The sequence below is a fragment of the Malaya genurostris genome, chromosome 2 (genome assembly GCF_030247185.1).
Source record: "Malaya genurostris strain Urasoe2022 chromosome 2, Malgen_1.1, whole genome shotgun sequence".
In the NCBI taxonomy this organism is placed as follows: domain Eukaryota; kingdom Metazoa; phylum Arthropoda; class Insecta; order Diptera; family Culicidae; genus Malaya; species Malaya genurostris.
In genome coordinates this window covers 308,643,832-308,874,105 of record NC_080571.1, presented here as the reverse complement: position 1 = coordinate 308,874,105, position 230,274 = coordinate 308,643,832, and the positions used below count along the sequence as shown (strand labels likewise).

General features: G+C 36.3%; 9 protein-coding genes across 34 annotated transcripts in view; 3 read left to right on the top strand and 6 right to left on the bottom strand.

Moving 5' to 3' along the window:
- Positions 1 to 516: 516 nt before the first annotated feature.
- LOC131431048 (adenylate kinase isoenzyme 5) lies at positions 517 to 18,355 on the top strand. 8 transcript variants are annotated; one of them, XM_058596501.1, is made up of 10 exons: positions 517 to 645; positions 4,917 to 5,065; positions 10,211 to 10,516; positions 10,937 to 11,082; positions 15,613 to 15,795; positions 15,858 to 15,966; positions 16,048 to 16,321; positions 16,384 to 16,600; positions 16,662 to 16,826; positions 17,382 to 18,355. In XM_058596501.1, exons 2-10 carry the CDS (start codon positions 5,044 to 5,046, stop codon positions 17,733 to 17,735), a joined length of 1,776 nt encoding a protein of 591 aa, XP_058452484.1. In that variant the 5' UTR covers positions 517 to 645; positions 4,917 to 5,043; the 3' UTR covers positions 17,736 to 18,355. The 8 variants fall into 8 exon arrangements, with proteins under 8 accessions (XP_058452484.1, XP_058452483.1, XP_058452479.1 ...); XM_058596500.1 differs by having other exon boundaries at positions 16,039 to 16,321; XM_058596496.1 differs by having other exon boundaries at positions 517 to 625; positions 4,872 to 5,065; positions 15,858 to 16,321.
- Positions 18,356 to 28,189: 9,834 nt separating this feature from the next.
- LOC131431045 (adenylate kinase isoenzyme 1) lies at positions 28,190 to 46,777 on the top strand. Of its 5 annotated transcripts, none has more exons than XM_058596487.1 (6): positions 28,190 to 28,474; positions 29,756 to 30,024; positions 36,811 to 37,085; positions 37,144 to 37,228; positions 45,382 to 45,531; positions 46,096 to 46,777. In XM_058596487.1, exons 2-6 carry the CDS (start codon positions 30,022 to 30,024, stop codon positions 46,183 to 46,185), a joined length of 603 nt encoding a protein of 200 aa, XP_058452470.1. In that variant the 5' UTR covers positions 28,190 to 28,474; positions 29,756 to 30,021; the 3' UTR covers positions 46,186 to 46,777. The 5 variants fall into 5 exon arrangements, with proteins under 5 accessions (XP_058452470.1, XP_058452473.1, XP_058452472.1 ...); XM_058596490.1 differs by lacking the exon at positions 28,190 to 28,474 and adding an exon at positions 29,478 to 29,596; XM_058596489.1 differs by lacking the exon at positions 28,190 to 28,474 and adding an exon at positions 29,526 to 29,637.
- On the bottom strand, positions 37,235 to 37,956 carry LOC131431046 (dynein light chain Tctex-type protein 2B-like). The gene is made up of 2 exons (XM_058596491.1): positions 37,818 to 37,956; positions 37,235 to 37,755 (listed from the first exon to the last, which is right to left on the bottom strand). Exons 1-2 carry the CDS (start codon positions 37,856 to 37,858, stop codon positions 37,260 to 37,262), a joined length of 537 nt encoding a protein of 178 aa, XP_058452474.1. The 5' UTR covers positions 37,859 to 37,956; the 3' UTR covers positions 37,235 to 37,259.
- Positions 46,778 to 46,823: 46 nt separating the features above from the next.
- On the bottom strand, positions 46,824 to 53,661 carry LOC131431044 (uncharacterized). The gene is made up of 3 exons (XM_058596485.1): positions 47,427 to 53,661; positions 47,043 to 47,361; positions 46,824 to 46,991 (listed from the first exon to the last, which is right to left on the bottom strand). The coding sequence occupies exons 1-3, from the start codon at positions 48,013 to 48,015 to the stop codon at positions 46,853 to 46,855; spliced, it is 1,047 nt and encodes a 348-aa protein (XP_058452468.1). The 5' UTR covers positions 48,016 to 53,661; the 3' UTR covers positions 46,824 to 46,852.
- Positions 53,662 to 53,809: 148 nt separating this feature from the next.
- On the bottom strand, positions 53,810 to 164,073 carry LOC131431042 (adenylate cyclase type 3). Of its 8 annotated transcripts, XM_058596477.1 has the most exons (22): positions 163,963 to 164,062; positions 163,101 to 163,695; positions 125,041 to 125,340; positions 118,727 to 119,385; positions 118,268 to 118,439; positions 113,721 to 113,880; positions 113,406 to 113,555; positions 96,966 to 97,084; positions 82,159 to 82,270; positions 79,987 to 80,114; positions 79,685 to 79,843; positions 79,379 to 79,517; positions 69,038 to 69,142; positions 68,698 to 68,972; positions 68,516 to 68,603; positions 64,944 to 65,060; positions 64,477 to 64,672; positions 59,219 to 59,291; positions 58,995 to 59,067; positions 58,605 to 58,913; positions 55,796 to 56,143; positions 53,810 to 55,737 (listed from the first exon to the last, which is right to left on the bottom strand). In XM_058596477.1, exons 4-22 carry the CDS (start codon positions 118,941 to 118,943, stop codon positions 55,183 to 55,185), a joined length of 3,495 nt encoding a protein of 1,164 aa, XP_058452460.1. In that variant the 5' UTR covers positions 118,944 to 119,385; positions 125,041 to 125,340; positions 163,101 to 163,695; positions 163,963 to 164,062; the 3' UTR covers positions 53,810 to 55,182. The 8 variants fall into 8 exon arrangements, with proteins under 8 accessions (XP_058452460.1, XP_058452459.1, XP_058452463.1 ...); XM_058596476.1 differs by having other exon boundaries at positions 118,727 to 119,308; positions 163,101 to 164,066; XM_058596480.1 differs by lacking the exons at positions 125,041 to 125,340; positions 163,101 to 163,695 and having other exon boundaries at positions 163,963 to 164,073.
- Positions 164,074 to 170,158: 6,085 nt separating this feature from the next.
- LOC131431041 (alpha-tocopherol transfer protein-like) lies at positions 170,159 to 184,910 on the bottom strand. Its single transcript, XM_058596474.1, has 7 exons — positions 184,534 to 184,910; positions 175,795 to 176,065; positions 175,405 to 175,607; positions 175,159 to 175,309; positions 174,881 to 175,028; positions 174,654 to 174,810; positions 170,159 to 174,585 (listed from the first exon to the last, which is right to left on the bottom strand). Exons 2-7 carry the CDS (start codon positions 175,901 to 175,903, stop codon positions 174,154 to 174,156), a joined length of 1,200 nt encoding a protein of 399 aa, XP_058452457.1. The 5' UTR covers positions 175,904 to 176,065; positions 184,534 to 184,910; the 3' UTR covers positions 170,159 to 174,153.
- Positions 184,911 to 196,764: 11,854 nt separating this feature from the next.
- On the top strand, positions 196,765 to 197,737 carry LOC131431037 (uncharacterized). Its single transcript, XM_058596468.1, has 2 exons — positions 196,765 to 197,371; positions 197,430 to 197,737. The coding sequence occupies exons 1-2, from the start codon at positions 196,805 to 196,807 to the stop codon at positions 197,634 to 197,636; spliced, it is 774 nt and encodes a 257-aa protein (XP_058452451.1). The 5' UTR covers positions 196,765 to 196,804; the 3' UTR covers positions 197,637 to 197,737.
- Positions 197,738 to 202,382: 4,645 nt separating this feature from the next.
- On the bottom strand, positions 202,383 to 216,009 carry LOC131431036 (alpha-tocopherol transfer protein-like). 6 transcript variants are annotated; one of them, XM_058596463.1, is made up of 4 exons: positions 215,930 to 216,009; positions 211,013 to 211,225; positions 205,493 to 205,608; positions 202,383 to 204,022 (listed from the first exon to the last, which is right to left on the bottom strand). In XM_058596463.1, exons 2-4 carry the CDS (start codon positions 211,188 to 211,190, stop codon positions 203,306 to 203,308), a joined length of 1,011 nt encoding a protein of 336 aa, XP_058452446.1. In that variant the 5' UTR covers positions 211,191 to 211,225; positions 215,930 to 216,009; the 3' UTR covers positions 202,383 to 203,305. The 6 variants fall into 6 exon arrangements, with proteins under 6 accessions (XP_058452446.1, XP_058452447.1, XP_058452449.1 ...); XM_058596464.1 differs by having other exon boundaries at positions 215,866 to 215,959; XM_058596466.1 differs by having other exon boundaries at positions 215,920 to 215,942.
- Positions 216,010 to 225,135: 9,126 nt separating this feature from the next.
- The window catches only part of LOC131431030 (clavesin-1), a 43,643-nt gene continuing 38,504 nt past the window's right edge, over positions 225,136 to 230,274 (bottom strand). For all 3 annotated transcript variants that reach the window (XM_058596439.1, XM_058596441.1, XM_058596440.1), the window contains exons 2-5: positions 226,230 to 226,458; positions 226,066 to 226,160; positions 225,663 to 226,007; positions 225,136 to 225,600 (exon numbers count right to left, since the gene is read on the bottom strand). In XM_058596439.1, the coding sequence (XP_058452422.1) occupies positions 225,298 to 225,600; positions 225,663 to 226,007; positions 226,066 to 226,160; positions 226,230 to 226,458 (972 nt within the window). In that variant the 3' untranslated portion in view covers positions 225,136 to 225,297. The remainder of the gene's footprint in view (positions 225,601 to 225,662; positions 226,008 to 226,065; positions 226,161 to 226,229; positions 226,459 to 230,274) is intronic.

Sequence of the window (230,274 nt, the reverse complement as noted above, 5' to 3'; positions counted from 1 at the left end):
TTCTTTCTCACGAAATACTCGAAATTTCACGCGCACTGTTCGCGAAACCACGAGCTCCACCAACTTCACTTTTTTCCAACATAAAAGTTTTACATAATTGTTTTTCACTTTTAGGAACAAACCTACACATGTCTAACGATAAACTCAGAATTAATTCGAAGTTCAATGAAATCCTATGGAAATAACGCAGGCAGAAGCACAACGAATACTTGCAACTGGATCGGAAAGCGTTCAAGAATGTTTGTATGGGCATGCAAGTACAGATTTCGCAGCAAATTGTTGTGTACTGTTGAACCAACCACTAACATGCACCTTTGGCGATGTTTGTGTTAAAAGGACATCGTCTATCACCCATGTGACGTAGCGGATGGCCGTTACAGATCAATTATTAATGTGCGCTTATTCCATTGAAATCAACGGCGCACTCATATGCGGACGAGCGAGTAAATTGACTGTTGGCCATTGGAGACTAAAAAGGTCTGACCAACGTATGCGACATTGACAGTGAGAGGCGACATTTCAATCCGATAACATGTTTCGAGCGGGAGTGAAGTTTTTGATAACCCGTGAAATTCGAATTATTTCATCCTGATATAGTAGTTATAAAATCATCGCTGTCTCTTCGGTATCAAACAAATTCGGAACGTTAGTAGCTGAATAGTGAATGTTTGAATGTTTAAAATTCTCCGCTGATTCTGATAAACGTTCAGTGACACACGTCGCCGAGAATCGAGATTCGTAGATACTAATGATGATGACGATGATAGTAACTATTGTTTTGACCACCATCGTGACTCCGGGCCCAAACTGAATGACCACGTAATCATCGTCTGGTGACATTGGTGACAGAGACTAGGATAGAAAATTGTATTCGAACCTTGTTTAGTCTGTGGTTTACGGTGGGTGCTATCGTCTGCTGTTCGGTATATAGCATACGTAGCCTTCCCGGAGTCATGTCGGTGATGAGCATGTTGAAGACATCCATTGTACTAGTAAATGATTGACAATTTGAGTGAGATTTATCGATTTTCTAGCACCAAATGTACGGTACTAATTTATATTCATCGAAACCTGGTGTCGTTTAGAGATTAGCTACTCGATCGGGAGATCGTAACATCATGCTATCAAAGTTATCATCATCTGCTGTAGTAAATTTGTTTATTATCGCTGGTTATGGTACTAATTAAAGAAAGAACTAGTCGCATCCAAAATTGCTCCAGTTTAAAATAGCATTGTTTCTTTGGAAAGCATTGAAAACATTAATGTACTTCCCGGCTTAGTGACATATAATCAAACTAATATATTGCGTATGAAACATATATTTTCCTGTTGTAATAGAGATGTCAGTTAGATAAGTAAAAGATATCAGAATCCGTACTGACTTTAACAGTGTTTGAAATAGTTTTCCAGTCCAATGTTGACTTCATCAGTAGTTGGTAACTTGTTATTTGTTCAATATTTATCACACTAATTACAACACGGGGCGCCTAAGTAACCAATACGCGTAGTAGGGAAAATCAATGGAAAACTCTGTCCTGTGCATTCTAATAGCTTCATTTAAAGCGTTTAAATTATTCATCCTGTAAACGCTTCAGATAGTACAATCAGAAGGCCATTGATGGGTGAATATTCGCTCTACAGGGCAAAGAAATAAGTGACCATGCAAAATCATAATTAATCGATTGGAACACGTGTAAGAGTGTTGGATACTAGTTGGAGTTGAATATCAGTTAACCTTCCAAGCATTTTGTCGACTACTCCCTTTTTTTCTGAACCTTAATTCAATCAAAACCAAACTTGATTAAATCGTCCATATCATACACCAGACTTATACGAGCATTACAATTGAAATAATTTTTCAACTGATATAATGCGTGGTTCACGAATTCTAATATAAATTAAAATGCTATCAATGGACGGGAAATACTTCCATGAAAAATAAAGCTTTACAAAATAAATACGTTTCGGGAAAAAAACTGTGCGAAAAAAGCTATAATATTTCGAGTAAACGCACAAAAAACTGTTTTTTTGGTTTCGGGCTTTGATTGTTGGTTTCGGGAGGCCTGATTCTAGTATTGAAAGCTGTCTCAGAAACTTTGAACGTAAGAACAGGATAAATACATTTTTTCTTCAGTTTTGCATTCAATTTCAAGTCTTGAACTAAAGATTTTCATACAGCTTTTGCACTGAACAATTCGAGCCCGGTTTTGCACTAAATGTTTTTATCCTGTTCTGCACTAAAAAATACTCAACGGATTCTCCTAACAAAGTTGCATTTTATAATAAAATCTGATTCTCAACAGATAATTTTGACTCAAAGACTCTTAATTTTGACTCACAGACCTTAAAACTTCAAATGCACAATTAAATACAACAAAACTGTAGATCGATTGTATCTAGAAAACGTCCTAATTGAAATGAATTTTGTTCTATTTTGACATAATCAAAATCTACACATACACTTTACATAAATATTTACAGAATAGCACATTCAACCAATTCCAAGAAACCGCTTCAAATATAATCGAAAAACTAATGTGAATAATAGAACATGAGATCACACCCAAAAGGATAAAAAAGTTAAAGTATTTTGATGTGAATGATTAAAAATTGAACATGATTTAGGCACCATGATTCGTTTTAGCATTGACTGGTTGGTCTCATTCAGCAATATGTTCATACATAAAACCCACTGTCGAGCTTGGTAAATTCGAAAATATTTTTATTATCTTTCAGCTGATATTTGACATAATATTTTTGATAAACTTATTAGTGAATAAGTATTATACTCCAACCAGCAAATACGTTTGTTGAAATTTCGAAATGTGTGCTAGCTTCTAGAGATATTCGGTAATTTAATGTCACTTGGCACTTAATCGAAAGCGCCTTCCAGAACCCGCTTGTAACTATCGGGAATTTATCGGGAATATTTTACAAAGAACTTCAACGACATTGTTGACCAATACATCAAAAACAATTGTTCCGAATTGCATATTTGACGATTGTAAGTTGAATGCAAAATACTAGTCATGAGCTCCATGTAATTCACCATTATTCATTGTTTGTTTGCATGGCCTTCACAGCAGAGATGGCATTTCACTAGAGTGATTCACCAGTGCGTAAGTTTCATTTCGACACTGCGGATACATTTGTTGTGCTCCGCACAAAAAGGAAAGCGCACTTCTTCTCAGTGTCCATTAGACAGACTTTAAGTGCGTGCTTGTGCTGAAAGAAGCTGGTGCGAGAGAACCACATTCTATTCGCATGAATCGCTCACACGTGCTCTCGCCTAAATACACCCAAGTGATCACTGGCGCGTGATGGAGAGCGAACACTTCTGTGAACCTCAATTAATAGAGAGTAGATCTGGACTTGCTATGAAACACTTGCAAGGAAAAACGAAAATTCAACGATAAATAGTTTTATTTTGCTGATTTGGCGTGTCCCACGCTTCTTATACGCAAACCATACACCAGCGTGCTCACCAGCCTGTACACCTATGTGAAAGTATCTGCATCAACCCCAGAGAATTTGATAACTCTGCTGTAGCACTTTGGTGCGATTCAGTGAAAGAGGTAAAAGAAAATAAACACGCGCTCATGATGCGTGCACACTTTATACAACAGTGGTGTGTATATGTGAAATAGAAGAGCTCTCGTTTAAGTTGTCAGTGCGAGTGGAGAAATTTTGCTTGCTCTTCGTCACACAGAGGAGAAGGACATCTCTGCTTCACAGTATTTTGCACAACCAGGCTCGCACTGTAAAACTTTTTAAAATTTTGTTAAGGTTTGTTAACTGGTAGAAAAGTATTGAGTACTACCGGTAACGAATTCATAAATATATTTTAAAAACAAAATTCTTTTGCATTTTTTGAACTTTTGTGAGCTAATAAAATCAAAACTAAATCTCTACTGGCTTGTTTATAATTTCGAAAAATTATTATTATTTGTTTGCCTTCAATTGCTGAAGACACGGTAATTCATGAATTACACTTCGTTGCTTTTGTCAAACATTCAGTAAAGGATTTATTGAGCAGACATTAAACTTCCTACTTACTGACATTTGTTAAAATTGATAGTACCAAGCCAGACACACAATCAATATTAAATCTCGACAAATTTAATCGAATGAACATCCTGAACTCCGGTTCACAGCCGAAGTCTTCCTTGACATCACTATCCAGTTTGTCGATATCTGGATTGAATGTACATAAAAATGATTGACTGCGTGAGTCACCTGACATATGTTTATATTGCCAAGTTGTGCCAAGCATCTGTCTCTTTCAAGGATATTATTTGTTGATTCATGCCATTCGGCTGAACATGTAGTGGCGGTCAACAAAGTTGACTGCTTTCCCAGTGACTCGTCGGAGCATAGTATGTAATTATATTTATTTCAAAGTAAACAATAACACTCATGTCACTTGCTAGGTCAAACCGCGGTTAATTAGGGATAGGGTCAAAGTCTGAATGAATATCGTTGAATGACTTCGTATGTTGCAATCATTGAGGAGTTTTGTTTTGGTTTGCCGACGTTTAGCCGAACTATAAAATTGCCGTGTAATTACATTCTGATTGGCAGGAACGAGAAATAATTTTGTTGCACGCAGCAATTCGTATGTTGTTGGTTCCGAAATCGCTAGAATGAATGGGTCGTTTCTAGAATTTCACCCCACTCATGCCGCATGTACTCTTTCGCGTTATGTTCATATAATTAGAACACGTTTGTTTAGTATTATATAGAATGCACATGTGGTTTCCTCTTGTTGTTCTATATAAAGCATAATAGCAATGGTGGCAAGAATGAAATGAATGCATCTGACTGAAAACGGATACTTGTATGAATTGACTAAACTAAATTGTTTACCTCAGACAGCAATGGTTGAAATGTTAACAAGATTTCATTGTAAAAACTAGTGTCTGGAACTCATTATATTCTGAGTGATTCAACAGAAGCTTTAACAAAGGTGCGATTATAGTACTGTGTAGTGAATTTTATGTGTGATTCAAAAAGTTACTAAATCTAGAACAACACGAATGGATAATGGGCATTTGTTTGGATACAGGTGAGTGAATTATCTGTTTTTTTATTTATTTAATTAATCATTAATTAATTAATTAATTAATTAATTATTTTTACCTATTTATTTATTTATTTATTTATTTATTTCTTTATTTATTTATTTATTTGTTTTTAATCTTTCGACACAACATTATTCATCACATTTGTTTAAAGCTCATACTCATTATAACTCTTTTTTACTCGTACAATCCACTGGGCTTCTGCTTCCATGTCATAAATGGTCACAATTGTCGGAGTTTCTTTTTTCTTACTTTCGGTTACTACTTTTTATTTAATGTTTCAAATTGGGTTTTGTATATTTTTTTAATCTATCACTTTGTTTTATAAAAATTTTTTGGTAATAATATTTATTCTGACTAAGTGTTGAAACAATTTCGCTGCGTTGTTTTGCAAAATTTCGTTATTAATTATAAGAGTGTGATTAAGGTATCATTATTCAAAGTATTGTCCCTCGTTATCCACGACTTTCTGCCATATTTCTGGAAAAGCTCGGATACTGTGATGAAAGGGTTCATTTTATTCAAATCGATTTATCGGTCTAGTTTTATTTATAATGAAGTAGTTTTCAAAGTGCTGCTTTAACAACCTATGCGCAATGGATCGGAACAAATGGTAATCGGAAGGAGCAACGTCTGACGAAAATGGTGCGTGAGCTGAGCTTCCCATTTCAGCGTATCCCCACACGATAGACTTCTATCGTTGGAAAAGAATCTCACAGGTGATCAAATACCGTTCGGTGTTCTTTGGCTTGAACTCATGTGGAACTCACGTTCAAAATTCGACTGTGCAGTGATGTGCATAACGTTATAAATTTTTAATAATCGAACTTTTTCGTTTGTTCGGGACGTTCTTTTTCTTCCAAGCCTAACTTTTTGATTTTGAATTGAACAAGTCCTTTTTCTGCATGTTTGCTCAGCGAGATCATGTTCACCGTATACTTCCTCTTAAACACGATGACTTTCCGCGACCATTTTTTCAATTTAAAATAATGACGTAACACTTCCCACAAAAATGATTTTTTATGCTAAGAAACCAACGAGAAGTCATATACTGGTAAAAATGCGCTATGTCAATGTTTCCAGGAGAATACCAACTTTTGTGTCTGTGACTGTGAATAGTCCAATAAATAATTTTTTGTAAAACGCACAGAATTAATTTCAACACCCTGGTATTTTTCGAGATTATACTTACTTATTTGTTTCTTGGAGCAAACTTGGAGTAAACATAGTTTCACATGACAAGACTCTTTTTCTTTGTTTATGTTAGTTCTCATCTTTCCAGACTATAAATGATTGATAAAAAAACTTTTCATATTATAATGTTCTCAATATAGATGTTTCCGGCATATTGCTATTTCGATAAGATGTATAAATAACAGAAAAATATTTGATATATTTGATCATCTCACTGCTGATAAGTAGATTTTAGTTAGGTTACCGATCATACTTTTAACTAATTCAAGATAAATCAGTATTTTAATCTTGGTAGCTGGTTGCCCAAAAAAAATGAATACACAACCAATCATTCAGTTTTTTCATGATAAATAATAATACAGCAAAACCTCAATTTACGCGCCTTTTATATGTATATATGTATTCATATATGCACGTATATGTACATCAGTGCAGTAAAGCTTCATTCAATTCAATTGAAACTGAATGTGGAACACATTGACGATCTCTTTAATGCAGTAAACTTCACTCTCTGACACACACAATGTTTGCTGACGGCCCGAACGGACAGCATTCAGTTCATCACTCGTTTCTCTTCAATCGAGGCTCAGTTCAACCACCGTCAGTTGATCTCTTGAAGTAACAAAATATCTCTTTCAATAGTGTGAGAGCGGCCTTCAAATGAGGTTCATGTAAACATTTGAGTTGGTTCAAGATAATAGATGAAAGACAAACCAGATAGCTGAAATATCAATCACAGAATACACATAAATTAATTGTTTCCTCCTTCAGTTTTCATTTTTAATACTTTACTCCATTTATAATTCTATTCGTTCGAACTTGCTTACTACCAAGAGCGAAGGCAATGAAGGAGTTAGACTACTTGGCACTCGAAACTGAGCAAGCAAAACTTCAAATGACTAGGTACAATTATTCAACTGACGATGAATTCCGGGAGCTTCACTTGAAAATGGCAGCAAAAGTCAAATGAATTAGTAAGGATATGCTGACAGTCGGCGGCCATAACTTTCATTTTCATCTTATATTATTCGATTGAAAACGAAATTTTACCGCACTGATGTACATACATATATGCGTATATGTTCATGCATATGCATAAACACATTAACTTCATCAATCTATGCTTGTGTAAATATATACACATACATATATGCACGTGCATATACGTGAAATATACATATAAGATGCGTAAATTGAGCTTTTGGTGGTATAATAATATAGTGAAAATAGAAGATAATCGAGCCGTACGTGAATTCTGTTAACCTTTTTCTGTCCAACTAACCAAAAGTTCGGATAACAGGGACTGATTCGGCTTAAGCTGCGAGCAAGTTCACGTGAAACTTGTTCTGATCTTTCAAGTTGCCAAAAATTCCACGCGAACTGTTAAGTAGTGATGGGCGAGCGCTCACGAGCCGTTCATTTGAACCGACTCGTAGCAATGAGCGAACGAATCACGGCTCGTCAAAATTGAACCGCGGCTCTCAAGCAGAGTTGCCATTCTAAAATCTGTGTTTCAACTTGCAAAATCTGTGTGCCTGTGTACGCCCAAATTTGATTGCGTTATTCTTTAAACGATGATGTTTTCTAATGAAGCTGTCAAAAAAACATAGGAACATTTATTCTCCAGTGAATTTTCAAAGAATTCGGTCGTAATAGGAGAAAAAAATAGATTTTTTTTCCAAATGGAATTTCAACCACTTTATTATAATATCCCGCTTCCTCGGACACGGACACCTCTAGTTGTGAAACACAACTTCAGATCGCCCATACCGCTCATGCATTTCCGTGGCTCTCACACTCACTCTCTCGAACCTATTTTCCACATTGACGTTTATTGAAAAAGAGCCAATGAGCCGTTCAATTGAACCGGCTCTTACGAAAGAGCGTTCGGTTCAGAGCCGCTTATTGGAATGAGCCGTATTGCCCATCACTACTGTTAAGTAGTAAGAAAGTTCACGCGGAACTCGTTCTGTACTTACAAGTAATGTTGTTCGAATATCAAAAATGCAACGAACGCCAATGATCATCGTTCGCTTCCCTTCGACTTTGTTCGATAATCGCTCTGATATTCGGACTTGTCCGTATATTCGGGTGCGAACGAAGCTGCGCTGCTTTGTTGCTCGCACGAAGATCTATTCCTTGCAGTTGTTATTCGCATTGAACATACCCCCGAATGATTTAACGCGAATATGGAACGAATATTCATACAGCGATCATTGTCAAAACCTAATTCGCGAAGATCGTTCGTGCTGTCTTTGAAACAAGCAAATTAAGAATGTATTAGTAGATTCGGGTTCTCTACGATTATTGCTTATTCATTTTCACCCTTCTCTGTTTTGTGCAGTGTTCAACGTTGTTCGAGACGTGCGTAATTAATGGGATGATATTTACGGCGAAGATCGATGAATGAATTAGTTACACGAAGAATATGTGCATCATTGCTTACAAGTTCTCAAAAATTCCGCGTGCACTTTTAAGCAGCATGGAAGGGGATGTTTTGAGTAATTGTAGTACTATCGGTCGTTGGGGCAGCAACCTATGAATCAACCGGTATGCATAAATCATATTGGCCCTTATTACCGGTGTCAGTACACGGTGAAAACCAAGTGAAGTGATTGTGAATCTTATTATCGGTATCACTTCACGGTGAAAATCGAGTGAAGTGAATTTAGGTCCTTAGTACGGAAGTCGCCTCAAAGACAAAAGTATTTATTTGGATAAAGTTGATGCCATTGTGAACATCACGCCATCAACATTTTGTTGAAAAAATGAGTTTTTCCACTACAGTGATCACTTCACTATGCGTGATACTGGTAATAAGGAAAATCAAGTGAAGTGACATGTAAGTGAAGTGAATGTGAAAGTGGAAGTGAGAACGGTGATAAGGGCCATTCACTCGTTTCTACAGAAGAAGTCATTTTCAATTAAAAAAGATTTTGATACAACTGTTCTTTTCGCGATAGCGTTTAGCAATTGGGATCCAGGGGATCCAGTTTTTATTTAAAAAATTACCAATCAACGTATAACCGCCCCGAGATTCGTACTGCAGCGTATCTCGACGGTTGAGGCTGCAAGCTAAATTCACCTAAAAGTTTACAAGGGCCTTTTACTTTTATGAATGGTAGATTTTCGGGCATTCTTACTTATAAAGCTTCAATAACATACTTACTTGTAATGGAAACAAGAGAAATCAGAAATTTAAAAAAAGTTTATACGTGTTGGGGACATATAAAAATTTGACCCGAAAAGCAGTCCATCTTCTAATGCTCCAGGTCGTACATCAGTATGCATTCCGGGTACCCCCATGGGAACCTATCTACAACACAACTGATCTTCTATTTTCACTACTCGGTTCTGCTCGCTAAGAACGATAATCTTCGCTTCTGGATTACTCTGGACAGTGCTTTTGTTAAAATGTTTCATTGCACTAGTAAAAGAAGACGTGCTCACATTCTGAGAGCTCAACCGCAAGTTATCAAAACTTTTATTACTGAAACACAAAACTTTTATCTTTTCAAAAAATCTGTTATCAAAACATCAAACCGAATACTATAAGTGTTGCATAAAAATAAGCTGTGCGTCCAGATATTAAAAGAATCAAACTGTTTTCATAGAACTCAACTTCAGTAAAAAATATATATGTTGATATAGTGCATTTGTGAAGTTTACTGTATTTTAGGATGACGTTTTCACAAGAATGCTACTTATTTTAGTTATGAAAAACATCATCAGTTATCACAAATAGTGGTATTTATCGCAAATCAGTAGTCTGACTTCAAATAGTCAACTTAATAATTAATGTACTTTAAAAATGTTTAAAAAAAAATTTCCAAGGGTAGTAAAGAAACCTTAAATAATAAAATGGAAATGAATAATCACTTAATTTATGAGTTACATACCCAGTCATAATGATGCTACCCATTTTCTCTTCGCAGACAAAAGCAACACCGTCCAGGAAGTGGAAGAGTCGGATTGGAAAGGTGGCGGAAGGGCCGGCGGCTCCCGGTTAGCCATTGTCAGTTCCCCTTCGCTCAGTGGTGCCGGGAGCAAACCGGCCAACGGTGGCATGATGCAAAACACCGGCAAAGTCAAGTTCGATCCACCGAAGGTACCTGTTATCTTCGTCCTCGGTGGTCCCGGTAGTGGTAAGGTGACCCACTGCGATACATTGATGCAGGAGCGCCGTGGTGTCACCCACATCAACATGATGGACCTCCTGCAGCAGTACGCTATTGGAAATGGTGAGTCATTACCATACTATCAAAGTGCGTGTCATTCACCGAACCGCTTCCAGGTATACATTTTTTATTATGGGAAAGCAATATGACTGCTAGCTACGTCCAAACGGTAATCCTGTAGTCCAAACAAATACTCGTCATATGCAATTTTCCTTCATTGTTTCCTGCAGCATATTTACATTTCCATCGATTGTCTTGAGCTTTTTGTGTTCGATTTTATTTCAAGTGCATTTTGTTCGTCCGTAGTTGTAATGACATGCAGAGGCCTGTTGATAATCAGTTGAAATATTAATTAAGGTCAACTAATACTAAGTTCGATTGAACGGAACCGTTCGATTTCTATGCTCGAGCATTGTACATGGGAAATACTATTCACTAACTCCATTTGTATTTGAATGATTTCGTCTCCCGTTTCTAAAATAGCAGATATGCAGGACTTTTCCCAGCTATCGTCTCGAACCGTAACGGAAGTACTAATGCTCGAAATGAAAATGTCACCAGCTGCCAAAACCTACCTTGTATCCGGATATCCGCGTTCCATGAGAGATGTCGTGGAGTATTCCGAAAAGGTAAGCGATGCGATTCGGTGTACTTTTTGTGCATAGTAGCTATAGAACGAGTCATACCGCTGTAATCAATGAATGTTTCCAACTAAAGAAACTAGTAATTGGCTAGTAAGGGACCGTGGGTAATGAATATATCTTACCATTAGCAGTAGATCGTTGACAGACCTCCGACGTTGGCTGAAATCTGCGAATCACGCTGACGGGATTTGAATAATTAATTGGCATAAATCAACGTCGTAGATCCTAAAACTATTATAGACAGATTTATTTATTTGGAAGTTCCGTTAGATGTGATCATGGTAAAAATTGATAAATATACTGAATACACATCTAACACGGTATTTTGCCTTTTTCATATAGAAACGATGTACGATGACTGTGGAATCCGGCTGTTGATTTTCATCAGGATTCTATTTCCGGTTCTGAATTACAGGGTAAAGTGTGCTCAAAATTTCAATCCTAAAAATTCAATCAACATTTGGAGCGATGACGAAAAAACGGAAAATTTTTTTTCTAAATTTGGTTAGAACTGTTTCAATTTGTTGGTTATGCTAGTTTATGCTCAAACAAACTTTTAGCCTTTATCATAAAGAAAGGTTATGCAATCACTTAAAAAATCGAATATTAAAAATTTCCCAGAATTTCTCATATAACTCATGTCACAGCGAACAGACATCCAAGTAGAATAAACTTTTCCAAAAAAGCTGTGTAAAGCATACAAGTAAAAATCCGTTAAAATTCGCCGTTGCGCACGACTTTGCCCGCTAGAATTATCATTGTATGAAAACTCGCACGCAAGAGCTCATATGGGATTACTAGGCTGCTCGAAGCGCCTCTACAGGAGAATTGCTACTTGGTGATTGCTTTTTAAAACAACCGTTAAATTTCTTACACAAATTGAAATCTCTACTTGGATGTTTGTTCTCTGTGCTCATGAATTCATACATTTTATTAATTTCATAATTTTTGCGAATTTTTTCCAGAACCATCGTTCAACAAAATAAATTCCAATGTTTTGCATGATAATAAGCATCATTCGAACAACATTTTGTTGTAGAGGTCCTTTTGAGGACGCTTCTTAAAAATCATGATTTGCGGTGTCCACTGTATCTCAGCGCAGACTAATCGAAAGTGAAAAAAACAAAGCAGCATAGATAGAGTAGAAGTTTTTCTAGACCCCAACGTTTCTGTTTGATTTTTTTGTTTAATTTTGTGAATGTTTGGTGGTAGGATAAAGTGAAAACTACGATTCTCGAAAAAATCCGGCATTTTGTAGCTGTAAAACCTCCCCAAGGTAACAAACAACGAAAAGGAAAACGTCGGTGTCTGGTTTTTTATATATAGAAAATATGTGCAAAATTTGAAAAAGATTGGTGCAGTAGTTTTTGAATGACGATGGACAGGGACTTTCAAAACCTGCTTTCGAGAAAAATGCGTTTAAAGTTTTTTGTCTATAAAATCGAAGGAAACAATTTATTACTCTAGGGTGTCCGCAGGGTCTAACATTTTCAAAAAATAATATTTTTTCTTTTATAAGTAATTATAATGAAACATTTCAAGAATGTTTTGTCAAGTTTAGAAGTCAATCGAAGTAGAAATCTTGGGACTGTCACGATCACTTATTTTGGTGCTTCTGGAATCAGAAACGAAGATCCGGTATACCCAAAATCAGTGCATTTGGTCATCAACTAACCAAACCTGTTCAATTGAAAAATCATACGACTAGTTGAAAGTACTTTGCTCGATTTTCCAGTAATTCCGGAACCGAATGACGTATCCGGATAAATTTCGGTAGGTTTATTTAGGATTTTTTTATTTGAATCTAAGCTTGTGAAAATTGGATGAGCGGTCTCTGAGAAAAAACGAGTGCACTTTTTTAGTTCATTTTGCACACCGTAACACCGGAATCAGAAGTGGGATGAAATTCAATAGCAGGTTATGGGACTACAATACCTTCTAAGTTGAAGAAAATCAATTGAGCGGTATCTGAGAAAATCGAGTGCACTTTTTCTTATTTTTTTTTTGCACATCAATCCGAGTAAAATTCAATAACAACCTATGGGACCAAGAGACCTTTCATTTGAATCTAATCTTCTCCGAGAACAACGAGTGCGCATTTTTGTTACATAAACACACACACACATACACTTTACGTACCCGACGAACTAAGCCGAATGGTATATGACAAAAGTTTTTCATGGCGATTGCATAGCCTTTCTATATGGCAAAAATATTGAATTTCTTTAACTATACGTAGCTTTTCGATAATTTTTGAATAGTGTGAAATGCTGTGCTTCCAGCAATTGTTAATAAGGATAGTACCCCGGTAACCAATAAGCACATAATAATGCCGCATTATGACAGCAAATAATCGCTAATTGGCATTTCAATCGCACTTGAGACTGAATTAGGGCCGGCTTTGGCAAAACATAAGGCTATTCATAGATAATGCTTATTTATGGCTTGTGCGCATTCTGACAGCTGAATTCTGATTGATTTCCAACAGATGAGCCGTCAGATTGCAGATATAGAGCATTGTTGGTGCTCATTAAAGGCAATTTTAATGTCATTATTAGTGCTTGCTAGTTACCTGGGTAATCGATATAGCTGTAAAAATGTGTAGGTCATTGTTTTCAATGCAAGATATCTTGATCAAGGGGGACTTTTCATTTGAGTCTAGTTTGATGAGAATTGGTCAAGCCGTTTCTAAAATCAAGACCTCTTTCTTGCGGATATATGGACAAACACACACACATACTCATACAAGTGAAACAAAGAAAAATTTAAACTGGTCGTATAAATTACCATGTACACTGAAGTCTCTTTATACGCGGATGATACGTACCGCGTAAAAAAAAACCGCCCCAAAAAAAACCGCGTAACTTGGGAAATCCGCGTAAAAAAGCTCAAAACTGAAGATAAAATTATTTTTGATGCCAAATATCTTAGAAAAACATTAAACGCCCCGATCTAATGTAGTCTCAAAAAATTTTGTTTTGTAAATATGGACTTTGGGACTTCCAAAATTTTCCAAGTGTCAAAGAGTTGATTTAAAAAAAATTTCGGGATAACACCAGATCTCAAAGTTTCATGCAATTCTAAAAGACAACCGCGTAACTTGGGAAATCCGCGTAAAATAAATCGCATAACTTCGGAAATCCGCGTAAAAAAGCCGCGTTTTTTTGAAAAAATCCTATATTTTTCAAGTGTCTAAGACTTGACTTAAAAAAAATTTCGGGATAACACCAGATCTCAAAGTTTCATGCATTTCTAAGACAACACAAGAAAACTGCGTAATTTGGGAAATCCGCGTAAAAATATCGCGTTATTATGAAAAATCCAAAATTTTCTAAGTGTCAAAGAGTTAACTTAAAAAAATTTCGGGATAACACCCGATCTCAAATTTTCATGGATTTTTACGACAAAACAAGAACACCGCGTAACTTGGGAAATCCGCATAAAAAAGCCGCGTGAAAAGAAATCGCATAAAAAATCGTGTAAAATAGACCCCAGTGTACGTGCTCAACGCTATTGGATTGGGTTGCTTTCAGGAATGTGTTCCGATGCATACCAAAGTACACTGTAGAAAAAAAAGAAAAACTTTTTTGGGGAATTATTTTGGGATCCAAAAATATTGAGTAATCCGAATTTTGTATAAAGCACTTTTTAATATGTATATTTAAGTACAAAAAAATTATCAGGTTCAAAAATTGAAAAACAAAATGGCGGCTTGGCGGCATTTCCGCGAGAGTGCTGTATTTTGACGGCCGGAAACATAAGTCAAGTAAATCTTCACCAATCGATTCAAAAATTTTACAGAATATTCCCGATAGTTATCTCCACAGAGGTACGTAAGGGTTTTTTTTAAAAATTATTGATTTTCTTAGAAATGGCAGCTCTATGAAAATAAAAACCGCGTTTTTTCATCACACAGTTGTTAAAAAAATTCACAATTTTGTACTATCGTTGAAAAAGCCTTCCGCAATAGGTAATTTAATGTGATTACCTTCAAATTGATGCAACATGGGTTACTCAACATCGATTAAATCCATAATGTTTGTGACCAAAACACGTCTGTTACCCAATATTCGAATTCTTGCTTTAGCAAACTAATTTTTTTCGCAGTTACATTAATCTATCTTTTCCTCACAAATTGTTTCTTGTTGAGTTGAGATGAAGCTAAACTACTGAGTTGATAATTGCTCTTCGTTATATAACCAAAACTCAGACATCATTCATATATAAGTTTTAAGTTTTCGTTGAGTAAAAAAAAGAAATGCGAATGAAATACAAATCCGTTACATGCAAGAAACGTAAAAACTTAAAAAATAATCTATTGTGTTCCGAAAATTTGAGTTGAATTTTTAAGCTAATAAGAAGTACAGATTCTCCGATTTATGTTTGGTTTCTAAGTGAAGAAAATAGTTATTTAATATCAGTAACTTTTTAATTAGCATCTACCAGCAATATTTACTAAAATTTTAGAGCTCACTAGTCTCCTTGTTAATCTTCACTATACTTCACGATCTGCAGATTCAAGTAATCAACGGTGTGATACTGATATCATGGCGTCAAACCATTCTTCAGCGTCAAATCGATTATGGTGCCAAGTTGGGCCATGTGGTACTGTCACTGGCCAAGATGGAACTTGAAAACTTTTTCAAGAATGTGATGCCCGTTGCCGATTATTTCGATCAAAGTGATATGCTCATAGCTGTAGGTCATTCAGATTTATGGAAGTTTTGTGGTACAATAATCGAGTTAACTTTTTTCGTTAGATTAATGGGGAACGTGCGCCCACGGAGGTGTATAAAGACTTCCGGGCAGCTGTACTCGATATTCTTGGTGCACAGGAAAACCAGGAAGCGCTATTGAATGGAGTTGCAGGTATGGGTAGGGGCGTAGATGACATTCCCGGCAGTATAGTTAGCGTAGAAACGGCACCTAGTCAAAATAAAGTCATTGCAGCTCCGGCGCATCAAGTAGAAATCAATAGCCGCGTCCGGTCACCAACACCGCCGCCACGACTTGCGACAGGTCCTGCTGCACTGCTGCGACAGCAGTCACGTGCTAGTCTAGGAATGCAACCTCAATCTCGTCAGGACGATTATGGGAAGCTGAATATACCTTCGAAAGTAGACGGAATACCTCCGATCATTTGGGTGATTGGTGGACCTGGTAGTAATAAGGCCACACTTTGTTTGAAGGCCGTTGGAACAAACCCAGGATGGGGCCACTTCAGGTATGAATAGATTGTCGAGTGATGTTTTCATAGGTCATGTATTTTTGTGATTTTAATTACAGTGTTGGACGACTACTACGAGCTATCGCTGAATCTGACCCACGCGTAGGAACAGACAACTATGCCGTGAAAGAAGCAATTGCAGCTGGTGAAATGGTTCCTAAGAATTCATTAGAAAAACTCCTTCAAGTGCAACTGTCTCAGTTAAGCGATAAACGAGGAGTTATCATAGATGGATATCCTAGAGATATGGGACAAGTAGCAGATTTCGAGAAGAAGGTACCTATATTCTGAAATGGTTTGTTTCAACGAAGAACGTTAACAGTTACTGTAATTATAGTACAATCAAAAGCCGCCAATTATTTTACTGGACTGTTCGAAGCTTCAACTTGGTCGGGGCAGGCTTGATGATACCGTATCGTCTTTCCGAAGGCGACTTGAACTGTTTCGTGAGTTAACGCTGCCAATGTTGAAAGAAATGGACACCGCTGGACGGTTGACCATTGTAAGTATATCGTCATCGAAGCGACCGCAATCTATTATTCACGTAAAAGAAAACTTCCAATGTCATTGTCGAAGAAACTTGAACTATACTGCAGTATGTATTTGATGGTGCTGGTCGATTTTTCTTTCAGTTGAGCAATAATTGCTTCATCGATTCTTTCATAATTTATTCCATAAAATGTTAAAACTTTTTGTCATACTGATCATTCCACAGCTTGTTTATTATAATGGTTTTTCTAACTCAACTAATGAGTCATTCAACTGCGAAGCTTTAAATTTTATGATGTATTACAGCAGTGCCTGTTTAAAAATTCAATGAAGTAAACACATAAAAAAGTCGTCAGTAAATTTTAATTAATATGTAGAGTAATACTATTTCACCTAATGCACCATAGGACTGTCTCTAGCAGTTCTCAAACACATTCGTATTAAACTCATTTTGATTTTAATATCATTGAAGCAAAAGTGAATTCATCCGGAGCAGAATCAATAAATAAATTTAAATTTGTTTAACTAACCATAAAACTAATTTTTGTTCCACCCTTGCCCATCAAAGGTCGACGGAGACACGGATAGCCCGACGGTACAGCGAGAATTCGAACGGATCGTTCGAGATAACATACAAAATGTGCTGAAAACCCATAGTACAGGAGAATCTGTCGCACCGGTTGAAATTGGCAGTTTTAGGAATGCTATAAAACGAAGCCGAAAGTCAGATGATGCGATCGTGCATGATTTGGACGCTGAGGTACCGGGGGTGGTGCCAACCATAAGTCATCATGTGAGCCTGGCGAATGGACAGCTGGGTGGAGGCGTCCCAGTGGGCGCCAAAAATGGGTATATTCCAAATGGAAGAGCAAACTTTCGGAACATGCTACAGGAAGCAAATGATTTTGATACACACATTTGAATTTTAGACAATATGTTTCTATGCAACAAGTACAAAAGCGTAAGTTTGTTTACTCCGCGTCCCGGATTAACGATGTAAGAAGAAACACTTTTTATTTTTCACACAGACCCAAATTTAAGTGAAAGTTTTTCAATTTAAGTCGAATACTTTTATACTGGCGGTGTGCCAAAAATTGAAGAAGATTTCAGTTAATCCGATATTGTTAAATTAAGTACAAATATGATATAATTAATGTTGTTATGCAATTCGCAATAAAAACAACTCTTCTTATGAATGACTATATACATAAACATAATCTGTAGAAATTGGGGCTACAAAGCTACCGAAGAAATGAAAGAATTATGTTCATCTGCGATTACGGTTTGCACTCGGACAAAAAACTTACAGTGATGTATACGCAGTATATGAAATAGATTACCTTTCACGTCCTAAGATATTTACCACAGAGTTTGTTATCATGAAGCATTGCAAATTTTTCTTCATGTGAGGCAAATTCCGTTTGCAGAAGGATTGTGTTTAGATTAAAAAATATTGATTCAGAAAAAAATGTTAGATGTAGGACACAATAAGCTAAGTTGTTAGTTATAATGTATGAATAAAGCTTTAATAATATAATTGTAAATCACCTATTTGACAACAATAAATTTGTTTTGTAGAGAATGATCATAATTTATGCTAAGAGTGTCCGATTCGTCCGTGGAGTTGAGATGAATGGGGGTACCGTTATTGTACCTTTAATGTCGATTACTTTGCCCTCTATCGTTTTGCTTTTTATTTTCACTTTCTTTTTCTTAAATAATTGCAATATTTTTAAGTTCTACTCCATTAACAGCGTATACCTTCATTAGTCCTATGCGACGTTTTTTTTTATTATTAATGTTGTTAATCCTTTCTATACCAAAACCAAAACAAAAAAAAAACAACAAATGTTCACATTCTGCGGCCGTCAATCAGTCATCACTCATTTACGTCCGATGCATCAGAAAGGATATTGAATTTCGGTGCAATATCCTTAAAGTGCTACCAAAGACATCATATTAAAAAGATATCCAGCTCTCACATTTCCCGAACAAATCTTTGGCAACATCCTTTTTTGCGACCATGGCGTCCTCAGGTGAGTCCGCATCGAATCACGTACATAGAAGTAGGGGAGAGAAATGTCAAATTCGTACGCGCCAAAATAGCAGCACTGCGCACCCATACAATTGACATGACATGTTGAATGAGACGCCGTGCGATGGCGTTGCTGAACTGAAGATTGAGATCGCTCCAAGCTGACAGGGTCTGGTGCTACTTAAGTAGTGTAAGCTTTACATCTGGTTAGCCTTTCAAACTGAATAACAATAGTGCTGACAAACCGAAGGCGAAAAGGGAAATAAAAATAAATAGAATGTGTGCTTTTGCACAAGCCGATTACACTAAGGTCTCTTTTTACACGGTTTTTTTTCGCACGGATTCCGGAATTAACACGGTTTTTATTTACACGGTTTTCGCAATTAACACGGTTTCTGATGAGAGTTTAAAAAGAACTGTCATTTATTTTTTTGAGAATAATTTTAAAAAAGGGAACAGGTTGTCTGTAAGAAAACGATTATGAGAGGTAAAATAAAATTTGAAAGTTAACTAAAATCATTCATTCAACAAATCACGGGAGTATTGACTGCCGTTCCATAAAATGATTAATCAGTCTTCAGATCTTGAACCCCTGTCGTAAATAACACGACAACGTCTCTTCCGCTCAGTTGTGGTGTACGATGTCAGCATCGTCATTGATATCATCGAGAATTTCGGAGCGTTGAAGAACTAGTCAAATTTACTTCAACTCTTCATCATATCGAGCAGTACAGTATTTCATACCCATTTGAATGATATAGCTCCAGTAGTATTATGATTTACGCCGAAGAAATGAGTTGCTTCAGCATGACACATAGTTAACGCTCGTATCCGTACTGTATTGTGCAGTATTGTACTGTATTTTCGACTCAAATACTGTGTACTGTTTTTTACCCTCAAATCTACTGTATTTTAATTTGTACAGTATTTTTACACTGAAATGTACTGTATTTTTCACACTAAAATTTAATACAGAATTTTGAATCTTCAACGTATCGAAGATCTTTGGCAGTAACAACAGGTAGCGAATGTGAATGAGAACACAACAACAACACACACATTTTTTTCATTAATAATTCTTGTTCAGAGAGCGTCACAACAATCAAGCGAAACTTTGATGATTAAAAAAAGAAAAATGTCTCAACCAAAAAGAAAATATACTCTAAATCAAAATCATTATCAAAACATCCGCTTCTCAAAAAATGTTATTATTACTATCGCACATTTTCCAGTTTCTGACGAATTTTAAAATGCCCTAAAAAGGAAATAAAAAATAATTGAGTTTATGAACTTGCTTTGAACGATTTGTTTAGTCTTGTTAAGACGTAGAGCCGTATTGAGTGAGTTTTACATGATATGCGAATACAACTGTGTGATGAAAACCGCGAAAAAGCTACTGCAGAGACGGTACTCGAACCCGAAATAGTTCCTATCCTCCTGAATCGTTTTGCCAATTAAGCTATCCTGCATGCGAAACATACAAAAAAACGAGCTAATTTGGGGCTGAAACACCTTGCGGAGGGATTATTATTGAGAAATGACTACAAATAACCGCCGTAGGGCCCGAGCACAGCTGAACATGCTCGGTTTTTATGTTCAGTTAGGCTGTTTGTATGTGTGTCTCATATGCAGGATAGTTTAATAGGCAAAACGATTTACCCGTATTCGGCTTGCTACGGGTTCGAGTCCCATCTTTGCGGTGGCTTTTTCGCGGTTTTCATTACATAGTTGTATTCGCATGTCATTTTTTTAATCTGTTTTCCTCGTAAGATGCTGATCAAATTTATTTGCTTTTGTTTTTTATTCACTATTTTTAGAAAAAGGCGTACTGTAAAATGTACTGTATTTTCAAAGCCGATGTACTGTATTTCCTTGATTTTAACGCCAATTGTACTGTTTTTCGTAAAAAAATATACGAGCGTTACACATAGTAAAACCTTTTCTAATTTGATTTACATTCATCTCTATGAAGACCCCTTTAATTCTGTCGCTGCGTGCATAGATCTTCATCCAATACCCATGTCTTCCCACTCAGTTTAGTTGAAAATGACTGTTAAGACAAGCACTTCTTTAGTCGAACGTTCTAATTTGAAAGTATTATCGGTTTTTTGAAAACTGAATGCATTATACAGAAGGCATGAGCAATTTAGATTAATTTGCTTGTCGTACAACGCGTTTTCTAAGTGTTCTAATTTTAATTTATCATCCAATGTGTTTTATCAAGTATGACTGGACCCTTCTCGTAACCTCTGGCTGTTTTTTAGACTTCCGTTTTTATTGTGAAACAACAGTTACATTTTCATAGTTATGTGCACCTTGTATAAATTTGGGAGTTAAAAAATAAACTTTTTTTCTTCTTCAAATTATCAAAAATTACATTTTATCCAAAACAAAACAAACAAATAATCGGTTTTTGGAATTATTACGTAAAATTTTCCAAGCGGTTTTTTTTGCACGGTTTCCGCAATTAACACGGTTTTCTTTTACACGGATTTTTTTAACACGGTACGTAACCCCCGTGTAAAAAGAGACCTTAGTGTACTTTGTTACCAAAAAAATACGCTAAGTGTATGAAAACCTGTTTTGATGCCTTTCATATCTTCTACCATATGAGAAATCGATGTAGTTTCAATTTTAGAGTGCTTTGGATACTACCTTTGGTGGTTCTGGATTCGTTTATTGGGTTTTATTTGATTTTCCCAGCATTTCAGAACAAGACGTTGAATAATAGCTGACTAAGGCTGTAAATCATTTCGCAAATAGTTTTAACTTTTGGGTAAAATCTTTCAGTCGAGTAGTTATTCAACCCGTTATCAAAAATAACCCTACTCGAGAGTTGTTAATTTCCGACATTGAAAACAAATCATCCTAAAAAGGACAAGCTTCAAACCTCCAGTGAAAATTACTTCTGTGTAATTCAGTCACATAAACTGCACCAAAACAAGTCAAACGTCAAACGAAGTAAGTTTTTCACGTAGTTTTTCTAACGTTTTCTGTGTTGCATTTATTATACCACTTATACATTTTATTCTCAGTGCAAAATAAATACAACTAACTTTTCATTCGCTAAAAAAATCATTTGCGAAATGGTTCTCAAATGTGTCGAAAATGAACATTTGATGAGTACGAGCCTTAATTTTTTTCTTGTTTAATTGATATAACATCTTTCAAACATATTTAATATACATCAAGAAATTGAACAAGCAACATCTTATTTTTTCATCGTGTTAAAAATGTCCGATGAGTCGCATCGAATGCTTGTTGAGGCATGTGATAAAAATGCTCTATCAGAAGCAACATGCAAAAGGTGGATTAAACGGTTCTGCGGTAATGATTTTGATGTGTGCAATAGACGACGTTACTATCACTATCAAAAAAGTTTGAAGACGCCGAGTTGCAAGTCATATTTGATGAAGATTATACTTCTAGTCAATGTTGCACATATTCTTCGTGTAACTAATTCATTAACCCATCCTCGGTTCGAATATCCTGTCTATAATCATGCCCGTCTCGAACAACGTTGAACTATTCACTGCACGAAAGTGAGAAGGGTGAAAATAAATAAGCAATAATCGTAGAGAACTCGAATCTACTAATACATTCTTCGCAGCTGATATACATCTTGCATGTTCATTTTATACATTCGTTCATTTACTTTACTCTTCGAATTGGTTCGAACAGTGTCACTGCGATGATCGTAGAATTCCATTCTTCACGAAGTATGCTTCATCTAATAAATTCATCATATCTCGTGAGATAGCAGTAATGGGGGAGTGCTGGGATATGGTTCATCACACACACACTATGGTAAGACTATGGTACTAATACAGATGAAAACATCTTAATTTGCTTGTTTCAAAGACAGCACGAACGATCATCGCGCCTTAGGTTTTGAAAATGATCGCTGCATGATTTTTTTTTCTTTCACATTAAGTTATTCGGAGGTATGTTCAATGCGAATAACAATTGCAAGAAATAGATCTTCATGCTTCATCTTCGCATTCGAATATATCGTCCCGTCAGATCGTTTGAAAGCTATGGAAAAGTCCTAGGGCGGGGGAAATGAGAGCCACATGAATTGAATGACAGACAGATGGAAAACCGAAAAAACTTGAGAAATTTTGGTTCAAACGCACGAAAAAATCAGTTTTGCATCGAATTGTTACTAACGATTAAAAATGGATTTTTTTTAAGAATCTTAAACGGAAAAAAATCATGGGTTAATCCAAGACAACCACCCACATCGACAATGCTTTGCGCTTGGTGGGATTAGAAAAGTGTGGTGTATCGTGACCTTCTAAAACTAATACCAAATGCTACAGACAACAAATGATCAATTTGAATCATGAATTGATCGAAAATCGACCTTAATAGACTAGAAGACATGGTAATTTAAATTTGTTACATGACAATGCACCTGATCACAAAGAAAAACCGCGCTTCAGGTTACAATCAAAGACTTGGCCCCTCTGACTACCATTTGTTTCCATTGATAGACCACGTATTGGCTGAGCAGAACTTCGATTTCTACGACGAAGTCAAAAATTTGGTGTCTGAATGGTTTGATTAAAAAAACAAACATTTCTGTTGGTGTGGTAAATTGTCAGAAAAGTGTCAAGATGTGTAGAAAGCAATGGTCAATATTTTGAATTATTTTTTGTATTTTCCCATCCAAAATTATTGTTTCATTTGAATAAAAAAATCTGTATTAATCTACCTAGTGGTGTAATGATGCCTTTCTCATATCAATCATACTATCATATATAATACTGTGGTATTCTTAAAAAAATGTGTCTAAAATGTGTGGTATTCTTCAAAAAAAATGTCGGATCCAAATAATATTCGGGAATTTAGTATGGGGCCACAAGACCTTTCATTTGAATCAAAGTTTGTGAAAATCGGTTCAGTCATCTCCGAGAAAAGTTAATGCAAAAAACGTTACATACACACATACGCACATACACACACACACACACACACACAAACATACATACATACACACACACATACAGAACATCGTTCAAAGGATGTGCAGTGACGAAGGAAAATGGAACGCGGTGAACCGGACAGTTGTTCAGATTATGTCCACACTGCAGAGGAGTTGGCGAGAAGAGCAGCGTCAAATGACCTAGGTCCAAAGACGAAAAATGCCGGACTGTTTTCGGCACCCTAAGAAGACGGACGAAGCGTGTGGAATGCTGCTCGGTTTTCGGGATAGGTTTCTTCGCCGGGAAACTCTCCGTCGGGTAGGCTAGACCCACCACCGTGGGCTAGTTGAGTAGGCGCGTCGTAAACCGGTTTCGGAACGTCGGTTTCGAGAGAACTTCCAGCGTCGGGGAACTCTCTGTCGCGGTAGGCTAGATCCTTCGGCGGGGACTAGTCGAGTAGCCACCACAACACCGACTTGTGTCGTCGGGGCGCCAGCCAACCAGAAGCTATGCTCCAACTGGAATCGCCGGACCGACCTCGGCACTCTCTCGTGTGTCCCGTGTGGTGCAACAGGGGACTCGGTTTCGGGAGAGCCTCTTTCGCCGGGGAACTCTCCGTCGGTGTAGTCTAGATCTTTCATCGGGGATTAGACGAGTAGATCGTGGCGTAGCACCGTTAAGATAGTCGGGGCACCAGTGAACCGGAAGCCATCCTCCAACCGGCATCATTGGATCGACCCAGGCATCCTTACGGTCGGGCCATGGACGGGTATCGAAAACGTCGGTTTCGGGAGAACTTCCATCGTCGGGGAACTCTCTGTCGGTGTAGGCTAGATCCATCACCGGGGACTAGTCGAGTAGACGCCACAACACCGATTCGAGTCGTTGGGGCATCAGCGAACCAGACGCCATGCTCCAACCGGAATCGCAGAGCAGACCTCGGCACTCCTTCGGGTGTCCCGCGTGGCGTAAAAGGGGAAACTCTCAGTCGGTGTAGGCTAGATCCGTCGTCGGGGATCAGTCGAGTAGTGTGGCGCGACGTAGCGGCATTGGGTTGTCGAGGCGCCAAAGGTGGATCGAGATGGATAAAGAGAGAAACTCAGGAGCTCATTTTCTCCCAAACGAAGAAGTGCACGAGCACAGCCGAGATGTATATAGAGAGCAGGAGCTCATTTTCTCCCAAACGAAGAAGTGCATGAGCACAGCCTCCCCCGAAGTATTGAGCTAAGCTTAGTTCCGGGGGATCGAGGCAAGATGTCCAAGGTGTTTTAGTGGGTAAGGTTCAGCCAGTCCCACTCGCTGGTTCACAATAGCGGTAGCTTGACAACTACCGAGCGCGTGAGCTGGGAAAGTACATAAGGTATTTCACCTTTAAAAAAAAAAACATACAGAAACATTTTGACGAACTGAGCCGAATGGTACATGACACTCTGCCCTGCGGGTCTCGATAACAAAAGTCGGTTTTCACAGTGATTGCATGACCTTTCTATATGAGAAAGACAAAAACACTCTTCATACCTGATATATACCATGTATGTGTTAAACCACATCAGTTCAAGGCATTACTAGAGAATGTAGACCTACAGTAGATCCGAGTTTGTTCATCAGAAAGTTTCAAAATATTTGCTATTGTAGAAAAAAGAATTGAGGGGAACCGCAAGCAGGCTCACTTACGCGCATTCTTCGGGAGTAGAGAATCTCCTTAAAACAGTAACATCCGTCAAAACCGAAATATTTCCCTTTAAATTTATTCATTTATTTTCATCTGTTCTAATTTGATGTAGTCCGTTGGTAGTGAACGCAAATGCTCGCAAAATTTTTTTCGTCTCCGATTTTACAAATATTTGATTCAAGTTCACGTATTACAACAATAAAAGCAATACAAAAAACACTAAACAATTGCATTGAATTTCTTATAAACTAAGCCGACTAAGTTATAGTGCTACTCTTCTCCATCACTGGGGATAGAAACGTCATAATGGTTAAAATGCAAGCAGTTAGAGATTGAAAAGTATGTCTCATAATTCTTCACGATCCTGTCCTTTGCGAAGGTTAATATCATTATAATCAACTTATCTTTTCCCCGTTCCGCTGCAAACTCTCATATTATCAAATTAGAGCGAATTCAATATCGTTGTTTGCGAATTGCTTTAGGCTGCATGCATTCGACACATACAATGAGTCTTGAAGTTCTGGCGGGAGTTCTTCCATTGAAGGATCGTTTTTGGGAGCTTTCGTCGCGACTGCTAATAAGATGCGAGGTACTGAATCCCCTAGTTATTAATAACTTCGAAAGGCTAGTTGAGCTTCAATCTCAAACAAGATTCATGACTGTATATTTTAACCATATGTCACAGGAAATCAACCCTTCAAGATATATTCCTATCCGTGTCAGCCTCCTAAATGTCCCTGACTCAACTTTATTTTTCGACACATCCATGCAGCGCGAAGTGCGTGGAATTCCGGAACACCTACGCTCGTTGGAAATCCCAAAAATATTTACAAGTAAGTTCAGGCATATCGACTCTGAGAAAATGTTTTACACGGACGGATCGCGAATTGAAGAAGCGACAGGGTTTGGTATGTTCAACAATAATGTTTCGGTCTCCTTTAGGCTTCAAGAACCTGCATCTGTTTATATAGCAGAGTTAGCAGCAGTTCATTATAGTTTGAGTATAATCGTCACATTATCTCCAAACCATTATTTTCTTTTCACAGATAGTCTGAGTGCAATTGAAGCCATTCGCTCAAAGGCTGCTGGCAAAAATGAACCTTTTTTCTTGGGCAAAATAAAACAGTGCCTGAACGTCATATTGAATAATAATTATCAAATCACAATAGTTTGGGTTCCGGCTCATTGCTCCATTCCAGGCAATGAAAGAGCCGATATTTTAGCCAAACGTGGTGCTATTGAGGGTGAAATTTATGAGAGACCAATTGCTTTCAATGAATTCTATAGCGCGTCTCGCCAAAGAACACTTGCCAGCTGGCAAGCTTCTTGGGATAAAGATGATCTGGGTCGGTGGATGCACTCAATTATTCCTAAAATATCGACAAAGGCATGGTTCAGGGGACTGGATGTGAGTAGAGATTTCATTCGTGTGATGTCCAGACTCATGTCCAATCACTACACGTTAGATGCACATCTCCTTCGAATTGGACTTTCCGAGACTAATCATTGTGCTTGTGGCGAAGGTTACCGCGATATTGACCATGTTGTTTGGACATGCGTGGAGTATCGTGATGTCAGATCTCAACTAATAAATTCCTTGCGTACCCAAGGTAGACTATCCAATGTCCCAGTTCGCGACATTCTTGCTTGTCGTGACGTTCCTTACATGAAACTTCTTTATTATTTCATTAAGTCCATTGGAGTTCCAATTTAAATTTTATTTTATGTTAGATTGTTTTCTCTTCCATGAGCTCAACCAATAGCCAGCTATCTTATATTAAATAAAAGTGATGAACTGATACAAACAAACCTGAAATAGTTATAAGATCATGTACAAAATAAATGTATTTCATTTAATGTAATTTATAATAGCAACTCGCTTGATAAAAACAGTGTTTAGATTAACTAATGAATACCAACATACTAATAGGATATTCGAAATGTATTAGGTTTAAAGTACTATGTATTGTAGATGCCACGGCGAAGAAAAACTTATGTATATTGCCTATGAAATAAACGTATTTATGAAAAAAAAAAAAAAAACTTATCTTTTCCCATCAGCTACAAGAGGTTTCAGAGCCTTCGATTATATAGAGATATATAAACACACTTTGATTTATTTGAAAGTAATAACATTAAAATAGTCTGCTGCTAATCCTCTACTCCGTCTACCGTCTCCCCTATAAGAATTATAATGTAATCAGCTGTTCATTGCTGCGAGATTCTCTCTCGAAGCTGCATCACAACCGTTACAAGAGAGGATCTTTCACTTTTGCGCACATGGAACTAAATTTGAAGGTGTGTTGTATTCACACTGAGATGGAATGTACACAAACAGAGAATCAAGGTAGAGCAGCTAAAAATTGATCATACCAGTGCACTTGTTGCACTACATATATTTGTTTGTTCATGTTAGGCGCATTATGTGTCGCGCTATAGGAAGATTTCAAACAGGAATATCAATTGATTGGCAGCATGCTAATTAGATATCCTGGAAATCCGTACTTTTCTTTCAAATAACTAATCATTATATAAAATTGTATTTCTCAAGTTTACTGCTTAGGAAAGCCTGAATATGGAATCGATTGATTTCTTTCCCATGCCGGCTATGAGCCACGCCGATGAGCATTACATTGACTGCAGTAGTGTGTACGCGTGGTCTTGTCTTCGTTTTCCTTCGTGTTCGGGTCCAGTCAGTAGTCGTGGAAAGCGTCTGGTCGCGTGACGTGAGCGTTACCACAACAAAATTTCTCCCCTATCTGTCAACATAGATTTCAAGACGTAAACTTATCGAACAGCAATGACACAGTCAAATTTTCAATAATTCAATAGTACGATTCATATTCATTCAATTATTGGCTTAAATTATAACGAGGTAAAGTGTTATCGTGTACAAATTGTACGTTTCAATGACAATTCAAGTGAATTTAGTCATCGGCAGCTGATAGTTTCTCACAGTACTTGTTGTTTGCGGATGGGAAGACATTTTTCATTACTTGGCGAGGAACTAAGGGGTGTTGGCAAAGGTAGGTAATAATTGAGCTTTTTCAAGGATTATTACTAGAAAGTTGAATATTGAATTTGACTGTAGGTTGTTGATCTACTGTATAATTAAAGCGACATGAACCCATATGAAAACGGTCTCGTAATAGTGATCAAAAATATCCTTACTAATCATGTGAAGAACCTTGAGTCCCAACAGACCAGAATGATGAAATGAATTTTTTAAACTCGTTCCAACTTTAGAATGCTAGAATATTATACTGAGTGACAACGTACTATTGTGTCTTATCAACTTGGGAAATAAGAGATAACATAAGTTATATTGTTCTATGCTGCTTGTTTTTGGTGATGTTTATATGTAATACCGATTAGGTAAGCTAGTCCGATCAGATGGCAATAACAAAATTGTAACAACTGGAGTATTTTCAGAAATAATTTGTAACAAATTTAGAAATATTTTCGACTGGTAAGCTGTTAAAATAACAAAAATCATAACATAAAAGACTCTTCCGGGAACCAAATCTTAACAGATTTTGGAACGTTTGTATCACAATTCTTAATGAATTTGATATAACTACAGAAGTCCGAAAGCAGAAATTTATGCCACGAAAAAAACTCTTTTTTTCCATTCAATAAACTTTATCATGAGTCTTGCAAATGAAAATAAAACATCACAACTGATTTTGTTATTATATTGTTATCATAAGTTACAACTGTTTTCATTCGTTAAATATCTCAAAATAACACAAATTGTTATACATATCAACTGTTGATATATGTGTTATGATTTTGTTATGTGCATCTGATCGGGAGGCGATTGACGATTGCTGACATAATTTCATATGAGACGTTTCATATCAGTATGTATTGTTTGGATTATACAAGTGTAAGTCTAGTGGTCATCCGCTTCTCTGTCAGGAAAACTTACTTCCCCTTTCTCATCACGCTATACAAGCCATGGCAATGTTGTAGATTCGACAGACTGTAATGCACTGCATATTGGACGAAAAATAATGCACGATCGAAATGACGATTCCGTTCGCGCTTTCAATTTCGAATTGTGTGGTTCGCTAGCCCTAGCAGTCCCCTTACCTAACGAGAAAACTATTCAACTAGACTAGCCATTAAATCCCTGTTATACATTAGTAAGATTCAGTTTTGTTGAATAATTCGGATTCAACTGTTGGTAAAAATCGGGGAGTCATGAGTTAAAACAATTTGAAAAATGGTTCCTCAAAAATTAGTAGCATATAATTTTTGCCTCGATCTACATATTTATTTTAACCGAAAATTATTCTTTCTAGATCCACAGGTGAGTGTGGCTTATCGGTAAAAAACGCCTACGCTGACCAATACTAAAAAGGTGAGGTACAGAGAGTGTGAATTTGATCTCATAGCCCCACTAATTCGCCTGTGAGCAAACCGTCAATTGAGCAGAGCAGCAAATCGCAAACGAACAGTGACAGCCAGAGACTCGGCAGTGACTTCCGCGGTTGCATTGGAAACGACTTGGTAGTTGATCATTACTTGTGATTTCGTGCAGAAGGCTGCGTTAGTCAAATTCGCAATCATGGTAAGTGATGGCTGGAATTGGAAACTTATACATCATGTTTGTAAATAGATCACAAGCAGTAGTGTACATAATGCGTGAGTTTTACAACGATCGAGAGAGCTATGTAAAGTGTTGGATTGTTTGTCAGGTGATCAGTGATGATATAACAAATGAAATAAGCGCTTGTCATGTTCTATGATGGTGATTCAAAACAAGAGTTTTTTAACGCTTCGTTACTAGCCTAATCTTTCACATTTAAAGAAGTATCGCAGTTGAAAACTCACCCTTGAGTTTGTTGAACGTGAGCACTGCGCGCCAAAAGAAAACTGAAAAATCTAAAAATAAATGTCAAGTACAATGCCGTGATATTGAACTTCGCTTCAGCTACTACTGACCGCCCCGCTCAATTCCTACGCGGTTCGGTCGAATAGTAACTCGCGTAATACTAGCTTACACACTGGGGAATTGAAAAAAGCACAGATATTTGACAAAAAAATGTTGAAAGGGTTGAATATATTTGACCTCGATTTACACATGGGTAAGACTACAATGTAATAAATATTATTCTGCGACATTTTTATTTGTGTGCAGAGGTCGAAAGTGGCTGAGGATGCATTTTTTTTCTGATTCAAATCAATGAAAACTTTCCTCTTATATTTGAATAATACTCTGGGAAGAAGTCGTTCTACAAACATTAATTTTACCTACCTTATTTTTACCGCGTTGTTCATTTGATCGCTGATAGAAAATATCATTATCACTAGTGTCGATAATAATATTTCTTTCAGAAACGAATTAGTTTACGGTTGAAAGTACAATCAAGTCAGGGTTCTTTATTGTAATGTAGAACTTGACCTTCTCTGTCAAAAAACTAAATCGCCGCCGACCAGTGCATATACAAGCTAAACGTTTGGCTAGTAAAATAATCTAATTGACACTAAGATTCCTTCCAAGTTGAGGCTCGAACCAACGACTTGGCAAAAAGTTTAAATTTCAACCCTGCAAACTATCTTTGGCGAACACATTTTCACAATTTCAATCACAATACTTTAATTTATTTAACTTGGTGAACTTTCTTCGTTAACTATTAACTATATAGTTATCGTATGCTCGAACCTCAAATATAGGAGGATTCTTAGTGTCATATAGCATTAGTCATGCAATGGTTCTGTATACTGAAAATCAACAGCAAAGTATGCTGAAATATAATGGTCAAATTTATGTCATTTTGTTTCTGCCTTTGGTGTAGGCCTTCTAAAAGAATATAAAAACTATAATTTATTGTAAAAAATGCTACGTTGTTGCATTTTCTAATATAGCGTCAGATATCAAATAAATATTCTGGGTTATCCACAGTTTCCTATTTATTTGATCAAAATGATTCAAAATTATTTAACTGATCGTACTCTTCAGGTTAGCTATCAGAATTGTAAATCTGAATTGCTACTCGTACGAGCCGGTGTTCCACAGGGTTCGAGCGTAGCTCCAATCTTGTATAATATTTTCACTTCTGATCTTCCAAATCTACCCGTTGGTTGTCAGAAATCGCTATTCTGTGACGACACAAGTCTGTTAGCCACAGGTAGAAATCTAAGAGTGATCTGCAGTCACCTACAAAGAAGTTTAAATATTTTCAGTGATTATCTGTCAAAATGGAAAATTAAACCAAATGCAGCAAAAACGCAATTAATTATCTTTCCTCATAAGCCAAGAGCTTCTTTTCTTAAACCAAACAATAATCACATTCTCAAATTGAATGACTTGGAATTGACATGGTCTGATCAAGCTAAATACTTAGGTTTAACGTATGACAAAAAACTCACTTTCAAGGATCACATTGAAGGAATCCAGGCAAAGTGTAATAAATATATTAAATGTTTATATCCTCTTATAAACAGAAATTCTAAGCTCTGTCTAAAAAACAAATTGTTAATTTATAAACAAATTTTCAGACCAGCCATGCTTTATGCAGTACCAATTTGGTCAAGTTGTTGTTCCACCAAGAAGAAAACGATTCCAAGGATTCAGAATAAAATTCTGAAAATGATTTTGAAGCGTCCTCCCTGGTTTAGTACAAATGAGTTACACAGACTCACAAATATAGAACCATTAGATGTAATGTCACATAATATTATAAGCAAACTCCGACAAAAATCGATGCAATCTTCAATTGAATTGATTCGTTCTCTGCATTAGTTAGTAAGTTAGTATATAAGTTCCTTTTCCCCATTACACAATACAAGTAGGTTTAGAATTTTCCCTACACAAAAATATCAGAATTGCGGAAGCAAATGATGTCCTCGTGGTAATAACCAAATCATGTATATAATAGGGCTGAAAAGTCACCACTTGTGGCTGAACACCCAATTTAAATCTTAAAAATTTAATTTTAACTCATATTCCAATAAATAGTTATTTTAAAAAAAGTGCGAAACGTCGGATTGTAAACAACATTCCTTTCTATTATAAGACAGTAAGTAATAACAACTTGCACAGCTCTTGTTCGAACCTGTATTGTGGTAATCACAGTGCATTGTGTTAATTTTTTTCTAAAAAAAAGCTGCATCTAGTTATAATAAATGACAAGTGATAAAAATGAATTGGTCTAAAATTATATACTTCCCAGAACTTCTAATTTAGTTTACCGATTTAGTTTGATGTCTCTCAATATGAGTTAAAGCCGTCATTAGATAAGTTATGATTTTTATCAGCGTTCAAAGCACAATAGTAAATAATTTGAATTGACGAAAAAATATCCTTTAGAGGCAGGATTCGAGCCAACAACCTTATTCTATCCGCGGAACTGCTTTGCCATTAAAGGGAGGAGGGGGGGGGGGGGGGGCATTTTGTAGCTGTAAAACCTCCCCAAAGTAACAAACAGGGAAAAGGAAAACGTTGGGGTCTGGTTTTTAATATGTAGAAAGTGTGTGCAAAATTTGAAAAATATTGGTTCAGTAGTTTTTGAATGACGATGGACACGGTCTTTAAAAGCCTGCTTTTGAGAAAAACGCGTTAAGTTTTTTTCGTCTATAAAATCAATGGAAACAATTTATTACTAAAGGGAGCCCGTAGGGTCTAACATTTTCACAAACTAATATTTTTTTCTTTTGTATTCTTTTATAATGAAACATTTCAAGAATGTTTTGTCAAGTTTTTATGTCGATCGAAGCAGAAATCTTGGACCTGTGTGCCGAGCTCTTACTTCTTCGCAGTATGAGATAAGCAAAGATAAAGGCCCATAACTTGCCGAGTTTTTCTCCGGAAATCTCACAGAATATTCTCGAAATGTTTTACTATGAGAAAATACAAAGAAAATAAAAAAATAATTTTTCAAAAGTGTTAGACCCTACCCGCCCCTTAAGCCACTCTGGAATGTAGGAGAAACATTCAAGACGTAACGGATCGATTTTAATTCGTCAGTAACTAGTTTATTATGTTCACACGTAAACTGCAGACTAACGTCAAAAAATAAAATTTAAAATAAAGAAAAATGAACTAAAACGTAACTCGTTTTATCTCAAAAGTTACAAAAAATCTTCTAAGGGAAAATCGTATTGAAACTAAAAGTTGCAATGAAACTGAAGGTTCATTATAGCATGATAAAATTGTCACAAGATAAATAGACAAAATCATCTACATTCGATATAGTGGAATGCAGAAATTTGTCTTAATTCTGCACTAAGCTGTTATGGAAGCTCAATTTAAAATTGATTCGCCATTGGCTCTATTCCGTTTTGGTTTCTGCGGAATGACGAATTAGTTTTCAAACATATCGTGTCATCTATTGGACACTTAGTTCGTCAACTGCAACAGCCTTTTGTATCCAACCATCTCTTCTCTGGAGCTTCCCAAATTACTTTTCTAGTTTTTTTTCTACCGCCGCTTAGAATTTACCAAATATTTTCAAGATCGAGTGCAATTATGGCCAGTCGAGTGGGTTTAGGTCCTTTTAGTTTATATCCACTCTAGTGTCTCGATGAAGCTCGATTCATCAAATATCTGACCGCACTGTTCATTTTATGTATTTCCATATTTTAACATACAACTTTCACCCATAAACATACAACTTTCACCTGGTGACATAATACTTCACCTTTACATACGTTTTATCTTTCAACACAAGGCATCCTGGGTATATCGTGAAATTTATTGATTTCGTGTTCTAGCCATTCGGTTCTGATTGTTTCGATAATTGAAAGTCTAACTAAAATAGGGATATAATCTTAATCAAAGTCTGCATGGGGAAAGCGGTTGTCTCAGTTTTCAAATATAATCGAATTTTGTTAGACAGCAAACAAAATTCGACAAGTTATCCAGAAAAATTGCCACAATTACCACCCTAGTCGAAATTAATCATAACCTAGAAGTCAATTTACTACGAATGAGATTTTGATTTTGTAAACCTGATTGATTAAAAAAAATGGACTATTTGGAGATGGGACTGAATAATAACCTGTAAAACAATCGTTTATGTAGAATACGTCTGTTCGACTTACATTGATTGTTGTTCTTCGCATGAGGCTTAGAACTTATGTTTGCTGTTACAAAAAAAACATAGAACTAGATCAAAATCTTGTTCTGCTGAAGATTTTCTACAGATTTAAGTAATGTCTCTGCCTGTTTTATTTCTCAATTTTAAAAATCTATCATTTTCCAAACCCGAACCCGACGGGTATTGGTCGGGTTCGGTTACAAAAAAGGCGGGTGGGTAATGCCAGAGACATAACTAGATGTCGTGAATACGAAAATAACTGACATGTTCCTTAACACTTCCGAATATCAATTAGTTGATCAATTGTATGAATTATGCAAGCATTTCCCTTTTCCACATTTTTGGTAAAAACAAAAAAGGCTTCACTTTATCTAGATTACTGTGAATTTCACACAGCGAAAAGTGCCAAAAATCAAATCAAACAGTTCTAGATTTGCACTAAACTGAGGATATTTTCCTTCGATTTGCGAGCAAGAAATCCTAATAGTTCTTTAGAAAACTTTTAGAGCCATTAGAACGGCTGATTTTGTGTAATGCTCTCCAGCGTTGCTTTTTCGCCAATGCAAATGACTGGCAGCTGTGACGTAATCGCTCTTGTCGGAAGCGAAACTAGCAAACGACACAAAATACATATCTGCTCGCAGTGGCGATAGAATTCAAACTGATCCAATTTTTGTTGAGAGACTTGTTTTTACCTGATTTCGTTTGTAGCTTTTTCACTAATGGGCGGTCCTAACAGCTATAAAAATAGCAGCATATAGAATTTTAATTTCGATATTTCATTTCGGATTTGCATTTCATTGAAAGAAACTATCCGGATGCTCTATGGTATTCATTCCTGCCTTTCAAAAGGACCAAATTGTGGAACTCACTACGATATTAAACAATGTTCGGAACATTTTCTCGAACAATTTGTTGTACAGCAGCAGATATTTTGTTCTCTTTCTCAGAACGCGTTCTGATTGGCTGATGTTGATATGGGTCAAATGAGACAGGTTTTTCAATAGTGTACTATTGAAATACTTCAATGTTGTTGCTATACACGTTTAAGTTGAAAAATTTCGATTCTTTTGGTAGTTAGATTATATAAATCCTTTCACAAATCACTGAGCTAATGAGCTTTAAAAATACGAGAAAGGCAAACGCGCTTTTTTGAATTATTTGAGATTATGTCACACAACTGAATATTTTATATTTTTGAATAATTAATAGGGTGAATATAAAGTATTGTTTCATCCCCAACTTCACTTGTTATGGGAAGCTTCAAACACTAGCCTAGTTGGGTTGATTTGCACATCAAACGAAATCGGTGTGGGAAAATCCTCCGGTAGATTTACTGCATAGAGCAAGCACTGAACTACATTCCGGGTGACAACGTTGCATCATCACTGTTCGGTTGATTTCAGTAGCATAGTTTTGAATAAGAAAACAAGTTATATCATATTATATCTATCTGATTTAGGTTTTCCTTTTAGCTTGTGTTAAACTTTTCTATAATCAAATAGTATACGAATTGTTTATAGATTGAGAAATAACATTGAATTATGTAAGAAACTTACGTAGCTCTCTCGTTGAAAACCACGAGATATTTTGTACTGTCTATTGCGAAACTATTATTAGACATGCTCAGCTCAACTCATATGTGCGTGAAAATTGCCGATTGATGCGAATGTTAAACATTTTTCATCTTTTTGTATCCTTCATGGCATTCATTCGCGCCACCCATCAACCTTCACTTCAACAAATGACCATCCCAACAAATATATGACAATACAATTGCTCCCGACCCATTGCGATCACCTGTGCCGCCGCCCATCAGTTGTTCATGTGTCACCAAATGGCGATGGAGCATGAATCAAAGCTGAAAGAGCGGGCATCTGCACCCCAAACACCCGTCGCCGTAAGTTGCATGAGACCAACGCAAGAATTAGAAGAAATTTTTAGTCTAACTAAGCTTTGCTCTGGTTTTCATGCAACTTTTTTTTCACGGTTTTACGTTTGTTGTACCAACAATAATACAAGGTTATATTGGATTTACTTCCTTTAATTATTTGTAATTTAAAGTACTTATACTAAACCCTATCGCTGTGGCATTATTTTCTAAAATGAACTAATTTGGTTGATATCAAATATTTTAGAACCTACTAAAACACATCGCTTGTACTGTTCTCATCATTTTACCAATTATACCTTTTATTTAAGTATTGTAATATTATTTTATGAAACTACGCTACAATCACTAATTTTTCGCAAAATGCGTATATCTACATTAACACCTACTTGCAAATGTAATAATAAAACACTGGTAATTTCAGATCCGTGATGCCAATGTACCAATTATATGGGTGCTTGGTGGTCCTGGCTGTGGTAAAGGAACTCAGTGTGCTAAAATCGTTGCCAAATACAACTTTTCACACTTTAGTACTGGAGATCTTCTCCGCGATGAGGTTGGATCCGGCTCGGAAAAGGGCAAGGAGTTGCAGGACATGATGAAACAGGGCATTCTGGTGCCGAACGAAACGGTGCTAAAGCTGCTGGAAGCAGCGATGGAGAAGGCACTGTCGGGTACAGTTGGTTATTTGATCGACGGGTAAGTATTCAAGCTAAGTGTAAGAATTATAGTTCACAGTTTCCCCATCGTCCTATAGTTATCCACGTGAACCAGCCCAGGGACCGGAGTTCGAGAAGTTCATCGCTCCCGTTGACATTATCCTCTACTTCGAGTGCTCCAATGTAAGTCTATTAGTATTTATGAGGTAGGAAATCAATCTTTATGTGCTAAAATCACAGTAGATATTATCCAAAACTTTGCCATATCATGGCAATATTCAACGTAATTGTCCAAATATGGATCTAAAATGTACTTCATTTTATAGTTAACTCCTTGTCCATTTTTCTCTACAATACTACACAAGCTGATAATTCTGTATCGTTCGAAATTGTATCCACGTATCTTATCTTTAATGAGTTTGGCAATTTTTTGACACAATTCCAAATTCATCTCCGGATTGTAGACATATTTGAGTAGATCGCCATCTTCATCTCGAATTATGAACTGTGCCCGGATCGTTCTCTGGATCATGGCCTTCAAGCGGTTGATGCTAAATGGCGGAGCCGCAATTTTATGTTCCTCCTCTTCCCTGCTGATATAATGGTTCATGTCTTTGGAGACCTCCTTGTATTTACATTTCCGATTTCCCAAGGCCGCTACAAGTGATTCGGAAAATCGCATACTTTGCGATGATGGAGCAGCGGTGATCCTAACAATATGAATTAAAATCATGATTCGGTGTTCGCCATGATTCCGTTTAGTTCAACTTACTGCTTACCACCGGTGATTTTGAGGGAGCCCCATACAGCCATTTGCGCTAATCGATTGCTATTCCGGTTACCAGCACCAGGCTGTTGTATCGATTTTTATTGTCCTGTAACACCCGCGTGAGAAAGCGAACAGCAGATGCACATGCATGCAAGTTCAAAAACGAAATAATGTGCCCGGGCTGCATTTTTGAGCTCGCGAGTAAAAAGCGAGTGAATCGAAAATTTCGATTTCGGCCCATCAATTAATCGGTGACACGTGTTTCGTGATTCGTTCATGGCTTCCGTTGGGTGTGTTTTTCTTTGCATGCTGTTTTGTAGATGACGTGTGAAAAGGATATTCCAATATTCTGTGCAGTATGTGTCTACACCATTATAGGTGGTATTTTCAAACCTGAACTAAATTCAGATGGTTGGTTTAGTAAAGTAGTTTGATTTTGAGTCTTGGTATATTGTTTATATTGATTAAGACATTTAAAATTCGTTAACACTCCAAATACCAAGCCTCAAAAAAAGTTGGAACGGTAACTTTGAGCTGTCATAACTCAGCTGTTTCTCAACGAATCTCAATAAATTTTACACCCTCGAATTTTGTGAAGTTCGTAGATTGATTCCAAAACTTTGTAGCAGACGATTGGTAAAGGAAAATCAATGAAAATTTGATTTTTCCCGTTCCAAGTTTTTTTTCACGCGCCCAATATGCCCTATCTGCTTTCCATTTTTCTTTCCTTTGGCATAATCGGCACAGAAAATATTGAATACTTCAACTTTACCGAGTCATAACTTTGTTGTTAGTCAACCGATCTTCAAAATTTGTTCACCATTGGAAAGGTACTACTTCCACAAATAAAATGCACTGAAAAAATCTAATAATAGGGTTGTCTACCCAAAGTTATAATGAAAACTGTAGATAGATGACCTAAGAAAAGATGAGACTTTTTACAATGATCGTAAATATCTCGAAATTCAAAGCGATGACCTATATATTTTTATACATCATTCGATTGCTAGTGATATCAGCTACAATTTTCGCTCAACTACCATTCCTGCTCAATCAAAAGAAAACATTAAACAATCGATGAATTTATAAATATATAAATTTTTCGTTTTTTTTTCACATGTTTGTGTATTACTCAAAAATTAAAGCGATGACATGTACATTTTTTTGATTCAGAATATTGGAATCATTACCAGAAACAATGTAATGATGATCAAAATCATATATCCGTTCAAAGAATCTCAAGAAATTTGGTACAAATACAGAGAATTTCTATTATTGGGAAAATTTTGCAAAAAAAAAACAATCAAAACTTTGAAATTTTATGGCATATATTTTTTTATTATTTTAGTTGGAAATTTATTATGAACAAAATTTAGTAAAAAAACTGAAACTTGGATTTCACTGAATATCTTAAAAATTTTGGTAAATATACCTAAACTCTAAAATAGTTATATTTTTGTATTGAACAAACGATCTAAATAATTTTTATGCACAACCCAAACGCAATTGATAACTACTAAAATTCTGATTTTGTTTTAGGTTTTCCGAAAAATCTCAAAAAATCGGTAGAAGACCGGAAATTTCAAAATTTCTGTTATATATTGCGTTGCAACGTTTCTGCAAATCAAAGTCAAAATATTGGAATCCGTTTTGATTTCATCTGTTTCAAAGAGACGTAGAATTTGTTTCTATTAATAAAATAAATTTTGTGACAAAACGAAAATTTTAAATTATTTCAATGGCTTTGTGAGGTGGGAAAACAGCACAAAACATAAAGAAATAAATCCTGCATCCCCGAAAGGATGCTGAACGATCTGCAGGTGCCAAAATGCACGGTTGATAAAACCTCCAACCACCGAGAGGTCTTAGAGATTTTACAAAAGCGACACCAAGAATGCATAACGACTTCTTCCCGAATATGCACTTGAATTAATTTGAAACTCTAGAAGGCAAAAATACCTTATTTTCATATATAGCTATCAAATGATTTACATGATACGAATATTTTTCGATGAAAAAACCCAATATATAAACATAATTTAAAAATTTTTAAAAAATATCTCCTCCGCTTTTTTTTATAAACATGCTCGAAAATATTTTCTGTCAAATATAAGAAACAGAATTTTTTCGTTTGCCTCAATGTTAGATATAGCAGTTTAAAAATAACCTGTTTTTGAACTAGTTATTCTCATAACTTCGGTTCAGTAAACGCTACCTGAATACGCCAGTCATTAAAAAATTGGTTTTAACAAACTCTAAAGGATGTTCAAAGATACCTATACGAAAAGAGAAAAATATAAATGCTAGAGCAAAAAATCTGATTTTTTGAGGAACACCCTAAGTTGCTCTTTAAAAATAGCTATAACACTAAAACTGTTGCAGATACTACCATGGTGTCCTCAGCAAAGCTGCTCGATATAAATTTATCTACAATTTTGCCAAAGAATGCTGTCCTCTACCTTAATACATCCGGAAAATAAGTTTTGGATCACCTTAAAAATAAGAGCCACCCTAATACCATGTACATCGAAATATGGCTTATCTTTCACTAACCATTTGTTTTGAAGTTATCATAGCTCTAAAGTATAAGGTTAAGCCACAAATGTTTTTGTCCCCCTAAATTGTGGATCCGGACCACTGTGCAATGCAATTTAACTCGGAAATTTTAAAATTTCTGATCTTTTACCTATTTTTTGAGATTCTACGGCAAACCTACAACAAAATCAGAATTTTAGTAGTTATCAATTGCGTATGGGTTGTGCATAAAAATTGTTTAGATCGTTTGTCCAATACATAAATATAACTATTTTTAGAGTTTTAGTTTATTTACAAAAATTTTCAAAATTTTCAGTGAAATCCAAGTTTCAGTTTTTTTTTGTAAATTTTGTTCATAATAAACTTCCATCTAAAATAATAAAAAAATATATGTACTAAAATTTTAAAGTTTTGATTTCATGTTGTTTGGCAAAATTTTCCCAATAATACAAATTCTCTGTATTTGTACAAAATTTCTTGAGATTCTTTGAACGGATATATAATTTTGATTATCAATACAATGTTTTTGGTAATGATTCCAATATTTTGAATAAAAAAATGTACATGTCATCGCTTTAATTTTTGAGTTATATACAAACATGTGAAAAAAAATGAAAAATTCATATATATTTATAAATTTATCGATTTTTCAAAGTTTTCTTTTGATTGTACAGGAATGGTAGTTGAGCGAAAATTGTAGCTGGTATCACTAGCAATCGAATGATGTATAAAAATATATAGGTCATCGCTTTGAATTTCGAGATATTTACGATCATTGTAAAAAGTCTCACCTTTTCTTAGGTCATCTATCTACAGTTTTCATTATAACTTTGGGTAGACAACCCTATTTTTCGTTTTTTTTCAGTGCATTTTATTTCGGGAAGTATTACTTTTCCAATGGTGAACAAATTTTGAAGATCGGTTGACTAACAACAAAGTTATGACTCGGTAAAGTTGAAGTTCTCAATATCCGATTCGCGATGCAGGTGCCGCATGAATGCAAATAGGGCACATTTTGAGCTTGAAAAAAAACTTGGAACGGGAAAAATCAGATTTTCATTAGTTTTTCCTGAAAGATCATCAATAATGACATACTTAAAATAATCTACGAACTTCACAAAATTCGAGGGTGAAAAATTTATCGAAATTGGTCAAGTAACAACTGAGCTATGATAGCTCAAAGTTACCGTTCCAACTTTTTTTGAGGCTTGGTGCTTCGCGTAACTTTTTTAGGCTTGGTATTAGGAGTGTTAAAAGACACTAAAATGCGCAACAACTTGTATATCGCATCTAATTGCCATCAATTAACATAAGACAAGATATTTTAATGTATCATTTATGATTAAAGTTATTGCAGCTTTTCAAAAGAATGTCCGAGTATGGTCTCAATTCTTACACTGAAGCTCACTCGTGGAACGGCTACTCTACAAAAGTTACCAAACTAATTTGAACTCATACATTGAGAAAGCAATGTGACTCGGTTCGAATACTACAAAATTGTTCCATCAAAAGTACCATTCGGAGGGTTTGTCTATGCGTAGACTATGCAATTATTGAAAATTATTGCATTTGATAAGATTGTTACAATTCTTTTTTTTTGCTATGCATAAATTTGTTTTGCCATCAGTATACGCATATTCCTTGCCACATATATTGCACTCGCCCTTCGCGACTTTTGGTCCATACCAAAGAATTTCCGCACGCCACTTTGGGTTGACTTCACATTTCACTTATTTTCTCAACAATTTACATGTCATAACCTTTATGTCGATACACGAATACTACACTAAAAGCCAATTCCTATTGCTATTATTCCATTGCTATAAGACGCACTGAAAGGGAGTGCAATGAGTGTGAAAAATTGAAATGATTGAATCCTTTGAGAGTATGACATTTATGACGACGGCTAGTCCAAGTCATGAGTCATGACAATACATGCGAGAGCTTGGCGCTTCGTCGAAGTCAAAGATATAAGAATGTTCCACGGACGGATATAGCGTCCAGAGCGTAAAATTGTCACGCATTCTCAATGAAAGAATTCAATCCAACAGCCTCATTTTCAATATTTTACTCATTCGTAAATGACCGACACCGGAACAAATGAAGAGACGAATCATTCTCGATTCTCATTGAAAAAAGAGAGAGTATAATTGCCAACGTCACTCTTTCCTCTATGACAAGATGAAAGCAAACTTCAGGGAGCATCAGCAGAATTTCAATTCTCATTCTTTCATCGATGTATTGACAATGTGTGATGTTTGGTTATAAAGAGGGACTAAAATATGACAAATCGAAATAATTACATCCCAGAACCTCTTTGGAAATTTAAAGTACTACAAATTCGAGCAGTAACAGATAAAAGTCATTGTGAAACCTTTTTCTGTCATTTTCGATTCACAAAGCTTCGGTTGAATATCGACACTGTATACTATGGGATTTTCACTGAAACCCGCACATGAAAGAAAGAACACAATTTTGAAACTACTGTCCCGCTTATGTCATTGACTGGACATGGATTTCGTTCTCATAGTTTGCAAGCCAAGCTGACAGACAGTAATTTATTGACAGTTTCGTCAATTTTGATTCAATGAAAATGAGTTTTATTAGCTCTGATAGCGTCCCCACCTGGGTTCCCCGCACATTGGGTTAGAAAGTTCTTCTGACCCAAAGAGGCGAATGATCTCAAGGTTAAAGCCTCTATAATTGAAACAAAAAATGTTCCGTCGTAATAGGAATTGACTTCAATCTGTTGCGATACTGTAAGTATTTAGACCAATTTTATCGATACTAACAGTATCGCTCCGATGCGATATCGATACCAAAAATACCCGATTCCGGAAAGAAAGTATCGATACCTCAAAGTATACTCGGTATCGGACATCCCTAAGCGGAAGCAGAAAAAAGTGACGTGATTGTGAAGGAATTCTATTCCACCTTTGAAGTAATTTCATTCCATGGAAGTTGCCGACCGGAGTATTCGAAAGAAATTATTAATTATATCAAGTATTTCAAGTAAAGCTAGATTTTATTTGTATAATTGTTGACACTTTTTTTTTAAGTGCAAGAAAAACCTCGAATCAATGCCGAGAGATAGAGTTGATTTCTTATGTCCAGAGGCTAAGTGAATCGAGATTTAAATTGTTTATTCAAATAAATGTGAAAACTATTGGTATCATAGCAACGTGTCTGAAAATCTAACCTCTTGGAGTAAAAGCTGTGGTCACGGTTATGAGATGTCGCGACCACTAAATGGATAATGATGAGAAAATTGGTAGCCTGTTGCTCAAGGAAGTCGAAAGGAATTTTTATAGCAAAATTAATAATATTCTAATCTTATTTTCTTTGTACAATCAGTTGGCATCATTGCTGAACATCTATGGCGACGCGACAAAGTGATAGTACAGATGTTTATGAATACCCCTACTCTGTGACTGCGTGAAGCCAAAAAATAGATTCATGTCAGCCTCAACGACATCTGGCGACGTTCTCAAGAAATCAAGCTTCAAATTCAAGTTCTGCCAGCTAGGAAGTTCTGTTAAGGGTATCCCATATAAACGACGAGCCAGAAGTATTGCGATTCGTCGAAAATGATTTTCTCGGGTAAAGCAAACTTTTGGGGGGAACTAGTATAGCATCAGAGAGGAGGGTCAGAAAGTTTTCCTAGTCCAAAGAGGCGAATAACCGCAAGATTAAAATATTTATAATCGAAACAAAAAAATATATATTAGGGCGTGGGCTCGAGTGAAGTGTGTTTGGTTGAGAAACAGCCTGATTTCGTTCAGCGTACTGTCGAATATCTGGTGATAGGAGTTATAGGGGTTTTTTAGAGCGCAAATATCGTAGCTTGGAATTTTTCATACATTAATTGGATGCTGCGATAATGCACCAAGTTTTTCAAAGGAAGTAAATTTGGTAAATGAAGACGACCGAGAATATGTTAGGATCTTACAACAGAATCTCTCCAAATCTCTCGACGCAAACCCTACCTGGGTCATCAAACAAGAGTAAGTTTGCAGGAAATAGTGTTCACAATTCGAGCTATCTAGGGGAATTCGGAAGATTTGGCTATTTTCTAACATACTATGCTGACAACTTTGTCGAAAGTTTACCGGCGTCAGGTCATTCGCAATAGTGGTGGGGACTGGGAGTAAGTCATTTCACCGATTCACTGAAATCCGAACTTCACAATCGATTTGTAAGTGTGCAGAACATAACTAGTGCTACGATCCCACTGACACTAGTAATCCGTCCAGATCGAATCATATCCGATCTTAGTCATGTGTGATTTTTTCTTAGTTAAAAGACCAAATCATTCGTCGTTGGTATTAAATAAGACAAGATTAATCCTGATTCATAATCGGAGGTGATTTATGTTATCATTCTGAAAAAGAACTAAGGTCGGTCATCATCATCGGTAGTGATTGAGATTCAATGATTTTTTATCACGATCTTAGTTCAGACCAGGATGTTGGACTGGTCAATATATAGCATTGAAGCGTTCTTTGGATCTCCATTTTATAAGAGAACTTGTACTATTACGTTTGATTCACTATCAATTTTCGAATGATTGGGTACTTTACAGCAACATAACTGAACTCATAGATGTGTTGGACAAATATTAATTTACCTTGAATAGATTCAAAGTGTCAGGTAGTGGTAAAAACGATACTGCGATTATTGATCATTTTCTCATTTTCTAAAACTTACACATGTAATAAAACACCAAATATTTATGATGATGGAAGTATGCGCAGTCACGTACCCAGAGGGACCTTGGCCTCTCCCGAAATCTAAAACATATAATTATTTGAAATGTCTCAGACATGTGTTACAGAAATAACAAGACAGTAAACGTAATGAAATGTAATACAATATCGATTCCAGTGGAAATGTTTAAAGTGTATGTTAAAAACAGTTACGGGACTGAGTATGCGTAATTAAATTCTTACCAGAGAAATTAATATAATTGTTTCTCAGTATAGTTGGATAAACGTTATTTCAATTTCATTAACAATATTTGTTTATCCAAAAGGAAACATTGGTGGCAAGAATTTTGAAGCGTGCATCCGAATCAGCCACGGTTCGTGCAGACGACAACGAGGAAACTCTGAAGACTCGAATTGCCACATTCCGAGAGAACACTGAAAAGATCCTGCTGCAGTATCCAACACAGCTCAGAAGGGTAAGTTTCAATGCAATGCAAGATGTTCAAAAAATGAAAAAAAACAAGAATTATGAAAGTATAAACAAAAAACTTAATATGGTGTGCTGACAACAATTTGGATCCTAAAATGTTGTAATCACTTTTGTTTTTTCATAGATTTATAGTTTTAAATGATTAGAATATTAAAAAAAATTGGTTTAGTTTAACACAAACGCCGAGAAATATTTCCAGAATTCAATTTAGAATGCAAAGAATATGTTGGATCCTGTTATTACTGTTACTATTTCAATAAAATCTAATTTAATATTTGGTCTACTAGAATCGAAATTGAATTGAAAACGGTAATTCAAGCATAAAAGTTTTTATTTGATTCTCAAAGTATGAACTTATTCTTCCGTAAAAACATTTTAAATTTTAAACATTATTATTAGTTCGTTCTTACAAATACCCAAAGAGAACAATAGTTTGAAAAAATGCGACTTCTATTGTTCAACACGGCTCTGCGTTCGAATTAAACAAAAACCATATCTTTAATTACTAGATAACATTTAAAACTAATCCTTTTTCAATTTTTTCTTTCAGATTAACGCTGAACGTTCTCCAGATGAGATTTTCTTGGATGTGGAGAAGTCAATTGACGAACTGCTAGCCCAGAAAGGCAAAAAGGCCTAAATTCGGAAGACAAAACAAAAAGCCCAACCAAATATTTTACACCTATCAAACATTTTTGTGTGCGATAACATATGTTCCAGGAATTATGAACGTCCTATTCGTCAATTGTTCTCGGGAATGTCTCTAACAATTTTTTTTATTTCGAACATAAAATTCTAAGCAATTTAGTTTCATAATTACGTGAACATATGATATCTCACTGTCTAAAACAGGGGGTGCTGCTACTGGCTTTGTGCACATATGATTGCGAAAAAGTAATCATAGTATATTTATTAAGAAACTATCCACTGTTTTGCTCTAAGGAATTTAAACTATCAACTCCACTTTCAGCCAATCAATTACGCTTAACGAGAGCAAATTTCTAGCAATGTAGCCAAGAATGTTCGAATAGTGATACCACAAACAATAACATCTTTTTAGCGTAGCACAAACTTGATTCTATCTTTGTTCGGCTCTAAGATATATGATATTGAAAGTTTAACTGTCATTTTAGAACTGTAGTAAGAACAAAAATTACCAAAGATTATCGAGTAACTATTTAAGCTAGTTTTTATTCAATAAACAGAATCATGAATTTGTTATATGTGTAAAACTCTTGGGTTTGGATTTAGGATCCCGAAACTTTCCTGCCCGGCGCTATTCGGTTATTGGGTCGATTTACAGAGCATTACCTTTTGAGTTGTACTTCATGTTTGGGTGGACCGGATGTGTGCAACTCACAAACGAATCGTTTCGGCTGATTGCAGTTGTGTGTGGTCCACGAACGGTTGGTCGATATAGCAACGCAGCTAGGTTGTCGAGTTTTTCTAAAACAATTTAACTTTTAGGCAAGATTGCGACAATTCAACGTTGCCTACCTTGGATGACCCGGGGCCCACGCTCTATACAAGAAACAATCCAATGGTTCATCTGCAGAAGTATAAAATTTTTGTCGTGCAGTTTCATTGAGGCCAACGTAATAAACGTTAGGATCAGTAATATTTGAGGTTCCATTGATCACAACATCACCCTGAGCAGCGCACATTCTGGCAATCATATTCGTTCTAGCTTCACTAGCAATATGAGCCAGACTGCCACTCATTGACCGACACTCATTGTATGCCTGAGAATAGTTTAGTTTTCGGTCATCCAAGATAAACATTCCAATAGACGGCAGACAAGTAGCATTTATGGAAGCTGCGAGAAAATAAATAATTTCAGAATAGATGTGACAATAGTTATTTATGGAAGCTTGATTTTACGAGTAGGCCTACTGTACAAGCTATAGTAATCGAATCGAGTATCGTTCACGATCGACGAAAAATTCTGATACTCAGGACATTCTAGAATCTGACAGTTGTAAAACTCATCCGGATCAGTAGAGGTAGAGTCTTCTTTTTTTGATGACCACGATGATGTGCCTCCGGTATTGGTACTGTGGGATTCCATCGTATCAAACAGATTGTTTCGAACTCGATTCGCGGGTCCGAAATTGAATGCCATACCTTGCTTTGTTCTCGCGAATTCAGCACAGTCTTGAACCGTATTTGTATTGATTAGTCCGATAATGGATTGATTCGATCGTTGACAATGGCGAACAGCGTAAAAGTGATGCTTTATCCGTTCTCGATGCTGTGTGCAAATTCCACTTGGTTTTGCTGTCACCTGCATGGACGCCAAATGACAAACTAGTAGCGATAGTTGCAATGTAGTTGGAAGCATTGTCCGAGGTAAACTGAACAGAGAAAAATTATCTGCCGGTGAATAAATTATTTGAGTGTAGACACATGTTTTTGTTAGTTGAATGAAATCCATCAACTTAAAATCAATCATAGCTGACCGTACATTCATTCAATTCACACTACAGGAAGTGAGTTGCTTCGATGTGCCATAAATTAAACTGATGCTATGACAGGTCTTGCAAAGAATTTTACGTTTTGGAAAAAGAGCCTTGAATCTATTTTTAAAACTCAATATCAGTTATGAGTAATATTAAATTATTAATTATCGAGTTGGTGATTTAGAATGAGTTAATGAATGTCAAAACTAAAAAATCCTTGATGAAATAAGCATGGAAATCATCGAAATATTTCCGTTAATATGTGAATGAAGATTAGAACTTTGCCCATTGACTAATAAGACCTATAAATCGAGAACGATCCGAGCAAGGTTTCGAAGATTTTTTATGTAGTCGTACTAAAATAACGGTTTGAAACGTAGTCACTTAAAATGACGGTTTGAAACTCTAAACATCCACAAAGACTTTATAATTTATTTGTTCTAAATTTGTGAAAATTTGGCCAGACATCTCTGAGACATTTTTTGCCTTTCTCATATAGAAAGGTTATGCAATCACTTGGAAAATCGACTAGTGAAAATTGGCCCGGAGGGCCAAGTGTCATATACCATTCGACTCAGTTCATCGAGCTGAGCAATGTGTGTGTGTGTGTGTGTGTGTGTGTGTGTGTGTGTGTGTGTGTGTGTGTGTGTGTGTGTGTGTGTGTGTGTGTATGTGTGTATGTGTCAAATAATCTCACTAGGTTTACTCGGAGATGACTGATCCCATACGGAATTTCCTGGCTGGTCCCATACGGCTGGTCCCATACGGCTGGTCCCATACGGAATTCCTGAATTTTATCAGGATCCGATTTCCGGTTCCGGAGTTATAGAGTAAAGTGTGTTCAATATTGTACACCGTCACTTAAACAGGCGACACAAAAAACGTGAAAAAATTCTAAACTGGTCTCAATACTACACAAATCGATAGTCATGATCAGTAGGCAACTAAACAAACCGATTCCGGCTATCCTGGTTCCCGATATCCGGTTCCGGAAGTACCGGAAATAGTGGTCATATGTACTAAAATGGATCTCACTCACTTTTCTCAGCGATGGTTTGACCGATTTCCACAAACTTATACTCAAATGAAAGGTCTTCCGATCTCATATGGAATTCCTGAATTTCATTCGGATCCGACTTCCGGTTCCGGAGTTATAGGGTAAAGTGTGTTCAATATTGTACACCATCACTTAAACCGGCGAAACAAAAAACATAAAAAAATTCCTAAACTGGTCTCAAAACTACACAAATCGATAGTCATGATCAGTAGGCAACTAAACAAACCGATTCCGGCTATCCTGGTTCCCGCTATCCGGTTCCGGAAGTAGTGGTCATATATATCAAAATGGATCTCACTCACTTTTTTCAACGATGGTTTGACCGATTTCCACAAACTTATACTCAAATGAAAGGTCTTCCGATCCCATATGGAATTCCTGAATTTCTTCCGGATCCGACTTCCGGATCCGGAGTTATAGGGTAAAGTGTGTTCAATATTGTGCACCGTTACTTAAACCGGCGGAACAAAATACATAAAAAAATTCCTAAACTGGTCTCAAAACTACACAAATCGATAGTCATGATCAGTAGGCAACTAAACAAACCGATTCCGGCTATCCTGGTTCCCGCTATCCGGTTCCGGAAGTAGTGGTCATATATATCAAAATGGATCTCACTCACTTTTTTCAACGATGGTTTGACCGATTTCCACAAACTTATACTCAAATGAAAGGTCTTCCGATCCCATATGGAATTCCTGAATTTCTTCCGGATCCGACTTCCGGATCCGGAGTTATAGGGTAAAGTGTGTTCAATATTGTGCACCGTTACTTAAACCGGCGGAACAAAAACCGTAAAAAGTGCTATAAACTGGATACTAAACCGTTATTCCCAATCTTAGGGTCAATTGCAAGGTCTTATGGTTGTACCAAAAATTACTGCATATTTTCGGATGCAACAAACATTTAAATCGTAATTAAGAGTGCGTACTAGTAGAGTTTGTACGTCATGTTAGTTGGTGGCCGTACGAACCGACTTTGATTATACCGGTTCTCGGGTTCCGGTGCCAGAAGTGCATATAATAGTGAACCCACTTCGTTTTCTTAAGGATGGCCTACGCAATCAAAGCACTGTTTTGTTCTATATGTTATACACAAACAATCTCTTGGTTTCTTTCAAAAATCGAAGAGAAAAATATTGAATAGAATACCACAATATTATATGTATATGAGAAAGGCATCATTACACCACTAGGTGGATTAAAACAGGTTTTTTATGATCGAATCCTTATTGTTGCTATATTGGTCATAGCCTCATTCGTGCAAAAAAGAAAAAAAAAATTTTTTTATTTTATATCGCAAGAAAGTAGAGCAAAGGGAGCCAAGCGGAGACAGGGACAAAGCGCGGGCAGGGGCAAAGCTCGGACTGGGGTAAAGCGGGATATGCTTGATATCTACACTGGTTTATGGTGCTAGCTACCGAAAAAACTTGGAGATTCGTTTTGAAACACCTTCAAACTTCACCATGCGTTTTCGTCAAATTTCTTGTAAAGGTGAGTCTTATCGTTCTTAATTTTCGATCACACGTGAGTTATTAATTTTAAATCGCACGTGAGCTCGAAATTTTCAATCGCACAATTCTCAATCCATATTGAAAGAAAAAAGAAGTTTAATAGTATTTCATTGTGCTCTCTTTTGCGCTTCTATAACGCGTTAAGTTTTTCGTTTCCGAGCTTTTTAATGTTTCCTAAGAGTTGGGAAGAAAAAGTTTTAAATCGGTTTACTTAGTCACTAAAGACAGTGCTAATATTTATACGTAGTAAATATCTCATTTTTCCGGAAAAAAACTTTCGTGTTCTCAAACATGAAAATTGTTTTCAATGATTTTCAGTGAATCTGAAAAGTCTACGTAGACTTTCGGAGGAAGGGGGTGGGTAGGTTTTAGAAAAGTCTACGAAATTCTATGACGGATGGGTTCAAAAGTGTCAAGGTTCGGTTTGAGTGGTTTATGAATGGCCCCATATCAGTCCTAAATATATCTCGGTTGATTTTTCATTGGGGCATATAAGCAAGTGACAGTTTCTCTTTAATAACTCTCTCTTTTGATTATTGTGATGTGAAGAAGAAGATTTTCTTTGATATCACTATTCTGTTTGAAAGTTGAAAGTTTCGGGTATCATTTCATGCAAAGAGTTGAGTGATAAACGTGGAAACCGCTTGGTAATTTATAGAAGAGAAAGTAAACAAAGAGAAACTTGCTAATACACCCTTTTGAAAAATTAACCGAGATATGGATTATCGGAATTAGATTGACGAATGAAGCTTATTGACACTAGACTTTAAGATGACTTCCGGTGAAACTCTCAACGGGTGAGCACGTTGCATCGTGTTAGTCCGGGGAAAATTCGAGTATTTCGCAAGAAAGAAAGGATTTTCAGCCGTACTTTGACGATTCGACGCAGCCACACAGCGAGATTTTCGCTTGTAGTCAAGTGAAAAGAAAGTCCACTGGACTATAAACGAAAATTAACTGGCAATATAGCCTTAGTTGCTGTGCCATCAATTCGGCGTCATCTCAAGTGAGGTGACGCCAACCAGAAAGGAAGAAGAAGAAGAAGAAGACTTTAAGACTTTGCATAATGAATGTGGGTCTGTTTAGTAAGAAATGAAAAAAAAATCAATTCTTGTATGTCCCTTACACGAAGTACTTTCTTATTAGATTGTTTATTGTGGTTTATTATTTATTGTGTAGTAGAAAAAAACCCATTGGAGCTAAGTTAGTTTGAAGCTAAAACCTCTTCTGTTCTACATGAACAGATTACAGGGATCCGAATGAGTAATTGATCCAAAATATTTACAAGCCAATTATACAATGCCAACTGACCTAGTTATTTAATAGGTTAAACGGCTAGTCAATGACTTCTAATAATCATAATTGATTCATGATGTAGATATTCTGAGCAAGAGGTCGATACGGAGAGTACGGCGATGGGGGCCAAGCATAAACCTCGTAGACTCTCTGAGGGGAGGGCGGGGGGTTGTTTCATGAAAGTCTACGTGGAGGGGGGTTTTGTACAAAGTCTACGTAGTCTCAATTTTGTATTCTCAAGTCAGATTTAAAAAAAAATGTATAGCATTGCTGAAGTGCGAATTTGGGGAAAATATCTCTTTCCTATCGTTCATCCGGTAAAGACGTTTGAGAATCATTGTATTTCATTTCCCCTTGTGTATCTGTATTAACAGAGAATTGATGACACCTCCCTGTGAACGACTTTTAAAGCTAACGATATAACTAAACTAACTTTCAATACAAACAGTGCATTCCTGCGCTCACTTTGGGGCTTGTAGTATCATCTTGTTGAAAAACAAAATTCATCTCGACAACTTATTAAGTATTTCTAGTAACACTAAAGTTGATATCAGAGTGAGCGCGGAACGCGGACCGAAGCGAAGCGATTCAATGCGATGTACTGTTTTCGCATCGCATTCACTCTGACAGGTTTGCTTTGAAAAAATGCAACTAGCTCGCACGCGCGACTAGACGCTTTCACTCTGACAGTAACCTAAGACTGTAGACCATCTCACTAATTATTTTAACTTTTTCGTTATCTAAAATAACCCTGCACGAGAGCATGATTATTTTTGGTAGTTAAAATTGTGGTCTACGTGGTTTATGAACGGTCCCATGAATGTCTAGTTGTAATAAATGTAGTTCGGTTCGATATTCTGAAATAAAATTTTACTATCGAATATTTGCAGCTGAAGGAGATAACAAAGCTCTTGGATGAGTTTAGTATCTTACTTTTGACATCGCACCAGTTTGCTTCTGCAGGAAATCGCAATCGTCAGTGATTCCAATGAGGTTGAACAACTTAAAATTTTCTCCAATGATGCCGCCAGACCAAAATCCGCACCAAACCGTCACTCTCTGAGGATGCATCGGCTTCTCCATGATAACGTGCGGGTTTTCCGTCCCCCAGACAATTTTGCTTATTAACATACCCGCCGAGATGAAAATGTGCCTCATTCGAGAGAATGATATTTTGGCAAAAATCGGCGTCTTCTTCAAAGTAAAACTGAACTATTTTCACGCGTTCCTCAAGCGTATACACAACCATTTTCGTTCAGCGGAAAGATAAAACTAAGTTTCTGTCAAATCAGAAGTGACATTACCAATGTCGAAATAACCGCTAGTTAAAAAAAAAAGTTAGATGGCGGACCCTGTATGTTGAGCTTATTATGAGTGTTATGACTTAATTCTTCATTGGTCGATATTTTTAAGTGCATTGCTAAGGCAAAATGGGTAACAATGAAATACGATCAATAACGTGAACTTTTTTTTTACTGCAATGCTTATAAACTTTTCGTTTCTGAACAGTTTCATTCCAAAATGGTGGTAGGATAACTGCTCCCATAACCATCTCAGCTCCACCATTCATCTCATATAGGTAATCTGTTAGTTAAAGTGAGATCTGCCATCTCTGTTTAATACATTGGTTTAAAAGATAATATGGAAATAGGTGCAATCGCTTCGAACTTTCCCGTCACTCTAACAAAAGTAGCATTTTTTCTCTATCTTCTTCCAGTAATATTCCATCTTATTACCGAAACAAATATACATCACCCGATTACAATGCAATCCGTTGATTGTAGACCGAGTAATAAACAAAGTAATATACTGACTCGACAAATGAGTACAATCGCACGATTGGCTGAAACATTCAGCAAAAAAAGAATTACTTAACTGGATTCCGAGAGACATTTGACCAACATCCAAGAATTTCGGCGTTATAATGATTAGTCCACCGTTTTCTGATTGCTGTTTGTTTTCGGAGATTAACTGTTACATTTTAGCACGTATTCTATGCCAAAACAATGTTTTGGAGCAGCTATTTTCATCCGTTTATTTTTTCTTCTAATAGTTCACCACAGATTGTTTGCTAACTTTATTATTTGTTTCCATTTGCTCTATTTTCTTCAACAGCGTTAGATAAATCCATCTTTCCATAGAAAAGGTTCTATTCGTTATCTTCTCGATTCAAACAATAAACGATTTGTACTGAGAGTCTGACGATATGAACTAATTGTTTGTGAAACTGCATAAAGAGGGGATTAACAGAATATAGATAACGACTTTATAATAGAAACGATTCATATTAATAGCTACAGTTGGACAAAAACTTAAAATGCATGTTGATGGCAAGCTGTGCTATATTTTTTTAAACTCTATTATACTAGCCACTAGGCGCATTGCTCTGTAATGATTTGTCAATCAATTATTTTCTGACTTTTGTTCGATATGTCAAATTCAATAAACTTGTACTGGCCTTTTTTTTTTGTTTTTGTAAATGACATATGTATTTTGCGAACAAGGTTTCATAAATTATTTTCTTTCTACTATACATTGTCTGTTGGAGAAACTTTATAAACGATGCGATAACATATTTTTGCAGGTGTTTTTTGTTGCTCGGTGGAATGTTTTCATTTATGTTTAGACGTTCACTTTTTTAAAAGATCGAATATAAAATGATTGTATGGTTATTTTTCGTAGCCGCTCTGTCGTAGTGTTATAGGAAGAAAGTTGTGATTTTTTTTTGTAAAATTTAACTTAATTTACGGCAGTCTTTAGTAACATTCTCATATTTTAGAAACTATAAAAAGTAATAATCGCACGTCTACAAATCCATTCAAGATTCGCGAAACTGGCTAGCCTAATGTCTAAACAAACTTGTTTCTTCGATCGATGTTGCTAGCTCAAGTCGCTCATTCTCACAAGTAGACTATGATTCTATTCTTTGGGGGTTTTAAATTGCGTCTCCGTAGCTCGCATATCTTACTATTCTATTCACATCCTGCACTAGCACATGTATTGTTTATGTTATTGTTTTTAGTATATATAAACTATAAAGCTAATTTTCTGAGTGCTACTAATCTTCATTCAGGGCACTAGGTTGGAATGTAGCATTGTGTCAGAAGAACATTATTTATCACAGTCAAAGAATGAAACATGAAAAATGAAGGAACTAATTTATGGTTTTTTCTTCCTAGTATGAAGATGATGTTAATGATAATAAGAGTATAGAAAACGCGAATTTTTCAACAGTCAACGTAAGAAGAAACAATTTCCAACCCAGTGTACGCTTTCGATGCAACTTTATGCTACCTATATATAACAGACCCACTAATTACCAGTGTTCTCTAGTAGTGCATCCTTCTCGCTATCGCTAAAATGATTGGCGTTTGTGCTGTTTTTATCGATGAGAAGAGGCGTTTTAGCGTCCACATCTTCGCTTTCCTTATTAAGCAGCGCTTTGCTGTCCCCTTCGCTGCTAGATTCGTTCCTAATTACGGTGGTACTACCACTGGTGGTTAGCTGCAGATGCTCCTGCTGGTGGTTATTTTCGTTGAGTGTTACCATATTCGATGTACTGCTCACTTTCATTTCCACATATTCCTGATTCAGGCGTACACTGCTTGGACTGGTGGTGCTGGAAGAAGCGGACACGATTTGGTGGGCCGGTGATTCGGTTTGCGGTGCTGAAGGTGATTCTTTTGGTTCTTCAACTTCATGTACCGTTTCCATTGTAGTTACGGGCATAATCGGGGAGGCGTTCTTGGGGATCCGACCTTGTAAGTAGTATGTCATGAGCTGACCTTTTCCTTTCACTGCTACCAAACCTCGCTGCTCGAAGGTATAACCAAAAGTTTGAAGGATTTGGCAGGTTTCCTCAGTTACCTATAGATTAGGAGTTGTTGGGTGTTTATAAAAAAAAACTAATTTGAATCTAATCAACCTGAATGGCTCCAGCTTTTCCAGTGCTTTCCATTCGGGATGCCACATTAACCGTGTTTCCCCATATGTCATAATGCGGTTTTCGTGCTCCAATGACACCAGCAGTGATAGGACCATGATTGACACCCATTTTCAGTACGAAGTGGTTGAATGATTGTTCGTTGATACCCTGTAGGGCTTTTTTCAGCTCCAGAGCGAATTCCACCAGCAGAGAAAGATGAGCCCAACGTACTGATATCGAGTCCTCCGGTTTGACAATTCGTGATGGGTTTAATCCACTAGCTGCCATATAAGTTGAGCCGATTGTCTTGATTTTAATTATGTCTTGAAATTGTGGAAGCTCCAGAAGCTGAAAAAAAAATTACTGATATGAAGACTTGTCATTGAACAGAATGCGCCTCCATCGAATGTTCAATCCAGATGGAGTGGCTGTCGAGTAACACCCGGCTGATACTACTCACTAGGGATGTCCGATACCGAGTCGATACTTTGTGGTATCGATACTTTCTTTCAAGAATCGGGTATTTTTTGTATCGATATCACATCAGAGCGATACTGTTAGTATCGTTACTTTTGGTCTCGATACTTACAGTATCGCAACAGATTCCAAAGTCAATTTCCATTACGACGCAATATATTTTGTTTGTTTCAATTGTAGGGGCATTAACCAGAAAAAAATCATAAGCCTGTGTACAGGTTTGGGAATCGAACCCAGGTGGACTGCGTGAAAGGTATCGACTACACCTGCGTGAAAGGTATAGATTATACCCGTCCCCAATGGAACATTTTTTTTTCTTCGACGAAGCGCCAGGCTCGTGCATGGATTGGTATGACGTGTACTAGCCGTCATTGAAACTCGTTCTCGACAATCTCGCTTCGTCCAACGAGTGCACTGAAAGAGAGTTCAATGAGAGCAAACCACGCACATAAGGGCTATACTCAGTTCGCTTCCACATCTCATCCAAGTCAGTCGATATAACAAAACCGCTTACGTTCGGGACGGAAGAAACCAAGTACAGTATTGTGTAGTGAACAATAGAACGATCTCGAAATGAGTGAACCAAACGAACAAAAGCTACCGCCGACACGAAAGAATACAATTGTTGTTGACTTCAGGCAGTGCAAATTTCGACCTTCGATACGAGAACTTGAAGGTTTGCTTAAGGAGCAAATGCATCTTGACATTAAACGTGTGCATTTACTTCAATGCAATAAGACGAATAATGTTGTTTACATCCAGTTTTATAAAGAGTTGGATGCAATTCAACTCGCAAAAGACAATAACAATGTGCACTATGTGGAGGACGAGAATATTAAGTACAACATTCCAGTATATATGGAAGATAGTGCTATAGAAGTGCGTGTGTATGATTTTCCCTCAAGCGTCCTCGATTCTTATATCTGAAAAATTATGTCCCAATACGGAGAGATTCTCTCTATCGAAAAAGAAAAGTGGAAGAACTCCCCGGTATTCTAAATGGCTTACGTTTGTTACGCATGCGCTTGAAGAGGCCTATACATTCTTATGTGGCTTTCGGTCAGGATACAAGCATTCCGTGCAAATCACTTGTTACCTATGACAATCAGATGGTCACATGTCAATATTGCCAAAAAGCTATTCACTACGGTAAGCCATGTGATAAACTGAACAAGGAGACAACCACACCAAAGGACAACGGTGCTTCCTTCACACCAACCCCAAGCAACCCCAGTACACCTGTGACAGTCACCAACAACAATGAAGCATCCCCTGCAACGAAACCATCAGTATCCCCTATAGAACGAAGTACACCAGCTGCAGTTAACAACTTACCGTCCAACCAACCAGCAACTTCAACCAATGTGCAACAAGGCGCATCTACAGCAACTCTCAACGAGCCCAAGACTACGATCAACAAGGAAAACGAAAAGAAAACGGAAATCACACACAACACCGACGGTGAAGCAATGGATGATGAGATAAGCCGCGGACAATGTGACCCCCGAAAAAAGGGTGACAACGAGATCCAACAGCAAAAAAAAATTTTTTTTACGCAAAAAGGCCAGAATAAAAATTTTATTAAAAAAAGGCCATACTTTCAGAGAATTCAATAATACCATCTTTCACACTCATAGCACTTCCTCTTAGTGCGCCTGTGGAACGACACGAGATTGTCGAGAACGAATATCAACGACGGCTAGTCCACGTCATGCCAATACATTCGCGAGCCTGGTGCTTCCGTTCCGTCCGTCCCCGGTCCCGTCGTAATAGTAATAGGAATTGTTTCTATTTCTTTGCGTTTCGCCTTCGACTTATCAGTGCTTAAAGCAGTTTAAATTGCACTGCCATCTCGCGTCTAGCAGTTCAACTTAAACCGTTAGCTTAGCATATATTTTGCACAAACCAACAAAATCTCTAAATACTCAATAGGAATAGGCTTTTAGTGTAGTATCCGTGTATCGACATAAAGCTACACATTAAAATAGGTGAAATGTGAAATCATCATGGCTCCAACACAAAGTGGCTTGCGGAAATTCTTTGACGTGGACCAAAAGTCGTGAAAGGCGAAGTGCAATCTATGTGACAAGAAATATACGTATACTGGTGACACAACAAGTTTATGTAAAAACCTTTCTGTGCATCATAAAATAACGCCACAGTCGACAATTTTATTTTATTTCGAAATAATTGCTGCGCAAGTATCAATTGATACTTACAGGTATCGATACTTTATTGCCTTTTGATACCTTGTATCGATACCCAAAATTTCGGTATCCCGATACCCTAGGTATCGATACTTTGCCTTCCGAGTACCATCCCTACTACTCACCGCATCAAAGTCCGATATCACCTCGTTCAAGAACCGCAAACACTCCAACCCCTGATTGTTGACTGTTTCCTCCGAGTAGAAGTCGGAAAAGTTTGGCATGCTGGCGAACAGAACACCCACTTCGGCATAACTTTGTGAGTATAGTTCATCGTGGGATCGCTTCCGGTTTCCCATAAAGTGCTCGGCTACGTGCCGTGGTAGCACATTGTACACCAAAGCTTCATTTCGACGTCGCATGTCACTGGCTCGTTCTTTCTGGTCGCTGACTTCGGTTTTCCACATGAAGATTACCCGGTCAACCTTGTCGATCTGTGTCATAGTAAATGAAGTGAATCAATGTCGCTAAAATTTTTACAACACATCCTACGATTATAGGGAATCAATACTTACATGCCGTGCCAGAAGGGATAGAGCAATCGTCACCGCAATCAACAGAGCAGACAGTGTATATCGCAGAGGGAACCTGCAAAGGATGTTGACAAAAAAACACAAAATAACTCCCACGCGAAATGTACCTTAGTTCCACAAAGACGCAACTCTTCGTGCATGAAAAATCTATGAGATATTGCGAATAATTGTGTGAACTTGTCTTTTGATACGGAAAAAATATTTACACATTCGAAATCTCGAAATCCTCGTTCCGGAATGCTTCATCCAAATGGAAAACATTGATGTAGCAATGGGTCGCTGCGTCCAGGAAGCATACAACGATTGTTAGCATTGGGACACGTGTTTCGGCATATAGGCAGAACAATTTAATGGGAAACGGCAAGTGTGATGAAGAGTTTTTTTTTGGAATAGCTTCATTTAAATGGAGTAATTGACCTATATTAGCTGTGAAAACGGCACGTTACGCTTCTTCGTAATTTATTCAGCCCCTCATGAACGAATTGCGCGTGAAATTGTATAGAAATTAAATAATGTTATGACGAAAGTGGTGCGATAACACGTTCTCTGTAGAATCAAAGTGAACCCTAGTTCTATGAATGGTTTCTATATACAGAAACTGTACATAGAAGGTTTTTTTCTATAGTTTTATGGTTTAAAAGCATGAAGCGTTCAGTCCAGACATTTCAAAAATAAATTATGGATAAAGTTAATTGAAACCAAGTAACCTGATCTTACAAGCCAGTAGTGGTATGTTCAAGCCCCGACCTGGAAGGATTCTTAGTGTCGGTAGGACCGTAGGTACTAGCTATGCAATTTACGCTTTGAATCGGATGCGACGTCTGTAGAAACAGAAAAATTCCACAGAAAGAAATGTAATGCCAAGACTTTGGCTAGTATCAACAACGGCTGACAAGACTTTTTAATAAAGTGGTAAATCGCTTTCTATACAGTAAATGGACATTTTTTCATTTATTTTTAATTCATTGTGCAATTCAAATGTTTCTTCCGTGAAAAATTTCCACGTACACGAACATTCCAATCGAATTCCCAATTTATCCAAATAATTTCCGTTGCATTCCAATTCCCCATTGTTGTTTTACATACTTTTAGCTACGCTGTTCCGCCTGCAGTAGTTCGCATGGTAACATCGAAACCGAATGGCTTTCAATCGGGAAACTTTATGAACAGGATGTGGGTGCTAGATTCTAATAAATTTGTATTTTGTATATTTCAGTTTCTCTGTCAATTGATGAGTGATAGTTAATCATAACATTGCCTGGCTTGAAGGATTTTGTTCAAAGTTCAACTCATGCCGTGTTCGGTTTCTCCAGATAATGTTTTTACCATGTTGCAATGACGGAGTGCAGGGCAATTGTTAATAGTGTTGGTGATTGCCGAAAATTTCACAGAAGCTGCTATATTGCTATCTATATTGTATACAACATTTTCAATCCGGTAGAAGATGCTACAAGAACTCGAGTCTCTCAATGCATGAACCGCGAGAGAATTTTTCTACATTCCTTCGCTCCACTTCATACTCTGAGTATTTCTCGGCCCTTAAAAAAATGCAGTCTGATAATTAGGTTTTGCACGATGACGACACAAATGAACTGCCGATGAATCAAGTTCATCTTTGACAGTTGCAGTGTACTTGTTTTGTTTTGCGACTGCATGTTAAAAATTGAAAAATGACGAAAAAGTGCCTGTTAAAAACGGAATCTACAGAGAAAATAAATAAAAAGATTGCCCTGTATGTGTTTCCAGCTTCAAGGAGTGATATATGTATGAATCAGTTGAGTGTGAAGCGACTTGCAATTTTTACATTCCAACGATGAACTTATAAACTGTAAACAAGTACACGTCGACTGTCAAAAAAAGTTCATTTTGTGAGGTTATGGCATGTTCGTGCAAAACCTAATGATCGCCGCTGTGTGGAATTTACCAAGAGAGAATCGCAAGTTGACAATTATCGCAGAAAATCGAATCGATGATTCGACTTGATGATTCTCATACTAGGTTGCAATATTTCAAAACCCTTGTGTGGAGCATTCACATACATTTTCATAGACACAACTTATACAAAGATTATATGCACATAGTTAGAATAAGCGGCAATAGTAAAATGATTCTATTGCAATTATCAACTGCCTGTATAGAATCGGATCGCGAAACGAGAATAAGCAACCGTTTGTTGCTTCAGTGCTTCAGAGAGGATCCCCACAGCAGCGTGCTAACCTTTGATTCTCAGAAATGTCATCGAGAGAAATTCGCTCTCGCACTGGTGTCGATTCTATGTTAAATGAGCCATGGCGGGTTTTTTGTTGTTGCGATGATTTCCAACTCTCTTTGATGGCACTGATTCAATCGGTGAAGAGTTGCCAGCGAACGTTCTTTGATACGATAAAAGCCATCCTTGATTGTTAAGCATATTCTTTTCATTTTTCAGTCCCATATCATTTTCAGTCATTTTGTGTGTTTGATGGATAAAATTCATCCTAATATACTTTTAGAAATCGAATTAAAAATCTTGAATAAAATGTATCAAACACCAACTCTCATCTGACCCATATGCAAAGTACCCGCATATTGTACTGTTTGTCATGTATCACAAATATTTCGTTCAATAATACCATCGTTTTGTAGCACAAAGTGTTGGGTCAGAATACGTAAAATAACAAAAAAAAAATTTTTATTTCTTGTTCAAGTGTAAATAATTTATTTCTATTTGATAATTAAAATGACTTTCTGAAAGAAACGTTAAAAAAATTCTGAAAGTTATTGCAAAAAGAATTTTTTTTTCAAATTTTCAACAAAGTCATGCCATTCTTCAACAAATGAACATATTCGAAAGAAACTTTTACAGATCGTTGCAAAAAAAATCGATTATTTTCAATGTTCCGAGCTTTTAGAAAATCGGGAAAAATATATAACGAAAGAATAAAACATCGTAGAATCTAAATCCGTTGAAAAAATAGTGGGCCAACAAATAGTTCAAAACCTATGACGAAAAGTATGACTCCCGGCAAGGTGTTTTCATACGTACCGGTGTTGCGAAGCGCGTATTTGTCAACGCCGATGGAAATTTCCAATGCTCCTTGACGTTGATTTGCATTATTTTGTTATTGTGTGTACGGATGTGTGGTTGTGTATGCATCGGAGATGGTTGAACCGATTTTAATAATTTTAGGTTCGTTTGAATGCTACTCTTGGATTGTGAATTAAGTATGAAACCCAAATGACTGTCTCTCCCGGTGCCGGAAGTGTAGTGTTATGAGTGACGTAAACGCTAAAACTCATTACCACTCAATTCTGAGACTTGGCAGTTGGTACCGAATTGTCAGGATAATTGTTTCCAATAGTGCTCAAACCAGAGTTGAAAGGACATTTTTACAAAAATTCTGACGATTTTTCATAATAGAAAAAATTTCTAACATTAACAGTCGTACGGCACCACTTAACCATATCCGATAAAGATTGAATTCAGCATAGAGGCTTTTTTTTAAATGATGTCAAAATTTGTATAAAATAAGAGATGAGCATGTTTGGAATCCTAGTGATCATGTTACAGTCATAACAAATCGAAAGAGACACATGGTGGTCAAAAACTTTATATTTTCAACAATATATAAGTAAACAAATATGTTTACGCCACCAATGTTTTGAGATTTTTATGTTAAAAAGTCTAGATATTAAAAAAATAAGAACATCGTCTTCAAACCAAGAAATCGTACCAAAAGTAAGCAACCTGCGTTTTAGGACACCAAATCTCAATTTTATTATATATTTGATTTGAATGTTATAAAAAAGTCGTTTTTACAAAATTATTTCAATACCTTTATAAGAGCATAATCACCCTAATAACCAAACCGAACAATTTTATATAATCGGATCAAATATTTTATGAGGGAATGACACTATAATAAATTACGAAATCTGAGACATCGTACATACTACTGTCGTTGAATTGTTGTACACTAAAACCTCAATTAACGCGAACTTAAATTACGCGAATTTAATTTACGCGACTTTTTTTACGCGTTTTTTATTATATAACGCGATTTTCTATTTAATTTATGCGATGATCGCGTTTAGGTTTTAAAGTCTATTCGCACTATTCCGGGACGGTCGGGACGGGACCATCCGGAACGTTTTTTGTTCCTCATCGGCGATGACTGAGCTGCCGGCATGTGCATGTATTGGAATGCCGGATCCGGCATAAAATCCATTTGGTTGCCACCGATATTCCTCGCCTAGTTTTTCCCGGTGCCGACGGTGCGAAAAACTCGGCGAGGAATATCTTTTATATGACTATTGAGTGCGGTATGTACTCGTAGTACTACTCACAGAAAATTGACTTACTGTGATAACATCTGTGGAAGAACTTGCACTTCCAAAACCTCCTCGGAAAAGGCTTTAAGATCTACCAGTGTAACAAAGTGCATTAACGAATTTATCGTTCTCGATCCATACTCGTGATGCCACATGCGATCAATTGGACAATTGTGATTGCTCTAGGCCATCCAAAAACTACCTGGAGTTGTAGCTCTACGACTATGAACAGCATTGAAAAATTATACATATACAGCAGCATTGAAAAACTATACATAGACTACTGAATGCTCGAGTAGATCTTAAGACCTATTTTCACAGAAGTTCTTGGACGACTGGGGCCCTACCTGGAACAGCTATGAATAGACAAGTAAGTAATGTAGCTCTAAAAGTATAAAACCACAAACAAAAAAGGCATTAGCCCGTAGCCGTTGTAGTTCTTGCTGTGAGACAGTGTAGTTCCTAAAGACAGTACTCCAAGTAGTTCTTGAATATTGGAACATCTCTTAACCATTTCCATAGCATCGGACGTAGACTAAAATCAAATGAAATTTGAAAAACCTTTTTTTACGTGAAAAATTTGAAATAACGCGATGTTTTATTTAATTTACGCGAAATTTAATTTACGCACCCCCGGCTCTGCGCATAAATTGAGGTTCCAGTGGATTTGGAAAATTTATATTTAATATTTTATACCTTTTGTATTTTTTAGAAAACTCTTTAGAAAAAACGGTTCCTTTCCTATATTGTATCTGCATATTGTAATGGTTAAGTCACAAATTAAAAATGTAGATGATGCATGAAAATTACTTTTAATAATCCAGCAAGGCGTTTGATTTTGGTTTGTAAAAAAGGAAGTTTTACTAAAACCACAAAATACTGGTATCATCTCACTTCAACGAGGAATAAGTATGTTTTTGTGATAAAAGAAAACAATATCTGCTTTACACTCTCATGGATCCCAAATTTACATCTCTTTCATCACAATATCGCCTTTCGGAAATCCCGATTCTTTTGAGAGAATATGCAAGTGCTGTGCAGACCTTACCAATTGCGTTACGTAAACATTTGATTCATTTCATATCATAGAAATTACGATGCGATCGAATTAACCTGACCACTATTGCAAAGTGTAAACAATCTGATTACTTACCGGCAACTATAACCATTAGAGCGATTTTGCTCAGATGTGACAGCTGTGTGATGATGGAAATGGCAATCAGAATGAGCACGGTAAAATTACTGAAGTATGACGGGTACAAACAGATGGACGACGGGTGCATTTCAGTGGACAGGAACGATACGTTTGAGACGTTGAGATGCAGTGCAGTTCGATCGGAAGCTGCCAGCTGAGTGTAGGGTGAAAGAATTAGAGCATGGAATGGAAAATTATTTGATTAGTCGATGGTTACATCCTAAAAAAACAAGCTTATTTGAAATTCAATCAGTGGTGTTCTCCCTGACTATTGTTGTGTACGAATAAATTTAGTGCTCAGAGCCCTCCCAACCACTTGAGATAATTGAATGTCCAAAGCTCTAGTCATTGAGTGTGAAGCACACTACTTGCTGCTGAAAAGAAAACGATGCTGGCGGAAAACGCTATTAACTGGGTAAACTTACCATATCGCCAGCATTTGATATTCCTATGAGTAGCACGATTATGATTGCCGTTGAATTGCGTAGGCCAAAACAGTCGTTGAAACGTTTACTATTCAACGTGATGAACGCCGGCAGAATCTGAAAAAGAGGTCAGACACAGAAAGCAACAGTCAATGCATCGTTCGGGCATAGGACCGAGTAGCGCGGGAATTGTTTCTAACATCATCATACGTTTGCCGTTTGAATATGTGCTCGAAAAGTAACTCGTTTATGAACACTCTCGTCTTCCGTAGAATATGGTAATTCAAATGTATGGCGACGTAGCTCACATCACGTAAATTTGAGAAACGTTTGTTGGCATATGTAGAGCGTGTGCTTGAAGAACGGAATTAAATTTTAATGCATTTCCATATATAATCCAGTCGAGAAAAGTGTGTCGCACGGAAAAGGCGTTTGTTTCCCCGTCCATGATTTTCTCTTTCGCAGGATGTTCCAATGTAAAGGAACCGAGTTATAGCTATCCCACTCAATCTATGTCAACATTATTCCAAGTCAGGGATCACGGTGGGTAAATTGATAACATTGACGAAAACGTGCCACTTGTGTTTAATGTGTTTTCCTAGTATTAACATCACCTTTTTATGACGTTAGATTACCAAATCGGTTATTGGGATTTTCAAGCTTTACATAATTGATAATTGAAATAGAAATTTTTCTATGGATATAAGTTTTTTAATAAAATTTCTGAGCTACGACTTAACCTGAAAATTTTTCTAAGCTGGCATACGATGGACCAAACATAAAAACATTATGAAATCATCGATAATCGAGACAGTAATTTGAAAAAAGTAATTAAAATTGCATATCAAACCAGATAAACATACAAAGGGCTCTCGATACCAATCGTCGTTATTCAAACAATTGTAAGGATTCATGAACCGAAACAAATGCACAACAATGCAAGCTGTTTATCTACTATATGTCCGCGAAGTACAGCGACGTGACTGATAGTTATGCTACCATTTTGGAATGAATTCATTGTCTATACATATGCACATACTTTGCCTGTGTTGACGAGGACATGCTTCTCAAGCGAACGAAAGGAATGTATTCCAATCAGTGGTGGAAAACTGAATACGAAGATTCGTGCTTTCACATTTTGTCTTGCTTTCCGGGGCTTTTGAAGTTGTGGTTATGCCGAATAAATATTAGCACGACAGAAAGTTGTGTCGTATTTTGCAGTTGTGAACAACAGGAAATCTAGAATGAAATTTTTAATAAAGTTTCAAGAATTCTCAAAAATCTTTCTTGCATTAACCACTTTTTGTTTAGGAAGCATGTGGCAAAATGTGATATGATCTTTTTTGTTGAAATTTATACTTATTTGCGTACAGCACAATTTCTCATTTGATACTACAATAAGAATCCATCCAGTCCGAAACAAAACATACAAGTGGTTTGAAAAACCAGTGTCCTATAATAAGAACTGCCGGCCAAAGCAGTTGAATAATAGAAACAAAATTTTTGTTAAGCCTGACCTGAACCGAAACCAGACGAGTCGGGTTCGGTTCCAGAAAAATCGTTTATCGGGTTCGGGTGCCATTATGTATTTTAACAGTATATGGGTTGGGTTCGGGTTTAAAAATTTGTATCTAAAGATGATGACCGAGTTTCGGGTATATGAACCCGAAACACGAACTGAAAACAAACCGAATAGAGCAGGTTCAAGTTCAGAAAAAAATTCGGTTTAAAGTTAGGAACGGATAAAGATTTTTTATTCTCAATCGGGTACGAGTCGGGTTCAGGTTCAAGAAAAAGCACATCCAACGACCTCTACTGTACAATCTGTGAGGCCGCTTACCGCATATTTACTGCTTACAAGTTTTACTTATAGTTTTCATCATATGGACCTCATAAAGCTTGATTATTAGAGTAGATTATTAGTCTATTAACATGGCATTGAGGCGGGACCGAATGATGGAACGATGACCACGATTTGCTCTGTATACGAAACGGGTGATTGGATTTCGGTTAAACTAAAACCTAAATTTGCATGCATAAACAATGCAAATGAAAACATCATTTTTTATATAAACCACTGCTATAAAGTGGGGATTGGGATAGGTTAAACATGCACACAAATACACAGTGTGCTTGAAGAAAGTCTGTCGAAATTCTTGAAATGTTTTGTTTGCTAGCAAAATACGTTACTGACATTATAATGAATTTGGAAATAGTGTTAGGCTGGCAAGAAAGTCAAGGCTTTATTTCTCTCTGTGTAGCCGGCTGCCTCGAGATTAAAGGAGAAAATCTATTTGGTTAAAAGAAGCATTTTTGGCCATTTCCCAATATAGTAACAAAATTTCAGGTCAGTCAAATTCTTTTCTGTGACATTTGTGATGATGCAGAGAATTTCTCGCGAGCAAAAAAGTAGAGAATTTCTCGCGGGCAACAAGTAATAAACTATCATCCTTATCTTTCCAACATGACCTGCATGGCCATTGATCATTTCTTGTTAAAAATCAGTTTAGGTTGCACGTTGAGCATGATCTACTATTCGTAAGTACCACGCATTTGGTTTTATATGCAATCACACCATGACCATGCATGGATTTGAATTATTAACTCGGGAGATGACAACAGTACTCAGTAAAATAAAATTAGATTTAAAAAAATTGAACCTAAACAAAAAAGACTGGTGATTAACGTCGTTTTTCATCATGACAACGCTTGGTACAAATTTGGTCTCTCGTTGAAAATTGTATAGCAACGACTTTTAATTTTAGAATATTAATTGAATCATTCTCTTTAGAACTCTTTCAGCTGAAAAACATTTGACTCAGATTGTACGTAAAAAATCGTTTGATTTAGTCAATCAGGGGTTTGGTACCTCATGTGTACCGTTTTGTGCTAAAGTGCACACGACTAATTCTAATTTTTACGTTTCACATTCAGCTCATCAATGGGTCAGCAGTTTATGTTGAACTGCTAACGCCACCTAATGGTTCAACATAATTTGATTTAGTTTTTCGTAAAATAACCCCGAAGATTTATAACCTGCTCGAAAGCTAGGCATACAAGCAATTGGATAATTCATCGAATAAGTTTCTCAGTTATAATAAATTAATAAATTACTATCGAATTCGATGCGAAAATTTTCACAAATTTTCATGTAGAATTTTTCCGACAAATACTAGCTGCCATGATTTAAAATTATTTTCCACTAGCTCTCTCTTGTTTGAAAGATTTTTTAGTTACAAACCATGCCATTCAATCTTCACAATCTTAATATTCGGTTTTGGATTATTCACCAGGCAAATTCATGTTAAAGCTTGCTTGTTCGGCTTTATTTAAATTCTAGAGTCCAGTTTTGGGTTAACCGAACATATCAGTCTAACCAATACATTTATTCTGTACACACTTCTTTTATCAAAAACTAATTTCGATGAAATGGCTGAATCGCAATAAGTACAAAACAAGTAATTTTGTCAGGATGAGTCAATATGGCCTATTGATTGGCAAATCGTTAAACCTAAATTGCATGCATGAGCAAGATGCTTTGTAAATATCGTATAATTTCACAAAAAGCTTACCCCTGGAAAACATTCCGCCACCGAGATGAAGACCAAAAAAGCAATAATTACTAGAGGTGGAACAACGATTTCAAAATGGAGCGATGTCCTGAAAGAAATGAAATGGAAACGGAAATTACTCGTGGCTCCGACAGGAAACTGCTGGTGGCGATTGGTAAGGTAATTATCTCTGGTGCACTCACCGTGGAAGAACCAACGTGGAAAACAGAATTCCAACGAACTGTACAATTAGGGCAGCCAGTAGAGGAACGGAACTGTGAGGCTGACGATATTTTGCGTAGGCCCGTTCAATTTCACCGTCCTTGAACCGGAGCAACCAGTTTATATCCTTATAGATCTCTTGATGACCATCACGGCTTACAAGTTCCTTTCGCAGGCGAACCTTGTAGTCTTCGGCGGCACAATCATCCGATGACTTATCATCTAGCGTGGCACAGGATTCTGCACTGGCCGCGGTCTAACTCAGGGGAAAAATTAATACCAATTAGGAAGATAATGCGTCCCAGTTGTCAATGCTCGTACCTTAGCTTCTTCCTCATCATGAAATATTTCCGAAGGACCATCGGCTTCGATGACGACGTCTTTGGGGTCGGCCGATCCATTCATGCGGTGCTCGGAGGGACAGAACTGAAAATGGGTATATGCAATGCAGAAGAGAAGCAATAAATAAAAGTGATAATATGAAGCAGAAACAATGCAAATCCCCAGACCCCCTAATGATGGCTGTGTATCGTTAGCTTGTGGTGACTCCAGCACGAATGGCTATCAGAGTGTCACTCTGGTAAAACTGTCTAGTGGTACAATGGGCCGTTTTGTTCAACAATCTAGCATTATCAAATAAGAATTGAATTCATTAAGCTCGATGAATAATAATAGTCTCGGTAAATGATGTATGTTCATGTGTGTGATCAAAAATTTAAATTATTAACATTTTATCTGGGGACCGGTATAGCGTGATGGATAAGTCGATGCCTTTCACGCACCCTACCTGGGTTCGATTCCCAATACGCACATAGGGTTTAGAAAACTGGCCCTGGCCCGAAGAGGCGAATGACTTCATGGTTAAAACCTCTATAATCAAAAAACAAAAAAAAAAACATTTTATCTTTTTCAGTTAGAATTTGCGTCTTTATATACCCAAGTAGCAAATGTAACTTATTGAACTTTCAAGATGTTTTACAATAGATTTAGGAATGTTATTTATGTTAGATATGTTTATAAATATATATTTAAATTGATTGTGCAACTTTTCACTGTTAAGTTTCACAATACTAACGAAAAAAATCACTGTAGAACAACTTTAAGTATATATAAAACAATTGTGCACCAACTTGTTAATGTTTCACTAGAAGCTCTACAAAAAATTTCACATCGTTATGTAAAACTGGAGTAACTATAACAATTGTGCAACTTATCAAAAACTTTCTAAATGGCAACTTATCAAAAAAATTCTAATTGTACCGGGCACAGTATACGTTGAAATTGCTATAAATCTCTTGTGGAAGAAAAATTAGTGAAATGATTGATGCTCTCCGCAAGGCAAAAAATGCTAGCCGAATTGATAACCTTGCTGTAAAAAATATATTTCTGCAGAGTCCGCATTGTTTTGGCTGCCTCATGAATTTTTAGATCAGTGTGCGCAGTTTTCTTTAGTTTTCGAAAAACATTGATAGAGAATTCAAAACTTGCAAAAAAGTTGTGCAAGATGTTTGAATTGAACGCAAAACTTGCAGACATGAGATTATTATCATAAAAGTTGCAGAAATACAGGGTTATATACGCAATGAAAACAAAAATCAGTCAGATAATTTGTATTCGGTTTTCATCTCGCGAAAAAAAAATAAGCAGACCTGACATCACTTTTCAAAGATATTGAACGAAAAGTTAATTTCTTCATAGTTACTCCCATAGTTATATATTACCACTTGTGCAACTTGTTTTTGCAACTCCAGCACACGGACTTGCCAAAATAATACCTACAGTGCGTATCACAAAAGTTGGACCCTCTAAGATAAATGACTATACTCATTTCGAGATTTTTCAGGTTTAATTACGCATTAGTTTGATCAAAATCGTCTGAGAATTTTAAAGAATGTTTGAATACACGTATTTTAAACACCATTCTGATGATTCTCATTAAAAATAATAGACTGTTATTTTCACAGAAATTTGTGTACACTCATCAAAACACGTTAATTTAAAGGCGCTTGAAAATTTCGGGCGTACGAATACATGTTTCACCATAAAAATGCAGTTCGTTGTCGATTTTTCATTTACAAAAACACAAAACATTAATTCTACAATATATGCATTATCATTTTTGCAGCTTCTATATAATAACTTTTTTTCAGCTTCTATATAATAAATTTTTAGACACGAGTATTGGTATTTTTTGTAAATAAGCTTTCCTTCGTAATTTTAGTTTTTTGAAGTTTTGAAAAAAAACAAATCAAATGTAAAAACACCTTGGTTTTGAAAGTTATTTTACAAGATCCATGTTTGTGTTGAGAGCAGTTGTATTGAAAATCAAATGTGAAACTTATTTATAAGAAATTATGTTTGTTATGTTTTTGTAAACGTCATTCCATTTCTTGTTTACATTACGTAGTAGATTGTACGAGTTTCACAATTGTTTTTTTCGCTGATTTTATTACTGACTTTTCAATGGGATCGACGCATGAGTTTTTGTATCAGTTGCACAATCGTTGTGAATAAATGTTCGTAATAACGGATGAACTTCAAAGTATGTTGCATAACACAGAAAAATTGCGCTTTTTCCATAACACAACAGCTACTATAATAGTGTTATAAACTAACTTGATAAATTGCACAATCAGTAGAAATATACAGGACAGCAACTTAACATGCTACTTGGGTATAGTAGTTATGGAATCACTGTGAAACCCAATTTTAAGAAAGACGCCCGTGTTCCAAGTTTCGTATATCACTTTTTGGAACATTCTTTTACAAATCGCACACCAAAAACAAGTTCACATTTTAAAATCGGTTGACACTTTTTTCAGTTTCTATATAATAAATTTTTAGACACGTGTAGTGGAATTTTTGATAAAAAAAATTTTAACAGCTTCTATATAATAAATTTTTAGACACGTGTATTGGTATTTTTTGTGAAAAAGTTTTCCTTCGTAATTTTAGTTTTTTGAAGTTTTGAAAAAAAAAAACAAATCAAATGTAAAAACATCTTGGTTTTGAAAGTTATTTTTTTCATTTCTACTGATTGGATCAGTTCCATTTTTCACATTCAACTCTTCCTTGTTACAAGAGCTGTTACTCTGGGTTGGCGGTTCAATGCGCTGGTCTTACAAGCCAGTTGTCGTATGTTCGAGCCCCGACTTGGAAGGATTCTTAGTGTCAGTAGCATCGTAGCCATACAATGTTTCTGTACGCTATGAATCGGCTGCGAAGTTTGATGAAACAGAAGGTAAAATTCCGCAAAAGAAATGTAATACCAAGGCTTTGTTTCAAATATTGAATACGGATTTACAAAGATTACACAAATGAAGAAAAAACAAAATAGTCAGTACAATCTATTGAGATTTGGAAGCAATTTGCGGCAAAGTAAAGTTTGGGTATTACATTTTCTTTCAACTTCAACAAGCTTCGCAGCCAATTCTTAGCATTAGAACCATTGTGTGGCTAGTGATACGATCCTATTGACATTAGGTATCCTTCCAGATCGGGACTTGAACATACGACAACTGGCTCGTAAGACTAGCACCCTACGCATTGAATCACTCATAAGGGAGATATGTTCGTATACATATTTGGAACTTACACAAGAATATCGTCGCGCTATGTAATCTTTTTGTTAAACTGTGAGTTATATGGCATTTAAGTCAGGTTGCAGGCTAGGCGCAAAAATCGTATTATGACTTGTTTTTCTTTTATTGTGTTAATCGCACTTAGCTACCGGGATTTGAGCAAACCTGATATAAAAACCAGGTTCAAAACTGACACGATTTTCAGTTCAAAAGTGTTGATACTAGGTTCGAAACTAGCTTCAGTTTGACAGCAGTTAAGGTGGGAACTTGGTTAGGTTTTGCATCAAGCAAAAACGACATAAGATACAGACAACTATGTTTTGCCAAATTGGATTTGACAGCCGTCACTGAAACAGTTTTGTTAACCGTCTGGTGCCCATGGCTGCCCAGGTAGTCAAAATACCGTGCGGTAGAAGTCATATTTCTACACTCACTGTAAAGGCACACAGAAAATTTTAATTTTTCGATTTGAAGAAATTCGAAATTGGCATCTTCAGCAATATTTTAAATAAATTCTAAAACAATAATTTTCTCAATGACAAACTTTCTATCTAGTATAGTAAAAAATATATGGACGATCAAATTTTATCTTTGTGCAACTTTTCACTGTTAAGTTTCACAATACTAACGAAAAAAATCACTGTAGAACAACTTTAAGTATATATAAAACAATTGTGCACCAACTTGTTAATGTTTCACTAGAAGCTCTACAAAAAATTTCACATCGTTATGTAAAACTGGAGTAACTATAACAATTGTGCAACTTATCAAAAACTTTCTAAATGGCAACTTATCAAAAAAATTCTAATTGTACCGGGCACAGTATACGTTGAAATTGCTATAAATCTCTTGTGGAAGAAAAATTAGTGAAATGATTGATGCTCTCCGCAAGGCAAAAAATGCTAGCCGAATTGATAACCTTGCTGTAAAAAATATATTTCTGCAGAGTCCGCATTGTTTTGGCTGCCTCATGAATTTTTAGATCAGTGTGCGCAGTTTTCTTTAGTTTTCGAAAAACATTGATAGAGAATTCAAAACTTGCAAAAAAGTTGTGCAAGATGTTTGAATTGAACGCAAAACTTGCAGACATGAGATTATTATCATAAAAGTTGCAGAAATACAGGGTTATATACGCAATGAAAACAAAAATCAGTCAGATAATTTGTATTCGGTTTTCATCTCGCGAAAAAAAAATAAGCAGACCTGACATCACTTTTCAAAGATATTGAACGAAAAGTTAATTTCTTCATAGTTACTCCCATAGTTATATATTACCACTTGTGCAACTTGTTTTTGCAACTCCAGCACACGGACTTGCCAAAATAATACCTACAGTGCGTATCACAAAAGTTGGACCCTCTAAGATAAATGACTATACTCATTTCGAGATTTTTCAGGTTTAATTACGCATTAGTTTGATCAAAATCGTCTGAGAATTTTAAAGAATGTTTGAATACACGTATTTTAAACACCATTCTGATGATTCTCATTAAAAATAATAGACTGTTATTTTCACAGAAATTTGTGTACACTCATCAAAACACGTTAATTTAAAGGCGCTTGAAAATTTCGGGCGTACGAATACATGTTTCACCATAAAAATGCAGTTCGTTGTCGATTTTTCATTTACAAAAACACAAAACATTAATTCTACAATATATGCATTATCATTTTTGCAGCTTCTATATAATAACTTTTTTTCAGCTTCTATATAATAAATTTTTAGACACGAGTATTGGTATTTTTTGTAAATAAGCTTTCCTTCGTAATTTTAGTTTTTTGAAGTTTTGAAAAAAAACAAATCAAATGTAAAAACACCTTGGTTTTGAAAGTTATTTTACAAGATCCATGTTTGTGTTGAGAGCAGTTGTATTGAAAATCAAATGTGAAACTTATTTATAAGAAATTATGTTTGTTATGTTTTTGTAAACGTCATTCCATTTCTTGTTTACATTACGTAGTAGATTGTACGAGTTTCACAATTGTTTTTTTCGCTGATTTTATTACTGACTTTTCAATGGGATCGACGCATGAGTTTTTGTATCAGTTGCACAATCGTTGTGAATAAATGTTCGTAATAACGGATGAACTTCAAAGTATGTTGCATAACACAGAAAAATTGCGCTTTTTCCATAACACAACAGCTACTATAATAGTGTTATAAACTAACTTGATAAATTGCACAATCAGTAGAAATATACAGGACAGCAACTTAACATGCTACTTGGGTATAGTAGTTATGGAATCACTGTGAAACCCAATTTTAAGAAAGACGCCCGTGTTCCAAGTTTCGTATATCACTTTTTGGAACATTCTTTTACAAATCGCACACCAAAAACAAGTTCACATTTTAAAATCGGTTGACACTTTTTTCAGTTTCTATATAATAAATTTTTAGACACGTGTAGTGGAATTTTTGATAAAAAAAATTTTAACAGCTTCTATATAATAAATTTTAAGACACGTGTATTGGTATTTTTTGTGAAAAAGTTTTCCTTCGTAATTTTAGTTTTTTGAAGTTTTGAAAAAAAAAACAAATCAAATGTAAAAACATCTTGGTTTTGAAAGTTATTTTTTTCATTTCTACTGATTGGATCAGTTCCATTTTTCACATTCAACTCTTCCTTGTTACAAGAGCTGTTACTCTGGGTTGGCGGTTCAATGCGCTGGTCTTACAAGCCAGTTGTCGTATGTTCGAGCCCCGACTTGGAAGGATTCTTAGTGTCAGTAGCATCGTAGCCATACAATGTTTCTGTACGCTATGAATCGGCTGCGAAGTTTGATGAAACAGAAGGTAAAATTCCGCAAAAGAAATGTAATACCAAGGCTTTGTTTCAAATATTGAATACGGATTTACAAAGATTACACAAATGAAGAAAAAACAAAATAGTCAGTACAATCTATTGAGATTTGGAAGCAATTTGCGGCAAAGTAAAGTTTGGGTATTACATTTTCTTTCAACTTCAACAAGCTTCGCAGCCAATTCTTAGCATTAGAACCATTGTGTGGCTAGTGATACGATCCTATTGACATTAGGTATCCTTCCAGATCGGGACTTGAACATACGACAACTGGCTCGTAAGACTAGCACCCTACGCATTGAATCACTCATAAGGGAGATATGTTCGTATACATATTTGGAACTTACACAAGAATATCGTCGCGCTATGTAATCTTTTTGTTAAACTGTGAGTTATATGGCATTTAAGTCAGGTTGCAGGCTAGGCGCAAAAATCGTATTATGACTTGTTTTTCTTTTATTGTGTTAATCGCACTTAGCTACCGGGATTTGAGCAAACCTGATATAAAAACCAGGTTCAAAACTGACACGATTTTCAGTTCAAAAGTGTTGATACTAGGTTCGAAACTAGCTTCAGTTTGACAGCAGTTAAGGTGGGAACTTGGTTAGGTTTTGCATCAAGCAAAAACGACATAAGATACAGACAACTATGTTTTGCCAAATTGGATTTGACAGCCGTCACTGAAACAGTTTTGTTAACCGTCTGGTGCCCATGGCTGCCCAGGTAGTCAAAATACCGTGCGGTAGAAGTCATATTTCTACACTCACTGTAAAGGCACACAGAAAATTTTAATTTTTCGATTTGAAGAAATTCGAAATTGGCATCTTCAGCAATATTTTAAATAAATTCTAAAACAATAATTTTCTCAATGACAAACTTTCTATCTAGTATAGTGTAAAATATATGGACGATCAAATTTTATCTTTGAAAAAAATTAACTCACAAGTCTAAGGTTCTACTTACAACCTTAGGGAAATAGCCAATGTTGAAAAACGTAAAAACAGTTTTCTCTGCTACTGCTGATTGAAAAAATGAATTCGATAGAAATGAGCAATGAACATTGACTCTTTTCCAAAGATCAGAAATTGTCCTTTATTTTCTTTCTTACTTCCATTCGAATCAGTTCTGGAAAATTGGGTCGAAAACAGAAAGCCATGGACTAAGAGTGCCATGGATTATGTTTGTACAAAGTTGGTAAATAATTATATTTATATTGTGTCATCAACGATTATGTTTTTTTTATATTCCTTGTTTTGAACAATAGGTTTTTTCGGTGGTGGCTATAATTGGAAATGCCAATAGTGCAAACACATTAGAATATCATATAACGTGGAAGTGAAAATTTGGCTCAGTGCATGAATACATCTTTTTCCAGTAAACCGCAGAGAGACAAGTGTGTCTTGGGACGTATAGAGTAACCCACGATGTAAAATACCCTGGTGATCACGTTTTTCTATGTGTTAGTGCGGTTGTCATTTTATTTTGGAATAACAGAGAGACGTGAAGAAGAAAAAACATAAACAAATGACGTTCCGGGAGTTGCTTTCATGAAAATATTTAGAGTTGGTTCTGTTTGCGTAAATATTGACAGTTAAATGCGGTGTTTTGTTCCGGGATGTTTCAATGCCACCCACAGCACAATCACTCCATTATTCATAATAACTGTAATAGATACCACAGTGCGATCCACCAAATCTTTCCTCCAACGAAATGAACAGAATCGGATATGTGTAAAATTTTCTATATTTCGACGTTACCTTACAAGCCCTTGAAGAAAAAATGTCCAGATTTTCAATTAGTGCCAAAGATTCGCCAGGCTGCGCGACAACTGGAGTAACTTAGAAGTGAAATCCCGATCTGAAATGGTCGTTTGTTTATGTTTACATGCTTGAATCCCGGCGCGCCATACTTAATTTCGTGAGAAAATTACCAACACAACCAAAACTGTCTTATCACGCCACCAGTGTATTTTACGTCGTGAGAGTAACCAACATACATTCGTTACCCTATTTCTTTCAAAAGCCTTCCGTGGTACAGCAAATGAATTTGATATATGCAACTGATTATGACATCACCAACAAATTCCCTTTCACGGCCTAGTTAGCTCCTTTATTTTTGGAAAGTAGTTGAAGCTATTCAAAATAAGATTTATTCAGGTAAATTCTGTTAACTGACAAGAGCAGAAAAATAATATGCAGATGGCATTCCATTTTCACCGTCATTATGGTACGATTTAGAATCTTAGGAAAACAAGCATTGTAATATAGATAACCGCAGAAGTGTCTTTCGTTGCTGCTCAATGACTAGTCGTGAAAAACATTCTTACTATAATGATGTATTAAATGAACTTTTGTTTCTTTTTGCCTTTCTCTTATATTTTTTTTTCATTCAACGAAAATAAAAAGAGAAAATTGTCTCTGTATTTTTAAAAATGGCAGTTTGCCTAAGGTTGTAGCTTGACCCTTAGGGAACGATCCAAATTTTATGAACTCAGTATCAGTATTGTGAACGAAAGTATACGTGAGAGAATGTTCCACACACGGAAAAACCGAAATCAGCATTTTGGCGAAAAAATTAGTTGAATGTCTGATTTTAGTTAGTTATTTTTTGAGACAACTAAAAAAAATCTCACTTTTGGTAATTTAGATTTTCTAATTCTAGTTCCCTTAATAATAATAATAAAATATTTGTTGAAATGGCTATTTTTTTAGTTGAATTCACCAATTAAACGTGCTGTCATTTCTTAGCTAAAGCACACTTCATATCCATTCAACTAATTTTTTAGTTGAATTAGAGAAATAAAACGTCGTTTTCAACCAACATAAATGGTTGAATTGGTTTCTACAATTTGCAGCTATATGGCGCTCTGTCACCGAAAAAACGTTAACACCGTAATGACTACTAGCCACTACTACCGAAAAAAATTTCAGTCGCGGTTATCTTTTCTATATTGCCAGGTATAAATACGATGTTGTATTGGAGAAAAAGACATAAGCGAAACATAAACTTTTTTTTGAAAATTTTTCTCCTGAATCGCTGTTTTCTTCATTCGACTTCGCGAAATCGACTCTCTCACTGAAAACTTTGAGCACTCGGAAAACAAAAACCGAATACAAGTAGTACACCGGACGGCGTAGCCCGGAAGGTTGGAAGATACATTTGACATATACAATTAGAGTGCAACATTCCACCAACAGTTTACGTCATTTTTACATATCGGTTTAGAAATTTATATAACACATGCGAAAAACATCTAAACAATTTGCAAGCAGTTTCAACAGGACTGTCCCTTTTAGCTTTTTAATGGATTGTTTTGCTTTGACACTTCTCATGAGTTTTTGGCTAATAAACAAATTAATAAAACCAATTTCATTTTTGTTTTCTTTGTGCTGTCCTTCAGTAATGACGGTTATAGATAAATAGAAACAAATTTTCTGATTTTAATAACGAAATTAGTTGTCAATGAGACTTTCGTGTTGGATTGAAATATTGCTGGTTTGTGTCCAGAATGTTCGCCAACTAAACACATTCTCTAAAAATAAGAGTTTTTTTCAGCAAAGTAAATTCTCAATTTTAACTAATTTTATAGTTATTTTGTAAATTTTGCTGTTAAAATCAACTAATTCAAAAACAGTAATACGAATTAGGCGCAGAGCTAATTTCGGTCGTTCCGTGTGCAGACATCATCCACAATAGCTACAAGATCTACCAACGTAATATAATCACCAATTTTACCAAGAAATGTATTTTGAACGTTGAGGGTAATTTGCTCAATCGATATAATCTTCTCAATTGGAATTGGTTTATCTGGTTTGCTAAATTTTCAGAAGCGACACAAACAGATTACACTGCATCAGGCTATATCTCGGTAGCTCTTTCCTTCCATCGAACAACAGATACCTAAGCTGTAAGCTTTGGTTTTGGAAAACTGAATCTTCCCAAATCAAATCAACACTAGAAAGAGTAGCAAAAGGAAACGCTATCAGCAACTATAATGATGGAAGCAGATAAGTAATTTAATCGCCCCTCAACCACTCATGATGGTGAAGGTTTGTTTCGGCTATGAATATAATGAAACCGATCGATTGCTGATTACACTAAAATGATTAGTGATGTACAAGTTGTTATTTCTTCGATAAGCATGCTAGTGTCGATTTACATTTCTTTGTTTGGAATGAATTGTTGCGTTCAATCAATGTTCAGCATATTTATGAGGTCTACCAATGTGACATCCCTAGCCGTCTTTCCAACCAGTAACTAGCCCATCAACCCTTACTCACCGGTTTCACTACTTTAGTGATAAAATAGGTTTTGAGACCTGCTATCCGCAGTGCCTCTTCGCGTTTCTCTCCGTAGGCTGGTTCCACTTCGAACTCTCCGTTTAGGAAACTGAACGTTTTCTCTGACAAGTGAACTCGGCTGGACGGGAGAAACATTTTCATATTTCAGATCCATCATAGTGCGTCGTTCCCAGAATAAATGCGATAATGAGAAATAGGAAACAGAACGGCACATAGGTTAAGAGGAGAAGAAATTTGCTTTATAATTCCTTAATTTTGTTTTCGCCGAGCTCATTAAACACCTACCCAGCCTTCCCGCTCGATTCCATCTTGTTGGCCAGTTCGACGTCCTTCGAGTACACATCAAACTGCCACTGACGCTGACCGAGGATCCCCGCCAGGACGGCTCCCGTGTGGATGCCCACCCGCATATCGACCGGAGAGTTGGTTTTCTGTTGCACGTATCTGAAAGGAAAACGGGAAAATGAAATGGTTACCATCCTGTGTATACCTTCTAATTAGCAGCAATCGGTTCTATGGATCGAGCTTGTTGGAACTATGTTATTTTTTGGCGTTGCCCTGGTTCAAGCAAAACCAATTATACTTACTTGATGGCTTTCACCATGGACAGACCCATGTGGACGCAAAGAACGGCGTGATCCGGTCGCTCCACGGGGGCGCCACTGATACAGTAGTAACAGTCGCCTAGGATTTTTATCCTCAATTGTTGGTATTTCTGCGGACAAGGGAAGAAATTTTTGTGAATGATTGTGATTTGAACGAATACAAACTTCTGGGAGCTGTGTTCCATTTGAACAATATTTTTCAATGTTTTATTCTCAGTTCTACTTTATCGCGTTTGAGTATCGATTAAAAGTTTGGTAAACTGTTGCCAAGATTTCCGTGTACTATGAAACCGTCATTCATATCAAATCGAAAGATGACAGAACGAAAGATTTTCATTTCCGCTTCAACTTCAACTCAAAGTAAAGAAATTCAATTTCATCATCCACGCAACGAAAAATTAAATCATAAATGGAACACACAACAAAAAGTGAATATTTATTTAGAGCTCTTGTTTTTTCGATCTATTGCTTAGTAGGAACGAAGAGAAGTTATATCAGCAAAACAACTATGGATTCGACTGTTCACAGAGGAACGTGAGTATAACAGAATGCTAGCAAAAAGCGAAATATGATTATCACAGTTGGTAGCTTATTATTGTAATGGAAACGTGCTTTTTCACTCATCTTGCGTCCCTGGTTAGATAAATCCTGCCTGTGATAGAGCCGACACGTAATTTATGATACAATCGACAGTTATGAAGACGTCATTAGAAAACGTATGGATTACTGGTTTAGCAAAATGAACATATACAGTCTACCTCAAAGTAGACAGAACATTTTCAAAATAAGAACAACGAATGGTTTATTTTTAAGAGAGATATGGTCTTATTTCGCATCGATACACTGATTTGTTCAACTAAACTTTTCGATTGACGATTTTTAAGGTCCATTTCCTGCACACTTTTTCGATGTTCTCTGGAGTAATTACGAACTTCGCCTGACCGATACGAGGGTACCAATAGTAAACAAGTCTCCATAAACTTGTTGCATCAATCGAAACGTTTCATTAAATGTTTTACCAAGTTTAAAATAAAGCTTAATATTGGCTATTTGTTTATTGCTCATTTTTGTTCTGACAACGCAAACATACTGTCATTTTAGGTGCAATAGCTCTGCTTCAACTGAACCAAATGCCATGAACGGGATCTAAACACTTGGTTTCGAGAAAACGCTCTTCGAGATTTAGGCTCTATAAAAGAATGGTTGAGCGCGATTGAATTCAATGAACTATATATTTTAAGGAACGCGAAGTACGACTTCTAAACTTTATAATTGTGATCTTAGATAATATATCTACCGTTTAAATCAATAAAACAAATGATTTTTCTTGAAGATGGACCGCCTTAATTTTTTGCGTTACGGCATTGGTATTAGTATTGCAGAGCAACAAACGAACACGGTATAATTGGTTGTGCTTGTATACTGGGCCACCGAGAGGAAGAAGGGAAAGGGTAGAATCTTCCTACTGTTTTTTTAAGGGTCCCGAAAATTAAAAGATTTAAAATTGTTTCTTATTTTTTTCATAATAAACAAATATTAAAAATAAAAACACACTTGGCATGTGAACTTCTTTGTTAAGTTGACGTATTTGGAAACCTTCTAATTCGATGATATCCTAATGCCCATCATTCTTAAGAAACTTCTCATGTATACCCAGGTAACCAATAATCACTTACTCATGCTGCATTATGGCGCTCTTGCGACTGAATCAGAGTCGACTTTGGCAAAATATATGACTATTTATAGGTAATGCTTATTTATGACAGATGACCATTTTGAAAGCTGAATTCTGGTTGTTTTACAACAGGTGAGCTTTCAGATGGTAGATATACAGCTATACGAATTTTTGGTGTTCATAGAAAGCAATTTTACTGCCATTATTAGTGCTTACTGGTTACCTGGGTAGTCCATAATATTACATTCCCTTGGGTCCGAAAATGCTCTTGACGGTTCTGCTTGTACTACTACGAAGATACACAGGCAGTAGCAATGACAGAAATTCGGAATAAATCGTGGTATTCTTCTATGGCTTACACCAATGTAGCAGCAGTGTGCAAACCTAAAACTCTATATAACCAATACTTGGAGAGGAATCAAATGTCGCATGAAATTAAACAGTTTTATATCATTTAGCCATTGCTAACATCAACTTACCTCCGCTAGGCGATCGAAGCGCGCAAAAAGTTCATTCAAAATTTTTACCAAATCCTGGGCAGAGTAGGTGGATGAGATAGCCGTGAAACCGACAATGTCCGCATACAGAATACTGTGAAATAGAAGGAAATGAGAAGAGCACCAGGTTAATTCGCTAGACAACGTTATTGCTCGGTTCTTTAAAAGCTTTTGCCATCGCCTGGCTCACAATATTGACAGCGTACTTATTTGATGGAAAAATTCACTTTGCAATTTTATGTAATAAAATTTGTTTGTTGCGCATATCACTGGAACAAATGATGTTTTCTGGTATCCCACTCAAACATTGGTGTTTTGACACACCACCTACTGAGGTCAGTAAAACATTTTCATCGGTGAAAGCTTATTCTATGTTTTGACTCGGTGAGCTGGGAGTTTTGCACTTTGCTATTACATTTTCACCGTGAAATTATTCTGTTATCGTTTTGGAACACCATGAAGCATCTCAACGTCACTGTCATGTAAAAAAATCTTCGTGAAACACAATGGAGAGTTAATTTATTAATACGAGGAATGTTCGTTTTAAATTTTACTCTCGCTCATCTATACTTTTGAAGAACATAAATTGCTTTGATGATTTTGATTCTTGACTAAACGAATCATTTAACCTATGAGCTTGCTTGATTTTAATCTACTGTTGTTGAAAGTGTAGACATTTTCCTAGAATGCAAAATAAGCCATAGAATGATTTGAATTCCCACAGAAAAAATAAAAAAAATGCATCCTTCCAGATTTTGTTTAAAAAACGTGATTAATCCACCTAGCAGTGAGATGATACCTTTTTTATCAATCCGCATGTGTTTTTTTGCATGGATATTCTTAGGTGTTTTAGTTCTCATGACATTATTTTAATTATCGTCGTTTCAAACGGTAAATTGAGATTTTAATCACTCATTACCCTGTAATTTCGAATCTGCAAATCGTATCGAATTTAAGATTGTTAAGATTGCTTAACGTGTGACATTCGATTGAACATTCCATGAGATGTCGAAGTAAGTTCCACTTTAGAGTTTTTCGTCATTATTTATGGTACTTCCAGAGCTGGTATTCAGGAACTAGCATAACCCAAAATGATTCGAATGGCCATAAATTAATACGCCAAACAATTTACATCTTCTATATCGGCATGAATTTTAAAAATTCATCATCTGTAATTCCAGAATCGGATAAAATTCACCAATTTTGTACGGGACCTTAAGTCCTTTAATTTGAATTTTTGTTTTTGAAGTTCGATTTGGCCTTTTTGAAAAAATGATTAAACTTTGAGAAACGTTTCGAAACTGGATCCGGAGTTCTAAGACCAGCGTAGCCGAAATCAGATAAATTCACCTGAGGAGTGTGTAGACATCTTTGAGAAATTGTAGTGCGAATTAAAATTTGGGGGTACATTCCGAATCCAAAAAAGAATACCGCTTAAACTGAAATAAATTTATTTGGTAATCGACTATTCAAATTTGCAAACCCGATAAACCTTATTAATTTATGTGAAATGGACATTTTTATACTAATCACCCTGTATCTCCTAAACCAGAAATCGGATCTGACTAATTTTTATAGGATTTTAAGACCTCTCATTTGAATCATAGATGATTCTTAGATTTCATTTGAATCTTATATCGGTTCAGCCATCTACGAGAAAAATGAATTGCATTATTTTAATTTCGTTTCACATGTCATCCTGTGGTTCCGAAATCAGAAGTCGGATCCAAATTTGGAAGTATACTAGTTTTCATATGAATCTGAGTTTGTAGAAAACAGTTAAGCCATCTCCGAAAAAATTGAGTGAAATTATTTGTCACACACGCATTTTCTGATCTCGACGAACTGAGTTCTTCCAGCTTTTATTGCTGTAAGTAGTTTAAATCAATATAATTATGGAATTACTTTCAACTCGAAAATGCTGATATCATCTGGTTTATAAATGCCATATTCGAACGATTATGTTGCCAAAAACGAACCGTGCTAAAATCGGTCCAAGGCAAATTGTCATGAAAAAGGATGCTGTACACAGTCTTTTGGGCACTTAGAAACAATTGTATGTCACAGTATAAAAATCGTGTTTTCCGTTGCTCCCAAGCATTTCTTTGTCATACAGTGCTCAAAACTTTTACTGCTGGAATAAGGGGAAAAGTCGTTTACACAAAAATATTGATATCTCCGTTAAAAATGGACGGATTTGAACAAACTATGGCTTGTTGGATAGCTAATTTTGACATAAAACTTCGTATAACTCAAAAAGTAAACATCCGATCTCAAAACCATTCAATAGCGTTCTGGGTAACGGGAAGACCTTTCATTTGCGACTAGTTTGATCAAAATCGGTCCAGCCATCTCTGAGATCTCGACCTCTTAGTTGACAACACACATACAGACACACACACACAGACATTTGCTCAGTTCGTCGAGCTGAATCGATTTGTATATGACATTCGGCCCTCCGGGCCTCGGAAAATTTTTCGAAAGTTTGAGCGAATTCTATACCTATTTTTTATATAGATAAAAAAGGTAAAACCATGGAATATCTGATGTCAATCCTCGCAGTAAATTTCAAATAAGAAAAGAAAAATCAAGGTTATGGTTTGGTGCCGAACTTGGTTTCTCGATTCAACAGACTTCATTTCCAATTCATGAGTGTTCACGACAATTGCATGATCATTGCTACAATCCTACTAATCCTAAGAATCCTTCCAGGGCGGAATAGTAGCAAACAAAAACAAATTTCAATAGTTACCTTCTTGGGTTATCTCTATAGGAAAATGAAACATTCCAGGAACTATTCAAGCTATTACAGCTATATCAGCGTTCCATCAGAGCTGCATGCGATTCGTCGCAACCATTCAAGTACAAGGTAAACATTTTGTAATCGTAACGACATTCCTTCAGGCCTTGTTTCTCGCACTTGCAAACAGTCTTCGTTGATTTCAGAGTTTCTCATCTTTTCGCCATCAACATTGATGCTGTCGTAAAGTTATCGTGTTGGCCTTTCATCAAGACAGTTCACCCCGCTGTCCTATTTTTCAAGACACGGTAGAAAAATAAGTACTTGAATATTTCCCCTTTATCGCACTTTTTGTATGCTAATTGTACCGTTGAAGAAACGATCAGCTTTTCGAAACAAAAATTGTTAATTGAATTAATTTAATTTTAATTCGTTAAAGACTTGGAAACGTAGCGGAAGAATAATAATAAGTATATAATACTTTATGTTTAGCTCCTTTTGCCACGAATATAGCTGAACCGATTATTGCAAACATACATTCAAATAAACACATGAGTTTTGGGAGACGTACAGCCAGGAAGGTTTTCTTTCCTGAGAGATGACAGACCCTTAATATCTTGAAATCGATATCATAAATCAAAATCGATATCATATCATTTCAATCAAGCGTGTTGAGCATTGCTGCAAATTTGATGTGAATTGCAAAAGGTCAGTAAGCTAAATCAGTGAAGGGTGTTACGGTCAAAAATTTGTTAAACAAGAATAAAGATCAAGGTTCTTTTTCAAGTACCATTTATACACAACAAAGAGTAAAAAGTACATTTTTTTAAGCATGCAATAAAACATAAACTGTTCATCCGATTTCAAAATTTATTTTTTCATATTAAAGTACAATCCTTCCGGTTAATTGTGGAATATAATTTCATTCAAATGGCTGCCTCGGCTGGCCTTGCAGTACGCCATACGGTTGGTCCAGTTTTTTAGTATATTTTCGTTTATATGCTGCTTTATTTCAGCTATGGCTGCACGAATGTTGTCCTTCAAGGCTTGAATTCTCTCTGGCTTGTCCACATAACACCTATCTTTGACAGCCCTACAAAGACGGCAAAACGACATCCGAATTTCGACTGATAATTCGATTTTCGAAGACTGTGCGCAGAAGATCGATCGTAGCGTTGGCTGTGTGGCACGGAGCGCCGGCTTGTTGGAACCAAATGGTGTAAAATTTGTCCTTTTCAAGTAACGGGAAGAACCAATCGCTAATCAATTGCGCGGTAGCATTCATTTTCGAAGAAAAATGGCCCAATGATGCCGCCAGACCAAAATCCGCACCAAACCGTCACTCTCTGTGGATGCATCGGCTTCTCCATGATAACGTGCGGGTTTTCCGCCCCCCAGACGCGACAATTTTGCTTTTTAACATACTCGCCGAGATGAAAATGTGCCTCATCCGAGAAGATGATATTTTGGCAAAAATCGGCGTCTTCTTCAAAGTAAAACTGCACTATTTTCACGCGTTTCTCAAGCGTATACACAACCATTTTCGTTAAGCGGAAGGATAAAACTAAGTTTCTGTCAAATCAGAAGTGACATTAAGGTTACCAATGCCGAAATAACCGCTAGTTCAAAAAAAATGTTACATGGCGGACCCTGTATACGAATTGCATCGTTGAATCTCTTCCATCGAACTTTGCACATTCTCCTTGGCCACATTCCAAACCACAAAACTGCAGTTTATCTTAACTGCATTTCGCTGACTACCGACTCTCGCGTCATGAGGTCTTGAATGTCCGTTGGCGATGTCCTAACAGGGATTGGAAGGATTCATTTTCAATGCGACCAGCTGATGTTGATCAGTAAAAAATTAATGTAAATGATTCGACGGTTTCGAACCCATTTTGCTTCGTAACTTGTATGACGGTTTCAAATTTTTAGCTCTCATCGCACTGTAATTTTGGAACAGAGAGTAAAAACAAAATTTTTCAATAATCGAAGTGATTCGGAATCAATAATTAAATTACAATTCGCAAAAATCGTTTCTGTCATATTTGACAAATCTACGTAAGTTTCATTACGGGATTTTTGTCCATCACTATTTCAGGTGCTTCCGGAACCGAAAATGGGGAACCAGTACAGCAGAAATGAGTTTTTGTTGTCACCAGCCAGTAGGTTTTGAAAATTTGAAGAAGTTACAGTTTGGATTCAGCTACTCTTTACGCTGTCGCTCAATGAAACACATTCAGATAATATATAATAACATTATTCTTTCTCTGGTTTTTGCACTTGTTCTACCATAAATTATCATATTATCTTTTCTGTTCGCCATTTTCACTTTTTGTATTACCAGAGGTTTTAATTGAAATTTTCTAATAAAATAACGCATAAATTTGGGAAAAGTCTGAATTTGTTTTTATAAAAAATTCCTAACATTTTGCCCATCTTTCGCAAATTTTGGAAATGATCCAAAAAAAAAACTTTTCTTTCAAGGCATATCATTCGACGAGTGAAAAATGGAAGTTTTCAAAACTAGTGATGCTCGGCTCAGCAATCGAGTGTCCTACCCATACTTAAAGGCAACAGTTAGACGGGGCAAGGTATGGAGAGTAAGGTGGGAGTGATTATATTTCCCAATTGAGTTATTTTAATGTTCCCCTCACAAGTTTAGCGGTATGAGACAGCGTGTTATCGTGTCGTGTTTTTTTTTTACCTTTTTTTATATATATAAAAAATAGGTATAGAATTCGCTCAAACTTTCGAAAAATTTTCCGAGGCCCGGAGGGCCGAATGTCATATACCAATCGATTCAGCTCGACGAACTGAGCAAATGTCTGTGTGTGTGTGTGTATGTGTGTGTGTCTGTATGTGTGTTGTCAACTAAGAGGTCGAGATCTCAGAGATGGCTGGACCGATTTTGATCAAACTAGTCGCAAATGAAAGGTCTCCCCGTCACCCAGAACGCTATTGAATGGTTTTGAGATCGGATGTTTACTTTTTGAGTTATACGAAGTTTTATGTCAAAATTTTCAGTTTTTTGACAGTATCTGTCACATTTGACCTTGAAAACAGAATATGTTTTCAGACTTAGATTTCGCTCGGTAATACCTATCCAACAAGCCATAGATTGTTAAAATCCGTCCATTTTTAACGGAGATATCGATATTTTTGTGTAAGCCTTATTCCAGTAGAAGGAATTTTGAGCGCTGTATGAAAAAGCAATGCTTGGGAGCAACATGAAACACGATCTTTTATACTGTTACATATAATTGTTTCTAAGTACCAAAAAGACTGTGTACAGCATCCTTTTTATGACAATTTGCCTCGGATCAATTTTAGCACGGTTCATTTTTGGCAACATAATCTTTCGAATATGGCATATGTAAACCAGATGATACCAGCATTATCGAGTTGGAAGTAATTCCATAATTATATTGATTTAAACTATTTACAGCAATAAATGCTGGAAGAACATGACTTCCATATACCATACGACTCAGTTCGTCGAGATCAGCAAATGCGTGTGTGACAAATAATTTCACTCAATATTCTCGGAGATGGTTAAACCGTTTTCTACAAACTCAGATTCATATGAAAAGTCGTATACTCCCAAACAAGGTTCCTGAATTACGTTTGGATCCGATTTCTGATTGCGGAACCACATGATGATATGTGAAACGAAATTAGAATAATGCAATTAATTTTTCTCGTAGATGGTTGAACCGACCTAAGATTCAAATAAAATCTAAGAAACATCAATGATTCAAATGAGAGGTCTTGAAATCCTATAAAACATTTACTTTTTAGTCAGATCCGACTTCCGGTTTAGGAGATACGGGGTGATTAGTATAAAAATGTAATGAGTGATTAAAATCTCAATTTGCCGTTTAAAACGACGATAATTAAAATAATGTCATGAGAACTAAAACACCTAAGAATATCCATGCAAAAACACATGCGTATTGATAAAAAAAGGTATCATCTCACTGCTAGGTGGATTAATCACGTTTTTTCATAAAAACGTTTATTTCTTAAGGCAGTTTACATAAGTTTTTCTTCGCCGTAGCATCACTTTTACATAAAATTCTTATCCTAATATATTTCTAAAATAGTCACAACGATTTAAATTTATTAAAACATATTCCTCTTAATACTTAAATATCATCTGAAGAAATATCTATCTCGGAAATATTATTTGAACCAAACGATTAACTTCTATAAATAATAAAATAAGCTGTTATTTTCAGACATTTTGTTGATAATTTCATAAACTATTTCGAGTTTGTTTGTATCATTACATAATTTATATTCTAATTTAGCTATTGGTTGAACACATGGTCGCAGCTGGAATCAGAACTAAGTCTTAAAAGGGTCCTTTATTAAATTGAAACTCCAATTTTCTTTATGAAATGATAAAGAAGTTTCATGTATGGAAGGTCACGACAAGCAAGAATGTCTCGAACTGGGACATTGGATAGTCTACCTTGTGTACGCAAAGAATTTATTAGTTGAGATCTGACATCAAGATACTCCACGCATGTCCAAACGACATGACCAATATCCCGATAACCTACTCAACAAGCACAATGATTAGTCTCGGAAAGTCCAATTCGAAGGAGATGTGCGTCTAACGTGTAGTGATTGGACATGAGTCTGGACATCATACGAATGAAATCCCTACTCATATTCAGTCCCCTGAACCATGCCTTTGTCGATATTTTAGGAATAATTGAGTGCATCCACCGACCCAGATCATCTCTATCCCAAGAAGCTTGCCAGCTAGAAAGTGTTCTTTGGCGAGAAGAGCTATATAATTCGTTGAAAGCAATCGGTCGCTTATGAATTTAACTCTCAATAGCACCACATTTGGCTAAAATATCGGCTCTTTAATTGCCAGGAATGGAGCAATGAGCCGGGACCCAGACTATAGTGATTCGATAACTATTGTTCAATATGTCGTTCAGGCACTGTTTTATTTTGCCCAAGAAAAACGGTTCATTCTTGCCAGTCATGTTTGAGCGAATGGCTTCAATTGCACTCAGACTATCTGTGAAGAGGAAATAATGGTTTGGAGATACTGTAACGATTACACTCAAGCTATAATGAACTGCTGCTAACTCTTCTATGTAAACAGATGCAGGTTCTTGAAGCCTGAATGAGGCCGAAACATTATTGTTGAACATACCAAACCCTGTCGCTTCTTCAATTCGCGATCCGTAAGTGTAAAACATTTTCTCAGAGTCAATATGCCTGAACTTACTTGAAAATATTTTTGGAATTTCCGTCGAGCGTAGATGATCCGGGATTCCACGCACTTCGCGCTGCATGGATGTATCGAAAAATAAAGTTGAGTCAGGGGCATTCAGGATGCTGACACGGATAGGAATATATCTTGATGGGTTGATTTCCTGTGACATGTGGTTAAAATATACTGTCATGAATTTTGTTTGAGATTGAAGCTCGACTAGTCGTTCGAAATTATTAATTACCATGGGATAGCTCTTAAATGTTGGCGAATTGCTTTTTGGAATACGACTACATCGACGAAACACTTTACATGTTTTAATCGATGAGCTTTAGCTGCTTTTTTTTCGAAAACATAATGTGCCACAAATGCGATTAACTCTGAAAAAACTTGTGAAAAGACATACGTGACTTGTGTATTTAAGAACGTTAATGTCAACATAAAAAATCATTCAGTAAAAACCATTCAAGCGAAGAGGTTGTGTTTCGATAGTACTGGCTCGTGAGTTAACGGCTGCTACCGAGACAATTCTAAGCTTCAGGTAGTTAAACTGCCCATAGCAAACGCAATATTCGGGGCGTTTCCCGACTGGAAAGCTAGCAACGAAGGCCATCCCGTTCATACGCACAGAGGTGTAGAGACACAGAGGTGCGAGAGCATAGAAGTGACGAGTCACAGAGGTGCCATCGCATAAAGGTGCGAAGACGAAGGGGTGCAAAGGCACAGAGGTGCTAAAGCAACCCAGTGCTGATCTACCAGGTACCAGAATTTGTACGCTGCGTAGGATCAAAAGAGACGGCATATATCGCGAGGTGCTACACTGCAAGCATCGCATTTGATCGCCACCAAGAGCAAAAGCACTGTACCTGGGGTCAGGTACAGCAAGTGCAGTGGTGTTCACAACGACGGCAGAGCAACTGAGATAGCAGTAAACGACAGAAGACTGCCAATTGGAAACAGCAAAAGACTGCCAATTGGAAATCGTTGGAAGAGCTTCACGTCGTTCTTCACGATAAAGGAACAGAGACATCAGCTACAAGGTAGATTTAATTTAATTTATTTTTTATTTCTTATATCTGAAATTTTACTAAACATAAGTTTTTATTTTGGTATTATTAATTTACAAAAAAAATTTAATGTAATGGATGATCTCATGGAAGATCATCCGAATCCGATTCCGGATACTAGTAAAAGTTTAAATACTCCGAGGGCTAAACATTATCCACAGGGTACCACTGGGCCATGGATAGTCTATCTTCGAAAAAAAGAAAAGATTTTAAACTTGATGCAAATTACAAAGGATTTGACATCACATTTCTCTGAAGTTAAAGAAATCTGTAAGGTTAATAGAGATAAAATTCGAGTTGTAGTTAACGACTTGAAACAGGCAAACGATATTGTAACCTGTAAATTATTTGCTATTGAATATCGAGTTTACATTCCATCGAAGGAAGTAGAAATTGACGGTGTTGTGACTGAAGCAAGTCTGACAGCAGATGATTTACTTAAAAATGGAGTTGGCCGTTTTAAAAACTCCATGCTTGAGGGAGTTAAGATACTCGAGTGCAAACAATTGTACTCAGCATCTATTGTCGATGGAAAAAAGTCTTATCGTCCCTCAGATTCGTTTCGCGTAACATTTGCCGGATCTGCATTGCCTAGCCATGTCTATATCGATAAAATTCGTCTTCCTGTTCGGCTTTTCGTACCGCATGTTATGAATTGCACGAACTGTAAAAAATTCGGACATACAGCTACTTACTGTAGTAATAAGTCCAAATGTATCAAATGTCAAGGGCCTCATAAGGATAATCTTTGCGATAAAGATGTTGAAAAATGTGTTTATTGTGGGGAAAGCCCTCATGATGATCTTTCAGTGTGCGCTGCATTTAAGCTGCGTAAAGACAAAATGAAGCTTTCTTTAAAAGCACGGTCTAAGCGCACATATGCAGAAATGCTCAAAACGGTCATACATGTCTCCCCTTTGGAAACCGAAAACGGTTTTTCAAATCTTGCGGAGCCAGAGGAATCTGACTCTGACGGAAATAGTGAAGATACCTCGTTTGTCACTCCTCAAGGGTCTGTTAAGAGGAGATTAACAAACCACAAAATACCAAAAAAGACACCTAAAATTATACCTTCAAAAAAAGATCCCCGTGTTAAAGCTAAAAAGCCAAATTTAAAACCAAAAACTGTGCCTCCTGGTTTGTCAAATTCACAAACCAATCCAGGAACTAGCTCAAGAAAAGACAATAATCCAGTGGGCTCCATTTCACATTCACCAACAGGATTACTGAAATTTTCGGAAATTGTAGAATGGATTTTCGCTGCATTCAATATTTCTGAACCTCTAAAGACCATCATAACAGCATTCCTTCCAATAGCTAGAACTTTTTTGAAACAGTTATCAGCTCAATGGCCAGCTCTTACAGGTTTTGTATCATTTGATGGATAATTTATCATCCGCCGCAAATGATTCAATCACTGTCCTGCAGTGGAATTGTCGAAGCATCATGCCAAAACTTGATTCATTTAAAGTTTTGTTGCATAGTCAAAAATGTGATGTATTTGCTTTGTGCGAAACATGGCTTACATCAAACATAGCCTTAAATTTTAATGACTTTAACATTATACGTCTCGACAGAGACTCCCCGTATGGTGGAGTGCTTTTAGGAATTAAGAAATGTTATTCCTTTTATAGATTAAACATTCCTTCGACTTCTAGTATAGAAGTTGTTGCTTGTCAAATAAACATTAAAGGAAAGGACATTTGCATTGCTTCGGTATATATTCCTCCAAGAGCTCAAGTTGGACAACGACAGCTTAATGAAATTGTCGAAGCCCTTCCTGCTCCACGTTTGATTTTAGGAGATTTCAATTCGCACGGAATGATGTGGGGTTCCGTTTACAATGATAGCAGATCATCTCTAATATATAATATTTGCGACAATTTTAGCATGACGGTACTAAATATGGGTAGCATGACACGGATCCCAAGACCTCCTGCACGTCCAAGTGCATTAGATTTATCTCTTTGTTCGACTTCAATTCGACTAGATTGCACCTGGAAAGTATTTCCTGATTTACATGGTAGCGATCATTTACCAATCATCATCTCAATTAGCAGTAACAAAGGCATTGCTAATTCAGTTAATATTCCATATGATTTGACAAAAAATATTGACTGGATTAAATACCAAAGTAATATTTCAAGTGTCTTAACTTCAATGGAAGAGCTTCCCCCACTTGAAGAATATGACTTCCTCGTTTGTTCGATTCTGGAGGCCGCAGAACAAGCCCAAACCAAACGATTTCTTGGTCCATCGTCTAACAGAAGACCTCCAAATCCTTGGTGGGACAAAGAGTGCTCAGATGCTAAACACGCGAAACAAAATGCTTTCAAGACGTTTTTAAAACGAGGAGGAGGAACTCCTCAGAATTTTGAAAAATTCTTGGTTTTAGAAACCAAGTACAAGAACATACTTCGGGTTAAGAAATGCAGCTATTGGAGACATTTTGTGGAAGGTTTGTCAAGAGAAACCTCAATGAGCACTCTTTGGAATACGGCCAGACGAATGAGGAATCGTAACGTAGGAAATGAGAGTGAGGAGTACTCGAATCGATGGATATTTGATTTTGCGAGGAAAGTTTGTCCAGATTCCGTTCCTACGCATAGCATTGTTAGGGAGTCTTCTTCAAATGATGATTCCATTGATAGCCCCTTTTCAATGATGGAATTTTCCATAGCACTCATGTCTTGTAACAATAACGCTCCTGGATTGGACAGAATTAAATTCAACTTGGTGAAGAATCTGCCCGACCTCGCAAAAAGACGTTTGTTGGAATTGTTCAACAAGTTTCTTGAGCAAAATATTGTTCCACCTGACTGGAGACAAGTGAAAGTTATCGCCATTCAAAAGCCGGGGAAACCAGCTTCCAATCACAACTCATATAGACCCATTGCGATGTTGTCCTGCATCAGAAAATTGTTCGAAAAAATTATTCTACGACGTCTCGACACTTGGGTCGAGACGAACGGTTTGTTGTCAGATACTCAGTTTGGCTTCCGTAGAAATAAAGGGACGAATGATTGCCTTGCATTACTTTCGTCTGACATCCAAATTGCCTTCGCTCAAAAGCAACAAATGGCATCTGTATTTTTAGACATTAAAGGAGCATTTGATTCAGTTTCCATTGATGTTCTTTCAGACAAGCTCCACCAACATGGACTCCCAGCGGTTATAAATAATTATTTGCACAACCTTTTGTCAGAGAAACGCATGCATTTTTCACATGGCGATTTGGCAACAATCAGAATTAGCTACATGGGTCTCCCGCAAGGCTCATGCCTCAGTCCGCTCCTCTATAATTTTTACGTGAATGACATTGACAGCTGTCTAGTAACCCCATGTACACTAAGACAATTGGCAGATGATGGCGTGGTTTCAGTTACTGGATCCAAAGCTATTGATCTGCAAAAACCATTGCAAGATACCTTAGATAAATTGTCCGTTTGGGCTGTTCATCTTGGTATCGAATTCTCTGCGGAGAAAACAGAGCTGGTCGTCTTTTCAAAAAAGCATGATCCCGCGCAACTTCAGCTTCATATGATGGGAAGAATAATCGAACAGGTTTTGACTTTCAAATACCTCGGGGTGTGGTTTGATTCCAAATGCACGTGGGGAGGACACATTAGGTATCTGATAACGAAATGCCAACAAAGAGTAAATTTTCTTCGAACAATAACAGGGTCTTGGTGGGGTGCTCATCCGCAAGATCTAATAAAATTGTATCAGACAACGATACTTTCAGTGATGGAATATGGATGCGTTTGTTTTCGTTCCGCTGCAAATTCTCATATTATCAAACTTGAGCGAATTCAGTACCGTTGTTTGCGAATTGCTTTAGGCTGCATGCATTCGACACATACAATGAGTCTTGAAGTTCTGGCGGGAGTTCTTCCATTAAAAGATCGATTTTGGGAGCTTTCATCACGCCTGCTAATAAGATGTGATGTGCTGAATCCCATGGTAATTAATAATTTCGAACGACTAGTCGAGCTTCGATCTCAAACAAAATTCATGACAGTATATTTTAACCATATGTCACAGGAAATCAACCCTTCAAGATATATTCCTATCCGTGTCAGCCTCCTAAATGTACCTGACTCAACTTTATTTTTCGACACATCCATGCAGCGCGAAGTGCGTGGAATCCCGGACCACCTACGCTCTATGGAAATCCCAAAAATATTTTCAAGTAAGTTCAGGCATATTAACTCTGAGAAAATGTTTTACACGGACGGATCGCGAATGGAAGAAGCGACAGGGTTTGGTATGTTCAACAATAATGTTTCGGCCTCATTCAAGCTTCAAGAACCTGCATCTGTTTATATAGCAGAGTTAGCAGCAGTTCATTATAGCTTGAATGTAATCGTCACATTATCTCCAAACCATTATTTCCTCTTCACAGATAGTCTGAGTGCAATTGAAGCCATTCGCTCAAACGCTGCTGGCAAAAATGAACCGTTTTTCTTGGGTAAAATAAAACAGTGTCTGAACGACATATTGAATAATAATTATCTAATCACAATAGTTTGGGTTCCGGCTCATTGCTCCATTCCAGGCAATGAAAGAGCCGATATTTTAGCCAAACGTGGTGCTATTGAGGGTGAAATTTATGAGAGACCGATTGCTTTCAACGAATTCTATAGCGCGTCTCGCCAAAGAACACTTGCCAGCTGGCAAGCTTCTTGGGATAAAGATGATCTGGGTCGGTGGATGCACTCAATTATTCCTAAAATATCGACAAAGGCATGGTTCAGGGGACTGGATGTGAGTGGAGATTTCATTCGTGTGATGTCCAGACTCATGTCCAATCACTACACGTTAGATGCACATCTCCTTCGAATTGGACTTTCCGAGACTAATCATTGTGCTTGCGGCGAAGGTTACCGCGATATTGACCATGTTGTTTGGACATGCGTGGAGTTTCGTGATGTCAGATCTCAACTAATAAATTCCTTGCGTACCCAAGGTAGACTATCCAATGTCCCAGTTCGCGACATTCTTGCTTGTCGTGACCTTCCATACATGAAACTTCTTTATCATTTCATTAAATCCATTGGAGTTCCAATTTAAATTTTATTTTATGTTAAACTGTTTTCTCTTCCATGAGTTCAACCAATAGCCAACTATAGGATATTGAATATAAGTGGTGAACTGATACAAACAATCCTGAAATAGTTATAAGATCATGTACAAAATAAATGTATTTTATTTAATGTAATTTAAAATAGCAACTCGCTTGATAAAAACAGTGTTTAGATTAACTAATGAGTACCAACATACTAATATGATATTCGAAATGTATTAGGTTTAAACTACTATGTATTGTGGATGCCACGGCGAAGAAAAACTTATGTATATTGCCTATGAAATAAACGTATTTATGAAAAAAAAAAACATAAAAAATCAAACGTAATCCTGTTTACATATTATAAGCAACATCTAACAGACAAATCGATAACTCAAAAACCACCCCTGGTGATTTTGAAGCAAACCTTAATTTTTTCAATGATATTCGAAGTATTAAAACCATTTGATAGACACACTAATCAGTTTTTTTTTGCTAGTTCCCTTGTATTCCGTTTGGTTGAAGAATTAAACAAATATACGTTTTCGTTATCGTTGGCCATCTCTAACGCAGGAACAGCAGAAAAGCACACTGTCTATTTTGCAAACCGCTGCAAACGGTGTTCCGCTTTAAATCAAGATTCAGTGAAGCTGGCGGATGAAAATTCACGCTTACCTGACATTTTCGTGACGGCTCATGTAGATTTTCTTGAACTGTTCCGAATTTGTTGATCCCAGATCTTGTCGCATTTTGACGGCGACGTGTTCCGGAAGCACAGATAGAAGTAGACGTTCCTGTGAAGCATTAAAAAACAACATCGTATCAGATGTGAAAGTTAGTTAACTAGAATACATAAAGTTTAAATAGCTGTGAATTATTTATAATAATTTCTGCTGGATCAATCGTGGAGAGTATGGGGCGCTGGTCTCGCTAGACAATTGCCGCATGTTCATATGCGAAGTTTTTTTTTTTTATTATAATGATGATGATGAAATTCGATACCTAGACTTCGAAGATTTTATTAAAGCATTTGATTCATTCACAAAAGTGAAGGTATTACTTTGAAAAGAAAATCCCCGTGGTTGAAATTCAATTTTTGTATAGACTTTTCAACCTTGAATGTGCTCTAAAAGAAATCAACGGCTATTATATGGCTGTATATGATTGACAGAATATTTGCTCTGATCACTGACATAAATTAGGTCGGAGTTCCAAGACACACTAATTGGTTTGGAGGTTCAGTACTTTACCATGAAAACCCTTAACACTGGTGCTAATTATTTTATGCAAAACAGTCACTGACTTTGGGACATTGGGCTTAATATAATGAATATTTATAGTCCAAGTAGATGTCAACCTGTATTAAAACCAAAACAAAACAGTCAAAACAACCAAAAGGTCGAAGCAACCTCACGGTGGGAGCATTAAGGCTCAGCAAATATTAAACATTGTTACTCCTGAGTGAACCAGAAAATCAGGACTAATTTTCTCAGATGCCACAGCGCCCAGCGAGATTGTTGCACGTATGTATTTCCCGGGAAACTAAGCTGCAAGCAGGCATATGGTTGGATGAAAACCACACCTAAAAGCATAACAGCAAATTTCATTACAGCTAACAGCACTCGGCGAAGCTAACACGCGAAGTCAAGCTTGGTCAGGGCAGAGATTTATCCACGGGTGGTGCCAATGGTCATTACAGGTAGAAGTGCGAAGCAAAATTTATTAGCTCGAAATAATTTTCTCAACGGTCCTTCCGATAGCTAAACGGACTAATGATGTTGGTGGCATTGTGATTGCATGTGTGGCAATATATCGATCAATGTGGTCCGATATACTGATATGGGGTAACAAATTTTGTGTTCAGGACCGGATAATGTTGAACACCGATTCAGGGTAGATCTTACTGCTGTATTATTGGTTGGGATTTGTTATTTACTGCTTTATTTGTCAATTGAAACACAGTAACCAAAATCAATGAAATTGTTGATTGATTATTTCAGCTATTTATTTTTGAGACAAGAAAAAGTTCGCTAGAGTTATTTTCTATCAAACATACAAAAAATCATTTATATTTTGCTCACATCTGCAAATTTTTGATTGAATCAAGTTTTGTTTAAGATCTGTATCTGTAAACAGTAACACTAGTCAGTGATCTGATAAACCATTTTCTTGATAACATTGCGAGATGCAGCGCTTGTAAGAAAACTACTTGTTATGTCCATAATCAGTTCCAAAAGATTGTTATCATAAGCTTTGCCTTTTTAAAATTGATGAAGTTACAGTTAAAACAATATATGGCAATTGCAAATTTTCACCGAATGTTTTTCCACAACTTGAGGACAATAAAATGATCCTACTTCTCGAACTTCAAAAACTCCTAGAAGTATGATTACTTCTGAAACATTTAGACATGAAATTCGAAGAACTTCGGTTTTCGTTAAATTGCTGCGTTTTAAAAAATCTACACATACAAGATCAAGTATTCTAACATAAATATACAATTTACAATAGCATTACCTTTGAGTTTTATAATAATATTTTATTGTTTTAATATCTATTCACCATCTGTTTTAGTGCCAGGTTCAAATAACATTTTTTATTAAATTTCTTCGGTTTTTTTGAAGAATTATAGAATTACTTTTTAGTGCATATTTTTTTAAAGTGTACATTTGTATTGCTTTTTATCATCAAAATCATATTCTTGTGTTGAAATGGGGATTTATAATCCGAAACTTGAAGTGTTGTAAACATTGCCAAAAATTTGACAGAAACTGCTCGATATTTCTCTACATTATATACAACTTTTTCAATCCGGTAGAAGATGCTACAAGAACTCGTGTCTCAATGCATGAGCCGTGAGAAATTTTTTTTTACATTTTTTTTTTTTCTTCAGATCGTTTATTTGATATGGCACATAGCTTTAGCTCAGAGGTGCCAAAGTCTGTATTGTATTTTTTCGTACAATATAATTACAATTATTATTTAACATATATACATACACATACAAGGTTGGTGGGAGAGATAAAGAGTGGGGAATACATTTATGGTTAAACTATAGAAAATTTAAGGTTAGTGTTGAAAAAGGGAGCCGAATTACTGGCGGTTACTCCAGGTTAGTATGGAAAAAACAAATAGTTACATACACACTCAAACAATATACAACAACAAAAAACAGATAATAATAATGTAATAACTTCAAAGTCTTCGTGTAATCTTCGTTTCATTTTGGCTCAAAATTTCCGATGTGTGATTACCAAAAACCAATCAGTACGTCACCATATGGCATTTTGGGGAAAGGTGAACTGTAAAGGATGTAAATAAAGAAAAGCAGTAACTAGATTGATAAACCAATATTTTTCAGAAAGATGTAAATCGAGTACATATAAGTGCAATCGCGACTTGCTAGTACATCTCGCACCGGCACATTTGGTGGCCTACCTCGGGCCCAAAGGGAGTCTCTTAACTGTAATCTTGCGAAACGATTCAGGGCACATGACCACACAATATGCTCGATGTCGTGGTAACCATTGCCACAAGCGCAGATACCATTTTCAGCGAGGCCAATTCGCCAGAGATGCGTACCCAACTCGGAGTGATTAGACATAAGTCGGGACATCACACGAATGAAATCGCGACCCACTTTCATCCCCTCAAACCAAGGCTTCGTCGATACCTTTGGAATTATAGAGTATAGCCAACGTCCTAGGTCTCCATTGCTCCATGAAGCTTGCCAACTTTCGAGTGTCTTCTGACGAGAAATGCTGAAAAATTCGTTGAAGCAGATTGGTCTTTCGTAAATATCACCTTCCAATGCGCCCACTTTAGCCAATGAGTCTGCCTTTTCATTGCCCGGAATAGAGCAATGCGAAGGGACCCAGACTAACGATATTAAATAAGACCGCTCAGATAAAGCTCTTAAATGTTCCCTTATTTTCCCCAGGAAATATGGGGGATACTTTCCTGGTTTCATCGCCCGGAGAGCTTCTATTGAGCTTAGACTGTCCGTGACGATGAAGTAATGGTCTTTGGGCAAGGTTTCAATGATCTCGAGGGTGTACTGAATAGCAGCTAATTCTGCGACGTAAACTGAAGCCGGATCACTGAGTTTGTAAGAAGCGGTGATGTTCTGATTGAAGATTCCAAAGCCAGTGGACCTGTTGATGTTTGATCCGTCAGTGTAAAACATCTTTTCACAGTTGACTGTTCTGAATTTGTTATTAAAAATATTTGGGGCCACTTGAGGGTGTACGTGATCCGGGATTCCACGAATTTCTTCTTTCATGGATGTATCGAAAAACACAGTAGAATTAGAAGTATCCAAGAAATGAGCACGGTTTGGAATATATGAAGAAGGATTGATATTTTGAGCCATGAAATTAAAGTACAAGGACATGAAACGGGTCTGAGAATTGAGCTCGATAAGCCTTTCGAAGTTTTCAATCACCATCGGATTCAAGATGTCGCATCGGATTAGCAATCGATATGAGAGATCCCAGAATCGATTTTTCAACGGTAAGACGCCCGCGAGCACTTCGAGACTCATCGTGTGAGTCGACTGCATGCAACCTAAGGCAATACGCAAACAACGATACTGAATTCTTTCCAGTTTAATGAAATGGGTGTTCGCGGCGGATCGGAAGCAGAAGCATCCATATTCCATTACAGACAGTACCGTTGTTTTGTACAGCCTTATTAAGTCTCCTGGGTGAGCTCCCCACCAAGTTCCAGTTATTGTACGAAGAAAATTTATTCTCTGCTGGCATTTTTGTTTCAGATACCTAATGTGACATCCCCAGGTTCCCTTGGAGTCGAACCAGACCCCGAGATATTTAAATGTGAAGACCTGAGCTATGGTTTCACCCCTTAGTTGAAGCTGTAATTGTGCTGGTTCTCGCTTCCTTGAAAATACAACCAACTCAGTTTTCTCCGTAGAGAACTCGATACCCATCTGAAGAGCCCATGATGACAAGTTGTCGAGAGTATCTTGTAATGGTCCTTGAAGATCGGCAGCTTTGGGTCCTATAATAGACACAACGCTGTCGTCGGCAAGTTGTCTTAGCGTGCAAGATGTATTGATACATTCATCAATGTTGTTCACGTAAAAATTGTATAAAAGGGGGCTTAAGCATGAGCCCTGAGGAAGACCCATGTAACTGAATCGTATTGTCGACAAATCACCATGCGCGAAATACATGTGTTTCTCGGACAATAGATTATACAAAAAGTTATTCAAAACTGGCGAAAGACCATGCTGATGCAACTTCTCAGACAGGATATTTATAGAAACTGAGTCGAAAGCCCCCTTGATATCTAGGAAAACTGATGCCATTTGTTCTTTACGAGTAAATGCCATTTGAATTTCTGTTGAGAGCAACGCAAGACAATCGTTCGTTCCTTTCCCCTTGCGGAAGCCAAATTGTGTATCTGAAAGCAAACCATTAGTCTCGGCCCAATTGTCTAGGCGAAATAGAATCATTTTTTCGAACAATTTTCGGATACAGGAAAGCATAGCAATCGGCCTATACGAATTGTGATCGGAGGCTGGTTTCCCTGGTTTTTGAATGGCGATCACTCTCACTTGTCTCCAGTCGTGTGGTACAATATTACCCTCTATGAACTCGTTGAATAAATTCAGCAAGCGTCTTTTGGCGGTGTCAGGCAGATTCTTCAACAAGTTGAATTTGATTCTGTCTAGCCCCGGAGCTTTATTGTTACATGACAGGAGCGCAAGTGAGAACTCTACCATTGAAAACGATGTGTCGTTCCTGTTTGATGACGTGACGTGGGTGATCTTCAGCTCCGGAACAGAGTCAGGACATACTTTTTTAGCGAAATCGAATATCCAGCGGTGAGAATATTCCTCATTTTCGTTCGTGGTATTATGGTTGCGCATTCGTCGGGCCGTATTCCAAAGAGTGCTCATTGATGTTTCTCTCGACAATCCCTCTACGAACCGACGCCAATAACCGCGTTTCTTAGCTTTAATTATGCTTTTCATTTTAAAATCTAACGACGCGTATTTTCGATAGTTATCTGGTGTTCCATTTTTTCTAAACGCGATGAAAGCTGAAGTTTTTTCTACTTTCAGCTCTGAGCACTCTTTGTCCCACCACGGGTTGGGAGGATGGATGTAAGTTTTCGCGCCGGGTACACGTTTGGTCTGAGATTGAATCGCGGTATCGAGAATCAAGTCAGCCAGAAATGTGTACTCTTCCTCCGGAGGAAGTTCTTGTGTTGTAGCTAGTTTCTCAGATATCGAATTTGCGTAGTATTTCCAATCAATATTTCGTGTGAGGTCATACGAAACATTTTTTTTACATTTCTTCGCTCCACTTCATACTCTGAGTATTTCACGTTCCTTAAAAAATAATTCTGTATAAAATGTTCAAAACGACGAATGTAACAATGCGAGATTCTCTTTGTTTACTTTCTCTTTCGATTATTACGGTACTCTTAGCAATCCTTCTCCAAAATTATTTACCGATAATAATAACTGAAGCTATCATCTTTTAATCTGCACTGAAGAAATTACCGAAAAAAACAGGTATATTTCGCAATAATCGCATTCACATACATTTCCATACACATAAATTATACAAAGGTTATATGCACATAGTTAGAGTAAGCGGTAAAATAGTGAAATGATTCTATCGCAATTATCAACTGCCCACATAGAATCGGATCGCGAAACGAGAATAAGCGACCGATTGTCGCTTCAGAGAGAATCCCCACAGCAGCGTGCTAACTCGTGATGCTCAGGCAGGTCATTGAGAGAAATTCGCTCTCGCACTAGTGTCCATTCTATGTTAAATGAACCATGCCGGTTTTTTGTTGCTGCGATGATTTCCGTCTCTCTTTGATGGCCTTGATTGAATCGTGTGAAGGGTTAGTAGAGAGCGTTCTTTGATACGATAAAAGCCATTCTTGGTTGTAAATGTCTGAATTTGTTTAACTATTACTAATTCATTTCTAAAAAGTATGAAATTGATTTAATTTTAAATATATAGTGTTAGACCAATTTTAAACTGAATATTACAAAGAAAAAATAAAGATTTTTTAGAATTTTGTTCAAAGGCTATAGCAGGATAAGCATGTGAAATCTGCCCCCAAAGGGAATTCATATTGTCATACCACATTCGAAAGGTCATAGGCTGGAAACAATTTTCTCAAAGTTTCAACCCTTTAACTGCCATATTGACGGAGCTAGGGTGGTTCTATTGATTTTTATTTTATTTGATTTTTGAAGAAACTGCTCCTCCGAAAAATTTGAAAAAAATCAGGTATGTTTAAGGTATTATGGGGATGCTGCACAATTTTTTTCAAAATTTTTGAATATGTATTTCTTTCATTAAAAAATACTAGAAAATTTTGAAACATATTTTTTCTCTCTTCCAAATTTTGCACCACCCTGGATTTTTTAGTGATAAATAAAGAATTGTTGGACGTGTTAAAATGGTATGTTTTCATATTTTTTAAAAATGTGGACGACCAAAATATTTAAATAACAGTCGACCATGCGTTCCCATCAAATTCTGAGAGAAGGAAACGCATGGTGCTTTATCTTAGCAGTTTCTAGTAGTAGTCGACCATGCGTTCCCATAAAGTTCTCTTAAAGGGAAACGCATGGTGTTTTGTTCTAGTAGTTTATGATGCAACTCAAGCGCAGGGCTTAGAAATCAAAGTAACGAAAAGAAGGAAATGATTATCAACCTTTGCATAATACATACACGATCATACTTCGGGTACAACTTAGAAAGCTACAAAGCAAGAACTTACTGGTATGTGGTTCATATATGAATGGTAGTAATATATGAACGTTGCGAGTATCACACATATGCAGTTCGGTTACGGCAGTCAAGAACTAGAGCGAGTGACTGTATATAATTCGATGATTCGATAGTGTTTCATGAAATGGTCAAATCGTTTTGCACTGTTGGGTCTCGTACAACGCGGTTTTCTTTTTGCCAGCTCTGTACATTTCACTAAATACATAGCGAGTTGAAACATCAGTGAATTTAATTTTTTCTTTTTTTATAATGGTGTCAAACAAAAGTGGCCACTGATGAAGGTTGGAATCGATTTCTTAGAATTGTTTTTCCATAAATACGTTTATTTCTTAAGGCAATTTACATAAGTTGTTCTTCGCCGTAGCATCACTTTTACATAGAATTCTTATCCTAATATAATACTAATATAGTCACATCAATTTGAGTTTAATAAAGCATATTTTTCTTATTTTTTAAATATCATATTATCTAAACCAAACGATGAACTGCTATAAATTTTAAAATAAGCTGAAATTTTTATACATTTTGTGGTTGATTTCATAACCCACTTGGAGTTTTTTTTATCAGCACATCATTTTTAATACAATTTTGCTATTAGATGAACTAATGGACGCAGTAGGAGTCAGAACTAAGACTCAAAAGGGTCAATTATTAAATTGATACTTTAATTGTCTTTATGAAATGATTAAAAAGTTTCATGCAAGAAAGGTCACGAAAAAATTTCTGTAAATTATTGACTGTATTTTTCATTTAAATAGGAAATGGGATAAAAATGTTATAAAAATACATTGCTGTTTCAATGCACACATTTTCTCTCTGATTATTTTCGTTTATTCTATAGAATTATCATCGTCACTTGGTAGCTGTTCTGATTTAAGCATTTCTGACAATATTTTCGCCGGTCTTACAATTCTGGATAAAAACCGAGCATAAGGAAAGGTAGTGAATAATGGCGGCCTCGTGTGAACAGCAATCAACAGTTCTATTGCCAATAACGCATTCACAGCAACGGCGCCGGATTCCCAAATATCCAGTCGAATTTGTAGTGTACTCGATATAGTACTTGTAAGCTTTTAAAAATGAGACTTATTACCGGCCCGAATAGCTTTTCTGTGATCTGTGTGTCTCAATTGGGTCATCTCGTGATAAAGCTTTAAATCCAAAATTACTTGGCAGAACATCCTTTTCAAAAGCTTCTATTCCAGAGCTACGATATTCCGATACTTGTTGCTCTCGTTCTCGGATTGATAATATTATCTTATTAGAACTTTCCGTTCGCAATTTGAACAAAATTATTAAACCTGTAAAATCCTGGAAGCGTTCCTCTGAGAGTGAAAATCACTTACTGAGTTAATTATGTATTCTCAGATATTTTCTGGAAAATATGGAGCTTTCAACACAATATACCCAAGAATTAAAGAGATCGATTCAGCGAATCAAGTTTTTAATAGACATGGTCGATAAATGCTTGATTTGAAATTATGCAAAGGTTATAACTCAAAAACGAAAAATAACGCATCACTATTTTTTTTATATCTGTTGTTGTTTCAAATTTTAGAATAAATATAAAAATATATAGCGCTATCAGTCTACAAACCATGAAAATCATCATGAAGATATTCGATTGACGTTTTCAAACACAAAATTCCAACTTTATCTTTATCACACATTTTTCCAGAAAACTATAGACATCCCTCGATAACATATCTTTATGATAACTTTTGACGCTGTAATGAAATCTTCATTCTTTCTTTCACTATTCTTTCATTACATCCATCAGCAACACATAAAAAACTGACACCCGCTCTAGTTCTTGACTGCCGTAACCGAACTGCATATGTGTGATACTCGCGACGTTCATATATTACTACCATTCATATATGAATCACATAACAGTAAGTTCTTGCTTTGTAGCTTTCTAGGTTGTACCCGAAGTATGATCGTGTATGTATTATGCAAAGGTTGAAACTCATTTCCTCCTTTTCGTTACTTTAATTTCTAAGCCCTGCGCTCGAGTTGCATAAACTACTAGAAAAAAGCACCATGCGTTTCCTTCTCTCAGAATTTGATGGGGACGCATGGTCGACTGTTATTAATTTTTTAGAAAAAAATCAAATTTTTTGGTCGTCCACATTTTTTAAAAATATGGAAACATACCACTTTAACATGTCCAAAAATTCTTTATTTATCACTAAAAAATCCAGGGTGGTGCAAAAATTGGAAGAGGGAAAAATATGTTTCAAAATTTTCTAATATTTTTTAATGAAAGAAATACATCTTCAAAATTTTGGAAAAAAAATTGTGAAGCATCCCCATAATGCCTTAAACATGCCTGATTTTTTTCAAATTTTTCGGAGAAGCAGTTTCTTCAAAAATCAAATAAAATAAAAATCAATAGAACCACCCTAGCTCCGTCAATATGGCAGTTAAAGGGTTGAAACTTTGAGAAAATTGTATACAGTCTATGATCTTTCGAATGTGGTATAACAATATGAATTCCCTTTGGGGGCAGATTTTACATGCTTATCCTGCTATAGCCTTTTAGGTAGTTTTGTAGAGTTCACCTTTTTCAATTTTCGAGCTAACACGATTTGAAGAAAACGTAAGTCATCGCCTTTTTAAAAATCAGTTTTGAGTCGAATCAATCTTTCTAATCCATGCATTAATTAATGGTTCGGCATACTGGGGACGTGTGCATAGTTTTATCCACTCGACACACAGAAACTCAAGCCACTCAATCTTAGGAAAATTGCACTTTGTCAAAATTTAAGTTTCAACTCATCCACTCATTTTTGGAGTTAAGGGACGAAGCTGACGAAGTTTCAATGGTTTTATGGAAAATATGAAGAAAAACAAAAGGATATTCGCTCATTCAGTAAAAACCATTCAAGCGAAGAGGTTGTGTTTCGATTGTACTGGCTCGTGAGTTAACGGCTGCTACCGAGACAATTCTAAGCTTCAGGTAGTTAAACTGCCCATAGCAAACGCAATATTCGGGGCGTTTCCCGACTGGAAAGCTAGCAACGAAGGCCATCCCGTTCATACGCACAGAGGTGTAGAGACACAGAGGTGCGAGAGCATAGAAGTGACGAGTCACAGAGGTGCCATCGCATAAAGGTGCGAAGACGAAGGGGTGCAAAGGCACAGAGGTGCTAAAGCAACCCAGTGCTGATCTACCAGGTACCAGAATTTGTACGCTGCGTAGGATCAAAAGAGACGGCATATATCGCGAGGTGCTACACTGCAAGCATCGCATTTGATCGCCACCAAGAGCAAAAGCACTGTACCTGGGGTCAGGTACAGCAAGTGCAGTGGTGTTCACAACGACGGCAGAGCAACTGAGATAGCAGTAAACGACAGAAGACTGCCAATTGGAAACAGCAAAAGACTGCCAATTGGAAATCGTTGGAAGAGCTTCACGTCGTTCTTCACGATAAAGGAACAGAGACATCAGCTACAAGGTAGATTTAATTTAATTTATTTCTTATTTCTTATATCTGAAATTTTACTAAACATAAGTTTTTATTTTGGTATTATTAATTTACAAAAAAAATTTAATGTAATGGATGATCTCATGGAAGATCATCCGAATCCGATTCCGGATACTAGTAAAAGTTTAAATACTCCGAGGGCTAAACATTATCCACAGGGTACCACTGGGCCATGGATAGTCTATCTTCGAAAAAAAGAAAAGATTTTAAACTTGATGCAAATTACAAAGGATTTGACATCACATTTCTCTGAAGTTAAAGAAATCTGTAAGGTTAATAGAGATAAAATTCGAGTTGTAGTTAACGACTTGAAACAGGCAAACGATATTGTAACCTGTAAATTATTTGCTATTGAATATCGAGTTTACATTCCATCGAAGGAGGTAGAAATTGACGGTGTTGTGACTGAAGCAAGTCTGACAGCAGATGATTTACTTAAAAATGGAGTTGGCCGTTTTAAAAACTCCATGCTTGAGGGAGTTAAGATACTCGAGTGCAAACAATTGTACTCAGCATCTATTGTCGATGGAAAAAAGTCTTATCGTCCCTCAGATTCGTTTCGCGTAACATTTGCCGGATCTGCATTGCCTAGCCATGTCTATATCGATAAAATTCGTCTTCCTGTTCGGCTTTTCGTACCGCATGTTATGAATTGCACGAACTGTAAAAAATTCGGACATACAGCTACTTACTGTAGTAATAAGTCCAAATGTATCAAATGTCAAGGGCCTCATAAGGATAATCTTTGCGATAAAGATGTTGAAAAATGTGTTTATTGTGGGGAAAGCCCTCATGATGATCTTTCAGTGTGCGCTGCATTTAAGCTGCGTAAAGACAAAATGAAGCTTTCTTTAAAAGCACGGTCTAAGCGCACATATGCAGAAATGCTCAAAACGGTCATACATGTCTCCCCTTTGGAAACCGAAAACGGTTTTTCAAATCTTGCGGAGCCAGAGGAATCTGACTCTGACGGAAATAGTGAAGATACCTCGTTTGTCACTCCTCAAGGGTCTGTTAAGAGGAGATTAACAAACCACAAAATACCAAAAAAGACACCTAAAATTATACCTTCAAAAAAAGATCCCCGTGTTAAAGCTAAAAAGCCAAATTTAAAACCAAAAACTGTGCCTCCTGGTTTGTCAAATTCACAAACCAATCCAGGAACTAGCTCAAGAAAAGACAATAATCCAGTGGGCTCCATTTCACATTCACCAACAGGATTACTGAAATTTTCGGAAATTGTAGAATGGATTTTCGCTGCATTCAATATTTCTGAACCTCTAAAGACCATCATAACAGCATTCCTTCCAATAGCTAGAACTTTTTTGAAACAGTTATCAGCTCAATGGCCAGCTCTTTCAGGTTTTGTATCATTTGATGGATAATTTATCATCCGCCGCAAATGATTCAATCACTGTCCTGCAGTGGAATTGTCGAAGCATCATGCCAAAACTTGATTCATTTAAAGTTTTGTTGCATAGTCAAAAATGTGATGTATTTGCTTTGTGCGAAACATGGCTTACATCAAACATAGCCTTAAATTTTAATGACTTTAACATTATACGTCTCGACAGAGACTCCCCGTATGGTGGAGTGCTTTTAGGAATTAAGAAATGTTATTCCTTTTATAGATTAAACATTCCTTCGACTTCTAGTATAGAAGTTGTTGCTTGTCAAATAAACATTAAAGGAAAGGACATTTGCATTGCTTCGGTATATATTCCTCCAAGAGCTCAAGTTGGACAACGACAGCTTAATGAAATTGTCGAAGCCCTTCCTGCTCCACGTTTGATTTTAGGAGATTTCAATTCGCACGGAATGATGTGGGGTTCCGTTTACAATGATAGCAGATCATCTCTAATATATAATATTTGCGACAATTTTAGCATGACGGTACTAAATATGGGTAGCATGACACGGATCCCAAGACCTCCTGCACGTCCAAGTGCATTAGATTTATCTCTTTGTTCGACTTCAATTCGACTAGATTGCACCTGGAAAGTATTTCCTGATTTACATGGTAGCGATCATTTACCAATCATCATCTCAATTAGCAGTAACAAAGGCATTGCTAATTCAGTTAATATTCCATATGATTTGACAAAAAATATTGACTGGATTAAATACCAAAGTAATATTTCAAGTGTCTTAACTTCAATGGAAGAGCTTCCCCCACTTGAAGAATATGACTTCCTCGTTTGTTCGATTCTGGAGGCCGCAGAACAAGCCCAAACCAAACGATTTCTTGGTCCATCGTCTAACAGAAGACCTCCAAATCCTTGGTGGGACAAAGAGTGCTCAGATGCTAAACACGCGAAACAAAATGCTTTCAAGACGTTTTTAAAACGAGGAGGAGGAACTCCTCAGAATTTTGAAAAATTCTTGGTTTTAGAAACCAAGTACAAGAACATACTTCGGGTTAAGAAATGCAGCTATTGGAGACATTTTGTGGAAGGTTTGTCAAGAGAAACCTCAATGAGCACTCTTTGGAATACGGCCAGACGAATGAGGAATCGTAACGTAGGAAATGAGAGTGAGGAGTACTCGAATCGATGGATATTTGATTTTGCGAGGAAAGTTTGTCCAGATTCCGTTCCTACGCATAGCATTGTTAGGGAGTCTTCTTCAAATGATGATTCCATTGATAGCCCCTTTTCAATGATGGAATTTTCCATAGCACTCATGTCTTGTAACAATAACGCTCCTGGATTGGACAGAATTAAATTCAACTTGGTGAAGAATCTGCCCGACCTCGCAAAAAGACGTTTGTTGGAATTGTTCAACAAGTTTCTTGAGCAAAATATTGTTCCACCTGACTGGAGACAAGTGAAAGTTATCGCCATTCAAAAGCCGGGGAAACCAGCTTCCAATCACAACTCATATAGACCCATTGCGATGTTGTCCTGCATCAGAAAATTGTTCGAAAAAATTATTCTACGACGTCTCGACACTTGGGTCGAGACGAACGGTTTGTTGTCAGATACTCAGTTTGGCTTCCGTAGAAATAAAGGGACGAATGATTGCCTTGCATTACTTTCGTCTGACATCCAAATTGCCTTCGCTCAAAAGCAACAAATGGCATCTGTATTTTTAGACATTAAAGGAGCATTTGATTCAGTTTCCATTGATGTTCTTTCAGACAAGCTCCACCAACATGGACTCCCAGCGGTTATAAATAATTATTTGCACAACCTTTTGTCAGAGAAACGCATGCATTTTTCACATGGCGATTTGGCAACAATCAGAATTAGCTACATGGGTCTCCCGCAAGGCTCATGCCTCAGTCCGCTCCTCTATAATTTTTACGTGAATGACATTGACAGCTGTCTAGTAACCCCATGTACACTAAGACAATTGGCAGATGATGGCGTGGTTTCAGTTACTGGATCCAAAGCTATTGATCTGCAAAAACCATTGCAAGATACCTTAGATAAATTGTCCGTTTGGGCTGTTCATCTTGGTATCGAATTCTCTGCGGAGAAAACAGAGCTGGTCGTCTTTTCAAAAAAGCATGATCCCGCGCAACTTCAGCTTCATATGATGGGAAGAATAATCGAACAGGTTTTGACTTTCAAATACCTCGGGGTGTGGTTTGATTCCAAATGCACGTGGGGAGGACACATTAGGTATCTGATAACGAAATGCCAACAAAGAGTAAATTTTCTTCGAACAATAACAGGGTCTTGGTGGGGTGCTCATCCGCAAGATCTAATAAAATTGTATCAGACAACGATACTTTCAGTGATGGAATATGGATGCGTTTGTTTTCGTTCCGCTGCAAATTCTCATATTATCAAACTTGAGCGAATTCAGTACCGTTGTTTGCGAATTGCTTTAGGCTGCATGCATTCGACACATACAATGAGTCTTGAAGTTCTGGCGGGAGTTCTTCCATTAAAAGATCGATTTTGGGAGCTTTCATCACGCCTGCTAATAAGATGTGATGTGCTGAATCCCATGGTAATTAATAATTTCGAACGACTAGTCGAGCTTCGATCTCAAACAAAATTCATGACAGTATATTTTAACCATATGTCACAGGAAATCAACCCTTCAAGATATATTCCTATCCGTGTCAGCCTCCTAAATGTACCTGACTCAACTTTATTTTTCGACACATCCATGCAGCGCGAAGTGCGTGGAATCCCGGACCACCTACGCTCTATGGAAATCCCAAAAATATTTTCAAGTAAGTTCAGGCATATTAACTCTGAGAAAATGTTTTACACGGACGGATCGCGAATGGAAGAAGCGACAGGGTTTGGTATGTTCAACAATAATGTTTCGGCCTCATTCAAGCTTCAAGAACCTGCATCTGTTTATATAGCAGAGTTAGCAGCAGTTCATTATAGCTTGAATGTAATCGTCACATTATCTCCAAACCATTATTTCCTCTTCACAGATAGTCTGAGTGCAATTGAAGCCATTCGCTCAAACGCTGCTGGCAAAAATGAACCGTTTTTCTTGGGTAAAATAAAACAGTGTCTGAACGACATATTGAATAATAATTATCTAATCACAATAGTTTGGGTTCCGGCTCATTGCTCCATTCCAGGCAATGAAAGAGCCGATATTTTAGCCAAACGTGGTGCTATTGAGGGTGAAATTTATGAGAGACCGATTGCTTTCAACGAATTCTATAGCGCGTCTCGCCAAAGAACACTTGCCAGCTGGCAAGCTTCTTGGGATAAAGATGATCTGGGTCGGTGGATGCACTCAATTATTCCTAAAATATCGACAAAGGCATGGTTCAGGGGACTGGATGTGAGTAGAGATTTCATTCGTGTGATGTCCAGACTCATGTCCAATCACTACACGTTAGATGCACATCTCCTTCGAATTGGACTTTCCGAGACTAATCATTGTGCTTGCGGCGAAGGTTACCGCGATATTGACCATGTTGTTTGGACATGCGTGGAGTTTCGTGATGTCAGATCTCAACTAATAAATTCCTTGCGTACCCAAGGTAGACTATCCAATGTCCCAGTTCGCGACATTCTTGCTTGTCGTGACCTTCCATACATGAAACTTCTTTATCATTTCATTAAATCCATTGGAGTTCCAATTTAAATTTTATTTTATGTTAAACTGTTTTCTCTTCCATGAGTTCAACCAATAGCCAACTATAGGATATTGAATATAAGTGGTGAACTGATACAAACAATCCTGAAATAGTTATAAGATCATGTACAAAATAAATGTATTTTATTTAATGTAATTAAAATAGCAACTCGCTTGATAAAAACAGTGTTTAGATTAACTAATGAGTACCAACATACTAATATGATATTCGAAATGTATTAGGTTTAAACTACTATGTATTGTGGATGCCACGGCGAAGAAAAACTTATGTATATTGCCTATGAAATAAACGTATTTATGAAAAAAAAAAAAAAAAAAAAGGATATTCGCTGATAAATACCATTGAATTGATTCAGATGTCGCTATAAAAAAAAAATGACACTAATCAAATTCAAATGCTGGTTTTCAGAATTAATTTTGAATTAAAGATGTGAATTAGTTGCTTAATGCATGTGCCACCTGTTGGGAAATGTCATGGTCTCACGTAACTCTTGGGTTTGTTGTGCAAACGTCAAGAAGCGTGGGCGAGCAAGTAACATTTGATAAAAGCTAACCTGTCAGAGTAAATATAATACGCTAACAGTATATCACATTGCATCGCTTTGCAACGCTTCGCGCTCACACTTAAATTCTTATCAGTTTGTAATAAAATGTGCAAATTGAATTCTCCTCACATGTATTACATCCCGAAAAGATATCTCCGTTCAAGCTTGACCTTCGTAAGCGGGAAGGATATCATTTTAACTTCCACTCACCTGCTCGGCCGACTGCTCCTCGATCAACATCTTCACTTCTAGGCCTTGTTTTGCTTCGAGAAAAGCTCGTCGTTGTTTCGCTTCAGCCAGAAAATAAAATAATAATCCAATAGTCGTTGCCGCAATCAGTAGTAGAATGTTGGCGATTTGCTGCAAAAAGATAAACCATATTAATCTAATTTTGGTTCACTTCTATGGGAGAATCGATATATTGAATTTAGTTTTTGCCCCAGAATAAACATTTCATTCATGTCACATTGTGATAAGATGAAATCTTTACGAGATTGAAAAGTTGCACGGCAATCCTTCACATACCTGTTCCCAAAAAAAGTTTTCCTTCTTGGCTAGCCCGATGATAGCGTTTATGTAGGTTGCGAACGACCCCAATCCTAGCAGAATGCCGGTGTATTTCAGTAGCACAGGGAGTGTGACGTACACTAAAAAATTTAACAGTATCGCCCAGCCGAGTGAATCTCTGGAAATAGAAATACATTATTTAGATGGAATATCCAAACAAATGTTTATTGTTTTAAGTTATTCATGAGCTGCAATTTGAGAATGGGTACATTAGGATAAAAATAGCTATGCCCACTATTGTATATTCTAGAAGCAAGAGTGGGATCGAGTAAACCCTTTGTTGCCTTTTTGAATTGAGATAGATATCCCATTGGGATCAAATTTTGAAATGTGAATGAGGAACAAAGTAAAGGAATTTTCTCACTGCCATCTAGACTTTTGCTAGCGTATGGCTCAGTAGTGTGTAAGAAAACAATGACAAACGTCATTTATACGGTCGTGAGCTCTTTGTTACAATTGTATCATTTGTATGCTAATGTGTGTTTAAGTAACCAATATATCTCCATCAGCACGAGGAATTGCACTGTTTCTTTTGGTTTCAATGAACAGATAAGGTGAACATTGCACCGTAAACAAAAAATAAAAAAAAACGTTGATCAAGCTGAAATCAAAAATAAATAAAGCATGCAATAACCCAACATGGTGTTCGTGTACACACATAATTCATGATAAGCTCAAACCGAAGTGAAACCGCTCATTGTGTTACCTCTAGCCGTGAAGCGATGTTGATAAACCCAGGTCACGATACAAAACCACAGTTCAACACCTGAGCTGTATAAGGCATGTAAGTGGCAATCATGGTTTTCAACACAGGGAACAACAATATTGCACGTTTATTTAAATTATTTTATCCAGTTTCTCAAAAAGATTCTCGACTGGATATTGAAGGTGATCATAGCTATTTAACGGATGAAAGAAGAATCTGATAATTTCATTAGAAGTATATAGGAATGTATCTAATTAGTTTTGTTGAGTGTAAACAAACTCAATGAACAATTTTAAATATTTTTCTTTATCACGATGTCTCCTCTTTTCGTGGGCAAAAGGCTTCCTTATTATTTTAGTATGCAAGGTCGTGAAGTTGGTTGAGTTTTCCTCCAATAATTTATCGTCAATATTTCTATCGGAAACGTCACTGTGGTTTTCCATCTCTATTATTGTTCTGGTGTTTGTACCAACTGTTGCTTGTAACAAGCGCCCCTTATTGTACACTTGCTGGAGTTGATTGTTCAGTCAGCGAGAATATTTTGCCGTCAGTTTTCGTATTATCAGTGTCGATTTCTGCGTGACGAACTGGAGTTGCTCACAGTCGATGTAGAGGATAGATGTCTTTTATTTGAATTTCTCCTCCCAAGGCATACCTTGAGCAGGTTGCCGACAATATTACTGTACAGAAATTTTCATTACGACCTATGTGCAAATGAGGATTCTCTTTATTTACTTTCGTAATGGAAATTCTATAATTCGTATTGAAAATTCTATACAGATTTTTTTAATTTTTATTGATTTGTTAGGAGCAGGGAAAAACATACTGAAGTTATTTTCAGTCAAACTTGCCCTCGAACAGGTAATCTCTTGCTTTAAAGGAAAGCTATCATCCAAATCAAACCTAATGCTTCTAGTTAGAAGACTAAAACTAATGATACAGTAATCTGCGGAACAGGAACATAACATTGTGTGACTAATATTGGTATGTGATTTTCGTAATTTCATTTTTTCAAAATAGAGAAGCTTTTATTTTTTACGCGATAGTATTGCAAATTTTTCTTCAGTTTCCTCGAAAAAGAGCTGTGAATCAAGACTTCCCGGGACTTCAATATAGGATATTGTTGAAACGTTCACTCGGGAAGTCAGTGAGTTTAGTGGTGCATCCGAGCATCTTGAAACCGGAACATACTGTGTCGCGCGCCAATAGTACCAATACTGAAATTTTTACTAACAAATATCCTTCTCCCGTGACACTTGTGGAGTGCGCAGTAGTATATACGGCCTCTAGTAACAACAAGTGTTGGACTAACATCCCTTCCCATTCCTTAGACGATCTACGTTCGGGCCTGGCCGGCGCCGGTACTGATCAATGAATTCTGGGATTACCAGAAGACGTACATTGAAGGATGATTTGCCAGTCCCAGGTCGAATCATCTAGAAATTCCCTGTACAATTTCATCTAATCCTGATCAGTGACGGAGTAGCAACCAGTGGTGGTCGCTCAAGCTCAAGCTCAACAGTGGCAATTTGATACCTGTATATCGGCACAGTGCGAAACGAAATTAAACCCAAACCGATATAATGATTCATATCACTTTCCGCGATACGACGTATGTCGCCATGAACTCAGTTCAACATTAGACCTGTGATTTTTCTGTCTGTTTGTTCAAGAATTACGCCAGAATTTTGATTTCTGAAAACCGACCTAAGTCATTGTCCGACAACGGTTCATTTCATACAAAGATTAGAAAAATGGCATCGATTCATGAGTCAAATTGAAAATTCTATGTTGTTTTTGTATTCGCGAGTGGGATTATTAAATTGCTCGAATGGTGGACGAAAGTTCTAGTTGACGATTAATAGTACTTTGAATAAAATTCGTTGTTCCTATTCTCTACAATAAAATCGTTAGTTCGGAAATATTTTTTTTTAATCTTACTTGTAAACCTAATAGCTTCGTAATTCCAATCTTGAAAGTAGAAAAAACAGAATATTTGTACCTTCATAATAAAGCGGAGCCGTATAAAGCGAAACTAACGAGGAAAAATTGTCTGGCAGCAGTACTGCTCATGGTGCGAATTTAATACTAACACTATAGGAAGAAAATATCAAAAATGTTGTTTGGAACTCCTAATAAACATAAGAACTAAGAACAAAGTCTCTTCTGTTGAAAAAATTGTCACATTTCCAATGCAAACTGCTCACAAAGTAAATGTTCACACTTGTCCTTTTTGGTGGTATCTAGCGAACACAAAACAACAAAACTGTCCGACTGCAGATCTGTGCACGGTACAAATTAAATCAATATGGTGGAACATTCTAGAACTAAGGTACCGATTTGTCTATTGCATTGGAAGAAAATATTGAAGTTCTTTGGGATAAATTTATTTGAATTTGATTTTCCCAGAATGCACATTTCGGGACTTGGACCGACCGAAATGACATTCTTATGGTGAAAGTCCTTTTCAGACAGTTGCGCATTCTAGAATAAATTCAACGGATCAAAGTTGCGAATGCTATTTCGCTCACTACATTGAAAATGTCGTCCGAACCTAAAGACAAACACATGTCATGAGTTTTTCACGTTGGTGCTCAATAACACCGAAAACTTAAATATTGAGTTATTCGTTATTAAATTGTACTACTGAGAATTTCATCATAAATTGTTTAACATTTTTTCGATTGCATGAAACAATAATTATGTTGTTATGTTATGTAGAACAAGAGATATTCACGATCAAAAACATATTACTCTTCTAGACAGCAAAATTTTAAATGGCGCCCCATAGTAAGGTTCGCCTATAGAAACAAACTTAGCCGTTTGTACACAGAATTTTGAAAAAAAAACGGCTTCTGAAAATGATCCAAATTCTAAACTATTATCTGATGTCCTTTTTTCCGGTAGCTGGTAGCTTAGAGTGCCTATAACCAGAGTGACGACTTCTCATCCGTAATGTTGGCAACAATTCAAAACATTTCATTAGCTTTACATTGAATTGACAGGTCGTTTGCTCGTTTGGAACTGGTAGCTGTCATTCCAAACGAACAGCTGTCGTCACTTTGATTATAGTCACTCTATGGTAGCTGGTTGGGATCTATCCATACGAAAATAATAGTGTTGTCAATCTCTAAACGGATCCAAGCTACAAGTCGGCGAAAATGGTTCGCTGCCCCCATGTAACAAAATGTATTTACAGGCAAATTTACTAGATCAGGAATGTTGCAAAGGAAACAAAAAAACTCTAATCACAGTTGAAACTTATTTCCCAGAAACTACGCTATTACTATTTACAGTCTCTTAGCGTTCTTTATCGCCTTAACTCTTTTTGCTTTTTTTATCCACTTGCCAAATGGAAAAGAAATATTTGCTATAAAAGGGATATAAACCGTTACCGAAAGCAATAAAATAATCCCTCCTTTGGATTGGTTTCTCACACAGAACTAGCAGAGAGAAAAATACGAAAATGGTTTAATGGAACTGATATCTGCAGGAAATCCGTTGCTTTCGCCTGAAGGTTTGTCCCACATTTTATCTTATCCTATCTAACCTAGAGGAGGGACATTATTTACTTCTATCCCAGCCGTTATCTAGTACTATGTTTGTCCAATAAAATGTTGTGTTAGATCGCACTCGAGAACCATTTAGCAACCATATACACCTGCTTCTCACTGCACGCGATCAGCTCACGTTTCAGTAAATTCGATAAAGATAAAAAAGAAACATTCAGCCCAGTTTATTATCGTGTACAAATGTTTCTCCTGTCACCGTTGCGTAACGGTAACGAGAACGGACTTACCTGGGTGTGACGGATCCTTTCAGGAACAGTTGCAGGAAGAGTTGCTTCATTGCTAGCAGCCATGCAGCATGGGGTGCCACCTCCCAGATAAAACCACGAAAGCGACCTTTGCCGCAGAAGCTCAGAATTGCAGCCAGGATGATATTAATCAGCAGAAATATGCTGGTCACCACTGTGCGTTTACAGAAATTGGTAGGTTAATTATTGTTTGAGCGAGAACTACGGTGTAAATTTGCAATTGAAGAATCATTACAGGTTAAAATCACTGAACAACACTACTTATTATCAAATCATGCATGTAAACGAGTTTGTTCCTGAAAAGCTCAATTCCCTTTGCAATATTCTGCCGTGAATTCAACTCTTCGGGGATACTGGATTATAATTTGAAAACCCTCATCTTCGTCTTCGCGAAAAATATTTTCATCTGATTTCCCACCCTGGCATACTGCCTTCACTTACCGATGCTGTCCCAACCTTGGCCCTGTGGTACCAGGATTGCCCATAAATCAAATAGTATCGAGGCGGCCAGATAGCATCCGAAGGCGACACGTTTCTGTTTGAGCGCGTAGCTTTGGTACAACTTCTCGAGCACATCATCAGGCAACAGTACGCCCGAGGTCGGTAGATTGGTACCGGCCGGGTTGGATTCCGCTGTCGCCGCGTTGCTTCCATCCATGGTGTTTGATTTGCTTAGTTATATTTTTCTAATCTTTCAGGACTGCTAGCTTCGGTCGGTTCCGTTCAACACCGCTGCGGTAGGATTTTTTCTCGCTGAATAGACCTTCTGGCAGAATGACGATAAGGAGTACTTTCAAACGTGGAAAAACATGCACACTCTTCACAGTACGGAGCTCGGGCCTGAAGGGATGTTCCTTTTTTTATTCACTTCCGACGATCACATTCTTCTCTCTGGTATGTGCACTTAATGGAAAAACCATTTTCTGAGACTGTCAACCTCTGAGACGTGGCCTCGTATACCAGTAAGGACTTATAAATTGTCTGGGAATGGAGCTGAGTTCAAACATTTGTGCCGTTCAGCAGCTGTTTTGCATTTTCGCGTGGTATATATGTATGCGGTAAGGATGCATTTATCAGGAAATGAAGCAGAAAATTAAGGTCTGCATTTGATGAGAAAATGTTAATCATACGAGTTATTTCTCATTCAATGCTTTCTTGGATCATTGAACGCGACGGAAAATAGCAAAAAAAAATATGAACATCCCTTCTGAACATCGTTGGGACAAAGGACTGTACAGATAAAGAACTAGTAGGTGTGTTATCATCCCTTCCAGAGAGACCAATGATCAGAATATGTAAAGTCACATCGTTGATTCTTTTGTCAAACCCACATAACAGTTTGATCCTTCGCATTCCCGGTAAAGTCATTGAAATCGTCAAGGTAATTTGAATAAAATTGATGAATTGGAAAATTTATAAAATTAATCTTTGGATTGAAAGTATAAAAGGAGCAGTACTTGAGTGTCTTCTAGAACATAAATTGCATCTAACGAATCATTTGTAGAGTAATTTCAGAAATTAACAGCAGAAATGATCGTAAGATCACAATCGACTGATCCGATTAGAATGAAACTTTCGACTCAAGGCTGATATTTAGAAAGGGTGAATGAATTGTTTTTTCATGCACTTTCTGCGACTCGTTGTAACTCGGAAATTGCTTAAAAAAATTTCTAGAAGTTGCAGATAGATAGGGCATTCAAAAATACTCTGATAATAATTGAACACCTTTCTAATCAATAATTAATATGAAAAAATATAATAAATAAATAAATATAAAAAGAATCATAAATTGCATAAAAAAATTTCTAGAAGTTGCAGATAGATAGGGCATTCAAAAATACTCTGATAATAATTGAACACCTTTCTAATCAATAATTAATATGAAAAAATATAATAAATAAATAAATATAAAAAGAATCACTATTATGCAAATATGGTAGATAGAATATTCAGAATGAAAGTCGATCCGGGTATCCTTCCAACTCGTGAGCATGATCTCTATCATTTCTAAGGAAGAATAAAGGACATGGAAGTTGAGAACAGTTGATGCTCATCTACTTTACGGAGGGATCACGATTCATCAAACTCTTCCATAGTTGCCGTGAAGTATAGGATTCAACCGGGATTTGCTCTAAGCAAGTAAAACAGCCATGGAATGAGATTTGGATGCGTAATATCGAGAAGGATTCTTGGATTAGCTACTTAAATATCTGCTCCGTTTATTTAACATTTCCATTCGAAAATAAAAAAAATACGCATTTACATTGAGTTATCATTGTAGAAACAACAGGGGGACGGGTATAGCGTGATGGGATAGTCGATGCCTATCACGCAGCCCACCTGGGTTCGATTCCCAACCCCGCACATAGGGCCAGAAAGATTTTCTGGGCCGAAGAGGCGAATGACCTTAAGGTGTTAAAACCTCTATAATTGAAACAAAAAAAAAATTGTAGAAACACGTGTTGGAGAGGATAGTTTCAAATATACATAGAAATAAACGATTGATATTTTATTTTTAAAACTGCTATTATTCTACGCTACTGAGCACACTTCAATTTTATGTAATTCGATGTAATTTGCACTGTATGGGAATATTGTGCTAGTACTTTTCATACAATTTACTGAACAAACCCGCAATTATTATTGCAATTTTTGAAAGTATAGTAAGGATAGACTTCATTCAGTGGTGTATCAAGGGGGAGGGGGGGGGGGGTGCGAAGGGAACACTCGTCTCGGGCGCAACGTTTTTAGGGGGGCGGCAAACTAATCCATGGGACCTTTTTTTCTGCTCGCCCAAGTCAACTTTCCGGAGATGAAATTCAGCTTTGTTTTTTTTTTTTGCTCAATCTACGACGATGGGGGAGGCAAATCTCTTATTTTGCCCTGTGCGCCAAATTTCCTCGGTACGCCACTGGAATCAGGAATCAGAACAAATTGGCTCAAATGGCACGTTCCCCTTGATATTTGGAGATTTGTGCCTTGCCATCAATTTGTTTTTAGCATCATTTTCCCGATATATAAGAGGGAAGGATTGAAAGGAAATGGTAAGGGTTGGACTAGGAGGATGGGAAAAATTGACGACACAAAAACACATAAAAGCAGAAGTAAATTCTGCACCCCTAAGGGATGCTGAACAATCTGCTGAGGATCACATTTAGTGGAAGCAGAAGGAAATTCTGAACCTCCACGAGGTCCCGAACAGTCTGCTGTTAATAAAACCTCCAACCCCCGAGAGGATTCAGAGATCTCACAAAAGCGACACCACTCTGCACTCCCGGAAGAATGCAGAACGACTCGCAGTATGTACGAGCAGAAGTAAATTCGGCACCCCCAAAGGATGCCAAACAATCTGCCAAACCCTATTTAAGGTGAATACAGAAGGGATTTATTTACTCCAGGAAGAACGATGAACCCTTCTGACTATAGCTCCTTACCACATTGGGTGAGAAACGAGAGAATATCCTTCAATTTTAGCTCCGCATACACAGACTCAACCATGTATGGAGAACCAAAAACCCGGATACGTAGCTGCGTCAATGCGGGACAGTTACATATCAGATGATATGAAGTACCATAATCGCATTCACACAAATCACACGAACAACACTCAGCACGCTGAACAGTAGCCATGTGACAATTGAGCCCGCAATGTCCAGTCAGAGCTCTGACCAGAATACCTCAATGATACCTGGTAAAATGCAGTAGACACTTTGACATTTTCAGATACAAATCTGGTAGAAATGCCTCCGTCTGAGCGCAAGTTTGCAAGCCGCGCCAGCAGTTGGCATGTTTGGATGCAGCCCAAGAACGAATCTTGTGCTTTATCCAACTAGTCGAAAGTGGTAAAGCCGGTTCAGGACCAACGAAATCATTCGTTGCACCAGCTCTAGCCAACTCATCAGCCCATTCATTTCCAGTAATACCAGAATGGCCGGGTACCCATAAGAAGTAAACAGCATTTCAAATGCTGAGGTCTTCAATTTGAGTTCGACATGCGATCACCAGATTCGACCGCGAGTCATTCGAACTGAGTGCCTTTAAGGCTGCCTGACTGTCGGAACAAAAATAAATACGTCCACCACAGATCCTCTGCTGAAGTGCCGATTGTACTCCACATAGAATTGCGTAGATTTCTGCTTGGAACACAGTACAGTATCTACCAAGTGAATGAGACTGCTCCAGCCTCATTTCACGACAGTAGACACCAGCACCAGCACGACCATTCAACAGAGAACCGTCCGTATAACAAACTATGTGTTCATCAAGTTGTCGTTCCAGACAACCAGACAACCATTTCTAACGAAGAGGATAGCTCACATTGAATGTTTTAAAAGGAAAACTGCATGTGAGAGTTAGGTCACTAGGAGCGAGTAAACACTCATCCCACGTAACCATTTAAGACCACAAGCGAGTGTGACTAGTAGCATAATCTAATGGGTTACTGTTCCAAAGCCCTGTAACCCTAAGACGGTATGAACAAGATAATGCTTCTTGTTTTAGGAACACATGTAGTGGTTTAATGCACAGTAGCGCCTCTAGAGCAGCAGTAGGAGTTGTCGTGAATGCTCCTGTCATCGCCATTAGGACCATCCTTTGGAGATGATTTAGCTTTGACTGAACTGTCGCGACTTCTCCTTTCTGCCACCATACAAGACATCCATATGCTAAAATTGGTCTAACGATAGTTGTATAGATCCAATGAATATATCTGGGTTTGAGTCCCCATGATTTTCCAAAAGCTCGTCTGCATTGGCCGAAAGCCATGCAAGCTCTTTTAATCCTGAAATCAATTTGAGCAGACCAATTCAGTTTTGAGTCAAGAATAACCCCGACGTATTTAACTTGATCGACCACAGTGACCTCTGAACCAAAGAACTGCAACGGACGAGCTCCTGTAATTATCCTACGATGAGTGAAAAGCACCATTGATGTTTTACCCGGATTTACAGATAATCCAACCTGACAACACCATTGTTCAACAGATCGCAGGGCTTGCTGCATTAAATCAAAGAGAGTGTTAATGCTTATACCGGTCATCAATATATGATAATCGTCGGCAAAACCATAAGTCGGAAATCCAAGGTTATTAAGTTTCCTTAACAAACTATCAGCGACTAGGTTCCAAAAAAGTGGAGATAGTACACCACCTTGAGGACACCCACAGACACTCAGCTTTCTAATCTCTGGCCTGCCGAAGCGATGATCAAAGAAGTTGATTGCTAAGCATTGCGAGTATCCAGTAAGGGAAAACCCCAAGATATTCCGTTCACGACTGCATTGTTTAACCTCCTGCAGCCATTCAGCCATCGGCACGGAAATACACCTTGACTTAGGAGTTCCTATTTTTGTGGCCTTTTACGACATGGAACAGGTAACCAGTGGATCAATTCTTGGTAAAAAATAATTCCGCCGGATGCCACACGGCTTACCTGTTTGGTGGACTTATACCACCGGTACAGGTGGACCGTAGCGTTATTCTTAGCCAGTTGGGAAACCGCTACCGACACTACACGGCTATCTAGGCTGCTCAGAGAGGGAAGTTAACATTGATGGTCAACTTCCATGGATGGCCGAGCAGCCGTGAAAATTCATTCAGTGGTGTATCAAGGGGGAGGGGGGGGGGGGGGTGCGAAGGGAACACTCGTCTCGGGCGCAACGTTTTTAGGGGGGGCGGCAAACTAATCCATGGGACCTTTTTTTCTGCTCGCCCAAGTCAACTTTCCGGAGATGAAATTCAGCTTTGTTTTTTTTTTTTGCTCAATCTACGACGATGGGGGAGGCAAATCTCTTATTTTGCCCTGTGCGCCAAATTTCCTCGGTACGCCACTGACTTCATTCGTCTAACAACTCAAAAATAACAAACATATATATGTGACTGATATGCGTAAATGGGCAATCTAGGCAAGGACTACTGCTTTTCTGACAATAGGGCAAAATTCTCAGCGTTCAAAATTTTACTGACAAATATTTCAGAAAAATACGATATGCGAGAAGAACTAAAAATTGTTACAGCGAACTATTTTGATCCAAATTAATCAAACTTTTGTTGAGTGAATACTCTAAAAGCGGTTCAGTCTAGTATACTTAAATGCTGTACAAAAACCATATAAAAATTCTTTTAATCGGAAAAAATTAATTCCCCTTACAACATTCCTAACGATTTCAACAAACACTACACCGAGTCTATTATGTTGAATTTTTGCATAATTGCTGGTATTTGCTGATAATTTGGAATGTACATTACAATCATAACCTTCATGCATTTACTACTATCAGTAATATACTAATTACTATATACTAGTATACTAACTCAGTCACGTCCTTCACGTGTTCATTTCACATGTATGACGACTGGGTGCAAAATGTAAATCTAAGAGATGTTATTCAACAATTTCCTGATAAGATTTCTCTAGATGCCTTTACCGTCGAGAATGACACCAAAACTGTTAAAAATCTATTGCCGGTACCATGATTTTTAATCATGAAATCATGAACCATGGCTTGTCATGAAATTTCATGAGCAAAATGATTGATATCATGAAAATTTTTCCGAAAGAAGTGTTATTGTTCTGATATCATGAACAAACGTTTTGATCATGAAATCATGATTCATTATTTCATTATTATTATTCATGATTTCATGATTTTTAATCATCATCAAATGTCATAATTTTGTAAAGAATTGCATTGACGATTTCTTGTCTTTCCCGAGAGTCGAACTTTTTCACCCAAAATATAATTTATCATTCTACGACCGATTGACTAGAGGCAGTTGTTGATTGTGCCGATGAAAATGATCTCCAGGCTTCTACAATTGAGCTACACACATCACTGTAACTGTCATTCTCGCATCGTTTGCCACTTCTGGTTCAACGGTTCTTGCAGGTCATTGATTCACATTTTGTAAATTCACCATGCTAGTTTTGTTTCTTTCATTTCATTTCCTCAGACACACAAATGTTGCCGTCATGATAGCATTGAGAGTAATCATTTGGGAAACCGATGATGCACAGTGAGCAGGCAAATAAAACGACATTCAATCCGAGAAAAAATATCTGAAAAAGAAGAGAAAAAAGTATTTGTTTAATCAACAGCAGTATCAGATATTGGGAAGCTAATTAAATTGGTGAACCGTAAACTCGTTTTACCTCGCGTAAAACTTTATTAGGCATCGTTGGTTGAATGGTGAAAGTTTTCCATGTGATGGTCTAATTATGTGCCCCTCGACTGATTCATTGAAACATCGGGCAGATCACCTTTCCAACAATGCAAAAGTCTAATTTCAGAAAGTGTAATGGGGTAATAAACTACTTGAAAGTTACGTTTTTATAGTATTCATTACTACTCGTATAATAAATGAAAAGATCTTGTAACAAGAGAAAAAAAAGTATCAATTTGAGTACAAATGAGACATTTTAAGTTATTTTGTTCTTTCACATTGCGTTTGTAAGTATTTTGAGATAGACAGAATAATGAGATCAAATATTTAGTACAATGTTTCAGGAATTAATTACTCTAGAAAATAATTTCGCTTTGTGTCGACAAAAATATTTCTCAGTCATCCAAACCAGCAACCAGAATGAGCATGTTCTAGTAAACACTCGACTCAATATGAATAATGAACAGAATTTTTATTCACTTCGAAGGGCTGATAAAGTACAGTGAGCTACAGTGAGCATGACGTTTCAATCTCATTCCCCCGAAGGCCTTATTCACCTTCCCGATTGTTTTGTTTTCCTTAAAGCACACTTTCTCGAGCACTGTGATCTTCTTTGAAAATTGACAAACAGAAAAATATCAATGTCATGTTTGTCTTGTACCCGCATTGTTGAAATAGAAGACCAGCATTAATATAAATCACATCTCTAATAACAGTCTGTGTTGCTTAATCCTAAAAAATTTCACAAGCGTGTTTGTTCGAGAGAACGAAAATGGGGTAAATTGACTTCAGGTTTGGCTTATCTCCAGTTTTGTATTCTCACTAAACAAAGGGTGAATTGTATATTGAAAGAATTCATATTGCGGTTTTTGGAGTCTAGCAATTCTAGAGCAGATCTAGACCGCAAAAGCCATAAACGCTCTTAAGCTGCAAACATGTTTAATAAAGAGAACGAAACGAACAAACGAAATGACGCATATTTCAATAGAAATAATGACTCAAATCTGGGGCAGACATATGCCGGAATGTAAATTACGTTTGTGAACACCTAAAATTATATTAGAATGCATGAACTCTGTGTTGAATCAAGGGAAGAAATATGTTAGGTCCAATTTTGATACCTAAATCGATTTACTTAATGTCTAGGCATAGGAATAAACTTCATCTCGGGATTATTTTGATCAAATAATACAGATTACAAGTCACAATAAAAAAATTTCATGCATTTTCGGGATAAAATATTATCAGTTCTTTTCCGTTTCAGTTCTGATGAAATTACGAATTTCTCTTGAAATACCTCAAATTAACTTTTGTAAACTCTATCTTAATTCCTGAAACATCTCGAGATACAATCTTTTTCACCATCCGCTTAGCAATTGATTAGTATTGCCTGAACGAGCGAAATTGCGCGTGGTCCTTTTTGGTGAAATCCGCCTTGTTGTCACAGAACTACAGGGCAGATTTAATCGAAATGCAGCTGAGCAAGTCAAACAAATACTTTATAGGGCTTATGAGTTCTTTGATTAGTGGTAGTATACGTTTCTGATGGGGGTTAGGGTATAAATGATGGAAAAAATCACCATTTTGCGATTTTTTTCAGAACTATCGTTCAACATAATAAACTCAAACATTTTGCATAATACAAAGCATAATTCGAACAACATTCTGTAATTTTTTCGTGGAAAAATATTGAGAAATAAGTTGGTGAAGAGGTATTTTTGAGAAAGCTTCTTGAAAATCATGATTTGCGGTGTCCACTGTATCTCAATGCAGACGAGTCAGAAGTCAACAAAACAAAGCAGCGTAGTTAGAGTAGAAGTTTTTCTAGACCCCAACGTTTCTATGTGATTTTTTATACTTTTCCTAATTTTTGGTGGTTGCTTGAAGTGAAAACTACGATTTTTCACGAAAAAATCCACCATTTTGTAGCTATAAAATCTCCCCCAAAGTAACAAACAACAAAAAGGAAAACGTTGGGTTATATGTAGAAAGTGTGTGCAAAGTTAAAAAAATTTATATGTAGAAAGTGTGTGCAAAGTTAAAAAAAATTGGTGCAGTAGTTTTTGAATGACTATGGACACGGACTTTCAAAACCTGCTTACGAGAAAAACGCGCTAAAATTTTTTTGTCTATAAAATCAATGGAAACAATTTGTTACTCAAGGGAGCCCGTAGGGTCTAACATTTTCAAAAAATCATATTTTTTCTTTTATAATTTTTTAGAATGAAACATTTCAAGAAATCTTGGACCTGTGTGTCGAGCTCTTACATTTTCGAATTATGAGAGAGCAAAGGCTTGAAAATGTCACAGAATATTCTTGAAATGTTTTACTATAAGAACATATAAAGAAAAAATAAATGATTTTTCAAGTGTGTTAGACCCTACACGCCCCTTAAGACACTCTTCCATGTTGAGTTTCGAGTTCTTAGACTTTCTCGCAAAAATATGAGTTTTTTATCCGTCGCAGCAAATGGCATGCCAAATAAAGAATTTCTTGTAAAGTTATTTGTAAAAACAAAGAGATGGCTTTTTGGTCAATTGGTTTCTCGTCAAAACATTTATTTTTCGTTAAAGGCCAACGTTTCGAAGGTTATACCTTCATCTTCAGGGCAAAACGACTACAAATATTTTTCGTCAAGTATGACGAAAAATATTTGTAGTCGTTTTGCCCTGAAGATGAAGGTATAACCTTCGAAACGTTGGCCTTTAACGAAAAATAAATGTTTTGACGAGAAACCAATTGACCAAAAAGCCATCTCTTTATTTAAAACAACATTAACTGGTCACACCCGCATCAAACAAATTTGTAAAAACAACTTTTGAGATGTTTATTTGAGCAACCTGGGGTCGCTCTAGATCGGACTCCAATCGCGTAGTTTTGCTCTGAAAATTTTCTCGGGTCGCACCACGGCATCCATGCGAATTTGTTTATTTTTTCTTTATTTGTGAATTGTAGTTTAGAGCGCGTACCACGTGTTCGTTTTACTCGGAGTCAGAGTCACCCGCATGAAGGTTTAAAAACGATAACGGTATTAGAGTTTAGACAGTGTGCCTTATTAAATACGTTAAATTAAAAAAAGATAAAATAATTGGTAGGAGATGAGTCGCATCTAGTGGGCTTTGATCTTTTTGTTAAATAACGTACCTAATATCTGATTGCCACTGTCCACTAGGGACAGGCCTAATCATAAAGGCTATAGTCTGGTAAGCATGCTCTCAAAAGAAATTCATATCGTCATACCATATTTGAAAGAGACAATTTTCCCAAAATTTCAACCCTCTAACTGCCATATTTTTTATTTCAATTATAGAAGTTTAAACATTATTTCAACCATATAATTGCCATATTGTTCATTTCAATTATAGAAGTTTAAACCTTATGCTAATTCGCTTCTTGAGACAGAAAAACTTCCTGACCTTATGTGCGGAGTTAGGACTTGAACACAGGTAGGCTACGTGAAAGGTGTTGATCTTACCCATTACTGACGGATATATTGACGGATTTTGGTTCTATTGATATTCATTTTATTTGATTTTTGAAGCAGCTTCGAAAAAAACCGGCATTGTTTTAGGGTAGTTTTGGAAGGTTTACAATTTTTCAATGCATTTTTTGCATTAAAAAATATTTGAGAATATTATATCTTAGTTTTTACACTGGCTATTTTGGTACCACTCTCGATTTTTAGGAATAAATAAAAAAATGTACGCATTTAAGTGTTTGGGTTTAATATATTTTCAAAATTTGAAAAATAACAATTTTTGAATTTTTCTTAAAAAAAAAAATTCAACCATGCGTATCCATTAAAGTTCTGTTAGAAGAAAACGCATGGTACATAACTACTAGAACTTAGCACCAAATTGGAACGCTTACTTTAGCTGCTTTATATCTAGACCGTTTGAATTCCGATTTGAACAAAAACTAATGAAAGTTTATCTATCAGAAAACGACAAAAAAACGAAACGACATTTTTTTTCTATTGAAAGCATCCAACAAAAGTTTTTTTTTAAAGTAACGTTTCCAAAAATCCAAACATTTGGTTAAAATCGGTTATTTTGAATTTTTGACAAATCTATGATTTTAAAGCTATGAATTTTGTGTCTTCATGTACCAATAGATTTCATATGACATTGGATAATATTTTTAATAGAAAATGATTTTTAGAAGAAAATGTAATTTTTGAAATATCTAAGGTATTTGACATTTGGCGTGAAACTCAGAGAAAATGTTAGTAATCACTTGAACTGAACATTATCCATAATTTGTGGCCAAAAATACAGTCGTATTTGTTAAAAAGTCCTAAAAAATTTTACACTTCTACAGAAATTTTAAACTGTTAGAAATATTGATAAGTATCAAGAATAGAACTTCGTAGCTGCCCAATAGAGATAGGGAAAATTTTTGAAAACTCGTAAATTAACTGTCGCAAAAATCCAGAATTATTATGCAGTTTGACTTTGAATTACAATCTGGGAGCAGAGAGAAAACCGAAAGACTGAGGAAAAGTTTAATGGTAACCTCACCTTGAATCCCAACATTTATACGTCAGTGCAGTGCCGGGGATTTTCACAAAGTTACATACAAAAAAAACAAGAGCAGATTTACCAGCACAGATGTAGAATACGCGTCTTAGCCGACCTGCCATGATAGAAGTCTTACGCCGAAGAAAATAAATTCAAAGAGAGTAATGGTTTCCAAACGAATACAGTTTAGAAATTCGTATCGAAATTGCTTATTTGAAAGGTTGTGTTAAATTTTGGCCACAACCGGCACCATCAATGTGAAGACGGAATGTTCCCAAATCGTCTTTTGCAGTTTCAAGTACATCGCAAAGAAAAACTACTATTCATATTCTACTTCTTGACACTGTTCTACAAGCTATAAGTGAAGGAGTGTTTCTAAGATACAAGAATTTCTGTTATGACACCAAATTTTCTTAAAGTTCTTAGTCAATATTAAACAACTTCTTGCTAAAAATAGTAGCTAGTAGGTATTTCAACTTTGCATTCCGCATAAGGGGCAATTTACAATCTTAAAAGAACGGCCATTGTTGCAAACAAACTGATGTTTTTTCTTAGAGATTCATCAAGTATTTGTGGAGGAAACTGCTTTAGCGGTTTTTCAACAAAGGCTGTTTTCCTGATATTGTCAGTCCTTAAGTGTAATATATACCAGATTATAAGGGAATGCAGTATCGCTTACCAGTGGAATATGTTTCATCGCTTTATCTCGCGAAAACAATTCCAGAAAGTGTTGTAACACGAGTTTACATTCTATATAATTGTTCAACTTCAGGCGATTTGTTGATTGGATACGAAATAGATCCTGATGTTTCTGAAACCTTCTTCTATCGATGTCGACACGAACTGTCAACGGTAAGACGGTCTCAATAACAGAACAATTTTATACAGCACAATTTCCGAATTAGCTCAATTTGATATGAGACACTTCTTACACAAAACAATCACTAGGAATAACACGGCAATAGTGGGTGGCATCATTAATTATCATACCGTACCTAGACGTGTTGACTTGGTGCCGATATCATTATTTTGCGTCTTTTGCGGTATTTCCTTCTCTACAAAGATCAATCAAGTTGACATACCGCTTGTCCCCGCACAGAAAAGCCCTTCCTAAGGTACTCGATAGGCAGAAATAGAATATACATATATAGTCATTGTGTTACATTTTCTTGCTTCTTTCGGTAAAGGACACATACAGGTCTCGTTTTATTGAATCATACTCATACCAAACGGTGAGGAGCTATTTGAATGGAATAGCATTGGATAAGAAAGATTAGAATTAAGAATATTCTTCATAATAAAAATCTTCTCATATTTTTTAAATGAAGTTAAATTATAATTGTAACGAAATTTAATTAAAGCATAATAAATCATCTCGTCTTAGTTTCCCTAGATTGGTTTGCTCTTTGTCACTTTTAAGATGGTAAAGTGATATGGGCCAAATGTCACGAATTTAAACGAAACACGTAAATATCGTTCAGCTTCTAATTAGGTGATGATCTTCCTTCCGATGTAGCCCGAAATGTTCACGGAAGCTGTTGTTATTTTGTAAATGGAAACTGTTGGTTTGAAGCAGCCAGGGGAAAAAAGCCAGGAGCTATTTATATCGATGATTGACGGAACGGTAATTTATGGAATATGATTGCAATTATGTATCCATTTTTATGCAAGGTCAGTTTTCCGCTTTGCCAATTGGGTTCAATTATATTGAATGATAGGTATATTTGGGAGGTATTGGGACAATCAAATGATGATGCAAATGTGAAGAATCTATTCCGAGATAGAAATAAAAAATCAAAAAACAGATTCAAATAAAATCATATTGTGCATATTTTGTTATGTTTCATCGGAATATATTAAGATTCGGCTATACAGTTTGTGTAATTGCACGAATTGTTGCAGTTTTTCAAAATTGCACAATTGTTTGGCCGGGATCATAACAACAAGAGTGATATTATCTGTGCCCCCGTTAGAATTCAAAATTTACTTCTAACGAAATCCGAACCACAACACTAATCATTCAAGTCATTAGCCTTTTAGAAGATAATTTACAGATTTTTTTTTCCTTCCCGAAAGACATTGCTAGTATTGATTTCACGCTCCGATAAATCGCCGACAAGATAACAGTACATTGTCTAGCCTATTCTATTCCGGCGAGCACAAACCCAATAAAATTTGTTACCAATAATAAAAAAGAAGAAACGTAATTTTCCTGGTGATTGGCCCCAGGAGACTGGGTGCTTCGAGCGCTTGATTTTTCCACGAATACTGTCTGAGAGTTGGCGCCACAAAAAATATCTTCCTATTTTCATGGAGATTGACGCTAATAAGTCGACCGACTTATGTTAAATGCGAATGAATATTCACTTCTGGGACTGAATCGCCATAACACTAAAACTTTGTGCAGATAATTTGTGTTTAATAATGTAATTTATTTCTCAAAATAATATTAATAATATCAAAAAGGAATTTAGTTGCCAATGTGTACTTACGTAAATTCTCTTATTCCAATCTTCAAATGAAAACATTTGAGATAGTATTTGAATGAAGTCAATTATTAGGCCTTCTATAACCAATAGGAAGTCAAGTGACGATGTATTCTCAACAATTACATCACTTCTTTGGAGCTTAGTTTCAATGTGCAAAATGGCATCGGGTAGAATGCGAAAAGTATACGCATAACACGCGGAAGAAATCAAATTATAATTTCAATCGACTGATAAATCGATAAAAAGAAGTCTAGAACTTTTATTGCGAAGTAGGTCCAGGGATTCGAGTCGTAATTTTTTTTGATAACCACAATGACCGTGGTTAGATGCGAGCAACTACAAAATAACAGTAAAAATCTATAATCGATCTATCCGAGAGAATACCCACTCCCAAGATAAGATGAATGAGTGCGGCGTCTTCGTAAGGCAGAAGCGATATAACGGCCTGGGCTAAAGCAAACAAATATTTCGATTGAATCAAACTAGTTTTCCTCCAATGCATCATCTTTCTGAGCATGAAGTCCCCCGAATTGTGCTTGCTCGATCAACGATACACGTTTTATTTTGTGTACCGTCAAACACCTGGTAATAGTCAATGTTTGGGTAAGCTTCTGGCGTGGGTGTTGAAAGATATTGACCAAAATTAAAGCACCGATAAGGCTGTAACTTCTTTAAGTTGATTAAGAAAATGTTCAAGACTATCATAAAAGCTGGTAGGAGAAGGACTAAGAAAACCAGCAAAGACAAGAAAAAAGTAAAATATCGTCACGACATTACTCTTAGTAAATAAAACGTGATAAATCAACCTAGCAGTGAGATGATACTTTTTTTATCAATCCGCATGTGTTTTTTGCATGAATATTCTCGGTGTTTCAGTCTTCATGACATTATTCTAATGTCCGTCGTTTTAAGTGGCAATTTGAGATTTTAATCACTCACTCTGTAATGTCGAAACTGCAAATCGGATCGAATTCGAATCTAAAAGTGTAACAATCGATTAAACATTCCATGATATGTCGAAGTAAATTCGATTTAAGAGTTTAGGGTATTCAGGAACCAGCAGAAGATGTTTTATAAAATCTTAAAACTTTTCATTTTAATCTTAGTTGATTCTTAGATTTCATTTGAATCTTAGATCGGTTCAGCCATCTACGAGAAAAATGAGTTAAACAGTTTTAATTTCGTTTCACATATCATCCTGTAGTTCCGGAACCAAACATAATTCAGGAGCTTTGTTTGGAAGTATACGACTTTTCATATAAATCTGAGTTTGTAGAAAACGGTTGAGTCATCTCCGAAAAAAATTGAGTGGAATTATTTGTCACACACGCATTTGCTGTTATGATCTTCCGGCATTTATTGCTGTAAGTAGTTTAAATCAATATAATTATGGATTTGCTTTCAACTCGAAAATTCTGCCATCATCTGGTTTACATATGACATATTCGAATTATGTTGCCAAAAACGAACCGTGCTAAAATCAGTCCGAGGCAAAACATCATGCTGTACACAGTCTTTTGGGTACTTAGAAACAAATGTATGCAACAGTAAAAAAATTGTGTTTTATGTTGCTTCCAAGCATTTCTTTGCCAGACAGCGTTTAAAACTTCTACTGCTGGAATAGGGGAAAAAGTCATAAACACATATCTCCGTTGAAAATGGACGGATTTTAACAATCTATGGCTTGTTGGATAGGTATTACCGTGCGGAATCTAAGTCTGAAAACATATTCTGTTTTCAAGGTCAATTGTGACAGATACTGTCAAAAAACTGAAAATTTTGACATAAAACTTCGTATAACTCAAAAAGTAAACATCCGATCTCAAAACCATTCAATAGGGTTCAGGGTGACGGGGAGACCTTTCATTTGCGACTAGTTTGATCAAAATCGGTCCAACCATCTCTGAGATCTCGACCTCTTAGTTGACAACACATATGCAGACACACACACACATACACACACGGACATTTGCTCAGTTCGTCGAGCTGAATCGATTGGTATATGACATTCGGCCCTCCGGGCCTCGGAAATTTTTTCTAAAGTTTGAGCGAATTCTATACCTATTTTTTATATTTATAAAAAAAGGTAAAACGTGCTTAACCCACCTAGCAGTGAGATGACACCTTTTTTATCAATCAGCATGTGTTTTTTGCGTGAATATTCTTCGTTGCGTTTAGTTTTCCTGAAATTATTTGAATGACCATCGTTTTAAATGAATTGTAATTAAAATTTTGGAACTGCATCATGAATCGAAGATAGAAGTTGTATGAACCTTAAAATCTAAACGTGTGACAATCGATTAAGCATTCCATGAGTTGTAGAAGTGGGTTCATCTTTAAAGTTTTTGTCAATATTTATGGTACTTCCAGAAAACGGTATTCAGAGACCAGAATAACCCAAAATAGTTTTTATGTCCATGAATTAGTATGACAAATAGATTGAAATAGTTTCGGGCCAAACTTTGAAGATTTTTAGTATCATCATCTTCTATGGCGGTTTGAATTTTAAAAACTCTTAACCCTGTAATTTCACCGGTTTGTTCACCGGTTTTGTATTTTTTACCTTTTATTATATATATAAAAAATAGGTATAGAATTCGCTCAAACTTTCGAAAAATTTTCCGAGGCCCGGAGGGCCGAATGTCATATACCAATCGATTCAGCTCGACGAACTGAGCAAATGTCTGTGTGTGTGTGTGTATGTGTGTGTGTGTCTGTATGTGTGTTGTCAACTAAGAGGTCGAGATCTCAGAGATGGCTGGACCGATTTTGATCAAACTAGTCGCAAATGAAAGGTCTCCCCGTCACCCAAAACGCTATTGAATGGTTTTGAGATCGGATGTTTACTTTTTGAGTTATACGAAGTTTTATGTCAAAATTTTCAGTTTTTTGACAGTATCTGTCACAATTGACCTTGAAAACAAAATATGTTTTCAGACTTAGATTCCGCACGGTAATAGCTATCCAACAAGCCAAAGATTGTTAAAATCCGTCCATTTTTAACGGAGATATCGAATTTTTTGTGTAAGCGACTTTTTCCCCATATTCCAGCAGTAGAAGTTCTGAGCGCTGTATGGCAAAGAAAGGCTTGGGAGCAACGTAAAACAGGATTTTTTATACTGTTACATACAATAGTTTCTAAGTACCAAAAAGACTGTGAACAGCATTATTTTTCATGACATTTTGCCTCGGACCAATTTTAGCACGGTTCGTTTTTGGCAACATAATCGTTCGAATATGACATATTGGAAAGATGGCAGTACTTCCGAATTCTGAACAATTTCATAATTATATTGATTTAAACTGCTTACAGCAATAAATGCTGGAAGAACAAAACACCCATATACCATTTGAATCATTTCGTCGAGATCAGCAAATGCGTATGTGACAAATAATTTCACTCAATTTTTTACCTTATTTTCGAAGATGACTCAACCGTTTTCTACAAACTCAGATTCATTTGAAAATTCGTATGCTCCTAAACAAGGTTCCTGAATTATGTTTGGATCCGACTTCTGGTTCCGGAACTACAGGATGATATGTGAAACGAAATTAAAATTGTGTAACTTATTTTCCTCGTAGATGGCTGAACCGATCTAAGATTCAAATGATATCTAAGAATCATCTAAGATTTGCTGATTTGAATAGTCGACAACCAAATAAACTTATTTCAGTTTTAGTGGTATTCAGTTTTCGATTCGGAAGGCACCCAACCATTTAACTCGTACTACGATTTCTCAAAGATGTCTATACTAGAGCTGTGCGCCGCCGCGCCACGCCGCCGCCGCCGATAATTTCGACACGCCGCCAATATAAGAAAAAGATGATCAGCGCGCCGGTTATCCCTTTTTAATCGTGCCGCCGATAATATTACATCAGCCGAAAAAATGATTTTGTCAATGTGGAAATTTGTTTACAGTTTTCATGAAAATTCATTGAAAATTACAGTACAGTCACTTTCCTCCTACTTATACTGAAACTCAGTACTACCGTTGTCAACCGAAGCCAATGTCATTTGATTCAAAGTCTATTTTCTGTCTTTATTTAAAAGGCTTTGAGCTATTGGCACATTATCGCAACATTATCGGTCGCGACATCTGAAAATGAAAAATGGAACCAAGAAAAGGAGGGTTCTTCCGAAAAAAAAATAATGTTAGGTTTTTTCGGATTAACATTTTTTTTTAGAAACCGGTGTAGTGTTGATTTCTCGGGTACTAGAATGTTTAGCGATCGAGGTCCATTTATTTTGGATACTTTATTTGTTATTTCCGGGCATTTGAAAAATGGTATTGAACAAAGTTTCATGCTCCATTCTAAATAAACGTTAGTTTTCGCACAATAAATTAAGATCAACGTTACCAACTCAAAGTAAAAACATTTTCTTCTACTTCTACTATGACTTTTCAAATGAATTTACCCGTTTTTATAAGAAATCGTTACAAATGTGAAGTAATTAAAATTTGTTAATTTGATATTATTTTTGATATCTGAATGAATTTGAACGCCAAATCGATTTTATGTTAATTACATACGTACGAAAAAGATATACTTATTTTTTGAGTTGATAAAACGATTTTTATACATGATAATTATCAACTATGTAAAAAGCGATTTGAAAAAATAGTTCCGAATAAAACTTCATATTTCTTGCTCATAATAAAAAAAACCCTTTGTATATGAATGAAATATTTTTTTAAACAATAGTCAACCATCTCCCAATAATCGCACTTATACTCATCTCAATTTCTCTTCTAATTCGATGCATTCGAAACCATTTACCATCTCTATTCACTACGTTGGCTTTAATGGATCACATAAACATTAGGATCTTTGGTTGTAGGTCGACAAAACAATAAGATAGAGAAATTGTCCTGTGTGAATCAATATTAAAATTTTTAATATGTTTATAATTGATTACGCCGAATCGCGCCGCCTCCGCCGCCGATGTTTTCAGGAAACAGCGTCACGCCGATTCGCCGGCTCCGCTGGTCAAAAAGACGTTTCAGCCGCCGATGTTGACATTTTTGATCGGCGCACAGCTCCTATACTGATTTTTAAACATATTGAAACAAATGTAAACTAATCAGGTGAATTTGTCTGACTGCGGCTACACCGATTTTCGAATTCCGGCTCCAGTATCGAATCGTTTCTCAAAGCTTAATCGTTTTCTCAAATAAAGCCAAATCGAATTTCAGAAAAAAATTCAAATTAAAATAAACTTATAGTCCCATACAAAATTAATTAATTTTATTCAATGCTGACTTCCGATTCTGGAATTACAGAAGGATGAATTTTTAAATTCAAACCGATATAGAAGATGATAATCCCGAAAAGCTTGAAAGTTGGACTCAAAACTATTGCAATTTATTCGTCATATGGCCATACGAATCGGTTCGGTTTATGCTGGTTCCTGAATACCGGCTCTGGAAGTACCCTTAATTACCGTAAATTCTAAAGTGGAACTCACTCCGACATATCATGAAAAGTTTAATCGATTGTAACCTTTTTAGATAGAGTAATGAGTGATTAAAATGTCAAATTGCAGCTTAAAACGACGGTCATTAAAATAATGTCATGAAAACCGAAGAATATTCATGAAAAAAACACATGCGGATTGATAAAAAAAGGTATCATCTCACTGATAGGTGGATTAAACACGTTTTATTACCAGAAATTAATTTTAATTTGAATTTTTGTTCGTTTTGGCCTTCTTTTAGCATCTCTATTCCCAATACTTTCGGAAACGGAACTCGGAAATCGTTGTAGCCGAAGTCAGTTACATTCGCCTAATTGATTGTTTGCCATTTCATTAGATTCGAAATTTTTGAAACTCAGTGTAGCCATCCTAAAAAAATCGTAGTGTGTTCAACATAAAAATTTTGGGTATCTTCCGCGATCGAGATTCGAATACCGGTAAAACCGAAATAAGTTTATTTGGTCGTCAACTCTCGAAATCTGAGAACCCGATAAATTTATTTAAAATTTTTACACTAATCACCCTGTATCTCCTGAACCGGAAATCGAATCTGATAAAAAACAAGCAGTTTTTATGGGACCTTAAGATCTTTTATTGGAATGTTAGGGACCGTTCATAAACCACGTAGACTCACTGGGGGAGGGGGGGGGGGGGTCTGGCAAAAGTCTACGTTTGTCTACGATGGGAGAGAGGGGGGGGGGTGGTGTTTGCTTAAGAAATTGCGTATTGAACCAAATGCATGATTCTTGAGAGCAGAATTGCAATTTGTCACGTCGAATAACCTTGACAGACTGATTAAAAACATCGTCGACTGTAATCTGTACTGTGAAAGTGATTATCAAATTCGATACTCCGTAGTTCTATGACCAAGTAGAAGTAAACTTAAAGACAAGCGACTCTATTGTTTTTTCTTTCATTCTTCTATTCCCTATCGAAGTGAAAAAATAAAAGAAAGTGCTAACAAAAACATAAATTGAAAAAGCTCATTATTCTTTGCAAAAAGTCATCGGACTTTAAGTTTATTGGAGTAAATGAATAAATTTCAATTTTTGTGCTTTCCGATTATTATTTAGTCACATCGTAATCAAGCAGTGAAAGAATAAATGAAAATAATGTCAATTGCTTCTGCAATCCATGAGCGTTCTGATGAGTGAAATGTCCAGAGTGTTTTAGAAATCAGTAAATGACCGATGTTAGTAGTGTGACAAAATGATCAAAATCTATCACTCATCTATAGCCGATCAAGAATGAAAAAAGCAATTAATTAAACCAAATCGCGAGGAAGTCTAAAAAGTTGTTCATATTTTTGTTTTGACGTGAAGTAGTTGTCAGTGTGGTTTCTTCCAACCAAAAACGGATAATACATCCCAGAGGTTGAAATCGAACCAACCAACCATAAAATTGTTGATTTTAATTTGCAATAATTATGTTTTCGGCTTTACCGGTCTGTTAAATAAGAACGGCTGTAAGTTTATTGGTTATGAAAGATATTACAAAAACATTGAAACTGTGTGTTAACTCACTATCTTATCGTTCCTCATCTAAAAATCGTATGCCCACGAACGGTTGTTTACATGATATGTGATTTTAATCATATTTGCTTTCTTATCGTTCATCCAGAGAAGCTGTTTGAGATTTATTGTATATCTTCGCCTCTTGAATATCTTGAATAACTAAGACTGTATGACAACGGTACAGGATCAGAGTTTATTTTATCTTATTACAGAATGTAAACTATAATAATGTATCAGTGATTGAAGACTTAGTAACCTTTCACTGAAAAATGATTGAAAAAATTGTTTTGTGACAAAGAAAAGTCTACGTTGATTTTTTAGAAAGTAGTGGTGGGGGGGGGGGAGGGGCTGGGGTAGTAATTGGAAAGTCTACGAAAGTCTACGAGGGGAAAGGGGGGGGGGGGTAAAAAAACAGATTTTGGTCTACGTGGTTTATGAACGATCCCTTAGCGAAATCGGTTCAGTCATTTACTAGCAAAATGAGTGACATTGTTTTAATTTTATTACATATACCTTATGATCAAAAAAGAACCGGAATTTTCATTTTAAAATTCCCGCGCTTGTCCAATCGGTAAACCTTTTATTCTCTCAACGTTGGCAACACTTTTATACACATTCTGTCAAATTTTGACGCATATCGTACGATTAGTTTTTGTTTGGCGTCTATACAAAGGAGTTGAACAATTTTCGTGTGGCGATTTTTATAATGGATGAAAATTTAGAACAACGTTCGTGCATCAAATTTTGTGTTGCAAATGGATTTAAGTGTTCCGAAACGTTGAAAATGTTAGAAAAGGCCTTTGGTGAATCGTGTCTAGGAAAAACACAGGCATACGAGTGGTATAAACGCTTCAAAGGTGGTCGTACAAGCCAAAGTCAAAGTCGGTCCAAAATCGAAGTTATGCTGACTGTTTTTTTCGGTATTCGTGGTGTGGTGCACTATGAATTCCTTCCGGACGATCAAACGGTTAATAAGGAATATTATTTGGCCGTTATGCGTCGTTTGCGTGAGACCATTCGCAAAAAAGGCCAGACTTATGGAAGGAAAACTCATGGATTTTACACCACGATAATGCGCCGGCTCACACAGCGTTGGTTGTGTCGCAGTTTTTGGCCAAAAACTCAACCAATATCATCAACCAAGCACCGTACTCTAAATATATGGCCCCGTGTGAATTTTTCCTCTTTACCAGACTCAAATTGCCATTGCGGGGAACGCGTTTTGAGACCATAGAGACCATAAAAGAGAATTCGCTGCGCTCCATACAAGTTTTATAGGCCATACCTTCGGCGGCCTATAAAACTTGTATGGAAAATTGGATCAAGCGTTGGCATGCATGTATTGCCGCAGGATGAGAGTACTTTGAAGGCGATAATAAACAAATTTATTAAAAATTGAAATTTTGCGTTTTTGTATAAAATTCCGGATCATTTTTTATCATAAGGTATCATCCTAGCTCCGGAACCAGAGGTCGGAAACTTTATATGGGAGCATAGGACTGTCCATATGAGTCTAAGTTTGTTTGTCAGTCAGTTTGTCAGTTAAACCATCTCCGAGTAAAATTAACGAAACTTTTTTTCACACACAAATTTGCTTATCTCGAAGAACTTCTTCGAATGGTATAAGGATATGAGAAGTTGTGTTCTTCCAGCAACTACTGTTGCAAGCAGTATAAAACAATATAAATATTGAATATTGTTTTGAATTTGAAAATACTGTCATCTAATACATATTTTTTTTATTTCTTGTCCACCACACTCCCCCACACCAAAAAGCTTCAATTTGAAGCCCCCTGGTAGTAGACGCAACAAGTCTCAGCGGAAAACAAGAAACAAATAAACACTGGCAATAATAATACTAGACATACAAATTTAATTTTGGTACAAAGCCCGCTGAGATTCTATTTACACATGTCATATTCGAACGATTATGTTGCCAAAAACGAACCGTGCCAAAATTGAAACGTCATGCAAAAGGGTGCTGTACATAGTCCTGTAGGTATCAAAAAACAATTGCATAAAACAGTATTGAAAATCGAGTTCCACTTTGCTCCGAAACATCGCTTTCTCATTAAACGCGTAAAACTACCACTGCTGGAATAAGGCGAAATGTCGCTTACACAAAAATATCGATATCTCCGTTAAAAATGGACGGATTTTGACAATCTACACAGAAAAAAATAATGAAATTTACACGACATGTAATTCAATGATACTTAGAAAGAGACATCAATTGAATCAACAAGTTGATTGAAAACCATCATCGGTGTAAAAGTAAATTAGAATGCCTTGATTTTTCAAGGAATTGTACAACATATTTTAATTTACCCTTAGTTTTGCTTTTATAGTATATTGAAAAGTACAGACCTGAGGAGTAACTTTATATTCAATGGCTTGTTGGACAGCTATTACCGTGCAAAAATTGAGTCTATAATTGTGACAGATATTGAAAAAAATAATAACTGATAATTTTGACATAAAACTTGTGAACATGTAATATTAAGTGATTGGACAATTTCACGGCATGAAATTTAATGACAGAAAAAAACTACGACTGGCAAAAATTGAACAACGAATTATTGAACACATCTGCTTGGTTGGTAAATGGTGCATATAAATTCACCATTCTTGCACTTGCTAGCCGAATGCAGACCCTGTCAGCTTGGAGCGATATCAATATCCAGTTCAGCAATTGATTGATTGATGTAAAATCACATTAAGATTCATTTAGTTTTTCATTGAACAAGACTGTATATTTACAAATCGCTTAGTTTTGTAATGTGACTTTCCATTCAATTGTCTGCTCCAAATATGTGCATGAAATTAAATGTAAATATTTTTATCTGTGTATGGGTGCGCAGTGCTGCTATTTTGGTGCGCACGAATTATATTCATTTAACTTCATATTTATTTTCGTTACTCTTTACATCTCTGTATGATTTACATTTCAGGTGATTTTATAATAAAATATTTCATCTTTGTTACAGTACTTTGTTTTGTCTCTTATCTATGTTTGACGTGCGCACGAACTTGACATTTATCTCTCCTACTGTATGAGATTCGATGCGGACTCGCCTGAGGGCGTCATGCTCGCAAAAAGTATGTTGCCAATGACTTGTTCGGGAAATGTGAGAGCTGGATATCTTGTCTTTGCCGAATGCAAATAACATTCGGAACCAGTGATATTCATTATAATTTCACTTTAAGTTATTTAAGTCAATACACAATTTTCACTACTTGCTTTTGAAAAAAAAAACATTTTTTTCATCGATTTTTTTTTTCATTTCCATACGTATTATTTATTCATCAAAAGAAAAACAGAGCACATTGTCAATGTTCACAGCTCTGTGTCCTCAATGTGAAACCTCGACAAATTCTGTTTCCACTACGAATCATTCAAGTACAAATGGAGCGTAAATTTGTTTATGCACTACAGAGAGAAAAACAAACGGAAATCGGCGAAAATAAAACTATAAACTAACAATCCGCTACATGCACGGCACTATCCCTTACCACCCGTTAGAGCAATCTGTTTCGTCGAAATTGTTATTCCGTGTTCTTTTGGCACTGCTCCATGTTCACAAGTGGTATCAACGAACTACGGTGGAGCTCTACGCGCAACACATAGGATATTTTTGTCAAATACACTCCCTTTTGTCCCTTCCACTGAAATTATGCACATCTGCTCTCCGAGCTCGTGATCTATTTTGTAGGTCAAGTGTAAATAGTGAAGAGCTGCTGGCAAAGACAATGTTCTACGTTCTGAGGTCACGATTCGAGCAGAGGTAACAGAACTGACACATTAAGCAGAGCACGGGTTCGATTTGGTAAGGGAAACCGGCCCGCACTTTACGCTTTGTCATATTTTGGTGTATATCATGATTGGAATAATGTTTAGGGCACTACAATAAAATTCATATTAGTAAAAAAATACAATCGTTTATTTAAGTAAATTTCTTTTTACTTGCTGCATACAAAACAAATACGTCAGTCAATCTTCTTTTCGAATTGACACGAATCAAATCGGTTCATCGCTGGTTAGAAATGTTTTCTTCGTTTCTTGATCAAAGTTTCATGAGCAAAAGCACTTTAAAAGTTCATATAAAACAATAAGTAAAGGCAGACGGACTAGTCAACTTGCTCATAATACCGCCATATACTGAAACATCACTTGTTCTTGTACTCGATAGGAAAAGCATGTAGATACGTGTATGGCTTCAATTGCGTATAAAACATCAGCATAATACGGTTTGCTACTTCGCAATTTCACATCTGATTTGTAATAAAATTTTCTCTTGCAGGGTAATTGTATTTATATTCATTATGTTAGCTGAGGTAACACGATTTTGTACGATGTACTAATGTAGGGAACGTTTTATTACAAAATTGTTATTTTCGTATCAGTAATGTAGATCTGTAAACATCGCCTAAACACTATTACTTCGGTGGAGAATGCTATTACAGAAACGATGAGTAACATGACCCAAGAGCATTTGATTCGAGCATGCTGTCTGTCGTTTCTTGTTTCGATTGAGTCGAATTTTACCGCAAATAGGATTGTTATTTAATAATTATATTATCTATGAGCCATTTCAGGTTATCTCAAAAAGTCATGGAATTATGTTATATTTCGAGAAAACGAATTTTTGTTGCTATTTTCTTTACAAATAACGAACGCACCCTGTATGATCGGTGCAAAATACTAGGTAAATGCCAGAATGCACTGCAACCGCAAAAAAAGGTTATGATGCCATATAGTCCATCCATATTCAGGCTGACATGTCAAATTTCAGTGCGATACAGCTTGTTGTTCTGCTATGAGCACCGATTTTTGTTTACGTGTTTTCAAACTGTTGGTCTGATCGACGCTTTTTGTTTCGGACAGCATTTTGGCTGCTTCAACTTCAGCATGAAGAGTATTTGTTTTCGGATAGTCTTTTTTGGTCACATCCCCTACTGAAACCTTTTCCTTCTGATCGAACGCCTTCAGTATACATTTATCAAAACGAGGGTTAGCATAACCGTTTTTCAACTTGTTTTCGGTTCATCCTCAAAGATGTTATCTTCACCGGACTTCCTGGTAGTTCTACTTACGTTTTTGTCGTGAATACGACTTACTTTACTATGGGGTGCCTTTTCAAAATTTACCCTCTGAGAGAGTGATAAGTTTTTGATCGTGAATATCTATTGTTGTATCTAATGAATCAACATAATTCTTGCGACATGCCATCGGAAATATGATCACAATTTTATGATAAAATTTTCAGTTTCGTGACATAGTCTCAAATAGTACAAAATTAAACTTTTCTGAAATGTTTGGTATAAACGAGTATCAAAGAGGATAATTCATAAGGCGCGTTTGCCTTTCTCGTATTTTGAAAGCTCATAGCTTAGTGATCTTTGGAAGGATTTATATAATATAACTACCAATAGAATCGAAATTTTTCAATTTAAACGTGTATAGCAAAAGCATTGAAGTATTTCAATAGTACACTATTGAAAAACCTGTCTCATTTGGCCCATGTCAACATCAGCCAATCAGAACGCGTTCTGAGGTAGAGAACAAAATATCTGCTGCTGTACAACAAAATCGTTCTAGAAAAATGTTCCGAAAAGTGGTGAAAATCGTAGTGAGTTCCTCAATTTGGTCCTTCTGAATGCTAGAAACGAATCCCTATAGCATATTGATAGTTTCTTTCAATAAATTATGCAAATCCGAAATGAAATAATCAACATTGAAATTCTGTATGCGGCTTTTTTTATAGCCGTTAGGACCGCCCATTAGTGAAAAAGCTACAAACGAAATCACATAAAAGGAAATCTCTTAATAAAAATTAAATCAGTTTGGACTCTATCGCCACTGCGAGCAGATGTGTTTTGTGTCGTCTGCACAGCTAGTTTCGCTTTCGACAAGAGCGATTACGTCACAGCTGCCAGTCATTAACATTGGAAAAAAAAAACAACGGTGGAGAGCATTACACAAAATCAGCCGTTCTAATGGCTCTAAAAGTTTTCTAAAGAACTATTAGGATTTGCTGTTCGCAAATCGAAGGTAATTATCCTCAGTTTAGGGCAAATCAAGAACAGTTTGGTTAGATTTGTGCACTTTTGGCTGTGTGAAATTCACAGTAATCGAGATCAAGTGAAGCTTTCTTTGTTTTTGCGAAAAATGTGAAAAAGGGGAATTAATTCATTCAATTGATATTCGGAAGTGTTAAGGAGCATGTCAGTTGTTTTCGTATTCACGACATCCAGTTATGTCTCTGACATTACCCACCCGCCTTTTTTCACTTAATCCTTCCCCTTTTGCTCTATTTGTGCACAATATGTCGACATTAATCTTCGCATTTTAAAACAAATTCATGGGAACAAATAAACGGTTACATAAGTGGTATAAGAAAAAAGTAAACAACATTAAGCATCCAGTTCGGTTTTACATCTCATCCAAGTCAGTCGATAAAACAAAACCGCTTACGTTCGGGACAGAAGAAACCAAGTACAGTATTGTGTAGTGAACAATAGAACGACCTCGAAATGAGTGAACCAAACGAACAAAAGCAACCGCCGACACGAAAGAATACAATTGTTGTTGACTTCAGGCAGTGCAAAATTCGACCTTCGATACGAGAACTTGAAGGTTTGCTTAATAAGCAAATGCATCTTGACATTAAACGTGTGCACTTACTTCAATGCAATAAGACGAATAATGTTGTTTACATCCAGTTTTATAAAGAGTTGGATGCAATTCAATTCGCAAAAGACAATAACAATGTGCACTATGTGGAACACGAGAACATTAAGTACAACATTCCAGTATATATGGAAGATAGTGCTATAGAAGTGCGTGTGCATGATCTTCACTCAAGTGTCACCGATTCATATATTCGCAAAACTATGTCCCAATACGGAGAGATTCTCTCTATCGAAAAAGAAAAGTGGAAGAATTTTTCCCCGGTATTCTAAATGGCGTACGTTTATTACGCATACACTTGAAGAGGCCTATACCTTCTTATTTAATTTTTGTCAAGATACAAGAATTCCGTGCAAATCACTTGTTACCTATGACAATCAGATGGCGCATGTCAATATTACCAAAAAGCTGTTCACTACGGTAAGCCATGTGATAAACTGGACAAGGGGACAACTACACTAAAGGACAACGGTGCTTCCTTCACACAAACCCCAAGCAACCCCTGTACACCTGTCAGTGCAGTAAAATTTCATTCAATTCAATTGAAACTGAATGTGAAACACATTGACGATCTCTCCACTGCAGTAAACTTCAATCTCTGTCACACACAATGTTTGCTGACGGCCCGAACGAGCAGCATTTAGTTCATCACTCGTTTCTCTTCAATCGAGGCTCAGTTTAACCACCGTCAGTTGATCTCTTGAAGTAACAAAATATTTCTTTCAATAGTGTGAAAGCGGCCTTCAAATGAGATTCATGTAAACATTCGAATTGGTTCAAGATAATAGATGAAAGACTAATCAGATAGATGAAATATCAATCACATCCTTCAGTTTTCATTTTTAATACTTTACTCCATTTATAATTCTATTCGTTCGAATCTGCTTACTACCAAGAGCGAAGACAATGAAGCAGCTATACTACTTGGCACTTGAAACTGAGCAAGCAAAACTTCAAATGACTAGGTACGACTATTCAACTGACGATGAATCCTGGGAGCTTCACTTGAAAATGGCAACAAAAGTCAAATGAATTAGTAGGGATACGCTGACGGTCAGCGGCCATAAATTTCATTTTCATCTTATATTATTCGATTGAAAATGAAATTTTACCGCACTGACACCTGGGACAGTCACCAACAACAGAGAAGCATCCCCTTCAACGAAACCATCCAACGTATCCCCTATAGAACAAAGTACACCAGCTGCAGTTAACAACTTACCCTCCAACCAACCAGCAATTGCAACCAATATACAACAAGGTGCATCTATAGCAACTAGCAACGAAAAGAAGACGGAAATCGACAACAATACCATCGATGCGGCAATGGATGACGAGACGAACCACGAACGAAGTGCCCCTCAATCCTCGCAGGAGGGAAATGGAAGCTCCTTTCTCCCTAGAAAAAAGGTGACAACGAGATCCAACTCAAAAACAATATTATTTAAAAAATCGGCTGAATCGGCCACGTACAGCTTGTACGCAAATAGGCCTGAATAAAAAATATCTTTTAAATAGAAACATTACGCATCCATAAAACTTTACAGATTCTCAATTTTCGATAGACGGCAATGGTTTTTTATTGCGTCAATACTTTCTTAGACGATCTTTAGTCGGTTGGAAAAGTCCTCGGCGGCAGGCCTTCCATGCTGCTACTCGGAACAACGTCAAAATCTTGTTTCTATCCCAACTTTTTTCATATTTCTCATATCCTCTAATATGATACTGTGGGATTCATCAAAACACTTTTCTTTGATTCTTAAATTTAAACAAGAAAGTTAGTTTGGGCACAAATTTAATAGGACTACAAGCATAAATAGTTTGGGAGCCAGTTCCTGGATTTTTACAATTTTAGGCAACATTACATTACATAAGTACGTGAAATCTTTGGATAAATATTACATAATATTTCCAGATCCGGAAGAAGAATCCGGATAAAATTCAATAGCAATCTACTAGAAATAACCTACAATTTGAAACAGTTTTCAGGCTTAGTTAGAAGAATTTTAATATTTTCGCATCGCCGCTCTAGATGACGGTTTAAAATTTGAGACATTTGTAATCCAGTAAATCCGGAACCGGAGATTGAATCCGGATAAAATTTGGAATTTGTTGTTGGTCTATATGACATTTCATTTGAATCAAAGTAGCACTGATATGTATAGAAAAATTAAATGAATTATATTATGACATTTTTAATTGTTATATTCGATACTTCTGGAACTGAAATCCGGGGATCAGCATAACCGAGGTCGATTCGTTTGGCCTGAACCAACGAGATCTAGTAATAGAAACAGCTTTTAGGCCAGTTTTGAATAAGTTCTACGTGTTTTGGCATCGTTACATTGAATAATCGACGACACGACCAGGCACTCCAAAGAAAAATCAGCATTAAAACTGTTCGCTAACGATTCACCGCCAGTTACCACAAATCTAGCGACCCCTTGTAAATGATAAAAATAATCTTCTCGAGCAACACTGTTTAAGTTGCTATGGACTAGTTACCAAGAAACCCCAAAACAAATAAACATGTTTTGAAAGCGGTGGAATAGTTCTATTAGTGTTAAACTTTGTCCAAATTAAGCAAAAATGCATTTAAATGAACTCGATTTTCGGAATTTAATCGAAACTATGGATGAAACTAACGAACGAGGACAATGATCTGCTTCCAGCGATTCATCCGTACACTTCAACTGCTATCTTTTCTGGGCAGTAGGATTCTGTGTAATATGCCGGTGTCAAAATTGTTTTGTGTCGGTTGATTGCGCAGCAGTGGAAACAGTATTTCACCTTGTTGGCCACTATTCGAGGATTACTAGTGGAATTCCACAAAGAAATCATTTTACCGTACATTATGCAGGTACCGCAGAGCACTAGCCTCGCTCAACTCGTTGTCGGTCATTTCCATGTCTTCCTTCTCACACAACGGTTTCAAGTCAAGACCTGAATTTTGAACTTGGCTTTATAAAAGACATAACTCATACTCCTCAATTTTTACATTCCGCTCGAGTCAGGTTGTTTACGCCAAAGTAGGTAGGTCTCAGAAGACAGTTTAAGTAAGCTTTACTGTACACACAACAGAAACCGATTAGTCATAATGATAGACAGAATTAGGGATAACGACAGGCAGCTAACGTTACGGAACTAAGTGTAGCTTTCATTATTGCGTTACAGATGCCGGTCATTTCCTGTACAGTTAAATTGTGTTCATATAAAAATGTAGACAACCTATATAAACTGAACCACCAGTAGCCTCAAGGGGTGTTCTTCGTCAGAAAGTAAACTAGTCAGTGGACGGTCTAGAATCTAGAGTCAGTCAACTCAGTACTACAGCTAGTTAAAATGTGAACGTTAGTCAAGATAGACAATTCCTAGTAATTGTCATCATTCCAGTTGTAATAATACTGAACAGAATAAATCATTTGAGTTGAGTACAAATATTTGTGTGTTCATGTTGCACCGCGAATCAGATTTTCCTCGTGCATATAATTCCGACAAACCACAAACGTTAATGTGCGCAAACATTTTGGTCCTTCGAGCCGGATTGTCGGAATAAGTAACGAAAATCTATCGCGCCGGTCGAAATGCGGAATCAGAAAATCACTGTCAGTGCCAACATGAAACGAACCAACAGGACCATCCGTGTTCGTTATACTTTCTGTGAACATCAAATCGATTGTTACAAATCATGCGCGATCACGTTTAAAATGAAGAACCTTACGGTCAGTGTACGGCAAAGGCAGAAATGTTAAAGTGAAACCGCCATTGCAATCCTCACAACGACCTTCATTGTCGTTACATACAGTTGGTTAAATGTTGTCTGAACTGGTAGCAACTCGTATCAGTCTGTGTTTTGTATGTGTCTTACTGTCCGTCAGAAATGCGGCGAAATTAATTATGCTCGATAAAAACGGCAATTCTAAAGCACTCAAATCTGTGTAAAAAGTGTTATGTTACATATAAAACATCGTAAAAATTATGTGTGACATGTGATCAAGCAGAACAGTAATGGCGGCACAGCCATCTTGCGAAGAAATTAACTGAGTGAACCGATATCCAAGCACAGACACAGTCAAACTAATAAAGTTCTAGTTCGAATCACCTCATTGAAAATCAAATGTGTACACCTTTACTTAACCGCCCTGGGTACACATGCATTCCATATTCGCCCGATTGAGGCCGATTCTTCGCCCATCAGTGAGACGTCAGTCAATAGGTTTGTTGTTTTTCATTACCTTCGAACAACTGTCACATAAACGGTGAGATCAAAAAACGTGCTCAAGCAAAACCAGCAAAACATTGTGCAGTTCGGTTGTGTGGAATTTCGGGATAAAATGGACCACGTCAGTCCAGTAAAGGCTGCTCTGGCAGCACAGCGTGAGTCAGCCAAACAGCTATTAGCAATAGCGCAACAGATTGCAAGTTGTGGACCTCCTTCCCTCAAGGAGTTAGAGTGGTTGAAGTCGTCTGCAGAATTAATCGAAAGGTGGTGGCGGCAGAGTGCATCACGTACAAGCGGTGAGAAGGGGACAGTTCACAACGCAGATGACAAATTGGAAGAAACATATCTTCATTTGTTGTTGAAAATACGCTCAACGAAAAAGGTAATAATTGAACGGACAAAGGATTCTACGGCAAGTCGCACTAATCCGGCTGCTCGAATTGTACCGCCGCAATGTCACTTCTGCAGCGAACGTCATTTTCTATTCCGATGTGAGGAGTTTTTTAAGTTATCACCAATAAGCAAATTGGAATTTGTGGACAGAAAGAAAATCTGTCGAAACTGCTTCAGTGCTGTTCATTTCGAGACGGACTGCCAACAGGAATCGCGATGTATGCGATGCAATGCAAAACATCACACCCTGCTCCATGCAGCGAAGTAACAAGGGTCGACAGAAAACAGTACCATTATATGTTTTTTCTCCATGGAGTGTAAACTCAAGCTGAATTATATTTCGTTTAATAAATATCATGAATTCGTCGAATATTTTCTCCTCTTATCTGAGCCATGAATAAGCATATCTTGGGTCTACGGATGACGCTTAGAGCGTTCGAATCAAATGAGTTCTTTGTTCAGTCCACTGACAGCAGTACGGAATCTTATTCGATCAAATTTATACCTTCGATCAGATGCATCGCACCATTCTTCACCTACCTTCAAATGATGGCATGCATTAGCTTATAGGTTATCATAATCTTCATGCTTTGTTCGAGCACCTAGTGACCATTCTGAAGCTCGAAAATGGTCTCACGACATCAATTCACTCGGTCCTATCCACAAAACGAGCATAATCCTTCCCGAGCATTCCCAGACTAATTTTCGCTAAGCAAAGACAGTTCAGCTGGAAGTACTACAGCGGTGATGGTATTCGTCCTCACTAAACACAGGTGCATTCTCTCGGATTGAATCGACCGCCATTCAACCAGGTTCAACAGTGAACCATCAGGGCTGACAGAGCCATTGCAGTCTGTTGCTTACGTGAAGCAGCAGAGCTGGATTGAGATCCAGTAATTTCGCGAATGCACCTCCATAACATCATCGTACTCATCGGATCAACAAATAAGTTGTTGATAATTCCAACATTGAGGAAACGTTGGAATTCCAGTCCGTGGGTCTGATCCCAGCGGAACCTTTCGGAAGGCAACACAGCAGCAGTCCAGTAATTGGAACCTTCACGAAATTCATCGTAGTACCAACAGCGCGAATAGGAACTTTGTCACCAGTCAACAGTTCATCATTACGTCGAATTAGTTATTCGAATTCTGAGAGACAGCCTTGTCTTATATCATCGGGAGTATCTGTACGTCCAAGGTACTCAAAACATCGTCCTATCGAAATTGAAAGCTATTCATCCAAGTTCGGCAGTCAACCATCAGGGCTTGCAGAGCCACTACAGTCTGTTGCTTACGTGAAGCAGCAGAGCTGGATTGAGATCCAGTAATTTCGCGAATGCTAAATACCATTTTAGTATTTATTGGATCAACAAGCAAGCTGTTGATAATTACAGCATTGAGGAAATGTTGCAATTCCAGTCCGTGGGACTGAGACCAGCGGAGCTTTTCGGAAGGCAACACAGCAGCAGTACAGTAATAGGAACCATCAGGAAAATTCCAGTGGTACCAACAGTTCTATTAGGAAATTCGTCGTCAATCAACACAGATTACTATTACGTCAACACATTGAAATTCTAAGAGACACTGTTGTCTCATATCATCGGGAGTATCCAAGATACTCGAAGCTTCATCGGTCCAGTAATAGTCGGAGCACTTTACGTTAGCATCAACCATCATACTTTAGAGAAAGCGATCCTGTCAGCGTCACAACACAAGCAGTTGCGGCGATTATCAACTTTATCGATCATTAGATATACGTCGCCGGTTGTGAATCCGGTCCTTACTCGGGAGAAAGAGTCGCCAGACGAGTTCCTGGCCCAAGCTCGGGGGAATCGAGCAGTTCCTGTAGCATCTGTAAAGAGCACAAGCCTCGTCGGTGGGTTCGTAGAACCCCCGGCTGGGACTTGACAGTAGTTAAGTATCCATTTTGTTTCATTTCAATCGCCAACGTGCTCGTACAGATTCTTACGTTTCAGCTACTTCACATAATAACCATCAGCACGGTTCAAGGACATCGGGACACAATGGTTGAGGTTCCCAGATCGTCATTAACGTCAAACAGGATGTTCCCAAGCACATCGAAAAGCGTGTCAACATCATCGGAGCATTTTTTGGCTAATCGACAGCCAAGAAGAGAGGATATTTTCGGAAGCATTCGTCATCTGACATCAAACAGCGTGTCGCCAGTCAATGATTCATGATTGTTGTATATTTCCAAATTTTCATCTACCTCACCAGTCCAGCAGCATAAAATCATCCTCGGTCTAGGAAGCAATTCAGCAACAACAGTGAAGTTACAGTTAATGGAGTGCACATCGCCACTCTACCCCTCCACCTCCTGCAGTGAGTCTACGATGCATTCTTCTGCCAGTTCGATCTACAGCAGTCAATTCAGCGATTGATAACCACATAACAGAAGTGGTTTCGAGGTCCCAGCAACGAAGCAATCAGGGATGGCCCAGTTTTGGTCAAGGTGATCGGAACTACCATCCCAACAATAACTCAAATTAAGTACGCTTTATAGTTGGAAAATGCAGATATTTATCCGGTTCCCGTCCTAGTGCAGGTGTGAAGTGTGACACCATTGAAACTTTGCTGAGCGACGTAGCTCTGCGTCATGATACGGATTGTGGCATCAAGTCTACGAAGTGTGGAGGAGGTCAAAGGAACGAATACAGAAGGTGAACGTTCGGCAGTTTAAGTAGTATCGTGGAGGAGGTCAACGGAGGAAATTCAGCCAACAAATTCTCAACAATCCAAATAGTTCTGCATAGGACTTCAGTCAACGAGATCATCAGTTCATTCATCGTCAGAAACAACATCTCGTTCATCAGCTTTTTTTCGGTTATCGGATTCTTCTTCGTGTGTTTACGGCGGAAAACACAGTCAGCATCGGTCTTGTTACATCGTTATTCAAGGTCAACGTTTGAGTCACTCTGACTCGGTCAACAGTCTGCGATTGTAGCAGCATTACCAGAGATGGAACCAGCGGAGTCGCTCGGGTCTTGTTTTATCGACGCCGGCTGCATAGCAGTTGACGGAGTCGAATTCAAGTCTCCCGTCCTCGACGCCCATGGTTCACCAAAGGATCATCGAGTACCAGCAAGCAGCACACCAAAGTTAGTGTGAATAGAAATTACAGAGAATTTGTAATGTATAGGATAGTCAGGCAAATAGAACTCGTGAAATAATTCTAGATATATGATAACAGCAGCCAGTTAACAGTAGTACACACTCTCAATTGTAACAGGAACAGAGCAGATAGTTTAATATCTCAAATCAGATTAGAGTTTGTTGAAAGCATAGTCTTTCAAGGCGGGCGGTATGTTTACGCCAAAGTAGGTAGGTCTCAGAAGACAGTTTAAGTAAGCTTTACTGTACACACAACAGAAACCGATTAGTCATAATGATAGACAGAATTAGGGATAACGACAGGCAGCTAACGTTACGGAACTAAGTGTAGCTTTCATTATTGCGTTACAGATGCCGGTCATTTCCTGTACAGTTAAATTGTGTTCATATAAAAATGTAGACAACCTATATAAACTGAACCACCAGTAGCCTCAAGGGGTGTTCTTCGTCAGAAAGTAAACTAGTCAGTGGACGGTCTAGAATCTAGAGTCAGTCAACTCAGTACTACAGCTAGTTAAAATGTGAACGTTAGTCAAGATAGACAATTCCTAGTAATTGTCATCATTCCAGTTGTAATAATACTGAACAGAATAAATCATTTGAGTTGAGTACAAATATTTGTGTGTTCATGTTGCACCGCGAATCAGATTTTCCTCGTGCATATAATTCCGACAAACCACAAACGTTAATGTGCGCAAACACAGGTAAATCCATTAAAATGTTCCGTAATATAATAACCGATCTGAAATTTATTTTGTTTACATTCATCTTGGCTTTGATATGCAGTAACCAAGGTTATGGTGACTGTTATTCAAAATCAATAAATATATCAACTTGTGCTGCCAGTTCAAAAAAATTCACTAGCGTTTTCGATTTGACATTTCCAGTTACTGAGGTGTAGTAAAATTTACGATACAGTTTTGATAGACGAGTGGCAGGTCGTGTCGTCGGAATAATGGTTTAAATATTTCAACCCTCTTCACCCTATAATCCTGCATTTTTGAAAAAATATACACTATATTTCCGGTCCCGGAAGGAAATTCAACATGAGATCATGAACCTTATCATTTAATTCTGATTTTGTGAAGATCGATCAAGCAATCTTTGATAAATATAAGAAAATTCGATTTGGAGCCATTTGATCACTATTTCCGATACTTTCGGAAAACGATGTATAGCCGAAATGTGATTGTTTCACAATTATGCTAAGATCGAGAGCAGAGCTCACTCCAGCGAACGACGTCAAATAATTGATTAAATGAATTTACTAAGAAGAATATGAGTACGATTACCCTATTTGAAAAAGCTTTTTTTATTAACCCTTTTACGACCATAAGATGTGCAGGACGAAATATGTCAGTACAAGACAACATTTCAGCTATTGGAGGTGTAAATTAAGAGAATATCACCAGAAAAACATAGTAAAGTGCATAAGTTTCCCATAATTTCATAGGAAATATTTTTCCCTATAATTATTAGAAATAAATAAAAGAAGAGTTGGGTTTATTATATCGTAATTTAATTTATTGCTTTAACTGCTTTAATTATCAGAATAGTAAAAAAAAAAGTTAGTTATGGCATTCTACGAAACGATTTCATGTACTAGTGGACGATGCACATAACACATTTATTATGTGTTCTATTTTCTATACGTCATTTTGCAAAAACCTTTTTAGTGCAATAAAGATTGATAGTTCTTTTTACTTATTCGTTCAAAAACACATTTGTCGCCTTGGAAATAAGTTTTCTTTAACATTCAGTAAAAAAACATCGATTTAATAGTAATTAAAATATCTCAAACGATTTTTATGGAAGGGAAACAGCGTTAAGGGGTTAATAAAAAAAACAAAAAGGTAATATGAATACCTAGCCCAAATACAAAAGCAGTGAAACAAATAAAGCTCATGAAAAATCGATCATCATCGCAAACATCAAAGCATTATTCAACAAAACAGAACAAAACCAACCGGATGATATGAATACAAAAAATCGGAAAGCAAATCTTTTCGCACCCAATCGATGATGATAAAAGTAGAATGGATGTTTGGTCGTTGTAAATGATTATTCAATGATTTTGCGTACGAGGGCAGCCGTTGTACAAAAGAGAAATGTTCCAAGTAAGAATTTTTCAATCGATAGGGGAGACCGGGGCAGATTGGCTGAATTTTGCTTCCGGAATTTCTGTAGTCACTCTAGTTAGACTTTTTGATAAACGGTTTGCGCTGTCTAGAAGATACCACCAAAAAAAATCGGCCAACCTACCCCAAGGCCGAGGTTAAGTTAAGTGCGAAGAGTTTTGATAGCATTTGATACATTAAATGTCGGAATCATCTTTTCAATCAACAATTTTTTTGATTCTAATTTCTTATTTCTATTTGTAATTAGTTTTAATTTTTTTTGTTGCTTTTTTCTCAGGTTTATTTTCCTCATAATCATCAATGTTAGCATAATACCGATTTCGTTAAAAAATATGTGAAAATTTCATAAATATCAAAGTACACATTGCTCTTCGCCAAATATACAACTAGACCAACCATCCCCGATGAATGTTTTGTAGAATTTAGAGTATCCTTTTCAGTGGTACCACGTTTTTGGGAATAGGATGTAAATGTATTCGTGTTACACCTACTACTTTACAAAAATTGAAATTTACTTAACAGCGCCAAAAAAGAACAAACGTGCTCCTGTCCAAACGACAACACAAAACACTTGAAATTACTTTAGTACATGGGCGACCTAATACTACACCGAAATCACTATAGATGTCGCCACTGCGCATAACAGCCTGTTCATAACTGGTACTCTGCCAAGCTGCCCCTTTGGCCAACCAGCTCCGATCTCCCATAAAGTACGGTTTTAGCGGTTTCTTTTTCGCCTGACTGATGCTGGAACAGTGAAAAATCAAAGGCGGCTAATTCAAAGGAATACAAGATCAAAGATTGTTTCAGTGATAGGATGTTAATCTTATATTTCTTTTTTTTTCTATTTATTGAGTGCATGCTTTAACAATTTAAGTATTGATCTAAACAGTTATAAAAAATGAAACTTACACTTGATGTAAATTCAAGCATGTCGTATTTTTTTTGATGATGAATAAATATCACCTTTATCAGCATGTAAAAATAATTTTCTTGCCATTTTCTATGTCAATTTCAGCTAAATTAGCTTTGAAGTTATGCTTCATTTTTACATGCATTGAATTGTGAATTTTAGTGAGTTGTGACACTCCAATTATGTGACGTCCATTTACATAATTTTTCGTAGTGTGTATGAAATGCTGTCATGTAGCAAAGATCCGTCGATGGAATGATATTTGTTCATCGAAAGGGTATGGGTGTCTAACAATTAGGCTTCGGAAATGCATCAGGGTAGATGAAATTCATACTAATTTTCTAGTATTACTTTTGATTTTGCTAATACAATTATTCATACTACAAACGGCCTGCGGTAAATCTTGCACAGTGTCGATAAGCAGTAGGCGAAAAGCTATTTTTAGTCTTTCATCCAACCCTCGCTAAAAATATCGTTAAAGCCTCTTCTTAGCCGGCAGCCTGCTGTACGGCAAAGCTTTCAATATAGAAAATTGTTTTGTTCCACGTTTAACACGAACGTGACGGGCGCCCCAGACAGGAGTTTGGAATCACCATGCTATGCCGTTTCCATTGGTAATCGGAGGCACACAATATTTACCGATAATGGAAAGTGAAAACTGTAATGTCTATACCGTTACAATCGCAATAAGAGATAGAAATGGTATAATATGCTGACACTGACAACGCTTGGTTACCAAGATTACGAGATCCGAACACAGAAAAACAGATGTAGTATTTCGCGTCCAATAATAGTATAGTTTATGTGTATAGTAGACTTGGACCGAAATTTACAACCTTTTGCCTTATTTTTGAACGTTGATATTAACAACAAATAAATCAATAAAAAATATATTCCCAGCAATCATAAAAAAATCTCAAGGCCTCTTGGAGGACGACATACAGTCTGAGTACACTGGTTCGGGTTTTTGCTAGTCGCTTATCAGAGCCTAAATTCGACTACCACTCAGAACAATCGATGAAATTTTCTCACGCGATAAGTATAGCGCTTTTTCCCACTTTCATTCGTCTTTCTAGAGCTAGTGCTTTGTGACAAATTGTCAATTGTAGGTATAGTGGCACAGTGGGACATTGGACGTGAGGAAGGTAAAGCGATTCATGATTGGATCTGCGAATGACAGCTCACCTATTCATGTTATCATCCACTAAAACAATCCACAGCAGTATAGTGATAGCTGCAAAACGTAACTGGGTGATTCTATATTTGAAAATTGTAATGTTTCGGAGATTATTGCCTTGAACTTTCATCTCAGTATTATAATTCAGAGTCTTTCAATAATTTTTCAAACATAATGAATTTTCCATCGAATTATTTGTACCTCACTGAAATATGAATAGTCGAGAGGAATGAGAAAAACTGAAAATGTGAAAGACTATGTTTTTACTTAGGTTTGTTTTTACTTCTCAATTTAACTGTGCTTTGTTAATTTGATTTTTAAGTATTCGTATAGAGTTAATTTATTTTATATTCTAATGAATTTTACTTTTTATCTCGCTCCAACGAAAACGAAATTGAGGAAGATTTAGTTTAAGTTTCGAGATAAAGTTTCGTTTTTAGCCAAATGTTCAAGGATAACGATGGCATTGTGTAACGATGCGTTCTAGTGGTGCTAGATCCACGATTTGTTCGTCCACAAATCTTTTTCGGAAAATTTCTTCACACAAACGTCTCATAAGGCCAAAATAATACTCCTTGTTGACGGTCTAGCTTTGTGAAAGGAATTCATGATACACAACACCCTTGTAATCAATGAAAACATTGCCTTCTTTTTCGACTGAAAACTCTCTCGTCATCATTCACAGGCTCACGGCCACTTCTGAAACGTTCGTGCCACTGATAAACGACTGTTTTATTCGACCAAAAGGTTAAAGCCGGGGTAAAATAATTGATATTAATAATAATAATAACTGTTTTATTCAGAGTATCGTTGCCGAAACACTCTTCTAACATTCGCACCATTGAAACCGCTTTTAACGCAAAAATTATTGCAAACTCTTTGTATAAAATTCAATTCCATTTTGAATATTGTATAAAATCGAGGACACACAGATGTACTCAATACAGCGTAACAAATGTCAAGGTATTAATCTGAAAATTTGATAGAATATCAATGACAGATGTGACAACCAAAAAAAAAACGTAATTGGGTGAATTAGAGCGCCACACGATGATGGTTCCGGAAACTTTTTGATCAAGGGAGTATACACTTAGGGCATATTTAGTAGTGTTCTAGTTCTAGATGGATAATTTATGTCAGTTACAAAATTTAAATTTGGATTTTATAACAAGAAAAACTGGCAGCCCCAGCAGTGTTTTACTCGTGTTTCAAATATACAAAAAATAGAACGGCGTCGTAGACCAGTTTTAAATTTGACAGTAGAACTGGTCGAATAAATAAAACTAGAACGGTTTGCTGGGGATACGTTTGTTCCAGTTTCTGTTCTATTATAGATCTTCCATATAGAACTTCTAGCTGCTGAATTTGCTCTTACACGTTTGAGTGAGACATATACGAGAGTCAAAAATTACTGAATTTTTAGTCTTACCGTTTTATATACTTTATGTTTCGTCTTCGACTATGCAGTGCATAACCGTTTATGTTGAACTGTTATGCCACTCTCAAGGGGAGCTGGGTGTCTCGTTTCTTTTTTTCGAGCGTGAATTAAAAAAACTGCGGGTTTGCCTATAATCTTCAACTTTTATGTAGTTTTTATACTTTATTTGAGACTGCCTCAGAGTAAATTTTATGTTGCTAAAAGTGGGACAGGTTATTTTTGCAGAGGTAAAAGGTTTGCATTGTGAGTCTTCAATCGTTGATTCTAGTACAAACAATATAAAATGTCTCTCGTTTGTTTTTTGAGTTCTCTGTTTTCGCCTAAAAAAACTGAAATTGACCCAGGATAGTTTCATCAAACAAACACTTTTCATGAAACTGTGCTTGGTTCGCACTTAGCAACGGGAGTTTGAGCAAACCTGATATAAAAACCAGGTTCGAAACTGACTCAATTTTCAGTTCAACAACGTTGAAACTAGGTTCAAAATTAGCTTCAAACATACGATTTGACAGCAGTTAGGGTGGAAACTGGGTTAGGTATGGCATCAAGCGAAGACGATATGAGAAAACTACTACAAAATTGGAAAAATTTTCATTAACTTTCATCAAATCAGTTTAAAAAAGTGATATCTTTTCGTAATTTTCTCAACGGTGTCCCTTTCGTTTATTACGCTTTAATCCAATACAATCTTTTATAAACCGCTCGAGGTGTTCTCCACTCGATATTTTTACATAAAATTTGCACTGTAGCTGTTTCTAATAAAGAATAATAATAATAATAATAATCATAGATATTTTTATTCCACGCTCGAAACGAAGGGACGAAAAACCGCGTTTACAGGAGAAGCACCCCTCCTGTTTCCTTTAAAATTAAAGTATTAGTCTTTTCATGCGTGCCAGATGTGAGATTGTACACTGTTATTCGCACAAATATTAGCTCATACACGAATTTCGAAAGCGAATTCCGTAACCTTATGCCCCACATAAGTGGGTAGTTTTGCCGACGACACCTTTGAAGATTGATATATTTCATTGCAATTGGCCTTATGTATTAGAACAGAATTATTAAAAACGGAGGATTGGTACAGGTACAGGTGCTGGTTGCATGACTAAAATAACTTTCATAACTCAATAAAATTACTACGAAACGAAAACAAACACATTACTATTTTATACGAAAGTGGAAAATTACTTTGTGGGGATTTTGATCGCTATTACCGGAGCCAGTGATCGGTATATCCAGGTATGGCCGAGAATAGTTTGTATGGCCATCAACTAATTAGACCTACGAAATGAAACAGTTATGTATATTTTTGCATCGACCTTTTAAAATGACGGCTTGAAATTTTTAACACGGTTCAATGCATAGGGCGTTGGTCTTACAAGCCAGTTGTCGTATGTTCTCGCCCCGACCTGGAAGGATTCTTGGTTTCAGTAGGATCGTAGTACCAGTCAGGCAATGATCCTGTACGCTATGAATCGGCTGCGAAGTCTGTTGAAACAGAAAGGCCAAATTCCACAAAAGGAAATTAATGCCAAGACTGTGCTTTTTACCCTATAATTCCGGAACCTAAAGTCGGATTTGGATAAAACAATAGTAGCCTATGAGATCGTAAAATCTTTTATTTGATTTTACGTCATTCGTGAGAAATCAATATGCAAGTTTCATTCAGGAGTATCCGAGTACTATTCCCGATATTTTCGGAACCGACAACTGGGTACCGGTATAACTGAAATCATGTCGATTTTCTATCGTCTAACAAGGTTTTGAACCCAGTTTTGGAGATTTTCACCCCGAGTTGGAGTTCAATGCATAGGGCACTGCTCTTACAGTTGTCGTATGTTCGAGCCCTGACAAGAAAGGAATCTTAGTAAGGATAGGATCACCAGCCATGGATTTGTTCTGTACGATATGAATCGACTGCGAGACCATAGTATCTTCATTTGAAACTGAAATTGTAAAAATCGGTACCTGATAAAAGTGAATGCACATTATTTCTATATTAACTTGTAATTCCGAAACTAGAAGTTGCATTCGAATACAATTGGCAGAAAGTTGAGTGTGAAGTTTTGTCACATACACTTGCTGATTTCGACGAACTGAGTCGAATGGTATCCGAAATTCGATCCTCCAAGCAAAGCGTTTGAAAAGTCGTTTTACATAGACTTTATTGGACAATATAAGAAAACAAATTGAGATACAAAATTTTCAAAACAACTTCAGCTTTCTCCAGGGTATAGCTTTTTGAAATGTTCAATCGATTTTCTACAACTTCTTTTTCGACATCATTTTTATACAAATAACAGCTGCCACATTGCCACAAATTTGAAGAAATTTTTAAACAAAAATATATTCGTTTGAGTAGAATTTGTCTTCTCAACTGTGTAATAAAACTGATTTGTTATACAGAAGACACGTGCAAAGTTTTATCCAAATCGGAGCAACGCGTTTAACAATTAAGTCGAACATGTTGATGATAATTCAGAAAATTCAAGTGATTATCATTGTGTAAGCCAGATATGGCGATATTTCATTGGAAGCGTTTATTACCCTTTATTCGTCTGTCCTCCCATATCCATCCAATTATGATAATTGAGTGTATTCTCGGTAGGTGGGGTAATAAATAATGATACGATCAATATAATAAGTGCCCCATTCATCAGAATAGTATCTATAAAGTATCTTGAGGCAACAGTGCATATCAATATCACGATATCGAGTTTTCCGGATAAAGTTTTGATAAATAATTTTGAAAATGCATCGTATACCGTATTCATTGTCTTTTATAATCACTTATTCTTGGAGGACATTTAGTTTGACATTACCGAGGTCGTTTGAAAGAATTACAAACAATTTACGCGCCCTATCTGATGAAAAGATAGTACTTCCTACAACACAAAACTTTATCCATTTCCATAGGACCGCCTTTTTTACGGTACCGAGAAAATGGAACGTATCAGTTTAGATCAGATGTTTTTTCGCTACGTCTGCGAATGGTGATGATGGATCACAAAACAAATCTTTTCCATTATGGTAGAAAAAGTTACAAAGGAAAGTTTCTTCTCCTAATCAGCACTAAACAGCGAAGTCAACCAGTTTTACCTTGCTCTCGGCATCTTAGAACTTAAGCAGTGTGCCTTTAAACTTTTATTATTAAATGAAAAATAAACAGTTTTACTCTGGCTGTCAATTTTGCTATTTTGTTGCTGTTTATTGCATCCTATTCATTGTTCCGTGACAATTGGTACCTTATTTCACAGATAATTAAATATGTTCAGTTTTATCTTCGCTATTCTCGTAATGTTTGGTCAAGTCCTAAGAAATTAAACAAGATTTGAAATGTTGTAACTTGCCGAAAATAAGTAATTTACAAATGTCTTGTCTTGAGTTCATTTAACGCAGATTATCAACGATAAACGTTAGTTCTTTACTCTATTAACCAAATTATCCTAATCGTTGAAGTTATCATCCAGAAACAAGAGCTTCGATGTATTATATTTGCACAAAATTGCTCAGAATGAAAATTTAATATAATCTACGTAGCAGTTCATACCTCTGTGTGTTCGTCGTTTCGTATTGGCACCCTTCTACACACGAAGGGCTCGTTCCTAGAATGTCTTCAGAATGATCTACCTACTAAAGCAACCAGTCTCACAGCTGAGTCCCCCACAAATAGTAAATTATCTAAGAAACACACTCTCACTTCTCTGTCGCTGTCACTGAGAGGGAAATTTTCAAACAGTTATATTGATTATTTTTTCTTTTTATGTTATCCCAGACCGATGCGGTTTTCCTTTCAATGGCACTTACACATCAACACGGGGTTTATTCCCGAGCGTTATTTTATTGCCTGCCTACGAAAGTTTCACCTTGTTTTATGCTTCTGTGCGAAAGCCTGTTTCGAGCATTCTTTGTCTCATACACACCGTCAAAACAAGACTAAATTCCAACAGTAAAATCTTCAACCGACTAATGTTCGCTTTCTTCAATAGTGCTTATTCTCCCACTCGAGCAGACTCCCCAGATACTGGACAAGCAAGCACAGAGATTGATTATGTAACCCAGTTTCCCAATCACCGGAAGTACTTCCGTTTGCACACCACATGTACGATTGAAATGGTAGATACCTTTTAACTCTACAGGATACTCTAGATTAAAATAAAAAAAAATTAGCACTCGACAGTGGCCTATTTCTGACCACTCCCGACGAGGCCGAGGTGAACCGTGCGCTAGACTCTATATCACTTAGTTTGATGCTTCTTCCTTTCAAAGATCTAGCCTTCCTGACTTCGAGCTTCTCACTGTCAAGCACTCAGCCAGCCACCATTCACATTCACCAGGGTTCCCTTCCCCACAAATGACCAGACTGGTGCTGCCGATGTGTTGGTACAGCTCCGGCAACCCCCGGGGCTTACTCCACACTGTAGTAGTAATAATGGGAAGTAATAGGCCAAGCCAACGACCTAGGCGCGTGCCAGCTTTCAGGAGCGACTAGACGATTGCGACCGACAATCTCGAACTTTACTCATATACTGTCCACTACGTGATACGAATCCGCGAAGTTTGTCAGCTTCTCGAGTGAGATCCTTTTGCTCATGCGGGAGGCAATTACATCCTGGAAAGCTCTCCTACGCTCGTTCGATACCGAGCGGCTCTCTGGTTCATCTTCAAGCTCTCCATTGGAAAGTTAAACTTCGTGGAAAAAAATATCGGGAAAGCACATGGTAATTTTTCCCGCCAGGCTACCAATTCCTTTTCACATGCACCCTTGCATAGCTAATGTAAACATTTCACTCATACAGTAGCAGTTGGAGGCAAATTGCTCTTCTCTATGTTGATATTTTATATCACAGCCATTTGATGAGTTTGAGCACCTTTCATTCTCTGCTTTAAATAACGTACCTCTTCATCGACTGTTTTTGTTGTCATGGGTCATCATAATACAGAAATGATGAAATTTATCGCATATAGAAAAGGTAAACAATCACTCAAAAACAAAACTGTTGGTTGAAGTCTCGGCTTGGAACAGTATACACTAAAACCTCAATTTATTTATACGTATACAAAACAAATTCAGTGAAACGAATTTTATGAAATGTACATTACGGAATTGTTTGGTTTCATAGAATTTAGTTAAGATTGGGGGCATCCAGTAATTCTCTTGAAAAAATAAATCAGTATATGAACGCGTGGCTTTTGCATTACTTTTGAGTGCGGCATGTTCCCGTAATACTATATTCAGCCAACTGACATACTGTGGTTATGTCTGTGGAAATTCTTGTCCATCCGAAACCTCCTTGGAATACAGGCTTTGAGGCAAAGACATTATATTAATAAGATATCAAGCTTTCACGTTTCCCGAACAAATCATTGCACAGTGGTCCGAAACAGGAAATTAGCGTGACAAAAATATTTTCACTATTAAATATTAGTTTTTTGTAGTTGATGGTTTCACAAAAGTTGCTTGGTATCAAATGGCACTCCATTAGATGAAAAAAGTTACTAGGGTGGTCCTCATTTAGATTGAAATCTGAAATCTAACTTTCTTAATTGAACTCAAAAATGATTGTGTTTTAAAATAAAGTTGTAGGAAATTTTATTTTGAGCAACTTTGCTGAAAAAAGCACCTCTCTAGCTTTTCATTTGATCGAGTTACATCAATTTTCTCGAGTAAAAGTAGGGTGGCTCCTGAAAAATCACTTTTTTCGTTCTATCTTTTTTGTGAAATGTTCTACGGAAAAGCTGTTTTCAAAAGAGTTGTTAAACTAATCATTGCGCATAATTTTGCTCAAGCAAGCTTTTTCATATGAGCTACCAGTAAAAAGTTATGATTGTTTTTTCATCGAAAACTAGTCAATTTTCAAATATCAATATTCATTAGATACCAGATCGATAAAAATGTATCCTATGCGGTTCCTGAAAGGTCATAATATAAGTAAAAATTTATGCGAAAATTGGAAGGGTGTTATTTTTTTATCTTATTTAAATTAGTTTTAAAAATACCTTAAAAAACACAAAAACATTACATAACTCTTAAACCCCTTAACGTATCAACACACGTTTTTCAGCAAAATAATAGTATCAAATTAGTTCTACAAGTGTTTCATACATTGTCCATTCGAGAAATGAGACATACGAAACTACAGCCGAAAATAAATTGCAGAACAATTTTAAATAATTTATTACCAATATAACTACTTCAATTGAGTTTGAGCAACTGAGAATTAGAGATACTGTGTTATGCTTATTTCGCACTAGTTGGCCATTATAAATCTATGAACAGAAATTTTCATGATCTCGACTACCATTCCAACAAGCTGGTGCAAGTTAGTAAAATGCAAATATTTTTATCCACATCGTGCCGAGACGCCTACGACATTGGCCATTCTTTCTCATCCACTTGTGTACCGAATAGCCTGTAGAAACCGGAAAACGACGCACAATGAGTTTTGGTTCGAATAAATACATTGTACTCATTTTAACAAACTAAAGATTTTCTTGGGTTTCAAAAAGTGCTTTGACTTACAACAAATCTATTTTCGGCTGTAGTTTTTGTGTGTCTCATTTCTCGAACATACAATGTATGGAACACTTGTAGACCTAATTTAATACTATTATTTTGCTCAAGGAAGTATGTTGATACGTTAAGGCGTTTAAGAGTTATGTAATGTTTTTGAGTTTTTTAAGGTATTTTTAAAACTGATTTAAATAAGGTAAAAAAATAACACCCTTCCAATTTTCTCTTAAATTTTTATTTATATTATGACCTTTCAGGAACCGCATAGGATACATTTTTATCGATTAGGCATCTAATGAATATTGATATTTAAAGATTGACTATTTTTCGATGGAAAAATAATCATAACTGTTTACTGGTAGCTCATATAAAAAAGCTTGGTTGAGAAAAATTGTGTGCAATAATTAGTCCAACAACTCTTCTGAAGACAACTTTTCCGTAGAACATTTCACAAAAATGTTAGAACAAAAAAAGTGATTTTTCAGGAGCCACCCTACTTTTACTCGGGAAAATTGATGTAACTCGATCAAATGAAAAGCTAGATAGGTGTTTTTTTCAACAACGTTGCTCAAAATAAAATTTCCTACAACTTTATTTTACAACAAAATCATTTTTGAGTTCAATTAAGAAAGTTAGATTTCAGATTTCAATCTAAATGAGGACCACCCTAGTAACTTTTTTCATCAACTTTTGTGAAGACATCAACTACAAAAAACTAATATTTCCAAGCTGCCCTCTCAGCAGGCCGTTCAATTTTGTTGGTTTGTGAGCGCTTGTTGAACGACATATTGCACGAAATATTCGTTCAATTTGCTCAATTTGCTGGAACGGTTTGTTGTTGTTTTTTCTCTTGCAAAAATAGTGTGAAAATTAGGTGTTACCTTTACATAGAAAGAAAATTTGTTGTTATTCTACGTGAAGTAGAAGTATTGTGAAGGTATGTATCGTTAGTTTAAACAAATAAGTGGAGAAAACTTCAGAAATTCTGCAGTAAAACTAGTCCAACGGGGCTCCAACTCCTCATGTTAAAAATGGCTCAACAATGGACCTCTGTCTGCCGGGTTTGTTGAACGAAAAAAATGGCATTCGGTTCAACGGTCTGTTTCAAAATCGGCAAACGAAGGTCCCGTGTTGGCCTCCCGTTGAACGATTGATTGGACTTTCATTGGACCAATGATCCGACGTATTGGACCAATGAAGGACCACCGTTGAACGTTTTTTTCTAAGTGGGTGACATGGTCTGCTTTGAGGTCTACCAACGAAACCAATAACATTAGCGAGTTTCTTTTTTGTGGTCCATACTCGTGGTATCACATTCACATCACATTCGTGATGAGTTATGAGGTAGTGCTTGTTCATTCAAAAACTACTTGGAGTATAGGCCTTAAGATCTACCTGCGTAACCAAGTGGACTATCAAGATCCTTGTACACGGTTCATGTTCGTGATACCAAATGCAAATCATTTGCTAAAGTAAATATTTTAGGTCATCCAAAAACTACCTGGAGTTAAGGCTTAAGGTCTACCAGCATAATAAACGGCAATAACGAACTTATTGATCACGGTCTATACAAAGATAAACTCAAGATGGAATACTCTATGATTTTTCATATACTATTCAAATAGGACCCCTCGATGAAATCGGTTCACCGTCAGTTGCAGTACAATTCTTCTTTAAAACAAAATAACAAGCGTCGAATCGCTACATGCGTCGTAACTATGACAATTTTCGTTTAAGTAGAATTAATCTTAAATTGCAATATGATAGAAATCGTAGTCTGTTGCTGCATATCGAGTGGTTTTTGAACCAGGAAAACAAAAATCAATAAGAATTATTGCTAAGAATCTGTTCAATTTACAATATTCTTATCTTACGATGCATTAAAGTGAATGGATGTTACAACATATTTTGTGCGGTATGTTTACATATGTTTACTTCTTTTTAAACTTGTATTGTTGCTATGGAATTTTACCGTCATTTTCAAATGTTTATCGACGCTTATTTACGAAGGGTCAACAAAACTACACTATTACTAAGTTCACTGGTTCACGATTACTGGTCCGATATTTTTCGATGGATCGTATGGGACATTGTAATCTTGAGTTTATCTTTGGTCTATACTCGTGGTTTCACTTACAATTAAGAGGTTTATTATACCTGTGTTTAAGACCTGTTTTCACTGAAGTTCTTGTACCACTGAGAACATACCTGGAACAGCTATAAATATACAAGTGAGCAATGTGTAGCTATAAACAAAAATATGACCAGCACACAATAAATAGGCATTAGCCGTTGTAGTTCTTGATGAAGCTGAAGTGTACTTTCTAGGGCCAATATTCCAAGTAATTCTTGGATCTTGGAATATCTCTTATGGATTTCCGTAGTCTCAGGATATACTTAGATGACACTAGATGCTTTTTCGTATGAACGTAGTTGGATTTTTTGTGTTATTTTCACTAAAATCGAATGAAATTGAAAACACCTTTTTGGGCGAAAATTTTTAAACATTGGGCCGTATGAATAAAACGTAGCATGCTTGAATTTCGGTAGTAAATGCTACGTTTGGATCACGTTCCTGTCAAAACATGCTACTACAAGTTTTCGTTAGGTAGCTCTAGAGGTAGCTACTCGTGTGTTTGCTGATAAAGTGAAGTACAGAAATTAAAAAAGTGGCATTTTTACAGATGTAAGTACGTTTCTTGCTTTGTGCATGCTTATGCCAGGTTTTCCGGCACTTTGTCGATACGGTATGCAGTAAATGCTTAAATTCGGAAGTAGCATTAACTACATGTTCGAACTTGTTTTTTATTCATACCAAACCGCGTTATACTCTGTGGACTTTGTTTTTGAGATGATACTACAAACAACAGACTTTACTACATTTTATTCATTGATATTTTATTTAATTTATGCGAAATTTAATTTACACTTCCCAACTTTGCGCGTGAATTGTGCGTGCAGTCTAGTTATTTTGAAGTTCAAGTTTCTTTACAAATGAGCTCGTGAAGAAGGTCACATATTTTGATAATGATTACAAACAAGAATATTAATATTACTCTACCAGCATTGATAAGAAATTTGGAAAATCTTGTTTATGGATTCTCAGTTATTACTATTTTCTTTTGCCTGATATCATAATGCGAATAAGTCTAGAGAGCCGGGTGTAATAGTAATGTAAAAGAGCGATCAGTGACACCAAAAATGGGTGCATAAATTGCAATCATTTAATATGTCTATAAAGTTACCTGCGCGTTTCACACAACCACAACCAATACAACCGTTTCTCGCGCATAGCGTAGTCAAAGACTCCGTACAGTGGGAAATCTTAACCGGAAAGGTATGGAACCCCTTAGAAATACTTGCTGGGAAGAAATTTGCATCGAAAGAGGATGTCAATAAAATGTTGTTCGAGGCTAAGGTGAAAGCGTAAAGAATACGGAATACATTAATGAATACATGATAGTAATACACTAATAAATGAAACCTAAATTTGGAGAAAAAATCGTTGTTTTCCTTCACCGACCGACTTGTTACACTTGACTACAAAAAAGGAGAAAATTGTTTTTCTAAAGCTTACCAAAAAACCGTATTTACAGATTTTCGTCATTATTTTAGTTAAGTACCTACAGAGTCTCAAGTTTCGCAAATAAAATGGCGTGTGGCGTGTAACATACATAATCCAATGCAAGATATCAACAAATTCTCGATGTTTCGAATCCAAGAAGTAATCGTGCAAGTGTTAACTGCTCGTTTGAAGTGATATATATTCTGGTAAGAGCATTTTACATCCATCGAAACTAGCGGTAGTTGGATGGTGCCAAGTCTGAACTATAAGGCGGGTTAGGTTGAAGATACCGTTCATTATTACCAGATTAGTTCTCGACCGGAGCCAGAACATGTCATGGGTCTCGTATTTTAAGTCTATACAACGTCTGATTCAAACGAAAAATAGTTGTAACCTCATGAATATCTCGATTCGATGTTGATGTGCATGGCTCGTTGGATTTTACGTTGGATTTTACGTGTGTTTAGCGTAGTAAATTCACTGTAACAATGATTCGAATTTCGGATGATAAATCAACTGCCCAGTAAAATTATGATTCTCTCTTTTTATTATTTGCATCTTGAATTAAAACTATCAAAATATGAAACTACTTGGGGCTCAGTTTTTTCTTCTTCTAAATATTTAAGTGCTTAACTGTTGTTTTAAATGTAATTCTGCTACTCTGAGTGCGCAACCTGAACTGTTGCAAGCCATGCGATTGGTCTAGGCAATGATCTAATTGAACGTTTGAATTGTAGAACAATACGGTTCTCTCGTTGTCTATTCGCGAAAAACCTTGTTCGTCATTGTAGTTCTTCCGTTAGGGAATTTTCTATCATTGGGAATTTGAATATTCAATTCGTTCGTTCGATGAACTTTTGTCATTTTTATATAGTAATAAATATTCTTATATTTTGATTGATCGCAACAGCAGATATTTTTCATATGATTTTATCGATATAAACGCTAATGTTTTATTTGGGTGTTGGATTTTTTTTATCACATACATACTTCGCGTTATATCAATCAATGTTTGTACTAAAAATATTTACGTTTAATTCCAACAACTATTTCAACATTTCACATCTGAATATCACCATCCAATTTACTAAAATGATTTTGTCTGAATTTACTAAATTGAATTTTTTTAAGGAAAGAACTTTTTCCAGCTTCCACGTTTAAATATTGTAATCGATTTAAAAATTGTTACCTAGAAATAGTTGAAGTCGCCTTTTGTATATAGATAACTCAAACCAATATCCCATAGAACATGGAAAAAGTAAATTTATTATTTGAACCAAACTCAAACGTTCTTTTGAAGTTCACGAGGAACATTATCCACCACTGCACACTTATGAACGTTGGATTAATCGCTTCCGAAAAGATTATTTTGAATTGTCTAACAGCATGCATCCGAGGTAGCCAACAAATGCTAAATGCTTCTGAGTAGGGCTATTGAAAAAAGATTCGGACCAATCTTGGAAGCAGTGAGATACAAACTTGTGAATAAAACATCATTTTTATGGTATTATTAGTTCATAATAAAAGGTGAGCTGATAATTATTGCGATACTTCCAAATTATGTTCTTTCGAAGTTAACCAAAACATCACCAGTTTCTAGAACATCGTTAAAATCTGCTCTGCATCCACTGAGAAACATAAACTGACATTCGTAATGGTCCTTCGAAGATTCCCGCACACAGATGGCGCTATGTTATTGAAATTCAAAAAAAGTTTTTGAAGTACCAACTTTCAAAAGACTATTTGTGAAATTTAATGACATTTCAATAAGTCAGAAAAAAAACTGGCTGACTATTTGAGTGTCATTTTCAGAACAGTTTCGTGTGTTAATTTATCATTGCTTCTTGATGAAAAAAAGCTGTATAAGTTCAACAATGAGTTCAAAAGTGTTAACCGGACACTGCTTCATCGCAAAAAGCCTGGTATTGAGGTATTAACGCCAGAAAACTTGAATAAAGTCCACAAATTGATTATATCTAATCGTAAATTGGAATTCCGAGAGATAGCGACGTCCGGCAGTGCTAGTGTGTTTAGAATCATGAATGAACACTTGACCATGACGAACCTCTTTTAAAAGTAGATGCCTCGTTTACTCACAGTCAACCATAAACAACAACGTATTGATGATTCAACGCAGTGTTTGGCCATGTTGAAAAGTACTAAATCATATATTCTGCATCGATATGTGACAATGGATGAAACATTTATCTATCATTTCACTCTGTTATCAAAACGATCATCATCTGAATGCCAGACTGCAGCCAGCGGGGAGGTTATGGCTTCAGTATTTTTGGATACATGATGTTGTTATCTTCTGCTACTATCTTGAGAAAGGTAAAATAAACAATAGAGAATATTACATAGCGTTGTTAGATGCCAAAAACAAGGAAAAACAACCTCATATGTCTAATAAAAACCACGGTTTCACCAAGACAATTCAACGATTCACAAGTCGATGGCAACGGTGGTTAAATTGATCGATTTACACTTCGAATTTCTGATTTCAAAAAATGAAGAAGCAATTACCGAAAATGAAGCCTATTCTAAGGCAAAATACAAATCCTTCTACAAGCACCGCATCAAGAAATTAGCAAAAGATTGGAATGATTGTACTGTCGTGAAACATTGATTGATAAATTTTTTGGTAAAAATGGTTTTTTGCTTAGTTACACACACGAGTTCTTGAATGATGTGTTACATATAGTATGTTTTGCACTCGTCGATGCATAAAGCCGGGCCAGAAAGCGGAATTACTTTATCGAAAAATTATATCAAGTCATCGATGCAATAGCTTTGAACGAAATATCTGAAAAAAATATTTAATTTTGAGTTTTTTTTGCAATGACTGAGCGGAAACATATTGGAGAAGCCAAATGAACGAAAAACTAACAGAAAGGATGATTTATTGGAAAAAGATACGCTCAGAGACAGGGCTCGAACCTGCGTTCTTATGCATTCCGTGCATACGCGCTACCATTTCGCCACTCTGAATCTTGTTATAGACACTCTAAAACGCCAGTCAGACATGGTAGAACGTACATCGAACATAGTCTACATCCTGGCCGTCCATCAAACACTAGTCTTCTTGCTTTGTACATATTTTTTCGCTCAAGCATTGAGTAGGAGAATGTATTTATAATCGCTTGTCACCTTCTTTAATGGTACCAGTCGCTGGCTGTACATCGTCAGTGACAGACCTCTATGAAGGTTGTATTGATTGTCTGCCCTTTCCTACCAGAAGCAGATTGTTACGGACAATCAAACCGCAATTGTTTTTAACGATTTATTAATTTTAGTTGGTTTGACGTAAAGCCGCCATAACTAAATTCAGATTGGCAAAATGGCGGCACGTATGCACGGAATGCATAAGAACGCAGGTTCGAGTTCTGTCTCTGAGCGTATCTTTTCCCAATAAATCTTCTTTTCTGTTAGTTTTTCATTCATTTGGCTCCTCCAATATATGTTTTCGCTCAGTCATTGCAAAAACTCAACTTAGTTATGGCTGCTTCACGTCAGAGGGCAGACAATCAGTACAACCTTCATAGGGGTATGTCACTGACGATGTCCAGCCAGCGACTGGTACCATTAAAGAAGGTGACAAGCGATTATAAATACACTCTCATAGTCAATGCTTGAGCGAAAAAATATGTTTAAAGCGAGAAGACTAGTGTTTGATGGACAGAAAAGATGTTTGAATGTAAGGTATCGGTCGGGTGACGGCCATGTTCGATGTAAGTTCTACCATGTCTGACTGGCGTTTCAGAGTGACTATAACAAAATTCAGAGTGGCGAAATGGTAGCGCGTATGCACGGAACGCATAAGGACGCAGGTTCGAGTCCTATCTCTGAGCCGTATCTATCCAATAAATCATCTTTTCTTTCAGTTTTTCATTCATTTGGCTTCTCCAATATATGTTTCCGCTAAGTCTTTGCAAAAACTGAACATAGTTATGGCGGTTTTACCAACTAAAATTAATAAATCATTGAATTTTGATTTTTATCAGTTCTAGTTATTTAAAAACTTTTAGATAATGGACATTATACTCCATTTCGTGTACACTAATTGTACAGTTTCTTATATTAACAGGTCGGACTTTCAAACAATTTGATTTAGTTGTTTAATAGTGTTTTTCTTGTTCAAAATCGACTCGATAAATTGTTATTAGATGCCATAATGTTCATAATGAAGTAAGCATCTGACATTATCGGAAAACAAAACATATCAGACTTTCCTACTTCTGAATCATGTTTGCCCTCAAATTATCTAGAGCAGATTTCCGCTTACAACTCATGAGACGAGTTCACCACAGCCAGCGCTTCAGAATAACTTCAGATATTTTTACCAAAAATATAAAAGGAATAGAAAACTATCAAATTAACAAAAAAATCTTTAATATCACTTAATATACAGGAGAACAGAACAACAGTTTCTTAATAAAAAATAAAAACTAAATAAAAAACTTGATATTTGTGTCATTGAAAAATTAAAAGTAAAAAAATTATAATACTTTCCATCCACTCAATTTATTCAGCATTTTGCTCATCTTGTTTGGGGCTGCACTCATTAATCTGCTCGGTACCATTCATTTCAACTTCTATCCCATTGAGTCCATTCTTACGAAATATCTCTTCAATATTCACGAGTGACCGTGGTGTTCGCTTCGGGCTTAACACTCGTCTATCGTCTTCGTCGAACTCACTGTCCTCCGTCTCCGTGTCACCAAACTGCAAACTGTCGATACTGTCGGCATCCGCATTATCCTGATCGTCCTGATAGCAACTGTCAGCACTGTGGTTGTACGACTCCAGATCGATGAAGTATTGCTCGTTTTCCAAAATGGCAGTCCGCCATTCTGTATTGTCGAACGACGGTTGTGTTCCACCGTACTCTACCGGAAGCACGTCCTTAGAAATGTACTTGTGTAGCGATGGTAAACTGTGACCATGAAGATGTATCTGCAATCAAGATCGAGAAATAATCATCAGTTTCTGCGGTATCGTTGTCTCCCGCAGAAAATACTGACTCTCCTTCGAATTTTATCCTTCAGGAATGGTTTTAACACTGCCAAAATAGCATCGAAGTAAAATGGTTCGTGGAGTACGTGGAACGCTTTGAATCGCATCGGAAATGCTTCCTGAACTACTTCTACTGTCTTTTTTGCTAAATGTGGTGATAAATACCTGCAAAAATAACCACGAAAACGCATGAATGATGAGTGTGAAAATAAGAAAGATTGCTTGTATCTCAGACCTAGCATGTGCAAATCCCAATCCAGACATGTCAAGCACAACCACCAGACCTCCGATCTGAGTTTCTGGGTTGCGAATAGCATCCTCTAGAGCTAGCACGTTACTACGGAAAACGTAGTCTACTGGAATTTTGTATGGATCACATTTTTCTGGTCGAACATCAATGGATAATATCGTTGTTAAAAAAATAGAAAATAAATACGTTTTAGAATAAATATTCGTAAGAGGAAAGTTCATAAACGGATTATAGTGTAATCTAATCAGATCAGTCTTACTCACCAACTCTAAATAAATAAATCTGCCGCCCGTTGTCATCCTTTTTCGGAAGCATACATTGTATCTGCATTTCAAGCATAAACTTCATCTCCGAAGGAGGCGACACTTTGAAAATTTCAGGATATTCGTCTTTCATTTTGTAATATTTTTGTATCTGGAGAGGTATTCCGAGTTATTATAACGAATGATTACGGAGGTTTTTTTGCACGAAAATTTATGTTTTGAGCAGATTTGATAGATCGAACTCACCATCTTGAACGCCTTATCCACGTCGAATTTTTTCGCGCGCAGAAATCGCAACAGAAACGAGTCATCTCTTCGCCCGCTCAGACCACGCTGATGATGTTCGGCATAGATATTCAACTGCTGACGTAAGAGCCTTATTTTAGTGTACGTCATCTCACCGCCAATTTCACCCAGTTCCTTCTCAGCCTTTTCGCGAAATTTACTATCTGTAGATTTAAAGGAAACGAACAGAGAAAAAACAGCCAAAAAAAGAAAGATTAATTTCTCTGACATAACAACCGTGGATATTACACCCTAGAAAGTAGAACCACTGTCACAAAAGCAGACATATTGTCGACATTGGCAAAGCCTTGACTATTTAGCCATCATCCACACTCCGTTGGCAATACTGACCTAAATTCTTATTCATCTCGTATTCGAGCATTGCATTTTTATCCAGCGTAGCAGTTTTGCCAAATATCCTTCGCGGGCTGTTGATTGGCGTGCTCCCGTTGCTTGACATCCTTTAGCTTTTTAATTCAGTTAGGCTAATTCAAGTTCTACAAATTCACTTGAAAGTAAACATTTGAAACAGAATTCTGTTTACCTTTGGTGTTGAATTGATTTTATGTTTAATCGCATTGTAAACAGTCTATTTTTATAGCGATACTAACGATTTTTTTTTCTGAAATTGAGAATAAAATATAACGTCAGTGAATGTCACGTATGAAATTGCGAAAATTCTTTGGTTTAACATTTTTTGCCTTTCTCATATAGAAAGGCTATGCAATCACTGTGAAAACCGACTTTTTAACTGAGGCCCGGAGGCCGAATATCATATACCGACTCAGCTCGACGAACTGAGCAAATGTGTGTGTGTGTGTGTGTGTGTGTGTGTGTGTGTGTGTGTGTGTGTGTGTGTGTGTGTGTGTGTGTGTGTGTGTGTGTGTGTGTGTGTGTGTGTGTGTGTGTGTGTGTGTGTGTGTGTGTGTGTGTGTGTGTGTGTGTGTGTGTGTGTGTGTGTGTGTGTGTGTGTGTGTGGGTGGGTGTGCGTGTGTCCAGATCCGAATTCCAGTTCTGGAACTAAAGCGTGATAAGTGGAAAATTACCAAATAGTAATAAATATTTTTTCCCTAACGATGGTCAAAAACAAGTACAAATCCCATAAAACTGTCTGATAAATTCTTCTAATTGGCAGAGCTTGTTAGTTTGTGGGCATAAAAGCTTAATTCGGCACTACTGGTCCCCCCTTTTCCTGTTCCAAAAACACCGAAAGTGGTGCAGGAAAAACTTAAAAAACAGAACTCCCTTCAATTTCTCTGCGATGCTTGAACCGATTTTCAAATGTCTTTGAATTTTGAATTAAACCTCCTAGTATCTTGAAAGCTACTGTGAAATTTCATCCGGATCCGACTCCCGGTTCCGCAGTTACAGGGCGATGAGTGTCAAAGTTTACATATCGCCATATACAATGACAATATGCATCACACCGAAAGAAGAAGAAAACACTAAACAAACGATGTGTGCTTTGTTCTATTTCGTACACGCTATGAAGAAATCGAAACGGTTACGGATGTCTGCTACTAGTGTGTAATATTGGTAAAAGACGGCGATGCGGTTGATAAAAATTATAGCTATTTTATGATCAGTACGACCGAAAGAATAAACGAATGTCAATGGATTCCATTTTTTTTGAAAAAAATATGAAATTTTCACAACCGGTAGTGCAGTAATACCATGCCGGTGTTGTAATGACGTCAATAATAATAATAATAATAAAAGTAATAATCCTACTACATGTTTTATGCTGCTGATTCATGCTGTTTAACTTGACTTACATATGCAGAAGTAACAGAAACGCAGGTTCGCTTCGTTTGTTAGATATCGATTAATTGATTTAATCGAAATAGAACATGAGGTAGTAAGTCTAGGTTTAACTAGTTTCTAAACTGTTGCAATTTTTAGCTCATATTTGTTGCTAGCAAACAAACCAACTTTGGCTATACCGGTCATCTGAATCCGGTTTCGGAAGAATTGAAAATGGTGATTAAAAACTACAAAAGAGTCTCACTCACTTTCCTTCAAGATGGCCAAATCGATTTTCACAAACTTATAGGTTCAAAGGAAATGCTTTACAGTTTCATACGGAATTACTAAATTTGTTGTGGATACTACTTTCGGTTCCGGAACAACAGGTTAAACAGGATTTGTAGAGTTTGTTATATTAAGTTCGAACAAACTTTCCTATTTCTATTCAATGAACAGTTGTGTTTGCAAATTCCACAGTAATATTTTTGCTGTTATGAGTAGGTACATATTATCCCCATGGTACATGAGTGTATGCATGTACGTAAGATCATATTTGGTAAAAATACGATCCATACGATTTTTATAAATATAATAAGGCAATAAGTGCGAGACGAAAACTACGTGAAAAGCGACTCGGGATGAAGAAATAATGGCACAAAATAGCTACTTAAGGCCATCGTCCAGATACCATGCCCGCGGGTGGTATTATTAAATTTTCTATGAAAATTTTTAAAAAATTTGCCAAAACCGAAAACATACAGACATTTGAAAAGTTTTTATCTATCTGCAGGGCAAAAATGGCTGAAAAATTCGGATGATTTTCCGAGTCTTATCATAAATAGCTCTGAAAAATGAGTGTTTTTGTGATTTTTCACAATTATCTGGAAAAATAATGCGATGATATATTTTGTTTTTCAAATAAACCTTATGATGGTTACAAAGATTACATTCGGACACATTTTTGGAAAACCTTTTCACGTTTTTCAAAGAAAATCATCGAATTTCAAAAATTTCAACGAAATCGGTTATATGAAATTCGTTGATTTTCCATGAAAAGCGTGAAAAGGTTTTCCAACAATGTGTCCGAATGTAATCTTTGTAACCATCATAAGGTTTATTTGAAAAACAAAATTATAACATCGCATTATTTTTCCAGATAATTGTGAAAGATCACAAAAAAAACTCATTTTCGCGGAGCTATTTTTATAAGACTCGGAAAATTCCCCGAATTTTTCAGCCTTTTTTCCCTGCAGATAGCTGAAAGCTTTTCAATGGTCTCTATGTTTTTGGTTTTGGCAAATTTTTGAAAATTTCCATCCAAAAATTTCCTAAAACCACTCGCGCGCATGACGTATTAGACGAACAGAATGTTCAGCAAATAATGCGGGATTCTAAAAATATGCTGGTTTCTTCCAAACGAAACTCAGACTGAAGATAGATGAAAGAAATTTAAAAAACTTGATAGATGAAACAAATTTAAAAAGCCCATACCAATTGGTGTAATGCCTTTCTCCTCACATATTATCATATATAGATACTTCAATATAGTTTTCTTTGATTCTTGGAAAACAAATAGGTTTGTCCATAAACTAGTATAACCTATAGAATTTGAAATTTTAGGGTTTTTGCTTCTAATTTAACCTTTATTTCAAAATTTTGAAAAATTATGTGTTTTAGGAAACTTATCAGTCTGAATGAAAGTGTAGTTCGAGATTCCCCACTTTCCCCTATAATTAGCAGTATTCCCTGTTTTGTTCGCACCTCATTGGTATACTGGAATATAGTATATTGCAATGGGAAAATAAGGTACATTTTAGAGGAAACACAGTACATAGTAGTTCACTCGAAATCACAGTACAATATTGTAAAATACAGTACGGATATGAGCGTTATAAATGTGACATTCCACACAAAATTATCCACCAACACTTTTTTATCGGCTTTGAAGCCAAAACTATTCGATACGCATGTTTTTAAATTTAAATATGATACGTAAAATGAAGTTCACAAAAAAAGCCTTTCTTAAACAGCCCATACTGAAATATCTAATAAAGATAGATAAATTAGACCAAGACATGAAGTCCCACGTTTCAAACTTTCAAAAAAGCGTTTGCAAAAAACAATTTTGTTGTTTCTTTGACGATTTGTTGTGGAATAGAAAGTCGCATTCGAAATGCATAAATACTGAACATCTTTTTTTTTTCAAAGAACCGGACAAAAAACTTAGATTGCAAAAACCAGAAAAAACATCAGCTTTCGAAGAGCCTGCTAAGGTTTTATCTGGGTTTTGCATTCAAAATTTCTTTGTTCGGTTTTTGCAGAAAATAAGGAGTTTATAAACAAATTTTACATTACAAAATTCGTGTTCGGTTTTTGCTTTCAAGGTTTTTATCATTCAAAAATACTTAAACGGGGTTTTCAAGCTAAGTTTCATTTGTCCGATTTCGAATGAAACTTACAAATACGCACCGAAGTATCAAACCTATGTCAATTTTTCACTAAGCTGTGAGATGTTAGCACTCTGATTACTTCCTACCGATGTTTACGGCATAACACCGTATGAAAAAATATACATCACCAATTTTACTGCGTGCGCAATCGAAATAAAAACCGACATCAATGATCATTCAGACAAAATAAACAATCGAGAGCATTTCAAAAATAACCATCGGATTAATTAGAATCATCTCATCGTGCGTTTCAGTTCGGCTGGATTTCTTTTTCAATCTTCACACGGGAGTAGAAGTATGGTAACGTACGAGTAGTAGAAGTCACTTGCTGCGAATATGAAAAGAAAATCGCTTTTCATGACATCGTTGAAGGTCTTTAGGATAAGTTGATAGACGGAAATTGGAAAGGTATGGGAAAGATGGGATAACATAAAAAGAAGTAAGAATAGATATCTTGGATCTAAGTGAAAACTTCAATACAATACTTTGAGGTTCTGATACGTCGTTAGAACCGTTCTATCCATATATAAATTAAGTTAAATTCATGAAAAACTATTTGGTCTTGTGTTTGTTTAGAATCTAAGCTCCAAAAATAGCTTTGTAACAGAAATCATCTTTTTGTTCTGAATTTCCAATTTTTATCAACGATGCAGTGTTACTGCTTCATATTATATAGTGCTATTTGACTCGTGATCGGATCAGATTTCTCTCCGGAATTTCAAAGTATAGCTAACTTGGTCAGGATAGTAAACTCTACTCTAAATTAAACACAATTGAACACAGTTATCCCGAGTGGCGGTTCAATGCAGAGGGCACTGATTTAACAAACCAGTTGTCGTATGTTCGAGCCCCGAAGGATTAGTAATGTCAGTAGAATCGTAGCACCAGCCATGCAATGATTCTGTACACTCCGAATCGGCTGCGAAGTCTGTTGAAATAGAAGATCAAATTCCACTACAGGAATGTAATACCAAGGCTTTGCTTTGAACACAGTTATTTCATTGGAAATATTTTCCATCACATATCGACAAATTTCTACTATTTTTCTGGTGATTTGTGGAAACACTGCCGTTAGAATTGATTGTCCTAGGTGTCGAATCACTGGATGAGCCATTTTCGTAAATTTTCGTAAAAATTGAAATGCTGCTCAGAAAACAAATAAAAAACAAATGTTTCCTGTCCTTCACTGTACTATTTTTTTAATTCCCAGATAAGAGAAGGATAACAGTTTAAAGAAGTATGGAAATGTTTGAATAAGAAATAAGCTGAAAAAATGGGGCATTGTGAACTTTCGTCTCATCCTTCCATACAAAATATATGGCGCAATGATAATATTTGGCAACTAGAGTTTTATATATTAGGTGTACAACTTTGCTTCCGCCGTTTTTTCCAAAATTTAAAGCTTTATTGCGAAAAAGTGCTTACAGATGTATTATTCAAAGTATTGTCCGTCGCTAGCGACAACTTTCTCCCATCTTTCCGGAAATTTTCGGATCCCGGCTCGAAAAAAGGAGTCCTTTTTTGACGCTATTCATGAAGCAATCCATTTTCCAACTCTTCGAAGCATTGAAAATGTTGAACTGCCAGGCCGTGTGCCATCGAATGGAATAGGTGGAAGTCAGAAGGGGCGACATCTGGGAAATACGGAAGGTGGGGTAAGTCTTCCCATTTCAGCGTTTCCAGGTACCTTTTGACCACTTTTGCGACGTGAGGCCAAGCATTGTCGTGTTGGAGGATGACTTTGTTATGTCGCTCGTGATACTGCGGCCGCTTTTCTTTTAACGCGCGACTAAGGCGCATCAGTTGCGTTCGGTAGCGATCTCCTGTGATGGTTTCACCCGGTTTTAAGAGCTCGTAGTTAATTGTTATTTATCTTCGAAGGTTTTTTCTCTTCCACCATCATGTTTGTCTTCGACATCGAAATCACCATTTTTAAAACGTTGAAACCACTCCCGACACGTTCTTTTACTCAGAGCAGCATCACCGTAAGTTTCTGAAAGCATTCGATGCGCTTCAGTTGCATTTTTTTTCGAATTGTAACAGAAAAGTAAAACTTCCCGCAAATGGCGAGAATTGGGCACATAAACACACATTTTTGAGCGTGAATAATACGAAAGCAAGAACAACTGTCACTGAAACGGCGATGACAACTCGTTAGGCACTGTACCCACTCACTTTAAAATTATCATCTATGTATTTTAACCAGCCTCAGCCGGTGCAGCCACCTATCGGAAAACGGCGGAAGAAAAGTTGTACACCTGATAGGTAGGAAAAGGCTGTCTACTTTTCAAAAAACCACTATGCGATCTTACGCATTTCTGCGCATTAAAAGTTATGTTCAATTGTTTGCGGGGTTGACAATAAAAATCACAGAAACTAGAGATAAACTTTTGTATGATGATAATATTTTACTATTTTTTGTTTTTATTACATTATTAAAATAATTATGTTAATTATACTTTTTATCAATCAAATTCGATTTAAAAAGCGGTTTTCATTGCTTTGAGCCATTTGATCAATAAAGTTTTATTTAGAATGTACTATTTATTCGGAAAATAAATAAATTTTAAATCTTTTGATCTGGTTCAGATTCTCTTCTTGTTTCTTGTTGTTTCTCGATTGATCATATAACCATTCTTAGAAAAATAAAAAAACTAGGCGAGTCGGATGAACGAGAATTTTTATCATTTCTGTGTATCTGAAAACTATTATCTGCAAGATCGACTCGGAAATATAATTGAATGCAGATTGACGAGATTTATACACAATTAATTTAAATGAAAGGTTCACTGTCAATACTGATTATGATAAAAAATCCAGATCTATATTAACTAGACTAATGATTAACAATATATTCCTGACATGATACTTACAAACACATCAACAATGTCAATATTTAGTTCATGCTATTAAATGAAGTCGGTGTAAATAAAATTTAAATTTTAAACGACTGTATGAAACATACATGAATGCAGAATATTTATAATGGGGTGTAGTTAAGCAACGAAAAAATCACATACGATATTATGTATATGATTTTTCTGTTTAGATGTCGTTATATAAACCTATTTATAATACATCTGGCGTTAGAATTAATTCGTTGCGCATTATTCGCAAAATTTCATAATTTATTGTGAGAGTGTCATTTTTGCACCGTTATTCAAACTATAGTCCATCCATATCTACTACTTTCTGCCATCTTTCTGGTAAAGCGCGGATATCTCGGAAAATTTTCTTTTCTTCAAATTCGACGAATGAATAGATCCAATTCTTGGTGGTTTCGGTGTTGGTTTGACTGCTCCTACAAGCTATGCCCAATGGATTAGATCAAATGGCAATCGGATGGAGCAATGTCTGGTAAATATGGCGGCTGGGGAAGAACTTCTCATTGCAGCGTTTACAAATTAGCTTTTACAACTTTCGAAACATGGGGTCTTGCGTTGTCATGAAGCAAAAATACTTTGTCGTAACGATCTTTATATTGCGTCCGCGTTATATGTCACCAGTGATGATGTCAGCTGGTTGGAGTGGCTCATAATAAATAGCGCCCAGTTCATCCCACCACATGCACTTTTTTGATTGTCCGAGACATTCCTTTCATCCATGTCGTAATTTCCATATTTGAACCACATGCGGGATTGCGTATTGTACAAGCAAAGTCTTGGAATTACATTCCTTTTGTGGAATTTGACCTTTATGTTCCAACAGACTTCGCAGCCAATTCTTAGTGTACAGAATCATTGCATGGCTAGTACTATAGATCCTACTAACACTAAGAATCCTTCCAGGTCGGGCTCGAACATACAACAACTGACTTGCGTATTGCATACAGACAAGCAAATTAATCATTTATCCATCCTGTCACTGTAATTTATATTCTGATTAGATTAGTTTTTTTTAATCGCCAAAATGGTTATTTTGTTTCGACTATCGTTCTACTGCAGTATTAAATAATAATACTTTTGGTATGAAGTGTTAGTTATTATTCTCGTTCATTATTTTGCACCGAAACGAAAAATATTCAAGTACAAATTCAATTTCTCTCACAAACGACACTAATAGAAGGCTATTGCATTTCACCGCCGAAATGGGACTAAGAACATGATATATCGAGCGGGTCAGCTAGTTGCTCTTAACAAATTGCTGGAACAACTGGCGTCTGGTTGGAAACAGACGAACTGGCGCCAAAAAATTGCTTTCACAGTATGGTCAACAATTTACTTCGAGGTGATTTAGGAACAGCGTTTTCTTCAATGCACTCATTTTTAACACATACCGTCGTTAGCAATATTACCATACCAATTTTTGGGTACATGTTTGAATAGCCTATTTTACATAAAAAAAACTCTATCGCTGTCGGAAAATTGCTGTTCTCTAATCACTGTAATAAAACGACATACTACAGCGTTTTATGGCACGAAACTCTAACCTTATGGATTTCCACGTAAGGAAACTACATTAGTCGAATGACCTGTAACCATACTGTTTTGTTGAAATCATGGCCAACGAAACACTTCAAAACGTAAACATCATACGCGCAGATACAGACGATTCTTTGTATTTTCATTTTATACTACAACATGTGATTTGTCCCCTGCTGGGTTCATTCGCACATACATCATCTAGAGCGCGACAAAAAAACGCTTGTGTGATCAAAAACACTGGCTCAAAATATTAGTAGATGCATTCAAGATCGGCATTGTTTTTTCTATGTTTTTTTTTCAGCACCATTGCGAGAAAAAGGGTACAACACTTTGCCGCGTTATGGTAAAATTATTTTCGTCGTTTGTCACGATTCGGTTATATTTTGTACTGTGAGTTAGTCACTATTTCACACAATTAAAAATAAAATCGATCAAGAAAATAGTTTTCCATTTATAAACATTTAATTTACCTATGTAATTAATAATACGGGCTGTCAATTCAAGTTGCGTTCATAATCACTATTCTCTAACAAACTCTTAAACCACAAGTTGCAAATCTTAAATGTGATTTTTTCTTATGGAAACTAGATTTTTTCGAAAATATGAGGTTATTTTTATCCTTGTTACCAAGTTAGACGGAAACAAGTTGGTACTGTGTATCCATCACATTAAAATAGTACATTTACACTGATTTAACATTCTATTCTAGATAGATAATCACAACCATTCTGCAATCACCCGATAGCATTTGCGAAATTTTCAAGGCTCCTCCCTGTGCCAATACTTTCACTCGATTAACCTTCGAGAGGAAAAGCTCCCGCAGAAACAAATTCTGCCTTCTCACCTCAAACTTTACCAACACAACTGAAAATGTTCATAGTTTTCCCGAGCCGCTCACCAAAACTCACGGGAACAGATGTTCTGTTGGGGCCCCGAGTCGATAGAATTTCTTGTTGGAACAAAATACAATGAAAATTCTCGCTAGTCTCATAACTGCTGAGCGGACGTCTGCTTCTTCAGTGCGTTATAAATGTGTGTTTGAAATTGAGAGAGCCACTTGTCCCTGCCATGCGGTGATAAATTGAGTGATAGAAGGAAACAATTCGTACGATGTTCCCGGTGGTACTAAACATTCATTCATTCCCTGCAGAGCGGCTCAATATTTGCCTATTTCAAGTTGAGCAGTTTGTGGTGGTGTTAGTAATACGAAAATTTTATAGCAACGATCGTTGGATCGGATTGTGTATAGAGTTGCATAAATACAAGGCGGTTCCACTCTATCAGCGTCATATGCATGGTGTCAAAAACGGAATGTAGGGGAGTGGTGCCGGATGTGGACTATTAAACTACTATTCAAAGCCAATTTTATCTTGATAATACTCAACCCGTAATGATGGTGGGAATAACTTTCCTGAAAATGTTCGGTAAATCCAAGAACTACATCATTACCTTTACTAATATACTAATATACATATAATTAAAAACCTTACTCAAGATACAACGGTACGATTCTTTTCATCCTCTGGTTTTTTTTCTCCATAAATACGTTTATTTCTTAAGGCAGTTTACATAAGTTTTTCTTCGCCGTAGCATCACTTTTACATAATATTCTTATCCTAATTTAATTCTAACATAGTCACAACGTTTTGAATTTATTAAAACATATTCTCTTATAGCTTAAATATCATCTTAGGTAACTCGTCATTAATTATGAAATCTACTCGGAAATATTATTTGAACCAAACGATTAACTTCTATAAATTATAAAATAAGCTGTTATTTTCAGACATTTTGTTGATAATTTCATAAACTGTTTCGAGTTTGTTTGTATCATTACATAATTTTTGTTCTAATTTAGCTATTGGTTGAACTCATGGACGCAGCTGGGATCAGAACTAAGTCTTAAAAGGGGCCTTTATTAAATTGAAACTCCAATTTTCTTTATGAAATGATAAATAAGTTTCATGTATGAAAGGTCACGACAAGCAAGAATGTCTCGAACTGGGATATTGGATAGTCTACCTTGGGTACGCAAAAAATTTATTAGTTGAGATCTGACATCACGATACTCCACGCATGTCCAAACGACATGATCAATATCCCGATAATCTTCTCCGCAAGCACAATGATTAGTCTCGGAGAGCCCAATTCGAAGGAGATGTGCATCTAACGTGTAGTGATTGGACATGAGTCTGGACATCACACGAATGAAATCCCTACTCACATCCAGTCCCCTGAACCATGCCTTTGTCGATATTTTCGGAATAATTGAGTGCATCCACCGACCCAGATCATCTCTATCCCAAGATGCTTGCCAGCTGGCAAGTGTTCTTTGGCGAGACGAGCTATAGAATTCGTTGAAAGCAATCGGTCGCTCATAAATTTCACCCTCAATAGCACCACGTTTGGCTAAAATATCGGCTCTTTCATTGCCAGGAATGGAGCAATGAGCCAAGACCCAGACTATAGTGATTAGATAATTATTGTTCAATATATCGTTCAGGCACTGTTTTATTTTGCCCAGGAAAAACGGTTCATTTTTGCCAGCAGCGTTTGAGCGAATGGCTTCAATTGCACTCAGACTATCTGTGAAGAGGAAATAATGGTTTGGAGATAATGTGACGATTACTCTCAAACAATAATGAACTGCTGCTAGCTCTGCTATATAAACAGATGCAGGTTCTTGAAGCCTAAATGAGGCCGAAACATTGAACATACCAAACCCTGTCGCTTCTTCAATTCGCGATCCGTCCGTATAAAACATTTTCTCAGAGTCAATATGCCTGAACTTACTTGAAAATATTTTTGGGATTTCCGTCGAGCGTAGATGATCCGGGATTCCACGCACTTCACGCTGCATGGATGTATCGAAAAATAAAGTTGAGTCAGGGGCACTTAGGATGCTGACACGGATAGGAATATATCTTGAAGGGTTGATTTCCTGTGACATATGGTTGAAATATACTGTCATAAATTTTGTTTGAGATCGAAGCTCGACTAGTCGGTCGAAATTATTAATTACCATGGGATTCAGCACCTCACATCTTATTAGCAGGCGTGATGAAAGCTCCCAAAATCGATCTTTTAATGGAAGAACTCCCGTCAGAACTTCAAGACTCATTGTATGTGTCGAATGCATGCAGCCTAAAGCAATTCGCAAACAACGGTACTGAATTCGCTCAAGATTGATAATATGAGAGTTTGCAGCGGAACGAAAACAAACGCATCCATATTCCATCACTGAAAGTATCGTTGTTTGATGCAATTTTATTAGATCTTGCGGATGAGAACCCCACCAAGATCCTGTTATTGTTCGAAGAAAATTTACTCTTTGTTGGCATTTCGTTATCAGATACCTAATGTGTCCTCCCCACGTGCATTTGGAATCGAACCACACCCCGAGGTATTTAAAAGTTAAAACCTGTTGGATCATTCTTCCCATCATATGGAGCTGAAGCTGCGCGGGATCATGCTTTCTTGAAAAGACGACTAACTCTGTTTTCTCCGCAGAGAATTCGATACCAAGATGAACAGCCCAAACGGACAAGTTATCTAAGGTATCTTGCAATGGTTTATGCAGATCAATAGCTTTGGGCCCAGTATCTGAAACCACGCCATCATCTGCCAATTGTCTTAGTGTACATGGGGTTACTAGACAGCTGTCAATGTCATTCACGTAAAAATTATAGAGGAGCGGACTGAGGCATGAGCCTTGCGGGAGACCCATGTAGCTAATTCTGAATGTTGCCAAATCGCCATGTGAAAAATACATGCACTTCTCTGACAAAAGGTTGTGCAAATAATTATTTATAACCGCTGGAAGTCCATGTTGGTGGAGCTTGTCTGAAAGAACATCAATGGAAACTGAATCAAATGCTCCTTTAATGTCTAAAAATACAGATGCCATTTGTTGCTTTTGAGCGAAGGCAATTTGGATGTCAGACGAAAGTAATGCAAGGCAATCATTCGTCCCTTTATTTCTACGGAAGCCAAACTGAGTATCTGACAACAAACCGTTCGTCTCGACCCAAGTGTCGAGACGTCGTAGAATAATTTTTTCGAACAATTTTCTGATGCAGGACAACATCGCAATGGGTCTATATGAGTTGTGATTGGAAGCTGGTTTCCCCGGCTTTTGAATGGCGATAACTTTCACTTGTCTCCAGTCAGGTGGAACAATATTTTGCTCAAGAAACTTGTTGAACAATTCCAACAAACGTCTTTTTGCGAGGTCGGGCAGATTCTTCACCAAGTTGAATTTAATTCTGTCCAACCCAGGGGCGTTATTGTTACAAGACAAGAGTGCTATAGAAAATTCCATCATTGAAAATGGGTTATTAATAAAACCATTATTTGGAGGAGATTCCCGTATAATGCTCTGCGTAGGAACAGAATCTGGGCAAACTTTCCTAGCAAAGTCAAATATCCATCGGTTCGAGTATTCATCACTCTCATTGCCCACGTTACGATTCCTCATTCGTCTGGCCGTATTCCAAAGAGTGCTCATTGAGGTTTCTCTTGACAAACCTTCGACAAAATGTCTCCAATAGCTACATTTTTTGGCTCGAAGTATGCTCTTGTACTTGGTTTCTAAAACCATAAGTTTTTCAAAATTCTGAGGAGTTCCTCCTCCCCGTTTTAGAAACGTCTTGTAAGCATTTTGTTTTGCGAGTTTAGCCTCTGAGCACTCTTTGTCCCACCAGGGGTTGGGAGGCCTTCTGTTAGTCGTTGTCCCAGAAAAGCGTTTAGTTTGGGATTGTTCTGCGGCCTCCAGAATCGAACAAACGAGGAAGTCATATTCTTCAAGTGGAGGGAGCTCTTCCATTGAATTCAAAATACTAGAGATTCTACTTTGGTATTTAAGCCAGTCGATATTTTTTGTCAGATCATATGGAATACTAGCTGAATTAGCAATACATTTGTTACAGCTAATTGAGATGATGATTGGTAAATGATCGCTACCGTGTAAATCAGGCAATATTTTCCAGGTGCAATCTAGTCGAATTGATGTTGAGCAAAGAGATAGATCTAATGCACTTGGGCGTGCAGGAGGTCTTGGGATCCGTGTCATGCTACCCATATTTAATACCGTCATGCTAAAATTGTCACAAATGTTTTGTATTAAAGATGATCTGCTATCATTGTAAACGGAACCCCACATCATTCCGTGCGAATTTAAATCCCCCAGAATCAATCGTGGAGCAGGAAGGGCTTCAACCATTTCATTAAGCTGTCGCTGTCCAACTTGTGCTTTTGGAGGAATATAAACCGAAGCTATGCAAATATCTTTGCCTTTAATGTTTATTTGGCAAGCAACAACTTCTATACTAGAAGTTGAAGGGATGTTTAATCTATAAAAGGAACAGCATTTCTTAATTCCCAAAAGCACTCCACCATACGGAGAGTCTCTATCGAGACGTATAATGTTAAAATCATTAAAATTTAAAGCTATGTTTGAAGTAAGCCATGTTTCGCATAAAGCAAATACATCACATTTTTGACTATGCAATAAAATTTTAAATGAATCAAGTTTTGGCATGATGCTTCGACAATTCCACTGCAGGACAGTGATTGTATCATTTGCGGCGAGTGATAAATTATCCATCAAAAGATACAAAACCTGAGACAATTGGCCATTGAGCTGATAACTGCTTCAAAAAATTTCTAGCTATTGGAAGGAATGCCATTATGAGGATCTTTAAGGGTTCAGATATATTGAATGCTGAGAAAATCCATTCAACAATTTCCGAAAACTTCAGTAATCCTGTTGGTGGCTGTGAAATGGAGCCCACAGGATTATTACTTTTTTCTGTGCTAGATCCTGGATTGGTTTGTGAATTTGACAAACCAGGAGGCACAGTCTTTGGTTTTGACTTTTTTTGTTTAACACGGGGATCTTTTTTTGAAGATGAAACTTTAGGTGTCTTTTTTGGTAATTTGGAAGAAGACTTCTTTCTCTTAACTGACCCTTGGGTAGTGATAAACGAATTACCTTCACTATTTTCGTCAGAGTCAGAGTCCTCTGGTTCCTCTAGATTTGAAAACCCGTTTTCGGTTTCCAAAGGGAGGACATCAATGACCGTTTTAAGCATTTCTGCATATGTGCGCTTAGACCGTGCTTTTAAAGAAAGCTTAATTTTGTCTTTGTGCACTTTAAATGCAGTGCATACTGAAATATCCTCATGAGGCCTTTCCCCACAATAAATACATTTTTCAATTTCCTTGTTGCAATCATTATCTTTATGAGGTCCTTCACACTTAATACATTTTGGTTTATTGCTACAGTAAGTAGCTGTGTGTCCGAATTTTTTGCAGTTCGTACAATTCATTACATTTGGAACAAAAAGCCGAACAGGGAGGCGAATTTTATCGACATAGACATGGGACGGCAACGCAGATCCGGCAAATGTCACTCGAAACGAGTCTGATGGGCGATAAACTTTTTTTCCCTCTTCATAAACTACTGAGTACAGTTGTTTGCACTCCAGTATTTTCACACCCTCAAGCACAGAGTTCTTGAAACGACCAACACCATGCTTGAGTAAATCATCTACCGAAAGACTCGCTTCGGTAACAACACCGTCAATTTCGACATCTTTGGAGGGTATGTAAACTTTATACTCTTTAATGAAATGTTCCGAAGAGACAATATCATTCGCGTGTTTCAAATTATTTACCACAACACGAATTTTATCGTTAATTACTTTTATGATCTCTTTGATTGAAGAGAATCGTGATGTCAAACCTTTAGAAATTTGGTAAATGTTTAATGGCTTTGATATACGTCTAAAAAAGACTATCCAAGGCCCAGAAGAGCTCTCCTGATATTTTTTCGTTCGTGGGGGTATAGGATTCATGCTAGGATTTACGTCCATGGATTCATCCATCACATTAAAATTTTTTTAATCAAACTTTAAAATAAAAAATGAAACCAACACTACACAGTACTCAATCAAAAGGAAAAGAAAAAACTTCTACCTTGAAATTGTTGTCTATCTCCGTTGCACTGCCGTGTAGATCCTCGTTGCTCTAGATGTTCTTGTTGGATGCTGATTGTTGGATGTGATGCTACTGCTACCTGACATCCAGCGCCACTCGATTTCCGATTTACTTTTGTCTTCGCCAGCTGCAACCAGCGCAGGTCACCGGTGTATACCTGCGTGTTGTATGGCAGTGGAAAGACCGAGTTGTCTTGTCTCCTTCTTCCTTGTGCTCCGCACCGATATGCTTCTGCACCGAAGTGCCTTCGCACCGGTGTGCCTTTGCACTCTCCTGCTTCTGTGTGCCTTTGCACTCTTCTTCTTCAATGTGCCTTTGCACTCTCCTGCTCAGCACTTGTGGCTGTATATTGTGGCCTGGGTAGAGCTTGGGAAACGCCCTTTGTTGTTCCCTTCACCAGCTTGGCCCAGCACTAGGGCTCTCTTATGCAGCACGATTTTACGTTTTAACGGCTGCTGCCAACAGGTCTCTACCTGTAGTTCAACCGTTGTCGTATTTAACGCGTGTAAACTAACCAGCGTTATTAAACTGTACGCTTCTATACACAACCTTCTCGGTTGAACGGCTATTACTGAATGGTTTCATCCTCTGGTGTTTTCTTTTAAATATATATCACTGTAGAAATTATTCAGCCAATTACCATATTCTATTGGAATCAAATCGTCGAGACTGCAAAACTTCTCTCGATTTTCTCGAAGCTGGTTGAACCATAATTGTCACAAACTTATAGCGTTTTCGCGTAAAATCAAATTCTAATTTAGTTTCTCTCATAATTGCGTCAACTATAAGAATTTGACTAAGAATTTGGTGGAAACTGGTATCATTTTGACTTGAAGTGAAAACGATATTAGATTCATATGAAAAGTCGCGTGGTATGATAGAACACTTTTGAACTATTAAACCCATGGTACTATAGAACTCCCGTTTCCAAAATTACAGGGTTATAGGAGCAATATAAATTGAAAGTTAACGCTCTGATGAATTTTATGTCACCTATCGTCGAAACGTTAGGTAAATACCCACAAAATCTTATCTCATACTACCTCAGAAGTTTATAACATTCAATCAATAGAATGGTATTGAATAAGTTCTGTCACTTTCGGCGTTAGTAGCGAAATGAGAAAGTGCTAATTGTGTGTACTGGATATGTACCAGGTGCGCAAGTATAAAATTACTTAAAATCTTTGTTCACTTGGTTTTGAGCTACACATGAAGAGCATTTTCAGTAGATGATAATTTTCTTGTTTAACCGGAAGCAAAAGACGGAAAGTTATTCCAATTATTGTACGAAACTAATATACAAACATGACAAATGATGGCAAGGCACTTGAATGTCACTCAACAAGTCATTTCCGATCACCTGAAAGCCTTGGGAAAAAAATTCAAATGGTTGATAAATGCGTTCCACACAAACTGAATGAACGACAGATGGAAGAGCGAATAAATTGTTGCGGAACGCTATGAACGAAAGAGTTATCCTTCATCAAATTGCAACTGACAACGAGAAAACTATTTCAATTTTAAGAATACGAAACGCAAATAATCATGGGTAGCGGCAGGATAACCATCAACATCGAGTGCAAAACCATATTGTTTTGAAAAAACGACAATCCTTTGTGTGTGGTAGGTTCAGAATGGAGTACTGTACTACGAGCTTCTTAATCCCGGCGAAACCATTAGTACCGTCTGCTGCCGTCAACAAATGATCAATTTGTACAACACATTAATCGAAAAGCGACCAGAATGGGCTTGAAGAGAATCAACATCATTCTGCAGCATGACTAGGCTCATCCATACTCAGCCAAAGTCGTCTAAGAAACAATGTCTACGCTTGATTGAGAACTTCTGCCGCCCATATTTACCAGACCTGGTACCTTCTAACTATCATCTCTTTTCATCAATGAGACACGCACTGGCTGAGCAACACTTCCAAACTTTCCAGGATGTACGAAAATGGCTGAAGATTTAATTTGAGATGGTATCCATGAATTGCCAAAAAGATAGACAGAAGGCGTGTAGAAACAAACAATTGGAAACACGACATTGCGCACCTAGTATATAAGGTAAAGTGGGGGTGAGATGCCCCTTTAAGAGAGTTGCCGCATTTACGAGTTAGATGGACGAAATGTGATTTCAACAGGATGGTACCACATGTCACACTGGGGCCGAAACAATTGACTTATTGAAAGAACATTTCAACGTCAACATTATTTCGAGAAATAGATCGGTGAATTGGAATCCGCGTTCGTGTGGCGTGTGTTTTATTAAAATTTCAAATCAGCAAGCTTCATAAAACACCATATTATATTGTTAGCTATGTTGTAGTGATCAAAGTATTTATTTGGCGCTGTCTAAAAGATAGTATTTCATTGGAAACTCATATCAAAATAATGACGTAACCTATCTTCGTGACAGATAGAATGTTATCGAAAATATCTTTTCAATCACAGTTAAAGATTTATTTTTTCATTGTCATTTGGAATTAAGCGGCGTCTATACCTTCAAATCGATAGAGACGCCACACAAAAACTATGGGACAGATGCCGCCTTTTCAATATAAAACGCATGACGTAAAATGCACATATTCCTGATCGAATAATGTTAGGATTCTACATTCTACATTCTATGGTTACAGTATGCAGAATGCCTACCATATATGAAAGAAAGAATAATGTAATGCGAAATCTGCGGTCACTTAGAAGCTGCCATGAAATGTGCCAAAGAAAGACAGTGGAAATTTTTAATTTTTCTTCTCCTCAATTTTCGATCCTACATTCTGTGAAAGTGATTAACAAATAACAAAAATACTTTCACAGCCTTTTTTCAATCAAGACCGAATACTTCCTATTTACCTTACCAACTTCGAATTGAGTCACAACAAGTAGTGAAAAACAAAAATTAAAATATTTTGCAAATGGCATAAACTTTAGTCTTGCTTAGTTGTTCGAGTTGAGCCGTAAGGGGTGGCTTTAACATTTCAACATATACTGTTAATGCACTAATGAGGCTAAGACGAAACAACGATTTGGAGAAAGTAACTGCATATTATTCATGCTTTTGGACTTTCCATCCAAATGGTGCAGAACAAATGGTTTACCGAACTGATAACGTGTGCGAAGTTTCATCCAAATCGGAGCAAGGGGATCCTGAATTTATCAATATTCGAATTAACGATGACTTTTAGCATATCGAAACTTAAATAACATTAGATATCATATATGATTCATATGATCAGAATCAAATATCTGCTGCCATTTTGAGTTCCCATTGACAGGAAACTAAAAGAAATACATCCAACGAGCGACGCCCGTTAATTCTTCCAACACGTCTACAGAAATCATTGTTCGTGAGAATTCGAAACCTGCATCCGCTGGCTGCTTCAAGCCACCTACGTGGAAATTTCACCGGCCGGTATCGTTAAAGTGATACTGTACACGCTACAAAAGCAATAACAAATTTAACCACAGAGCGCGCTCACGCCGCCAATACACGTATGAGTAGAAAATTGTGCAAGAAAGGTGGAAGTTCTGGGTCAATGTCCTTGTCGGCGAGTAGCCCTTGATTCGTCGGTAGCTCGTTGGCCCTGCGATATGCTCAATATCGTCGATAGCGGCGTTATGTTCTACTGATTAATTATAGTAGTCGCCTAGCAGTACGTTTGCTTTCATTTTTGTCATTACAGTCGGCTCATTGTTGTTCACTGTTTCCAATTCAAGTTTGGTCTGTGAGTTTAAAAACGATTCTATTTTGTTACGATCCACCAGTGCGCATCAGTCTTAACAGCTCAATAACGAAAACAACGTCAGCTCTCACTCTTTATTTGTACATCTGTGCTTTACAAGGAAGATCACCGACATGTGATCCATGTGATTACCAAATGATTTTTTGATTTTTTTCGCAGGCATTTATTCTGATTCAAGGAGATAAATATCAAGTAGTTTTAAAATATTATTCGGCTCAAGTGCTCGCATTTTACCTTGATGACAAAATTAGCTCTCTTTCGTTGACATTTTCCATAGTTTTGCCGGGCGGTGCTTTTCGGACAATTCGAGCATTCTACTGAGACGCTCAACCAAAGGAACTGTCGGCATCGCCGCAAGTTCACGTACGCTGTTTGCTCTCAGAGTTGAACCAAGGTCCGTGGCTTGGTGTTGTTCTAAACTTTGAATTCCGAAAATTCTTACAAATGAAACAGATCAGGCGAACTATGTTAGTGGCTTATCAGAATCAAGTCATTTTTTGATATCAAACGTCCAGGGAAGAATGTCCGTAATAATAGGTGTAATGATGCCTTTCTCATATCAATCATACTATTATACATAATACTGTGCTATTATTCAAAATAATTTTCGACGATTCTTGAAAGAATAGTCGGAATCGGTTTGTTTGGCAATCTACTGATGAAGGCTACCAATTGGAATAGTTTTGAGAGTTTTTACGTGTTTTGTTTAGCCCGCTAAAGGGATAGTATAAATCTTGTTACACACTTTACCCTACTATTCCGGAACCGGAAGTCGGATCCGGATGAAATTCCTTATGAGACCATAGGACCTGCATTTGAACCAAAGTTTGTGAAAATCGGTCAAACCATCGCTGAGAAAAGTGAGTGAAATTCATTTGGGAACATATGGCCATTATTTCCGGTGCTTACGGAATCGGAAACCGGGAACCAGGATAGCCAGAATCGGTTTGTTTGGCCGTCTACTGATGATGACTACCAATTGGAGTAATTTTGAGGCCAGTTTTGATTTTTATTTACTGTTTTTTTTATTTACACGCTTTATAATTCCGGAATCGGAAGTCGGATCCGGATGAAATTCAGGAATTCTGTATTTGATCAAAAGACTTTTCATTTTAACCTATGTTTGTAAAAATCCGAGAAAACCTAGAGAGGTTTTTTCACACATACATACATACATACTTACTCATACATACACACATACACACACTGACTTTGCTCAGCTCAAGAAACTGAGTCGAATGGTATGTAACACTTGGTCGTCCAGGCCAATTTTTACTAGTCAATTTTCCAAGTGATTGTATATACCTTTTTATATGAGAAAGGCAAAAATGGGATTTGAATTGGAAGAACATTAAACAGTATTAGATAAGCACATATCTACATGACAGATAAATAATATACATAAATTCATATAACGGCATCTCAACGTGATAACGATAAACCTCAGTCAGTCATGACAGAAAATATGCTGATAGATAGAAAAATGCGTTTATTAATTTGAATGACAATGTTTTGTTTAGAAAATTGATTAGAAACTAATTCTGATATGTGAATTAATAGTGAGAAACTTATGTAACATAAAATTGAAAATTGTTTCCGCCTTCAATGTTTAAATCAGCATAATATTTCCGTTCTGTTTAATTTCCAAATATTTGTACTGTGTTTGAAATGACAGATTTTTTTTTTATAAGACAGTTATTTCTCTTGTTTCACATTAATAAATAATCTTGGTTTTCTATTCTATATGGTTAATGATTTCATATATTCAATTCAATATTGATCTTCTGATAATAGTCAATACCAGGTAATATAAGCATCGCATCAAATGACCGCGATTAATAAAAGTTGGCAATGAGATAACGTTTTCCTATATCAAACACTTGGTACAATCAAGGTTCGTCTTCGCTTGCTTAAAGACTAGGCGTCACCAGATGTTTATAAAAACTTGCGTTTGGAAATGTACTCACAGTCTTCTAGTATCAATCGTTCAATTATTGAGAATGAAAGTGACAATTTTTCTTATCGCTGGTTTCTTGGCTGTTTCCGCAGAAATTCATATAAACTTAAATCCGCTTCAGCTTCCGTCGTTCGAATCAAACACAATTCAGGAGGAACCATTATGGCTCCATATACTTCCTAAAAACCCTTTGAAAGTCATCGAGATTATCATTCACCACAGTTCCAAAACCATCGAAACAGATCGTCTTAGTATTGATTTGCACCTTGACAATATAATCACAAAAACGCAAAATATTTTGATTAACTCCAATCAAGATATCGAGGAACTCATTCATAAGGCGAATCAAACTATAGATATTGGTAAATATAATAAATCTGAATGCTTCACCGAGATTTCTTGGCGCTTACAACAAATCAGTTATGATTCCATCCAATACACCAAAACATGTTACGGTAGCTTTATTGGTCGAATCAATGATTTACGGATAAGTGTAACGGAACATATTTATTCTTTTGTTGGAAAAATAAATGAAATTCAACGGATAATGGAAACTTGTACAACGAATCAAACTGGTCTAGTATCTCAAGTGAAGTGTTTACTGCATCATGTAAGTTTTATCTGTAAGATCCTAAAAGTTTATGTAACATAATTTATTTTTTAATCAGATTGACGATATTATAAGGATCGTTTCGAAAATCGGAATGGATTCCAAGGAATTAATCGTTAGTATACTTCAGGAAGTGGCTTTGCTTAGTAAAAATACAGAGCACTGTCTATTGACTGTAGTTGAACAATCGCGGAAGGATTTAAATCTATTACTGACGGATGTTTATAAGTGTTTACATCATGAAAAATTGTCATCAGCTTCCTAGAACAGTGAAAAATATTCATGGAAATTTAGTTTTTTTATTTTTTTCCGCAAAGGCACATTTCTTAAGATAAAATACATGAGTTTTTTTTCGCCAGCGTGTAATTTTTGCTTATATCTAACATATTTCAGAAAAGTTATTTGTAAGACTATTGGACTATTTACACCTTTCCGATCAGGTTCAGTGCCGGCACAGTTCCGTGCACGTCCGGCGCTACTCTTTCACGCGTTTCAATGTGCCAGCACTGAACCTGATCGGAAAGGTGTGGATAGTCATTAACAATGAATTTTTATTGCAAGAAACGGACAAAACACCCAGGTAGAATATTACACGGAACGACCAAAATTAGCTCTGCGCCTAATTCGTATAACTGTTTTTGAATTAGCTGATTTTAACAACAAAATTTTCCAAATAACTATAAAATTATTCAAATTGAGTATTTACTTTGCTGAAAAAACTCTTATTTTTAGAGAATTTGTTTAGTTGGCGAATATCCTGGACAAAAACCAGCAATATTTCAATCCAACACGAAATTCTCATTGACAACTAATTTTGTTATTAAAATCAGAAAATTTGTTTCTGTTTATCTATCACCATCATTACTGAAGGACAGCACAAAGAAAACAAAAATGAAATTGGTTTTATTAACAAGTTTATTAACCAAAAACTCATGAGAAGTGTCAAAACAAAACAATCCATTAAAAAGCTAAAAGGGACAGTCTTGTTGAAACTGCTTGCAAATTGTTTAGATGTTTTTCGCATGTGTTACGATATATCCATATATAAATTTCTAAACCGATATGTAAAAATGACGTACTGTTAGTGGAAAGTGTATTTATTCAGAATTTGTGCGCATTTGAAGCGAACAGTGAAGTGAGTTTCTAATGTTGCACTCCAGGCCCGTGCGCAGGGGAAGGGGGGGGGGGGTTGGGGGTTTTAACCCTCCCCCCCATGAAGAATTTTTTTTAAATTAAGTTTCATGAACAATGGAGTACTTATTATATTAAAGTTCATCTTCAGAATTCATTTCCAGAATTCAAAACCTGCCTGCTGGAACTAAATTCTGAACTTGGATTATGGACTTAGACTTCGGAACTGTTTCATTCATTCATTTTCTTCGACCAGGTTCGGAATTCAAGTTCAAAATTCAGTTCTAGAACTTCTTGATTTGAAAAATGAGTCATAATAGTTTCATAATAATGAAACTATATTCGTGTACTGAATTCTTGATCTGGATTCCAAACCAGAATTTTGCCACTGAATTTCGAGCCTGATGGCGAAAAGTATTCAATAGTTGTAAACATCGGATAAATTCCGCAAATCGTTTTTTTTAGAATCATTAAAGTATTTTAAAATGATCATGCCAAGTCTACTGAGTAAGTTAATTTCAAAATAAACAAGCTGCTGTAACATTGCTATTTTTTTACTCTCGTTTGTTCCGTGTTGTTTAATTGTAAGGTAGAATATGTTTGTCGTCAATATGTGTCGTATTTTAGTGTAGACGCATCGTTAGAATTCTGGAAGCGAAGCGGTGGAAGGTACAAAACTCATACAATAACATTTAGGTGTTTTGTTGGTTTGTACCAAAAGCACATATTTTGTTTCAATTTCTTCGCATTTCGCCTTCGGCTCATCAGTGCTTAAAGCAGTTCAAACTGAACTGCCATCTCGCGCCTAGCAGTTCAATTTGAACCGCTAAGCAGACGTAAAATTTGCACTTTTTATGCAAGCTTCATACAATCAGTCAATTCATACGAACGATTATCGATATTCGGAAGTGTAAAAAAAGCATATTAGTTTTATTCGTATTCACGTTCTCCAATTATGTCTGTGACATTACTCATTAGCCTATTTATTCAATCTAGTCTAGCGGTAATGAGCAAGAATATCACTTTCATTTTGAATAATGTAATGACACTTGCAATCTGGGATGTCGTTTACAAGACCAAGCTTTTATATACTTTTGATCAACGAGCTACGGTAATAAACTCTAACTTTATCAAGTGTTTTATTAAAAGAAGGTTATTGCACCGCCAAACTGAATTGATATTAACCGTGGTCGTCTGAATCCAGTCAAGATCTTAACTGATAACAACTTTTATTAGAAGTACAATATCAACGGGGCATTTTTTACTAAGCATTTGAGATCATAACTGTTCAATAAGAGTATTTTATTTCTCAGTCGGTATAGGAAAAGCCGTTCGCACCGCACGCTAATTGCTTTTGACTGCTGAAAATTTGCAATCTTTTTCAAGGGTGCCTGAATTACTAATGGTCTTTCAATTTTTGAAACTAATAATCAATCAGCCTTGGTAAGTATAATTTATACAAAGTATCATATTCTCAGATAATCAGTCTTTTTCAAGACTAGGTCTAAATTAGCTTTTTGAGACTATCTGGGAAATCAATCTTTCTCATGAAAAATGATCCTGTCATTTCTACGAATATTCTAAACACTCATTACATAACACTCTAAGCCATGTCAAACTTTTTCGAATGTACCGTCCACAGTTTCTCTTTCCGGTAAGATCAGAAGTTTTGTTTAATGTCTCTAAAATGGAATGCTGGCTCTTTTAAATAAAATGAAGATGAATTTTGTAACACTTATAAAGTTCCCAAAATTTATATTGTTATTGTGACAGAAACGTTAGCAAAAACCAAATGACAAATTAAAAAGCAACTCTACTTAAGGAATTCATCCATTTGGTATTCTTACTGGAATAAGCGATAGAGTATCTATTTTTGTCACCGTGAAATCTTACACCGAACTTTACCTCCCTTAAATGTTAGAGTTAGCTTTCGATGTTTGGAGATCGAAATGTAAACTAATCATGATATCCATTAGATCGCTGCAGCATAATTAACATTTCAATATGCTTAAGAAAATAAAGAATCAATACAGAAAGGATTCATTTATTCCAGGAAGAACGATGAACACTCTGACTATAGCTCCACAATCTCCATACACAGATTTAACCTTGCATGGAAAACCAAAAACTCGCACGGAACGACCGAAATTAGTTCTGCGCCTAATTCGTATTACTGTTTTTGAATTAGTTGATTTTAACAACAGAATTTCCAAAATAACTAAAAAATTAGTTAAAATTGAGAATTTACTTTGCTGAAAAAAACTCTTATTTTTAGAGAATGTGTTTAGTTGGCGAATATCCTGGACACAAACCAGCAATATTTCAATCCAGCACGAAATTCTCATTGACAACTAAAAAAATCAGAAAATTTGTTTCTATTTATCTATCACCATCATTGCTTAAGGACAGCACAAAGAAAACAAAAATGAAATTCGTTCTATTAACAAGTTTATTAGCCAAAAACTCATGAGAAGTGTCAAAGCAAAACAATCCATTTAAAAGCTCAAAAAGGACAGTCTTGTCGAAACTGATTGCAAATTGTTTTGCTGTTTTTCGCATGTGTTACGATATATCCATATATAAATTTCTAAACCGATATGTAAAAATGACGTACTGTTAGTGGAAAGTGTATTTATTCAGAATTTGTGCGCATTTGAAGCGATTGTGCGTAATAATGTTTTTACGCGGAACAGTAAAATGAGTCTCGAATGTTGCACTCTAATTGTATGTGAATTCGGTTTATGTTTTCCGAGTGCTTAAAGTTTCAAGTGAGAGAGTCGATTTTGCGAAGTCGAATGAAGAAAACAGCGACTTTGAAGAAAAAATTTCAAAAAGAAGTTGATGTTTTGTTTATGTCCTTTTCTCCAATACAACATCGTATTTATACCTGCCAATAAAGAAAAGACAACCGCGACTGAAATATTTTTCGATAGTAGTGTGCCATCTAGTGGCTAGTAGTCATTACGGTGTTAACGTTTTTCGGTGACAGAGCGCCATATAGCTGCAAATTGCAGAAACCAATTCAACTATCTATGTTGGTTGAAAACAACTTTTTATTTCTCTAATTCAACTAAAAAATTAGTTGAATGGAAATGAAGTGTGCCTTAGCTAAGAAATGACAGCATGTTTAATTGGTGACTTCAACTAAAAAATAGCCATTTCAACAAATATTTTTTTATTATTAAGGGAATTAGAATTGAAAAATCTAAATTAGCAAAAGTAAGATTTTTTTAATTGTCTCAAAAAATAACTAACTAAAATCCGAAAATCAACTAAATTTTTCGCCAAAATGCTGATTTCGGTCTTTCCGTGCGGATACGTTATTGCGTCAATGCGGGACAGCTACATATCAGATGATTCACACGAATAATACTCAGCACACTGAAAAGTAGTTTTGTGATAGTTGAGTTTGCAATATTCAGTCAGAGCTCTGACGAGATAAACCAGATTGAATCAATAGGTAAATGAGTAATGTCACAGACATAACTGGAAAACGTGAATACGAATAAAACTAATATGCTTTTTTTACACTTCCGAATATCGATAATCGTTCGTATGAATTGACTGATTGTATGAAGCTTGCATAAAAAGTGCAAATTTTACGTCTGCTTAGCGGTTCAAATTGAACTGCTAGGCGCGAGATGGCAGTTCAGTTTGAACTGCTTTAAGCACTGATGAGCCGAAGGCGAAATGCGAAGAAATTGAAACAAAATATGTGCTTTTGGTACAAACCAACAAAACACCTAAATGTTATTGTATGAGTTTTGTACCTTCTACCGCTTCGCTTCCAGAATTCTAACGATGCGTCTACACTAAAATACGACACATATTGATGACTAACGTCTGTGCAGAAACATATACCGTTTTCAATCCACTGCAGCTTCCGTCGATCGAATCAAACTCAACCCAGAGAGAGTCAAGAGCATTGTTCGATACGAACCTTTTGAAAAAAATCGAGGAACTCAAAAATACAGTTTCTGAACTCATAGATAGAACTCGCCGTGAAATTAGCTCATTGTTCGATAATGGAACTAAAAATTTAAAGGAAGTTGTGGAAAAATCCTTTGAGAAACTTGCTGTGGAAATTGATAAAGTATCCAAATTAGTGGAATGCGGCAAACAGTTAGAACCAATCATAAGTAGTTATATCTCAAACACTGAAAAATGTTACAGCGACTCTGATGATCGATTGCAGAGAAAATTTTCGGAGGTATTTCAATATATTGATTCTCTTGGACAAAAGTCAATAAAAATCATGCAGAGCATAACTAATTGTACAAAGGAACCACTTCTTTCTATAATTGGGTATTTATTGTCTACAGTAAGTTTTATCTTTTAGCTTAATGAAGTTTTTATAATATTTTGTGTATATGTGTGTGTTTTTTTTTGTCAGATGGACGATATTATAAGCATTATTCCGGAAATCACAAAGGATTTGAATGAATTGTTCGATAATACACAGAATTTCGTAATTTCGCCTATTAAATCACAGAAAACTGCATTTTGATTGCTCTGGAGAAAACGATTGATGAAATAAAGCTTCTAGCCGATTGTGAACCTAAGATTTATTACAATTAATATTTACAATAATTATTATTTGTGTTTAAAAAAACAATTATAATAAAGTAATTACAATAATCAATATAATAATAATTGGATTGACAGTACACAGTATAAGGCTTTGGTCTCGTAAGCCAGTTGCCATATGTTCGAGTCCTAACTTGGCATGTGTGTCAGTGGTAGTAGGAACACTTGACATTTAATTGTCCTATACCCTGGCTTTGCTTGGTATCCAAAATCTATTCACTCAACAACAAGCTCAACTTCTTTTTTACTTTTACTTTTCCTTTTACCAGATTTCATCTTATCGATGTTTTGAAACAACTTAGTGTATTTGGTTGAGTCCACATGCGGTTTGAGTTCGAAACCGAACCTCAGTAAACTGTCGTAGTGCTCTTCTAAATCTAACAACTGTTTGATCAGCATCTCGTAGTTGAAATCCTTCCCATGTGTTCCACCATATATGGCCGGAAGAGCCTCCTTTCCTAGATGAGCATGTAGTGAGTCCCAATCCGAATAATGAAAGTGAACCCGATCTTTGATATGCTTACTTAACATTGGATATAGGATTGCAACGGCAGCGTTAAGGAACATGGATGAATTGATGACGTAAAATTCCATATTTTTAACCGGTAGGAGATCCATTTTCTGCGTTGCCACTCTTATGTTGGAAGGAGTAAGATAACCCAGACTCTTGATCGACAATCCACTCATATCGATTAAGCAGGAAATTCCGTTTTCTTGGGTTTTCAAATCATTCAACATGAACTCGCACCACAACTCATCCAGATGGGCTAAATCGGTGGCAGCCGTTACATTGATATCGATATTGCACATTTTGCTGACAAAGATACGCCGACCGTTTTTATCCCGTTTGTCCAAGACGAATTTTATGTTCCGGTTCAGCAGTTCTTGGTAATTAGCTATCGGCCTATCGATGAACCAATTTGGGTGTTCGTGCTGAAATAATTACGAATGTTATATGGGTTCCAGTTTTTTTTTTGCAGAATAACATAAAAAATGAACTAGACTGATTTAAAAGTAAACCAAATGTGACAATGTATCTAGGATTCATGTAGCGTTTTAAAACTCAATTGATCAAGCTAATTAGTATAATTGAATCAATAATTAGTTGCACTAAGTAGCTATTAAAACCAGGAGAAATGTCCCTCGCTATACGAAATACCACTCTTTACACACCAGTTTCCCATATGGTAATATTAGATGAAACCGAAACAGATTCAATCGAACGAAACAGTACACATTAGGGGAAAGTATTATAAAGTCTCCCTACTGGCCAAAACGCCCCCTTTCTCTTTGAAGCATTCAAGAGTTTTCTAAACAAAAGTTTTATCACTAACACTAGCTGACACGTCAAACTTCGTCTCTCTCAAAAATTATTTGTTCAAATTTATGTTTTCGGACAGCAGAATTGTCAAACGACTAAGTAGTTAACGTTTATCTCCATTATTTTGCTGATTACTTATCCTACAATCAACGGAATTCGACACACATTCGCTTTAGCTCAAAAAAGCAATATCACCAAAAATTAATGTGAAAATGTGAAAACTTTCTGTTAAGAAAAAATTAGGCAATTGTACAGATTGTCATCCCATCCTTTGAGTTAATAAAGAATCTCTAATGGCTTCGACATAATGGATATAAGGTGCCTTCTCTTCCAGGTGTGATTCTTGCTTTCGGTAATGGATAAAAAAGCTCACTAACCAGAATTTTGTATTGATAAACAAAGCATTCTGAACAGTCCGTTTTAAGGAATTACTCATACTTGAATGTTCACCCGACGCAACAGAATAAACTTCGAAGCAGTCCCCTTATTCAAGTTGCCAAAAAGTGTCACGCGTACTTTAGGGCTCTAATAAAATGGATATTGTTCAGGTACCAGGCCCGTGCGCAGGGGGGTACATTCTTCTTCCCATTCTTTGTTGCTTAAGGATTGCTATTAGTCGATTACGCAAATAGTTTCGGTTAAATTAATATTTCTTTTCCCGCTTTTTTTTCTATTTTGAAATTTCAAGAGACATAATGCCTCATTGTTGTGGGGCATAATATCTCTTCTTGTGGGGCATTATGTCTATGGCAAGCGAAAAAACTGAGAAGGTGGTCGTTTTGGAAAATATGTTGATATCAATCAATTCTCATCACTTCTACCAGAATCATAGAAAATTATGTTCCTCAGGCGTATCGTTTAGAAATACCCACATTCTCGAAACATGGTTTCTTAAGCGGTCATATTATAACACTTTACCCTACAGCGTTACTTATTGGACTAGCTGAAATCGATGAATTGAAAAGCATCTCGAGAAGTAATCCAACATCAACAACAAAGCCATAAAGCCAACCGTACACTTGCTATTTCTACCATCGTCATGGTTGATAAATTATTCAACACCGCACGCCGGTCAAACTTACCTTCAGTTTGAACAGCTTAGCCATTCGCTGGAACGCTTCCTGCACGTCCCAATCACAGCAATTCAAGAACCGACAAAGAAACAGATCATCACTTCGACGTACAAAGTCATCACAGTCTAAAACATAGAATAATAAAAAGTTGACATGAGTGAGCAATTTTTGCCAATTACTATTTTAATCGTTGCAGCTTTGTCATTACTTTGCCCTACTCGGATAAAAACATTTTCCATAGACACACGTTTGAACGTTTTGATGCACGGACGGTTTGAGGAGTTTAATTTATTTGTTTAGTCGAACTAGCGAACACACACCGGAAACTCAAGCTCAGGTTATTTTAGTGTGTACAAATTAATTAATTAGGAATCTGACTTCGTTTAGTATAGGGAATTGTTTTGATTGAGTTTTAAATGAACCATCAATTAGGTCCACTCTTGATTCGACTAACCTTGCCATTTGTTATTTCGAAAGGGTTTGTTTTAAATACCTACTTCAGCTGTAATTTTTTTTATAGAAGACTCCGGTTGCAGTAAGTGCGAAAAGGAACTTGACAAAATTGATTCTTTTAGCAACGACTTTCCAGTTTATTCGTTGCCATTAGTTTGTTTCAAAATGCGTAGCAGAACAACGTCGATATATTTTGCACAATTGATGCACAAAACCCGAATTGTCACTGAGAAAGATAACAAAAAGGGAAGGAGTGAAGGCCAATTCTCATTAGACCGATCCGACCGAGTTGACCAATCCGGCTCCGACTTTTTTTGTTTCGCCTATGGCTGAGCAGCACATACACACAGCAAGTGCAGCTCAGCGATAGCCGACGCAGAGAAAAAGTAGGAATCGGATTGGTCTAATGCAGGTTGACCTTAAAAGAGAAAGTCGTGCGAAGAGCGGTCAGGAAGTTTAGTGATGTGAATAAACCGAAAACAGGTCAACGGTTCAAAGGTTGTACGATGCGATACTTGCTGGGAATTTGAGCTGTATAATCATAGACGACGAAACCCACGAAACCCACGTGAAATTCGATTACAAATCCTTGCCAGGGCAACAACATTATATGGTGTGGGTAAGTATTGATTCAGCCAGAGAAATCAAGTCGAAGACATGTAGTAGGAGAGCTATGGTCTGGCAAGCTATTTGTAGCTACGGTATCACAACTACTACGATGAACAAACCACTACAAGCCATGTCTTCCGGAAAGATTTTGGGTTTTGTCATCACGAGAAATCAACAATAGAATTATATACTACCAAAAAATCTTAGTCGAAAATTAGTCTTTAGAAAAAATGTGCAGTGTTTTTTGTTTTTCTCTCATAGTCAATTTTCAAATCATATTGATATCTAAAGGCACATGTCGTGGTCGACACTAGTAAAATTTAATAATGAGAACATTTATATTCGATGCAGGTTTCGAATTAATTCAAAGTTCATTATAAGCCTAATGAACACTCTTCATCCAGATCTCATACTGTTTCTAATTTTATTTATTTCGTGGACAAATTGACATAATACGCCTGGCGTGATAACTGGTCCGAAAGCTCAAGGTCGTTAATCCAATCACTAATGCCATTGAATGCGATAAGTTTTTGGAGTTTTGAAGAGCAATAAACTCTACCATTTTGTTTCATCAAATTTTGTAACCAATTCTCAGCGTACAGAACAACTACATGGTTAATGGTACGATTCTATTGACACTAAAAATTATTCCAGATCGGGGTTCGAATAGACGACAACTGGTTTGTAGATCAATCGTCCTATGAATCGAGTCGCCAACGGCTGTGAAGTCTGTTGATACCAAAGGTTGATTTTTCTATTGAGATTTGTTGTTTTGACGTTACTTAAGATACCTCGATTTAGGTTTGACGTTTTATAATTCCCCTGAACTGCCTACCTCAAAGTTAACCAATCTTTAATTAGGTTGCAACATCTTTTCAAATTCGTGCTACATTGCAATCCGTAATATATTATGCTTCATCATCATTTCTAAATCGGCATGTTTGTGTACTACGTAAATCATGCACCTGTACTATTGTCAACGTTCGACTTTAAAACCAAATATATAGTGTACAATTTTCCCTCGGTATGGCTCATGTATTATCTTTGATATAAAAGTTCCGGTCCGCAATCCGTATGTAGTTTGATACACAATGCTCATTAAAAAATAGAATAAATAATATTTAAACCACAGTTGCATGACTGCATCTACATGGATTTTTTTAATTATATATGCGTCATGCTATGTATTTCCTATATTGTTGTGAAAATGTCACAATGTTTCGAATCAAAGTAGTAAAAGATCTTCTTCTAAAAAAACAAACAAAAGTAGCGAAGAAAAAATACAACTGTCAATTCCAGTTAGATACTGCGAAAACTCGAAATCTGTTTTAAAACAGATTATCAAGTTATTACAACGGAGTGTAGCCCTGAAGCTTTACTTCACTGTGAAAACGAAATTTAAAATAAACTGAATACAGCGCAGCGTAGCTTCAAAATTGTATCCACTTATTTCACGCTGAAACCCGTAGCAAACAAAACATTTATGCATTCATTTTTTGGTATATATAAGTGGAACTTATTTCAGCTCAATATTATTAACGATGGAAACGTGTTTATAATTGATACTACGATGAAACATTCGAACGTGGAATGCATACAACCAGCAATTTAGGACCAAAGACTTATGTCCAAAATAAACTAATATCTCAGACCCTTAAAGCGAACTACTTTAAACGTCCTATCTCTCTAATAATATTTCACATTTGCTACTTCCTTTATTTACCTTTTTGATCTATCCACCGTTGAGCATATGTAAATGACTTTGACACCTTATTCATTACAAAAAATTAACACTCGAAGTAGGTTACAGCACTTCTCCATTTGAAGATTCTCATACAGTGGAAGTATTATTATTATTATATCGTTTATTTATACCCGGCTTTAGCCTAGTTACTGTCGTTCGACGGAACTCTGGAAATAGTGTAACTGATACATATATTAAGCACATCATCGAATAATTATATTTAGGAATATTTCCGTAACAATTTTATTACAAAAATTACTTATGCATCGAAAATTAATAGAATATTAACCAAAGCAACAAACAAATTTATTTTCTGTTCACCAGTCTGTGGATGCAGTCTTCTTGAAATGTCATCTTTAAGGGGCCGTTAGGATCTAGCACTTTTGAAACATCACTTAGGTCGGCGCACAGGCCCAAGAGTTCTGCTTTGATTGACCTAAACAATTGACAAAACATTCGTAAATTGTTTTATTATAACAAAATACAAAGAAAACAATGTGCTTCTTCATAAGTTTTAGACCCTACGCACCCCCTTTAAAATTGAATTGTTTACTTCGATTTTATAGACAATAAACTTTGAACGCGTTTCTTGAAAGCACGTTTTCAAAGGCTGTATCCATCGTCATTTTAAAACTACTCCACTCATTATTTTTAAATTTTGCACATACTTTTTAGGTATAAAATACCCCACCCCAACGTTTTCCTGTTTTTTGTTGCTTTGGGAAGGATTCACGCTTCAAAACGGTGGATTATTTCGTTGAAAATCGCAGTTTTGACTTTAAACAATCACCAAAAATTTGAAATGAATTTAAAAAAACATCCGATAAAAACGTTGGGATCTAAAAAACATCTACTACAAATGCTTGTTTTTTTTACTTCTGATGATTTTGCGCTGAGATACAGTGGACACCGCAAATCATGATTTCTAAAACACGTCGTCGAAAATATTTCTTCTCCGACATCAAAGAAATTTCGATATTCGTTGAAAGTATTTCATAAAGGTTCAATAGCAAACGGAAGCTTACTATTTATACCCTCGTTTCCGTTACTTTCAAGCTTTACTACAAACTCTCTTTGTAACCACAACTCCCGTTTTGTGATAAGCAGTAGTTAATTTCAAATAATCGCAAAAAAAACAGTAAACAGAGAGCCTCTCACTAACATATGTTAGTGGAAGAATCTTCCTTTTTAAAACAATTAGCCACTTGGGCGAATCCTTTTATCGAAAATCCTATTTGGAATTCAGTCGGACTCGTTCCAGCCAGCGATCCTACTCTTGTTCTTCTCGCAGGATCCATTCATAGATGATGTTTAAGTAAGCCGCTAGCAGTTTGCCTTGTCATGGATTGTTAGCAATTGCACGCGATATCTAACTTTTATGTCTCTTTCTAGCGGACTACTAGCCGTTCAGGGGAGTCCAAACTTGTTCCACTTTTTTATCAACAAACCACATTTGTATGGGAATAAACTTGGTATGCGTATACTGGACCATAACGATCGACAAAATGTGAAATAACAAATGATTTTAAATCTGTTTGAACAAACCTGGCGTAACCGTTGTTATATTACGAACGATTATAACGAAAATCCTCACGATGTTTCTTCCAACAAGAGCGACGCCCAACCAAAGTACGAGAGCCTTAATAGTAAACCGTAGTCTATCCCTCTCCCTTAATTTGCTGGACAGCAATGAGAGCGAAAATTGAACACAAGCCATGCTGCCAAAACTTGAAACAAGGTAAATTTCGAAATGGTGTCTTAGGTAAAACATATTCACTTCATATGTCACAAAACCACACCGTATATTTAATCTGGGGCCTATCATTGAGAATATCAGGCAATGACATCAACATTGCGTGTCTCACCTACAAGATATGCAAACGAGATAATCACTCTAGCGCAAATCCTTATGTTTTCACCTTCGATAGTAGCTAATTTGTCTAACATTACTTTGCATCGACAGTGTTAAATCTTTTATTCCAATCCGAATACTTTTGCTCTCCAGGAAGTGCTTTGAAAGCGAAAATCTACCATTATCGTAGGTTCCACTTGAACGCATCATCACCATCGCCATCAACCGCACCAAGTACGACCAGTACAGGGTGGAAAGGCCCCTGAAACTATCTATAATTGTAAAATCTAATAACATCGCGCAAGCAGCTAACGTTCCTTACGGCGGTGGTAATCGTCGTCGCTTGTAAAACGTGAAAACGTGATATAGCCAACCAAAGACACCGCATGTTTACTAAACAGAAGAAACCGCTGTTGCGGTAAAGTCTTAACACTACAATTGACCAAGCGGAAGGTCATCCAAGTAATGAACCTGTTCGATTACAGCTAACTGACGTTCCGAAACAACCGTAGAATATATTGTAGCGTCGTGATCGCGGTCGACTTCAAGAACAGTATCAATCAGTGACATATTTGATACACTTGTAGGTTCGCTTTGATGAATGATGCTTTGATTTTTGAAAAGAACCTGATTAGGCACCGCATTTAACCGAGATAGGTAATAAACAGTGCTAATAGGGTGACAAAAAAATACTGCACTATTCAAATCCACCCATGAGAAACGTATAGCTTTAACAAAATATATCGACAAACTTGTTCCAACTTAATCTTTTCATATATAGATGATCGATCCAGTTAAAGAATTTTATGAACTTTATCCGATTGTAAAAACCTAATCACCTAACCGGGTGCATAAAATCATATTAACTTACTTTCGACTAGCCTTCGTAGCTCATTGATTTTCATTTTCTTTTTCTCATCATCACAAGGAAATAATAGTTCCGAACCCACGGAAGTTTCCATCATCGAATCGAGCTTTGGTGGTTTCACTTCGTTTTCCGCAGGTGTTTTATGATCAGCTGATGACTGCATCTCTCCCTTCTCAGGCATTTTGTACCACGGTCAATGTTCTGTGAAACGATAGACTAAAACGAGATAAAGTTTTAATGGGCAATGTTCTTTAATTGCGATTATATGTCAATGTATGGAACTTAATGTGTGCCGATTCAACAGTGAAGTACCACACCAAATCAAATATCGAGGCAGTGAGTATAGTACAGAGTGGTTTTCTTGAGATACGTTTCCATAACTAGTACCAGCTGGTTTAACAAGTGGCAGTTCTAATGTTCAACTTTGAGGTTTCTATTTTATGGCTTATAAAATGAAAGTCATCATTGAAGTTTCAAGCTAACTGGCTATAAAAATTTTATAACTATGTTTGCGTAAGCTCATAATAATTCTCAATTAGCAGTCTGGGTACCCTAAAACAAATCTTCCACGACCATGGTTCTGGAAAAATGATAAATCATGAAAAATGAAAAATTCGATTGCAAGTTTTTGATAGATAGTTGGCTGATATCTTACGTTTGTTATGTTATGCAGCGAACTTTCTCTCAGGATTGTGTTGTTTATTAAAACAAATCTAGAACTTTTTCCTCACTGTTACAACCTGTGAATCCCGCGGTCTCTAGAAACATTGAATTTCATACTAACATTCCTTCCAATCCTTCCTTTTTGGTACAAAAATACATGCGAACGACGAAACGATTAACAGGAGCGAGTTTCATTAATAGAACGATTTTATTAAATCATTTATTTATACCCGGCTTTAACCTAATTTTGGTAGTTCACCGGGAGGACAATTATAAGTAGAACGATTAAGATCTTTCTTAAAGGTTGTTTCAAGTAATTTTTTTCTTGCATGTTTCCGGTGCATCGGATGCAACTAAATGTGATAAAAACACTCGCTATTATTAGTAATTTTATTCAACGACGAAGCATATCTTACAAGAATAGTTATTCTAAATTTAATATGCAACAAACTATAACTGCGCAATTCAACAAATATATGAGTTCATTCAATTTCATGTCTAAATATGTCGAGAACGATTACTTTTCGGTTTTTTTATATGCATTTTACTCCAGTGTTTGAATTATTATTTTTCATAAGAAACATCACAAACTTGATGTTTTGCAAATTTCTAAAAATTGTTTTAGCTTTTCGAAAAGGCACTAATCGTATTAGTAGAATACCCAAGTAGCATACATTATTATTCTTCAGTGGCAGTAACTTATATGAAGCAAATTCATAGAGTAAGTTGAAGACATAGCAACGTGCATGATAACTGTTATGTAACCTGAAAAGCGTAAGAGGCGAAGCTTGTGCGACTTACCGAGGGTTGCCAAACAAGTTCTCAGATACGAATATTTGATTTGGTTTTATATCAGTCACATGGAAACAAAAAAGTATACGTTTGTGTCAAGTTACGACTTGTTGATGTTTTTCCATTATGGCCAAAGATTGCCATTCGATGATCAAAACTAAAATATATAGAATTCAAGATTGTGAAAACTAATTATGTATACTCAAAATTTTTGTGCTATTCGATATTCAAGTTGAAATTGATCATTATACTTATTAAAAATGTTCACGCCATCGATATGTTAGGTTTCAGAGCTTCGATATACAATTAATATTTGTATTTTCATTCCCATCGTATGGAATTCGGAGCTAAAAAGTCGAAATGTATTCGATAAGATTTTTATTGGTGATTATTATTAGTGCACCACAGATAAAATTAAAACAGTTAACCAATCGCAATAAATTAGAATGCATTTTTTTAAATCTAATTTAATATTGTACTCATCAATTCTAATGGGTGGCAGAGAGAAGATACTTTCCGAAAAACAAAAACAAAGTTTGTTTCGCAAAAAATACCGGCACAGTTTCAGTTGCTCTTCGTATAAGCACAAGCTCAAGTATACCCCAATTTATATTCATTGGATATGTCTTATGAATCGTACGCTGATGGTATTTCAAAAAAGATATATGACCTTTAATGGAACTCTACATAAAACCTAAATGATGTTCTATAAATTTTATATCTTCATTCTCTTTATGATATTGTTAAAAATACAATATACAAGTTATGCGAAAAGTCGATGAAACTTAAGCCAATATAATATTAATATTCATTATATTTTTCTATTAATCGAATGCTGATTATCTTTAATAAAAGTCATGTAAAAACTTATAATTTTCATTGGAAGCGTACATCAAATCTTCATCAAGGAAGAAAACACTGTTTTCTTAAGCTGAAGAAAATAACAAGAAATAATTTTTCAACTACATGTAATGGAGTTTGTTTTTACGAAAGAATAGTTGTGAATCGTACTGCTTGAAGCTGAAGAAAGAGTTGTGTCCTCGATATTCATCAACTGCTCCAGACAGTTTTTTTTAGGAAGTTCCGTTATTTCAAATCACTGACAAGACAGCTCATTCAATTTCGTTCAAGGATATGCCCTTACGAATTATGAAATAAATACCCGGCACGTCTCATCACTCTGTCTGTCTAATAAAAGGATTTAAATTTATTATTTATAGTTTCGGGATCCTACTTCTCCTTCACAAATATCAGGAGGTGCTCCCTTACAAAACTAACGACTAGTATAGCTCAAATCCTCAATAAAAGAAGTAGTTTCCGAATCGTTGTGCATCTGATTCGTCTGGTAACAGTAAATATCCGATGAAATCAGCCAGTTCCAAAAAAGTAAGTGTAGTTGAAATATTAAAATAAATTTTCATTATGAAACTTTTTTACATACAAAAAATATAACAAGTTTTTGATAAGACAATTATTTTTATTGTTTTTGATTCTCTTAAGCACCATTATCCCAGTATTTTAATTAATTTGAATCTTATATGTATCACTTATTTAATCAAATGGCAATCATTTGATCTATATATAAATGCTATATAGAACTGGGAAGACTTCCATCAAACGTTATATATAAATTTTATGAAACTAGTCATATGGTATAGATAAACCTATCTATATTAATTCGAAGTGAATATAATATGCGCTTCATAAATTGTTTTAATGTATGTTGTGTGGATATCTAGTAATTGTTATAGGGCGCGCCAATAAATTTGACTCAGACTGGAAATTTCATTCGTTATATGAAAATCTTGTAAAAATAACGTTACGAAGAGTTTTATGTTTCATAAGATTATCTTATATATTTGACATTATGTTGAATACACTTTGTAGCTATCAATGTAAATGCTAATAGTGAAAAATCATTAGAATATCATATAATGTGAAAATGAGAATTTTGCTCAGTGTACAACTTCTTCTTTGACACAATTTTAGTAAAATTTACAGTTTCCGAATGAACTTAATGATAAAAAATCTCGAATTCTAGAAAAAAGATTGCTACCATCACTTGTTTTCAGTGCATAGTGTGAATGTGAAAGCGGTTTACAAAAAATTGCAGTTTCCGAGTTATTTTTAATCAATCATGAGTTGAACTGGTTTCTAAATGCGTGCAACGCTAAGAGTTTATTACACTGAAGACGTAAGCTAATAGTTGTCCAAATCGGAGAAATAATCCTGATTTTATTACCTTTTCAGCGACTAATTTTTGGAATTGTTTCATCGCGATATCCAGTTCAAAAATGGACAAAGATTGTTTTGCTAGTTTGTAACGGGTGGGCTGATCTATGCCGCGTTCCAAAAACAGTCGTCTCAAAAACTTTAAATGCAAGGACCATATAAAAGTATTTGTCATAAGTTATATAATATATAATAGTCATATAATTGTAATATTTTTGTAAGAATGAAAAATAGAAAGTAAAACATTCTTAATGTTTATAAAAGCCAATAATTAAAGTAAATAAAAACTAAGATTAGAATCGATCCCTATCGATAAAACCATTAAAATTATAAGCTAAAGATGCGATAAAGAAAATCAAAATAATAACGTAAAAGACAACATGGTGAGGAAAAAATATAAATGAGCATCCTCGAAAAGCAATCAGAAATTAAACCTGATTTGCACCTCAACGAAACACGATCCGTGTGTTTATGTGATTCTCTTGTCTTTCCATAAGGGCAATGACCACTGAAAGTGTGTCATTGTTTTGTAATTGTTTGAGAATGACGGCAATTGAAAATTGCCTCTTCGTCCACTACGGGTCTGTAATTTTGACGAGGAAAACAATTTTGCAAAATTGCTTTACGTAACCTGCTCATTCATCACGTTTGCAATTTAATTACTAGACAATTGTATCCACATCTTGACCATTTCGTGAAGTAAAAAAACGGTGTAAAATATTCGTGACAAAATGGTATTGGCCCTGACTGTCATAAATTATTGATTGAACTTTCAACCTGCGCAAACCTTCACTATTGTAGGTAACCATCTCTGTAATGTATTTATTCTGATCACGTAACACCATTTATTGGAAAATCCATACACGCACTCTCGATGCTATAATCATTTGTGTAACGAACTCAATTGCATTTATATCTCTTCACATCCGGATCAGCACACTTGTGGAGTTAATGGCATCAATTGAATATTTTAACACTTCACATCAGTACAAATAATTGAAAGAATGCTAAATTCCGTCTGATCCCAAACAGCTGTTAAATATTCAAACACTATTTCACTGAAACGGAAATACACAAAAGCATGCGTACAAAACCTAGAGTAACCGCAATGCGTGTGAAAACGACGAACTATCCGATCAAAACAAAAGCTGATAAATAGTAACACTGACCCTGTGAATAGTATACCGAAGTTTTTCGAGCAAATCGATCGCCAGCCAACTTACGAGCACTCACCGATCTAAACTGCTTGAAGCTCCAAGTGGGACTATTTCGGTTTGTTTCTATGTTGCACGATTATATGATTGATGTTTTTTTTGTTCCGTTGCCCATGCTTTCAAGCGCTGGCAATGGTCACCAGCAGCAACAACAACAAAAAATGCCGGCTGGATATTTTTTGCATAGCGAGACTGTTCAGCGGTCGTTGAATTCAGCAGCGTCATATCGGTAATGAAACCAGTTATTTGAGGTGAGTAGAATACATTTGAATTAAACCGAACATTGTTTGTTTGAATTTTTCAAACTTAAACTCACACTCATTTATTTGGACACTATGTTTTTTAGATTTAGATAATAGGTGGATTTTTCAATTTACGAAATTAAGCTATTCGCATATTTGGTACTATTGGTCGTCGTTACTTTTAAATACACAAGTCCAAAATTATATATTATATATTATAACATGAGTCTACAGTTTCAGAAACGTATACATCCTTGTCCGAATCGATTGCTAATGTTCTAATTAAGAATCAATTCGGATCGGTGGTTCCCGAATATGAAATGCCTGTTCTGCTGCCTTCCAGGCCCGTGCGCAAGAGTCATACAAGGGAGGATTCAAGGGAAGGGGGGTTCAAAAGTTGGGGAAGGCGTAAAAATTTGAAAGAAAAATTCGTCATCCACAATATTGAGTATGAATTGTCAAGTTGTTTGCACTTTTATATAACAAGTACTGTATTGTTCATGGAGCCTAATGTTGAAAAATGTTCCATGGGAGGGGGAATGAAAAACCCCAAACGCTCCCCTCCCCCCTGCACACAGGCCTCTTCTTAACTTTGACAATTAAATTAGTTACGTTCCGTAACGGAATGTCGAATATCTTGACCGATTTTTGGAATAATTTATTTGACTAAAGTTATTCGTGCTACATTCGATGTGAAATGTGTTTTGTGAGTATATGCCGTTTGGAGTTAATTTATTTCACTCTAAAGCCCCACTGATAAGATCAGTTCTGTTCACATATGATCAGTGGTTTCTGGTAAGCAGATTTTGTAAATTCATTATACTAATTAGGACAAATAGGTAATACGATTAAGGGGGACTTCTACCTTGTGGGATCGAAATCATATTATTTCTTATGGATTTTTGTACCGGTCATATGAAGATAACGCGGCTGAAATTTTGCACAGTCATTTAGCAAGGTTCATTTATAATATATAATTCTTTTTGACAGTCGAATACTCAAAACAAGAAATCTATAAATAACGGTCCAAATACACAATAATTGCGCTATCGTTGTGAGATTTTAAATATACATTATTAATTATTACATGTGTAAAGAATAGACTAGAACGGCGAGAAAAAAAAACAAAAAGTTACAGGGTTAAGAGCGATTAAACTTTTTCGCCAGCCTTTTTTTTTTAGTTTTCGATATTTGCCCGATTTTTTTTCGTGATTCTTAAATTTGATGATATTTTTCTATCCTATTTTGATAATTCTATGTTCAGGAGTCGTGAACCTTCTAACTCAGAAACGTGAGAAATTCACAAAATAATAATGTTTTTGAAAGGTCCCAAATAGCTTTCCCTTATCGTAGCCTCACATGCAAAAAGTCGCATAAGGCTCGCCACCCGTTGGTTACCGACCCCTATTCTAGTATATTTCTTGCAAACCCCTTTAATTTACACATGTTAAAAATTCCATATCGATTGCTCATTTATTGCCTTTAATAGAGCTTACCTTTTTCACAATCTAGGTATATTTTATTTATTCTTCAAGTCTTTTCATATTCAGACAGACACAAAATTTCAGCTCGATGATTGACAGTATGAAAATCAGCGTTGTATCATGGTACTCTCTTGATACAACCAAATACAAATAATAATACCCCTAATAGTATGTTCACATTAGCGCTGATATCAAGTGATATACGGATATACTTGATATCCGATGATATCATGTGCGATATCACTTGATATCCCATAAAATTTGATGTCAACGCGTATCACCATTTTGGCATGATATCCGGGATATCATGTACGATATCATGTCGAGTTGTCAAAAATCGCAACTAGCAACACGGATAATGGCATTGAACGCACTCATTTATGAACGTCACTTTGAGAGTGACAATAAACGATCATTATAATTTCAAATTTTTCAACGAATACTGGCGTTCGGAGAACATTTATTGCAAGACTTAAATTATTGATTGAATTGTAGGATAGAAAAGCAATATTATTGATCTTACTCCTAATGGGAACATTCAATATGACAATTTGATTGTCAAACGATATTATATCGATCATATGTGAACACTCCCACGTGATATGCATATCATCTCTGTATATCAAGTGATATAAGCGCTAATGTGAACATGGTATAAGTCCCATACAAACGAACCGCCAATGTTTGGTTCACAGCCTGAACAAGTAAGCCTAGCCAATTACTCCCTTTCATTGCGATAGTTTGAAAATGTGAAAGGAGATCGTTTCTGGCAACGCTTTATGCTAGTTGCTACGGTGCAAAACAAACTTGTTTGTTTATGTTTATCGTTGCTGTATTAAACTGCAACAATCAGTCTGAATGCCACCGGCACTAGCACAAAAGATGAAAAATGAACACAAACACCCACGAATCTACAAATATCAATACAGCTAGTAGTATATTCATGGTGGCTTAACCATTCTAGATTATTGTTTAGCTTACATTTCGCTTGTGATCTTGATTATCAAATAAAAAGGCGGGTGGGTAATGTCAGAGACATAACTGGATGTCGTGAATACGAAAACAACTGACATGTTCCTTAACACTCCCAAATATCAATTAGTCGATCAATTGTATGAATTATTCCCCTTTTTCACATTTTGCGCAAAACATAGAAGGCTTCACTTGATCTCGATTACTGTGAATTTCGAACAGCCAAAAGTGCACAAATCTAATCAAACAGTTCTAGATTTGCACTAAACTGAGGACATTTACCTTCGATATGCGAAGAAGAAATCCTAATAGTTCTTCAGAAAAGTTTTAGAGCCATTAGAACGGTTCATTTTGTGTGATGCTCTCCACCGGTGTCCCCTTTTCGTTGTTTTTTCACCAATGCAAACGACTGGCAGCTGTGACGTAATCGCTCTTGTCGGAAGCGAAACTAGCTTTCTTTTTACGTGATTTCGTTTGTAGCCTTTTCACTAATGGGCGGTCCTAACGGCTATAAAAAAGCCGCATACATAATTTTAATGTCGATTATTTCATTTCGGATTTGCATAATTTATTGAAAGAATCTATCAGGATGATGTACGGGATTCATTCCTGCCTTTTAGAAGGACCAAATTGTGGAACTCACTACGATATTAAACACTGTTCGGAACATATTTTTATAACGATTTGTTGTACAGCCGCAGATATTTTGTTCTCTTCCTCGGAACGCGTTCTGATTGGCTGGCCTTGACATGGGTCAAATGAGACAGGTTTTTCAATAGTGTACTATTGAAATACTTCAATGCTGTTGCTATACACGTTTAAGTTGAAAAATTTCGATTCTATTGGTAGTTAGATTATAGAAATCCCTTTACAGATCACTGAGTTATGAGCTTTAAAAATACTAGAAAGGCAAACGCGCCTTATGCATTATCCTCTTTGATACTCGTTTATACCAAACAGTTTAATTTTGAATTATTTGAGATTATGTCACACAACTGAATATTTTATCATAAATTTGTGATCATATTTCCGATGGCATGTAGCAAAAATTATGTTGATTCGTTAGATACAACAAGAGATATTCACAATCAAAAACTTATCACTCTCTCAGAGGTTAAATTTTGAAAAGGCGCCCCATAAAAGTAAGTCGTATTCACGACAAAACTTTTTGTTTATTTATTTTTCACTATAATAAACCGTAACTATGGTGAACTTGTTCTTACCCTTCAGTGTTGCTAGTTTTATAGAAAACTCGTTAAAGTACATTGTCACTCTGACAGTGTACCGCACGATGCAAAATGTGTCCTTGAAAATTTGTCGAAGTATTCCGTATTATAATTGTGACATGTGATTTCATGGTGTACATTGATTCCGGTATCACATGTCTGTCATAAGTGTAGGGTTCTACATCATACGTATATGTCCTCACCTTTATAACGAATCATCTTGGACTTTGACAGGTGGCGGACGACGACGACGACGACGGGAGAGACATTTTGGCATCGCCTGGACTGGAGGCATTTTACGAGACACAGAGACCGTCAAGCTAACTGCAAATTGGGAAGAAAAGCGTGAATAAAATCCTTAGCTAGTTGGATATTACAATAAGCATAAAACGAAAACGGTTTGACAATGTCAAAAAAATCAAATGATGTCGAACCGGTGAACGACCGTAACTAGGTTAAAACCGGGTATAAATAAACGATATAATAATAATAATAATAAATGGTGTTTGCTGATCGGAATGTGAAAGTGAGGGAGTATGAACATAACACAAGGATTAATACTGAGCACACTAAATATTTACGGTGGCATTCTGCAGATGAAGAAATTATACACTGAAAGTGTTAGAAAATCAGATAGGGACCAGGTTATAATTTTCAATAAACACATTTTATACCAAATACCAATCATCTTAGCTCATCATTCTTTGAAATCAAATTACTAAAACAATCCGCTAGGTTTTCAGAGCCCAGAATCGTAGGCAGCCGTATGTTTCCCCGTGTGTCCTCGTACAAGTTGGGTAAACCCTTAGAAATCCATGAACTGACAAAGGCTGTGTCAAGTAGAAATGGTCGATGACACGCGCGGGATAAACCGATGGGTTTACCTTCCTTTCAAAGAACTAATCCAATCCAGCTGTTATTTCTTTATCGAGCTGGCTCTCGCAATCTCGCTGCACCTTACGTACCTCTTTATTTGTAGCGCTCACAATCTTCCTCTAATACCGATCAGATAGGGACCATGCCTATTATGACATAGACCATGCCATGTGTGTGCTAAAAACCCTTCATATTCGTCTTATATAACTGAACCGATATTCACAAGCTTAGAATCAAATGCAAAGATGCGATTAAATTTTATTCGACTTCGTGTGCCAGTTTCAGAGTTACGCACAATCAATTAATTTGCAAGCCTATGATTGGCGACTAACAGAAAGACCTTAAGTTAAATAGGTTTCCGATATCCGGATCAGGAAGGTCAAAAAGTAGTAGCCAAATAGTTCTGAGCTGGATCTAACATAGATTTATCGGAGATTATTCGACCGACCTGCGTAAAATTAAATTGTAATGAAAAATTGTGAAAAAAATACTTTTTGAGCGGTTAGTGGAATGAACTAAATCGATTAAAAAAAATAATTCCATTTGTTATACGCAGAGCTGATACACTGAAGAAGGTTGCAAATAACACACCGAAATACTGGTATCTGTGTATGTTATTTTCTCGTGACACAAGTGGCGAAATAGTAAAGACTTTTAAATATAATGGAATTTAATTGAAATAATATAATTCTTATATCGAAATATTGTGGTTTTTAATGGATGACAAATGATAGATTCAAAGGAAAGCTATTCGAGCGTGGTTGTACATTATACATTGTATCTGGATCCGTTTTTGGTCCGAAGGATACTTCAATAAATATACCTAACTGCCAAATATAAATTAACATTTCTAATAAGTATAGGTCAATGTAAATTCTTCGGAGCATTTTCAGAATGTTGTAATCATTTTTAATGTTATTTTTATCTTTCGTCTTTGACTCATCAGTGCAGAGCAGTTTAAATTAAACTGCTTAGTTCAAATTGAACTGTTCTGCACTGATGAGTCAAAGACGAAACGTAAAAATAATAAAAACGGTTATGTGCCCTAGCACAAAATTTGGCCTACCCCTAAATGACCATTTTTAATGGTTAATTTTATTTATTCTGATATGCAATTCACACACAAGTAATTCAAGTTAGTTAGTAGCACAAAAGTGATTGAAGCTGAGAAGTAGTAATTAATATTTAGGAACATAATGCACATCAACGAAAGTACAATTAGCAAATCAGTTACTTTGTTGAATATACTGTAAACTGTTCATGAACTCAATCAAGCATTCCTTTACTTCTTGTTATTCCGCTGTATATTTTACCATGTTCTTCAATTTACGCATTTATACGCAGTACAACATATTTCTAGTTTAATTGTAGTAAGAGTGTATTAAGCTTTGCTTACCGAACTTACTTTGCATAACTGCAGGAGGTTTCCAAAGCTATAATAGTTAAATTTTATAGCAAATTAAAAGCTTTCTGAGCTCTATGTTATTAACACTCCGAATACCAAAGTGGTAAAAAGTTACACGGACTACCAAGGGTACCATGAAAAGTGGGAACGCTAATGTTGACTGACTATAACTTAGCCATTTTTGGACCGATTTCAAAACTTTTTTTACCATTACAAAGATAAATTCATTCGGAATAAAATGGAGAACCGATGGAAAACCGAAAATTCTATTCAAAGTAATTATAAAAAGTTTCAACTAAAGTCTGTTGAAAAAAAAGTGGGAACGCTTACTTTGACTGGCCATATCTAGGCTGTTAGAAGTCCGATTTTGAAAATTTGTTTATCATTAGACAGATACGTCTATCGCAACATAACTGGAACAGAAAATATTTCAATTACACTTTGTTAATGAAAATTATAATCAAAAACGTAATCAAAAGTCCAAGTATAAATTATCGAAAACTTCGTATTTTCGACATATCTTCAAATTCAAAGCGACGACATATTCATTTTTATATACCAATAGATTGCATTTGCCATGAGCTATATGTTTTAGAATAAATCAATTTCAACATTACTGAAAATGCTCAAAAAATACGATATTTTTACAGAAATTTTAGAATATTAGAAGTATTTGAAGAATACTAAATACACAGTCACGTATCCAGAGATGAGGCCCGAGGGGTCCTGGCCCCTCCCGAAATCAAAAACAGATATATAATTATTTAGCAGGACTCAGACAGGTGTTACAGAAATAACAAGACAGTGAACGTGAAGAAATGTAATACACTGACAGTTCCAATGGAAACGTTCAAAGTGTCTGTTAAAACACCCGTAAAAGGCACACTGAGAATTAGAATCACTAACATTATTTGTTTTATCTTTGGGCCCCTCCCGAAACGAAATCCTGGGTACGGGTCTGTAAATACAGCTAAGTACTTTTGTACACCAATCGATTGAAGCCAGCTATAATGTACGGGAAAAAGTAGTTTCAAATTTACTAAAGAATATCCAAAAATTAGATTCATATCAAACATTTAGGCATTGTTGATCACCAATCGATTGAATATTGCTTCTATTAAAATTTTTAACAGGAAATTCTATCATATTTACTAAAAACCTCAAGAAATTTTGTATTTTTACAGAAATTTTTCAATCTTAGAGTTTTTTGTGACTTAGCTAATCACGCACGTGTACTAACCGACTAAATTTACTTTCAGCTAAAATTCAAGAATTTATGTTTTATATTTACCATAAATCTAAAAAAATCTATGCTTACAGCAAAATCTCAAAAAATCTACATTTTCGTGTAAGTTTTCGAATTTAATGTATTGGAAAATGTAAAACAAACATCTATGATCTTTAATGTAGATTGAATTTGCTATTAGATAAAATATTTCTAATATTCTAAAATTTCTGTGAAAATATCGTATTTTTTTAGACATTTTCAGTAAAGTTGAAATTGATTTTTTCTGAAACATATAGCTGATTTCAAATGCAATCTATTGGTATATAAAAATGCATATAACATCGCTTTGAATTTAAAGATATGTCGAAAATACAAAGTTTTCGATAATTTATGTTTGGACTTTTGGTTACGGCTTTGATCATAACTTTCATTACCAAAGTGTAATTGAAAATATTTCTGTTCCATTTATGTTGTGATAGACGTATCTCTCTAATGATAAACAAATTTTTAAAATCGGACTTCTAACAACTGAGATATGGCCCGCCAAAGTAAGCGTTTTTAGTTGAAACTGTTTATAATAACTTTGAATAGAATTATCGGTTTTCCATCGTTTCAAATGAATTTTGTTCCGAATGAATTTATCTATCTCATGGTAAAAAAAATTTGAAATCGGTCCAAAAATGCCTAAGATATAGTCAGTCAAAATTAGTGTTCCCACTTTTTTTACCCCCTTGACATTCGGAGTGTTAATTGGTGGTAATACTAACTTTGAAACCCTACTGATTGCAATATAGTCGCTTCTGCCACAATTCATATATACATACAGCTTAGCATTGCCTCATTTCGCATAACTGCCCTATAACAATTGGAAAAATGCTATATTTTTTTATATATGCATATTGTATTGATATTTTTACTCAATAGAAAAAATGTAATGTTGAAGAGTTGGGAAAAATCAACATTTTCTTCTACTTTTTATGATAGGCAAGTACGAATGAAGCAATGTAATTAAACTCATTATGTATTGAAGGACATTGGTGAATTAATGTTTACTGAAAATATATAAAGTTGAAAAAAATAGTTATTAACCTACTTATTATTTTAACTATAATATCTGGGATCCGATATAGCCGTAAAATGTTTGGCAATTAACTAACAAAACCCACCAACTAGAAGACGATGCGATTTGCGATCACCCTTTTTAACATCGTCACTCATAAGAATGTACTCATGAAACTAACATTTTCAGCTCATCGCCTCATAGTTCCGGAATGGAAAAGTAGACACGATTAAAACTCCCTAACAGCATGTAGAGCTATAAGATGTTTTATTTATTTGAGGATAGTGAAAATAGATCTCACCAGAAAATTCAGAAACGGTCCATGATAATTGAACCTAAGTCACTAACCTAATTAAGTCTACGGTTGATAATGAAGAGGAACATAGTTTCAATCGCAATTGGTTCGGACGTCTTACATCTCGCCCATGTTAATCCCGATATCGTTAGTAAATTCCTAGGGTCACCATGTTTTACCAGAAAAAAATCATTCATCTGGATAACATCTTATTGTAATCAATTCATATGGAAACTGGAAAAAAAAGTTTGGAAGCGATAACAACTAAAAAAAATTAAAGAAGTTCAGAGACCAAGCACAATCTTAGTTCGGCAGCCCAGCACATTCTGCTAGGCTCAAATGTGCCGTTCCGATGACAATCCTAATTAGTTCCTAACACTGTGGAAAATAGTTCAGTAATCATTGCAAAATGTATATGAACTCTGAAACACATGTAGTCATATAATATAGACACAATCAGTATTGTATATTTGTACAAAAATAGATATGCCCAAAATGTTCTCTTATGTCTAATTCACAGAAACTAATTTTGCTGCAGTCACTTGACAGTTGAAGTCAAAAATCCAATCACAGACTCTGTAACACCTATAAAGCTTTGGTTATTCCTCGCTCTCCGCTTCCGCTACGTAACCCAGCTGCTCCAACTCACGAACAACGCGTTCGTTTTTGCACAAATGATCCAACCAGTAAGTGTAAGGGAATTCCGGTTTTGTACCTCCATAACGTTCTGGTAAATACTCCGGATCTATATATTTGTGCAGCGAAGCACGATCCGTGCCATGGAAGTACAACCGCTCACGCATCCGATCATTCAACAATGGTTTAAACATCTGAAACACTGTATCAAATACCCATCCCTGGTTAACGATGTGAATTGCTGTCGTACGAACGGGCATACATGTCTGCAAAAAAGGTATGTTTGAAACGAGTAAAATGGTGAATGCGAGTGTTTCTACAGTCATACCACCAACAAAGCAATAACTTTCTGAGCAACTGTTGGACTCATATACCAAGCATGGTTTAAAGATAATCCTTCCAAATCCATAATACCAACTCCACCGACTACTTGCGATACGGGTTCCAACGAACCAACTTCCAACATTAGCAAAGTAGCTTTAAGCAAATCATTCATAGGAACTTTCGATGGTCTCCAGTTACCGAATTTGAAAAACAAAACTCTACGGCCTTCCTGATCGCGGTAAGGTGATATTGTAATGATGTTATCATCTCCCAGCGATCTCAGAGTCATCGGATTAACGTTCTCGTGTAGTTCTACATTGTTCTCACGAAATTCGTAGTAGCGGCACATCTGTAACACTCAATGTGAGACTTTCGCATACTTCAAGAGATTAGTAATATATCATTACCAATTTATAAGCATTTTCAACTTTCCAAAATCTTGCTCTGAGAAATTTTATCAAAAAATCATCATCCAATCGGTGGGGTTCACAGTCGCCTCTTTCTAAAACAGAAAACATTCATTTTTTTCAATTACACTGATTCGACTCAACACCTTAAATACTTAACTTACCGTAAACCATATCTCGGAGCTCCTGCAGTAGAAGACATGTTTTCTCCGGGTCTTCGCCTTGTCTTCGAGCAATTTCCGCAATTTTCGCTGGAAGGTCCGAGTCCAAGTTGATCGTATGTTTAATACCTGCACTGTCCGGCATCCTACGATCGATCGGTGGTGGTTTCCACAAGTGATCACCTTTCGGCAATATCGGTCGATTCACGACCTTTTGTTTAGATATGATTTTCTGAAATGAAACATGAGTCGTCAGAGATACAAACGTTTACGGATTATTTTGTACGATCAGTGTAATCTTTAATGTGATCATGCATGTAATTGCCAAGGTTGTTAACTAACGGTGAATTTGCTTTATCAGAACCACACAAACGATGGAGATATAACAAAATTTGACGATTCAATTTTACATGCTTGATAATCAAGTACTTCCATGCACGCAAGATAACTGGGACTAGACACTATAATTCGGAAGATCTGAACGTTCAAGCCGTTTTAAACAATTTCAAATCAGTTAAGTTATCTTTCATGAACGCGTGAGCTTGAAATTCACGGTAGTTTTGACATGTAAACACACAGCCGTTGTCAGTAATTTCAGTTGATTGGACATTAAGACTGCCAGTTTCCAGAATCTAACGTGTACTGATAGCTGGTAAATATTGATGAAATAAATTATAGGAAAAAAACGTTTAGTTGGTTCTGGCTGAGTCATGTCTACCGTGGTTGTGATTGACTCAGATGCTAATGATCTTGCATTAGATATATTTTAATTCTGGTTCCTAAACATTTGTTTAACGAGAATAATTATACACAATGATATTCGGTTTCATTCAACATTAGCCGTACACGTGAACATTTAACATGAATACATTCATTTGCGTCGATTGTTTTCTGGTTGTTTTTTTCCTTACTTTATTCTATGCTGCACTGAACTAAATTTCGTTTTGAAACAAAACAAATGTATTTATCCGGTTTTTGCATTCAAAGTTTTTACCGACTGTCGAAGTGGACGAAGCATGGTTTGTTTGTTTGTTACGGGCAACTTGATCTATGCTGCGACAGTTTGTAAAAACTTTGAATGCCAAAACCGGATAAATACATTTGTTTTGGAAGAACCGGTTAAGTTTTTGTCCGGTTTTTGCATTCAAAGTTTTTCTGTCCGGTTCTTGCAAAAAAGATGTCTTCAAACGATTCTTGCATGGCAAAGTCCAGGTCCGGTTTTTTCTATCAATGTTTTTATCCGGTTTTTGCATTCAAAAATAATTAAACGGATTTTTCAAACTAAGTTGCACTTAACCGACTTTTGCAATCTTCTTTGATTCTTGAAAGAATAACCGAAATCGGTTTGTTTGACCGTCAACTGATAAAAACTATCAATTGGAGAAGATTTGAGGTCGATTCAGAATTTTTTACTGCTTTTCGCCCTTTTGAGTGATGGTATAAAATTTTTAACACACTTTACCCTATATTTTCGAATCCGGAAGTCCAAATAATATGTAGGAATTTTGTATGGGACCACTAGAACTTTCATTTGAATCAAAGTTTGTGAAAAACGGGTAAGCCATCTCCGAAAAAAGTTAGTGTACAAACACACACACACACACACACACACACACACACACGCTCACTCACACACGCACACACACACACACACACACACACACATGCACACACACACACTCACAGACTCAGACATACACGCACACACACATGCACACATACATGCACACACACACACACACACACACACACACACACACACACACACACACACACACACACACACACACACACACACACACACACACACACACACACACACACACACACACACACACACACACACACACACACACACACACAGAGGTAGATGCCTGGCATTCCGGATATACAAATTTGGAAAAAATACACCTGAACGGAACTCGAACATACAAACTTTCTTCGTTTTATTTATCAATTTCTTCTCCGTTTTGTATGTATGTATGTATGTATATGTGAAGCCACCATCAGTTCAAGGCATTACCAATGTATGCGGGTAGACTTACAGTAGATCCGAATTTAATTATCAGATAGCTTTCATATTATTACTGTTAAGAAGGCCAAAATGGGTTATTTGGACCCGGCGCCTTCCAGCAATAACATCCAGCCATATAATAAAGATTTTCGCTGTACCAGCTTAAACCCGCCTGATGGTTTGTTTGTTAGAAGGGCGCGTCTTACTCATTTCAGACCTTCAGGGAGAAACACGAAGTTTCTCCCATGTGACTCAGGTTGGCAATCCACTCCATCATCCAGTCATTCACTTGTAAGATACCCTGATGCACTCCCTGCCCCTCACCATTGTAATAAAATAATATAATATTTGTGACGAAGTACAATATAGTAAAATAATAAGACATAATATAATATCATTTAATATAATACAATACAACAAATCGTCATACAATATAACATAATAAAATATAACATAGAGCCATATAATATCACATAATATAACATATATACTACAATATATTATCCTATAGAAGGGTTCCGTCATCATCCATCATCTCCGTTCCGCTAGGCACTCATGTTCGAAAACTGACAATTATAGTAAAAACTGCTATCTCTTATCGATATGTTGACTATAGTGTTTGTCCGAAGAAAAGATGCCTACATTCCGTATCTCCTCGAAGTAATGACAGCAACATTATTATATAAGTAAAATCAAATAATATAACTCATTATAATATAATATAATATAATACAATATTATATAATATAATACATTACATATAGTATAACATAATACAATATAATACAATATAATATAATATAACATAATATAATATAACATAGTATAATATAATATAATATAATACAATATACCATACTATAGAAGGGTTTCCGTTATCATCCTTCATCTCCCTCCGCTAGTCAACTCATGCGCTAAAACTGACAATTATAGTGACATAAGCTATCTCTTATCAATATGTTGACTATAGTGGTTGGACGAACAAAGATGCCTACATTCCGTACCTCCGCGATGATATAACAGCAGCAGTATTATATAATTAAAATCAAATAATATAACTCATTATAATATCATACAATATAATACAATATTATATACTATAATACAATACATATAGTATAATATAATACAACATAACATAATATAATACAATACATATAGTATAACATAATACAATATAATATAATATAATACAATATACTATACTATAGCAGGGTTTACGTTATCATCCTTCATCTCCCTCCGCTAGACAACTCAAGTGCGAAAACTGACAATTGTGAAATATGCTACCTCTTATCAATATGCTGACTATAGTGATTGGACGAAGAAAGATACCTACATTCCGTACCTCCGCATCGTTATAACAGCAGCAGAATTACCCAGTTTTGGACAAGTTACTTGATTGTCGTTTCTCAGAACTAGAACATAAATACTATATTGCTAGTTTTTACAATCCGTTGCTTGGAGTCGGGTGCCCAACAGAGTATTATGGCTATTCTACTGATGAGATGAGTATTGTCCCCATAGTCCTGCAACATAGTCTAATATAATATAATTCTATTAAAGTATTCATTAGTGTTAATCATAACAAAATTTTCTGACCCTATGTACGGGGTTGGGAATCTAACCCTGGTGGGTTGCGTAGTGGGTATCGACTTATCCAACACGCTACACCCATCCCCTAATAATGATAATGCTTTTGTTATTGTTGTAGATAATGATAATGATAATGATAATGATAATGATAATGATAATGATAATGATAATGATAATGATAATGATAATGATAATGATAATGATAATGATAATGATAATGATAATGATAATGATAATGATAATGATAATGATAATGATAATGATAATGATAATGATAATGATAATGATAATGATAATGATAATGATAATGATAATGATAATGATAATGATAATGATAATGATAATGATAATGATAATGATAATGATAATGATAACGATAATGATAATGATAATGATAATGATAATGATAATGATAATGATAATGATAATGATAATGAT

Excerpts from the sequence above, each read along its gene's own strand:
- LOC131431048 (XM_058596496.1), top strand. The coding sequence starts at position 5,044 with ATGGGCATTTGTTTGGATACAG. Across the intron at positions 5,066-10,210 it reads GGGCATTTGTTTGGATACAG|ACAAAAGCAACACCGTCCAG; the intron begins GTGAGTGAATTA and ends TTCTCTTCGCAG. Across the intron at positions 16,827-17,381 it reads CCGCTGGACGGTTGACCATT|GTCGACGGAGACACGGATAG; the intron begins GTAAGTATATCG and ends TGCCCATCAAAG.
- LOC131431045 (XM_058596486.1), top strand. The coding sequence starts at position 36,321 with ATGTGTCACCAAATGGCGATGGAGCATGAATCAAAGCTGAAAGAGCGG. Across the intron at positions 37,086-37,143 it reads GTTGGTTATTTGATCGACGG|TTATCCACGTGAACCAGCCC; the intron begins GTAAGTATTCAA and ends ATCGTCCTATAG. Across the intron at positions 45,532-46,095 it reads ATCCAACACAGCTCAGAAGG|ATTAACGCTGAACGTTCTCC; the intron begins GTAAGTTTCAAT and ends TTTTTCTTTCAG.
- LOC131431046 (XM_058596491.1), bottom strand. The coding sequence starts at position 37,858 with ATGGCTGTATGGGGCTCCCTCAAAATCACCGGTGGTAAGCA. Across the intron at positions 37,756-37,817 it reads AAAATCACCGGTGGTAAGCA|GATCACCGCTGCTCCATCAT; the intron begins GTAAGTTGAACT and ends TCATATTGTTAG.
- LOC131431044 (XM_058596485.1), bottom strand. The coding sequence starts at position 48,015 with ATGAATGTACGGTCAGCTATGATTGATTTTAAGTTGATGGATTTCATT. Across the intron at positions 47,362-47,426 it reads CTTGTACAGTAGGCCTACTC|CTTCCATAAATGCTACTTGT; the intron begins GTAAAATCAAGC and ends ATTTTCTCGCAG. Across the intron at positions 46,992-47,042 it reads TGGGCCCCGGGTCATCCAAG|AAAAACTCGACAACCTAGCT; the intron begins GTAGGCAACGTT and ends AAATTGTTTTAG.
- LOC131431042 (XM_058596480.1), bottom strand. The coding sequence starts at position 118,943 with ATGGATGGAAGCAACGCGGCGACAGCGGAATCCAACCCGGCCGGTACC. Across the intron at positions 113,881-118,267 it reads AAAGGATCCGTCACACCCAG|AGATTCACTCGGCTGGGCGA; the intron begins GTAAGTCCGTTC and ends TTCTATTTCCAG. Across the intron at positions 59,292-64,476 it reads TCTAATGGTTATAGTTGCCG|CGACCCATTGCTACATCAAT; the intron begins GTAAGTAATCAG and ends TCCTGGACGCAG.
- LOC131431041 (XM_058596474.1), bottom strand. The coding sequence starts at position 175,903 with ATGTCAAGCAACGGGAGCACGCCAATCAACAGCCCGCGAAGGATATTT. Across the intron at positions 175,608-175,794 it reads CGAGATGAATAAGAATTTAG|ATAGTAAATTTCGCGAAAAG; the intron begins GTCAGTATTGCC and ends TTAAATCTACAG. Across the intron at positions 174,586-174,653 it reads AGGATAAAATTCGAAGGAGA|ATACATCTTCATGGTCACAG; the intron begins GTCAGTATTTTC and ends TCTTGATTGCAG.
- LOC131431037 (XM_058596468.1), top strand. The coding sequence starts at position 196,805 with ATGAAAGTGACAATTTTTCTTATCGCTGGTTTCTTGGCTGTTTCCGCA. Across the intron at positions 197,372-197,429 it reads TGAAGTGTTTACTGCATCAT|ATTGACGATATTATAAGGAT; the intron begins GTAAGTTTTATC and ends TTTTTTAATCAG.
- LOC131431036 (XM_058596463.1), bottom strand. The coding sequence starts at position 211,190 with ATGCCTGAGAAGGGAGAGATGCAGTCATCAGCTGATCATAAAACACCT. Across the intron at positions 205,609-211,012 it reads GCTACGAAGGCTAGTCGAAA|ACTGTGATGACTTTGTACGT; the intron begins GTAAGTTAATAT and ends TCTATGTTTTAG. Across the intron at positions 204,023-205,492 it reads CTAAGCTGTTCAAACTGAAG|CACGAACACCCAAATTGGTT; the intron begins GTAAGTTTGACC and ends TAATTATTTCAG.